This window comes from Corvus kubaryi, unplaced genomic scaffold, assembly GCF_017639235.1.
Source record: "Corvus kubaryi isolate FWS band 111438036 unplaced genomic scaffold, C.kubaryi_AGA036_p1.0 37354, whole genome shotgun sequence".
NCBI classification, from domain to species: Eukaryota; Metazoa; Chordata; class Aves; order Passeriformes; family Corvidae; genus Corvus; species Corvus kubaryi.
Genome location: NW_024581116.1, coordinates 235,965 through 523,199, shown reverse-complemented (window position 1 = coordinate 523,199; position 287,235 = coordinate 235,965). Strand labels below are relative to the sequence as shown.

The window sequence follows — 287,235 nt, the reverse complement described above, 5'->3', positions numbered from 1 at the left end:
GAAGAAGCTTTTAATCCTTTTGAAGAAATGAAGATTAGGGCAAATTCAGACAGAATCCTGGCAAAGACTTAGGTACTGAAAAAATGCTACCAGAAAAGAAGTATTGGGGTCTCACAGACTAAGCAACATTAGTCCACTCATTTTGAAGGGTTAAGTGCAAAGTGCAGGAATGGTAACAAAACACACGTGACTTTAAATTTGAAAACAAACAGTTTGATTGCTAAAAACTGTAATAGGGTGTTCTTGCAGGCCCACGCAAGCTCCCTGTGCTCTCTGTTAGCCAGGAATCCCATGCTGCCGAGGCAGGAGCATGTGGAGAGGCAGGATAAGCTCCTGCTTGGCACAGCCTGAGCAGTTACACAATGTTGGGTCTGCCCAGAGCAAGGTGAAGCCGCCTTTCACCTGCCTGGGGTGTGTGGGTGACTGCTTAGTGTGACTCCAGAACTCCACTTAAAGCTGCTAAAAGCTGGAAATAAGCCATGACTTAGCAGCTCTTGCTGTGGGGGAGTGTTAGAGACCTTCAGCTCCCTGGATCATAATGGGAAATGCTAATTTTAGTGTGGAAGTGCCTTAGTAGTGAGGTGGCAAAACTGCACATAAATCGATTTCTTGTGCAGAAATTACAGATAAGGGAGTGTGTTCATTGGGATGAATGTACAATGAGTGGAAAAACATTAATTTTAAATTAAAAAATATCTCAGTGATGCAACAAAGTATATCTATCATATTTCAGTGAGCTATACAAGGAATACATGTGGAATGATAAGCAAAAATCCCAGTTAAAGAAAGGCTTGTCAAAAATTGAACACGTCATGATCCTGTTTATCTTTGTTTTATATCTTACAATTTTTGCAAACTGACATCCATTTGCATCACTCAGAGAGTCAAGATGCCTAGAGAGGAAATGCTGACAGGATTATATAGGTGCTCCTGTATATGCAGATATGTATGAACTGGAAAAGCTGACTGGTAGGAGTAACCAGGGAAAACTTGACTTTTAAAAAATAACTTGTGGCAGCAGGAGCACGTCGGGGTGCAGACTTCACTTCCACCCTGGGAAAGGACATGCTTGATCAGAAAAGGAGGCAAATATATGAAGGCATTGCTATTTATGGAACTAATCTGCAGAGCTCCATGCTCCCACGAAAAGAGGCAATTACTAGTAGATAGTCATGGAAAAATGCCCACATTTTCTTGAAAATCACCCAGGATCCTGCCTGATGTTAGGCAAGAACCACTTGGAGAGCTGTCTCATCTCAGGCATCTGTGTCCCCAGCTGTTCCTGCATTTGACTGAGGAGTCTCAGCTGTTGGACACCACCAGAAATGGAATATTGGGCTCGCTGAACCATTTGCATGCTGTGGTACGGTTGCTATTTGACAGCAAAGCAATTTAGAGGGAGAAATATTATTGTCTTTGAAGATGGGTGAAAGCTAATTGCTGTGCCTTTGCTTCTCCACATCTTTCCTGGCACTGTATTAATTCCGTATAAACTGCTTGGGGTGGGGAAAATTCAGATTAGGATGTGTGGAAGGGACACAGAGTTGCACTAAGCAGGAATGGCTCCCGTGGCTGAGTGGTCACGCTGGTGCATAAAACTCTGAGAATGAGATTTCTGGGTTAGATGTTAGTTCAGCATTGTCATCCAGGGAACAGATTTGTGTGTGCAATATTTTCATGTGCAGCAGTGTTCCAGGAAGTTGGAGGGGGGCAGGGAGTGTGTGTGTGTTTTCCCGAGGCCGAGAGCTGACATCCAGAAGAAAGGGAAGTCTGCCGCTCTCGACATCCAAGCTGGTGTTTTGTGGGCACAGAACAGCTCACGGGAAGTTCATGTTTGCAAAAAACAGCACCATGAGATTTTTCCTGCACTGCCAGCTTGGCCTCTGTTGCGTCCCTGCCCAATTCTTGCTTCAAGCATGAGCTTGTTCTGTAAAATTATGATTGTTCTGCTGGGTTTTATTGGTCAGGTTACTGAACAGCCTAAAGAAGTTAGAAGAGAAGGGAAAAATATGCCTAATTTAAAATTGACAGAGTAATTTAAATGAGTGAATGAAATAATGGTGAAAACATTGCTTTTTCAGTCTGTTACCAGAGCTTATTTTGTAGGAAGTGGTATTAAATAAAAGTGGTATTATTATGGAGGTGAACTTATGCTGGGGGAGGTTTAGGTTGGATATTAGGAGCAGTTTCTTCACTGGGATGGTTTCACGCATTGGAAGGGGCTGCCTAGAGAGGTGGTGGAGTCCCCATCCCTGGAGGGACTTAGAGCTGTTTGGATGTGGCACTTGGGGACATGGGGCAGTGCTGGGAGAATGATTGGACTTGATGGTCTTAGAGGGCTTTTCCAACTTTTTTAATTCCATGTGTATTAAGGCTAGACTGCATCCAGCTCCCAGTCGTCTGTTCTTCTCAAAATTGTCTTCTGATATAAAAATTATATGACTAAATACTTCTGATGAGTTTCTGCAGTACCTAGAAATCATTTTGTTCAAAGTGTCCTGCGGACAGCAGGACTGGCACACAGGACTCTGCCACTGCCCCGCCTGAGGCTTTGGCTGCACAAGGGGGAAATTAACTTGCCCAAGGAGGTGAAGGTTCACCATCTAAAATCCTTATCTCATGTAAAATTGAGAAGTGGGAGTTCTGCCAAGAGAGAACGGGGTTGCTGAGCTTCCAAGCTGTGCTTTTGAGGAGGTGTTTGCTCCAACTCACGTGCTTTGACTGAAGTAAAGGTGAAAATCCGAGAGAGAGAAACCTGCCGTTAATTTTTGTGATGGATCAAAAAAGTAAACAGAGATTTTGAACTGTGCTTTTGTGTGTCAATGTGCTTAAAACAGACCTGTAACCTATTTTGTATTGCTTAAGAAAATAAATGGTGAGACTTTGTGTTAGTGATTTCTTTTATAGCTGATTCCCTTCCCACCAGCTGGGTCACACCTATTTACTTCTACCTTTTTTTATGGCAAACATAGTCATGTTAGGATTACCTGTTATTTATAAGCTCTGTGCCCATGTGGCAGGTGAAAACTGCTTTAACATGAGGCACATCCTCTTGGCCATGTCACTACTGGAATCATCCTTGGCCCCCTCATATTCCTTGGATGAACATCAAAGAGGCCTTTTTTGATCTTGCTGCTCATTTGACCAAGTTGGTAACAACCTGCTGCATTTGAGGGAAAGAGCAAATAGATAAAGAATAAATTTGTTTCATGTCATGTGATCTGAAGTCCAACCCTCAGCTTGTGCTTTATTGATTCTTAATCTCTGGTGCTTTTTACTCTTTAAAACCCAAAACGTGTGATGTACCTGAATTCTTCACTAACTTGAAGGTTTTTGACTGCAATCTAGCAGCAAGTTCTGGAGTACCCTTGGCATTACTGACCTGCTTGCAGACAGCATTTGGAGGTTGGTGGTGATAATTGCTCAGCATCCAGTCCTTCAGGAAAACCCTTCTGGAGCCAGCAAAGGCTTTTGACTGGGATTTCTCCAAGGAGTTGACTTCTGCTGCAAACAGAAAGTTATCTGCCGTCCCTTCCCACAGCGGTACCAGCAGTAGGGACCAGTTCCCAGAGCTGGGTTGTTTTCTGGGAAAAACCTCAACACAACCACGATACAAAACCAAAACCCCTCTTGGTGCCACGTTGAAGCTATTAGAATGAGTGTGGTTAATATTTGAGTGGAATGTAGCTTTTATTGAGCCATTTATGGCTGTTTTGAGGGAACTGTCTAAACAGTTTTGCTTTTCAAGCCTGCCTGAATCTGAAGCTCTCAATATCAGATCGTTGAGCTTCAAGGAGACTGTGAAGTGTTAATTGTTTTCTTGACTGCTTAAATCTACAAGCTAAACCAGACAAATTAATTTGCTTTAAGAGGACACGCTGTCTCTCTCCCTTCCTCCCTCTCTCTCCATCTATATATATATGTATATCACTGTTTTTATGCCCAGCCAATTTTATTTTGGGGATGTTTAACTCCAAAATCCCAATCTCAGATTAATATGATAATGAGATCAGAAAAAGATATAAGAGAGGATATTTCCCACCCTCCAACATGATTGATTAGTAATAACCGGGATAACCTTGTGCTGTACAACTCTTACAATCAAAATGACTGGAACAGAGAGTGTATAGATGTGTTCCCTAAGATAATTTGAAATAAGATAATCTGAATGTTCAGGGTTGAGCTTCTTAGGCAGGACAGGGTTTGATGCTCTCCTGAGAAGGTGGATAAATAACTCGTATTATCAGTGATTGTATGGTCAGCTGGAATATAGAGGCAGATAATATCACATACAGTCTTTTAATTTCCTTAGGTTTTGGAAAATGGAATATAAAAACTGTCAGGGTTTGTTTCCTAAATTATTTCTGAGTTTATCATGAAAAGCGAAGGAAAGGAGAAACCTCTTCGTGTCTTAGAGCCATTGTCCTGAGGACATCTGAACAAGCTTTGAGAGTGCATCAGTTTGAGGTAATTTGTCTTTTTTTGTTGTGGTGGGGCTAATTTTAGGATGGCACTGTTGCACCTGATGCTACCTTACACTTATGGGGTTTATTTTGATTTTGTCACCAGCTCTGTAAAGTCTGAAATAAAACTACTGAATGCAGAGGACCTTGTTTCTGTGTGTGTTTCTTACAGTAAAATGGGAAAATTGCACTTGCAGTAGCACCTCAAGATTTGCTTCAATATTTTATATTCTTCTACCTATTTGAATGTCAGTAGATGGGGGAAAACGTTACAGGCCTGTTTGTTCTCCTCCTCCTGTGAGGAGAAATCAACAATCAGCATCTTGTAGGTATTTCTGGTTTTTGTTTTCCATGAGCTCGGTCTGCAGGAATGCAGCATCTGCTGCTCTTGCATGGGCAGCACCCTTCCCTCTGCTGGGAATGCTTTTCCTTCCTGGAAAGAAGCTCTGGAAGTATGGCTGTTTATGGCCTCCTCCTAAAAGGAGCACTAAGTTTTGTGTTGTTGCAGTTTTAGAAGAACCAAACTACCTTCCCTTGGTTGTAATTTGCGTTAAAATAATTTGTGTCTTTATCCATTCATTTTGTGTGGAGCAGGGCAAATTCTGGGGATATAAATCTGGCTTCCTGTGCGCTGCTGTGGGATGAGTGTTGCATTCACTGCTCTGGGAGCATGTGAAAATAACATTTTAATTAGTGCTCGAAAGTTCATGGCAGCCTTGATAAGCATAAGGTTTGATAAGCATATACTATCTTACAAAACTAATTATCCAGTTGGAGCTCCTTTGAGGAGAGAAGCAGTCAGGGTAATAGGGATTTTTTTGGCTAAAGGAAGAGAGCGGGACATGAAGGATATCATGAGAGGAAGGATGGACTTCTCTAAGAGCAATGGCTGCATGAGGGGATTTAAGTTTTGCCTCAGCTCTACCATATGCTCCTTATCTGACTGTGGACTGCAGATTCCTCCCTTCCATTTCAAGCCTCTAAAATAAATCTAGCATTTTTCCCATTTTTCTGGTTGCTATCTAGTCCAAGAAGCGTTTTACTGTGTGGGAGGGTGGTTTTTTATTGTTTGAGTTGGGTGGGTTTTGGTTTGTTCTTCTTGTTATTGTTGTAATCTTGGGGTTTTTGTGTTTGGGGATTTTTTGGTCTTTTTTTTCCCCCGCAAGAAGCTTCCTGTGCTGGTGTATAATTAATTAGGTCACAGCACTCAGTGGGGCCAGAACTCTGAGCCCTCATATTGTGGTAGTGACGTAAGGAAACCATATATCTTAATGTGTATTGTCTGAGGTTCTTAGGCTCGTCCACTTACTTGAATCCTCAGCCTTCTGGAAAGCACAGTACCATTTTCTGCCTTTCTCCTCAGGGTTTGTAGGCTCCTGCCAGCATTTTGTTCTGTCCCTCAGCAGTCAAAGCCTTACTGTGCTGATCAGATAAATGAAATGAAGGAGCAGGATATCCACTCAGCTTTATCTGGGTAGTCCTGCAGAGATGAGTGCTTCCAGCTCTCTGGATTTTTTAAAGCATTACTTGCATACATTTATGATCTGAATTTTATCTGTACTTGGGAGAAAATATAATCACTCAAAAAATATTATCTAATATGAATCTGATCAAAATGTAGCTCTGATCAAACTGCCAGAATGCAGGGTTAGATTGGAAATTGGGAAGAAATTCTTCACTGTGAGGGTGGGGAGGCCCTGGCCCAGGGTGCCCAGAGAAGCTGTGGCTGCCCCTGGATCCCTGGAAGTGTCCAAGGCCAGGCTGGATGGGGCTTGGAGCAACCTGGGATAGTGGGAGGTGTCCCTGCCCATGGCAGGGGATGGAATGGGATGAGCTTTAAGGTCCCTTCCCATCCAAACCATTCTGGAAATCTATGGCATTGACTTTATCCATTATTTTATTCTTCTGTCAAACCTTTTTGTGGTTTGAAGGCTCTTCTCCCTACTCCTCTGAGCTCTTGGAATTGTATTTGTCATCAGCCAACTTCTGTGTTGGAATGTATGTATGTCACAGCCCATATATTTCTGATTCCTTCCCAAAAAATGCACCTAAAGATAATATTTTTGCAGAGTTTGCAGCCGTGGCACCGTGGAAAGGGAGAATTACAATGTGCTCAGCAGAAACTTTAGAGGTGTGAAGAAAAAAAAAGGCAGAAAGACAAAGAAAAACCATATGCAGATTTTGTGGCAGAGAAGAGAGAAATAGGGATGGTTCTGAGAGGAAGCAATTATCTGGTTGCTGAAACCACATTTGCAGCAGCTGGAGCTTACACACATCTCTACTGCCTACAAGTTTTCTTACTTAAACACCTGCCCTAAGCAGCAAAGAGGTTGTGAAGCAACTTCATACTGAAACCTCCCACCCATGCTCTGCTCCCGCCTGTGCAATCCTCTCTGCAGAGTTGGCACACGTGGTTTTATCTCTCCCTGTCACCACTGAGGTATCTTCCTGTGCTGCTAAGAGTTTAGTTGAATTGCAGGAGGAGCACTGGCAAGTCTTTCACAGTGTTCCCAGTGCAGGAATTATGTGGGATTAGTAGAACTATGGCAGGTTCACACCGCACAGGAGTGCAAGTGGTGCAGAGTAAGCTCAATTCTGTGTGCTAAGGAATTACTGCAGCATGTGGACATAGGGTGGGAATTGGGCATAGTCCTCCATGACCTGATTTCTGGTGATAATGAAGAATCTCGTGGTTAAATGATGAGGTGTTTTACTTGTGAAGGTGGCACAAGGTGGAACTGGTAGAGCTCTCCAAGAGTGTGTGATGTATATCCTGGTACAGCTTCGTGTGAAATTATGTCAGTCTTTGGAATCACAGAATGGTTTGAGTTGGAAGGAACCTTAAAGACCATCTCATTCCAACCCCTGCCATGGCCAGGGACATCTTCCACTGTTCCAGGTTGCTCCAAGCCCCGTCCAGCCTGGCCTTGGACACCCCCAGGGATCCAGGGGCAGCAACAGCTGCTCTGAGCACCCTGTGCCAGGGCCTCACCACCCTCACAGCCAGGAATTCCCTCCCAATATCCCACTCAAATCTCCCCTTTTCCAGTTTGAAAGCATTCCCCCTTGCCCTGTCCCTCCATCCCTTGTCCCAAGTCCCTCTCCAGCTCTCCTGGAGCCCCTTTAGGCACTGGAAGGAGCTCTCTGGGTCCTTCTCTTCTCCAGGTGAACACCCCCAGCTCTCCCAGCCTGGCTCCAGAGCAGAGGGGCTCCAGCCCTCAGAGCATCTCCATGGCCTCCTCTGGTTTCACTCCAACAGCTCCACATCTTTCCTGTGCTGGGTTCCCAGGGCTGGATACAGTGTCCCAGGTGGGGTCTCACCTGAACAGGGCAGAAGGAGAATCCCCCCCTCCCTTGCTGCCCACGCTGTGGGATGAGCCCAGGGCAGTGTTGGCTTTCTGGGCTGAGATTGTTGAGCACTCTGTAATCAAATATTTCCTCATATCTTTGTTTTCCTTGTCCTCCAGTCCCTGTTCAGGTTTCTCAGGTGACATTTTCCCAGGTCAGGTCATGCCAACAACCCCTTTCCAGAGGCCGTGGCTGAGATTCTGTGTACTCTGTGACAGCTCTTTTGCTGAGCAAGGAGATCACTTGGCTGCCTCCAGGTGATCCTTGGAGATCTGAGAAGCAGAGGAGTCCTGGAATAATTCGGAATTGCTGTTGGAGTGATGGCAGGCTTACACATGGCTGTCTTAAACACAGGGCTGTGGCTATGGAGTCACAGGCTGGAAGGGACCTCTGGAGATATCTACTCCATCCTGCCCTCCTCAGGCAGGGTCTCCTGGAGCTGTTTACCCAGGATTATGCCCAGATGTTTTTTTAATATCTCCAGATACAATTTCTGTAGCTCTCTGTGCATTAATAAAACCGTAAGTTGTTTGTGTGCTGCTGAAGAGTGACCTGATTCCGAGTGGAATTTGGATTACACCTGTCTTGCTGAGATGGGGGAACTAAGCTGACAGAACTCAGTATAAATACCAGCTGTCACTGGATAATCATGTCCATAATTAATGTGTTTGAAAGTGAGAGACAAGTTCATTTTCAAGGCAGTAGTGATGTCAGCAGTTAATTGTAGCTTCATTTGCGAGGGGTTGTTGGCAAGGCACGAGTCTGTACCTTTTGGTAAATTATATTTAGCAGAACATCCATCCAGAAACTATAAAAATTAATCACAATTATTTAATGTTAGTCTTGAATAGTTATCTTCTAAATGAAAACTTAGTTTATATCTCATGTTGAAGTGGTACCCAAAGAAATTCCAATTCAACCAGGGCTGAGTGTTTCTTGTGTTTTAACTGTTGACTGCTTTGGCTTGTGTGGACGCAACCTCTGCAGGATGTCCTTTGTCCTGAAAATTCAAGGATTTAAAAATTATTTTGTCTCTCCTTCAGTCATTTGTCATTTGGGGAGGATCTTGCCTGAGCTTTTGGATTAGTTCTGGGAGGTTCTTCAGCACATCAGTGATGATAACCTTTAGCAAAATTTGCCATGCACGCTCCAGGTTACCATGGCTTTTGAAACAGCATTTTTTCCTTACATTTTGGACATTAACTGCTTGGATCCTTGAACCTTGACAATGGAAGATGTTGGTGAAGTGTTTTTTAAGTTTTCTAGAAGGAAAAAGGTTGGATAGGAGAAGGGATAATTTGAACAGATTCATTCAGACACTGCAGCTGAGGTAGAAAGATGAGTGTTCAGGAGTTCATGAGTTCTGGTTATGCCAGTGCCTTCGACTTGCTGCAAATTTTGGCAGATATAATTCCAAAGACTTCAGTGGCACTAGCAAGTTCTAAAACTGTTGCCACGTTGCATAAAAGTCATTAAGCCTTGTTTATTGTCAGGGTTAATGCTTAGAAAGAGCTTGATTCCTTCAGGAAAAGTATTGAAATCCATCCTTGCAGAAAAGTGAAGTTTATTTTTATCACAAAAGAAAGTAACTTGACAACTTAGTCTCTCCTGGCATCTTGAGGCCAACAAGAAACTAATTAGAGCATAATTGTGGTTTCTCTTGCTGTTGTCCCATCTGTGTACAGTGGTTTATGAGATATTATAAACATGGATGAAATGGCCATAAGTTAAAAATCTTTGCTGTTTTGCAAATGATTGTGCTTGGAATTGTGACTGGAGTTTTGGAGCAAGTTTTTAATCTGCATTTGCAGGGGATCATAATGAAAAATAATGAGTTTATAGTCAGATGTGAAAATCTATTTATGGGAACTCAAAAAGGAGGAAAAATCTTATGCTGAAATGGTTACTAAATTTTAAATTGTGATTTGAAGGATGTCATTTGAAGACCTTTTAAAACCTATTTTTAAATCAGATTCTTTTAGAATACAGTACCAAAGGCAGTATGGAAAATTAATAATAATGGCAGGAGTACAGTATAAGATTTTTGTTCTCCCTTAAAAGGAGATATTCAGTTTATTATTTGAATTCCAAGTCACTGGAGCCTGTTCTTATGTGAGTCTCTTCCCACTGATGCTTTATAGGGAATCTTTTTCATTGCTAAACCAACTGAATATACTCAAATTATGGCTTCTCCTGCAAGGCCCACTTGTAGCCTTTTTCTATTATTTAATGCTAAAGAAAAAAAAGAAAATCTAAAATATCATACCAATGGTGCATCTGAAAGAGGGTTTCCTCTGTGTCTGCGTCCTTGTTTCAGGTTTTTGAGTGGTAGATGGGAAGAGACCCCAAAAATGGCCTTGAAAACTCCCTGCAGAGTGACCTCACCCTGTTGCCCTGATGGTGTCTCCTCCAAGGCAGGGCACAGTGCCTGAGGCAAAGCAAACTTGTCCAACGAGAGAATTATCTGTTGCTGCAGGATTTGTGCAGAAGACCTGTAGTGATCACAGAGGATAAAGAACAACCCCTTGGAAGTGATTTCTGTGCTTTCGAGCTGATGCTTGTTCAGGAGGTGCCTCTTTTTCCCCTTCCCACTCGTCTCTCTTCCCTTTCATCCATCGTGTTTGTGATGTACAAACATGGATAAGCAAACTGTTGGCTTGATCTGAGTGGAATATATTGAATTATAGAATGGTTTAGGTGGGAAGGGACCTTAAAGCTCATCCCATTCCAACCCTGACACCTCCCACTATCCCAGGTTGCTCCAAGCCCAATCCAGCCTGGCCTTGGACACTTCCAGGGATCCAGGGGACAACACACCTTCTCTGGGCATCCTGTGCCAGTGTTTTACCAATTTTAAAGTATTTTGGGGAGCACAGTTCTCATTCCTCTCTGGTAGATCAGTTTGCTGCCCAGGAAGCAGAGTTAGATGGATGGCTGAGTTTTTGGGTTACAGTCAGGTGTTAAATGCTGCAGAGTAGTTGTAACACCAAACTGGGGTGGTTTTGTCCTGTGCTGGCTCTGAATAGCACTTTTCCACCCGTGAGCTACTAATGCAGGGTGTTTCACGTCAAGAAGGCCAACCCCAAACCTGAGCAATTCTGAGGAGGCATCAAAATCCAGCATTTTCTGCCCTCTTGGGTGAACCTCCCTTTTTTGGAGGGAGCACTTTTCCTGGCCTGGTGCTCTTGCCTAGGTGACCACAGCTGCTCTAAATGCTTTATTGATTTTTAAGTAACACACAGCTATGGGTTACTTCACCATAAACTTGGAGTATTTGATGGAATCAGTGAAGTGAGGACGTAGCAGCTTTGTCTGCAGGCTCACACTTCCCCCTGCAGCCATAAAATAGCTGCTAGTGCTGGAGTTTTGTTTTAACCCCCCTGCAAGGTTTACCTTGCCATTTATCAATTGAAACAATGCAGCCACAGAGAACTTCAAAGTCCCTTTGCTTCACAGCAATGATCCAGGCAGAGCAGGTTCCTTCCTGTAAACACTCACTTTCCAGGGCTCAAAGTCTTTATTTTTAAAAGCATCTTTATTAGGAATCACCTATTAATGCTGTGTCCAGGAGTTTTTCAGTGTGTATGATCCTCCTGTGCTGTGGGAAACTAAATTAATCTTTCTGTATTCTTAGAAAGTTGGACAGGGTGGATCGAATTGGGGTTTTTGTTGATTTTTTTGGATGCTTCTACATGCTGTAACATTTTATTCCTGGTAGTTAAAGGTAGACCTTGCACACAGAACCACCAAACGCGTATCATGTTTATCTGATGAATCACTGCTTCAAAATAGCTTATTCCCTTTCATCAGGTTTTTAATTAGCAGTGGTTGAGGATTTGATGCAGATGGAAATATTGTTGATCATCTGAGATTGCTTATTGCAGTGAAAGATTTACTGCTGATAACTCTTGTGGTGTCAGCAACAAAAGTGATGCTGGTTCAACACTGCTCGTTTCAATCCTGCAAGGTAAAGAGGGGCCAATTGAGCTGTTTGAAATGACAGAGATATTTTCTAATAGTCTGAGTGATTAATTATTCCCTTTTCCACCTTCTGCCCCACTTGTTTACTGTCTGTAAACTGATACTGTCTGCTCATCTGCTGGCACTCGAGACTTTTGATACCATGGTGATTTTGGCTGAGGATCTGTGCTGCTTTCATGTGGGGATCCCTCTCTAAGTGGAGTGTTAGTGTAGTTTCCTTGACAGAAACGTGAAGTGCATGTTGATGGAGTTATGCTTTCTATTTAGCTAAAGCCAAAAAATAGAAAGAATTTTGATTTCTGCCATTTGGTACTTGCAAATTAGTTGCTGTATAATTCTTTTGCTGTAGTAATTCTGTGAAAACAAGACCATTTTCTGTTCTGTAGCCTTGTTTGCTCTTTGCCGTGGCATTTTTTATTCTGGGATTTTATTGGAATAATTCAGTAAAATATCCATTCCCATTATATAAGCCAGGTAGTCTTTAAGCTGGGAGTATAGAATGGCTTTTTAGCTGCTTATCCCTTGTTTCTTAATTCTTGATAAGGAGAGTGCATGGAAAGGTTTGGAAGATACCTTAGGATAGGACTGAGGATAAAATGTGACATTTTGTGTGTTAGATAAGTGCTGTTAACATATAGTTGTCACATTACTGAAATTACTTTGTTTTGCTCAAATACACCTTTACAGCACAGGTTTTAGAGGCTGAGGGATCATAAACAGTGAAGTATTTCATCTGCTGGAGTTACCAGAAGATTTCAGTGTTTGATACAAAGTGCTGCCATCACCTTGGAAATCTGCGTTGTGATAAGGGGAAGGTGGCACGAAGACTAAGTGTGTGAACGCCTAGAACTAGAAAAATACAAGTTGGGAATTTATCTGTACCACTCTTAGGAGCAAAGGTTATGAACTGTTGGAACTGGCTGTGACAGGTAACAGTGAGTTCTTGTTTGCAGTAATGAGGATATGTTTCAAAAGGAGCAGTGACGGCCAAATGTCATAATGTGTAGCTGGTGTTTGCAAGGTCAGGTTGGCTGTGTAACACTCCCTTCCAGCTTTGAGATCTCTGAATATTGAGAGGATGTGATGGCCAGACTTAGAGTGGTGCATGGTTGTGGTTTGGAAGGGAGCTTAAATCTCATCCAGTCCCACCCCCTGCCATGCACAGGGATACCTTCCACTAGCCCAGCTTGCTCCAAGCCCTGTCCAACCTGGCCTCGGACACTTCCAGGGGCAGCCACAGCTTCTCTGGGCACCCTGTGCCAGTTCCTCACCACCCTCACAGCCAGGAATTCCTTCCCAATATCCCACCTATCCCTGTCCTCTGGCAGTGGGAAACCATTCCCTGTGTCCTGTCCCTCCATCCCTTGGCCCAGGTCCCTCTCCAGCTCTCCTGGAGCCCCTTTAGGCCCTGGAAGGTTCTGGTTGCCTTGGCAGGAGCAGCTCCATGAACAAACCTCAGTTAATGTGGCAGAAGGGAGGTGTCATCTGGGAAAAGGCAGGGCAGTACTTTGCTTTTGGGCCTTAAGAAATACCTTCTCCTTCCTCTTCTCTTCTTTCTGAAGGCCTTAAATGCTGGACAAAATGACTTGTGCCGTGAAGTTCTCTTCCTTAGGTTGGCATGACCGGCAGCAAAACATAGAGCAGGGAGGGGGATGAGGAACACTGAGCTCAGGCTCTGCTGCCAACACCCAGAGCCTTGGATAAGTTACTGTTCTCCTTTGTCATATCCATGCAGTGGGAACAATGCAAGAGGCATCAGCAGGCTTGTGATTCTTTTATTTTGTTCCAAAATTTAAAAAAAAAAAAAAAAAAAAGGAACGCTTCACATTTATTCCATGTGTTTCTGAATCATCTTGTGTGTGTTGATAGCACAGGTAGCTGAGTTAATGCCAGTGAACTCGTGGGCAAATGCATTCAAAAACCCAAACGCAGCCTGATCCAAGGGTTATAACATTTAAATGTAGATATTTTTGAAATATCATGCTGTGGTAGTTTGATAGGACATGTTTAAGAACAGAAAGGAAATAAACTCACTGGGCTTGAAATGCTGCCTGCTTTGTTGTGTACTGGTAATTGATAGATCTCTGGGCTCATTAGTTAAACTAAGCAGTGTTATTTTTATTTTATCTTATTTCTATCAAGTACAGGGACGTTTATGTGTGTGCTTGGCCATGGTTTTCTTTCTAATGAAGAAGGGTTGTTTCCTATGCAGAGTTGTGTCATTTGAAAGGTTTTCATATTTAATTTTTCTTTTAAGCACTCGTAAGTCATTGGAAAAAATTACATTTAGCCGTTGAACTTAAAAAAGCAGTTTCATTGGAGAAGAATAAATAGGGGAGGATACTGAGAGATCTGATTTTTTTTTTTTTCCTGCTCATTCCTATTGGGTTTGCTCAGTGATTTTTAGGCAGGCCAAGTACTCTGCCTGATTTCTTAAAGGAGCCTTGCACTTGACACAAAAGTGCTTGAGAGTTTAAAAATCACTCTTTTGGTATCTGAATCCACTTCAGCTTAAAAATAAAAATCATACTAGGTATTCCTCATGTTTGTAATGTGCATGGATTACAAAGGAGCTGTGATTGCAGCACTGGCAGCCTTTCAAGCAGCCTCTTACAATACAGCTTTATGCCTGTAACATATTTTCTCTCCCTTTTTGCGAGTCATGTTTTAAGCACATTTCTTTCCCTTTCAACTCTGGAAGGCAAATGTAATGTTTGAAACGCTGTGTTGTGCTTGGAGAGGCTGGATTTTCCTCTTATTCTGTGAAACAATAAATGGAAACTGGCATGTTTGGAATTGCACAACCCAACTCTTCCCCCTGGGACCGTTCGGTCATTAAATTCCTGATGGGAAAATGGAAGTTCCAGGGTAAAAATAGAGGTGTAAGGACGGAGATGTGTGCAAGGAAGGGTTTTGTCAGGTATTTGCTTTTAACACAAAAATGTTTTGAAGCTCTTCCGTGCGGGCCAACTGTTGTAATTCGTTCCAGCTCTGATTCTTGGGAGTTTCAAAACCCTGTGTCCTTTTGCTATCAGTTCTACCCAAAACCAGGTGCACCTGGGTGCTTGTGCAGTCAGGTGAGGCTGCATCCCAGTGCAGCTCCAGCCTTGCGTAAATGCTAATTTATGGATTGTATTGGGGGAGGAGAGAGAAAACTGCACAGAAGCTTCCCCTCTACCGCTTTGGTTCATAATTGTGCTGCTTGTACAAAGTGGAGATTGATTTCCTGGACACTGTGACCAGCACAAAGCAGTGCTTTGCTGTCACCCCTCAGTCCAGCCCTGAACCAGGGCCAGGACAGGTTGTCCCCAAGGATAAACCCCCTCTTCTCCTCCTAAACATGTTGGAGTAGTGGTAACTCACAAGAGAAGCCCCCCCTTTGTGCTGCTGTTCAGCAAAGCTTGGTAAGAAGCTGCTACTGATTAATTAAGCAAAGACATTGGGTGTGATGAGTCTGCAGTGACAGTCCATCGTTCAACATCCCATCTTCACCTTGTGCTTAAAATAGTACCTGAAATTTATGTATGGCTTTATTTTTATGGGAGCTGGTTAGGAAATCCTGGAATATACATACTCCAAGAGCATGGGCAGTTCTAACAAAGGCAGTACCTGTTGCTGCAGTACCTGTCGAGAGGAATTTTCTCGCTGTGTCCTATTTTCTGTGCCATCAAATGACCAAATTGAATATCCAGACTCTTCTCTGTGTTTGTTGTTGTGCTTGGACAGACTCATTCAATCAGCTTCATGAATGAGCATTTAAGGGTTTTATAAGCCAGAATGGACAAATTATGGTAATTATACATCTTGTCTATGTTGTTATCCTGGCTGCAGAGCAGTAAGGAGGTTAAAGGAATACTGTCAAGGTGACAAAGGTACCAGACTGTCTTACCTAAAACCTGTAATTTTTTGCCATATATATCTGAATACTTTGATTTTAGAGTGTTCTTTCTCCCTATATTTAACTTCATGACATTTAGAAGCAGAGAGAAGGGGCAGAACGGTGCAAATGTGTGGTGTGAAATCCGTATCAGCTTCTTGAGTTTGTCTCTTAAATACTGTCCGGTGACTTGATACTATCTGAACTTAATTTTATACAATTAGAACCTGTAATGGTTCTAGAAATTTGTATCACTCTACTGAATATGGCAAACGTGCATTTAATACTACAGAAAACGGAATGCAATAGAGAAATGGGTCACTCTTTAGTGTATTTCTGCTTAGGAGTGCCAGTGTCTTTTATATGGGCTTTGCTAAATAATTGTGTTTATGTGGCTGAGAATTTGATGCTCATAATCAGAGGTGATTAAACAAACAAAAAAAATGCAACCAGCTTAAACCCAACCAATTGAGTAACATCTAAAGTGGATAAATTAGCTGATATCATATGTTAAAATCAAGCCTGTGTTCAAAAAGAACTGATAGCAGTAGACAAGGACAGCAAGGCTGCTCCTGAAGGCTGATTTTTGAGGAATTCACTCAACTGGAAGATGTGCACTGATCTTTACATCAATATCCCTTTGCTTTTTCCCCCTCTCCTCTACTGTGTCAACTCTAGTTCTTACGGTGTCACAGGCTTTTATCTGAGAGTTGATATTCATTTCACATGTGTTAAGTTGGGGTTTTTTTTGTCAAAGTCCTTTCCCCTTGCAGCAAACATGCTGTGGGAAAGGGACTTCTTTTACCCACCACTTTTGGGCCTGTGTTTTGAGGAAAACAACTGTTAACAACCTGTGTTTTTTGCAACACAGGCATCATCCTAGAGCAGCTGACCTTGGATAGTTTCCCAACGTGCCTGCAGAATAAGAAGTTTTTCTTTCGTGTTTCATGTTGGCAGCAGGAGGAGGAGGAGGATAGCCTGGTCTATCCACAGGAGTGGGTTCCAACCTGTGTTTTTAGGACTGGCTGTGGGAGGGGGGGCATGGATGTCCTGCACTGTCACTACAGGCTCTGCAGAAGAAAGTCTGCTGTCTGTAAATGCAGATTTGTTCATTTTGGCCTCACAGACCCTTCAGAAAATTGTGATGGTTTTAGTAAGTGGGGGAAAAAAGGCTGAAAAACATTTGTAGATGATGTTACAGCTAAAAAATTCTGTCTCATCGTGGCTCCAGCCGTGGGCTCTGTGAGACAATTGCCAGCAAGAGCAGGGAATGTGGAAAAGGAAAGTGTGTGGGGCTGTAAAGAGTGATTTTACTCCGGTGTCTCCTCATCTCCCTGATCTCAGCCCTGTGCTCCAGATGAACAGACCAGACTGGGGACTGTCAGAGATAGTTTTGGCTGTTGACTTTCCCCCCTCTCCCTGTTCAGAGAGGAAATATTGGCTACATGTCTGTGTTTTCCCTGGTGCAGCATATTTTCAGTTTGTAAATCTCTGGTAGCTGCTGGTGTACAGCAAACTTCTTCGTGAAGTTACCAGTTTAGGGATTATTATTTTTCCCCTCAGTCATGGCTTTTATGACTAAATGATGGTTTACAGTGGTGGGCAAAGTGTGAGCTCTGTGGAACAACTAATCCACAAATATTCTGTAGTTTATTTTTAATGAGATTTCTGGCCAACTTTATTTCATTAATTTTTCTTCCCCTCTGACAGAGAGTCCTCCTTCCCCTTCCCACCCCTACCCCCACCAAAACAGAGGTTGGCCATTAAAGATAATGTTTTCTTTAGCAACTTGTATGTGTGGGTGGTTTTTGTTTTGTAAGGAAGCAACCGAGTGGATGCATCTCCCCACAGTTTGGGGGAGTTACAGCCAGGAAAACGTCCCCATGGAAATGAAAATGGTTGAGTTTATTTGATGTAAGTGGGCAAGGAATTGTTGTAACAAGGAACTGTTGTTGCAAAACATTTTTTATGGTAATGACACAAACGGGAAGGAGAAGAGCTGACCTTCAAGTTCCATGTTATGTTCCAAGTGGGACTGTTGGGTTTTTGCAGTGACTGCGTAGCTGCTTTGTGCCTCTGAGCGATGCAGGGGATCCAGCAGGACAGTTTTAGAGGAATAATTTGATTAATGGTTCTTGTTTTGTCATTCTATGTGAATAGTTGTGTGTTGAGAATTAGATGTATAGTCTTTACTGGACAATTTCGAGCTGCTCGAAATGGCCTGATGTCTTTTGGATTTAGAAGAATAAAATATGGGTGATTATAAGAGCAGTTGCTTCAGATTTGAGAGTAAGCCAGTCCTGCTCATCTAATAAAATTCCAATATCTGCCTGTTCTCAATATAGATATTCATAGCTGCTTTTTGTAATTCAGGATGAGCAGAAGGTATTGTTGGGTACCGTTCTAATTTCCACATTTCATTTAGCATTAGCAAAAATAATGCTTTTCTTGGTGATGTGTGTGTTTAAAATAATTAAAAGAGCTTCTTAGGATACAAGTAGACACATCTGCTTTTATTCTTGTTTTAGGGCACTGCTGTGCTCATTGCTAAATCATGATAGTGTCACATAAAGTGCTTTTGCATGTGCTGTCCCATATGAAGCACAGTCAAACAGGCAACAAGTTGCATCTAAAAGCAAGATATTTTTCAGCCAGAAGAGACGAGCAGCAGGCAGCCCAGGAGTTCAAAGTTAGCATTCAGCAGGACCCATTCTTGGGCTCTGTGCAGTGCACATGAAAGCCTCACATCCCATCCCTGTTTATGAATACCAGCAACTTGCTGTGTAGCCCACACTTGCAGGCTAAAAATAACTTCTTTGCAATGCAAACTTGGCATCAGGAGCTGACAAGTTTATTTGGTATCACCTTTAGGTGGGTTTTTTTTCAGGGAAATTAATGGCTCCTTTACTGTGTATGTGAACTATCACACTATTTAATCACTGAGACCACAAAATACTAAACTCTTTTCCACATGGCACGTAGGAGAATTCGTCTCCCAAATAGATTCTTGGAAAATGAAAAGAGAAGTTTTAAGTAAAACCAGCTGCCAGCAAGTGTCTGGTGCTGGTGGCTGCTGTGAAACAAAAGAACAGCATGAGGAGGTAAACATTAGTTCAAATTTTGGGTTGGAGTTGATTTTTTTAATCATTTCAGGTTTTTGCACTTCTAGAATTTCAACTTTGTGCAGAGAGTGTTGTGCCCAACGCAAGCAGAACTCACATGGAACACAGGCTGTATTTCCCTCATAAAGAAATGATACAAAATTTGCTATAATTGTGGGGTTTTTAGTGAGGGTAGATTATTTTTAAAGGCTGCAAAAGTTGCACAACTCCCTGACAGGAGGGTGAGGTGGGAGTCCATCTCTCCTCCCAGGTAATGAGTGACAGGATGAGGAGAAATGGCCTCAAGTTGTGCCAGGGGAGGTTTAGATTAGACATTAGGAAAAATTTCTTCATGGAAAGGGTTGTCAGGCACTGGAACAGGCTGCCCAGGACAGTGGTGGAATCACCATGCCTGGAAGTGTTCAAAAGAAGTGTGGATGCGGCACTTGGGGACATGGTTGAGTGGTGACCGTGGCGATACTGCTGGTTGACAGTTGGACTTGATGCTCGTAGAGGTCTTCTCTAACCTTTAGGATTCTGCAGTTCCATATTTAGGTGAAGAATTTAGAAGTACAAGCAAGAAATTCCCTCAGATTCCAGCAAGGAAATGTGATTGCTTTTCTGGGCTATTAGGGGTTTTTCTCTCTTTAATTACATTGCTTTGTGGCAGAATTGACTGGCAACAGTATTTTTGCAGGGCTATAGCACATGGTCAGTGATAAGAATGGAGGTATTTCTACATTTTCCTCAATGCCCAAGTACCCCTTTGTATTAATCATTCCTGGCAGTGGGAACCAGCACACAGGTCCCAGTTTCTGGGTGATGGATTGCTCTGTTCACTAGGACTTCCTATAAAACCAGTTTATTATGGTGTTGTTCACAGAAAAGCCAAACAACTGTGGTCCTCATCCAGGATGGACATTGTAGATGCTTTAGTCCAGAAAAAGCTTTGGAGCATTGAATTCACAGCGTTGGATCTGTCCTGCAGTTGGAGCAGGGTCATTTGAGATTAGATCTAAGAGGTTTTTTTAAAAGAGGTCCTGGCACAGGTTGCCCAGAGAAGCTGTGGCTGCCCCGGGTCACTGGAAGTGTCCAAGGCCAGGTTGGACAGAGCTTGGAGCAGTCTGGGAGAGTGGAAGGTGTCCCTGCAGGGTTGGATCAGATGACTTTTAAAAGGTCCCTTCCAAACCATCCTAAAATTTTTTTCACAGTGGCTACATGAGACTCGTTCACACACAGCCGTGGGGCATCATTTCTTGTTATCCAGCCCTGTGATTCCCTGTTCTGTCTGCTATTTTCCCTGTTTTCAGCCCCTTTATATTGTCTAAGTGAGGGGAAGGTACTAAATAGCCACAAAGCTGCATTTGTGCAGCACAGAACACTTGACCATACAATGAACTTTTAATTGGCCTGAACTGAATGTAACCCAGCACATGTGTAATGTCCCGAAAAGGACTTTTTTTAAAGTATCTACAGCCACAAACAGCTTTTGCTCCAGAAACAGTGTTATGGAAGGGTTTAAGTCTCCTTTTGGGGTGTTATTTTTGTTTGAGGGAGAGGTGTTGAAAGGGATTTCAAAAGAGAAGGCATGCTGGGGAGATAAACAGCTCTGGGAATAAGAGCAGCACCGGAAGCACAGGAAGCGAATCCATGGTGTTGCTTGTGGGAAGCTCTTAGAAGTAATCAGTGATAAGAGTGAGGCAGGAGGAAATCTGGTTGGCAGCTGTGGCACTTTCAGCAGCAACTCTGACCTTGGCTTGTAGGTGCTTTGAGGCTGCTGGGGAACGATTTTCTATCAGAGCTCCCGGTTTTTACCTGAATTCCCTTGGAAAATCTGCGGGCAACCTGCAGGGTGTAACTTCTCATCCCGTGGCTAAAGGCCCTGCCTCCCTCCTTCAGGCACTGCAAAAATACATGATAAAAGTTGGTGATAGAGCAGAGGACTCGTGTTTGCACTTTTTAGAAGCCTAATCTAATCCTGGAGCACCAGAAGCAGTCTCCCAGAGATCTGCCCGAGGATGGGACTTGCATCCTCCTCTCAAACACTTCTCTGCCCTGCCCTGGGACAACATGAGGATTAGCAAGAGCCAGCGAGTCTCTCGCCAGAATCCAAGGCCAGGAGATTGGCTGGCAGGAAAGTACATGGTGGGATTTAGTCTGACACAATTTACTTGGCTGAAAGGGATAAGTGATGGTGCACGGTGCATGTTTCACCTTGCTAAATATCTGCATTCTGCTGCCAGAGCATGAAATGATAACTTAATCCCTGATTGCTCCTTAAAGCCCTGCAGGCCATGGTCTTTGGAAGAATGTTTGTCAGCCAAAAATGATGTGTGACTTCACCGAGCCCAGTTTCAGTGCCTTTTCCAGCTAACTCACTTCTGAATTAATTTAGGGCCAGATGGTTTTGCACTCTCAACGTTGTAGCTCCTGCACTTGGTCCCACCAGCCACCCTCCTCTGCTAATGCCTGTTCCTGATTCCTGTTTTCTTCCCCAGCATGAATAAATCAGCAGCAGTAATGAACAAACCCTTCAGCAACTGCCACGTGTGTTTTTGGGGTGATGGGTGTTGGTGCAAGTGTTTAGTGAAAGAATTTTTTGTACACAAGAATAACTATGGCTGGAAGAAGTAGTTAAGGAATAAATGCATATTCAAAATTATCTTCGTCATTAAATTCTTCAGGATTATCTGACTGCCCAAATGAGAGCTTTCAGTTGGAACACCATGGGCATGAAAGAACTGCAGTGCTTTTTAATAGTTCTGTAGTGTGTTGACTCAAGAATAGTTCACAAAATGTTTCCGACACCTAAAAATGACCACAGCCATTTGCCGAGGTGGGAGGGAGAGGAACAGACAAAGCCGATGGGTAGGTTCATCATGTGGCCAAAAAATGAATTTGGGAAATTTAGGGCACAGAGGAATGCTACAGTGAATCAGCAGCACCTATTTAGGATGAAATAGTTGGGCTTTTTTCACCAAATAATGAAGAAATCTGTATTTCTTCAGTATTTTTTCAGTCTGATGTTTCTCTTTGCTTCTCACTCCAAAGATGTTATTTTTTGTCTTCAGAACAAGTTCTCAATGCAGATCTGCTCACTTTAATGCAATTCTAGGTTTAAGCAAATATTTAATTCTGCCTAGAGCATTCTGACATTTTTTTCAGCAGTCTGGAGCCATTAGCAGGGCAGATACAGGACATGGGAGCCGAGCTGTCATGGTGAGGGCTTGCCTGTAATTTTCATAATATACTGTATTTTCCCTTTGCTTTTCAGCAAACAGGTCAATTATAGCTTATTTCTCATCCTCGTGCTGGGAAGGAAAAAGAGCTGATTGGAATGGTACACTGAGGATAAGGATTGCTTTTCTAGGTCAGGCAGAAGAGAGCTTGCTGCAAAAATGTTACCCTGGAAAGCAGTTCTTTCTTGGTTTCTTTGGGACAAAGTTTGTATTTATTGCCTCATGCCAGGTACTCCTGTAGGGAGATTCCTGGAGGGTAGGGTTAGATGGGATATTGGGAAGAAATTGGAATAATAGAATTGTAGAATTGTTTAGGTTGGAAAAGACATTTAAAATCATTGAGCTCAACCATTAGCCCAGCACTGCCAAGCCCACGATTAAAACACATCCCTAAGCACCACATCACATCTCTGTATCTTTTAAATCTCTCCAGGGGGGTGATAAGAATATTGTTTGCTGCCTGCTTCCTTGTCTCCACACTATCAGTCAGGTTGTCTTAAATGGGTTGGAGGAATATAGGCAGCATTGAAAGAGTTCATCAGAGAGGGTACAGAGTCTGTGCTCTTGGGAAGAGCAAAAGACAGCGTGACTTTCTAATTTTAAGAGACATAAACACTAATTTTACTCTAGCTGAATGTTTGAGGCTTCTAATACTTGTCAGGATTTTGTTGAAGTGCTCTTTTTGAGATGCCAGTGCCTTGGCAAGCTGCTGTTCTCGTGGTTCAGATGAGTTTTGCTATTCTTTCACCTCCCAGGCTCCTTAGATGCTGATGGAAGGTTTGGGTTGAGATGACACAGATCTTGTGCAACAGCCTCTGGATTATCACTCTGATCATGGAACATGGATGTGCTGAAGTGAGGAAATTCACTTCATGAGGTCGTTACTGAACTGTGGAGCCAAGACAAACCACTTTTTTATGCTAATGACCAACCCTTCTTGCCTACAGTGCTTATTTTCTCCCTCCTCCCCATCCACCATTAGACCGACATCATTTGTGGTTTCCAGTGTGTTTGTATTTTAAATACTGCTTGAATCCCTCATTTGGAGCTGGATCCAAAACAGGCCATGAATAGACTTTACCACATGAAAATAACGCTGTGCTTAGCAGGCATCTGGTTCTGGAAGCACTAAAAATGACTCTGAGGTATAAATTTCGTCACTGTGCGTGTACCCTCTTCATCAGCTCGAGATCCAGGGGTGCTGAAATTGCACCGAGATTCAGAAAGTGACAGGCTACTGTACCCAGTGAAATTCCCTATCTTGTAAATGCCCTGTGCATACACAAACTACACCAGTAAGATTGATTTCTTTACAAAATGTGGCCACAACAACATTCCCTTTGGAACTGCTGCCACTTCAAGCATTTCCTACTTGCTTAATGCCTGGTGGATCTGCTGAAGAAGTTGGAGAACCAAATCCAAAGAGAGGAAGGTGGTGCTCTCCACTGTAGGGCAAGGCAGACCTGTGGAACCAAAAAAGAGTTAAGGAAGCAATTTGACTTCTTATTTAAGCCTCGAGGCTGGAAGGTGTCTCCCAAGTTGCATCTGTGATTATCTAACACAAATCGCCTGGAGAGTTGTGAGATAAACGACTGAAAGGTCTTTGGGGAGTCAGAAAATGTCGAGTATCAGGTGTTAAGAGTACAGAGCTGCCTCATGGTGTTGGTAATTCAGTAGGAGAGCAGATGGGGAATTAGCAAGTACTCAGAGACACCTCTTCTACACATTTGTGCTTGGAGGGAGTTAGTGCCAATTTAAAAGAAACAGAAAACATTACCAACATTTTCTAAATGCTCTTGGTGAGGCATTTGTTTCCCTGAGTTGAAGAGTCCTTACAGTAATTTCCTTAGCGTGCAATGATTGATTAATGTGAGGGTGAAGAGCTTGTGGGCTGCTCTGCAGCCTCCATGGCTGTGGATCCCTTTGTACTCCTGCAGACAGCTCTCTTTTTCTCTTCCTTGTTTGAAGCAGAGAGGGGCTGAAGGAGATCTTATGGAAAAATTCTTCAGGGTGGTGAGGCCCTGGCGCAGGATGCCCAGAGAAGCTGTGGCTGCCCCTGGATCCCTGGAAGTGTCCAAGGCCAGGCTGGACGGGGCTTGGAGCAACCTGGGATAGTGGGAGGTGTCCCTGGCCATGGCAGAGGGTGGGGCTGGATGAGATTTAAGGTCCCATCCAGCCCAAATTGTTCTGGGATTTTTCTTTCTTCAAAGGATATTGGAGGCACACATTTGTATTTTGGTGCTTGTGTAAATATCGCAGAGTCCATGTGAAGATCACCTCTATTCCAGAGTGATTCTGGTTGATGTATTAGTGTTTTCAAGGAAGTCAGACAAACTCAAACTGGTTTAAGGTAGAGAGGCTCTAATGAGTTTGTGGATTGGGTGATACAGCTGGGTGATCTACCAAAGGTGGAAAACCCGGTCTCAGTGGACCCAAGGGAGTTCTTGAAATACCCTTTCACTGATTAAATTCCTTTTAGTTCCAATCTTTTGCTTTCTGTAGTGCCCAGGAGATCATCCTGGGATTAATCCTGCATGCCAGTGGCTTGACTAAAGGTTACCGTGGATGTGAACACTGAGTTTTTGATGCTGTAGAACAAGATTACCATATATTGTATCTTTTCCTGTACGTGCTGCTCCACCTGCCATCATTTTCCATTGGGATCTTCCAGAGGAGTTAATAGGCTGCCACATCCTAAGGAGGCTTTTCCTTCCCTCACATGGTTATAAAAAGGTAGGCTACAGCCCACTTCATTAAAAAAGACTGTAATTCACAATAGTAATTGAAAGTCTGGGGACTGGCTGTTCACCAAACATTCTCTAGAGCACAATAGTATCCCGACATCTGAGTATTTACAAACAAAAGGATAAAGTTGTAATCCCCTTGTCATAACACCAGCTTTATGGGATCCATGCACCACTTGAATGTGGTCAGGACTAAGCAGATTATTGTGCCAACAATACAGAAAATTTAGCTCCAAGTACAAAATACCCCAAACCCACAAAGCTGCTGCTCAGCCTGAGTTCTTGGGGTTTGGGGCTTTTTTTTTTTTTTTTTAATTGTTTTGAGTGAGCTGGCAAAAATTAGTTTTGTCAGTAGAAACTAAGTAACCGCCAACTACGCCTGGAATGCCTTGGAGCACTGGAGGAATTTTCCAAGGAACAGTGATTACCTTTGTTCCTTTTATCTACACAAGTTTAGGCTTTGAGCTGTGTATGCTCTTTCACAGGTTTTTTTTTTTGTTTGCTTTTTTTAATGTATTTGGGGATTTTGTTTTAAAGAGGCTGTTTCTGGTTGCAAAAAATCTTTTGCTCAAATAGGGCAGTGTGGTTTTCGCCCAAAGAACTCAGTATTGCTGTGGAAGTAAAAATGAGGCTCTATAAGAATAATATTAATTGCAGGACTTCATCAAAAATTGGAGTTTGGTGGGACTCAGCATTTTGATATCACTTGATCTACATGCAAAAATGGAGTAGAAATACTTAGAAACTGTTAAATCCAACAACCTTAAGCACTTTACAGTCTGAAATATTCTGTTAAAATGGATTTCTAAGTATCATAGGATAAGCTTGAAGTGGTCTGACCTTTCCTCTCATTGTATATACCTGGCAGCAGCAAAATGGGTTGCAAGTTGTATTTGTCTGATATGCAGACAGAGAGGAAACAGCTTCTCATTCTGCTGCTTCTTATCAGCTGTCATAGTGCTGTCTTTCAGTTACGTCTGTGTTAGTAAAATCATTAAATCTATTGTCAACATTTTACTTCACCATTGGCTGGCGTTTTTTTATCGCATAAAAGAAATTCTGCAGCTGAAATTTAGACAATAAAACTCTGACCATTGCAGTGCTGGCTCTTCAGAATACTTCATTCTGAGTCCTTCCTTCATACAGGGGAAAAAAGCCCCACACAAGCTACCAATGAAAGGATCTGCTTCAGAAAGATAACTGGGCTCCCAAACTTCAAACAAATGCAAGATCTTCCTGATACTATTTTTTTTTTTGGTGCCTCCCTTCTATGTGCTGCAAGGCCTTGAGAGTTGCTGGTGCTGGAGCTCTTCAGTTATTCCTGCATCACTTATCAGCTTCTCCACTCTAGGAAGGTCCTGTAGTACAGTGAAGGATAGGGAAGCTTGGAAATCATAAGCCCAGTTACTTCAGAATGAAAGGCTCTGGAATTGTGGGTTGTTAAATCCCCATCTCCTGTTCAGGCAGCTGTCTGATGCTGAGGCAATGAGAGCTCTTCCTTTGGAATTCCACTTACCTACACCCAATATTTGCTCTCTGTGATATAGCCAGGGGTCATAAAATTATAGAAAGTCCTGAGCTGGAAGGGACCCACCAGGATCATCCAGTCCAGCTCCTGGCCCTGCACAGACACCCCAACAATCCCACCCTGTGCATTCTTGAGAGCGTTGTCCAAACACTCCTGGAGCTCTGGCAGCCTTGGGGCCATGACCATTCCCTGGGGAGCTGCTCCAATGCTCAAACACCCTCAAGACTCAAAAGCCTTGTTTGAAGGATGAGTTTTCTTGAGAAACCCTTCAGTCCTTGGAATCCCTTCTGTTTTAACCCACTGCTCTTCAAACAGAGCCTCGTTTGCTTTAGCAAAGCTCTGTGCTGAGGTGCTGGGAACAGGATCTTCGATGTTTCTGAGGTGCTCCTGACTCTGCTGTGTTTGAGTAGAGACACTCATGGCAGGTGAGTGAGAAGGAGCAAGGGAAAACACCTTTCTAGTGGAAGGTATCACTGCCAGGGGCACAGGATTGGAACGGGATGATCTTTAAGGTCCCTTCCAACCCAAACCATTCTGTGATTCCATGAAAACACTGTACAGGAGCCACAAAAGAAATTATAGTTCAGGGTTTCCCATACTAGTGTTATTTTGGGCCATACTTAACCAGGAAAAAAAGGAAGGAAGGAAAGATTTGTGGGGACAACTAACTCTGCCCGGTGTAGCTTCAGTTCTTATTCTATTTCACGGAATAGGTGATACATGATGCAGTTGTGTGTGTCAGAACCTAGGAGAGTTATTGTACAGCTTCTGTCTGCAACAACTTATTAATAAAATCCCAGAATTCCAGAATCACTGGATCCAAAGGGTAAATTACTGTTACACATGTTGCCAACTTTATTTTTAATAATATTTTTTTAACTCAACTGGGAGCATAAAGATGTGGCCTTACAGGGCGATCTCTGGGAGGCACTGACACCTTTCCGCATGTAAACCCCAAGGAGTTTTTCCCCATCAGTTTGTTTTCCTAGTTGCATTTTTAGCTGCTTTCTAGAGTTTATGCTGGGCAGTTTCTGCTGAAGGGCATAAAATAGCACTAACTGCACTGGAATTTGATATGGTTGTTTTTGCAATGGTTATGGAAGATTGAAAGTGGAAAGCAATGAGAATTTCTGGAGGGATTTATTGAGACTTTCCTGATTCATAGCTGGAATTGTTGCCTCTCTTTTTTTCTTTTTTCTAACCCTCAAATTTATATTATATTTTTCCAGTCCAGAAGCTTCTGAAAATGACAAAATGTTATGTTTCAATTCCATAAATCCAGCATAGCCTTGTGCCACTTGGCAGTATCACTCAAATATACAGTTTGGATGCTGTTGCAGTTGCTGTTGGCACGGGAAATTGTTTTCAAAAAAATACGGGGCAGAAAACCCATGCCTGGCGTGTCAGCTCCTGTCCTACAGCTTCTGGAGCTCTTTTCCCCTGCTCCCTGCCTTGCCACCTCCCACCTTTCTCCTCCCTTTGCCCCATCTGGCTGTTTCTGATCTAGACAAGAAGCGAGATGTGCTGTGACTGATTTAGAGCATGTGCTGATTTGCCAGCTGGCTGCTATCTCAGAGCTGTGGGGTCAGTCAGACAGAAGAGATAAGGGCTGAGCTCTCCTCGCCTCTCCCCAGCCACGGTTCACCTCTACTCATTTGCTGGGGTGTTTTCCCCCTCGAGATCTGCACAGTCTCAAATATACTTAAGCTCACTAAACCTTCCTCTTTTGAACAAGGGAAAACTGATCTGGGTGTTACTAAAATGCCACTGATAACTATGGTTGAACAGTTTATTGTGTTTGAATACATCATTTAATTATTCTATTAAAAAACCCAAAGCAGTAGTAGTATTGCACATACTGATGGTCTCAGCTGGGACCTGCTCTGACTTCATCCATATTTTTACACTGTGCCTGAAATCTGTGGAACCACCAGAATGTTTATAGGAAAACAAATGTGTCCTGATCAAGAAGCTTGATCAGGACTCATTTACACTGTGCAACAGGTTGTTTAAACAGAAATTATTACCCAGGCTCCATGTCTTCATTCACTCTCAAAACAGCAGATCTATTCATGGAATCACAGAATGATTGGAATTGGAAAAGACCTTAAAGATCATCTCGTTCCAGCCCCCTACTATGGGCTGCAACAAATGCTGTTAAATGTAGGATGTTGTTTTGGAGTAGCCTTCCTCCTTTTTTAATTTTAGAATTAAATTTGATATGTTAGGTTCCCCCTACTTCTGCTTGACATTGAGCTGAGAAGAGATAAAAGAAGGGAGTTGGCGAATTCCTGTCAGACTGGATACGAGTGAAAACAAGTAGCTGGAAGCATCTCAGTGACATCCTTCAGTGGCTAAAAGATAAAGTTTTCTCTCCATGCCTTGGATGCTTCTGCTGAATCCGAGATAGATGGGAATTTTTGGCTGTGAGCCGAGGAGCTGCCTGCACCTCGGAATGGCAGCATCCTTGGGGATGGAGAGGGACTTTGGACAAGGGATGGAGGGAGAGGACGCAGGGAATGGCTTCCCACTGCCAGAGGGCAGGGATAGATGGGATATTGGGAAGGAATTCTGCCCTGGGAGGGTGGAGAGGCCTTGGCACAGAGTGCCAAGAGAAGCTGTGGCTGTTTCATCCCTGGAAGCTTCTCTGTGCCAGGGCCTCCCCACCCCCACAGGGAACAATTCCTTGCCTATATCTAACCTAAATTTCCCCTCTTCCAGTTTGAACCCACTCACCCTTGTCCTGTCACTCCAGTGCCTGATGAACAGTCCCTCTCCAGCTTCCCTGTCACCCTTCAGACACTGGAAGGTGCTGTGAGATCTCCACACAACCTTCTCTTCTCCAGGCTGAACAGCCCCAAATTCCTCAGCCTGTCTCCTTAGGGGAGGTGCTCCTGTCCTCTTATCAACCTCGTGGCCTCCTCTGGACTTGCTCCACCAGTTCCATGCCCTTCATATGTCGGGGACACCAGAATTGTGTGCAGGATTCCAGGTGGGGTCTTACAAGAGCAGAGTAGAGGGAGAAAATCACCTTGCTGTTCTTTGCATGTGTTCCTGTCATCCATGTTTTGTTGTAGGAGACACTTCCCTGCTGCATGGGTGATGCTGTTCTTGTTGGTATTTAACTTTTCCTCACCTCTGAGATGGAGTGCAGCACTTGGGCGTGAACACCCAGCACTCCCCCTGTGTCCTTGCAGCACACCAGGCTGCTGTGGGTGCTCTATTTCCCCATCTCTTCATTTCCCAAGGGATTTTGAATCAGGCTAGAAATCTTTTCATGGGTTTTTGGGCCCAGCACGCAGCTGCAGAATTTAATGGGCTCGTATGTGCTCAGCACAATGCTGTGTGATGCAAGCTGCACCCTTAATGTTTTCCTTGGGGAAACATTTGTCCCATTTATTCTCTTCATGGTCAAAAGTAAATCAAACAAGCTGCAGCTCTGTGTAGCTGTGCTGTATCCCAAATGCTGCACGCTGGGTTTTGTGGGGCTTCTATTCCCTCGTGTTTGGATTAAGCAAGACCAAGACCTGGGTCTGTGTGTTTGTGCAGCCCTTCAGAAAATGAGATAGTTCAGACTAAAGGTTTTAAGTTAAGCTTGATGATACATAGGCCTGTATAATCCATCCTCTTAAAACTGTATCTGTGATAGAGCTTCTCAGATTATATCCTTACGGCTGCTTTAACCCAAATACTCAACAATACGCCTCATATTGAGGGCTGGGCAGATCAGCTGGGTTGTTGGAATATAATCCTGCCTTGGAATTGGGCTGGGGAATGTGAGCAGGGCAATGTCACGTCTCTGAGTGCTAAACTCAGACTCCGAATCCAGGCTTGGTGTTCCCTTTGTTTTACAAGGAGAATGTTCTTGTAGGAATAGGAATTAACCTGCCCTGTAAGCAGAGCTTCCCTAAAAGCAGTTTCCAGTGAAGTGTGTAGCAAAGTGCTCCATGAGCACTTCAGAGCACGGAAAGCCGTGAAAATGCTCCCGTGTGTCTCTGAGAGGAATCCAGAGGGGCTCTCTAGAGTCTCCTGTGTCTGGATCAAAGCCCCAGTGAAGGAGATTCCCTCAATAAAATCCACCCAGCAGCAACAGCCAAGAGTCCACACCAAGCTCGCTGCCAAGGACCTTGGGAGAGCCTTTATTCCAGCTAAGCCAGATGGCAGGGGAAAAGGGGTCATGTTGTCATTGCTGACTTGGATGACCCCGTGACATGGGGTGACCTTGACTTAAATAATCATCCTGCTCGCCCAAGTCACCGTCGTTCCTGTTCTGTCAAACAGATACACACAGCAGAGCCAGGCATGAGTAAAGAGAGGTGATGGATTTGCATAATAAATAATTGTTTTTGAGAGACAGTGCTCAGAAATTACTATTTTTAAACTCACTTCTCAAGCCCAGTGAGCAGCAGGAGCTCTTGAGGGTAATCCTGTATGGCTCCCATGTCTTTCTCCTGCTCTGTTCAAAAGAAATCAGTGTTGGCTTGTCACAAGACTTTACCCGTTGCTGATGTCAAGAGTTTCCTAATGTCATTTGGAAGGTCCAGGACAAGGGGAGTATCAGTGGTTTGTTGTGTGTTTACTGCTTTTCTCCAGCCTCTGATGTGGGGAGGCTGCATAACCTGCAGTCATTGACTGGGGCCGTGCTGGTATTTTAAAGGTCACTCCAGTAATTCTGTACTTGCTTAAAAACAAACAAACAAAAACCCCCAAACTTTTAAATTCTGCACATAACAGACTGGAGGAATTGCTGTTCTCTGCTCATTCTTTTAGGGAAGCAAATGTTTGCTCTGCTGTCCCAGCAACCGTGAGAGAGCCGAGTTGGGCAAGCCCAGGGGTTGGACTCTGAAATTTCCTCTTGAATGACTCTCCTGAAGTTCCTGTTCAAGTGGTTTTGGAAATTTTTATGTTGCTTGGGTACTTTGTTTTCAAGAGGCAGTGACACCCAGAGAGAGAGAGGTGTCACAAGAAAAACCTGCGAGAGAATGAGGAAGAGATACAGTGTGAGGAAAATGAGTGGTTGAATTTTAAATCAACTCCGAGCAGCATCTCAAATCTTGCTCCTAAAAAGGTTTAGAAAATGACTTGGGATCTGTAAGCAAGGAGAGATCTGAGGAGAGAAATGAACTTTTTAAATACAGCATTGCAATGATTAATGATAGCATAATTAAGCTAAAATCACTGCAACTAACAGGCCTTGTGTTTCTTTTGTCTTTTTTTTTCTTCCCCCAACTTTGTACCAAATCCTTTCCACTCCTGATGCTTTGGGGGACAGCAGGACTCACCCAAAGGTAAGGGCTTTTTTCAGTGTGTGAGAATTATCCTATCGCTTGCTCAGTCTTGGGTTGTCCAAATACTAAAAGCATTTTGAAGAGCTCTGCTGTTGATCAGCTGCTGAGTAAGAAACTCAAAGCATCTCCTTGCTGCAGAAATGCTCTGTACAGCCCGTGCCAAGAAATGAGTCAGAGGAACAAATGAGAACATCCACACTCAGCACTGCAGACTCTGAATGGGAGATACTTGTTCTTTGTGGGCTTTTTAAAAGCATTTTCTGGTTTTTGTGTTAAAGCAAACTCATTTTGTTTTTATGATCCCGTGACTTCGCACTTGTTCCGAACACTCTGCCCTGGCATGTCAGGGTTCAGCTCCAGGGATGTGCTCACACAGGCAGTGGTGTTTTACTAAATGTTCTGAAGGCTTGGGATGCTTTAATAATATGTTTAGCTGTAAAATAAATTCAAAGGAAAAAAAAAAAAGCACCTTAATTTTAAATACACAAGCTGTTGTTTCCTCAGAGGATATAAAATAACTACTTCATCTCTTGATGCTGGGACATCAGTGTAGTATAGGGGGTGGAAAACAATGTATTTTTGGAGATGAGTTATTTAAATTTCAAGGATTTTGCTATGTTAAGCATTTTCATAAATGTTGGTAGTCAGCAACGTCGCAATGCAGGACATCCAAAGAGGGAAGAGCTGCTTCCATTAAGCTTAGAAGGGAAATCCACAGCCAGGGAGCCCCACATTGCACTTCCCTTTTCCTACATCCTACAGAATAAATTTTGCCCATGTGAATGTAGGTCAGACATTACCCTAATTAATATTTTTCCTTGCAGACACATACCCAGGGGAGCTGTTTTTGCAAACATCTGTCCCAAAAAATATACATTGTATTATTTCAGGTCATCTTTCAGGATGAACGGTGCCCCGTGGACCTTTCAATGGATTTATGGCAAAATTGAAACTTTTGTATTAAAAATATTATAGAGCTGCTCTTTTAATGATAAAACTGATTTGTTTTCTATTATTCTTTGCAAATATTAGACTTTGATGGGTGCTTTGGTTTGTCATGGTACATAAGTGAATACACACTTCTCTTGTATGGAAAGAGGTTCCTACCCTAAGGCTTGTTTTTAATTTATGCAGACATGAGGCACGGGGAGATGGGAGGCAGAAAGAGCTAGAGGACATCTGTCAGTTTGCAAGAGAGAAACTCTGGTGAAAAATGAATTGCAAGGATGGGTTTGGAGGGAAATACGGAGAGGTCCTTGACATCCACTGGATTGGCACATGGAGAGAGGAGAGCAGGGTTGGCACAGAAAGGCACAAATAGAAACAAGGAACAAATAAAAACACCCAGGAAAATGAAGTGTTTGTTTAGGCCTCAAACTCCGAGGAAATAAGGAATTCAGTGGGAATGTGGTTGAGTTCAGAGTGTCAGAATGTGAGTAACGTGTTGGATTTGGCAGCAGCTTTTCTGAGGTGTCGTGGTTGTTTCCCTGCAGGTGTTTGCATACGACCACTGCTTTTGGTCTATGGATGAATCTGTCAAAGAAAAATATGCAGGTAATAATATTTATTGTGGCTTTTGTGTCTCGAAGTGGGAATGATCTGATTAAAATGCAGTCCTTGCTACAGGGCACAGGCCGTATGGCACTGAGCGCTGTCCCCTCTATGACTGGCTGCTGTCACAAGGAAAAGGGAAATCTTCAATTATTTCAGTTTCTCTTTAAAGATGACAATAGCAATGGGCACTGCCACCCCTTTGCAGCGTAGGGAGTGGAGAAACCCAGCATAATGATGCTTTACTCCTATTCACAGCCTTATTTAAAATACTGCTCCAACTCCATTGTTTTGAAAGCATCAAATCCATTTATTTCTTTTGAGGAGCATTGTTATGTGTAATTTCATGTTTTTCAGTGCTGCTGGGAGTTTGGCATCATAGTAAAACTTAATAAGGGAATATTAATAAAAGCCTGATTTAATATAAGTGTATGTAAATTCAGATGCTCTAGTGAGAATGTGTAATGTATTTAATTAAAAGGGTTTTTATGTATTATTATAACACATTTTGGTAAATAATTATGGTAAATAATAATTTTGGTGAATAACTATGGTATGGACTTACCACTCCTATAATTTATTCCTTTCATACTTGTTATCCTTTAAAATTTGGGATCAGTTGAACTTGTTAACATTTATTTTATAAAAATCATAAGAAAAATCAAAGACATACACTTCTTAATTTTAATTTCTTTAACAAATAACTAATGAATAGTAACCTATCAAAGCACTGAGAAAAATGTGACACTTTCAGCCATACAAATTACACAGGAATATTAAACATTTTTTTTCTCAAACTAATGGTGGTGCCTATATAAATGGTATTTTGATCTGTTACACAGTGGAAGTGTTGCCCCAGCTGAGCCTGGCACAGCTCTTGGTGATTTTGGTGGGGAATTTAGCATGGATTTGGCTGTAAAGATAGGAACTTCTATGAGAGAAAGGAAGAGCTTAAAGGAACAGTATTTGAGAGGACTTTTCAGTCCATAAAGTTCTGTCATGCCTTGTTCAGATTTTAGTTTTGCTGCTTGTAAAAAGTAATTCTGAAAATAGATTTTAAGTAGTAACTACCCAAATATTTTAAGCCTTTCTTCCTCTGCTTGGAAAATGATCCAAAAAGCTCAAAGTTCAATTACAAAAAAAGTGATACACCTTATTTTTTGCCAGTGTAAAATATCCTGTAGATCTCCGTATCTTCCATATAGTTGTGATTCCTTCTGTGCAAAAATCTCCTCGTGGTATTATTCAGTATCTTACACAGTAAAATTTTCCAGTGCTCTGCTGGTTCCCTTAGATTAAAATCAACTGATTGTCATTAAAATGTCCAGCTTGAGTATATTTTGAGGAGGTGTCATTCCCCAGCAGATTAAATTCTGCAGTTGGTTGTAGATTCTCTGCTGATAAAACTTCTGGGAATGAACCTTGATAAGATGTTGCTTTAAGCACATCCAAGTATATCCATGATAATCCCAGCTCCAGGTTTTTACAGCAGCATAAATATGGAGCACATCTTCTGCTCCTTTCCAGGGAGCAAACACTGGATGTGATTTACAGCAACAGCAGGAAAACCCTCACAGCTTTTACCTAATTGTCAAAGAATCCAAATCAAGGAGCAAAAACCTCTTGCTGAGTTACGATGTTGGCTTGTGTGCTCTATTTTCTAGGTCAAGATGTTGTGTTCAAGTGCCTTGGAGAGAATATTCTTCAGAATGCCTTTGAAGGCTACAACGCTTGTATCTTTGCCTATGGGCAAACGGGTGAGTCCCAGAGTAAGGGAGAAGTGTTCCCTCCAAAGGTGATGCGTTCTGGCTGGAGGCTCTTTGCACGCCTCTTGTGACATTGTTTCAGGAGGAATGCCTTCTAACCTAGATAAGAAATGTTTTCCTCTTCTGTAACATCAGATATGAGGTGGGCAGGATGAGAAGTAAGATTTTGTTGCTGCTGGCTACCCTTACTTCTCACATTTCAGATTATGATCTCTGGCATGACCATGATTGTCCTTGAGCTCGGAGCATCGCTCAGGTTTTCTGCCTCTGCTCAGATTTTCTGCCTCTGCAGTTAAAATAATCTTGAATTGTCATTTTAATGTAATATTTAAAGAGTTATATGAAGAGTTTTCTCATTGTGGGTGTTAGTGGCTTGTCATCTACAGTAAGGCTGTATCTACCTAAAATATCTACCTGAAAGTTCTCCAGCACTCTCAACCAAATTTCTTGTTTTCCTTTTCCTTTTAATTAAAGTAGTCTTTAGCTCAGTGGTATTTGGGTTACTTTAAAGTACAAAACGGAGCAAATATCTTTCACTGAAATGCAAAAAAAAAAATTTTTAACCTCTTCTATTTCCTATCAGTATTCTGCACATCAGGAGCCTTTGTTGCATGTACTCTAATCACAGCTTCCCTCACACAGGGTCTGGAAAATCCTACACAATGATGGGTACTGCAGATCAGCCCGGATTAATCCCCAGACTTTGCAGTGGACTCTTTGAAAGAGCACAGAAAGAAGAAAACGAAGAGCAGAGTTTCAAAGTGGAAGTATCCTACATGGAGATTTACAATGAGAAAGTCAGAGATCTCCTTGACCCCAAAGGGTAGGGAATTTGTGTGTGAATGGCACTGTGGTATTTGTCCTACACTCTTCCTTTCCATAACCAGTTTGCCTTAATGGATCCCATCTAAAGCGTTTGCCTAGGATGGCTTTTGCTGCTTCCTGATCTCAGCATCTCCTCATTATAAATCAAAATAAAGTAGCAAGACTAAAAGCTTGGAGTAAATTTACCTTCCGTGAAGTGACAGCACTGTCTGTGTCAGCTTTTTATGTGTTCTAAAGCTTTTTTTGTTTGCATTCTGGCCCTTGCTCTGTGCTTCACTGGGTATTTGTGAGACCATCCTGTTTGAGATGTGTCAGGGAGAAATGGACTTTGTGTAAATGTTGTCTTAAGTCAGTCATGTGCTTATAAATCCCTTTTTTTTCCCCCCAACCAGAAGCCGTCAGTCATTAAAGGTTAGAGAACACAGTGTTTATGGCCCTTACGTAGATGGCCTATCCAAACTAGCTGTTGCTAGCTACAAGGTAAGGATCAACTTTATGAAAGGCTTGTCTTGACATCCTAAACACCAGGTGCTGTCCCTTCAGCTGGACAGAATTACTAAAATGCTCCTAATCACTAATCTTAGAGCAAGAGAGCTGTAGATTGTTGTATTGTGATCTCTGGGGATAACAGGGCTAAGAGCAGAAGCTGCCTTCATCCTGTGCTACTCAGTAATTCTGGAAGTAATTCAGCTGTTGAATGGAACAGATTTCCTCCCAGCCTTAGGATGAGTGCACACTGTCACGGGAAAGTGTTCTGTGATTAATGACAGGCCCAGGATTAGGCAGAGCCAGGCTCTCAGTGCCCCACTGTGTCACTTTTTGCCTGTCATGCTCTAGTCAGTAATTTCCCTTCCCAGCAGCACACGCTGGAATTACGAACTAATGGGTGTTTACAAAGCAAATACTTGAGAGCATCACATGAAACTTGCTTGCAGGATAGTAAATGTTTATATGTGCATTCACAAAATGCCCTGTTTTATAAGGAGCATTAACTTACTGTGGGGAAAATGGATAAATCTGGGATGGAATTCTGTCAGCTTAACCAAAACATGAAAATAGTGCAATCCCTGTGCTGCAGTTTCTCCAGGTCTTCATCCACCACTCCTTGGTGATTCCTGCCAAGACAGGACACATTTCATGCTTTGCCTTTCCATGTTGCCCAGCAGCTTTGTGTAATCCAGAATTTGGAGTTAGTGGTCTGTGGTGGTCCTTTGTTTGACTGTTTTTTCGAGTTGTTGTGGCATCACCCAGATAGAGAAATAGAAGTTTAGCCCAAGACTCCAAGGTTTTAACTATTTTACAGAATTGCTGTGAAACCCCAAAGCAGGGGAGCTGCACCTTTCTCAAGCATCACAACAGATCAAAGCACTTAATAAGCTCTTAAAATTTGGAGGAATATAATGACCTGTTTAGTGTGGTTCTGTTTTATAAACCTCTGAGTCTTCTATCAGTATTCCAAATTCGGAGACTATGACAACTGAGGCTGAAATGTGACAGGGTTTAAACATGAATTACTGTTTCCTCACTTCTTTCTCTGCTTTTGAGTGTTGCTATGTGCAGCCAGGTGCATTATTTTTGTTGATAGTATCTGGGTTGGGGAGTGGGTGAAGTCATGACACTGTGGAGTTTCTAGGCTTTAAAGGGGAGGGGATCACTTCTATTTTTTCCTCACTTTTTTCTGAATAAAAAAATGGGAAGCTTAGTGAGAAAATGCTGTCTTTGACCAAAACAGGATGATTTTTGGAGGTAATTGAAAAGGATGTTAATGCAGATCTGCTCATGGCTGTGAAAATTGTATTTAGGACATCGAGTCCTTGATGTCTGAAGGCAACAAATCTCGGACAGTGGCTGCCACCAACATGAACGAGGAGAGCAGTCGGTCCCACGCAGTCTTCAAGATCATCCTCACCCACACCCTCTATGATGTGCAATCAGGGGTAAGAAAACCCAGCTGCAAGGTCCAAATGTCAGGCTGGGATGTTTCTCTTGCTTTAATGTTTTTCACAGGAAAAGAAACACTTCTTTGGAAGCAGCAGTTTGTAGTCCAGGCTAAAGATAAAGTAGGTGAAAAATAGAAGAACACCTGTGTGTTCCTCTGGTGATCCCCTTCTAGTGGTTACTGAATGCAAATTTGTATAAATTACCAGCTTTCTGAATTAATGCAAATTTGTATAAATTACCAACTTTCTAAACTGAAAAAACCCCACTAGTATCAAATATTTTGCATTGGATTCCATTAATACTTTTATGTGTCTGTATTAAATATATAAAAAAGCATTTAAATCTGCAAATATTTTAATTTATGTTTCCTTATACATAAATATGCCTTGGAGGAGTGTGTCAAATACATTATGTCAATATTATTTAGTCCCTCACAGAAAATGGTGATAAACTTGAATTGAAATAAGTATCTTTAAACTTCGTTCATTGGTTCTGTGCTTGGGCAATTCTTTAATATTTTCAAAGCCTTGGAGAAATGTTGAGTGTCCACAGAGCAAATCTGAGGCTAAATATTGGATATATTGGAAAGCATAATGAGCCTTTGGGCTTTTTTACCTCCTAATTTCTCAGTTTCCACCGATCTTATCCACACAATTTTCCTCATTCTTTATTTGAATTTTTTTTTCCCTTTGCACTTCAAATCGGTATCATACTGTGCTGAATTTTTTGGTTTTGCCATGGTTTGTCATTCCAGTTTTGCTGTGGCTCTTCTGCATGCTTTTCATACCTGGTTTTTGTATGGTCCTGCTCAGCCTGGATGCAGAGTGGTCGTTGTGACTGCGCATCTTCTCTGCGCCTTCCAGTGACCCCAGTGTCAACTTCTGGAACAGATTTCTCTGTTCTCCCACCTGCTGGTCCTTTCAGTCCTAGAAATGGCACATTTCAGGATCACACCATATTTTGAGAGGTTTAGGGTGACATTTTTGAAAGCTTATTGATTCTAATTATCCTGTTCATTTACGGGAACGCAGCACTTTGCACTGGGATACTGAGGTGCTGAAGGCACAGCTGCTGCAGAAGAACACTGTGAGAGCAAGCTGTTCTCAAAGACAGTTGGCTCTTTGGTTTCAAATTGATGTAGAAAATTCATGGAGTGTTTCTGAATGTTGTTTTGGGTCAAAAGACACACAAAAAAAAGGATTTGTAACAAAATCTGCATTAGAGGTTTAAATGCTTGCATAGCTGGTATCGTGTTCCAGGAGGCAGATAAGGATAAAGGAGACTTTGCAATTTTTATAATATATGTAAATTATAACATGCTTCTCATCAGGTTCATTCTTCATGTCTGAAAACCAGGAGAAACCTTGTATAAAATCTGAGGGTTTTAGGAGACTGTTTTCGAGACGGGATTGTGAGCCCCATGTCTCTGGTTGTGGCTCCTTTGGAGTAACTCTGAATTTTTCAACACTTCATTAGTGTGCCCTGTGTACATCTCCTCTGGAGATTTCTGAGATATTTGAAGATACCAGAGTACCTGACTTCACATCATCCATGGCTTCACTGTTGTTTCTGAAGCAGCAGGAAGTGAGTTAGCACCGGACACTGCTCAAATCCAGCAGTTCTCAAAGGGGTTGGAACAAGAGTCCACACCAAAAATGAAGTTAGATTCCTGTTGTAAAATACATCAAACAATGTAACTCGATGTAAGTGACCTAACAGTGGCTGTTCTCTGGTTCCTTCCCCAGACATCAGGTGAGAAGGTGGGCAAGCTGAGCCTGGTGGACTTGGCAGGTAGTGAAAGGGCAACTAAAACTGGTGCTGCGGGAGACAGGCTGAAAGAAGGAAGCAACATTAACAAGTAAGGCTTTGAGATTGTTTATTTTCCTTTTTTCATCACCATTTCTTGCTAAATACATCCTACTTGTAAAACAGAATGAAGTTCTTGTGGTCAATTTTCTCCTTTCCTTCTCTCTATTTCTCTTTCTGACATGCAATACTCTTAGATACAGGAATGACATCTCCATCTTTTTAAAAAACATTTGTGCTCCTGCAACTGACATGAATTTCATTATGAAGACCTGATTATTAAGAGTGAAAACATACTGAAAAAAAAAAAGGAGTGGAACTTTTGCAAAGAAAGAATGATCAAAATCATACTAGGAATTTTTTTCCTCAGGGCATGTTTCTGGAGAGAAAGTCACTGTCTAAATATGCATTTGACTTATGAATATTTACCCTTGTTAATAAATGCTTGTTTTCTCTGGGCAGATCCCTCACAACTCTGGGGCTGGTTATTTCTGCCCTGGCAGATCAGGCTGCTGGCAAGAACAAGAACAAATTTGTTCCATACCGTGATTCTGTGCTCACTTGGTTACTTAAAGTAAGTAAGGGGTTTTTTTAATCTTCTTTTTTTAAAGTGAAATAAAAGAGAGGAAAGAGGGAGAAGAGTCTCATTGAATGAAATCAAAATTCTGTGCTTTTTGCCTCATTTTTCAGGGTTTGATGGTAACCATAATTGTCTTTGGAAAATGAGCTGGATGTAAGCCATTAGCATCTCTGCAGACTAAATATGTTCCCTGTCTTCTGCTGACCTGCAGTGGCCTAAGGATTAAGGAACTTGAAAAATAAAATTAAAAGCAGTGTATTTTATGGGTCAGTGTAAGAGCAGCTTCACACACAACCTTGGGGCTAATTTCCTTTGGGTTATTTCTGCATGCAGCTGGGTTTTACATCCTGGTATGCTTAGCTCTGAAGATGACGATTAAGACTACTACCTTTTCCTAATTGTCTAATTTAATTGTTAAGATATTCTACTTCTGTTAGCAGAGTATAATTGCAGAGCATTATCCCAGTTACAGTCTGAGGAACAGGTCAGGAGGCTTCAGAGATGGTGCTCATGTGAAATCATTTTCTGAACTGCACAGGACTCTTATTTGGTCTTATTTTGGGGGGAAAAGGAGCGTATCATGATGGCACTTGGATGAAGATCTGTACAGTCTAAATGAAAAAACCAAAATTGTTAAAGATGAGATTTATGTATGTCAAATTTCTTTTTTTCCCCCTTGTGCTCTCTTTAGTTGTTATCCAGGAGCAACTAAGGATATTTATTGGTAGAAAGAAATAATCTGGGAAGAAACAGATTTTTGGCATCACCAGCCTTTCTTTGTCCTCTTACTTTTTTAGGTGCTCTGGCTACATTTTCTTGGTTTTCCCCCCTTTCTTAGCAGTGTTTTTAGGTGCTGTTTGAATTTCACATCCCGGAGATTTAAATGCACATATGGAAAGAAACAGGCAAAGTGACTTGGAGGTTATGCAGGACTGTGGTGATAAAAAAAGTTTTCCTTGCACAGATTTGAAGTTGAATACAGTGCTTAAGTAGAATAAAATCCCTACTTGTGTAACCTCTTTGACACTCAAACCTTCATTTTCCTCAGTGCTGCCTTTCATTGAACCTTTTGGTATGACTTGGGAAATGATTTATCCCTAACAGATATGGACAGCAAATAGCCACGTAAAAATCCAAGTGGCACAACCCAAACAAACCCCTCATAGCCCAGTGTTCTCGCACTGAGACTTTTTCAGTGTTTAAATACATTTTTGCCTCTCTATATTTACACTGAGTTTTTACTCTCATTTGTAAGAAACAAATGATTTTTTTGGCTCTCTGCGGAGATGGCAACAAAGCCACTGCACAGCTTCACTTCGCCCCGGTGGGCTCGGGGTTCCTCGTGTGGCTGCAGCAGGGTGGAAACCTCCCTCATGAATTTCCAGCCTTGTTGGAATTAGTTATGCTGCTCCATTTCTAAACAAATCCAGGGAGCAGACTGCAATTCCTGTTCAGCACCTGTCTGAGGCATTGTGGCCACAGTGCCGCCGGCCGGACGCGGCGAAGGAGTGGGAGCCCACTTTTGTTCTGCCTCCTTTCAGGCAAACCCTCTTTGTGTCCAACATCCAGCCACGTTAAGTGCCAACAAAAGGGTTGGGGGCTTTGGGGGTTTTTTTACAAACAAGCTCTCATTGAAGCTTTGTTTTGAAAGGGGGAAAATTTAAACATTTTTTTTTAATTAGAGATCAAAGGAGGGATTTATTCGTTTAAAGAGGCCTGTTTGGAGAAGCCATGAGATGCTGGGCTGTCTTTCTCGCTGGCTTTCAACTTTTAATTATGATACCAAAGCAGTCTAATGTGTCTTAACTGCAGGAATATCTGTCATACAGGGTCTCTCCACAAATCTGAGAAATCCATTCAGGAGACCTCAAGATCTGACACTTTTTGCTTAATTTTGTTGCAGATCTTTAGACAAAAGTACCAGGTGTCAAATATCATTGCTTGGGCAGTGGCATCAGGTTATGTGGAGGGAGCAAAATGGCTTTGTCAGTTCCGTAACTTCTTGATTTAATCAAATTGTATTGGCACAAACATCTTGTTTTTCCATGTTAATCAGAAGTCTGATGGCTGCTATTAAAAATATTGTTTCTGAGCTCTGCATTTTCAGTTGGTTTTTTGGTGCTAGAGAAAAACAGGAGCTAGTTTATTCTTAGAAGTAACTTACTTATTTCCATTCTGTCTCTCTAACACATGCAAGCCCAGGCTTGCCAGGGTCATTTACAGACTCTCTTCACTAATGAGAGGCTGATTTGCTATTTGTCCACCTTTCTTGCTTATCATTACAGAAACCAGTGAAATCAGCATAAGGGTTTTATACATAAAACTTTATCAGACACTCAGGCATTGGGCTTGAATTGCTACAAGAGGGACTTTGCCCAATTTCTAGTGGGTGTATTGTGGGTTCTGGTGTGTCACTGTTACAGCATTCTCAGCCACCTCTACAGCAGAGCTGCAATTCAAATAATAAATTAATCCTATGTTGGAGCTAATAAGTGCAACGAAGGACATTCCCAAAGTGCAAACTGTTAAGGTTGGATTTGGGAGGGGAGTAGCTGGCCAGCTCCCTGCCAAACTTCATCTTTTTATGCAGAACAGGGACTGCAGTTGCAGGGTGTCATTCCTAATTTTTGCCCAGGAAATCCAAAATGGAATGATTCATGTGCTCCTGTTAATCTTAAAAGTTTTCAGTTAAGAAAACATTTCTGTGGTACAGAGTGGACCCTCCCAAGGCATGGATTAATTTGAAGTAAACATTGGCTAATCCTTGGATGAGAAAAGCCACGGGGAGATCAGTCAGAAAGCTGTTCTTTGCAGCTGATTTCTCTATAAATACACTTACCTGCATGTGCTGACTATGTTGAACACTATAAATATATATATTTACATTGTATATGAGTTCAGTGCCCTTTTGCATGACCAGAGACAGCCAAGTGCTGCCAACAGCCTGACTGCTGTCAAACTGGTTTAGGCATCACGCAGCCAAAAAGAGAGTCTTGGGGAAATACTTAAAGGGACATTTTAATGATTGCTGGGGAAAGCTCCACGTGTGCTTTGGAATTGAAATGGTTTGACAAGCAGCTAATGCAGTCAGATTGTTCTAATGGCAATGCCTGACCTACATTTCATGGGTTATTGAAGATGAAAATTAAGAGCATCGTTCATCTCAGAAAGGGATATTGGGTAAAAAACAAACACACAAAAAAACCTCACCCCAAAATTCCAGACAAACGAAAGAAACCAAGCAGCCAAAGAGAAAAAAAAATCTGCTGCAAAATTCAAACCAGAATGTTTTGTATATCTATATATCTTTATATCTTTATACATCTATATCTGGCCAAAATTGTAAACCATGATCTTATGATCAATAAAAAGATTAAATACATCCTTCCTTCCTTGTTTCCTTGTTTCCTTGTTTCTTTTTTTGTTCCCTTCTTTGTTTCCTTTCTTCTTTATTTCCTTTCTTCTTTGTTTCCTTCCTTGTTTCCTCGTTTCCTTGATTCCTTCCTTGATTCCTTCCTTGTTTCCTTCCTTGTTTCCTTCCTTCCTTGTTTCATGCCCTTCTTCTCTCTCAACCAAATTCCAGGAGGGTAATTTATTATGTAACTCAGTTTAGATTTGTGAGCTGTGTCAGTGAGGGGAAGGGAATGGCCCCATTCTGAACCTTTATAGGAATAAAATCAGCTATATTGTTTATGAAGAGTTCTTTCAGTAATTCAGGTATTTATTGACGACATCTCTCTTCCAATCTTTAAAATGAGATATTCTGAATTCATCACAGTTTTCCCTGAGCTCTCTCAGAAGTGTCTGAGAAGTTCAGTGCTGAAGTGTTTACATTTCTGGTTTGTAAACCTAAGCAGAAAACAGAAAGAAAACTTTGAAGCCCTTACCAGGCCCTGTAAAGCCCAAAACAGGGCCTTTTTTTCATTCCTGTTGAAATTAAAAAAGCCAATAATGTCAAAAGCCAAGAATGACGTTTCCTAAACGAGCTTTCGAAAACGAGCATTGAAAATCACGACTTTTTCTTGACTTGCACTGCATAAACTCTTAAGTTGAACCGCCAGCAAACCAAAATAAAAGTGTTGATTCTAAACACCCCCCAACCTTCCAGGACAGCCTCGGGGGCAACAGCAAGACGGCCATGGTGGCCACGGTGAGCCCGGCAGCCGACAACTACGACGAGACGCTGTCGACGCTGCGCTACGCGGACAGGGCCAAGAACATCGTCAACCACGCCGTGGTCAACGAGGACCCCAACGCCCGCATCATCCGCGAGCTCCGTGAGGAGGTGGAGAAGCTGCGGGAGCAGCTCACCAAGGCCGAGGTACAAACTGGGAGCCTTGCAGATCCCACGAACCCCCCCGGTCTCAGCCGGCTCTCCGAAAGGAATTCCATGAGGGAACGTTGCGGGGTGTTCAGGGGATGATTCCACCTCCCTTTATATAATTTTTTCCCCATCTTTCTGTGCATCCGTCTTGAAACACGGGCGTTCAGTGAGATACTGAATACCTTGTTGGACTTTCTTGGTTCTGCTCTGTGATGCAGAGGACAGGGAGACACGGATAGTTCCAGTGAAGACTGGGTAGTTTCTAGGCAGAGCTTTCCCAATATATTTAAGAATTCAGTGTGGCCATGTCCTGTGAGATGTGACTTCATATAAATAAAGTTTTCCTGCTTCTTTCCAGCTGTTGAATCTCTTACAGGCACTAGGCAATTTCTCTGTACAGCTCCCTGAAGGGAGGTTGTAGCCAGGTGGGGTTGGTCTCTTCTCCCAGGCAACCAGTGATGGGACAAGAGGACACAGCCTTGAGCTGCACCAGGGGAAATTTAGGCTGGACATTGGGAAAAAATTCTTCACAGAAGAGTGAATGAGCATTGGAATGGGCTGCCCAGGGAGGTGGTGGAGTCACCATCCCTGGAGGTGGCACTCAGTGCCATGGTTTAGTTGATAAGGTGGTGTTGGGTCATAGGTTGGACTCGATGATCTCCAAAGTCTTTTCCAGCCTGTTCTGTGATTGCTTCCACAGTGAAATTTCAAGAGAAACATAGTCTAAATGTTAGATGAAGGCCAAGAATTAGTGTAATTCTAACTTCTGTTCCCAAAGGGCCGAAGCAATAGTGATGTAATCTCTCTGGTTTGCAGCTCAGAAAAATTATGATCACAGCATTTGCATTGTGAGGTATGCAGGGAATGCTGGCTGTGATACCACAAATGACTTTTGGATTTTGGACTCTTCTCATTCGAGCTGCCTAATATTCTAAGCATCCACTGTGTGTTTATCAGTTCCTTTAAGGTATCTCAAGTTAAATATCATAATATTAAATATCTAAAAATTCCTCTAAAATACCAACCACAGATGTAACAGTACTCTGAGAGCTGCAAGTAATCCCCGTTTGTTTCATTTTTTAGCAGTACTCCCATAATAATGGCAGCTGTCCAAAGTAATGAAGTAGTGTTTCCTAAGGATGAAATACTAAATATTTCCTTTCCCAAGTATTAAAATCCCACCCTAGTTGTCATCCCAGTGGCATTGACAAAGAGCAGGGAGAAACCAGAGCAATTTGCTGTTAAGAGGCTGCACAGTAAAGGTCAAACCCCACATTCACAGCCTTGTGCTCCTTTCAGTTCATTACATTTGTTGCCCATCTAATTGTTCTTACAGAACTGTGCATAAATAACTTCCTGAAGTGAACAAAAACACTGACTCATTATGACAGGTTACATTTTCAAAGCTCATTTCCAGATATAGAATTTGCCAAGTTGAGGGTTGGGGGTTTTTTTTACCTTTTGGTGTCATTGTCCTTTTTTCTCCCAAACAGCCACAACAGAATTTGACAGTTGACCTTCCCCTCACAGAGTACAGAATTATCCTCTTTTCCCCTTTTCTTTTATAATCCATGCATTTTGATTTTTTTGGGGTCAAAATTAATACCATGTTTTAATTTGTCTGTGCCAAGGCCACCAGCTTGTCCTCCCTGAGCTAGGAATTCACCTGCTTCCAGCAGAGAAGCAGCCTATGAGTCTGGGATCAGGCTGAGCCCATTTTGGTTTATTTGGGCATTGCAGGGAATGAGGAGTTATCCAGGTCACTGTACAGCAGAAATGTGTGAAAATGTGCCCTAACTGTCGAAAGAAATGGGGAAATTAAACCTTGAGAATATCTGGGCTTCATCACTCTGCCCTGCTCTGTAGTGTCCGCCCCTTTGCACTGACCATGTTTTTTCTGGCATTATGAATTTTTGGTTGGGAAATTGCCTTGGCTTCACTTTCCTTCCTTTGTGGAATCCATAGAATCATGGAGTGGTTTTGGGTTGGATGGGACCTTAAATCTCATCCAGTCCCACCCCCTGCCATGGGCAGCCCCGTCCAGTCTGGCCATCCAGGGATCCAGGGGCAGCCCCAGCTTCTCTGGGCACCCTGTGCCAGGGCCTCTCCACCCTCACAGGGAGCAATTCCTTCCCAATATCCCATCCATCCCTGCCCTCTGGCAGTGGGAAGCCATTCCCCCTTGTCCTTCCAGACCCTTTTACCCCGTATTTAGGTATTTAAAGCAGAAAAAGCCCACCCGGGACACATCAGCTGACAGTTCCTAAACTGTTGTGTCTTGAGGCAGAGGAAACTCCTGTCTTAAAACCGGATTTTCCAACCCTGGCGCTTGCCCCTTTTCTTGAAGGAACTGCAGTGTAATGAGGCCACTCTTTGATCTGGGTTCCTGTGAGGAGTTTTGGGTTTGTGGTAAGGGAATGTCTGATGGAGAACGATGCTCCCATTATTTAGTTGGCATTGCATAAATGCCAACCAGCCAAACTCATTTTTCCTCGTTAGCAGTAATGAAATAATGGTATAAGGAAGTCTCCAGACTTTTTGATCAAGGTTAGTAGAGGAGGAAATGCCAGTATGGAGATGGAAGTTGAAAAATGATAGAATAGTTTGAGTTGGAAAGGACCTTTTAAAGCTCTTCTGGACCAACCCCCTGCCATGGGACACCTTCCACTATCCCAGGCTGCTCCAAACCCCATCCAGCCTGGCCTTGGATACCTCCAGTGATGAGGGGATGGTGATGCCCTGTCAGTTTTTGGGGTGTCTGATGGGTGGCTGTGGGGGTATTGTCTTATTCTTAAGTTAGTCCTTGTTTGGAACATGGGCCTTTGAATATTTCACAAGACAGAATTAGAGCTGTGGCAAATTAGCAAGAAAATGGAATTTCAGTGTCCGGAAGCACATCGTAAAGCTTCCTTTGATACTCACTCTGCAAGCTGCATGCGGAAATGCAGAGGTGCAAAACCAGGAGACCTGCATTCTTCCCACAGAAAAAATACTGCCCACATCAGGCCATATAAAAATGAAGAATAAAAACATTTTGGTGGCATGGCAGCTTACTGAGGTGTGAGATGTCATTTGGGGGGTCTGACAGGTGAGGGGACATAGAGCAGCAGGATCTTTAAAAACAAAACTGGTTTTGCTATGAGTCACTTGGGATGTAGAAATAAGATTAGTTTGTGTGTGAGTATCTTTGTGCAAATCTGCCAGTATCATGTAATTGGTTTGTGTTGAAGCACATAAACTCCATGTTAACATCTGTACTTGAAACTAATTAAAAGAACTTTTTGGTGGATTCTGCCTTTACGTGCAGTGTGTGATTTAAAGACCCCTTTACTTACTGCAAAGCATGCCTTGCAAAATGAGTCGTGTTGCCTTTATTCCCCCATCTGTGTGGCTGCAGAGGGAAAAAACACAAAGCACAACAGGCTTTTCTTGTTTCGTTTGCTTTTATTCCTGCAGGCTATGAAATCACCAGAGTTAAAAGAACGATTGGAGGAATCGGAAAAGTTGATTCAGGAGATGACCGTGACCTGGGAAGAAAAATTACGAAAAACTGAGGAGATAGCTCAGGTTTGCTGCTTTCTTTCCTCCTCCCTGCCCCCATTTTTTATGAAAAATAGGTTTGTTTTCTTTGTCTGTCAGTTCATAGAGGTTGTCTGAGTCTCTCCCCACATTTATGGGTAAGTAGGTCAAGCTTGCTGCCCCTTTGAAAAGCTTCACTTAATTCCTGTGATAGATGGGTGCCTCCCAGATTACCACTCTAGTGACAATAATAAATTGTCACTGTATGCAAATGGAGAAGTTATTTAAAAAAAAATAATAATCCACGGATGAGAGGATTATGGGGATTTTTATATTCTTCAGGCAGTAAAATTGTTTGTGATGAGGGAGGGGAGCATTGAGAGCAGTCAGCGCAAGGTTATGGACTGAGTGCCTCAATGCACCAGGCGAAGGGCATTCAGAACGATAAAAAATAGAGCTGTTGAGGATCTCTGTGTGTTTTAATAGCTCCTAAACTGATATTTAGGGCCTCAGACCATAACTGGAGACGATTATGTTGGAAAAATGATGCAGGTCACCACGGTTATTGCATGACACTCCTGGTTCTTCCCACACAAATGCTGATGTATATATTGGCAGAGGGGAGCTTTGGATGGGGAGGACTGTTGGGAGGTGATGAATAGTGTGTAATAAATAAGGGGAGAACAGAGCCTCTGGTACAAAGCCCTCTTGTAGATGCCACAATCCGAATAGACTGTGTTGACTTTGGTTTTAAAGATCCATTGTAAGAAGTGCTGCCTGTGACTACGAGGGCTTCCTGCCTTTCAGTGCAATTCCTCCCTGTGTATAAGGGTGAAAAAATAATAAAATAAAAAATAAGAACAGTAAAAAAATCCTGCTCTTACCCTACACAATAGTTTCTAGGCACTGGGTGTGTGAGGAGGTTGAAAAGCTGGAGTAATGGGCTCAGCTCTCCAGACTAAATGTGCCTTGATGTTTGCACATTGCTGCTTTAGCTCCCTTCCTTTCTGTCTCTAAATTCCCAGCCTGGTAGGATGTTTCAGAGCTGGGAGTTTCATGAGCCTTGAAAAAGGAATATTTTTTTCCAGAGGAGGGATAAAGAGAAGTGTTTGTGCAGTACAGGCTGTTTCAGGACTGCCTGGAAGCCAGTGCAAGCCACTCTTTCACTCCCTTCCTCACCTGGACAGGGGAGAAAAGATGTAACAGAAGGTTTCTGGGTCGAGATGAGGACAGGGAGAGATCAATCACCAATTACTGTCACTGGCCAAACTGATTTGACTTGGGAAAATGTGTTTAATTTGTTATCAATCAGATCAGAGTAGGGTAATGAGAAAGAAAAACTAAATCTTAAAACACCTTCCCCCCCACTTCTCCTTTCTTCCCAGGCTTGACTTCACTCCAAGTTTTCCATCTCCTACCCCCAAGTGAGACAGGGGGATAGGGAAAGGGGGCTGTGGTCTGTTCTCCACTCGTTGTCTTTGCTGCTTTTCCCTCCTCAGGGGAAGGACTCCTCACTCTTGAACTGCTCCAGTGCAGGTCCTTTTCCACAGGGTCAATCCCTCAGGAACAGGCTGATCCACGTGGATCCCCCATGGGGTCACAAGTCCTGCCAGGACCCTGCTGCAGTGTGGGCTCCTCTCTCCACCGGGGCACGGGTCGCTACCAAAACCTGGCCATGCAAACCCAGTGCTGTAGATTTAGGCAGGTCCAAGGCTGAAGGCATTTCTCTCATGCCTCATCAAGTGATTTTATTTCTGGCCCATGTCCACCAACATCTGTCTGTCAAATTGTGTCAGGGTAGGCAGGGAGGATGGAGGGTTAATTGTAAATCCTTGAGGAAAGGATGATTCCTGATAAAGAGTGAGGACCATCAAAGAGGCATCAATAAGAGTTCAAAGCCTTAAACACCAGCCACATGAACAGGCAATTTTTCACTTTTTCAGTGAGTGTTTGACATACTTCTAATGTTTTTTTCAATGTTTAAGTTAATTAACGTTAACTCTTGAGAAAAAATTAACAGGAACTGTCTCGTTTTCTCTCAGTTAATCCTACAAGATTCACATTGTGGGCTGAGTTCTCCTTAGGGCAACATGTTCTTTATCTCTGTAGATAATAAGGATTTTTGTAAACTTCAGAGCCTGGCACTGGTGATCGGAAGAGAGATCTTTGACATCACGCTGCAGTTTCTCCTCTGTTCTTTGTTTTCTCTCTCTCTCACACACACATGACTTTTCCTTACAAGGACATTATGTTGGGTTTGGAAGCGTGTGGGGAGACAGGGAACAGAAAGTCAAGAGCAAGTTGTGCTATTCTTTGCAATTTTGATCTTGATTAGAGCTGGTACAACTCCACTGCTGAGCAGAGAATGATACTGAATATTGTGGCATAGTCAGTTTTTAAATATAAAGCACACTCATAGGTAAAGATAAGCATTCCAGCATTATTCCTACATGATCTAATTGGATATTTTTAGAAGTCTCAGCAGCACAGGGAAAGCACTGTAGGTCTCTTGTATGTTTTTTTACATATTAGTTTCACCATCTCCTGTTTCTGCTTCCCTCAGTAATCCTGTGAGAACCCTCCCATATTTATTTCTAATTTTTTTTTTTTACTGTTGTGGACAGTGGGTCTCACTTCAGTTTCTCTCTGATCCTGGGAACAATCCTCAACTTTTCTATCCTAGTGGGGTTTTTTTTTGGTTTTTTTTTGGTTTTTTTGTAGAAGAATCCCTTTCTGTTCCTAAGTCAGAAATGTTTAATGTTCCTCTTTCACTGCTCTGGTCTCACCCAAACACTTCCCTTTGAGAGATGTACATTTTTGCACAGTAATGCTTTGTTGGGCATTTCTATGAAGTCTTTTGACAAGAACAAAACACCATCCAAAACGCTGCTATTCTTGTTCAGCAGGAAGTGTTCTTTGCATTACTTAAATAGCAGGTTGCCAGTTTTTTGTCATTTTGATTGCTCTGGAACAAAGGATAGACATGGAGCTTGGCTTGGCAGGGATTTAACTTAACTTGTTGCTCTTTAGCTCGAAAGGGAGAATAAAGGGCTCTAGAGATGGCTTTGTGGTAGCGTTTTGCTGTTCCAGTGAGGTCATGGAGAAGCTCTGCAGTGCTGCAGGAGGCTGCTCCCGGCTGCTTGCATTTCCCACTGGGAATATGGGAATGTGTGGGACCAAAGCACTGAGCCCTCCGAGACCAGAGGGGCGAGGACAGGAGGAACCACAGAAATCCCTGATCAAAGCTTGGTAGAACTGAGGTTTTTGTGCCTCACCTATTGCAGAAGGAAGAGTTTCCTGTTCTAGAAGTATCAGTCCATCATTTTTGCCAGATGGGAATGGATTTCCGAAGCGTTGTGTGTCAGTCAGCTAAATTTTGATGGCTGCTCTCTTACAGGAGCGTCAGAAACAGCTGGAAAGCCTTGGCATATCCCTGCAGTCCTCTGGAATAAAAGTTGGGGATAATAAGTGCTTCCTGGTTAATTTGAATGCAGATCCAGCTCTCAATGAACTCCTGGTGTACTATTTAAAGGTAAAATTATATCTTTATATATACAGTTTTTTTGATGTCCGAAGTGGGCCTCTAATTCAGTCAGCAGAGGTGTACTTGGAGAGTTTTATAAAACTGTATATCTAACAATACTTAAATTTATATGAGTACAACTTTTTAATTTCATATGTAATTTACCATAGCAGAGGAAAAGTTTGGGGATTTGATGTTTTTGTTTGTTTTGGTTTTCTTTGGGGTTTTTTTAAAAGCAGTTTAGACATGTTCTTTTTGAGAAGCTGTCTCCTGTTCTGGGATGAGGTTTTTTTGTTGTTTGGGGGTTTTTTATGCCAACTTTCACAAGCTTTTACCCATGAAATTGTTTTATATAAAGGTTGGGCATATCAGTAGTCACCTTCTCCATATGTAGTCCAAATTCTGGCTGCTGTCTTCAGTTGATGAAATGCATTTTTAATCCTCTTCGTGCAACTTGCCAGGAGTGAAAAACAAGTTCTGTTCTGCCTCAGCACTTCTGATGTGCAGTCCCTGTTTCTGATATTAACCATCAAACACATGATGTGACTTTTGGAGTCCATGCTGAAATATTTGGGCAGTTTATTGTGGTTTTTACAAATCGTAGATGGAGGAGAAACGAGGCACAACCATTTTAAGGTCGCATTTTGGAGTGCAAGTTCTAAAAATTTTGCAGTGAACGTCAGCAGTTTGAGCTTCACATGAAATCATTCTCTTCCCTTTGAAGTGGGGTAGTAACTCTCAAAACAGCCACAAAATCAGCAATTAGGCTGAAAGATGGTTTTGGTTTAATCAGTCTTAGGAAGTACGTGATCCTTTTTTATATCAGCCATCGTGGCTCTGCGATATCTCAATAAAAACAAGGGAAAGAAGTTTTGCTACGTTGTATCTGCTTAAAAAAAAAAAACATTAAAAAGGAGAAAAGAGCTGAGGTTTTGGGAGAGGTTGACTCTTTCGCAGACAACTTGCTCATAAAAGTCCGGAGTGTGACTCAGCTGCTAAATCACTGACAGATACTGGGGCAGATCCCACTCCTCCCAGTGGTCACTGGGAGCAAGGACAAGAGCAAGGCAAAGCCTTGGCCCATCAGTGCCAGCAGGGAAAGTCTCCGGTAGTTCTGTGCTGTTTTCCTTTTCTAGGGAAAACTCCTCGGGGTAGATTTTGTCTCCTTCAGTTAGTCTTCATTATTTTTTTAATAACTCAGATTTGTCTTGCTGCTGGGGAATTTTGGTGTAAAAATCCCCGTGCTTTGCAATTATTCTGATAAAATTACTTGGAGCTGTTTCTCCTCAGATTCTGAGATTTAACTCTCTTGTTTCTCAGAGTGTTTGCCCACGTTGTCTCTAAGCTGTGTGTGCACCAGATCCTTCACGTGCTGAAGAACAACCTGAGCTGACCTGTCTAAACTGTTTATCTGTTCCTCAAAAATTGCTTGGAGATGCCTAAAAAAGAGATTTCTATCCCAAAAGGGGGATCCAGCTCAGGCAGTGGTGGAGTCCCCATCCCTGGAAGGATTGAAAAGCCACATGGATGGGGCACTTGGGGATATGGGGAAGTGGTGGCCTTGGCGGTGCTGGGGGATGTTTGGATGGTCTTAAAGTGGTTTTTCCAACATCAGCAATTTTATGTGTGGGGTGATCCTTCATCTGCCAAATCCCCCATGCCTTGAGTACTCCAGGAATTTCCTGAGCTGTTGCTGATCTCGGTGGAGCCTCCATAATCACCATGGATCTGCCACTGTGAACCTTCCTTAACTCCTCCTTGAAATCCTTTATTCCTTTGGCTTCTACAACATCCCAAGGCACTGAATTCCTGCATTAAATTGTAAAACCTCTTCATTTTCAGATTTAACTGTTGCCTGTAAACTTTCCTGAGTGCTCCCTGCCTCTTATTGTAAGACAAAATGTTGATTTGCTTCTCTTTTTCCCTCTCAGGGAAGTATTGAACAGCTGTGAAATTTTGGGACCAGATGACACAACACATCCAGAAGGAGAACGGGTGAATTAGACCCAGTGAACCTCTGCAATCCACTGTTAACATCCAAATTAATTTTTCCCCAGGAGCACACGTTAATAGGCTCAGACAACTCTCAAGATATCCAGCTGTGTGGAATGGGAATTCTTCCTGAGCACTGCATCATAGACATCACCCCAGAAGGCCAGGTTATGCTGACCCCTCAAAAAAATACCAGGTAAAGGAATAAGATGCAGCCCCAGTTGTTAAATAATTGTTATTTTGTCTAGTATTTTATGATTCATGGTGCACAAAGATGCTTGGGAAATAAACTTCTCTATCTAATTCGTAGTAAGAAAAATTCTGCTTCTGTGTGCTGCTTTTACATTTTAATTGTCACCTGCTCCTCTGTCAACTCGTGTTTCATTCCAGTGAGATTTCTCTGAGAGGGTGTTTGTAGCCCAAATTTTCAAAGACAAGATGAGTAAATTGCATGTGCTTTCAGCAAGTAGATGCTCACTGATTTGCAGCTGTGTAGATGTAACTCCTATCAAAATTTGAATTAATTTTCTAGGAAATCTGTTGATATGCAAAGAGCTGCTGAAGCATTTGTTGCTTTATTCAATTAAGTAGCACTACTTGAGAAGCAGCTGGCATATTCAAATTGATAACAAAATGACATGCAGTGTCAGCATCTGCAATAATTTATTGTTAATACACAAAGTTCAAACTTTTCACATTTACCCTGATTTGTGGCTGATGCTGCTTGGAGCAGATTGTGCTGGGTGGCAACCTGAGATTCCCTTCAAATTTGAGTTATCCCATGATCCTATTTTCAGAGTTAACCTGACTCTGAAATAAAAGCAGTTTCTGATACTAATTACTATACTAATTAGTATCTTTAAGCTATTTATGTAGCAAAGGTGTCTATTGCCTTATTCAAATATTTATGTTTTGTGTCTGTATTTCAGAGTAGTGTGAAAGTGGTTTTTTTCTAGTGGCCTTTTTTTTCAGGCTGCTCATTTTTAAGCTTTAATTTTACTTCCCAGGCACAGCTGTAATATCTATCTAAATGTACTGAACTTCATGAGCTTAGGAGGTCAAAAGAAGCTGAATTTGAGGCGTGTATGAAACAGCACTGGGTAGATCAGTGAATTTTCTGGGAATATTTTTCCTGTTTGCAAGCCATAAATCTCTTTACTGGGAGGGGAAAAAATAAAGCTTTATATACATGCATTTAATTTAGAATTTTGGCTTTTCACAGGACATTTGTAAATGGCTCTGCTGTCGTGTGTCCCATCCAGCTCCATCATGGAGACAGAATCCTGTGGGGAAACAACCACTTCTTCAGGTAACAAAAGTTATTAAAGGAGTTGTAAACTGGCACCAACTTTGTTTTGGCTTAAGGTACGAGGAAAGATGAGGATTTTAAAAGCACTGCTGATGTTGGACTGGTTTTTAATGCTAAATGTTATAACAAGGTCACTGTGCTCCCTGCAGTCCCAGCCATATCTGTCCCCTTCCTGTATCAGACAGGATCACTGGTAGATGTTTTCTATGCAAGACTGTACTTTGAAACTCTCTGAAATACCTCAAAGATCAGTGGATTTGAATGATAATCTAAAATTTCATTGCTTTCTTTTATGCTTAAAAGGAGAACCCATATAAAAATGTGAGGTGTCATTTCATTATTGCCCCTAAATTATTTGGATGTGGAAGGACTAAAAAATGTCATGATTATCCAAATTGTGTTATTGGGAGTCTCAGGTACTTAATTATGAGAATGTAGAATGGATTAGTTAGTTTACCTTCTGCTCCTGTTTTTGCCCTGAGGAAACTTACACCCACAGGAGATCAATAAAATTTGAAAGGGAAAAAATCTGATTTGGAGGCTCTATTGAATTTTAACAATATTTTAAAGCAACCCCGTGTTTCAGAGCTGAGCAATTAACAGTTCTCTAAAAATTTTCCTCTTAATTAAAGGCTGAATTTGCCAAAGAAGAAGAAGAAGGCAGATCATGAGGATGAGGAGCGGGACAACTCCATGAAGTGCAGTAACAGTGTGGAGCAGCTGGATGCAGATGGAGACAATTCCAGTGAAGTGTCCAGTGAGATTAACTTCAGCTACGAGTATGCCCAGATGGAAGTCACCATGAAGGCTCTTGGTAGCAATGGTAAGGAGCCACAAAAATTACTGGGATATCCTCATGGATATTTATATATCCTCACGTGCAAAACATGAGGATAACCACGGACTTTTTCCCTTATAACTTCCTTTTGGAGAATTTTTCTTGTGAATGACTCAACACAGCCATTTTTGTGCTTGAGGAGGGAAAAATCACCATGGCAGACTGTTTGGTTTGGCAGTTCTTGCTGGGGAAAAGCCAAAGCTGGAATGCTGGGGGAACTGCAGTCTTAAATCAAAGTGTTTTCACTTGGCTGTTTATTTTTCTTGTGTTATGTCTCACTCAGGCATTAACTGCAGTGATTTCTGTCTCTGAAACCATGTTTTTGAGTTTTTGTGGTCTTATGTAGCTGTCCCAGAATGACATTATTTTGGGAAACAGGCGGACTTTTTTTTTTCCCCAGCTTGGGCTTTCCCTTTTCTTAATTCTCTTAAGTCATCTGCCCTGTAAATGTTTGTTTTGCTCCAGAATTCAGCAGCACTATTTAAATACACATTGCAACAAAAGCAGAGTTTTTTACCTGATAACTGTGCTCACACCACGCATCCAGGACGCTCCTCAGCATGGATTTCACTGTAGTACTTTTCTTTATTTTCCAAATCTGCCTAGACCCAATGCAGTCAATCCTGCAAAGCCTGGAGCAGCAGCACGAGGAGGAGAAGAGATCAGCTCTGGAGAGGCAGAGGCTGATGTACGAGCACGAGCTGGAGCAGCTGCGGCGGCGGCTCTCGCCCGAGAAGCAGCATTTCCGCAGCATGGACAGGTTCTCCTTCCACTCCCCCAGTGCCCAGCAGCGCCTCAGGCAGTGGGCAGAGGAGAGGTGGGTGACCCACTGTGACCATCAGGGGGGTTCTGTCGAATTTCTGCAGTGAATTTGGCAGGATTTTGGTTGCGTTGCAATTGCGGTGAATTTCTGCGAGGACTCGTGGTGGGGAGGACACGGCCAAAATATTTATCTAAGAATCACAGAATGATAGAACAGATTGGATTGGAAGGGACCTCAAAGACCATCCAGTTCCACCCCCTGCCATGGAGAGGACACTTTCCACTATCCCAGGCTGCTCCAAGCCCTTTCCAACCTGGGCTTGAACACCTCCACAATAAGCAGACCTAAAATGGTAGAAAATGGGAGAAATAATGAGTTCCTGATTTGTTATTAAGGAGAAGCTCTATCCTGCACAGCAGCAAATTTGACTAAAATTGAGATGATTGGATGGAATTTTGAGGCTCCCATATGAATTTGTTCTTTCATGGGTCATGCATGACTCAGCTGCTGGAAGGTTGTTTTTCCTCTTGACTCAGATCCATCTGTCTGACCTGGGCAGGTCCTGACAACCAGAAGAGTGTAAATAAAACAAGGGAGTAAGAGGATGATACAAAGAATTTTAATCCAGAGCATTGCAAAAACCATTTAATAACCAGAGAGGTCAGTGTCCACTCTGCCTCTTCCTGGGTGATGACGTGAAGGTTATTTACTTCAGCCCCTAAATGATCTTTCTACTATTGCTGCCAAAAAGAGCAGCTGCAGGAGGAAGATGAAACCCTAAATAAATGAGTGTGGTGAAGACATTGTCATGAAAAATACAAATCTAATATATATGGCTAGAGAAGCAACTTTGGAAGTAAAAAATATTTCAGTCTGACAAGGTGTTAGCTGTGTGCCTGGGATGTTTTGTGGCACCAGATTCCTGGGCTGCACAATTGACCCTCTCTCTCACACTTGCCAGGAAGGCCAGTGAGCAAGTGGGTGATGTCTGAATAAACCTTTCTCTGTAACATGGAGCATCCACATCTGTGGTGGGAAAATTCTGGAAGGAGCCACACAATAGCTGCCTGTTCAGCAGATGAGTGGAGAAGTCTCCAAAGCCAGCAGCATCCTGATTTTCATACTGCCAAATTCATGCTGAGAGTTTTTCTTTCCCATTTGAAATGTAATTTCATTCCCCTGGTTTTTGTGTTAAAAAGGATAAAATTGTTTTGGTGGGAAGGGACCTGAAAGCCCTTCCAGTGCCACCCCCTGCCATGCACAGGGACACCTCCCACTATCCCAGGCTGCTCCAAGCCCCGTCCAGCCTGGCCTTGGACACTTCCAGGGATCCAGGGGCAGCCAAAGCTTCTCTGGGCACCCTGTGCCAGGGCCTCCCCACCCTCACAGCCAACAATTCCTTCCCAATATCCCATCCATCCCTGCCCTCTGGCAGTGGGAAGCCATTCCCTGTGTCCTGTCCCTCCAGCCCTTATCCCAAGTCCCTCTCCAGCTCTCCTGGAGCCCCTTTAGGCACTGGAAGGGGCTCTGAGGTCTCTCTGGATCCTTCTCCTCTCCAGGTGAACACCCCCAGCTCTCCCAGCCTGGCTCCAGAGCAGAGGGGCTCCAGCCCTTGGAGCAGCTCCGTGGCTTCCTCTGGACTCTCTCCATGTCCTCCTTTTGCTGGAAGCCCCAGAGCTGGACCCAAGGAGTGCAGGGCAGTGTCCAAACCTTTGCACAAGTTCTGGGGAAGGTGGTTGAATTCCCTCATGAGATCCAGGGTTTGTGAACCTGAGGATGCTCCTGGGTGTCTCTGGAGGGGCTCGTCTGTCCAATATTTGTCGCAGCCCCCATTATGTCACCTGTCCCTCCCCTCCCTTTCATCCTCACCCACAAGCTCTCAGTTGTCTCCTCATCCATTTGTTTTGCTTTCAGTACATAAACCTCGCTATTTTTCCTGTCTTCCCTTCCCAATCCCCTTCTTGCAGAGAAGAAATGCTGACCCACAGCCTGAGGAAGCTGCGAGAGCAGATTGTTAAAGCCAATTTGTACGTGAGGGAAGCCAATTTTATCGGAGAGGAACTGGACAAGAGGACAGAGTACAAAGTGACCCTCCAGATCCCCGCTTCAAGCCTTAATGCCAACAGCAAGGTACAGTCACCCTGACTGAGTTAAATGGTTGTTCAGTAAGTTTGTCCCTCAGTGTTCAGCTTTCTTTTGCTCTGACCATAATGGTTAAGATAGTTTTCCACTAATGTTCATTAAATATGTCTCTGCTACATCCTTATCTTATTTGATACCATGAAAATCCTGTAATGCGCCATAAAAAGTAAATGTTTTGGTGCAAGGCCTTTCCCCTGGTGTTGAAGTTCACACTTGGCTGCTGTTGCAGAATGACAAAGTCTCTGCAGGTTGGGTAACATCTATTTCAGGTATTTACCATCCCTTTATGGACATTTGACAGCATCATCCCAGTGAGCTGTGAAACTTCTGCCATCCCCATTGTGCAGGGAGGAACTGGAGCAGAGAGGATTTGGAGTATTTGTTCCCAGGCATCTCAGAAATTTTGGAAGGAGGGAGCTGAACCCAGACTTCCATGTCTCAGGCTAGCTGCCTAAGCTGGTGTTATTTCTGTCCTTGAAGCCAGCTCAGTATTTTGGTGATACTCAGACTGTCCTTAGTTCAGTCAATGGATTTTATTCCAGGATTATAATTTTTATCAGTTGTTTTAGAAGTTTTTCTCACAGTCTTTTGGGGAAGACACATCCAGAAACAGGATGATAAAGGGGGTTAAGTGTCTGCACTAGTTGCAAGTTGCAGGCAGTAGTCATGTTAGCTGGAACTCCAGGCCTGCTGTAACTTGAGGATATTCGTGAAATGCTTAAATGTTCCCATTTCTAACACTTATGCAAGGTGAAAATCCACGGAAACCAGTGCCTGGAGCTGTGATTAGCCTTCCCACTTAAGCTGAACACCAATACACTGTGACAGCTGAACTCAGAGCCTGTCACACTTGGATTTGGCTGCTCAAGCCAGAATAAAAAAAAGAACAGACTTTTCCCAAAGATATTCTCAAGTTTGTGTTAGTTTTAAACTCTTATTTTCACTGTTGTGATGTGAATTCCTTCTTGGTATCCCGTTAATTGTTTCACAGAGAGGTGCAATTCTCAGCGAGCCTGCTATCCAGGTGAGGAGGAAAGGGAAAGGCAAACAAATCTGGTCACTGGAAAAACTGGAGAATCGACTGGTGGATATGAGGGACCTTTACCAGGAGTGGAAAGACTGTGAGGAAGACAATCCAGTAAGTAAAAAATACTCCTGTAATTACATTCCTTTTACATTTTCAGGAGGGTTGTTGAGTGGAGGTGGGGAGGGAATATGCAAAGAGCTGAGTTTTCCTGAGGTTTTGCTTTTCCTAGTACTGAATTGATCCTCAGCATTTCATTAACCCTTATCTTGTCCCTCTGACCCCTGCTTGCATGCATAGTTTGGTGAGGGAATGGAGCACACAATAGGAAGCAGCAGGTAACACAGCAGTAGTTAATGTTCAGGAATCTGGCAAAGTTAAGGAGAACTTGCTCAGGACAGGCCTTATCCGAAACAAAATTCATTTCTATTCTTCTTGTGATCTAATCTGCCCTCTTGCCTGAGTCCCTTTTTCTTCCACTGGGCTGGTTGTGCAACACTTCAAAAAGCGTTTCCTGGAAGGTTTGGTTTCCTGACGTGACTCTGGGTTTGCTTGCAGGTGATGAGAGCTTATTTCAGGAGAGCCGATCCCTTCTACGACGAGCAGGAAAACCACAGCCTTATTGGAGTAGCCAATGTTTTCCTTGAGTGCCTGTTCTATGACGTGAAGCTTCAATATGCTGTTCCAATCATCAATCAGAAAGGAGAGGTTTGTCTTTCTTGCATAATCTGTCCTTACTCAACTGTTTAATTACAGCCTGTGGGTCTTACTACCAGGACAGAGTAGATCATTTCCAGTTTCATCTGCACAAGTTCTTTGCTTGACAATGTGGAATTGTGCAAATCCCATAACACTTTACTGGAGTTTTCAGGCAGCTCTGAATCCCAGCACGGTGATTGTGAAAGGAGAAAGCTTCCTGAGCACCTTTCTGAGGGAAATAGCCCAAAATAAGTACTTAGGATGAGCTGTAGCTCCACTGCTTTCACTGCCTGCCACCAAGAATAGATTCTTAAATATGTTCTGTAAGAACAACTTCAAAGGCAGCAGAGCACACCAGGCAACATTCTCCATGCTCTGCATCAAGTGTGCACTTTGCAGACTCTCCAGAGACTGGTTTGAAGGTGAGATTGTTCCCCAGGTCACCCCAGTGGCTGATTCTTTATGGTTTTTGCAACAAAGGCTCTTTGATTGTCGCTCCGGAGTGTTCTTCATGTGGTGCAACAACTGCAGAGTGCAAGAGCAGTGCAAAAAGGAATAAAGTGTTTGTTGGCTGCTTACAGACCGGGAGGGGATGGACCTGTCACTGTTTTCTGGCACACAAATAATTCTGACTCCTGTCCTGCCAGGTTTCAGGTCGTCTCCACGTTGAAGTTGTTCGAGTGAGTGGGGAAATCGATGACAGGCTGGTGGGAGGTGAGGACAGTCCTGACTATTCAAATGAAAATGACATCCAGGAGAGAAAACTTGTCTGCAGGGTGAGTTCCAGATGTATCCCAACCTCTGAACAACCTTTTCTCTTCCCATCCTGAGTCAAATCCTTGGCTTCTGGATGTTGGATGTCTCTTTGTAACCTCATTTTGTTTCTGGAATGGCTGAAATAACACAAGATAATTAGTTGGGGTTCGTTCCTTTCGTTAATTGCATTTATATGCCAAAGGCTCACCCCAGGAAGTTTAGTGGACTCTTGGAAGCCGGGGAAGATCTGTGTATTAGGATCGGCACTGCAATATCTAATCCAAAAAGAGTCACAGAATCTGATAAACTCCCATCATTCTAGGAATCATTATCTCTTAATATTTCTTTTTTTCTCAATATTTCTTTCTCTAAATATTAAACATCTTGTAAAATATGTACAGTGCGTTTATTACTGTTAGTAATAAAAAGAAAATTAGTAGGAAGTATTTACTAACAGTTCCGTTTTGCAGTAAAACTACAAGCTACAGGTAAGAAAAGAGAGAGGCAAAAAGCATTAGAGGGAATGGTCCCCAGCCTTGCTGACTTCTGGACAATATGAACAATTTGGAAGAAATTGTGCTTTTTTCCCCCACTTTTTATCCTCTCCCATAGAGCTCCATTGCTTACAAGCAGGATGGGGCATTTTGGCAAAAAATACTGCCAATCTTGAGGATCGTACTTGTTCCGGTTTGGCCAAATTTAGAAATATATATATACTCTGAGAGAAGGCACAACCACCCCTCCCCCCACCAGGTTCGGGAAAAAAAATAAATTTTCCTCGAAGGAAAGTGAAGAAGATAAAACTATTTATTTAACAAGCACATGGGAAAGGAAAATAATGTTAAATGGTAAAATCTTTCGCTGTAGAGGAAAAACCTGGGAAAGTGTTCGAGTCCTCCCCTTTGGTCTCCTCGGAGCTGGGGCTTGGCCCAGGGCCAGGCCCTCTGTGCCCGGTGGAAAGTCCTCCCGATGTGCTCTGATGTTACAGCAATCAGGCAGTCCAGTAGAAAAGGGAGAAAATCCGAAATTCCAGAGAAGGAAAAGTTCAGCTCTCAGCCTCTCTCCAGAGAACAAGGAACTGGAACAAAACTGGCCAAAAGCTGACTGGAAAAACTGCCAGCCGGGTGCTTCCTCGCTCCCCCCTGCCCCAGCTGGAAAAAAAAACCTGCTATCTTTATGTGACCTTGAACAAGTTTCAAACTGCTTTGAGAAAGTTTTGCTCAGTTTTTTCTTCCCCCTCTCAGGCTCAGTTCAGAGGCATAGAAAGGCCAATAATTAATTTCTGGGCATAGGCAGCGATATGGGATACACATCATAAGGTCACCCCAAGACATTACTGCAGAAGTCTAACTCATTTGGTCTTAATTTGACAAATGGAGAATAGAAGTTTATGAAATAAAAGGTGAATATGATGGCTTTGTTTAGATCAGAATGAGAATTGACAAGGTTTTGTTTCTATTTGGCCTTGATTTGATGAGGGGACAGGCTACTTTTGCATTCTTTGGGTCGATTTTGGGTTATTTCCAGCATCACAGAGTAAGGACAAGTAGTGTCTTAAGCCAGGGATTTTTGGAGAATAAAGGAGCCGCTGGAAGTATGAGATTTTTACTGGATTACTCTTCAGTTGCAATGGGTTTGGTGCATTTCACTGTTAAAAATCAGCAAAATGTTACTCCCAGAAAATATGAGCCTGGTGACATCTAGTGACTGTGGTCAGCTGCTGCACTCCAGATACTGTCTCCAGTGAGTATCAGTGCAGAAATTTTATTTTCTAAATCATTTTTGGTTTGCTGCTCTTATCTTTTTGTTATCCATTGCAGTGGAACATTGTCCAGGAGATGTTTTTAATTCCATGCCTGTTGAATGAGTGCTTTTCATTTGTTTCTCACCTCTTTTCTAGATTAAAATACTTCAAGCTACAGGTCTTCCACAGCACCTGTCCAACTTTGTGTTCTGCAAATACACGTTCTGGGATCAAGTGGAGCCCGTTATTGTTGCACCTGAGGTGGATCCTTCCCAGTCTTCCATCAGCAAGGAGCCACGGTGCATGGTTGTCTTCGACCACTGCAATGTAATTTGTTTTTCTGATTTATTAATTAAACTGTAAGGCAGACAAAATAAAAAGCAGGTTTAGGCTTGTATAGCAGTTTTAATTGCCTTTTTGCTCACATTATGACATTTCATGATGACCTAATACCGTATTTAATTTCATCATGCTGCTACACTAATGTTTTTTTATAAGAACTTAAATGTCTTCAGAGTCCATTTAAGTTTGATCCTTCCACACTGTTCATTTGTACAAAAATCACTGAAAATGAAGGGGGTTAATAAAGGAAAACATCAGTTCTTTAGAGAAACTTACATTAGAAGTTATCCCCAGTAAAAATCACTGTGGATGGGGGATATTTATTTATCTGAGGATATTTGATGTCAGTAACTGAGCTGATCACTCTAAACTCTGATGAAATGGAGAGAAATGTCCCAATTCTTGGACATGGGGCTGCTGTAGACGTTGAAGTTGGGTTGTTAGAAGTCAGAACAGACTATTTAGGACAGACTCTTTTTTGCCACTGGCTTTGGAGCAGCTGAGCAGAGGCATCTTTAATAGGGACATCTAAAGTCAGCCTGGATGAATCCCAGCCAAATCACCCCAGTTCTCATCATGTTCTATCCCTTCACGTTACACTGAGCAATTTATTCCTCTTACCATTTGTGAGATAGATGTAGCACCTTCTGATGAGTTTTGATTTTCTGATTCTGAACATTACAACCTATGCTTTGATTTTTTTTCTGAGCCATTGGCTCAGGGCTTGCAGCAGCCTGTGGCCATTTTTCAGCTCCTTATAGACTTTAATCTTTAGAAAATCACACACCTTTGACCTGCCTCCTGATTTTACAAGCTGAGGCAACACTTCCTTTCTCCTGGATTGTGTCTTGGGAACCAGGGGGACTTTACTGAATTCTTTTATTAAAGTCAAGGCAGTAAAATCTCACAGCCTGAGTCATGCAGTCAGAGTTATCAACTGATTTGTCCCTTCCAGGAGGTTTCTGTGAATATTTCTGAAGACTTCATGGAACATCTTTATGATGGTGCTTTGGCTATTGAAGTTTATGGGCACAAGCAGAGTGGTGACCGCAAAAACCCAGCCCTGTGGGATTTGGGAATAATTCAAGCCAAAACACGCAGCCTTCGTGACAGGTAAATATGGAAAATACATCCTTAGGTTTAGAATTTGGGAAAAACCACTGTCTGAGGTGCCCAGTTTTGAAGCAGGTTTGGGGTAAAGAGTCAAATTTTGAACTGAAGGCCGGTGGATGACCCCCAATTCATTCCTGGCCATGAAATGCCATCCCTGTAATGCTTCCATGGAAAAGTTTTATTGCTTATTACCTCAATTTGGAATAAATATAAAGCAGTATGATAATTCAGACTGAAGAGGGGTGTTGTTTGTTTGCTGGTAGCATTTGTTGTCCCCAAAGTAATCTTATAGCAGCATTTTCTTAAATGTGAGCTGTTTGCCTCTTCAATTAGAAGGCAGCTCTGCATCTTAATTCATTGGCAGTTACTTCTCTTTTTACTTGCAGCTTAAGCTTCTGTTGAGCGTTAAGCTGCGTGTAGGGAAATTCAAAATAAAAGTCAGGGAAATATGGCAAAGGGGAAAAGGATGCTCTGAAATAGTGAGTTATGTTTGATAGCCGAGTAGTGAGCACCTCTGTCCTTCTTAATTTTGAAGTTCTACAAAACTGGCTGTTCCTTATTAAGCTCTGGGAAGAATTGGAGAGAAGGCACTGAGATGATGAAGGTCAGGAGAGAGCTCTGAATCTTGAGAGCTTGTGAGACAGTGTCATATTTCATTCTTCTGTCTCCCATCTCAATCTGATTACCCTGACAACACTGGGCTTCTGTGGCAGGAATTGAGACCAGAGCTTAAATGTGAAATTGGAGTTTGTATTGGAATCAGGAAAAGGCTTGTTTCTGGTGTTTGACTAAAATAGCTGTCAGGAAAATGTAGAAGCACTGCACAGCTGGTACCTGTGTGCTCACAAATGGTGCATTTATTGCAGTGATTGTTGCTGCTTCAATCTGCAGCCTGAGCTCAGTGTTTTGATGTTTTAATTCCGTTTTTCTGGGGGGAAAAAAAACAACCAAACAAAAGAAACAACCCAGTACTTGACTTGTTCTGCAGGTGGAGCGAGGTGACCCGCAAAGTGGAGCTGTGGGTTCAGATCCTGGAGCTGAATGAGAACGGGGAGTACTGCCCAGTCGAGGTGACCCCTGCCAGGGATGTCAGCACAGGAGGCATCTTCCAGCTCAGACAGGTGAGGTGGCACGGGCAGGATTCCAGCTGTGCAAAAAGCACATGGGAAGCTTCTCTTTGGATGACTGAGGTGTCCAAGGAGGTGTCAAGCTTAGGTGCAAAAGTGATGTTGAGGAAAACAGATGTAAAGTGGGAGACAGAGCAAAACTCAGCTTAAAGGTGATCAAAGCCTTCCCTGTAACCTTTCTCTCTGTCCTGTGCCCTGTCCTGTGCCAGCACCTGGCAGAAGGGACATCAGTCTCCACTGAACTTCATTATTTTTTAAAGAGGTCCAGAGTTCCCCGTTATGTGATCCTTCCAGCCAGGCACTCCTTTGTTCTTTGAATTCTACCTGCTTTAAATTGTTAATGCTTAACTGACCAGCTCACGTTTTTAAATGATGAGCTATTGATAAGCTACTGCCCAAAGAACATGAGGAATCAGTAAAAGTTGGATACAGGCTGCTCCTCTGACATCACCAACTCCTTTGAATTTTATTTTAATTTTCTATTTTTAATTTCCTTTTTTCTTCCCCCTTACAGTTTTATTAAAGAGCAGTTGCTTTGCTGCACTGATACCATCAGTAGGTCAGAATTTTCAGCCAAGGAGGGCAGAGTCAGGAAAAGTTCACTGAAATTCCAGTAGCTCTTTGCTCTCCTCTTTTGTAGATGGGGAGGAGATCCTATTTTCTACCTTCAGAAATACTAAAATGAAAACCCTTTCAGTGTATGTTTGAAAACCGTCCAGAAAACAAACTGGGCAGTTGCTGAATGCTAAACTTTTATTTTTCTCTGTAAATATAAATCCTTGCAACAGGAGGGGGAATCTCTTCAGCACTGGGTCATTGGGATTGCACCACTTCGTTCTTCCCAAAGTAAGAATACAATATTCCTTGCCAGTGGCTGCCAGTAGAGGTCTCTCTGGAATTAAACTTCCATCACTTTATATTCCCTCTTTTTTTAACAAGCATTTCGAATTGTTCTTGTGGACAGGGGCAATCTCGACGAATCCAGGTTGAAGTGAAATCTGTGCAGGAATCTGGGACCTTGCCACTGATGGAGGAATCCATATTATCTGTTGGCATTGGCTGTGTTCAAATAAAACACGTCAAGTCACAAAATTATCAGGTAAAATTCTGAATATTTGCTGTCAGCTGTTTCCAAGAGCTGTAAAACATAAAGGGAATCATTTTCCATGGCAAAAGTAACAGTATTAAGATGTTCTGTGTCTCTTCAGGTTTTGGCTGGGTTTTTTTTTCCTATCAAGCAGCACAGCCTTAACACACCACCCAAAGAAGAGAAGAAAATACAAACATTCCTAAAATTCATTAGGAGATTTTCCTGTAGATTTTACTTCAAATATTAGACATGGAAAGCGATTTCAAGTATTCAAAATAAAAATAAACTAAAAGTACTCAAATTAAAAATTCAAACTAAAGTAAACCAGTGGAACATTTATTCAAATAGGGTCCAGTTACAAATGTTAGAATTCCATGAACCAGTTGTGGCCCACAGTAAATGCTGGGCAGTTGTTTGACAACCTCACACACCTCGTGTTCAACTGCCAGTGTATCCATCTCTTTTTGGGGATTATCTTCTTGCAGTGCTCCTGTGAGTTTCTGGTGCACTTTGACTTTTCCCCCAACAGATAAATGAAAATTCAGTCACTCCCTGGAGCTGGCAAAGCCAAAATCTGGTGCAGCAGAACAAGTCTCTGAACTTGTTTGATTTGCTGTCCTGCTTGAGAAGTGGCCAACAGTGGAAAAGCAGGAGATGTCCCAAAATGTCCCTCTTGTCAGAGTATGATTCAATCCATGTCTGCTCCCCCTTTTTCTGCTTAATCAGGATGGCTTTTCCTTTGAGCTCTGAAGTATTTGGGGTTTTTGTTGTCTCCTAACCTGAGCAGTCCTTTCCCACTGGGTGTCAGGGGTACAAAAAGGGGAATTTTTTCCACCTTTCCAGCAGCATCCTGGCAGATTATTCCTGTTGTTCCCCATTATGCTCCTGCTGGCTCTGCCTGCAGCCCCTGATACCCACATTTCCTTCCTATAAAGCCAGGAAACTCCTGAATGGAGCAAGTTTCTCTCCTAGGACAGAATGATTGATTCTTGCAGTTTTTCCTTGACCTACAACCCACAAGTGCCCTTTTTAGCCTGTTTTACAGGGAGAAGTCCCAGGGGAGCATCCTGTCTGCCTCATCCTGTTTCTTCCCCAGTGAATTCCTGATCCACTGACCAGTTCCAGCCTTACCCCACAGAGCTGGCAATCCCCAAAATAGAACATTCTGTCAAGAAAAAAGGCTTAAACTCTACTTGAGAGAGACCAGTGGGTTGTGCCTGACACTGATAACCCCCCTGGGAAAGGGCCATTGAAAACCAGGTTTTGTGGGACCTGTTGCTTACAATAGGCTTTGGACATGAGCACCTGGATTTTTAGTCCCCTTATTATAATTTCTCTTATCTCAGGTAAATCAGATATCTCTGGAATGTGAAAGATTTTCTAAAGACCTTGAACTGAGGAAATGCCTCTTCTCTGCAGCTTTTTAATTTTAGCTTAGCTAAGTTTTTGCTTTCATGATTAAGGTACAGAAGTAGGCTCTGGTGGCTCGTTATTGCTTAACTAGGTAAGTAATAACTCCTTGAGGATTGCAGCCCTCATTCCTTTTCCATTCCCTGTGAGGAGGGGCAGTTGTGCTCATTGCAAGTGGCTCTGTTAGGGATGAAGGTTGAGAACTAAAGGTGATGTCTGCCATCAGAAAATAATGGGAATAAAAGGTTGAAGGTCTCCATTGTCACTCCTGGTGTGGCTGCTGTTCTAATTCCCCAATAATTACAGCAGATTTTTACAGTTCTTCTCCTTTGCAGCAAAGTTACCTCCAATCCTTTGTACACACCTCAGTTTTGGAGGCAGCTCTGGGCCTCTCATGATAAGAGAGACCTGGAGGGGCTGGAACACGTCCAGGGAAGGGAATGGAGCTGGGGAAGGATCTGGAGCCCCAGGAGCGGCTGAGGGAGCTGGGAAAGGGGCTCAGCCTGGAGCAAAGGAGGCTCAGGGGGGACCTTGTGGCTCTGCACAACTCCCTGACAGGAGGGGGCAGCCAGGGGGGTTCCCAGGGAACAGGGACAGGATGAGAGGGAACGGCCTCAAGCTGTGCCAGGGGAGGTTCAGGTTGGATATTGGGAACAATTCCTTCACGGAAAGGGCTGTCCAGCCCTGGCACAGCTGCCCAGGGCAGGGATGGAGTCCCCATCCCTGGAAGTGTTAAAAAAAAATGTTTGAGGTTCAGTGCTGACCATGGTGGTGGCACTGGTTGATGGTTGGACTTGGTGATCTTAAAAGTCTTTTCCAACCTTAACTATTCTGGAATTCTGTAGCAGACTTTGATTTTTCAGCACTTGCTGGAACACTCTGAAGTCTTAGAGGTAAAACCGAGCATTTTTCTTTGCTGTCCAGGATCAAAAGGTTTTAAGCTGTTTCTCCTGTTTCTTTCTTGTATTCCACTTCCTTTCCATTATTAAGACTTCTAATAGTTACATTGCTGTGAATTTTTCCATTATAATTTTTGGATCGTTCTGGTTGGTGTTTAGCTGTTAATCTTTGGGGTGTCAGTGTGTTTTAGTTCTGTGACCATGCCATTGCTACGCTCAGACTTCTTTGTAACACTGTTAATATTGCTTAAATTAGTTACACGTTCTGCATTCAGTGTTTCCTGCTATCAAAAAAAAAAAAATAATGGCATGGTTTTGTGTGTTTTCACCTAGGAAGAAGAGGATGAAATGGACAGTTATCAGGTAAAAATGTTAAATTCTCTCTTACAAATGCAGAAGTTTTCAGATTAAACCATGTTAGAGGAGGAACTGAATGTTCTTAAGGATCATGAGGTGTTTTGGGGGGTTTTCTAAAGGACATGAGCACTTGAGAAAAATTATTTTAAAAGGTTCATTTTCAAATGCCATAACTGGGAACAGTGGGATGGTGTGGGGCAGGGATGGGTTCCTGACATGAGGCTGCTAAGCACTGAGGGGAGTGGTGAGGACTGGGCTTTCCAGCTCCAGTGGTTAGTGAGTTTTAGAGTAGCTTGGGGGCAAAGAACTGCATAAAGTGAAGTTTTTTTCAGTTGGGTAATACAGAAAAACAGCTAAAGAGGTGGCAATCAAAAATACTTCACATAAGATGTGGAAAGTTGAAGGGTTTGGATGTGTCTGCTCTGTCTTCCTTTTCTCTTTGGGTGTAGGATGAGCAGAAGGGTTGAGGAGATGTGCAAGCCACAATAAGGAAACCTTGGCTTTCCTGGGGCAATATTTAATGTGATTTTTTTCCCCCTTTTCAGGACAGGGACTTGGAGAGGCTCCGTCGGAAGTGGCTCTGTGCCTTAACAAAGCGCCAGGAGTACCTTGACCAGCAACTGCAGAAACTCGTGGGCAAGCCTGGTAAGGAAAATGCTGTTAAAAGTAATAACAGTAAAAGGTTGAGAGATGTGCACACACTTCTAATCTTAATATATTGTCAAATTTAGAGAAGAAGTTAATGGAGAGTTGAATCTCTGAACTCAGCAGTAATTTTTTGGGGTGAAATTAAAGTTGGAGAAGACTTCATGAACTTGTTTGTTTGTTTTGGGGTGTTTCTTCGTGTGCTGAACTGTGAGAAGAAGGGGGTTTATTCTGTCGTGGGAGGTGTAGAATCACTGCCACGTGCCAGAAGCACTCAGAACTGCTCTGCTGTCCTGACTGACATCCTGCTTCCAGATAAAACAGAAGACGATGCCGATCGGGAGGCTCAGCTTTTGGAGATGAGGCTGACCCTGACGGAGGAAAGGAATGCTGTGATGGTTCCTTCTGCTGGCAGTGGGATCCCTGGAGCTCCTGCAGAGTGGTAGGAACATCCATTCCCATAGGAGGAATGTAAAAATGATGCACAGCCCATTCCTGGCTTTGGATTGTGGCCATTTTTTGTCTCTCAGTCTGGCCTCTGTACCCTGCATGAGCAAAGTTGTTAAAATTAGGCCTCTTGCTTAAATTATCAGGTTGTGTCTCTGAAATCCAGAAATGCTGTTTAGTAAACGATACTGTTATTGATCAGAGTGTAATTATAACCTTCTGAAAAAAGGAATCAATATTTATTACCACTGGACTCGCCATTTAAAAAAATTAGCTAATATGTTAACTACCTAGTTCATTCACTTAAAAGCTGCCCCCTCATCATAAAACTGCATCTCCAGGAGCATTTTGTTGCGCTCCTGGTGTGAGAACAAACTCTGTTTAGTCAGCAAGTGTTCCATGTGATTTTCTGAGCATTAAAAATAGTAGAGAGCACTAGAGTGAGGCTGCTGTGCTGGATCAGCTGTGAGCAACAACTGCAGATAAGGAGTCAGGGTTGTTTCACCTCAAACCTCATCTTCAGTTGCTTGCAACTTCCTGAATATCTTCTCCAAGCAAACATCTAACAGGATTTATTGATGGAATTGACTGTCATGGAGTTTTAAGCTGAAGTTTGTCAGAGCTTCTAAAACATAAAAAAGATCAAGTTCTTGTTTGAAACACAGCAGCTTTCACATTGATGTGTTTCATTAGGTTTGAAAACAGTGGAGCTGCAGGAAACTTGCTCCAGGAAGAATCTGGTTTGCACACATTTGCACCAGAGGAAATGTTCAGTATGATTCAAGCACTTTATATATTACATAAGATGCCAGCCTGCTATTACTCACTATAAATTCATCAGTTTTGGCTCTTGAAACGTGTGTTTTGTAAGAAAGAGTAATAACTGTGTGGAGAGGCAGCATCAGTATTAGTTTAAAAACCTTGAGACTGACTTTTCTGATTCTCTCTTCCCCATTTTCCCTGCCATCACTAAAGTAGACAGGTTTGCATTTCATTAATGTGTCTGTCAGAGTAAATAAACTTAATTTTGCTGTTAGCATTTAAGAAAGAGAAAACATTTTGGAAAGCAGAGGTCAAAGAAGATAATAATTCTAAGAGAGCTGGTATAAAAGAAATACCAATTTATTTGAGTCTCTTGGAATCTGCAGCAGTAAATTAAAATAAAGAGGTTTGCCAGGGTTATCAATAGTCTGGCTAAAAATTGCAGACTGAATGCAATGTCGTGGGGGTTTGGATCATCAGGGACATGTGCTGGGTAAATCTCTGTTACTTTAAATGCCACTGTTGTCCTTGTCTTGCATTTTAGGACTCCTGTGGCTGGTATGGAAACTCACATTCCTGTTATATTCCTTGACTTGAATGGTAAGTGGTTCTTAAGATGACAGAGTACTTTGAAAACAGACTTTGTCCAGCCAATGAATGTTACAGAATTGAAGCAAGCTCCTAAAATTAATAAAAGCCTGGGATGGCAGGTGGATTAATTGGAGAAGTGCCCATTTTTCCTGGAACATGCTGCTTAATGTTTGAAAATCCACAGTGTTATGTATGGAAGGAACCACAGGTTTTAATAATCCCATGTTTTAGTACATCCCACCACAAGATCCAGTGTGAGCAATGTGTTTGAGCAATGTATTTGTCAGATGCTCCTGCAGAAGATGGGAAATTGGAACCAAGAAAGTGGCAGCCCCAAAGCAGTGTGGGAGCAATCAGCTGAATAAATCCTTGTTAGGATGTTTAGAGGGTTAACTTTTGGATGAGCAGTGTCAGGTGAGAAGGGGAGCTGACACTCAGCCTGTTGTGAGGAGACCTGGGCTGCAATCTCCTCACGTGGGTGGTTTGTCCACCTGGGACAGCACATCCGTGGATCCAATGGCTTCAGAGAGAAGCTGGTTAATAATTCATAACTCCAGCCAGGACAGGTTGAGCTCCTCAAAACCCAGATTAAGGGTTTGTTTCATCATGATCTAAAAGTAGGGTGTTTTCTGTTTAGGCAGCAGCTTATTTTACCACCACCACACACTTAATGCCAAGTGAGCTCAGTGCTGCAAATCCACCTGTGGGCAAGGAGGGCGTGTTTGCCACGGGGGGAGATTCCTGCCCTTTATTAGGCATGTTTGAGTCTGTGCCCCCAAATCCTTGTGCACACTTTCTGTTTAGAAGTGGGAATTTTTTTTTTGAAGTGGAACAATGCAGGAACTTTAATTTTGTAGGTGAAGTCAAAGTAGCCAAGCTGGGGAGTTGGGGATGAAAATGTGAATTCATGACTTGCTGGATGTTTTTTAAAAGGGGTGATTACCCTGTGTTTGCTCATCCCCTCCTGTTTGTAGCTGATGACTTCAGCTCCCAGGATAACCTGGATGACCCAGAGGCAGGAGGCTGGGATGCTACTCTGGTGGCAGAGGAGGAGGAGGAATTCTTTGAGCTGCAGATTGTGAAGCATCATGACAGTGAGGTAAGAGAAGCTGCAGACCAAGGAATTTTAGTCTTTAAATTGTTCTTTTTATATATCCACATGTGAAAATAATGCATCAAATATGTCATAGAAATGGTACAGCACTTGTTTCTTCTGTGAGCAACTTTGTTTTCAAGGAATATTCACTAGGAGTGTAACCATGATTTGGAAAACAGTAAAACTCAAGGATCTTCCTTCATCCAAATCCAGGCATTCTGAAACCTTGGGATTCAGTTTGTGTTTAGCAAAGCAAAACCCCTGAGCAAATTAGAGTACAAAAGCCCCAGCTGAAAAACCAAACAGTCTGAATTGTTAACATTTTTACCTCTGCATCGTTACACTCATTATCCTCCATTTTGCCACATAACTCAAGAGTTCTACAACTTCACAACTGTTGGTTTCTAATTTTTGCTGTTAGGTTTAGAATATCTGACCTACTCCTTGAAATTTTGCTCCTTTCTCTGAAATTTATTTCTTCTTCTATTTTTAGAGGAGCTTTATTCCTGATAGTTCTGTTAAGGTGGGTTTTTTTTTTGGTCCAGATTTGTTTTTAAAGCCTGGAAATTTGGCTACCAGGCCAGTTTATGGCTTGAAGATAAACCATTTCAATCTTCAGTAATACTTATATTTTAACATGCAAAAAGAAAAATTCCAGTTTTTACTGTATTACTAGAAATGCTTCAGCAAAGTTATTTCTGAAATACAAACAGGAGAATTTTTGTGGTGTGATGGAAGATTTCCACTGCAATCTCTGTTGCTCTCTGGTTTATCTTAATAAATTAGGCCAAATGGTCCTGCACTTCTGCATATTTTATAATTTATTTGCAATGATCCTGGGTATTCAAAGCTCTTTTTTCAAGAGGAAATGTTCCAGAGTTTGAGCAAGTTGGCATTTTTAATCCCAACATCTTCATTTGGCAAACTGATCTTGATTTTTAAATGGCCTCTTCTAAAGTGCAGGGATTTTTTCTTCACAGAGAGCGAAACGGAGAAGCTGACTCTCAAAATTTATGTATTATGTATTTTTGCTAATTATGCTTAATTAATTACAGTTAATTATACACCTAATTATGCTTATTAGAGGATACATTTATTTTTATTTTTTTCCCCTTTTGCAGGTGAAAGCAGAAGCCTCGTGGGACTCCACGGTCCACGACTGCATCCAGCTCAGCAAGGGGACGGCGGCAGAGGAGAGGGTTTATCTGATTGTCAGAGCCACTGTCCAGCTCAGCCACCCTGCAGAGATGCAGCTGGTGCTGCGCAAGCGCATCTGTGTCAACGTTTATGGCAGACAGGTACAGCTCCTGCAGCCCTTCCCACTTCCCAGGACTCAGATTTCCTTGTCTCTCCCTCATCTCAGCCTGGATGGAAGCGCCGTATTATCAGCAGAGGCCAGCGAGGCTTTGAGCTTCCAAGTGGTTTTCCTGGTATCCCTTGTATTGTGGGTGATGACACAGCTTGTTTTTTAAGGCTCTGTGGCATCTAAGTGTAAGAAGTTTAGTTATTTCTCTATTAACTCCTAAGTGGTTTATCACTGGGAAAAGTGGGAAGAGTTAATTTCTTGTGAGCTCAGAGTTCGTATTTTGCATAAAGGAACTTGTGTGTTTCCCTAGTCCTGTATTAAGTTCACACATTGCTGCTAACCCTTTCTATTTACAGCTACAGGTATTTAGAAATCAACTAGGAATAGTTAGAGGAGACATCCCTTGTGTTAATTCACCAGAGTTAATCACTCTTGGTCCTTTATGATTTCTGGTTGGTGCTCTTACAATAATGTGTAGGTGGGAGCAGGGTGTTTGGTAAATGGCAGGCAGTGAAGTTGTCATTCCATTTGCAGCATCATGCCCTGAGAACAGTATAAATCCTGAGAACGATGGGGGAGGAAGGAGTTTGTTCAGCATTGTCTCAGAACCCAGCCTCCCCTGGCAGTGATAATGACAAAGCAGAAAGCCTGGATTGTTATTCTGGTTGCACATCTGTAGTTAAAATCTGAAGCAAGAGCAAGGAGAAGAGGTGTGGTTACACTCAGACACCCTGCAGGCAGCTCCCCATGCTGGGAGTAGAACCCCAGTTCTTGGTGCTTCCATCAGGCAGAAGCTTTTTCTCAGCAAGGGAAGAACAGTGAATTTTTTGTCATATGGAATGGGAGACTGTATTGAACAGATAAATTAAACGTGCCAATAATCACAATCATGTGAAGTCTTCATCAATTCTGTTTTCTACAGATTTAGTCAATGCTGGTTTTTACTTTCATTTGACACAGAATCTTTGGCTTTCTTGCTGTTTTTCTAAAAACCCCTGTCAATAACCTTTCCTGGGAGTTTGTCTCAGCAGCATCTTTGAATGACTCATCTCTGCATTAATTCAACAGTCCGGTTCTTAACCCTGCAAGGCGCCAAGTCAGCATAAACAATGACCATGCCCCTTAAATCATTCTTCATAACGATCTCTTTGGTCAAGAATTTAATGTCTGTACTTGTCAATATTCAAGACAAGTCACCTAGGGCTCTGTCAGGAAAAAAAAAACCTCTAAAAGCAGCTGATGCTTGGTGAAACAGTCACCTTGCAAGGAAGGAAGTGAATCCTTCTCTGTATCTACAATAGAGGCAAGCGAATTATTTTCTCCAAGTTAAAATCTTTGGCTCTTACATATTTATTGGTTGGAGTTTGGGCTTCTTTCATTGTGAACTGTGTTTATTTCAGCTGGAATCTGTTAATCCACGTTTTCCCTCTGTTTCCTCCCCACAGGGTTTTGCACAGAGTTTCCTCCGAAGAATGTCCCCCCGAAGTTCCATCCCTGGCTGTGGCATCACTTTTGAGATAGTCTCAAACATTCCAGAGGTGAATAAGAAATCAAGAGTGTCTCAAATTGGCCAAGAGCCTCTAATTTTGTGCTTTTCCCCCTCATTTTAAGCATTCTGGCTCTTGCTGCTTCCAGGATAAGCTGTGGTTTGTAAAAGATGGAGCCCATTCCTTTACACGCTGTGACTTAGCAGCAACCTCTGTCTTATCAGTGTCACTGTGTATTTTGTTGAGTGAGCATCTATTTGCTCAGGTCCTTGAAGAGACAGTTTGAAGGGAGAGGGGGGAAAAAGAGGGAGGAAAAATGGGCAGGTGAAGTGCCTGCTGTGGAGAGCACAAGAATCTGTGGAAAAAAATAACAAAGTGGCTTTTTCTCAGTAATGTCTTTATGCATCTCTTGATTCCTGAGCATTTCCCAGTTAGATGCTAATCCTTTCCTTCCAAAGAGATGCTCTATCTGAGCACTTGTGAAAACATTAACACATGAAGAGCCAAAACTCTGATTGCTGCCTGGCTCTTCCGTGTTCTGCTGCATTCTGCACTCTCTGTTGAAATGCTTCTCAAGCAATGTTCTATTTTTTTTCTTCCTGCAGCTCACTTGAAATTTTGTTTTCCTCTCAGGTTAGATAACGCCCCAAATGTGCTTGAGCACTTTTTAATTATGAAATATCTGAATGCAGCCCTTTTGCTAATTAATGGCAACATCTCGCTGTGAGACTCTCAGAAAGAACCCAAAAAGCCTCAAAACAATAACCACGTACAGCTTGAGATGTCTGTGACAGTGGTAGGAGCACCCGTGCAGGTTGCATGGCACAGGGTGTTTCTTTGGATCAGAATCTTAGATTGGGTATTAGGAAGAAATTTTGAATAGATATTAGGAAGAGATCCTTTGTTCTAAGGGTGGTGAGGCAGTGATTGCCCAGAGAGGTTCTGGACTGTCCATCCCTGGAAGGGTCCGGGGCCAGCTTGGACAGGGCTTGGAGCAACCTGGGATGGTGGAAAGTATTCCTGCCTGTGGCAGGGGGTGGAATGGAATTTAAGGTCCCTTCTAACCCAAACTATTCCATGATTCCATGGTTCTCATTTTCCCCTGAGCTTAAGGACAAGCAGTGCTGAACTGGTGCCACGTGGTGTAACAGTGCGCTTTCTCCGGGAGTGATGTGGGAGATGTTGGGTTTATTTTAACAGGCTGCCATCTCATTTCATCTCCCCAGGATGCTCAGGGGGCTGAGGAGCGGGAGGCACTGGCCAGGATGGCAACAAACGTGGAAGATGCAGCTTCAGCTGACTCTGAAGCCTACATTGAGAAGTACCTGCGGAGCGTCCTGGCCGTGGAGAACATCCTGACCCTGGACCGGCTGCGCCAGGTCTGGCTCCAGGGCTGCAGCAGGGAATGCCCTGAGAACAGTGGGAGCAGTCCAGACACCCTCTTGAGTGCACACAAACTGCCAAACAACCCCAAAAACCACTCCAATGCACACCTCAGCCTCCCAAAACCTATGGCAAAGATCCACGGAAGCAGGGATGTCCTCGCTCAGCTCCAGCATGGGTGGGGCTGAGAGTTCTTTGTTCAGGGCACACTTCTGGGACGCTTGGTTTGGTTTTAAGGCTGTTCATTGCTAATTCTGGTTCAGAAAAAGGAGTTGTGTGGCCTTAACTTTTGCTTTCTGAAGCTTCAGCAATAGTTTCTGGAATTGCCAGTAGAATTTTTGTCATTTTGCCCACATTCTACCTCGAATTCACCAAAGCCATCCTGCCAATAAAAAAAAGACATTGATCGGGTTAATTCTAAGTGCTATAACTTGATCTGTTTACCAGGAAAAATATAGGAGAGAAAAACATTTATTGAAAATTGTTCTCCTGGATATAAATTACGCAAGCACAAAGAGAAAAGTTATGCAAAACAAGCTGAAGCTTGTGCCTGCCCACTATAAATTCATGGGGAAGTGATGCACTTTAAATATTGAAAGCAAGTTCCCTGTCATTTATAATTAGTTTAAAGGATTAAAATAGGAGCTCAGCTAGGAAAGAGAGTCTCAGTCTTTGCATCTCTGTCATCTCCTAGAATCAGGACTAGATGCAAAATCCTACATGTGCCAATCAGCAAAATACCAGATGTTAAAATTATCCATTCATAATTTTAGCCATGTGAACTTTACAGACAGCAGCCTGTGCCACATTTTATTTGTATAGACAAAGCTATCCTGGGATGATCAGAACTTTAATTCTTGCCAAATACACTTACTTTCTTTGTTTTGCTCTCTGTGACTGGCAGGAAGTTGCTGTAAAGGAGCAGCTGATGGGAAAAGGAAAACTCTACCGCAGGAGCCTGAGCTCCCCCAACGTGAATCGGGTGAGTTTTCCCTGCTGGCATCTCCAGCAGCTCCACTCTTTATTCCCAGGTGCTGGAATCATGGAATAGAGCAGTGAATTTCCTTCCTTTTCACCCCCCTGTGCTCATTTTTGAGTGTGGAAATTGCAAAGTGCAGACAAAATCTGCCCCTATTCCAGCTGCTTTCATCATACAGGCAAGTCCCTAAATCCACATTATCTGAAAAAGCAACGTAAAAAGAACTTGCTTTTTTTCTTTTTTTTTTTTTTCCCTGAGCACTGGAGATTTTTCATTTACTTTCCAAGTTGAAGAATTTTTTTTTCTCTTCAGAAGATTTGAAAGCAAGTTGCAAGTATTTGCTGAACTTAAGCTTTGCACCAGTGTCGTGCAAAAGAAAAATGAGACTTCTGCTGCCCAAAATTTGGAAAGAAATCATTTGATAGAACTGGTAATCAAACTAGTGTCAAATTTTGGCTCCTCCCAGGTCAAGAATTAAAATTTCACTTTGTATTTCTTGGATTTTAATTCTCCTTTAACCACAGAACTGTTCCTTTTCAGCCTTATGAGTCAAGAGGCATAGTTAGGAATTTTTTAAAGTTCTTGTTAAGAAATAATTCTGCTTCTTTTAACTCTTCCAGCTTTCTGCAAGCCGCCAGGATTTAGCCCCCCCTTATAACCTGAGCAGTAACAGGGTGAGTATCTGCAGATCTCCTGGTAAAACTTCAGTAGGAAAAAAAAGGAAGTGACTCCACTCTGCCAGTGATTAGGAGCAGAAATGGGAAATATCTGTGAAAAATGGGGCACCCCATGTGCTCCTGGATCCTTGAGACTGCTCCTGGCACAGAAATAGGTTTGGATGTGCTGCTCTGGACTTCTCTGGGGAAGTTCCCAGGTCTTCCTTGTCCCAGCCCCTGTGGGATGCTCAGGAGCATTGTCCAGCTTTACAGCTCTTCCAAAGCTTTCACCTGGGTGGAGGGAAGAATTCTGGGAGAAAGGAAGAGATTTGGGTCCCTATTTTAGTTCAAGTCCACCTCTAGACAGAATAAAAGCCTGTGGAGAAAAAGTCCGTGACCGTCCAGTGGTCCTAAACTTGTGGTGGGTGATAATTCAGCCCATTCCACTCCTTAAAAACACCAGTATAGACCCAAAGCATTACTTTAAGAGGTGAAAAATTAAATGTAAGCTTATTTTCCAAATCCTAGATCAGCTGAAGGATCTCCTCCTGATAGATATTCTGCCCAGCAAGCGTGGAGTCATTTTGAGGGGGAGAATCTGGTGGTGACAAGGCATTTTAATGCATAATGCAGTTGCACAGAATAATAGAATTTTGATGTAGTGCTCCAGCAATGGTTGCTAAATCTGCTACATCTGATCCATGGAGAGAATGCTAAAATACATGCAGGTGATAAAGTGTTTGTAGCAACTTCTGTTTGGAGAGAACTGTGGGATGTTTCAATATTGTAAGGGGTTTTTAAAGCAAGAATTAAAGATCAGGATTCTTAATGATTTCTGTTTTTCTCCTTCCTTCCCCTCAATGATTTCTCTCATTGCACATTTCAGAGCCCAAAGGTCCCAGCAGAGGTAATGCATTAGGTCCACCTAATGAGTGGGATAATAATTTTATCTCACTATAAAGTTGATTTTGCTCACTCACACGCTTTTATTTCCTGCTTTGAAGATGCTGCTGGTGGTGCCTCATTTGCATAGCACAGAGCAAACGAGTTTTTCCATTGAAATCCTGTCATTAATGCAGCGTGAACTGGTACAAAGCAGAGAACTTTCTCCTTGGGTGCATCTGATGGGTTCTTACAGAGCTGGAGCTGTTTAGGGCCATTTCTCACAGATTTTTGGACAGGGTGAAGTCATTTCAGAAGAAACAACCCCCTCTCAGCTGAAAAAATAGACATGAAAGCAAGCAAGTATCTAAATATCTGCCAGGGAATATTAGCCTGGAGATGAGATAAACTTTAAGACTTTCTCCCAAATCTTGCTCAGGCTTTATGGCTTTTATAGTTCAGTGTGGGCAGCTCTTGATTTCTATGAACAAATGACTTTAAAATAATACTGGGCCAATGGAAAACCTGCTTGTCCTTAGTTTTGTGTTGGTGCTCTCAGAGGAATGACCCCCTTTCCCAAGCTTTGGTTAACTGGAGTTACTGGCGGTGGTTTGCATGAGGTTTTGCTGCTCTTGGCCGTGGTTGTAGTTGCTGACAGAGACTCTGTGCTGCAGGAATGTGGAGCTGAGGTGGTGGAGCTGCTCCCCTTGCTTGCAGTGAGCTTCAATCCAAGGCACTTGTTCCTCAGGATGTGGAGGTGCAACCTCCCCAGCCGGGAATTTCTGGTTTGAAATGGATCTCTGGTTCCAAGGCCAGGCTGGACAGGGCTTGGCACAGCCTGGCTTAGCGGAAGTGTCCCTGCCCTGTGGAATTAGGTGATCTTCAAACCCTTCCATCCCAAGCTATTCTGTCATTCAGTGATCCCATTTCCGTAGGAAGATGAGCAAAAGCTTTTGTAATCTGAATGAAATAATAACAGATCCTTAAACGTCCCTTAAACGTCACAAAGCTCACTGGTGAGATCAGTCCTGTTCATTTTTTAGCATGAAGGATTTGAGAGTGGCTTGATAAGGCAGAGTTTTGGCTAAGCTGGATGTCTTTGTCCCTTGATGAGAAATTTGGTGGCAAAGAAATCTTCTCCAGCAGTCATGGGTTGTCATTTCATTGTTATTTTACCAGGAATTGGGTGTTGTTTATTACAATAAGCCAATCCCAAACAAGTTATTTGTTGTATCACAGGAAACAGCAGTCACAGGACAGTAACAGCACCTGAACTGGGTGCACAATATCGATGGAAGCCCTTGGCACATTGCAGAATATTCCTCTCCTTAACTTTCATTCCATTACTTTATTTCTCTTTCTGATTATCTCTCTCTGTTATCCCTTGCATTCCTGCTGCCTTTACCATGGATTTTTTAGCTTTGTGGAAAGGGCTCCTGAGTCTCATCCCTCTGTGTCAAGCACCATCCGTGCTGGTAAAGTTTGGAATGTGGGTGCTGCTCCATTCTCCAGCACTCAGAAGAGCCAGGGCTCATTCCTCTGTTAAAATAATAAAAAAAAAAGGAATATGAAACAAGCAAACAAGAATATAGTATGAGTTGGAATAAGAATTAAAGATGGTGTCAGTGCAACCACAACAGGCAGCTTGAAAGTTTCCAGAATTAGGGCATGGATTCATCCTGCAGACTTTGTTAGTAAAAACATGGATGGGTGGTCACACCCTCCTGAAGAGGTGGAAAAGTCCTTCTCCAGGACTGGAGCAGAGGTGTGGGATTGGTGCATTTTGGGGGAAAAAAACCACCTTGAAAGAATATCCCCGGGTGGTGACAGCACAGAGGGATTCCAGGGAGCAGGATGACTCTTCACACTGAGCTGTGTATTCCTGGGAAACATTTAAGCCAGCACTGGGAATTTTTAATAACTCCTGAGATGAAGCCTCCCCAGCTGGCTGAGAAGGCAAGGAGCTGTTTTCTGAATTTACTTCATAAGAGTTTTATGGACTTTCATGTTGTCAGCAGGACTGCACGTGGGCTCACCTCTGGGTTCTGTCTGCTTGCTTAAATGAGAAAAAGGCAATTTTTACTGCTGTTATCACTGCAGATGTGGTTAGGGGAGAGTGAGATGAGTTTGATTTCTCCTTGCACATCACACTTGTCAGGTGATGCAGGGGTATTGAGTGTCTGAGTGCTGATATCAGATACAGGGGATGAATTTTCATGTTCAAGGGGGCTTTTGTTGGAAATTTAATTTAATTTAATTTAATTCAGTTGGACACTGAATTTAAAAACTGAGTTGACTAAACTGGATGAATCAGAGGCACAATGAATGGCAGGCATCTCTGGGGTGTTTTACAGATCAGACTAAATCACATATTGGTGAAAAATGTCACAAGTTGCTCTTAAAACACCTCTGACAAGAACTATTTTGTCTTGGACAGTTGTCCTTCCAGTCCTTCCTGTCCAGTATTTGTAGCTCAAAATCTAAGTAAGACAAGATGGTGCCATTCAACCTTCAGTTTTTTTCTGGGAACCAGAGTTTATTTCAGCAAATTGATTACTGTGTAGATTGAATTTGAATAATCCTGCTGTTCATGAGAACAAGTGCCTTTTGTCCCAGCTGTGTGTCCCAGCTGTTTGCTTGTATTCCAGTGCTATGTGGTCACCTTTTCCTAAGCCTTTTCTGAACTGCTGAAATAATAAAACACAAGAACTATTCATTTCTCTTACCCAGTGGCTGCATTTTAATGGTCTGTCAACTTCAAGGAAAGATTTGTCAGGTAAAAGCCTCCAGATGACTTAGGCAGTGATGATCCCTACCTGCCCTAAAGGTTTTGTGCATGAAATAAATTCCCTGGGGTTTTTCATGGAGGATGTGTGAAAGAAGAGAAGGCAGAGGAGAAGAAGGAGAAGGTGTTATAAAAATAAACCACTTTATAAACAGCTCTGCGTTAAAACACATCAAGGGACTTGCATTCTTCTGGTGGCTACTTTTGATTTGTTAAATTAAATCACTTGACCTCTGTTTGGTCACTTGGCAGAGACCAAATATATTCATGAAATGATGACTCCTCTGGGCAAATGATTTACAAGCTTCCTCTCTTTCTCTCACCACCCTTCTTGAGAGAGAAAAGATTCACAGCACTTAAATAATAATAAGAATAGACTTTAAATTTGTTGTGTTGCAGTTGGTGAATGCACAAAGCAGCACGGGAGGGTGCTGGATGACGTCCAGGTGGGAAACTTGGGAACTTCATCAAGTTGATGTAGTTAATAGTTTTTTTAATTTTTATTTTATTGAGATTGAGATGGGTCATCTTTCAATCCAGCTTAGTAAAATCATGCATGAATTCCCTGTGCACAATAGTTGACACTTCCAGTTGTCTCCAGTATTTTCTTTTCCATATGTTTCTCCACCTGTTGCCCTGATGAACCTAATTTTGATGGTTTGTTGTCATCTCTTGAGTTGAGGGTCACAAATCTGACCTTCAGTCTAAAATGATGATCTTTGCACTCTCCCCAATGCAAGTGTAATTAAAAAACCCAACATGCCTTAAATAAACAACCGCACAAATCTTTTACTCATTCCTGTTCTCAGGACCTTCTTTTTATTTAGCCTGGCAAAATACTTAAAATTATTTAGAAGATGTAGTTTTCCATAGTACCAAGGCTGAAACAAAACTTCCAAAAGGTCCTAAAAATAAAAAAGGCTTTTCCCTATGGGAAAAGTCACCAAATGTTGCCATTCTTTTTTTACAGGATGAATATTTTGAAAGTGTTCTGCTGGTTCGTTCCTACTGCATTTTTTCAGCATTCCCCAAACGGGGCTAGAAAGTCAAGATATTTGCCTGAAATCATTTTTTTCTTGGAACAGTCAGTGAAGGGCACTTGTGATTCAACAGATCATGACTCAGAAAATGATTTAGTTGCTCTTCACCTGCATTCAGTCCCTGTTCTACTATGCTACAATACTCCTTAAATTTGTAATATTCGTTCTGTTTCTTCTGTCTCTGTGCTCTCCAGAAGCACTTAGGCTTGGCTCAAGATGTGTCACCTTAATCCCTGTGTCTTTAAGTGGATCACTATCCCAAGATCCTAAAGGATCACTAATCAAGCTTTATGTTCTCCAAAAATGAAGCTTTCAGATGCTTCCCACCCTTCCATAGCTCTTTTTCCTCATCCAGTGCCAGCATCTACCAGGCTGATGGCAGATCAGGCCAGGAGGCAACAAAACCAATATTTCAAGATTATTTTGAGTCTTGTGCTGTTTGCTTGGAGTCTTCTGTTCTTTATTAATCTCTGCCCATGGTAAGGCCACCTGGGAGAGAAACCTGCACTAATAGAAACACAAAAGCCAAAAAAGTGAAGGAGTTTGGGGGTGAGGAATAGGAAAGATGGTTTCATGGAAGCATTTTGTGGAGCTTTCCAGCCTCAGACGTGACTCTTGGACTTGTGTAAGACATAAATGAGTCAGGTCAAAGATAATGCTGGAATTGGAGGCTTAAGGCAGGGGCAGAGCAGGAAGCTTTCAAGAAGGGCTTGAACACCAAAGTCCTCAAAAGTAGCAGACTAAACAAACCCCTGCTGCTCCCAGCCTGGGCTCCATCAGCTTGACATTCAGGATGGCTGCCTCAGTGACCTCAGACATCCATCAGGTATCCCAAATTCGACTTCCCAGCTGCAGCACTTGAGTGTACCTGGAGCAGGAGGGCTGAGGACAGGTCCTGCTCTGCCCAAGTGAAGGTTACTTGCTATTCAAAGCAGGAGAGCTTCCCTGGGACTGACTTATAGATCCAAATGGAAATGATTCCTGCCCTGGGCTGCTCACTGTGACCTTCAACCCATTGGAGAAATCTATTCCTCCTATCCTGGCTTATTTATTATTTGTGAAACATTCATGACTTCAAGTTCCAGTTAAGATTAGTTCGGCTGCCTGTCATTTTTATGTTCAAGGTCACTTTAATTCCTTGCGTCCAACAGTGGGAAGCTTCTTGAAAAGGCACATTTTCCCCCTCTTCCTCCAGGAAAAAATACTGGAAACTTGCAGTCTGGGATGCAGCAGGTCCATCGATCCCTTGTAACTCCTTTTTAGTATGTTCCCTGCACATTTTACTGTGGAAGTATTTCTCTTCCTGTTCTGTCTTTTAAAACACAAGGAAAATTCAGGTGTACAATAAAATCCAGATGTTGCACCAGCCACAGCAAAACTCTTCACACACACAAACACACACATACAAAATAGTATCAAACTTCAGTTTGTATCAGTTTGGCTGCACCATCCTGTCCTTGCAACCTCTGGTCATGGAAAGGAGAAGCTTTGCAAGCTCGTCCTGAGAACATTTTGCCACCTGAACAGGACGACGCTTTCCCACAAGACCCTGAGACTCCTTGAAGAGTCTGAGACTGGACTTTTTTGACCCAGAGACTCATAAATGGGTATTGAATTGCCCTCAGGTCTCCTATAAATGAAGTAAATGAGAAGGAACTGCTTTGGCAGGCATTGCATGTGTGCCTCCCTCAGACGTTGTCAGGACAACCCCGTGGAATTTTGGTTTCCCTTCCAGCTCTGCACATCCAGTTTGGTGAAGCAAAACCAAACCCTGTCCTGCATCCACATGAAACTTCCAGCAGAGACACACCCTGGCCAGTCACTTGGAGTAATCAGACAAACCTGTGAATGATTTTACCTATCAAGATGAGAGAATTAGTAAAAAATGGATTTTGCCACGTAGATTCTTGACACTCACATGCTGATGGGAGAGAGTGGCCTGGGGATTCTGATCTCTGTTAGCCAGGAGGCTTTGTCACCGAGCCAGTTTCTAGCTGTGAGTTTGAGAGGAAAGTTCCAAAACCACAGTTTTGAACCTTTTTAAAAGCAAGAGAAATCACCCTCATGTGCAGAATGGTGTGTGGGATCCATGGGAAAACCCAACCAGAGAACCTTGGGATCTTGGGAAAGCAAAGGAGCTGCTCTTTTCTCTGTCACTGTTTCTTTCTCATCTGCCTCAGGCTCTTGTAGGGCTGAAAATAATCTTACTTCATCTTCACTAACCATGGGTCCAAACCCTAACCTATCCTGATCTCTTTGTGGCTCCTGCTGTCCACAGCTTGGATATTCCAGCTTTCTCTTTTCCAGGCTGTTGGAAAACGTGGCAGTGCCACAGCTGCTTCCTCTTGATCTGATCAACTCCTCCTTTCTCTGACTCCAGGCACAAACATCCAACCTTTAGGTCTTGTATTACTTGTCTTGTTCAGAGCTCTGTCCTCACCCCTTTTTCCTGACACTGCTTCCACTACTCCTTAGCAGATCCACAAAATATTCAGGAATTTTGGGCAGACAGCGCCATATTATTTTCACCTGGTTGTAACATACCTTCCAAAACAGAGCAGCACACCTGAGTGAAATATTACAGCTGTGAGGTCTGGAAATAAACTTCTTCTGTGCCTTGGTGCTGAGGGTGCTCATCTTTGCAGGGCTGGGTCTGCCAACTAAAAGCACCCCTGGGGAAGGGTCTTTCCTCAGCTCTGGCACTCTGAGCTTGGCAGAGGGGCTGTGCAGGGTGTGTCAGGATTGCAGTACTCCTGCTGTTGTGCTAACTTGGAAAATTAAAACTTTTTTCTCCTCTAGGGTCGATGGGAGAGTCAGCAAGATGTGTCCCAAGGTGCCACAAACTCCAGTAGAGGCATTAGCCCATCTCGTACCTCCCTGCCGGGCTCTGGGCAGCAAAACCACTCTCCTGATCCAGGTAAGAGCTCTCCTACAGCTCAGAGAATTCCCTAAAAGAGAAATGAAGTCACTGCAGCTCCTGAGTGTCACAAGAAGCTGAGCTGCTCTCAGAGAGTGCTTTCCCTTGGATAATTCTTCAACCATAGAAGCCATCTCAGACTAGAAAGAAGAGGTTTTTACATTTTTTGTAGAGGGTTTTGGGTCAGCTTTGGGTTGGTTTTTTTTCCCTTTCTCCAAAGAATAACTGTTTTCATATTTCAATATTTTTTTTCCAACAGGTATTGGTAGGCTGGCTGCTTCCTACCTGAATCCTGTCAAGTCCTTTGTGCCTCAGATGCCAAAGCTGCTGAAGTCCCTCTTCCCTGTCAGAGACGAGAAGAAAGGCAGGCAGAGCTCTCCCCTTGCACAGCAGGTAAAGCATTAAATCACCCACGAAATTCAATATTGGTGAGTGCTGCTGGACTTGCTGGCAAAGAGCTGTTTTATAAAAGTTGTTGCAGAGCAAACCAAGCTTTTAGGCACAGCAAAGCCTCGTGATCCACTTCCCCTCCATCCTGTCCAGGGATAGTGGAGCTGCTGGAACTTATTGATACACACTCAGCCCACTTGGCTTTTTACAGGTGCCAGCTCCACTCCCAGTGTGATTTATGGGCCTCCCACTCGCAGCAACAATAGTGAAATTTATGAAGGGCACTTAGTGGTGTTTGTGTATTGCCAGGAGGAAAATGTAATTCTATTTTTAATTCCTTATTTCATATCCCATCCCCTCCCACCCCTCGCCTTTTACCATCTTTTCCTGTCTACTTGGGGCCGTTGCTTTTGTTCATTTTTATCTATTCCACGTGTCAGGGAAGCATTTGATTTCCTTTTTTTCTTTTGGGTGTTGTGCTACAGAGCTCCCACCTGCTCCAGATGGGGCTTCTGTGCTCTGAGCAGAAGTGATTGCATGGTCAAACTGACTGAAAAAAACACTTCTGTCTTTTAAAAAGACACCAGATGAAATAGAGAATCCCATAAAAAATAATATAATCTCCTTCATTTGCGAGGCTGTGGTTTATTTATCAAGGAATATTTCCCTATAAAGTAAATTTTGAAGGTTCAACAGACTGCTGTGAAGATGAATCTGGAACCGGATCTCGTGTGAAAGTTTTTGGGAGTCCTTTCTGTCCATGCTGGCTCTGCTCTCATCCTCTTCCCTTGCCTGGAGTTCTGGAAGCTCATCACTTGTTAACTCAGACTTTTCCTCAACTCTTGCCATGCAGACAAACATTTTAAAGAGTATCTTCCTCAAAACACAGCAAAACAAACCCTACAATCCCTGAATAACTCTTTTTTTGTGGTTGGATCCAGGTATTTTGTTCTATTGTTTGCTACAACTAAATTTGCTGTTCCAAGAACATCCCGAGACCACAGGAAGTTGTTTTGGCATAGTAGAAATACAGTAAAATATTAAATAAATAGAGCAAAAATAAATCCACTAACACTTAAATATTTTTAAAAGTAACTTATGACACATCTAGCACAAATAAGAATGAGGCAGATTTAAAATATTTTTGACTGGGGATTCATTTCACATTTTCGTGTTGCCTTTTGCTTGCTGTTGAGGCTGGAATTGTACAAACCCCCTCATCTATGAACTGTAGAGAATTAAAATGAAGGTGGTGGCTTTCTTTCAAGGTATTTGGGTGTGGAAAGATGCAAATAGGTGCTCTTACAATTGCAGTGAGAGCCTTTCACACCTTCTTGAATTCTCTGTGAATCAGTGAGAGCTGAGAGGAGAATCGAGGCCTAATTTCCTGCCTCTAGTCTAACCACCTGTTCCCACTCCTTTCCTGTTCAAGATCAGTCGTGGATGATTTGTCTAGAAATCAAGTTTTAAACTACAGAGACATCTCTTTAATGAGATTTTAGTTTATGTTATGCATTACTATGGAAAGTCAACCAGGTCATGATCTCAGTGATTTTTAATGGGAGGGGAAATGCTATTAATGCTTTGGTTTTTAAAATAAGAAGAGGACTGTGGGATGCTTTAATGCTTGGTTGCACTGGAGAGCAACCCAGGCTTTCCATGACCACTGGATCTGTGTAATTAAATGCAATTTTAGAATCATTCTCTGCTTTCAGGTTTTGCAGTGGAACCAGTCAGTTGTATTGCAAAGGCACTTCCCTGGTTTCAGAGGTTTTACAAATTCCTTGTGCTCTATCTGTAGGGAAACAGGGCTTCTTCACTGCTGTCAGCAATCCCAGGGAATCATGGAATATCCTGAGTTGGAAGGGACCCACAGGGATCATTGCTCCAACCCCTGGCTCTCCACAGACATCCCAACAGTCCCACCCTGTGCATCCCTGAGAGCGCTGTCCCAGCATTCCTGGAGCTCTGGCACCTTTGGGAATGTCACCATCCCCTGGGGAGCTGTTCCAGTGCCCCACCACTCTTGGGGGGGAAAAACCTTTTCCTAATCCCAACCTAAGGAAAGGTGCACAGAAGAGAGAGAGAAAACCTGAAGGAATTGCCCCAGAATCAGCTCCAGCTTCTTCTGTGCAGCACAAAAATAAAAGAGGTGCCTTTGCAGCAAGCCTGGCTTGAAGATCATAAATATCCCATCCCATAATCTCCCGTGCTGCTTCTTTCTAATGGCCTGAGGATGCAAATGTGGGCAGAGGAATTGAGCTGGAGGTGGTGATGGATGGCTGAGGGACACGGGGGGCTCGGGGGGTCACTGCCAGGCCGTCAGCTTTAGCACCTCATCCCTCACTTGCCAGAGCCAGGCAGGCAGCCAGGAATTCCTGTGGAACTGGAGAAACTGCGCCACGGAGGGGACACAAAAATGATCTTTCTGAGCCTCAGAGAATACAGAACAGCACCTCTAGGTCTGTGGGAGAACAAAATTGTAGTGCACAGTGGCAGGGGACATAAATAAACATGCAAGGTGGGAGAAGTGGGTGGTAAACTGCAAAAGTACGAGGGGAAGGCAAAGCCAAAAAGGACTTTCTGGCTTTAATTCCAAAGGAATCCGAGCCTTAACTGGGAAGTGCTGGAGTTTTGTTGCTCTAAACAACAATTTGGGAGAGCGAGGTTCAGGAATAGAAATGACAAAGAGGATGGAAAGATCTAAATCATCCTTTCCTGGCTGGAAGCTGAGATATGGGGAGATCCAGGTTGGATTTTGGGAAAAGGTTCTTCCCCCCAGAGGGTGCTGGGGCACTCTGAAGCAACTCCCCAGGGAATGGGCACGGCCCCAAGGCTGCCAGAGCTCCAGGAGCGTTTGGACAATGCTCTCAGGGATGCACAGGGTGGGATTTTGGGCCCTGGGGTGCAGGGCCAGGAGCTGGGCTGGATGATCCTGGTGGGTCCCTTCCAACTCAGGATATTCCATGATTCCATGATTCCGTGGAAAGCAAGTTTCCAAAGGAGCAGGACTGAACCTTTATCCAAGTCTGGAGTTGAATTTAAGTTCACCGTGACCATTCCAAGTGGGTGCGGTACCAAATCTCTGATCCTGTGCCAGTAAAAAAGGAGATCAGTTCTGATCAGTCATTACAAAAATACACTTTTAAATTATTTTAGCAGCTTTTTATTTCAGTCCTGCCCATTGCTTAGAGTGGCATCAACCTTAAAGCAAGTGAGCCCACACAAAATTATCTTCACAAAGTGATCTTCCCTTGTTTAGAGTGGTTGCTGGAGCTTCCAAAAAACCAAAAAAAAAGCAGAGACATCCCAGTCAAGGTGGTGGCAGTGAACAAAATTGCTGTCTTTGACCTTCTGCTGCAAGTTTAGTAACTAATCTGGAGAATAATGAACCGCAATTAATGAAATCTGCTCTCGTATTCAAGTGTGTTTCTCAGACAGCACATAAAATAATTGAAAGAACTTCCTGCTCTCTAATTAGTTAGATTGAATTAATTTGGCATAATAGGATTCTTTATGTAACTCGCAGAACGGCTTCCGATGAAGCTGTTTATGTACCTAAAAGATTGGGTTCTGATGAAGCTGTTTATATACTTTCAAGTTAGAAAATGCCTCTTTTCTCCTTTATCTGGTGCCTTTAAATTAATTGCCAGTAGTCTGTAAATAAAAAAATTAAAAAAAAAAAAAAGCCAACAATTGAAACCTTTCTCGATGGCTGGAATTGCTTTTTATTCTCCCAGCCTGTTCTGGAAAAAGCTGAGAACCACAGAGTGCAAGATTTGGAGCCTTCTGCCCCTCACTTCACTGCTTGTGGGGAAAAGCTTAGAATCCTTGTGTAAAACATGCATGTGGATGGAGAAGCAGAGTTTCATCTCTCTGTGCTTAATTATATCATGTAGGAATTGAAACTCCTCTTTTTTATCCACATGCTAAGGCTTTCCCAGGGTACACCAAGCAGAATTCCTGTTCTTTTCCCTTGTGACCCCGTGGCTCTCCAGGAGCTGCCTGTGTAATTGCATTTCAGGGCATCACTGGGTGCTGACATTAAAAATGGACATATTAAATATCAGTTTCTGGTTTTTTGGCATTGGTGTGGCAGAAGGAAATTCCTGTGGCCAATTTGGTAAGTGGATTTTGGTCACCTTCCTCTCCAAGAATCTTTTTGGATGCTCAGATGTCTTTTGTTAGCACGTGGCTTAAGAGAGAGATCTTGAGTCACAGATTCATTTTTTTAAAAAATGATAATAAACTCTTTGAATTTCCATGTTTTTCATTTGTGCTTTATGGTGTAGCCACATGGAGAGGGCAGCTGTCACTTCTTTCCCTTCCACCTTCTGATGCAGACATAGAAATTAATCTTAAAAACGAATGAAATGCAGTTAATGAAAGGCTTTCTAAATAGACAAAGCCCCTTTTCTGGCAGTCCATTAAAAAATAACAGTTTCATGGATGGGCCTGGTGCACAGTGTAATTGCTAGAACTGACATTCCTTAATCAAATGTAAATAATGTGGCCTCAGAGAACCTTCTTTAACATCTTGAGGGCTTTCTTTTTTTCAGAGTTTCAAGTAAAAACTCATTTGGATGCTACAATCAGCAGAGCTCCACAGCAGAGCTTGTATGTCTCCTTGTGACTCAGTTGTTGGTGTTTTGATTTCTTTCTGAGCTCAGTTTTCGCTGTCATCCTCAAATACAAATCGTTTTTGATGAGAATGAGTGTGGAAAACTGACTTTGGAAGTTTCAAACCGCTCAAATTTCTTTATAAACTAACTTAAAAATGGGTATGAATTACTCTTTTTATCTGCCAGGACCTAGAAATGAAGTAATTTAGCTGCATAGAAAATGGTGTGGTTCATTTTGTATAAATGGTACTAGAAAGGGGGAATTCTGAAGTCTTATTACAGGCTGAAATCTTCCACAAAGGGAAGGTGGAATTAAGAGGGGGTTGTTTGGGTTAATGTTTAAACGCAGAGTGTATTTAGAGAAGAAAATGAACAAACACCAAAAAACCTCAACAAATTAACTTGCACTGGATTTCAGATCTCCTTGTGGAAGGCAGGAGATTTTATATTTGAGTGATTAATGACTTTGCCCTTGATTTTAAAATAATTTTGAAGAGGAATATTGTTGGGGGCAGGGAGGGAGTACCTTTTAAGAGAAGAGCAGTGGAAATTTGGGATAATGTCCCGTTAGGATTGTATCAACCTTGGCTAAACCATTCCTGGCACTTGATTTACCAAAATATGAATATCGATCTAATATCGATATCCAACTGAGACAGACAAAAACTCTCTTAACAGTTTAGAGTTAGAAAGTGAATGTTTTATTTGGCGCCAGACTCAGTGTGGGATAGCTCCCTAAGACACAGGGCCCTGATCCAAGCAAACACAGCGCTTTTTATTTACAAAAATTATGAATATCCAAAATACAAATGCATATTCATAACATTAACACCTCCCATTCTCCGCTTCGTATGGAAATGAGCTTAAATGTCATTAAGCATGCGTAGTGTGTGCTCTGAATGGAGTCGGTGGTCTTGAATTGGGTCAGTGGTGCCAAGAAAGATGAAGTAACTCATCTTCCTCATTTTGACCTTTTCGCCTCTCTGAACTTTAACAATCCTAATTACTTTAGTGACCTCTAAGTTTCCTCTTGCGTGACTTTTGAACGGGTTCCCACCAAGGGAGGAAATTGGTAATTGTCCTTGTTCCCTACACCAACTTACCAATGTTTCTGTTCCTCGTTCTTAGCACAGCTAAGCAAACATGCAAATGACAGATCATCACTTATTCAGTAATCAATTACTAACATCTTAAAACCCATTTCAGGTCCAGCTCTCTTAACTATTTTAATTAGCTCTAGCTGGGTCCAAATTCCTTCCTATTCTAACTAATTTCAACACAGCTAGCCTATAACTAAAATCTTTATGATTCTATGTTTCACACTCACAGGACAATTCTTGGCTGCCCTGGCCCGATCTGTTCTCTTAAATGCCACTGAACTTTGTGCATATTGGGTGTTAATACTGAGGGATTTTCATCCAAGTGACACGAAATCAAAGGCTTTGCACTGAAGTCATCAGCCACCGCTGCCAGAGGCGTTTTACAAAGTGTTTAATGACACAGAAATACCAAATGAGTTTTGCTGAGCTCTTCGAAGAGGTGGCCACTGTATGTGTGTGGAATCTATGGGATGAAAAGATGTTCTTTCAGGATTAGTGTTGGTGCCTCTGTAACTGGGGACAGACACACAATTGCTTTTCCTCTTCAAGCTCACCAGCGTGGCAGGTTGGGCTCTCTTTTGGTCACCTCGGAGAATGTGCAAAGTGACCCCTCAGTGAGCACAAAATGCGCACGCGTAGAGATCAAAGGTTCGTAGAACCACCATGGAATCACAGAATGGTTTGGGTTGGAATGGACCTCAAAGCTCATCCTGTCCCGCCAGGGACACCTCCCACTATCCCAGGGTGCTCCAAGCCCTGTCCAACCTGGCCTTGGACACTTCCAGGGATCCAGGGGCAGCCACAGCTTCTCTGGGCACCCTGGGCCAGGGCTTCCCCACCCTCACAGACAGGAATCCCTTCCCAATATCCCATCCATCCCTGCCCTCTGGCAGTGGGAAGCCATTCCCTGTGTCCTGTCCCTCCATGCCTTATCCCAAGTCCCTCTCCAGCTCTCCTGGAGCCCCTTTAGGCCCTGGAAGGGGCTCTGAGGTCTCCCTGGATCCTTCTCTTCTCCAGGTGAGCACCCCCAGCTCTCCCAGCCTGGCTCCAGAGCAGAGGGGCTCCAGCCCTTGGGACATCTCTGTGGCCTCCTCTGGACTCTCTCCAGCAGCTCCAAGTCCTTCTGCTGTTGGCCCCAGGGCTGGAGCAGCTCCGCAGGTGGGGTCTCAGAGGGGCAGAATCCGCCCCTCCCCTGCTGCCCACGCTGTGGGATCATCCCAGCACACGGGGGATTTCTGGGATGTGAGTCCACCCACCTGGGGCATGTCCAGCTTCTTTATATCCTCACAGTCACCCTGCACAGAGCAGCAGCTCTTAGGAGAAGACAATCAAAGATGCTTTAAAGTGAACTGCTTTCATCTTCTCCCTCACTCCGTGTTTTGTCAGCTTGGTTGAAGAAATTCTGCCAGAAACCATCACACTGTAAACGGGCCGTGTTTTGCCAGTGGATAAACAGATACGTCGAGTTTAGCAGTCACTATCTACAAACATTTAATAATAGAATTTGGCTCTGGATCCAGAAATATTTTTCATCCAGCAATGTCTTCCCACACAGTCCCAACACATTTTTTTTTTCAGTGCCCCCCTCCACAAGGAATTTGACTGCATTTCATCCCACAGATCTGGTGTGGTGCCCTCGCTGCCCCAGTGAGGCTGTTCCTGCCCATCTGCTTCTTGTCAGCACCAAAGCTGGGCAAGTGCCACCTCTCATAATTGCTTTTTTCTCTGTGTTTTTCTAAACTTTGCTTGGCAAAGTTACTGTAGTTTGGAGATCTGTCATCCTTTCAGGAGGAGAACTTGATGAGGAGTGATTAGAACCTAATGGTTTTCTTTTTTTTGCTGTGTGATACCAACTGGATTTTTAGATTTTTGTGGATTTGCAGGCTGTAAGACTGGAGGTTTTGGAGAGAGAAAAAACCAAAACAAACACTTCCCTCTGTTTATTTATTTTAAAGGGAGAAAAGGAAATCAAAGGAACTGAGAATTAGCTTGAAGCACTTTTTCTTATTCCAATTCTGAGTGCTTATTTTTGGATAATAAGCACTGGACAAATTTTGTAAAATCTAAAATTTGCAGGGTTTCTTCACTGGTTTATTCTGATCCATCTGGTTCCTGGAGCCCCAGGTCCTGTCCCAGTGAGGATCTCAAAATGCTCAAACTCATGCACCCAAAACAGAGCCAGTTTGCCCTGAACCCTATTCCAGTGGTGAATTTTATTTAGCACGTTTAGGAACAAGTAAAAACCCCTCCTCTCCTGATTCCTTTCATTGAATTGGAGCTTTAATGTCTTCAAAAATTTTATTTGGGTCCACTGTGACCTTCTTGGGGTTTTGTGCATCTTTTGTCTTTATTTTCTACTTTGAACCACCTTGGTTTTTTTAATGCCTGGCAATCTCTCTATAAATAATAACTGTTCTTTTCTCCTATGATTATTCCTCTTGAGGGTCAGTTTAGTCATATTCCTGCTTTGCTGGGCTTAGAAGGGAGGCAAGAGAAGATTCCTTCCTCTTCAGCTGGAGGGTTTCAGTGCTTTAAACAGATTGTTGAGTTCTGGGAATCACTTGTCTGGGAGCTGAGCACTGCCTGGGTGTTTGTACAGAAGGAATTCTCAAGTCCCTTGGAGAAAAAAAGAATAAAAGCAGACAGCTCCCAAATTGTGTAATGTGTCTCCCTTAAGGAGCTCTTCCCCTCAAAGTCTGAACCTGCACTTGCAGTAAATTATTTAACACAGCTAAAGAGATGTTCCTGCCTTCTTCTCCCCTTTCCTTCTCTTTGTGCTTCCCTTTCCTGAGGTTCTGCACTGAACTGGGGGTTCCTTTCCCTCCTGTGTGACAGCCCAAGCCAGCAGCGTAGCCCCAGATTTGTATCAGCTGTCACAATGTGCTGCTCTGGTCTCAGGAGAGGGATTATTTCAAATCTGCCACATAAAAACCTGAATATGGAGCAAGGGAGGGCCATTTCTTGTCAGTATCCAACGCCCTGCAGCAGCAGTGGGAATGCCCTCCTGGAAAAGACAATGCACAGACCTGGATTCTGCCTTGCTTTTTGAGTTAAAGCCAATAATGTTCAGATCCAAACTGGTGTAGGGACTGGAGATAGAGAAGGAGTTCTGGAGATCAAATTGTGGGATACTCAAGGTTGGAAAAGGCCTTTAAGATCATCAAGTGCAACAATAACTCAGCACCAGCCCCATGGTCAGGACCAATCCATGTCCTCAGGTGCCACATCCATGTGGGTTTTGAACACGTCCAGGGATGGGGCAGCCACAGCTTCTCTGGGCAACTTATGCCAGGGCCTCACCACCCTCACGGGGAAGGATTTTATCCTCATATCTAACCTAAATCTTTTTTAGGTTAAAACTGTTCTCTGTTCCCTCTGCCAGGGTAAAAAGTCTCTCCTCTTTTTTTGACAAACTCCATTTCAAGTACTGAAAGCCCAGTTTAATTTTCCATCCTTTCATGACAAAGGTTTGCTTAGGATCCTACATTTCAAATACAAACTTTAACATTTACCAGTTTGACAATATTTAATCCTTTCATTGAATGATTCTCTTTATTTCCCTCCCTCCAGGCTGTCCCACGAATTATGGTTCAGTCAGCCAGTCTGGATGCCAGTGCTGCCAGGATAAAACAGGTGAGCACATCCCAGGATGTGAGGACACAGTTTTTCTGTTCACCTGCCAGAGGTGGCTGAAGCATCAGCTGCTTAAAACCTGTTGCACTTGTGCTGTTGCCTCGCTGTGAGACAGTGAAATTCTGTCTGGGCTGCTGGGTGTTATAGGTCCTGGTAAAATCTCCTCTCCTATTCCTGGTTATATTTTTATACTTGAAAGCATTAGCAGATAATTAGCTGAAATTTAGCTGGTTTGCTGCTTTAAAAGGAAAATTTCTAGGCTCTGACAGTGTCTATAAGCAGGACGTGGCTGTTATTCCAAGTGTGGAGCTTAATTCCCCATTTTGCCATAATATCAGGGAAAAACTCTTGCTAAGCTGGAGAGAAAATAGACCCTGTGATCTCCCACTTCTCAGCAGAACTTCAGTCCTTGAGCAGCACATCAGCTTCCTCCCACTGTGCTTTTATTGTCTTGGAAAACTGTGTGTTATCCAAAGGGATAATCCAGAGAAAGAGCTCCTGAGTCCACATGGACACCACCCTTGCCATAGGAAAGTGAACACTGTGGCTTTAATCTGCTGGAATATGTAGTAAAAACCCACTGTAAAAAAAATTATTTTATTTTTTATTACATTTCACTTAGCAATAACAAACCTTTGGTGCTGAAATTCCTGTAATCCAGTCAAATCCCTCTTTCTTCAAATGCTGCTTATATTTCCAGCAGAAAAGGCATTTTGGGAATAAGCTGAAAATCCTGTAGTTTGGGACACTCAGCCACTAGATGGGAGAAATCACAAAATTGTGAATAATAAACAAAAATGTTCACCTGAGACAGGATTTGTTCAAATCTGCCCTTCTCCAACCCCTTTTTTTCCCCCCTTTCCTATTAGCACTCCCCTCCCTCCCGCCTTCCCAAAGAGATTTAGAGACATCCTAATCTTTTAGAGTACATGTGCTGGCAAAAGATATTGATCTATCAGATTTAGTAAACTTTACAGCCAAGAAATACATCACTGAAATGGGCTGTTAATCTCATGAGGTGCAGTTAATTTCATCCTCTGGAAGTGCGAGGTGCTGGCGGCGCTGAGGTGGGAATGGCATTTGGAAACGGGGATAGAAATGACACTTTAGGTGCAGGGGGATGATTTATCCACCCAGAGAGTTAAGCCAAATAACCATGAGAGACTTATGGATCACGGCTGGTTCCCATTCCATATAAATCCTGCTGTTCAAACAGCAAATGACCATTCCTGTAATATAAATAATTTTTCAGTAAATATTGGGGAGCGTATTTCTTGGGGTTGACACTTCCCTTATTAATGCAAGGAGGGAGCTGACAATCCTCCCAGGCTGGCAGGGCTGACTTGGGATCAGCTTCCATCTTCTGGAGATTGCAGCTACACAGGGATTAAGATAAAGCTCAAAGCCTTGGTGCTTCCCAGAGGTCTTGTATGTGTGCTTTTAGCTCAGATATTTTGGATAACAGAGCCCCACGTTCCCTCTCCCCCTGTGTTTCAGATGAACCAAGAGGAAGCAGGGAAGCAGCCACTGGAAACCGTGGCGCAGGCGCCCGAGGTGGACAAGAGTCTGGAGAAGACACCCAAAGTGCCTTTGCAGCAGCCCACGGGGGACACCCAGGCCCAGGACTGCCAGGAGGGACCTCCAAGCCCCCTGAGTGAAGCCTCCAGCGGGTACTTCTCCCACAGTGTCTCCACAGCCACCCTCTCTGAGGCCCTGGCAGCAGGAAGCGACGCTGTGGCTCAGCCAGGAGGTCCAACACCTGCAGGGAGTGACTCCTCAGCTCCTGCAGTGGCTCAAGTCCCTTCTGACATGCAGGGACACTTGGACAGGGCTTCTGAGAGCTCTCTGGGCACAAAGAGGGAGAATCCCCCCACCTTCAGCCTTCCAGGTGCTCCCTCCAGACCGAGGGACGGCCACGAAGTGAATGGAAAGTCTTGCACTTCTTATCCCAGCGAGCAGGGGAACGATGCCGCTGCAGCCACTGATGCAAAACCCTTTCTCTCTACCTCCACTCCGAAGGAGTCGATACCCAAACAATCGGTGGAGTCAGCAGGACAAGCCAGAAAAAAGGAAACGGCTTCTGGGGCTTCGGAACTGGGGTTTCCCAAAGCTCAACCCGAGCAGCCCAGCGCTGCAGCCTCCCCCTTCAAAATCCAGAAAGTGAAGACATCGGAGCTGAGATCCTTTACCAGCATGCTGGGATCAGATCCCACGAGTTCCCTGGGCACAGAAGAGCAGCGGGAAGGAGAAAAGAGCACATCCAGTGCCCGTGGACTGAACCACAATGGGGCAGAGACAGCAGAGGAAAAACTGGAGGTGATTTCTGACTCTGAAGATGCCAACGAAATTCCCGAGTGGCTGAAAGAAGGAGAATATGTCACAGTTGGCACGAACAAGATGGGCACCGTGAGATACATTGGGCCCACAGACTTCCAGGAGGGAACGTGGGTTGGTGTCGAGCTGGATTTGCCTTCAGGTAAAACATCCCCTGGATCAGGTGGGAAGCAGCTGGTGTGTCCCAGCTGGTAGAGCTCATCCTAAAGCTGCTTTTTTAGGGGTTTATTACCCACTGGGGGGTTTATTGCCCATTGCTGGAGGCATTTTGAAAAGGGAAATGTAAAAGATCTTCCCTGCTGTCATCTTTTCCCAAACCTGCTCTCACTTCCAACCGCTTCAAGATCCCAAACCATTCTATGACCCCTGACTGTCCCTTTTCAGTCATTTCTTTGGCTTCTTACACTGGAAGCAGGAATCAGGATTCCTTTTCCATGCAGTTTGCTAAGCAGTAGCTGCAGGAGACAGGCCTTGTGTCCATCGATTCTCTTCTGGCCTTCTGCTGTGAGGATGAGGGTGTTCAAAGCACAACAGGAGCTGTGGGATTTAGCTCAAAGGGACATTTAGGCTGAATGAGCCACAAAGGCTCTTAATAGGTATTAAGAGGTGTAATAGGATTTTATTTGAAAGTAAGCTTTAAAATTGCAAAAAAAAATATTTGTGTGTATGTAGTGTATTTATATATATATATATATATATATATATATATACACACCCCCCTATATGTGTGAAAAGCAGTGGGAAATAATCATCCACCGACCACCAGCTCGTACAGATAATTTGAGGGGTTTTTCACCATCTTATTTGTCATCCCTGCCTGACTTTTACCTGTACAGCTGTGGAATTCCCAGAATTTAGGGTTTCCACGATTTTTTGGAATCCAGGGTGCAGTTCCTGGAGAGGCTGTTGCTGTTCCTTTGGTGTCGGTGTGGGAATAGGGTGTCCCCAGCACAAGAGGAAAGGAAGATGATGGCTGGGATTTGATCCCTGCTGGAGTCCAGGCTTCCCAACCCCTTTCTTCTCCAGGAGCAGGCAGGACTGGGGGAAGGCAGGGCATGCCAGTGGAAAATCCAGGAGAGGCACAGTGGCAGTGAGAGGATTTGGGTTACCCAGGGCACATAAAGTTCCTTATTCCAATCCTTTTAGCCAAGTGCAGCATTCCCAGGCTGGGTGGTGAATCAACACATCCCAGGGAGCCCACGCTGCTCCCTGCTGCACATTTCCCTGGACTGGAGCAGTTCGTCCAGCAGAACTGTTCAGGATCCAGAGCTCCTGTATCTTCCCTGTGCGTGGTGTGTTCATCAGAGCTGAACTGGGCAGTGACTTCCCAGCAGGTTTCAGAAAACTCTCTGGAGTTTTCCATCCTGGAAAGCAAACTGGAGCTGTTGATCCTTTTGCAAGGTGCAGTAGTTCCTCAGTCCTGAATTTGTGCCTCATTTAAAAAAAAACCAAAAACATATTTACAGATTCATTTCAGTTTTGGAAGGTCACCTTCCCTCTGTCAGGCTGCTCCAGTGCTAATTCTGTTTGCATATCCCAGTAAGCAGCAGCTTCCATGGAAAAGTCAGGAGATTTTTGGCCTGCTGAGGACTCAGCTGCTGATGTTGCTGGAATTTTTTTCCCCCATTCCATTTCCACAAGGATTAAGACCCTGCTTTGTTGGAGCCTATCTGGCTGCTCACACATCTGGAGCTTCACTTGGGGAATATGGGCACACTCTGTCATGCTGCAGACAGGGACAGAACTCTCAGGACAGGGAAATCAAAGTCCTGGCCACGTCAGGGTACTTTGGACCCAACATGGTGATGGTGGAAGGGAGAAGGAAACACCCCAAAAGCTAAAGAGGTGACTTTATGTCATTTCAAGAGCTGTTGGATCTTTGCACATTCCCTTTAGAGATGGGAGCAATCCCTGAGCAGTGATCCTGAGAGTTTTAAATTATCTAAAAGGAGAAATAGAAAGATCTCAACAGCACCAGCACAGAGGAATTATCCTTCCTGTTCTCTGGGGGGTTTATGACATGGAAACAGTGACAATCCTCCACTTCAAACATCAGCTCAGAAGGCCAAAAGCTCTTTTAAATGTCCGTTTTTCCTTCCTTCTTGATACCTTGCTGATGGAACAGGTGATTTACCACTTTGGGAGAAATTATGGAGTTCTTCTGAATAATGAGTGGGAAGGAAGGACAAGGTGGAGTGTCCGGTCCCGTTCAGAGTCACTCTCCATGCAGTGGCCTTGCTGGGGTTCAGAAGGGAAGTTTTACCTCCATGGTGCATTTTTAGGGATCAGTCGTTCTCCCTCTCAGCACTTTTTCCTTGCCTCCTTCTCTGGGTGCAGTAGCACCAATTTGCACAGAATAAAACCCATTTTGTAGGAAAAAACCCTTCCCGGTGAGGGTGGTGAGGCCCTGGCACAGGCAGCCCAGAGAAGCTGTGGCTGCCCCTGGATCCCTGGAAATGTCCAAGGCCACGTTGTCGGGGTTGGAACGGGATGGGATTTAATGTCCTTCCCATCCCAAACCATTCCGTAATGCCCTGATTCTCTTGTCCCAGGTAAGAACGACGGCTCCATCGGAGGGAAGCAGTATTTCAGGTGTAACCCAGGCTATGGATTGCTGGTGAAGCCGGGCAGGGTCAGGAAGGCCTCGGGCCCGGCGCGGCGCCGGAGCACCGGCCTGAGGCTGCAGGGAGCGGCCGGGGCGGAGAACAGGAGGAGCGGGAACTTCTCCGGGTCAGCCTCCAACCTGGCCTCCCTCACAGCCTTGGCCAAGTCAGAAGGAGGATCCACGCTACGACTGGAGAAGAGCCAGAAAAACGCAGAGAACAGGAAATCCTGGGCAAACTGAGAGATCCCAGCCCAGCAAACGCCCTGGGATGCGGCCGGGGGAGCCGGCAGCTTCGGGAAGCGAAACCAACCATCCCATCTTCCAGCTGGTGGCAAACACTAATGAAGGGTTTGTTCTCTCTGCTCTGGGTTCTTGACACGACAAGTCTTTGCCTCGTCATGGTGCTGGATCCTTCGTTTCCTGTCCCAAGTCCTGACGTTTCCGGGGGTAACCAACGGCAGCCGGGGCCGGCGCACAGCGGTGGGTGGGTGTAATGAGCTCCTTCTCTTCCTCCTTCCAGAGGAAAATTGGTCAAACCATGGCACAGCTTCCCAACAGCCACGAAATCCTCCCCAGGCACCGGCGCTTCCCTTGGAGCGCAGGGCAATTCCCGAAGAACCTCCACAAGAATAACAGCTCTGTTGCAATTCCATAAGAGCTGTGTCAGTATCACGTAATCCACCATGAAAGGGCAAGGTGGGAATGATTCCAGACAGGCAGAGAAGTGAAAGTAGAACTTTGTTTGGAGATAGAGACCCCTCAAAGTCCTTTGATTTAAAAAAGTTGCAGCCCTTGGGTTATGTGGCTGGGCCGGTGCCTGTTTGGATCACTGCCCTGTTATCTCACTCTCCTGTGGAAATCAGCATGGTCTTCCCAGCTGGTTTGTTGGGAATGGGAGAAAGCCCGTGGCCAACTCTGTCCTGTTTCTGATCCTTTTAATGTTTGCTCTCCCCATGACAGGATCCCCTCTCTCACTTGCCCCAGAGTGGCAGGACCTTCTCCTTGGTTCCTCCCTGTGGGCCGAGGGGATTTTTGCAGAGGTGTCAGCACTGAAGTGCTTCCCTGTTCCCACCCAGCCTTTGGAGACACTTGGAATTTTGCCAAGCAGGGGGTTGCTGCCCTCGTAACAGGATCAATCCAGTCTATTTATTTTTATTTATTCTTTTAAAACGTGAAATGTTCGCGCTTTACAATCATCCCCGCCCGGCGCTGCACAGAGGAGCTCTCCCAGCACCATCCCAAGCGCCGATCCAAAGACGAGGTGCCTCTGTCGTCCCCAAAACCAGCCTCTCTCCTGGAAAGGGGGAGCTTTGGGCTGGCTTTTATAAACTTGATTTTATTCGTGGCTGGTTTTTAGCTGCCTGTGGCCCAGGGGACGTATCCCTGTCCGTGTGTCCGTGCATGGATCGGCCGACCCTCGTTTTCCTATCAAATCCTGAAAAGCCACAGATTTTTCTATCCTGAGCTGTTTATATCTTGTTTAGTCATCATGGGGGGATTGGACAGCCTGGGCTATAGATGTTTTAGCTACGTGGGGACTATTTAGGATGCTAAATTAATGATTAAACTTCAATATCTCTCCCATCGCTGCCCGTGGGTATCCAAGTGCCTTAAACCATCTGGTTCCGAGGTCCAAGGGAAAGCTCTGTTGGCATCAAAGGAGATAGGGATGCTTAGCGAAGGAGATAATTATGCTGATTTACTGTAATTAATATCATTTATGCAGAAGGAATAAAATTAAAATAGAAACTAATCTGTAGCAGAAATAAGTGGGCTGGGTTCTGATGCAGCCCGCGTAGAACTGCCAGGGATTCGTGTATCTTCCAGTTGATGTAAGTAGTTTCAGTGTTCCCTAAATTTTCCTCAAGAAATCTTAATATAAAATGTACAGAGCAGCTTTCTAAAGATATTTTTAGTGTACAGTTTTCCCTCTTTTCCCTTTGCACGAAGCTCCTGTCCATCCGAGCCACGATGGGGGAGGAATTTGGTAGTAACGAATTCGGATGCTGAAATCCCGGGTTTTAAAGTTAAAACTGGTTTTATAGACACAACCCACGCAACGAAACGCTTTGTTCTGGGGGTCTGAGGAGTCTTGCTGATGAAAGAGCACCCACTAATTAATTTGATGCCTCTTACACTGCCTTGTTGGTTCCTTTAATTCCACCCTGACCGTGTTTTTAATTGCACTTTGTTCCCCTGTGCTGCCGGAAGAAGCTGATGTGAAACAGCCCCTCCCCGGAGTTGTGTGGTTTTAGTCTCAGCATTTCAGATACCTGGATTTAGGGATGTCTTTAAAACTCCTCCATGTTTGCTCGATGGCCCCTTTGGGGGAGATGTGAAGGGAGGAACCTCCAAGTCCTTTTGAAGCCTCTTTTCTTGCCCCGCTGTCTGGGAATCCAGGATTTCAACGTGGCCCATGGAAAGGTGCCCAGGCTGCAGGAGAGAGGGGGAGGGACAGAAGGAGCTGGGTTGATGGTTCCCTGTTTCTGCTGCTGATTATAAACCCCTCTGGCCTGTTTGTGCTCCAGCCCTGACCGTGGTTTGGTGTTTGCACACCCGGGACACGCGGCCAGAGGCTGATCCGACTGCTCTGGGCTGGATTCCCTCTCCTTCTGCCCTCAGCTGTGTTGCAGAACCATGGAGAGGGGTGTGAAGGGTGGTTTGAGCAGCCCACAGCTGCTGCCTCCTCTGGGATAACTTGTCCTGGAAGGAGGAAATCTCTCCAATAGGGCTGGGATGATTCCAAGAATCCGGTGGGAATGAGGAGCACGAGGAGCCCGCGGTGCCTTTGTGGAGGGAGGACCTTGCTCAGAGCTCTCTTGGTTTTCACCATCTCCTTTGACTTCGGAAACAAAACCTCTCCTCAGATTCCACCCTGAAGTCACCCTGATGCAGGACAAGCTCCAGAAAGCTAAAGAAATTTTGGCCGTGAGGGTGTTCCTGGAGGATTCCCTGACTCTCTCCTGCTCCCTCCCAGCCTTCCTGGGCACGTGAGGTCTTTTCTAAAGGTGTTCCCCAAATTTTTGGCACAGTGAGTGGCACATTCTGTTACTCAAAGCCATCTTTTACTTCACCCCAGCTAAGCCAACTAACCAGAAAAGAGGTAAAAACCATCATGGAGGTGATCATAGATATTTCTTATTGATAATATTAGAAAAACTCTACTCTCAGCCTAAAGGAGGAGGTGCTCTTAACTGGAACCGCCCAGCACTGAGGCTGGTGTGTGAATAGCTATGCATATTTTTCCAAGTTTTCATGCACTTTATGCAGGGAAGGAGAAGATTTAATGCAGGAAAGTGTAATTGTAGCGAGTGTCTCATCTCTGGTATCTCTCGGGGGTTCAGTCCTGCTGGCTGCATCCCTGAATTGTGGGTGGGTCTCGGGTTCTTGGAAGATGATGGTGGTGGGTTGGAAAGGTTCCAGCCACCCCCATGTCCGCAGGGCTGGGGGTCCCTCCTCCCCACAGGGTGTCCCTGACGCCGAGCCAGCCAAGAGGAGGCTTCTCAGAGGGACTTTCTGGGTATTCTCAAGCCAGGCCTAGCCTTTTTCCTGTGTTAGATTGAGCTCTTGAGGTGTTTTCATCTCCATGCCCAAAATCAAGCCCATTTGCCCCGAGGCTTTGGCTCTTTGCTGTTCTCTGACGTAGTTTGGTTGAGGAAAGCGAACAGAAGCAAATTCTGTGTGGTGACACCGCCCGGGTCCTTAAGCAGAGGGTTTTGTCTGTGGCTGGGGTGGAATGTTCAACACCCCTGTGCTCTCCTACAAAGGAAGAACTCCCTCATTCCTCCCCACGGTGGTTGGAACCCCACCCGCACGGGGCCTGGGTGTTGTCCAGCCCCGTCCGAGCCCTGCGGAGCCGCGTCCGTGGTGATGCTCCTGCTCTCCCTCCGCCGGTTCCTCCAGTTCTTTGCACAAGATTCCATTTTCCCAGTGCCTTATCCCGGGGCCAGCAGCCGGGGCGGCCTCGGGGTGCCTGGATTTTAGGGAATGAGGCGGTGAGGAACGGTGTGGGCTGGTCACACTACACAACACCCCGAGTGGGGTCATGATCAAGTGTCTTGTTCCTCCATCTCCTGTCTCCCATCTTTGGTTTCTGCCCTCTCCACCGTTCCCAAACCCTGATCCTGTTGGGTTCCCTGGGAGCTGGTCCCAGCTCGTGTGTCCCTGCCAGGGTCAGACCCTGCAGTGGCTCTGTGTACTTTAAATGAGCTGAAATCCAAAGAGACTTTGTAATGAGCTGTAAAGTTTTTAATTATTTCTGTACCATACTAAATGACTGTAATATTGTATCATGCGTGCGATGCCGCCTGCAGGACCTGAATAAACGTCTTCTTTAGAGCTGGGATGTCTGGGCTTTGTTGTTCCAGATAGTGGCACCAAAATGTTTAGAATCAGAATAGTTTCAGTTGGAAAAGCTTCCAAAATTGAGTCCAGCAGTTCCCCAGCACTGCCAAGGCCACCACTGACCCATGTCCTCAAGTGCCATAGCCACGTGGCTTTTCAATCCCTCCAGGGATGGGGATTCCAGCACTGCCCTGGGCAGCTGTGCCAGTGCCTTTTTGGGGAAGAATTTTTTCCTAATATCCACAGTGGGATGAGGATCCCAAGGACTTTCGTGTCTTGCTCCAGCTTGGTCTGTAGGGAGGTCGATGCCTCAGGGAACTGCCACAACCAATGCTGTCAGCTAAAAAGGGCTCAGGGTGATGAGACCCCCTCAACATTCCATGATGTCCTTGAAACCCCTGCCTGGGCCACACGATTTCCTTTTCTTTGGCACCGTTTCTCTCCCAAACACAGCTTCATGTTGGAAACAACAGGCAGGGTTTCACTGGGATTATTTTGTGTTTTTTAGTTTATCTTGGCCTTTTTTGAAAGCAACAAATGCTGCGTTGATCTCCCCATCCCCACTGAAACTCAGCGAGCAAAGGATATTTTTATCAGCGCTGTCTTGCAATCAGCACACGAAAACAGCTTTTTTTTCCTTTAAAGCCACTTCCCTTTTATGTTTTACCTTCTGAAAGAAGAAAACCCTCTTTGGCTGAAACACAGGAGCTGTTTGAAGCAGCGTCACTTTGTTCAAACCTCGCTCTTCCCGGAAGATGGCTGTGGCACCTTCCCCGCGCTGCCACGTTCTGTTCTCCAGCCAAAGCTGGCTTGAAAAGGCTCCGATCAAAAAGAGCAGGAAAGTCATTTTTAAAAACCCCCAAAATGAACAAAGAACACCTTTCCCCCCATTTTCCTTCAAATTAATGCCGCTTCCTTTGGCCCTGCTTGGCTTCAAACACTTCGCCATGGGAGGCAGCAGCCCTTGGGCTTCACCTGAGTGGAGAGAGGAGCTGCCCTCCCACGAGCTGGGCACATTTCCAAGGGGGTTTTGCTCACCTTTGGACACCAAGCTGTGACAAATTACTGGTTTTTCCCTGGTTAGTCTGCTTTCCCACCAAAACAGGCACAAAGGGCTGGAAGTGCAGCTTCTCTGCAAAGCAAAGGCCTCCACTGTGGGTTTGTTCCTCTTGTTTTGTTTAAACACCTCCCAGTGGAGCTTTTCCTGGTTTTCAGCTGTGAAGAAGGGAGTGGGCTTCATCCAGCATCCCAGGGTAGCTACAGACACCCCTGGAAGTGTTTGCCCCATCCCTAGAAGTGTCCAAGGCCAGGTTGGATGGAACGTGGAGCAGCCTGGGACAGTGGAAGGTGTCCCGCAGGGGGGGAACCAGATGAGCGTTGAGGTCCCTTCCAACCCAAAACATTCTGGGATTCCATGATCCCCAGCCTCCTCCCTCCAGGAAATTCCCTCTGCAAACACAGCAGCTCTGGCAGCTGATGATGGGGAGGGTTAAGATAAATGTTATCCCCCTCTGATGTCTGAAAGGCACAAGGAGCACTTTGAAAGGTGTTTCCACCCCTAAAGTCCAATATTCATTACCTGCAGCCCTCCTGAGTTGCCTTCCCCCTTGTGTTGGGGTGTCCATCCTGAGCAGACCCCCCACCCACAGCTGCAAATCTTGGTTTTAACCAGGATGGCAGGACCTGGACACCATTTCACTGAATAAATCAGTTCCTGTGACTTTGTGTCTTCTCTGCCACCTGGCTCATCCTTCCACACCACCTGCAGGAATTGCTTCCCATTCTGAGGAAGCTTTTCCCCACCCACCCCATAAATCCTCCTTGAGACCCCAAGCTGCTCAGCCCCACCAGGCCAGGACCAAAGGGCAGCCCCAGCCCTCTCCTGCCTTGGCTCCTCAAAATTACCCCTGTACTCAATAATTCAACATCTTTTGCTTTTATCACCAGGTGATCCCAAAGTCTGCTCCCCCCAGACCTTCAACTCGAGCAAGAGACTTCTATTGTTGGGAGGGCACTCACAGGGCCCTTTCTGAGGCTCCAGGAGCTTCTGGGGTTTCCAGAGGGAAGGGCACCATCTCCAAGGGCACATCATCTCTGTATGACCTTCACCTGTGACAAACACAACCCCAGTTGACGGAGAACTCTACTCTCAACATCTCCTTCTAGTGGAAAGAGCCCCAAAAGGTCTCTGGAATCAGCCCATGGCTCAAATTCCAAGTGACTGCACTGCTCCAAATCCACCATCGTGTCCATCACCTTCATCCCTTCCAGAGACCATCCTTACAAAAAGGGAGTGCACAAAGAATTCCGTTTTCCCCAAACGAATCAACATTTTCGGCATTCACTTTGTTCTCAGGACACACTTCAGGTCACACCCAAGCCCTGCACAAAAAGGACGATGGAAGAAAAGGGTCGGTGTTGAGTTATACATTTTTATTTTCTAATAGGTACAATACTAAAATAAACACAAATTAAAAAAAAGTTTTATTAAAACAAAACTGTACAAAAAAGCAGTTATACTACATTTTAATTACAGAACAGTCTACTGTCCAAAAGGCACTAATCCAGAATAGGAGATACAATGATACAGGACTCATTTGAACTATTTTAATCAATACAATAGAGCACTTGTTTCTCTGTCCATTCACATACAGAAACAAGGACTTTTGCTACAGTCATTACACATTGTTATAAATATGAGCCCTACGTGGAAAGGTGCAGTATCGCTCTCCCTGGGCCGTGGGTTGGCTCTAACAAAGACAGGGATTAAATTAAAAAAAAAAGGGAACAAAAAAGGGGCACAGGGGGAGAGGCTGATGGTTCGTTTTCGCAGCAGCTGCCACCAGGGGAGGGTGTGATGGACATTCACCCTCCCCTGAATTTCAGATGGAGGCTGGACCAGTTTCCTCAAGGGTCTGTGGTGGGACTGAAGGTGAACTTCCATCACCTCCTGCCCAAAGCTTTGCATCAGTTACTCCACTACATCCTGTTCTATGCAGGTTCCTTTGGCCCTTTCTTTCCCTGGAGAGTTCTCTGTGATGGATAAATAACAATTCCCAAGCACACCAAGAGTTCTCATGTTTCCTACACTATTCCTTTTCTCCTTGCAGGGAGCCATCAGCATCTTGCAGATAAAGGCAGTGACTGGGAGAAGAGTTTGGAATGATGTTCTCAACACTCAGTGCCTTCACTGCAAGGGCATCTGGTGTAAGATGGAGCCCTCTCAAGGCTGCTCCAACTTTCTCAAAGCAAAGTGCCCCAAAGCCACCAGGAGTGCTGGGGTGGATGCTCCTGAGAGGGAGTTACAACCCATCACCTCCCAACCCTCCTTCCTGACAGCCAAGCTCCCCAAGTGCACCAGCGCGGGGAACACGAGGTGCTTCCTCCATCCCCCGTGGAGGTGGGACTGAGCTTCACCCCCTGAGACTTCCCCAGCACTTTCTTCTCCACAAGCAACTTCCCACCACGAGGATCTGCTCATCCTCCCTCCCAACCTATCCAATCCATTTTTTTCCCCCAAAATGTCAGGCTGAGGAGCAGCAGCAGACCATGGACATGTGTTTAGGGAACAACTACCACACAGGAGTCAACCAGCACATGAATATTCAACTTCATGAGGAGGAGCAGCGGCACAAGGCGCCCAGGAAATGACACATCTCGTCTTTCAGCTGAACGAGCAGCCCTTAAGATCAAGACCAGGGTGGATCTGAAGGGTATGATGATGATGATGATGATGGGCATCACCTGACCCGTTCCCCGTGGAGGAAGGAGCTCGGTCAGACGCGGGCAGGAGAGGGATACTGCACCTTTGGAACAGTGTCATACACATAAGACAAAGACAGGCATCTGGATGTTAACAAAAATAAGTAACAAAGAAATATGATTAAACAAAATCTCTTCTCACATCATCCTATACTACATCCTCCTTCTGCTTAGCAGAAAATTGTACGTACACAAAAATACAAATACACAATTTTGTAGAACAGTCTGATTTTAATATATTTATATATATTTATATTTATATGAGTGGCAGGTTAGTTCATTATATAGAGCTTTTTGCACTTTTGGCTCATATGCAACAAGGCTTTATAAATTCAGCTTTAGCTTTCATTCAGGTTTTATAGCTTCTTGAACATTTGTTTTCACATTTAAAGCAGCATCCAATTTGCAAGAGGAGTTGGTGGTGGCTACAGCAAGGATCAGGTCAAGAGGTTATTTGGGGGCTGGGGGGGAGGAGAATATACATTCCAGTGTGTGTGTGTGTGTGTGTGTGCGCTAGTGCTCATGGAAAACAGACCAGAGGGTGACCACACCACTCCAGGATCCCATGGTTACCTCTTGAGGTAGGCAGGACACCTACAGCAGATGAGACACAGGGCCCAGCCGGGGCAAACCAGCAGCTGGGTGGGAGATGCCGACGGAGGAACGGACAGGGCAGGGATGGGACACGGCTCGTCTTGGGTGTCACTGATACATCTGGGGACACTGAAGTGACAGGAGGCAGCTGGAGCCATCCCAGCACAGCCCAAAGAGGAGAGGCACGGCTGGCACCCACCCCCAAGCTGAGGTCACGGTGGGACAAAGTCAAGACACACAAAATTTGGATGTGAGGAACCTCCCCAGCCTTCGCTGGGGTTTTGCTCCGCTTTTGTGTGGCTCCAAGGCTGTTCCACCGTCCCCTCACCTGTGGGTTTGCAACACTCAACTACAGCATCCACCTGCTGCCACCAACATCCCCTGCCAGTGACAGTCGCTTTTCAGGGAAAATACCACTTCCAAAAGGCATCTCGGAGCACGGCCAAGGGTCTGTGTGTGCCACGGGCTCCACCAACAGTGGATTTCCATCAGAAATGTCCTGATTTCCATCAGGACCCCAGCAATGGATTCCCACAGGATCACTGCTTCTATCAACACCCATCCACTCCCCAGAGGCTGAGCTTCTGCTCTCTGCAGAGATGTCCTCAAGCTTTGCTTGCCAACAGTCCCTTCGCAGGCTTTCCCACCTCGGATGTCAAAACATTTTGTTGCTAATGAAAACTAAAACATCTACACACAGATTGCTTTAATTTGCTGAAACCTTAAGTACTAAAACACCTCCATAGTGTTCTGTTACCTCCTTTCACTCTGGTCAGAAGAAATCCTACTTTAATGTGATTTTTTGAACTATCACTGATACCTTTTTTCTTCAAACCCACATAAAATTCTCACCTTTACGAAATTATAACCACCTGCCAATAGTTAGGATTATTTTGACAAAATGTTGAGCAGGTGCCACTATGATAAACCTAGAAATAAATAAGAATATAGGAAGAAACTGCCTTTGGGATTCCAGAGAGTTTTTGGCTGCCCCATCCCTGGAAATGTTCCAGGTTGGGTTGGACAGGGCTTGGAGCAACCTGGAATAGTGGGAGGTGCCCCTGCCCACGGCAGGGCGTGGAACTGGATGATTTTTAAGGTTTTTTCCAACCCAAACCATTCTGTGATTCCTAAGGAGGTGATTAAAGAAGCACATCAGCTTTTTCCACCCAGACCTGGTTTTCCAGAGGTGGATGTTTATCACACAGAGCTCTTTGTATCTGCAATCCAAGAGGCAGTTTTGTACTGAAGTCTATCCAAGCTTCCCCCCTCTTTGCCATCCACCCCAAATCAGAGATTGCAAACATTTGGCTGAGAAATGAGATTCCCCCCAAAAGACTGGGAACCAAGGGGGGCAGCACGAGGAAAGAACGGGGAATTTTTTCCAGCCGGATTCTGCCGGGCTCTGGACTCGTTGGAGGGATGTGCGGAGGGATGCAGGGAGGGCTCTTAAGAGGGAAATGAGGTCTAATCCTATTCCTCCAGCTCACTCTGGAGTCCTATTCCTCACTTAGGCACTTTTTAAATTGACACTAAGAAAAAAAAACCCAAAATGAAAGAAGTACTGCACATATCTCACACTTCCCCGGCTCTCGGCAGCCTTGGGAAGATCATAAAGACCAAGAGGAAGACAGCCAAGGCAATTTGTCAGGAAAACAGTGCTCCCCACGGCCACAGCTGACTTTGACTCGTCACCCTTTGACAGAACTGCTGTGGAACCAAACAGAGTTTAAACCTGCTATTCCTGGGTTATCTTTAAGGGCACAGCCTGTCCCTCGGTGCCACAATGACATCGCGTCATCCCACAGGACCTGACTTCCAGAGGGACACGGGGCTCTCCCAGCCTAAACCAGCAGCACTGGTGGGAGAAGTGCAGCCCAGAACCATCCAGAACTCTCGCAGCAAGATCAGGGAGGCTTTGATAAGATTCAGAAAGACATTCCTGGGGCCAAAAGCAAGGAAGAAAGGGGGTGCTTTTGGGTTTGTATTGGGTGGTGGAATGGGAAATCTGTCCCTCCCGAAAGACCAAACACGGCTCTGGCCCCACAGCAACCAAAACCCAGTAACCAGCTTCAGGTCAGCACAAGGCTCAGGATGACACCCAAATTCACATAGAAGCCAAAAAAAAAAAAAAAAAAAAAAAGCACTGGATAACACTGGAAGATGGGAAGCTCAAATTCCAAACTCTGCTTTCACTGTAATTTTTCATTTGGAAAAGTGACTTCAAGATTTTCCAATGATTTTCAAACCTAAACCAATGTATGAATGAAACCAAAAAGCTACTCTGGCTGCAATGAGTGATCCCCAGCCCTGGATAAACGAAGTGTCCCAGGGAAGCAGCAGACTCCTGGGAAAGCTGTGCAAATCCAGGGATCCAGTCCCAAACACCCACAGGAAAAGTGGGCATCCAAACCAGGAATATCCACGGCTCCAATTAAAGTTCCAACACAAAGGCAAAATAAACTGGAGCAAAGAAGGCCAGGCTGGAGAGGGCTTGGAGCAACCTGGGATAGGGGAAGGTGTCCCTGCCCATGGCAGGGGGTGGCACTGGATGAGCTTTGAGGTCCCTTCCAACCCAAACCATTCCATGATTCCATGAAAAAAACGCTTCCACCTGGTCCCTCTCCCATGGTCCAAACACTTCATTTCACACAGGATGGGGCAAGTGAAGAACCTGCTGTAAACTGGCTGAATTTATGAGATGGTTCTTCTTTTAAGTGGCCAAAGTGGATAAAATTGTTCTTATTTATTCCATATATTCATAGATTTCAAGTAAGTAACGGATACAGCACCATCTAAAAGGCCAAAGGAAAGGGGAATGTCTCCCAGTAAACAAACCTTCCCAGTAAAAAAAAGACAATCCAAGTAATGATAAAAAAATTACACTTAAAAACTACCATTTCTATGATTTTCTAATAATCCGAACTGCAAGGAGGGAAGGGAGAAGGGTCTGAGGGCTGGGAAAACCCAGAGCAGAGAGTCTGGAAGCTTCTGCCCTACACTGGATTGCTTTTTATAGGGTGGAAACAATATAAATCCCTTACTTGGAGGCTGCAAGGACAACAGGTTCAGGTCAGAGCACTTCAGGATAGGCAAACCAGATAAAAAAAGGATTATCAGGGTGTGAAGGAGCTTGGATGAAAGATAATTTCTGTGAGAAGCACTGAAATTTGGAAAAATAATGTGACAAATTCAGTACCAAGAATCAACTTCAGAGGGAAGCGAATGGCTCAGAGCAGTTGAGGAGGGACAGCTCAGACTCTCCACAGGAATTCCTTCAAGGAATACAGGCTCCATGGAAAAAATAAGGAGACATCAGTTTAGCCAGAGGGCTTGTCCTGGCTGTGGGATTTTTTGAAGCCATCTGACAATGGTATTGTGAAAATCAGCTGCTGAGGCGCTGCAGCCCAAAGAAATGGTTGTGACTGATCAAGTTCTGTTTATGCTGAATTTTTGGGGTAATTGTGAAAGATTTTTATCTTTATGGAACAGGAACTGGGGTTAGAGACATAAGGCACGATGTGTTCTCTGATGGACAGTTCTTGCTGCAGAGAACCCCTCCAGAACTCAAATCTCTATAAATTATTCAATATTCTGAACAAGTTCTAAAGGTAAAAGACACATTTTATCTCTTTGGAGTCACAGATTTACAATTAAGGCCAGAAGGGACCAGTCTGTCACCTACAAGGGGACCCTGAATGTCGGGTGGCCTCCCACAATCCTGATGCAAACTCCCCATTCCATCTACTTCATTAAAAGAAGAAATTAAAAAATTAAATGAAAACCCCAAACCAAACCCTAACTGAAAGTGTCCCTTTATTCTGCATCACTCTTTACAAATTTTATCACATATATCCAATGGATTTATAAACATTCCCTCATCTCCACAGCGTTTATTTTCTCCAAGGACCTGGAGAAAAAGGACTGAGACTTAAAAAGCTCTAAAGGAAGAAAGAGTTGGGCAAATGAAGAGCTCTGAAGGAAGGGAGAGGGGAACTGAAGTGTTAGAATGGAACTGTTCCTGCCCATGAGCAGCCGTGTGCCAAGGTGGGAATGTTTGGTTAAACTGAAAGGCAACTGCAGGGAGAGCTTCCAGCACATTCCAGGGCCTAAAGGGGCTCCAACAGAGCTGGAGAGGGACTCTGGATAAGGGACAGAGGGACAGGACACAGGGAATGGCTTCCCAGTGCCAGAGGGCAGGGATGGATGGGAGATTGGGAAGGAATTCCTGGCTGTGAGGGCGTGGCTGGGATAGAATTCCCAGAGAAGCTGTGGCTGCCCCTGGATCCCTGGAAGTGTCCATGGACAGGGCTTGGAGAGACCTGGGATAGTGAAGGTGTCCCTGCCCATGGCAGGGGGTGGAATGAGATAGGATTTAATGTCCCTTCCCACCCAAACCATTCTGGGATTCTCTGAACCACCTCTGTGAGAAACTGAACAAAAGCAGGGCTCAGGTTCCAGTAACAGCTCCTAAACCACTTCAGTTCTCTCATCAACAAACATCCCAAGGTGTTTCTCCTTTTCAGGGAGCAGTTCCAGATTTTGTGCAATACCCCTGGGTCTTTCCCACCAACATCTTGAATTCCTTCACCATTCCAAACCCAAACTCATCCCATTCCATCCCACTGGGAACAGAGATGCTCCTGCTGCTGTTTTCATTCCATAATTTTATCAATTTTTTCAAGGTAAGAACAGCTTGGATGTGTCAGGGATAGTCTGTGGCATTTGGGGCTTGAAAAGATCTGCTCATAATGCATAAATGCATTGGAAAACCTGGCCAGTGAGCTGATATTTGGAATTCCTGGCTCTGGTTAGCTCCTGAAGGATATTTTCCATCCTGTCCCTACAGCCCTGTCAAAGACAGAGAGCGGCAACTTCATCAGCAGGCAGACTTCAAAAAAAAATTATATCCAAAGTCAAATGTGTTTTGAGGAATGGAATAAATGCTTAATATTCTTAATGGAATATACTGGGTGAGAAATATTAATTAATAATTTACTTTCATTATCTCTTTGCCCTCCTTGAGCGACCTGATGGATAAACTGTGTAAGTAAAATGTATTTTTAAATCTCAAATGATGTCAAATATATCTCAGAAGGCTGAATCCAACCTCTTAATTAAAGAGGTGGGTTATTTAAGCTACATATGCCATCTTGCCATAACATGGAAGACTTTAATTAGTTAAGGAGAAGGGAGAGGAGGATGGGAAGCTGAATTGAGGCCAGTGACAGCAGCAACTTGAGTATCTAAAAATGTATTTTCTAAAAAAGAAGTTGTTCCCATTGCTACTGTGAGTGTAGTGGTGGGAACTGTGCTGGAAGAACTGAAGTACCCACAGCCACAGGTCTGCTCTGAACTGGGATTCACAAAGATTTCAGTACAAAGAAGCTGAGAAGTAACTGGAAGATTTGAATAAGAGCCTAAGGAAGTCCCTAAATTCTTTAGCGAGTTAGGAACCTGATAAGTTTTACTAAATTTGACTCAGAGTCCCTCTAAGCATCCTTACATGCCAAAAAAATGTGGAAACCTGCGTGATAAGTGGAGAACAGCACTGTGGAAAAAAATCTGGTCAAGAAACTTAAGGGCAAAAACAGAGCACAGGCTCTGCAGTGCTCAGTGGGCAACAGATACTCACAAAAACAGATTTAGAAGGCACAGAACTCCCTAGGGCAGAAGCTTTTGGAGAATCTAGCAACAGATCAGGGGAAAATGATGGTATTTTGGGTCACCACCAGATATCCTGGGTGAATGGCAAGGACAGTGTTCAGCCAAACCTCTTGTGAGGGGATATTTTGAGATTTTTTAAGGAAAAAGGGGAGTTAGCTCCTATCACTACACGGTGTTAACTGACAGAGCAGAGAGCTGGAGGAGAACATGGCAACAAGTGCTGGTAAGGCTTCCAAAGAGACACTGGGAATGGGAATTTGGAGTGGCACCCAAGAGCCAGGGACATTCCCTGCTCCAAGGAACCCTCCAGCTGCAGACAGGCGAAAACTCAGGATGAGTCCAGTGGAGTTCATGGCTCATCCTCTCCAACTCCACAACTCCGAAATGAGCCAGAAGAGCTAAACCAGGCCCTGGGCAATCTGTCCCCAGGCTGTCACACAACCAAATGTCCTCTTTGTCTCCCAAACTCACTGGGAGTGACACGCACGTGGAGCTGGGAACAGAAAATCAGAAGGAGCAGCTTTGCATAGAAAACTGAACTCGGTTCAGTCCCTGCTGTTGTAAGTAACCATTCATTGAGGTCATTATTTAAGTTTACAGAGGAGCTGTGTTCCAAGTGTCACTAATAACACTGGTATTAAAGAGAATTAGGGGGTGGGAGATCTCCTGTTTTCAATCACAGAAAAGACAGAAATCCTTTTAATCACGGCCATGCCAATCCCTGTCATTCTAAAGCCGCTAATTACCCGTCAGGGACACCCAGCCATTCAAAAGAGCTGCCATCACTGTGACTGCCATACTCCCATGCACTTATCCTGCCCATCCCAATTACCCTGGCTGCAGCCTGAAAGGATTGAGCACAAGTGTGCTGGATGTTTTGATCAGCAGAACACACCCGCTGCCATTGAGCAGAGAGGGAATAAATGGCAGAGGGAGGCTTCTGCCAAGGCAGCTGAGGGAGAGATGCTCTGCACATACAGAAACATCAAAGGCCCATCACCAGCCTGCTCCAGCTCAATGGCTTCAGTTCACTCCTGCTTGAGCTGTCAGCTGGAGCACTCCAGACCTTCCTGAAAGAATGGGAAAGAGCTCTATGCTGCAGCCATCAAACCCATTGGTTCTTTTTCTGCATCAGCCTGATTAAAAGGGGCATTTAAAAGGTTTTTGTGAATTTTCCCCTGTGTTTCAAATGGCAAATCCTATTCTAGCTCCATGGCAGTGGGGCTGCACCATCCCTGGAAGTGTCCAAGGCCGGCTTGGACGGGGCTTGGAGCAACCTGGGATAGTGGAAGGTGTCCCTGCCCAAGGCAGGGGGTTGGAACTGGAGGCTCTTTAAAATCCCTTCCCACTCAACCCATTCCACGATTCTCTGATATAAACTACAAAACAATTCCAGGCTATTTTTAAGTGACAAAACCTAAGGCCAAGGATAGTGACAAATCCTTTAGTAAAGGGTTTGAATTTTTCTCCCTCTGCCTCGCTGCTGCCACTGAGATAAACTTCCATTGGTTTGATTTGTTTTACATTTGTTGGACAAAAACCAACATCAAATCGCTGTCACCTTACTGACAGCCCTCAAAACACCCAACCACGCTCTTCTAGTTGTAACACATTTCTCACAAAGGAAAAAAGATAATTTCAGTGTATTTTAAATTTGGATTTTAGCTGCCATCTCTAGAATGCCTCTGGTTTTCATGAATGTGCAACATCTTTAGTCAGACAGTTTAAACCCCATAAATTTGACAGCAGAAAGAGAGGGTGAAATGAAGGTTTTAGGGCTGTACCAAACCCCTTTTGGCCAAAAACTGATCCAATATCCTGAGTAAATATCTCAGCTGCTCAAATGCCCAAGGGGGAATGTTTTAGGTTGAAATCTCCCTGTAACTCTTCTTGTGAACTGCAAGGTATTTTTTTGGTCAGACCATCAACCTTCCCTTCCAAGGAATCACAGTGAAATCTCCACAAAACTCCACTAAATTAGCTGGGATCAGGATCCAACCCCTGACTGATGCTACAAACACACAAAATCTGGGTAACGAACACATATTAAGGTCACTGACATGTAACACAACTTTAAGACCAATCCTGCCAACAAAGATTCCTGCCAAATGCCAAAAGCTGCACCAAACCTAAGATTATTGCCTACAAGCTTAAGACTTTGATCAAAAGAATATCACCCAGTTAAAGAACTTCAAAGAGTGCAAGAGCTACTTGAGTGGGAAAACTCAGATAAAGTAAGAGCAAAGTTTTGACACAACCCCCTAAAGTTTGCTGGTAACTACACAATGAATTTGAAAGAAGCTGATGAGCACTGGGAAGTGGTGGCTGCACCATGACAGAGCTGGAGTGGGAGGAGGGACATTATTAAAAATTATAATTAAAATGAGTAGAGATAAAGCAGGGGACAGGTTGGAAATCATCTCCAACTGAACACCCACAGCTCAGGACTATGAGCAGAGTCTCACACTGAATTTAGTAATTTCCAAAGGAAAGTGTGACTCCAGCTTTGGATTCCAGTTAGGATCACACACAGGGAACCAACATCCTGCATCAAGGCAGCAATTTTGAGTTTGGAAAATACTTAAGACCAATCTTAGTGTGTTTATCGATACGAAAAATAAAACTTATTTCAACTACCACACTGTTTTTCCTAGAAGTGGCCAACAGCAAACACTTAAGGAAAGGAGGATCCAAGTTAGCACAATCACACTTTTTCCCAGTCAAACCCTTTCAGCTTCTAATAATCACCAATTTGTGATTTACTGACCCAAAATTTCTGGCTTATCACAGTAGTCACCAGTGGGCTTGAGTTAACCCCAATTTTTCCTGACATAGGTTCAGCTATGTGGAATTTTTCACTTGCACTCACAGCAGCAAGACAAAGATAAATCTTCACAAATGAAGGCAAAAACTGATCTACCAATCACAAATGTTACAAAACCATGAAAACTTACCAGTCTGATGTTAGGCAATGAAACAAACAGAGCAAGTCAATATCCCTGAAGAACTGTGTAAACAGAGCAAATAATTAATGAAATCTCTAACTTATGGCTTGATTGGAGTCTGGAGCCAGACCCTGCAAATAAAGCTCCTCTCTATTAGTAAACTAGAAAAGATAATTTTTATGAACAGCAAAACAGAAAAAACCCTCAACAAATTAAGAGAACTTCTTTAAACAAGTCAACATGTACAAATCAGAACTAGGGAACACCTCAACCTGAGCAGGTGTGCACAGAATCAGAGAATAATTTAGGTCAGAAGAGACCTCTGGAGGTCTCTAATCCAACCCTGTCCAGTTGAGTTTTGAATATACCCAAGGATGGGAATTTCACCGCCTTTCTGGGCCACTGCTCTACCAGTGAGCATGAAAATTCTGTTTATACCCATCTGGGATTTTCCTTAATGCAGCTTTAGCCCTCTGCCCCTCAGGTTTTTGCCGCACACCTCTGAGAAGAGCCTGGCTCCATCTTCTCTGGAATCACAGAAAATCCTGAGTTGGAAGAGACCCAGAAGGATCATCAAAGTCCAACTCCTGACCCTGCACTGGACCCCCAAGTTAAAACTAATTTATTAAGACAGTTAAACCCCAGAATCTGGGATATCCCCAGAGCCAGCCTGGACAAACCCAGCTCCTGCAATCTCCCACCACGCACCACGTGCTCCAACCCTCCCATCTCCCTGCTCCTGCCCACACCATGATCCCACAAATGATGGACAGAGGGGACTAAACCCTTTCCATGACCTCCTGAAGGCTCTCTATGAGATTCCTTAATTGCTACAAGGGTGCACTGCAGACTCACATCCAGCACAGATTTCACTACAACCACATGTGTGTCTGCAGAGTATTTAGAAGATCAACAGAAAACAAATTTGCTGATTTTGACCAACTCATAAGGCTTTTGCAAACGTTTGGGATCTTGTACTTCAGGAAAAAGGTGGGGGAACTAAAAAAAGCCCAACACCAAAACAATCCAGAAAAGAAGTGGAGGTAGAAATTGTTGTTTTAAGAAGACGGTCAGAGACAACAACTCAAGTAAAAGGACTTTATGAGGGACAAAAGATCAGCCACAACTCACTCTACGAAGGTAAAAGCAATCTGTGACCATCACAGATGAGGAGCTTCTTAAATTAACTTCTTCTCTGTTCACAGAACAAAAAGGTAGCTCGGATCTGCTACCAGAGCCACTTCAAGGGAACCCAGAGAGAACAAACTGCAGTGACTCCAGACTGCCTACAACAAACTGCCACTCCATTGCAGTGCTACAAAAATGAGGCTTCATTTCCAAGGAAACCCACAGACAGAAAGACAAAGATGACTCCCACATGGTGGAAAACCCCCCAGAAGAAAGGCTGAATTCCAGAACACACCCTCCACCAATTCTTTCACTTACTCCAGATCACGCTCGCTTGTCTCGGTACCATCACACCAGCATCTGTCCCATTACAGATAATTCACCTCAAACCAAAAAGGGATTGACCAACTTCAAATGGCTCACTCTGAACTTCCAGATGAAGGGAACAGCCTGCCAGGAGCATCCTGGGGACAGCTGAGGTCCCACTTGTTCCTCTGAGGTCCCATTCATTCCTCGTGCCTCTGCATGGCCAAAGAGAAGCCAGAACAGACACACCCCAAACACAGACCCCACAGAACCAAGGGGTTGATACCCCAGATATTTGATATTTTCCCTGGTAAAATGATGATGTGGGAAGGCAGAAAACTGGTATTTACCAGGAAGCTACATCCCAGGAGGATCTGCCCATCTCCAGTCGCTCACAAGGGGTTTTTTACCTGTTTAACCTTCAGAGAAGACACTGGTGTGGGATGTCAGCAGCTTCCTGACAGTGAGTAACAGAATTAAGACCAGATTATTCTACATTAGATGGTACAGACACACAATTTCAGTGGTGTTACTTTGATCCTGCATCACATGAACCTATAATCAGGATACAGATGTTCTAGTACTACTTTTATTCTTCCCTATTGCTTTAAAAAGGCAAAGCCTCAAACAATGCCTTTTTTTTTTTACAGATACCATAGTAAGCAATATTTCTTTTAAAATTGCAGCTGTCCAACAGTTTGAGTCTGTTCTTTTTAAAATGAAACAGCCAGAACAAATGGTGGTGGCAAGCCCAACGTAAAGAGGTCATCGATTATTAAAATCTCCTTACTATAAATCGTGGATGTTGCTTGTCAGCTCAGTGTATGACTGTGGAATGAATAAGCAGGTAAAATTCCACTAAGGCTCGAGTTTGCTTGATCATTCTGCTGTGCAAAAATAGAAATAAAAGCTCTCCCCATCCTTTCACTCCTTAGTACCAAAACATTCATACAGGCAGTAAGAAAATAACTGCAGTGGTGCAATGGTCACTGATCCAAGTCCTGCCTTTCCTGAGTCTGCCCTGACTCTACTCACGAATTTGCCTACTCAAGAAATGCAATAAAACAGAAAAAAAAAGACAGCTTCATTCTGCTCCAGTGATCTATATCTAAGGAAAGCACATAAATTTTCCAATTAAATCCATAAGTGGAAGCTGAGGCCAAGCCCTACCTATAGATCTTCAAAGGGACGAAGAGGTGGCACCACGGTGCCCTCTGAGAGCACAGGATCTCCTCGGCACTTGGGGGAGCAGCTTGGTCCAGATGGACAGAGGGGAAGCTGATCTGGAGGGCTCAGCCTGGCTCAAAACCTGCTGAGGAGCCACACTGGAGGGGTCATGATGCTCTCTGAGAGTTCAGAGGGAGGAAGGGATGAGAACAAGGTACAGCAACTTCCCTTCGCTCCACCTCGAAAGTGGAGGGGAGCGAAGGGAAACCAAACCTTCAGATCGAGCTGTTTTCCTCTCTTTAAGCTATTCCCACACAAACTGGGAAGATAAAGCAGGATGTGGAGGAATCGCTATGCAAACTTTTATATATGTACCTCTATACAAAAATTTCCATAGGTTTTTAATTTGTTCTCTGTTAATGTAACACAGCCCTGCCCGTCTCTAACACTTCCCGTGCTGTTTCCATCAAAATGTTTCCTCTTACCGGCAGCAACATATCATTTTATCAGGATGCCAGGAGATCATTTCCACACAATGCTAGCAGATGTAATTTTCTTAGATGCACACACAGTTCATCATTTAGATACTAGATGACAAGGTGATCGCAGGGTGACTCTGTAATGCAAGTTTGCTGTTTGGTATTTGGAATACTCAAATGATAAAAAAAAGACTTATCAAATATAAATATCTTTAAGAAAAAAGTAACAAAAGTGCTACATATGATCAAGGAAAACAATTCCATTAGTTCCTGCTACTTAGAGTAGGTTTGCTTTACAAATATTACCACATCCATTATCAGTATGGCTTCCAATTATTAATTAAATTGCTCGTAGCAGTAGAGCTTTCTCACACCTTAACAAAGACAGAGTAAAGAGAACACAAAACATTCACACCCCATTTCTCAGGTAAGAGATCCTCCTGCCTTTAAACAAACAAAAGAAGTTCATATTTAGGAGAATATTTATGCTCTGATGGTTATCTAGCAAAGGTCAGATGTCGAATTCTCCAGTAACCTTTCAGGCTAGTCAGGACGTAGGCATTACTTACACAGACGTGTAAAAATCCACTCACCCATTTTAGGACCTTAAGAACCTTCCTGGGAAACATTGCTTTCGAAAGTGGCAAAGTGGAGAGGGGAGTAGGGTGGGGACAGAAAAGGTGAGAGAGGAGGAATTAAAGGTGAAATTGTTAATGACAGATGGGTAAGAGTCTAGACCTCTTCTGAGCAGGCACTGCCAGCCATGCCAAGAACGAGCAGTGGTTCTGAGAAGTGGACTGCTGTCCATTAGACATTCAGCTCATTTTTCATTTGATCCCAGGCTGGGCTTCAACCATGGTCCCAGAGGCAGAAGGCAGCACTTCTCCACTAAGCCACGCAGCTTGTGAGAGTAGAGGATGTCTGTGTTGAATATGTGAGCATCAACCGAAATGTGGGAATGTGTTTCCAATGGACATTCTCAGCACAGCACCCGAAAGTAAACGGAGTCACTGTATGACCAGTGAGGCACGGCTTATTGCAGCTGGAAATCATTTATTCCCATGCTGGAGTGGGGTTTCTAAGTGTTCTTTTTACTCTCTGTTGATACTCCCGATCTGGTGTCCATCGACCCTGTGCCACTACCTCAGCTTGCATCCTTTCAGTCTCAGGGAAGGGAAAGCATACGGACTATCGGTTTCAACACGATCTCTAAGGTTATCCAAGATTTTAAGTGTAGCCTAAGACTTGTAATTGAGGGCTGTCTAAAATACCTGGAAGCACTTTGAATGCTAAGACAGAGCAGCAAGATTTTTTTGTGTTTTTATCTTTCTAGCCACTGGGGGCCGGGAGAGGGAGGTTGGTTGGTTGATTGATTATTTATTGGGAATTAATACTGAGAGAGTATATGCAAAGGCTGAGGGCACCATGCCATCTTCACAGAACAAGACCCTAACAGCTAACTGACGTACAAGAAACTGCAAAGTTATACTGTAAGAACACATATTAAGGACCGAGGAAAGTCTGCTAAGGTGCTACGTCTAAAACTAAGTTACTTCTTGCTTTGACCCTCCCCTTTCTTGGCATCAGTCGTCGTCGAGAGCCTCTGTCTTGATCTCGTTGGCTCCTTGCCGGGCCAGCGCCAGGATGGTGTGGTTGACTGCTGCCATCTCCACGGCTAAGGAAATGGGGTCTTGGTGGTCACTATGGCTAGTGCTGTCATCCTGGGAACCATGTGGGAAAGGAGCAGAGAGAAGCAGGGTTATTCCACAAGTCCAAAACCACAGCGGAGAAAACAAATGCGCCAAGTGATCGTGGGGGGTTGGAGTGGGCTCACAAAGTGGGTTTAGGAATGACTTCCCTCACTGTGCAGACAAAGGTAAGCAAGGCAGGGAGTGGGGGACTCAGCTCTTTAGGAAAATATTGAATTATAAAGATAGAAGTGATACACAAGGGAAGTCAGGAAAGCAAATTAAGACAGGAATTACTGGGCACGGCACAGGTCCATGCTTATAGTTGGAAAATACAGTTCTGGTCACCCTATTTAGGTCATCCCATGGGCATCCCTGCCCAGGGCAGGGGGTGGAAAGAGATGAACTTTAAGGTCCCTTCCAACCCAAAGCATTCTGTGGTTCTCTGATTCTATTTGATGCCGCAACAGAAGTTGAAAAGGCAGAGAAAACAACATCCCAAGGGAAGAGGTTTCCTCACAAGGAGAAGCTAAACAGAGTCAGGTCCCCCAGTTTGGGAAAGAAAAATGGCTGATGGTTGATATGATAAATGTTTATTACAAATAATTGCAAAATAAGAGGACAATTGTCCATGGTTTTTTATGATCTAACAAGCAAAGGCACTCGCTGGAATGATAACGTGTTCCATGGCAGCAGCAGGAAGCACTGCTTCACTTAGCACAGTTCAATTCAGGATTCACTGATTTTTACATCAGACAAAAGCAAAAATGGCTTTATAAGGCAGGGGGTTGACAAATTCGGGGAAAATCAGTCTGCTAGAAATTATGGAAACTCAGGAAGCCTCTCAAAACTACTGAATTCCAGATGCTGGAAGCTACTAGAATGAAATAATTCTATGTATATTAGAGAAGCACTTTTCCTGTAACTGCTACTATCGACCAGAACCAGGACACAAACTGAGCCTAACCCTTGGTCCAAGCCAGTATCCTGTGAAGACCCTGAATTCACAAAGGTATTGGGAAAAAGATGCTGGAAAACTCTGGGAATGCTAGAAAATCAGTGACTGAAGGGGACTGGAACCACCATAAACCAAATATGGAACTTTGGGAAAAATCATGGTGTTTTCCCCTCTTTAAAACAGGGCACTAATAGTTATCCCCCTGTGATCTTGCAGGATTTTAAAATTATTTTTATTTACAGAAAGGAAATTATAAACATTTATCAGTCTCCCAACAGCCTTTAAGTGAGAAACTTGTGCAATTTAAAATTTAAAATGTGCATAGAGCATTTTAAAATTAAGATGATGGGTGGCAAATGTTGAGGAGGACAAAAAAAAAGCCAGGTTTTGGTAAAATCCTGAGCTTATTTAAAAGGATTCATTCATTTACAACAAGGGTCTGGTAAATACTTTGATGTCAAAACACTTCTAGGGCCTCTCAGAAATCTCTACCATGGTGCAAATACAGAGCCCTAAAATCTGGGGGTTTAGGCACTTTGTCAGTATTTACATTAACTCTGTGTTTTGAAGTTTATTAAAGTTTAAGTGTTGCTGTGGAAAACAGAATTTCTGGGTTTAACAGCTAAGGGATGTTAAATGGTCATCAGGAGAACTTGCCATTTAATCTGCTTTGCTGCTAATGACTAATTATACCTCGTGGAGGAGCCCAGCCAGATTACTAAGAAATGTCATTTCTAAGCCCTCTAAACAAAGATCTTTAAATTTTAATAACCAATTTATTTCTCTTTTCAAACTATGCTGGTTAATGCACAGAAGAAAAACATAGTTTGGGAGTCTACACCACGCTTCGCCTCAGTATTCTGGTCCTATATCTGTCTGACAGGGAATTTTCTGGGCTTGGCAGTGGTTTCTAAATATTTTATGGCAACCACAGAGCAGCTTCTCATCACTGAGAGCCACAAAAGTTGGTCCCACCAAATCTGCTGGTGCTGACCTATAAAAAGGGTCCCAATCCCCATCAGGAGCAGAGCAGCTGGGGATGCCTCTGCCAGGGATCTGCTGTACTGGGCCAGAGCCAAGTGTGCCAGGGACTCATTCCAGGACACTCAGCTGCTATTCTGCTCCACCAGCAGCCTTTGGAGAGGGAGAGCTCCCTTCTTCTCCCAAAAGAGGCAGGGAAAAGTGATGCAGCCCAGCTGCTGGGGTAGCACAGGAACATCTCCTCTCAAAACCAGGTGAGTGAACTGGTCGAGTCACTGGTGCCACATATAGCCCTGGGGGGTTTGGCCAACACTGGGAAAATTGGGAAGGGGATGCAATACCTGTCAGGAAGGTGTGTGAAGGAAGGGTCACCAACTTTAGGGTAGGTGAGGGCTCAGAGTGCGGGAAGGGGTATTCTTTTGCTAGAGAATTTAAAAAAGAAGTTGCTGTCAAGGGTTAAAAATAACCAAGAAAAAGAGAGAACAGGCAAGAATTAAAATGCAAAAACAACAACAACCAAAAAAAGGACAGATAATAGGTAAACAATCCAAATAGTGGCACATAGTTGCAGAACAATATGGAATAGGCCAAATAAAGGTCAGAGTTTAGTTACTCAAGCCCTTTCCCCCCACCCTTCACCCTTTGTCTGTCAGTGTCTGAGGGATGATCCTGAGAAGCTCCTGAAAGGCTCTCCCACAGAACTGACAGAGGGAGCTTAGGACCTTCCAGGAGGGTGCTCAGTGCTCAGAATCTTGCTGGGAAAGGCTGGCACAAGGAATTCTGAAGTGTCCTGGGCAGGGCTCCCTCCTGCTCGTGTCTGGGGCTGGGTCAGCAGCTCACAGCAGGTGTGGCCCTGGCTAGAACGGGGCCTTTCTTGCAGAAAGAACTCAGAGGTGCAAGAGGTGCCCAGCTTTTCAGGGATAATTGCTGGTGCCTGACACACAGGACTGTGAAAGACCTGTCCATCCCCTCCTGAGGGAGGGAAACTCAGACTGCCAGGGAAGGAGAGCGAGGGTGTGGCGGGGCCCTGGCTGAGATGAGGCTCTCTGGCCATGTCTCAGACATTGTGTGTGGTGTGAAGGGTGTAACTTGCTTGTTTGGAGCAGATCCTCCTGTCTTCTTCTACCTTCTCTGCTTCTCTGCCTCCCTCGGAACATCGTCCCTCCTCCTCCCCGTTGCGTACTTGCCAAGTGTCCTGTTGTGAGGCAACAAATCCGCGTGGGTCAGTACCGGACGCTCACCCTTTCCCCATCACAATGACACAAAAGCCAAACAAAACAGGATTTTCAAGAGGCAAAAGGGCCTTTTTCAATGTGTTTGAGTTCTCCCTTTTTGGCCCATGAGGCTCCAGTGCTCACCTGCTCCGAGTAGTCGTTGCCATCCACGTCGTCGCTGTTGGAATGACCTCCCGGACTCTGTACATCTATTCCATGGCTCTCCAGGATTGCTGCTTCTTCGAAAAAAGCAAATGGATCCCTCATTTATCTGATGCATTGGAGTAGTTAAAGTAACTAGGTTTTTTCTCCCTTTTTCAGGAAGTTAGAATAACAAGGAACAGAGTTAGTTGTTAGCCCCTTCCTCTTCACTCTCCATTTTCTGGGAAGGCAGCACAGGTACAATCACTGGTTTGCCTGAAACCCTTCCCTGCCAACTACCAGGCTTGTGAGTAAAAACCCCTGTTTTCCAGCCAGTCCTAATAGAAATCAGTGTAATTTCTAAGGTACTGGAGTGGCAAAGGCATTCCCTGTAAATCTTCCCCTGTAGTTTGGACAGGCAGGACTTGAGAAGGTGGGGAGTGTCTGAAAATAGATGGGAGAAATTTCTGAAAGCACTTCAGGGATTTGAAAACACACAAATCCATCTTCCAGTAGGATCCATATATCTAAAGCTCCCTTTGGTTCTTTTTAATCTCTTTCCAAACCTCCTCCCCAAACACTAAACTCCACCCACCTTGGACTGAGTTTGCTTTATTGCCCCGATCCCTTTGAGAAGCAATTTTCACTTGCAGAAAAATAAATTTAGTTGAACTTCAGTAGTGTGTTAAATGATGTAAAAAGAGGGTTTTTTCTCATTCAGAAATAAGGCAAAATAGTGGAACATTTGAAATAATTAAAAATACTGGAAATGAGCAGGTATGGATGTCTGCTCACCTATGTGCTGCAAAAGTAATTCTGCATAATATCTAAGTAAGCGCAACAAATTTTTAATGAATGGCAGGAGTTTGTTGAACCCTGGCCACCGAGGTGATTTATTCTCCTTAGAATGTCTTATCCATATTAGAGGGTCTCCTTTTTACAAGTTTAGAGTCACTTTGGATTTCCTTCAGCTAAGAACCCACAGAGTTAACACTGAAGTGATTTCTGTTTTATCCTGATCATCAGCAAAAAATACAGCTTTTTTCCAGCCACTTGTCCCTGGGCAAATCCCTGGAAAGCTGTCAGGGCCAGAGGTATAACCAGGATAAACACCACGCTAAGTTTGTGAGCCTGCCAACATCTCTATCTCCCTTATTTACAATTTTCAGGTTTCATTTCAGATTTGAGTTTGGATACTCAAAGGAAGGAAATACAACTCTCCTTCCACCAACAAAATTCTCATTTTGCTTTTTAAAGCTGATCTTCCAGTAAAACTTTGTAACTGCATCACTTTTGCTGCACTGATAACAGAATTCTACACATTACACGTATTTTACCAAAAATCTGGAACAGCAGGAGACTCATTTTCATAATTCCTCCACGATTCTCCTGAGGCTGTCAGCACCTCTGGTGTTTTCACTAATTTATTCTTATGTAGTTGTGACCTCCCCTGAGCAAGTCCCAAGCCTTGCAGGCAGGCTCTGTGATACATTACCGATATTGGCTCTTCTCTTGATCTCCTTCCTCCTGTTGGCAAACCAGTTGTACACTTTGAGGGAGGTAACTCGCTCCAAATCCGATAACTTTTTTCCTACGAAAGCAACAGAGGGAAAAATAACAGCACAGTGTTGTTACCCACTGAGTTCCAGAGAAGCTGTGGCTGCCACATCCTTGGAAGTGTCCAAGGCCAGGTTGGATGGGGCTTGGAGCAACCTGGGATAGTGGAAGGTGTCCCTGTCCTGGGATTGGAACTAGATGAGCTGTGAGGTCCCTGCTCACCCAAACAACTCTGGGATTCTATGGGATAAACCCCTGAAACACAGAGAGCACTGGCAAGTCATTGTAACTGAGAAAGAAGTGAATCTCGTGTGGGTCCTGCGTCCAGGTGCTGTGGCACTAACTACCAAATATCTCCTTTCTTCTGTGATTTAAAAACCTGAAATACAGGAATTTCTTTGCAGCTTCAACCAACTCAATCCAGACCCATGGGAGAATGAAGGGCTGTGCTTTTCCAGTTTGAGCATTCACTTGAGATTCCAAAAACTGAAATTCCAGTCACAGCCCTGCAACAAACCCCATCCTTGGGGCTCCTTCTCTACACTCAGGATCTTTTGAGAGTACAAGGGTGGATGCTGGAAACCAGGTCACTGGATTTTTACACTTAAACCAGCAAAAAAATTCCCAAAAACCAGAAGGCAGCTATAGAAAATGATACCTTTTTCTGGTCATCAGTAAAAAGAGGGAAGACTGGAGGGATTCAGTTTTTCAAGGACATCCTGGAAACCTCTTCAGTTACCCTTGGCCCTATATAAAAAATTCCCCATATCTGCACCCTCAGACCTCTGCAGGCTACACAGGGATGAGCCCCCCCGCTTCTGACTCCTTCTCAAAGTTTATTTATTCAGCATACGAAACACCCATGTAATTGCAGCAATCTGCACACTTAAGTAAGTTAGGAGAGATGAGACAAGCGAAAGAAAGCAAACTCTGGAAACTGATAGCTTGGCTGCTGCCTAATGCTTTGCATCAGCACCACTGGCAATATTTTACTGCTCCCTGACACGGCCTTACAGCACTTTGTTCCAAGTTGCTCCACAAACCAGTGGCACAGCCTGGAATCAAATCCTCAGCTCTCTGGTCTCCTACCTGACAGATTTTCCACGGAAATTTTCAGCAGGTATTAGGGAAAAAGTACTTTGCCATGAGAGTGCTCAACATCGTGCAACAGGGGCCTGGAGGTGGGACAACCTCCGGTTTTGGAGATACTGAGAACTGAACAATCTTATCTAAGCTGGTCTTGCCTCACCAGATGATCTCCAGAGGTCACTTCCATTCTAAACTGGTCTGATCCTGTGTTATCCTGTGACAGTCCCAGCTCTCCAAAGCTCCCTGAAAGGATAATAAGGTGAGGATCCATCTTTTCTCCCTTGGAACACAGGACAGGATGAGAAGAAACAGCCTCAAGTTGCACCAGAGGAAGCTTAGGTTGGATACTGGGAACAATTTCTTCATGGAAAGGGCTGTCCAGCCCTGGCACAGCTGCCCAGGGCATTGCTGGAGTCCCCATCCCTGGAGAGATTTAAAATCCCTGTGGATGTGGCACCTGGGCACATTGGTCAGTGGTGGCCTTGGCAGCACTGGAGGAGTGACTGGACTCGATGATCCCAGAGGCTTTTCCATCCTAAATAATTTTGTGATTCCATGTGCATGACTCACGCCTTAGCTGCCTTCTCATTAATTTTTATTCTGGTTTTACAAAATCTAAATATATCCAAAACACAAGTTCTGAAGTCTATGTAAATGTTTGGTTAGCAAAACTAAGCAAAGGCAGGTGCATCCACTAACACTGAATATTCATGCTCTTCTCCCAAGTATAACTCCTCCAGAAACAGGGAAAATGCAACTTGTTGACTAAAAGACAAGGTCCTCCCTCCATTAACACTCAGGTTCTAATATGAGATCCCTGTCTGGAAGCTGTTGAAAAACACAAGTGCTGAGCTCCTTCCTCCTCCACGAATCTGCTTTATCAGTCAAAGGCTGATGACCTTGGAGGTCTTTTCCAACCCAAATGATTCTGTGATTTGGCAAACATCAGTCTGAGAACCCAAGATGCTGAAATCTTTGTTTTTGGGAAGGACTCCCCAGCAGCTCCTCACCTGGTTTTTGTATAACTGCATTACAGGCGTTGGCAATTTCTTCTCTCTTTGCCTCGTCAGGGTATTGATTCTCATTGAAGTAACTGCAAAAGGGGGAAAAAACAAAGTTTCTAAGAAATCAGAGCATGAAGGCTCCAAAGCAGCTCCACTAAAAGGTGTCAGCTGCTGATTTATGCATCACTCTTCCAGAGGTACCACGGACACAGTGAATTTTATGGATAAAGTAACACCAGCCTGCACTTAGGTCCACATTGAATGAAGGGACCTTCCCAAATTCCTCAGATAAATGAATATTACCTCAGCATTCAGAATATTGTACTAGGACACCCAAAAAAAGTAGGTAATTCCATGGATATCAGAGTGAAGACTGTCAAGTGAAGCATCATGTCTGAGACACCACAGGCCTTTGACTTTGTTTATTATCATTTATTTATTGTTTTTCCCCTGACATAACCCTAGCTGAGGTAGGAGGAGCTGTTTAACACTTATTTTGATCCCTGTTCATAAATATTTGTTAATATATACATATCCACACATACTTTCAATATCTACATTGTGCAAAACCCCACGAATACTGCAGAGACAGATATGGTGTGGAAATGTTAGGAAATTACACAGAATGATTTCTAGAGTCAGATTATTTTTTTAAAACCACAATTTAGAATTTTTCAATCTTCCTCAGAACGACACATTGAGTACAGCACGTTTCTAACAGTATTTTTTTCTGGAATAGTTGTGATTTTATTGTACTTTATATGCAGTAAACATCCTATAAAAGTTAAAACTGTCTCCTCTTTTACTTCATGGAACTGCTTTGCAAATTTTAATGAACTGATTTACATTCCACAGAGCTTATCAGATCTGCATTAAAACCAACAAAAAGTCCTGTTTACTTCAATGGACTCTGATAATCACACCACAAGCAGGGACTACCACTGTTTTTTCTGTAGATTATCCATCATATATAATCCTAGGATTTCTTTTATCAGCTTTGATCAGCAGCAGGTCCAGCTGTTGGACAGCTGCTCTGGATTTGAAAACCACATCTTTCCTTACCCGTAGATCATTTGGTAGTAGGAGATTCAGGCATATTGAGGCAATTATTGTTTTCCATGCTTTATTTCTCATCCAGTGGATTGGCCCCAGTTATGTTCTATGGAAATCTGGATTCTGTTCCATACAGAAACTGTATGGAACAGAACAGAAACAGAAACTTTGTTTCTGTCCAAACTTTGAACACTCAGGTTGAATTTTAGGTGCCACTACTTCATCCCACTGTTCACAAAGTCATTCCCAGTCATGGCTATGCCCACAAACAGGGTCCTATTTCAAAGTTGCTACTCAGTGAGTAAGAGAAATCACACATCAGCTCAGAGAGTTGCACCATTCATGTACTTCAAGGCCACTTGCTGGCTTGGAACCACGGGAACAGCTCAATCTTCTCTAAATGAAGGGCAGCCTCTGCCTTAAACTTTAGTTCAAGTGTTGGAAAAGTTGGGAGTTTGTCAGCCAACACTTCCACTATCAGAGTGAACTAATTGCTGGAATTAAGGGGATGGTGTAATGGAAGGAGTTCCCTGACACAGGACTGGTGTCTCTGCTCAGCCTGATGAGAATTTAGAATGAACATCAGGCCCTCTGGACATGGTATTTTTAAGTATATTCTCCCCTCTTCCATCTCTATCCCCTTTCTATGATTCCAGCCTTTGAAGTGATGCGTGTGTCTATCTCAACTTGCAAATTTCTGTTCAAAGGGGTCATGTTCTGTACTAAGATGCATTTTGGGCAATGGAGAGCTTGGAAAACAGAGCAGAAAACGCTTTTTCCAGTAGTTAGTGATGGAAGCAGAAGCTCAGGATCGCAGTTCAACAGCCCCATGGCAATATCTGAGCTCTCCCACCTACAGAGCGCTGCCCTATGCCCAGAGCCAAGAATCATTTCCTCTTTTAAGCACCCTGAGATAAAGGAACAGCTGAAAACTGCTGCTCTGTTATTTACATGAACACACTGCCTGCCCTGCAGTCCTAACCAGCAATCCAGGCCATCAGCACGTGTACAAAAATGAACATTTATGGAAGAAATTACAAAATACATAAAATTGTCAGTCAGGGTGTCCTTCAACTGCTCATTCTTGTTGATGCAAGAAACTGAGACACCAATTAATGCAACAAAGACAACACAAGAGCTACAAGTGACCCTTCTCTTGTCACCTAACTCAACACTGTCCCTTTAGGAAGCCACAGCCAGGCTTTTGCTGGCACAAACAAACAGCAAAAATATTTTCTACCAACAGCGAAACTTCAGCTCACGCTTACAATTCTCAGGAAATCTCCCTGTGATGGAGCAAACTTCCAGAACTGGCCATGAATGAGACACCGCTTCTAGCAAATGAGGAAGTTTTGTGTATTCCAGTCATTTCTGTGACTCAGAAAGTGCCGAACCAGCAATTCTTATCTCTAAACATTTCACAACTAAGTTACAAACAATTCATTTGCCTGACATATTTTTCATAATTCTGAAACATTTTCTTTAAATTCAAACACAAATTTCTGATCTTTTCATGTAAAATGCCTAAAAATTTCTACAAGAAAAGCGATTTTCACTTGAAAATCTGAAATTTTTCTCATCCTAAATCTCTGCTTTATGAAAAAGCATCAAAAATCTCAAGACCAAGCTGTCTTGGTCACAGTGACACTTTAGTGGGGATCACAAAGCCAAGTGCATACCAGCTGGAAGGGGAACTACTGGAGCAGTTAAAACTCTGTTTCTGCAGGTGACAGTAATTTTAGAACCTGCCTCTCCTTCCCCCTGCTGGATTACTCCTCATCCTCATTAATGATGTGACTTCTCCTTCCCCCACACATTCAACCATCCTATAAACTCGGCCGACCCTCAACCTGTGCTCCGCAAAACTGAATCTTCTCCTCATAACTGAATCCCAGGATGGTTTGGGTTGGAAGGGACCCTAAAAATCATCCCATTCCACCCCCTGCCATAGCCAGGGATACCTTCCACTATCCCAGGTTGCTCCAGCCTGGCCTTGGACACTGCCAGGGATCCAGGGGCAGCCACAGCTTCTCTGGGCACCCTGTGCTAGGGCCTCCCCACCCTCACAGGGAAGAATTTCTCCCCAAAACCCAACCTAAATCTACCTCCCTTCAGCTTAAGGCCATTACTGAGGCCATACTGTTCCTCTCCATGACCACATTGTGCTTTTAGGGTTTGAAGGAGTGCGAGCTGCTTTATCAAGAGCTCATACCCTGAAAGGAAAAGGTCTCACAGATCCAGATAACCCAAAATATCCAACCCTAATTGCTGATTTTCCCCCTCAGCCTCCCGATTCCCTGTACACTCTATGAACACATCACATTTCATTCCCATCCCATCAAGGTCCTTTGGGTGACATACCCTGACACAAAGCACAACATTTAAAACCTCCCACCATGTGGCACTTGGGGACATGGTTTAGTGGTGAACACGATGCTGGCTGATGGTTGAACTCGATGATCCTAAAGGTCTTTTTCACCCCTAATGATTTTAGGATTATGTGAATCTGTGACTTCTGGAAAATAGGTGAGAATGATTGAGTATTCTAGATAGGGAAGCCATGGGGAAAAAAATCCAAGACTTCATCACTGACTATTTTGTTTGCTCATGCAAAAGTTGTGAAAACACTGTGGGTTTTTTGGACTACAGTTCTTCTTGCAGTAAATTAATTATTCTGCCTCTAGTTCTGTTTCTTATCAGCCAGGTACACAGGGAAAGAATGCAGAATGTCTGAAATTCCCTTCACAGCCACAAACCTCAGCCTGTTCACAGTCTGAAAAGTTCCTGAAAGCTACAGATGAAAAATATGAAGCAATATGAACTTAAAAGGAAAGAAAAAAAGCAAAGGAGCAGGCACAAGTAACTCCTGCAAAGGCACACTGCTTTCTAGACAAAGGGCAGCTGTCAGCTGAATACCTTCTATGAAGAAACCAAATGATCTCTTTTGTAGAAAATGACAATGGAGGATTAAAATGAAAAGTGGCCAAATAATTTACATGAGATGAGAATCCATATGATGGTAAAGAATGTAGATATCCTTGAAGCCGTTTTATTTCAATAACACTGAAGGCTAGAAAAATTGCAGATTCAGAGAAACCCTCTTTCTTTCAGGGATAATGTGCTTAGGACAATGATGGAGAGGGAATCCATCTCAGCCCAGGGCTCTGTAAAGGAAGGAGAAGCCTCCCCCCGACTCTTTACCAAGGTGCCCCTCTCTGAATTCCTGCAATAGCTGCCAATCTTTCTTTTTTTTAACTTCTGTTCTCGAGGCTGAGATATCAGATGCATTAAGCAATGCCTCAGTAGAGTTCCTGATAATCCACAGTGGAAGTTTTGTTGCTTCCTATCAGCTTTGCAGCTGCCAGGGAAGTGTCTGAAACGACATCCGCGGAGCGGCGGAAGGACGGGCAGGGTTGGTGCTTTTCCAGAGGGCTGGATAAGCAACAAGATAAAGCCCCCCACAACTGATCAAAAATCCCCCAAGCTGGGGAAATTCTTAGTTTACAGCATGACCTAACGGTTAAAAGTTCCAAATGTGTCAGGGGTTCAAAGTGGAGAGGCTCAAATGTGCTGCAGGGTAACAATTCATGGTGCAGCTGCAGCAGAATCACTCTCAGGTGAGGTCACTCAGGAGTGGGGACACAGGGAACACACTCCTCACTCGAGGAGGGATAATTGACCTTGCAATTGATAAGAGACAAGAATACACAGATGGGTATTTACCGAAGAACAGCAGACGTGCTGCAAGCTCACTCCCTCACTTCTCGTCATGTTTGCATCCCCAGGTTGCCACCTCCATCCCTGTGGGAGCTTCACCTGCGAGTGAAGCATCCTGGCGCTCTTGTTGGGGCTCTAATTCCTCTGCTGGAGACCAAAGAGTCACACAATGGTTTGGGGTGCAAGGACCTTGAGGGCCATCTCATTCCACCCCCTGCCATGGGCAGCGACACCTTCCACTATCCCAGGTTGCTCCAGCCCCTGCCCAGCCTGGCCTTGGACACTTCCAGGAACAGGAAATTCATCTTCCCCGAAACTCCGGCTGCAGTCCAGCTTAACACAATTTAATCACAGACCAAAGGGAATGATCCCATCCTCTCCTTCACTCCCTTTTTGCAGGAATGTTTTGTGCCCGGCTGCCTCCCTGGTCCAGCTCCCCACACGTGCCAAGAGCAGCGGTTGTGCAGCCAAGGGAGGCGGGAGGACATGGCTGAAAAAGCAGCTGGGCTCAGCTCCTTCTACAGCAGCTCCCAAAGATCCTCTCCAAGGGATGCTGAAAGCAAAGCCAGAGCCACGGGCTCGGCCACCAGCCCAGGGATGGATGGAAAAGGAGAACTGCCCAGCTCCCATCCCTGTGGGTGAACAGCGGCCTGTGCTGTCCCCAGCGATGGAGCTCCCGCCAAACCCTCTGGTGTCTCAAAATACACGAGGTGAAAGCTGCTCATTTGGCTCTGATAAGATGCCTGTAATTTCAGCTCCCTATCTGGTGTCCCTCCCAAGAGCTCCTCTGCTTTCCACTGACAAGGTACAGAAAACACTCAAATGTAGTTACCTATTTATCTCTCATTAGTACATTTATCACCCCAGTATCACCCAGCAGCCAGAGGTCACTGTCCCAGTCTTTGTGGCTTTTAGCAGAACTATTATTCAGGTTGTCAAATCAATGGAAATATTTCTGAAGTTAGTCTGTCCTCTGTGCCTGAGATCTTATCTCGGCGTGGCATGAGACAGACTGTCAGAGAAGTGACATTCAGAGCATAATCTCATCAGAAAGTGTAATGACTGGTTTATTTCCCAGTAAATACTGGCCAAGAATATCACGAATGCCATTCTCAGCGAGGTCAGCAGATGACACCACCAGTTTTATCTACTGATATTTCTACAGATTCTCTAGTAACGACATGGGTGTCAACTAAACCCACAATATAAAGTCATTTTTTTTTCTGACAGCAAAATTAAAGCTCAAAGATATCCTCTCCGCAGATAAACTCTGATGGAGCTGAGAGCTCCTTCCCCCAGGACTACAAAACATAACCAGGCAAGGATGGGAAGCGCAGGTCTCTGGATGCCAGGAGATGAACTTCAATTGAGCATCAGCTCAACCAGATCTTCTAAGCAGCAAAACAAATCAAAGAAAAAAATCCCTAACCCGGAAAAACCACTGATAAACAGATAGCAACAGCTCCTGATGTTTTCCCCACACCACCATCATTTAGCCAATGGATTCCACAGGTCCATGGATTGAAGAAACCACTGCAGGACTGCAGCTTGACCTCTCTACAGCACTGACAAGAGGTCTCAGCAATTCTGGAATTAAGCCCAGATCTTCTGTCTGACCTGCTGAAATATCCAGTCCCAACATAAAAAATTGGGGGTTTTAGCCAATGCAGAATCTACCGTAACTTTAAATCGCCTCTGGAAAAAAAATCTGCAAAAATCCTGCAAAAAATTTTTTTAAAAGAAAATCTCTCTCATTCCCAACTCAAGCTTTCAGGCCCAGGGTATTGCCACATTCTGTCCAGGGACAGCACAATTCTTAAGGCTCTAAGAAATGTTTCATTCTTGGATTTCTTTTCATTGCAAGTGCAAATCTGGAGAGATCTCACCAGCACTAGATCACTCAGAGCACCAGACACAGAGAAACTGAAATTATTTCACACCTCAGCATGTGTTTGTGTACATAAATTCCAGAGCCATGTCAGTACACATTAAAAACCCTCACACAACAGAGCTGACTCTCAATTCTGGTTTTACAAATCGCTGTCTAAACTCCGAGAGAATCATTTTACTGATGTTTCTTAGCAGGAATCTCCTCTGCCACGCAGATTAAAATGCCAAAAATACACCTTGCACTGGAGTGGGTAAAGCTGGATGACCTTCAAAGCTAACAGAACAACGAGGTTTTTGTTCTTTAAACATCACTTTCTCAGGATTTTGACAGCGGTCTCCAGGACCACAATCCTATCAAGCTATTAATATTATCCTAAAATTTGTTTAGAAACAGAATTAATTGATAATAGCTCTGAAAGCCTCGTAGTTGCAAAAGATAATCTGTGCCTCCTAATCTTTAGCACCCTACTGTTGAGATAATTAACAATTAAAAAAAGAATAGTTAAGACATCTGAGGTGGCGATTTACTCTTCCTCGTAATTGGATTTGGTGATAAGAGCATTTTTGAAATTACACAACAGGCCTCTTCTGAATGGCAAGATCTGGAGTTTGCAGCAATGTGAAACACACAGGTACTTTCTGCTTAAGGCACCTTGAAGACACTGACAGCTGGAGTCTTGAATGTCCTTAAACTTATCCTTAAACCTACTGGCACCACCAGACTCCTGAAGTCAACAGAGTTCACTAAATTGTTTATAAAATAAAAGTGGACATTTTTGGAAGCCAGCAAGTAACCAACACATCAAGACATGATAAAGTGAGAATTGTCCTGCAATGTTTCCACAAGCGGTTGGTGTGAGCAAACAGCACCTTCAAAGCTCTTCCTAACAAGGCATCTAAGCATGAATAACAGGATCTCTTGTTCTCTTTTATTTACTTGAAATATTTCAATTGAGACCTCCACGCTGCAGGGATATTTATGTGCATTAAATCCGCTGGACTTCGCGAGCGATAAACAAAACCGTTCTGCAAACAACTGCGAAACAAACATCTCATCTTCATTTTCTAATGTGGTACAGGGCAGGAGTTATTTCAGTTCTATTTTGGATTATCTGGTCCTCACAAGCAAAGCCAAGGCAGGGTCAGCCCATGGGTGAAACATCTCCCAGGAGGGACGAGGCCCTGCAGGAATCAGCCCTGGCCCACCCACTGGGAAGGGCTGCGCTGCTGGTGGTGACCCACAATTCCAACCAGCCAAACTCCAATCAACACTGAGGGTATTAAGGACACCACTCACAAGACAACAGAGGATTCCAAGGCTTTATACAGCAACATAAATAATTAGCAAAACTTGGATTTTACATTATTCAATGTGGAACATCTTTCTCTGCTCTCTGGAAGAAAATATTCCACTCAACAGAGCCAGAGCTCGGTTTTCAGCTCATCTGGTTGGGTACTCCTAGAACAGCCTATCCCTGCCTCAAAACTGTGTTTTAGTGGGAAGTGCAGGCCTGGATGTGTGTAAATAATGCCAGTGTGAGCACCAAGGCCCTCAGGTTGTCCTCACTTTAGCCCCAGGAAGGTTTTAGTTCTTCTGGCTGGGAATATTGGAGCCTCTCTTTGTCCCAAGCCTCCAGGAGAGCAAAAATACCAATCATGAGATTTGGAACTGACAGCTCCCAACGTCACCACCAGCATTTTCCCTCAAAATCCCCAAGTTTTTGTTTTTGGTTTCCAGTCTCGGACTAGACTCGGCTCAGCTCAGCAGAGCCCCCACTGCTGCTGCATTTTCAGAAAATAAAAATTGATTCAACTAAATGAAAGGATCCTACAGGACTCCACAGACAAGGCCAATTCCTGCAGGATATCCAGCACCCGAAGTCAAGATGGAATCTGACTTTGGGTTCAATACATGTATTTTTCCTAACACCTGGTACCTCCAAGATCTGGGCCAGAACTGTTATCCCATCACCTGCTGTACAGCCAGGTAGCTGAAAAAGGTATTTAAATTTTTAATATCAATCTATTCTGCACCTTGCAACCTAAATACAACACAACAGATGGACAGAGGCAAAGAAAAATGAAAAATAATGAATGAACCCAGGCCAGCAGTGCCGTGGATTTAACTATTACAGTGCCAAGACCAACTTCAGGAGGTTCTTCATAGACAACACAGCAAAGAAGGAGATTTAAGGGAAGTTTTAAGCTATCAGGAAACTTTGGGATCCTTAAAGAATATTTCTCAAACCTGGCGGCAGCAACATCTTTTCCTGTATTTGCTAAGGATTGTTCAGCGACCATTCACCACCAACAGGGAGAGGAAATAGCTGAGTTTATTATCCAACTTTCTACAGTATTTTTTTTGCCTACAGGATTGTGAACAGTTATCTTGGAAATAATAAACTCCAAAGACTCAAAAGATTATTCCATTTACCAACACCCATCATGTTTCATATTTCAAGAGCGCTTTTTATACCCAAATCATCAACTCCTTTAAAAGTATTCTGAAATACTCTTTTTTCATCTTACTCTTTAATATTATTACAAGAATTTACAGAAGATGAACAACCAAGTTAAAAGATACAGAGCCAAGAAACCAGATCAAATCAATCCACAGCTCCTTATTTCAAGAGTTGTGCTCCCTACCCTGAGCCATGGGTTTTGCCATGTGTTTCCTCTTAAATGTCATTGTCACCCTCGCTCAGATCAGCCGAGTTTCCTGAGGACAATCCTTTTAGGAGGCATGACTTCAACAGTGAGTAGTAAAGCTCCAAAAACAACTGAGGACTTGTTGACCAGAAAAACTAATTATTCTTACCATTTCTGGACTTTGGTAAAGTATTTGATAAAGTGACAAATGGGAAATTATTCATGATTTTGGAAAAGACAAAGATGAGTATGAGATAGGGTAGAAAGGAAACAACTAAGAAGGGGCTGAAAAATTCAACTAATGGCTTGGAAGACAACAATGAGGGATAATCCTCAAGTATCATCTCTGGAGCATCTTAAAAACAAAAACAACTAATGATCCTGGCAGAAAGTCTGCACACAGTGATGAATCTGCTGAGGCCAAAGTCAGAAGCCACGTCACTACAGTGAACTGAAGTGCCATAAAAAGTAATAGAGAATCCTAAGGGCAAGAACTAAAAAGAAATTTAACGGTGCAGCACCCAAGGTCAGCCACCTTGGGAACAACAACTTCGCAGGCACAAAAAGATCATCAGCTGGGAAGATCAGGTTTTGTGAAGTCACTGTGACCAAAAGATACAATGCAACAAAAGCACCAAAAAGGCCAAGCCTGACCCAGCTGAGGATGCTGCTATTCCCAATCCAGAGAGAAAAGCATTATAAAAGGCACATCTTCTATGCTGTTGACAGAGCTCCTCACACACAGCAAAGTATTCAAAACAAATTAAAACTTACATGTGTTCCAAAGGAAAATCCAACAAATAAGAAAGGTCAGCTGTGCTATCCTGGATCACCAAAAAAAAAACCCCAAAAAGAATAAAAAAGGAATCTAGGATGTGGTAGTGAGTTCTGTGGCTAAAGCCCATATGGTTCTCTGACAGAACATTTTTTCAGGCTGTTTAAAGTGCTCCACAGTCTGACCAAGAGCCCATAAATACATGATGCAACAACTTAAGAGTCTGACTTCGGAATTTTCCTCCCTCACTTCTCCTCGTAATGACTCTGTTTATGACTTGTGTAAAGACCTCACATCTGTTACTCGATGGCAGAGAATTTCCTCTGGCTGAGGTAGGGTTGGACTCTGTTCAGAGCGGAGCTGCAGTGAGAGTCAGCAGGAATGCTCTGCACAGCTCTGGAAAGCGGGAAAGGGAGAATCCAACCGCGCTCTGCGCTGGATGGTGCTCCCAGATCCTCCTTGTTGATGGGAGCAGCAAGGCCAGAGGTGACAAGGTGCCAGCTTGGTTCTGAATTCCTCCTGAATGCTTTCCAGATCACTCAGGAAGTTAATTTTGTAATTCCCGTCAGTGGGTTTGTTCCAGGGGTAACATCACACACAGCCTGGGTGAATCCTGCTGTGAGGGGTAACTCTTCCCTCAGCTTGGATCTGTTCTGGACAGCCCAGTCATAAAATGCAGCCTGAACGTGCCAGGGGCCACTTCACATTTTGTGTGACAAGTTTGTCATGGCTTTCCCTGCCTCCTGAATCCATGTTAAAATAGCTGAGAAAATAACAATTTAGCTGATTAATACCAGCTTTTTGTTCCTAATTCCTTCTGTGTCCTTTAAACAGGACAGTCACAGGAAGAACAACACCATGAGGGACTGAGGAAAGTCAAGAAAGCTCTAAAGGAAAGAAATCACAGCACCAGACTTGTATTTTTACACTGTCCTTACAGCAGGCAGCATCTAGAGGTCTCAACATGATTGTAAAGAGCAGGAGGTTCTGTGCATGAACTCAGCACAAGCCCTTGACTCACTCAAGTTGTGCCCTAAAACAACTGGCACTAACAGTTACATTAAATAAAGTTCTGCAAGGTGAATTATTTATACAGGATACAAATAAAGCTGATGTTTTTGAAATTCACAGCAATTAACGCTCCCACGGCTGAACTTCATTTGTTATCTCTGCATTAAGCAAAGCATTGCACATGGAAAAGAACAAATTCCAACTCCTCACGTATGTGAGCGGGTCTAAATCAGTTGTAATTTTCAGGAAAGACTATTCCAAGAAGAGATACTCTCAATCAATACACAAAAGTGATCAGCAGAAAAACAGATGTTGGGCTCGAGGTCAGAGAACAACAGGGCTCGGATTCAGCTGCTTGTGTAAGGGAATATTCACCCTGGAAATATGGAAATCAGTTCTGCTTGGGTCCCCACTCACCTGCCCCAGGTCACTAAAAATTGAATGTAAGAATAGAAAAGGTCCAGAGAAGAGTGACAATTAATATCATTAGAGGCAAGGGAAGCCTTGGTGTCTGAGAAGAGATAAGAGAGCGACTGTTAAGTTCAGAGAGGAGATAAACGAGCAGCACATTGATAGCAGCACATACAGAGAATGATCCTGGATAAATGCAATGTTCTGCCTTATTCTTTCTCATGATACTCATGCCAAAAGGACCTTTGACTTTTTAAACACATTTTAGCATATAAAATGAAACTAGGTATAATTAGTTCTCCGGAAGTACCCTGAAGACCTTAGCAGGATTTAGAAGGAATTACATATTTATGTGAATAATAAGAATGCCCAGAGCTGCAATAGCAGGATTAAAAATACAGGATAGGAGATAAGAGCTGTTTTTTTCCACAGCCACATAGCTCCTGGCCAGGTGTGAACCAGGCACAGGATGGAGAGGACAGGTAGAAAGAATGATAAACACCATCACTATTATCACCTGGGATGAGATCCTGCTTCTCACCTTCACAAGAAAAGGGACAGAACACTGAGGATCTCAGCTGGGGCTGGAGAAATGCAGTAGAATACCTGGACTAGAGAAGAATTTCCATTCCTAAAATGTGGGTTTCCTGCACCAGCCAGAGCTGTTACAAATCAGACTGACAAAGTTGCTTTTTCTAAACGCTGATTTCAGTTATTCTGACCTTGGCAGATACAAGAATTTTATCTGAAATCTGCTGCAAGGAGCTGCCCCTCCCACAGATCATCTTTTTATTATTTTTAAAAAAGAGAAACAGAGAACACAAGGCACCTGAGCTCTCTAGAAAGCAAAATAACTCATGAGGTGCTGGATCCTTGAAGAAACCAGAGTCTGGTGAGGCTTTGGACAGACATCCTTGCATTCTGTTTTACTGCCTGCAATCTGCCAAACAACTGGGATTTTCTTACAGCTGATTAGAATAGGAAGCTTGTGTATTATGCATGTCTGAGAGGGAACAGAGCTTGATCTAATGCAAAATAAGGCAGATCCTGTGTGCCAAGCAGAAAATGGCTGCTCTTGCATTTTATGAAGACACAGAGCAATGACCCTGAGCCAAACCACTCGAACCTTCACACAACCAGATGATCTTGCCTGTGTCTGAATGGTAAAGTGAACTTTGCTGGGTGCCTTTGCAAAGTGCCTTTGCTCAGATCTCGAAGCATTTCAGGAGCACAAACAGCAAAGATCCTAAAAAAACCCGCTCCCTGCGTCTCAAAGGACTTAATGTAGTTGAACCTCCCCCTGGAAGTTGCTGACTAACAAACACCTTATGACAGGATTGAAAGAGCTGGAAAAAAATATAAAGAAATCACCTGATGTTTCCCTCTGCATTAAGATCAAGTATCTCAGAACCATCCTGACAGATTTCAGCTAATTTGCTCCTGAGAAATGTTCTGTAGCTCCTGTAGATAACCTGCTTAGTGCTGTGCCATTCCTGAAGTCAGGAAGTTTTTCCTAATGCCAATGTTCCTTGGTAACCCAAGAATTAGAGGCTTCTGGCACTTTTCCCTTGGCTTGACTCATCTCCCAGGCTGGTAGTGGATATTTTACAGATGAGAACAGCAAAGCCACCAAAAGGTTCAAGGACACCTGAGGGTCACAGGGACAGCAGAGATAATTCCCAGCCCTCCTCACTCCCAGCAAACCCAGGGAAGACGAGCAGCATTCCCGAGCCAACCCGTGGCCATCGTTATATTGATGAGAAGCTGCTGTTCTGTTTCTAACAATGTAGCAGCCTAATGGAAGAGGCCAAAGGACATTACTTCCTGCTCTGTTGTCAGCTTGGGAAGGGAGAAACGCAATGAATCCCAAACTTAAATCTCCTCCAAAGCCTTGCACAGGAAACTTAGATCCCCTATGGGGCCGGTATTAAGGTTCTGCTGGAAGACATAACTAAGAGTAATGGGATGAAATTAACTAAGAAAATTTCCTAACTGAATTTCAGGAGCTAATAGAGCTCTCGTTTTCCCCAGGGAAGCCGTGGAAGCCCCGGCACTCGGGAGAGCTGCAGTAAAAGCGCTTTCACAGTCGGAAGGATTTCTAATAAGGCACGTCAGGCCTCATCTCACTCGGGGCCAGGACCATGCCCAGGGCACCGCCTTGGGATCAGGGTGGGATGAGCCTCTTCCAGGAGGGGAAATGAGGCTGAACCTCCCAGCACCACGATGGGAATGCAGCAGTGACTGGTCTCAGCATGGAGATGACTTTCCTCAGCTTGGGTCCACTTCGAAGGGGGAACAAAACCAAAACTGGTCAAATCAGAGTTTGGCAGTGGTGGCACAGTAATTATGGAATTATGGAATGGCTTGAGTTGGAAGGGACCTTAAAGATCGTCTTGTTACAATTCTGACACCTTCACTATCCCAGGTTGCCTCAAACCCATCCAACCTGGCCTTGGACACTGCCAGGGATCCAGGGGCAGCCACAGCTTCTCTGGGAATTCCAGCCCAGCCCCTCACCATCCTCACAACCAGGAATTCCTTCCCAATATCCCATCTATCCCTGCCCTCTGGCTGTGGGAAGCCATTCCCTGTGTCCTGTCCCTCCATGCCTTGTCCCAAGTCCCTCTCCAATCCTCCTGGAGTCCCTTGAGGCACTGGAAGGGGCTCTAAGGTTTCCCTGGATCCTTCTACAGGTGAATACCCCCAGTTCTCTCAACCTTTCCTCATAGGAGAGGTGCTCCATCCCTCTAATCCTCATGGACCTAATGCATTCCTGTTCCTTGCAAAAATCACAGGATCCCTCTTCCACGATGCCACCACACCTGTCAGTACAACCAGGCCTGTAAAGAAACCAGGAACTCATCCAACTCAAACCAAACAAAATCAGAGCAAAACCAAGCACATCAAAACACTCCACGGAAATTTGTCATCTTTTTGTTAAATTTCCCTTCTTGGTGCTCCCAGCTGTGCATTCCCGTCCTTTGCCCCAGGACAGCCCTGGCACAGCCTCAGTGCACAGCAAGCTGAAGCAATTCAGGAAAATGCAGGGGGAAATAAAAAGGATTTACTTTTCCTGAAGCAGGCTGAACTGGCTGCTATTTCCATCAGACAAGAAACATCTCTGGCACAGCGCAGGGCGGCAGGAGCAGGGAAACTGAGGAGGAGGAATTGAGAAGGGTGGTGAGACAGAATAACACCTAAGGATGAGCTGGTGACAAACTTAATTCAGCTCAGCTACAGCATGAAACTGTACCCCCCTATCTTGGGAAATCTAAACCCATTCCTCTTCTGAATAAAGCCAAGCGAAACACCTGACTCTGTTTTGCCACCTATGAAATGGGGATGATGGGGATCTATATGATCTCAGTCTTATTTAATTTAAATGCACCTTTACGAAAGGAGCTTCAGAAGCACAGACAAGTGTTAAAATCAAAACCCAGAGCGATAAAATCAAACCAAATAACCCTCAACCAGAAAGCAAAGTCCCTGCTCCCTAGACAAACTGAAATACATTCAACTGCTGAATTATTCATTTTTGTTTGGGGCAGAATTTACAGTTATTTTAATTTAATCTTTGGATAAAGCATATACTTAAAAAACAACACTCAACTCCCCCCCCCAGTCTTTAATGGCACTCATGAAAAGTGCCTTAAAACGGGTATAAAGTCACTGATTCTGCTGCCAATCTTAGGGTTTTTTTTGCCTGAAAAAGAAGATAAACCTTTATTTCAACATATGATTAGAGGAGAAGCATACATCACTGGGGGGAAAAAAAATAATAATTAAAAAAATAAGACTGACAAGACAACCCAGCTTCATTTAAAAAAGAGAAAGCCCTAAGGGAATTTTCAATTTCATACTTCTAATGAGAGGGGTTGAAAAGAAGAAGCAAAGCAGAGGAAAGAAAAAAAAAACCCAACAAGATCTGTGGGACAAGACGTAACAAAAAAAGAACACGAAAGTGAACCAGAGAGAGGCTTTCAAGTTTAACCTCGGGTTTGCACAGAAAGGACTCTTGCAGCCTTAGCTCCGCTCCCAAAGGAGAGCAAAGCCACACAACAACATCGACACACTCAAACCTCAGCATATTCCATGAGCAGGAGGCTCCAGAAGAGAACAGGTCAAGGTTGGCATCAGTAGCACTGCAGTTGTCTGAACCACACCTAGTCTGCAGTTAAATATAGAACTTTACTTTCTGGAACTACTGCTCCTCTTAACCTTCAGAGCATAAATATGCAGGGAGATATCTACAAAAAAATAAAAAATAAAGGGATAAAGAGACCTGAATCTGTTGTCCAAAAAATCTAAGACCAGGGATTAATAAACTACCCTGGGAGGATTCCAAAAAAGCAGTAAAGGCTGGAGAATTGAATTACAGAAACCACAAGCAGCATCCTGGAAATCCAGTATAAACCAATTAGGTCCTTTAATATACATACCCTCTACTCAGACCCTTAGGTATATCAGACATTTCAGGATATGGCCCTAACTTTAATCTTCGCTCCATGAGGTTGGCACCAATATAATAATTAATTGAACTGCAATTATTTGTTGATTTAAATCTCTTAAAAAAAGAGAAACTACCCCTTCAACCCTCACCCTTCTCATTCAGTTCATGGACCAAATCCTGACCAGTGCTGTGAATTTTCAATTGGAGAGCCTGCTCCTAAACAGCAAATCCCTCTGATTCTTGCAACCACATTCAGATTCTTCCCTTGAAGTGCTCTCAGCTGGTTTGACGCATGGCCTTTCAGCAACTTCAGTTTTTACCAACTGAATCCGAGACAAAAGCAGCAGGCACAATTCAGTGATGGAGCAGGTCAACACCCTCTTCCTCACCCAAAAAATGTTTGTATTTCAGAGGGAAGGAGGAGTTTTGCAGAGATTCCCCTAAGGTCTGGATTCCACCCTCTTATCTTCAGGTATCAAACTAAACCACCAAAGTCAGTTCTAATTGCAGGAGGCAGCCGGAGAGGAAGGTGCACAGAGCCCTCCTCTGAGTGCATTAGTGGGATGGAATTGTCTCCTGGATCTGTTTCTCCTTCCTGGACAGGTATCAGCCCAAATGAACGAGCACTTTCCTGAGGTTCCCAGAGCAGCAGCTCAAAACCAGGTGCCTATATCCTTGTGTGCACCAACATCAGAGCCAGAAGCTGCAGGACACACACACACAGTGCTCTGAAAGTTGCCTTTCATTAGGGAAAACAGTCCATTAAACGGAGATGCCTCCACTCAGAGTCAAAACTTAATCCTGCAGAGGAAAATGCAAATTACCAAACAAATAGCACCAGCCCACAGGCAATGCCGAACACCATTTTAGCGGCCAAATGCTTATTCCTGACCCTGTGGCACCAGAGGAACCTGATCTGCTTGGGCCAAAGGGTCTGGTTACCTTCATCCTGCTGCTGTTATGAGTCATATCATGGACAAGCCTGGAAAACTCCAGTGACCTGGAAGCGAAATCAGTGATTTTTTTCCAAGGGCTCCCAGAGGAGCATTTTTCTCCCACTCTTTCAAAACTTGTCACATAAAACAGCTCATCCTTACAGCTCAACTAGGCCTATTAAAGCACAACAGTTAAACAACCATATTCCCAGCCTGCTTTATGGTGTAGTTTTATTGTCACACAACACTTTTACTGTTCTTGCCTCGAGTAGAACTCCTCAGCTTTGCTTCCCAGTACCACACACAAGGCTGTGAAACCCAGCACCCACAGTGACCTAGCCAAGAGCTTGGTAAATTCGTATTAAAAGCCAGGATTAAGGCAATGTGGCAGCAGCAGAATAAGCAGAAAACCCCAGCAGCAAAGCCCTTACAGAGCACAAGACACAGAGAACAAAACCAAGAACAACAAAGAAGAATAATTTAATGAAAAATTAGATCGAGTGATTATGTATCTGCATTCACAACTGGATGATTTCCAGTGTCAACAGCAACTTGATTCTTTCAATACCCAAATCTCACACCTTTCTAACAGATGTCCCAGCAGAGACTGGCTTGAGGACAGAGGTGGATGAGGAAAGGGTGGCTTGCTCAGCTCTCTCTCTGCTGTTTCCGCAGCAAAGGAGTCTGAGGCACAGTCAGGGTTCAAACAGCAAATAACAGAAGTTGTTACACTTTGGGCCAGACAGAAACCAAGAAGAAAAACACCCATGCCCAAAGAGCTCTAATTCTACTCCAAATAAGCATTTCACACACAGAGAGCTGATCAGGAGATGGTGCTGCCCTGAGGGCACACAGAGCTGTGGTGGTTCTGTCCTTCTGCACACACAATCAGGGCAGTCAGAGGAGCATTTCAAAGTGCTAAAGATCCTGTCCTGCCCCTTGTTCTGCCTCTGTGGCGAGGGACACCAGAGAAACACAGGCCCCAGCACTAGCAGATCACAGGACTTTGCATTAGTTGGGTCTAACAAAGCAGAGCAGATTTCAAACATTTACATTATTTGCTTTGGGGAAACATCCAGGCAAAGCCAAAAATATCAATGCAGTGACAGGCCAGAATAGGGAAACAAACACTCAAGTTACTGGTTCCAGTCCTGCAAAGACACAGAAGTGTGTCCAGCTTGGGCTCCTGAGGGAGCTCAGGATTTTGGTCTTAGCTCAGGCAAAAGATGCTTTTCTGCTCCTAATCAGCTCCCAAGACCCCCGTGCAAGCAAGAGGAAAGGGAAGCATTAAAGAAATGGTAAAAGCACATCCAACAGATCTGCTGGCCGAGGTCTCACTGGGGTTGCAGACCAGAGAGGAGTGTAGCACACGCAGCCATTCAGTCCTTCCATGGAAAGGAGGTTCCTCACGCTCTCAGAGCGGAGAAAACTCCTCCCAGCCATTTAGCCCTGGACAGAAACAGGCATTCATCCCTAAACTACATCCACCTTCTCCAGCCCTTTTCTCTTGTAGAACATTATCCACAAAAGAGACATTCCTGTAAGCAGAGAGAAAGGCAAAGCCTGCCCAGGCTCAGAGAGGAGAGCTGGGAGCTCTAATGATCACCTGCCACTCTGCATCTGGATTTGAAAGATCCACTTTGCTCTGTGCCGCTCCCAGCTCCTGTAAAAGGGTTCTAAGAGCCTTTTTGGACCAGGAATCTACTGCTTGTTAGGCAAAGTTCTGCATCCCAAACAATTACGGTACTGCCAAAATGGCAGTATCCACTTTAAAACACCACGAGGCATCAGGAGGACAAGGCAGGAAAGTGGGAAAGGAGAAATGCAGAATGTAAAGAGCTTGCACGACCCCCCAAGAGAGCCTGGATCAGGATAAATGGAGAAGTTTCTGCAAAAGCAAAGGGAAGAGCTGAACACTAACACTCTCAGACTGAGCTAAGGACACGATGTCCTGGGGCATACAAAAACAAAGAGATACTGTCCAGAGCAGTGTTACAACTTTTTAAACAACACAAGAGGCAAAACAGCTCCTCCTACTCCATCATAATGAATTAAAACTCTTACAGGCTGGCAGGAGGCTACAACACATCCATGAAAACAACACTGGGGTTCACCAGAGCAGGGAAAAGAACCCTTGTCTTGGCTTTAGAAATCCCATCTCCAAACCCTCTCGAGGAGCCACCACGTACCTTTCCATAACAGCCAGGCACTCCTTTCTCCACGTGAACCGACTGCCTCGCCGTAGTCTGAAGGTCCCAGAGGTAGCTGTGACTGGGGGAGGCGTCTGTCTCCATTCTGGCTCTTCTATTGGGATGGGAGCGGGTCTCATGCTTAGTGTAGCCCCTAAAGATAATAAACACTGTGTTTCCCAGGGGGTTAAAAGTCAGGCCCATCCTCTCACTCCTGCTCGTGAAAAAAAAGACAAGACAGGTGATGAAACCATTCAAACTGGAAAAAAAAGAAAGCGTTATCACGGATACCTTGAAGATAGCTAAATTCCCAGTTCCCAACCTCCAAGGCGGAAGGGGATGACCATGGAAATCTAAGGAGCTGATGGGCACTTAGGAAAATGTCCTGTCTTCATCAAGAGGAAAAGGATCACACAGAAAGGGTGAGCTGTGCCCCAGCTGGGATTTATTTGGGTTGTGCTGCCACCTCAGCTGTCACAAAATAGGAAACAGCAGTTTCTATTTAATTACACAGCAGTCTCAGGAAGCAAAATGGGAATTTATACCAAAGGTATTTCAACGTGTCCAAAGAGCTGAGGAAACACCTGAAGCAGCTTCACCAATAGGAACACCCTGTGGCCTGGGCAAACATGGGCTCACGAGTGCCAGGGTGCCTGAAAAAGCCACTGAAAGCAGATTAACATCACAACCTTCCTCTCCTGCTCCCCTTCTACGGATATATTTCTCCTTTCTGTGAGTCTGAGCTGGAAAGCATCAGGCACGAGACAGGATTTGGCAAGATGCCCTCAGGAAAGGCCCCTTTGAAACTTACCCCTGATCCTTTCCACAACAGCCTCTCAGTTAATAAATCAAGATAAATCAAGACACTCAGGGAGATCGATCTTTCCTACATCCCTTGGTGAGGATGGGAACCTGGGATAGGACACGAGGACAGAAACCAGGGTATGTTCTGAAGGACAGCTTTGTGCTCAGTGACTTCCCCCGGAGGGAAGAGAGAGCTGTTCTAGTGTGCAAAAAAAAAAGAAAAAAAATTAGGAAAAAAGGTTGTATGAAAAGATAAATCACCCACAAGCATCCTGAGCTCCAGTGGAATTCCTGCACTGAGGCAGCTTGGACAGATCCAGGAGAAGCAGCAGCCCTGCTCTGGTGTTGGGAACACTCAAGAGCAGGGCTGTGACAGCAAACCCCTTTGGGTGCTCAGGCCTGATCAGAATGGTTGGGATTTAATCATCAAAACACACAGTGTTAGTGAAACAACACTGCTTCTCCACAACGGAGTGAAAGGGTCAAGGGAACCTAAGAGTTTAACCAATAAACAAATTCCTACAGCTAAAAAGCAAGAAATGAGCTATTCAGGCACTTGGCCGTGTTCCTTTCCAGAAATGCACACGGAGTCTTTTCCTTCCTGCCAGGGGCTTGCATCTGTGTGAGGTAGTGGAGCCCAAAATAATTTAGGAATGTTACCCAGGAGGAGTCAGTAGGAAGTGAAGCCCACAATCTCTGCCTTGCACACACAAGGCACGGTGCCTCTTCCTAATTCCCAGCTAACGAGCCTACACAGATTACTTGGTTCCATTGAAACATGAAATATTTCCTATAGTGCCAATTTACTGGGAGGCCGTTTCAAGGAAAGCTCCTTATCTGGTCTTTCTGCTACTTGCACAGTTTAGGGGGCTGGGTGGCTATCAAGTTGCCAGGCTTTAAATACACTTAAAAACTTAAAAAAAAAAAAAAAAATTATCATTTTAAAAAGAGACAGGGGAGAACAGGAAAAAAAAAAATAGCTTTCCCAGAATTGTGTTAGCAATACGCTTTCCCTACCTGAAGATTTGATTTCACAGGGGGAGTACAGGAGTATCAGTGATGCCTCACATCAAGGTAAGAGATGCAGAGTCCTTCCATTAAATTTGCCCGAGATTTTTCAGACAAAGGTTGAAAAAAATTCTGCACTGAAAGCATAAATTTTCTGCTGCTGCTACAGGTATGTTCACGTACTGAATATAATACACTTTTTTTTTGTTTTAGTAGCCTTCCTAGATCAATTTACCCATTTCTCTTTTCTATGGGGTAACATCAATATCAGCAGCAGATAAGAGAGGAATATGCTGAGAATTACAAGCAAGTACCCCCGCACAGCAAGAGAGGAGCATCTGAATGCATAAAGAGGCCCAAAATAGGCTTGGATGGAAGTGTGGAAAAAAGGGCACAGGGGATGCCCTTCCAGTGCCTAAAGGGGCTCCAGGAGAGCTGGAGAGGGACTTGGAACAAGGGACAGAAGGACACGACACAGGGAATGGCTTCCCAGTGCCAGAGGGCAGGGATGGATGGGATATTGGGAAGGAATTCTTCCCTGTGAGGGTGAGGAGGCCCTGGCACAGGGTCCCCAGAGAAGCTGTGGCTGCCCCTGGATCCCTGGAAGTGTCCAAGGCCAGGTTGGACAGGGCTTGGAGCAACCTGGGATAGTGGGAGGTGTCCCTGCCCGTGGCTGGGGGGGTGGAATGAGATGACTTTGAACCAAATTTACCATTTATGATACACACATTTGATAAGGAACCTATGGAGCTTTTCCTCATCCTCCTCTTTTCAGTGAGCACCTGGGGATCCCATTTATTCTGCTCTTCCAACATTCCATCACAGTCTTCTTGCCACCCAGCTCCACTTCTTTATAACTTAGCAAGTTACATCCTAGACACCAGTTCAGATTCTTTTTATAAACCCCTCAAACAGCTTCTAAGGAGAAGTGAAGTTTCTCTCCTGAGCAGACAGAGTGGAGAAAACACAGTATGAGGTTTTCAGTGTCTGCATCAAACAGCAAGACACCTCTGAGGGGTGTAGAGGTGAGCCGCCTAGGAAGAACTCCTTTCACTCACAGAAATGAAAGGAGACATCTCTCACTCCCTGGCAGTGCTCAGCACCTTTTCCTACAGCACTGGGTTTTCTCTGTGAATTTTTTGTGTGACTGAGGATGCTGTGGGCGGGCTTGGGGGTGAGGAGGCAGAAGTGGTGCTCTCCAGCTGGAATGCAGCTCTCTCTACGTTCAAAATTGCTCCTGGCCAAGGCCTGCACATCCCAGGCACCATCCTGAAGGAAGGGAGTTGCTCTAAGAGCATCCCATGCACTTGCTGCTCCTCATCCCAGAGCTCAGGCAGGCCCTGCCATGGAATGGTCACAGAAAGCCTCAGGCCAGCTCCCAGCTCCAAAAAACCATTTCCTGGCAAGTTTTCATTTGCAGCAAGTACCTATTGTACATTATCCCGATAAGAACAGATGCCTCACTGTATTTTTAGCCAGGCTGACCCCAGATCACACAATAAACACCTCTCGGTCAGAGCGAGCTGGGCTGGATTGAAATCAGCAGCAGCACAAGGTTCCCTACAGAGCCCATGGCTTGAAAAGGAGCAGAGCAGGGACTGTTTGCTCTGCAGCTCTGTGGAACAGCACATCACATCACCATCATCATCACATCACCCACCAACCATCCCTTCCCAGTGCAAACCTCGTGGGACAGCCAGCCCCTGATTTTTGGTTGGCTTTTCTTTCACAGCTAAACAAGAACCGCTATGAAAATAACAAAAGAGATGCTACATCTTGGTAATAACAACTCCCTTTCATTCTCTTTTGTTCAAGGAGGAAGAGCCCATGGTTCTCTCCAAGGTGACCACAGCTGCCTTCCTATTAGAGAAGTGTGGCAGAAATAAATACCCAGCCTAAATGGAAGCAGTCTGTATCCATCTGTAACTTTAACACATCATTTCAAGGTGCCAACTTCAGTTTGCACTACGCAGAGGCAAGAGACAAGCTGAAGTTATTCCATAACAAACTTCCCACATTGCCCAAGACCCAGTGCCAGGGAAACTAATCAGGCTAACAACTACCAATGTAAAAAAAGAAAAAAAAAAATTACTATTTATTTAAAACCTATGGGCTCTGAAAAAAAAAAAATCAGAACATTGCAGGATTTACCTATTGCCAAAATAGCTCTCAGTCGTCCACAAAACACAGGACAGACAAGTGGTGCCTGTGTGAAAAAAGCTCCATCTAAATGAAAAGCATCCCTATTAATTGGATTAAAGACCTTTTAAACACCAGCATTTAGCATTGACTTCTTCCCTCCAACAAAAAAGCTGCCTTTGACCCTAACTGGCAACTCCTTCCAGAAAAATTTACAATCAGTAGTACAGTGGAATTCACAGCATTGCTATTAACTCTGACATCACTCCTACCAAGAAAACGTTGATTAAGACATTTTTTTGAGCAAGATTATTGCATACAGTAGGACAAGTGGGTGTTTTTTTTCCTGTTCCATGAGACTTCAAGTCTCCTTTGCAACGTTCCAGGCTGGTGCTGTCTGAACACCCACCACCAAGGATAGGAGAAACGCAGAAACTGCCCATGCAAACCAGCAATCAAAGCCAGGCGAACAACAAACAGCATATTCAGGAGCTCAAATCCAGCTGGGAAAGAATGGAAGGGATGGAATTGCTGAGTCTCTGCCATGTAGGACCAGCATCTGAACACCAGCAATGCCCTAAAACTGCCCTAAAGTTCCCCAGCACCAAGTCCTTTGGTTGGCAGATGCAGCACTGCTTGTGGATGATTTAAAGCATTACACAGCACATTTAAAAAAAGAAAAATAAAATCTCTTTTCATGTATTTTTAAGTCATCATTTGCCTGTATAAGCACAGTAAAATACAAGCCCTGCTGTGAGGACCTGAAGGCAAGGCAGGGATGTCACCCACAGGGAAGGGTCTCACCTGTATCCAGGAGATGGGAAAGGGAGATAAGAGGTGAATTCTACAAACTGGAGGAGCCAAGGGAAGGTCTGCCACGAGATCTCCAGTCCTTTCCATACAAACTATTCCCCCTTCACAGTTTATAAACCATTATATCTGCTCTCCTAGTTCTTCAAAATGGTTTCAATTTTAAGTTTTCTTTCCACTACTACTTAAATTCAGACAAAAAATGGATTTATTGTGAAGATCCAGTTTTTCAAGATAAGGAATTATAGAAATTGGGGAACTAATAGTTCCCAAAAGCCTCACTTTGCCCACTGATAACTCAAACCTGCAGGTCCTTCTGCACAGAGAGCTGACTCTACCACTCAAAGGATCGAGATTTCCCTCCCAGAAGCTGGAATTGGAAAAATGGGATGTATGAGAACAGAAAGCCAAATGCCACCTCTTAGTAAGCGAGCAATTAGAAAAAAACCCACGGCAGTCATTTCGTCTCTCAAGATTCTTCCAAGGAGGACAATCTTTCCCACCCTAGAGAGAGTACAGAGGTGGCATCGCTTCTCTGGGAACAAGGGACAAAGCTCCACTGATTTCCTCATTTTCTGGCTCTAAGGAGGACAGCAGAACAGCTACTCTGTCTCCTAATCATAGGATACTGTCAGCAGTATCCAAAACTTCAGCTCCAGGTTGGTTTTGTAACAGGGATTTAAATCCAGGATTCTCTGGACAAGGCTGGTACCTCCCTTTACACAATTGTTCATAGCCACGTTAATTATTCTTGGCTACCTGGTTTGACCTGCAATAGAATAGATGGCAATAATTCAAAGCAGTGGATTATCCTACAATGAATAAATAAATAACAGCCCCATTTTCCTCAGGTAGATTTTTCCCAACAGCAACAGGAAAACTGAAGGTTCCTCCCTCTACCTCAGCCTCTAAAAAGAAATCAAACGCTATCTGGTTCTAAAAGGAATTTAAGTGCATCCAAACAGTCCCTTGGCTTAGGCAGAGGAAACTATTTGCCTTTTACACTCCTTGAAAACATTGCTTAAGATCTCTTTTAGGGAAAAAGGTTACACTCAGACAACCACTCTTCAAGGAGTTTTTCTACGTCTAAAGCAAAGCAGAGTTAACGTCGATTCATTTCAATTTCAGCCACAACCTTCACTGTGGAAAGTCTTCCTGCCTTAGACACCTCTCAAGAGCAAAAGGACAAAGGAGATGGGAGCTCATGGATATGGGGAAAAAAGAAGGTAAAGAGGAAGAAGTAAAGATTTTAGAGCTAAGTTGAACAAGGGTTCTGTTACTAGCAGAAAATACTATTTCCTAAACAGCTTCATGTGATACTGGAAATAAAGAATGCAAGGCTGGGAAAAATCCACACAACAGGTTTCATCTGGAGAGGGTTTTGGTGGTTTTCACATCTTCCAAAAACGCTCTACATTCTCCAGTACTTTGGAGGCAACACCTTCCATCAAAGGGAAATGTCTGGGAGTTACTTTGTAGGATAAAACCTGAGCCTTTCCAAGGGCTGACACTGGATGTTGTACCTACAAATTCTGCTGACCCTCAGTACCACAATTCCAGTCAGTGCAAAAATCAAGGCTTCCTGGCACTTTTATTCTTTAAAACAACTTTCAGAAAAAGAAGCATCAACATCTTAGGATGCTTAACAGAAAAAACAGGCTCAGCTCTCCCTCTGAACCCGCCCAGCTTAAATCTGAATTATTCTCAGGCCAACCGTCAGCTGGAGCCTCTTGATTTTCAGCTTCCACACAGAGCAGAAGTTTTGAGGCTCTGTTTCTACTGGAATTTTTCTTAATAGAATTCTGGATATTGAAGCCAAGTTCACATTAGAGAGCCTGAGTTTTAAATTCCTTAAAACAATTACACAGTTAATTTAATAAAGCCATTGTTTAAAGGAAATTAAAGGTAAATATTTTGATCTTTACAATAAAACTGTTAAAAGGGAAAAATAAAAACTATGGTCAAACAAAATCTATGGAGAAGAACAATGCAAGGAAATTAATTCAACTGTGATTTTGAAGATTGCTGGTTAGTTAAAGATAATGAGGAGCTTTACTTCTGTGTTTGTATTCAAGATCTATTTTGAGATTTGGAGAAGCAGGTGGGATTTGAAAGACACATCTCCAGTTTATCACTGGAACTATCAACATCCCATCCAGGAGCTTGAGATCCAACCCAAACCCCTCTGAAGATCCTCTCTGCCAAACTGTGTGGGGTTTTTGCTGCAACTTTGTATCACACAGTCATTATTAATGGTTTCTGTTTGTTCATTCTGAAGAGCCTCAGCTTCTATTTCACATTAACTCACTACAGCTTCACTGGCTGCTTCTGATCCCAGATTTAGTGAGTGGTGGGAGGGCAGGGATCTGTGGCTGAGGAGCTGGACAGACAGCCATGGATGAGGCAGCTCTGGATGAGGCAGCTCTGCATCATTTGCTGCAAAGCAAAAAGCAGATTTGTTCCTACCCTCTTAAAAATTAACCTGGTCAGAGGGAGATCCTCTGGAGTACCCCAGACCTATAAGTGAATTATCAGTGCTAATAAACAACAGTGACAAAAGGCTTCCATTCCATAAATAAACAGCAGGAGATGTTTGGGCTGCATTTGTTTACCAGGATTTGTCTTCTCAAGCTGGTACCATCTGTAAAATGCCCTTTTCTTTTGTTCACTCAGGTCCGACCCCTGCTGCAACAGCCAATGGGAGATCCGGCTCTGACTGATACCTGTGAAAAACCAAAACAGAACAAAAACAAAGAGAAAGAGAAAAGTTCTGCTTTACCAAACATTTTAAAGTGGTTTATCTACTGATAAAAGGTGGTGTCTTACAAAGCCCAGGAAGTTGTGATGCTTCAATCCCAGAAAAAGCATAGTTGAAGCTTCCCTGCCCCATCCCCAGCTGCCTGAATTTCTCCCTGGGGTTATGCTCAGCCTCACTCAATGCACACCCTGGAATCTGCACCATCAACCCCCAGGCAAAGAGGGTAAAAACTGGGAAGCCAAAGCTATCACTGACTTGAATTGTCCACAACTTCCGTGATCCCTAAACTTCTTCATCTGTGAAATGGGAACAAGTCCCTTCCCCACTATTATATAAAAATAATGATTGTTAGGAAATCCTAATCATTCAATGCTTGAATAAGAAGGGAGATAAACACAGAAACCAGTTTATATGATATAGATCAAATGAGCCCAGAAATGGAGCAAACCAACTGTCAGCAGCTGTAACAACAGCCAGAAAACAAACCAGAAGGGGCAGCTGTCTGTCAGCAAAGCAGGAACCAAGCTCGAGGTACTCAGGCATGATTAGGGACAAAAGATTTTTCAAATGTTTTTAAAGCAAGACTTCTAAGAAAACAGTAAAAAGAGCAAAAAAATCCTAGAAGTTAATTCAGTTATTTCCAAAGCGTGACAGGGAATGAAGGATCAATGCAGGAAGGGGAAGAAGTGATCAGCAGAGGAACCGAATAAAACAAGAGGCTTAGAAGTGCACAAAGAGGTGAGCCACAGGTTCATCGGAAAACATAAAAAAGGCAGAGTTGGCTGAGTAACTGAAGAAGTACTTCAGAACTCCCCGTGCTTTCCACAAGGCCCTTCAGCCATCAGAACAGGTTAACAACATCCAAACTCCCCTGAGCAGTGAAGTTTTAGGAGGTGCTCCAAGTACCAATAAACTGCCGACACCACCTGTGCCACCACCTGCCCGGTGATATCACCCAGGCAGGTAGAGGCTGGCTTGCACACAGAACCCAAACTGCCTCCCCCCTCTAGAGATGCATCAAGGTTTTATAAGCTCTCATAATCATATGTAACTCAGGAGAAACAGCCCCCTGTAGTTTTACCACTTCTAATGTGGGGGTTTATTATGCTTTTTGTTGTGCGTTGAAGGTAGTTAAGTTCAGAGCGTCTCAACTTGACCCTCAAGTACCATATTCAGGCGGGTTTACTCCAACCAGATTTTTAAAATCACAGGGTTTATACTCTTAATTGTTCTTCCTCAAATAGAATTCTGGAGGCTATGAAGTTTTAATTGTCCTGGGGGAAAGGGATGGGCGTGTTTTGTTTCGGATATAGGAGCTCACTGCTGTTCAACAGAGCTGTGCCCACCAACAGACCCTGATTTTCCCAAAACCCATTCCCAGAGATTGCCTTGCCCTCAACGGACAGAGTTCAGGAACAGCTGGGGCAGCCAAGAGCTGCCTACCCCCAGGGCCCACAGTGGGATCTAAAACTGAGTTTATACTACTGGGGAAGTGGAATTATTCAACCAACCACAGTCCTGAGACCCTGCCAAGTTTACATCAAGGAGCTGTGGAAGCATACATGTTAGTACCAAAAGAAGGCAGTCTAAGTTGGTAACACTCTCTGGCCCAAAAACAAGGCTCCAGTGTAGTTGAAATCCTGCCACATCTGTATGCCTGATCACCAGTGAAACACCAAGTTTTGAAAATTTGCAGCTCTTGACCTATTATTATGATTTATAAAAGCCAATTCTTGTCCTCTGCTGTGGGACACAAAGGTTTGTGTCTCACTGCTTCTGGCTGCCCTGCTCCCATTAATTAATCACTGGGTAACAGCTCCAGTCATCTTCTTGTTTACTACGGTCCACTTACACTTATTGCACGGAATTAGAGTGTGTTGAGTGTTTGGATAACAACCTCAGATACAAGCACAAAGCACTGATGGATAAAAACTATAGAGAGAGATTAAATGTCTGCCATGAGTGGAAAACACAAATTCTGCTCAAGAGGTTGCCTGACACTGTCACACGTGGCACAGATGTGACCACTCCAGACAATCTGCTCGAGGCAAGGCACAGCAGCAGGAGCCAAAAGACTCAAGCTGGGTCTTGCCATGTCCACTTTCAGGGAATCATAGAAAAATCTGAGTTGGAAAAGACCTTTAAAGGTCATCTAGTCCAACCCTCCCTGCAATGAGCCGGGACATCTTCAACTGGATCATGTTTTTTAGACTTCTGCTCAACCTGACCTTGAATGTTTCCAGGGATGGGGCAGCCACCCCCTCTGACCAACCTCTGCCAGTATTTTACCATCTTCATCATAAAAAGCTTCTTTCCACAAATTATGCACTGTCCCAACGTCCTGAACTGCATCAAAGTTCTCCCAAACAGAGCTGGATCTGCGTTGGGATCCTTTTGTGGCTGCCATTTAACCACAGTAGCTGGGCCTCTGACTCACTGCAAGTCCTCACAGCTCATAAAGCTGCTTCTGCAAGATGTTTTTAAGGCATAAAATTTATCTGCACCTCAGCAAGGTTTAGAGGCCCCAAAACTATATCCCAACAGCTTGATCAACCCCAGGTCACATGCAAAGACTTTCAGAAGAACTCTCCAGGATCTCCAAGATCCCAGTGCAGTGGGATCCAAACTCACCCTTCACTCCTTTTAATATAAAACGCAAACCCCCCCAAGTGGGTTTCACACAGCTGACTCACAGGACAGTGGCCACCAGGACCCTCCTGTCACGTTGTCTCTAATCACACAGCCTTACGGAATTGCACTGGCAGGAAAAAAGAAATCATCCTGCTGCCAGAAGCAGATTAATGAAATAAGTTCTCTGGGGTAGTGAAAATCCAGCTGTGCTGAGGAAATTCACTCTCCAGATGAAGCAGGAACCTCACGGAGGGCTGTGGTGCTCCGGGCTCAGCATCAGCAGGGCCAGGAACACACCTGGTTACGGACACCACCAGTTTTCTCACAGAAAAAAATGAAGAGAAGTGGTATCCACAAGGGATTGTTGCAGTTCAGCTGCTGACTCCTTGTGTCACACAGCACTCCTTCCCACAGCAGGTCACACTTCCCAGAGATAAACAAAACAGAGGCAACAGTCTGTGCTCACTTCCCTGGCTGGCCCTGCTGTCTCCTACCCAACTGATTCGAGGAGAGAGTTTCCCTTCCAAATACATAAAATAAATGGCAAAATACATCATCAAGAGCAGGCCACTGCTATGTGCAGCTCAAATCTGCTCATAACCCTCAACTCTGCTCATACCCCTCAACTCTGCTATTCATCAAGTCTTTGGGAACTGGCTTTCACCTTCACAGATAGATTTGTTCAGCAGCTCTGCTTTGCATGTCTTTAATGTTTCTTTCAGGAGAGGTTTTCAGAAGCACCTGGAATACGTCAGACCTGGAGAAGAAAGTAACTGACTGTGTTTTAATTCTTCACTTTGTAAGCGAAGTCCCAGATTCAGAGAACAAGTGCTTGCAAAGGACATCTATCAATTTAGGAGATTAGCAAAGCTTGTTTACAGAAAACCTGCAAAGATCAAAATCACAGAAAAACAAATCTTCCTCTGTGTTGTGATGAGTATAACAAAAAAAAAAAAAAAAAACAGGAAGGAAAATGTTTCTCAGAATGCAGTTTCATGCCATTTCAGATAATCAGTAACTCAGGAGTTTTCTGAATTCCCTTCACAATGGAACTAGTTAAGTTTCACTGTGTATTGGCGTTTGCTCAGGATCCCTGTGTGTGGGTTCCAAACGTTTGGGGATTCTCTTTGTTTCAGCAGTGCTCCAAGGCTGCCCTCCACTGCACGTGTGTTTAGCACAATCTAAAGCCAAGTCCTGGAGATCTCCTATCAATTAAGGCAGAGACAGCAGGACAGGGCTGGGTTGTACAAGCAGAATAATTGGGAAGGTTACCAGAACTGCACCCTGGAAAGCTCTATGTGCATTTAAAAACAACCAGAAAAATGACTTCTGCATTTTACTGCTCATGGGGTTTGGGTTTTTTAAAATGGTGGTTTGGTTTTTACATTATTGAGAATTGAGAAAACTGAATCCAAACTTCTGCTCTGTAACCTCAGGAGAATAAGGGTTGGGTTTTTCTACTCCTTCACTCCCTATGTGTAAAAAACAGCAAAGGTAATATTTCCAAACCTCGCAGAGGCATCATCCATCAAACCACTTTAGCTCATCTGCAGAGGGCTCATCCCAGTGCTCTCCTCCCTCTCTCCTTTACTGTAGAACAGAAAGACATCAGCTCCTGAAAACACTTCCCCCACCCTCCACCTAACTTTGGAAGCTCAAACAGCTTCTCTGAGAAAAGTTTACATTGCTCTCTTCATCCTTTGCCTTCTGACCACAACCTGGTGCCCAGGTACGATTCTCGTGGCAATTCAAGCCAACTGCAGCACGCGACTCCAAATTAGGTTTGATAAAAATTTGGCAGCTCACCTGCCCCACGTGGGGCTGAACGCCCACCCCTGAGCAGGCTGCAGGGATGTTAAAAGGAGTTCCAAACACCAAGGCAGGAAATTTCGCAGGAACTATTATTAGCTCCTGTTTATACTGTCATTTTTCTTATCAGTAGGAGATTATTTATACAGAGCCCAACCCAAGTGCTTCTTGTTTATCTTATTACAGACACCATTAAAAAAGTTTCTATAAAAAGCAGCTCCTGTTTTTAGGACCAGCACTAGTAAGTGTTATGCTAAATTTTTGCTTCTTATCAATCATTCCCTTATTTTCAAGTCACTATTTAATACCCCTGTTACTATTTTCCAACCTGCCCTGTCCTCTCCATACACCAGGCAGCCCTGTAGGGTATCTTCCAGGTTTAATTTTTCCTGTCAGATTCATTATCTAAATGACTGTTAAAGTTTCTGGTAATTTTACAAGGATTAAGAGAGCCTCAACACTTTTCTACTGCAACAGCTGACTTTAACCTTCAGCTCTGTGCTCCCCTCTCCTGCATCCTCCCTCTCCATCACTTCCCTTGTGCTACAGCAGGAAAAACAAGAGGAAAAGCTGTTTACTGATGCAGAGCTGCTCTGTAGCACTGTGGCTGGTGTAGGAATGTGGATTCTGTGAGTGCTTTGCAGTGTTAGAATTAAGACGGGGAAAAGGAGAAATGTTTCTGAATGGAAGTGTAGTTTGAAGAATTAGCAAAATAAGGTAAAAAGGAGGTTTCAAGGGGTCACAGTTGCAGTAGAGGTTTCTGATCAAGGGCAGAACATGGCAAGTTACAGAATGGGGATAAATAAGGTCATAAGGACTGGGGAAACACAGAATTTTTTAGAATACTAAAGACAATTGGTAGAGGTTGAAAGGAAAAGTTGCCAACAGAGGTAGCCAAGCCAAGCCACCCTCCTGGACAGAGCCAGCCATAAATTTTTCATTTCTTTCTTGCCTCTTCCCAGGGCAGAAGGGATGAAGACTAAAAGCTAATTTTTCTAATTTTCCCTTGTATAAGTAACTTTTTACAGAAAATCTTTTATCAGTAAGACTAAGCCTGTAAATCCTGAGCTGATGCCACTGGGCACCAAACTATACAAATTGGTTTTTTACTGAACCAGAAGTGGTTCCCAGGCATTCCTTGGGAGTCTCTTCCCCAGCTGAAAGGGACATTGGAGATACCTAAGAATACTCAAGTCAGCCAGCACTTATCAGGCCTGAGACAGCTCTGGAAGGGAGAGCCCTGGGACACTCTGCTCCAGATCCCTGTCCTGAGCTATTTCAGTCACTCCTCACCACTCCCTGCTCCTGAGAGGAAGCTGATGTGTCTCCCTGCTATAGCTGAGCACAATCTTTAGTCCAGTGCCTCCAAACATCTCTTTGAGATTTACTATTTCTCTCAGATAAGCCCTAACTATGGACTTAGCAGGGGCACGTGCTACACAAGGGCAGGGGTTTGTTTAAAATGAATCAGCCCCCACCAAACACAGGAAGGATGACAAAGATGCAAAGATCTACTGGTTTCCCATGGATTTGGCTTGCGAACAAGATAATACCACAGTGCCTTCAGCTCAGCCCTCGTTCTGTCCCACTGAGTGCCTCAAGTGACACCCTGCAGTATTTCTCTGGTGCCTCTGTGAGCACACTGTGGATCCCCCTCGTGTTACGCAGGAGGGCTCCGTGGGAAGGGTGTGAAATTCAGTCAACCATGCCTGAAGTGGATGGCTGGCGTCATTTACTCACAGGAGGAAACAATGAGAGCTCCCAAAGGCTAAATGCCAACTTAATGCCAACTGAAATCCAAGAGAACAGGCTCAGGATGGAAGGAGTGAAAGGATCAGGTGTGAAGGGACTGGTCTTGCCTTTGCAGGGTTATCAAACACATGCACCAAGACACCCAGTTAATTATAATTAGATCCATTCCTTTCACTGATACACTTGGATCTGGTGTGGTGATTCTGATTCATTGACCCCACATGTGGCAGTCCCACGAACCAAAAAAAAACCAAACATTGGCTCCTTTTGGAAAGACTCTTTTTGTGCAATTTTCCCCTCTGTGCAGTACTGCTCTTGCAAGGGAAGCCAGCCTGACTTGCTGGGTGCTACACAGAGGTTAATTCAGAGATGGGTTCTTCCAGGGCTATACTCAGGCAAGGAATGAACAAAAGTAGGAGAGTGACCCACCAGCTACCAAAATTTTAGGGTTCAGGTACAATTTAAGTGATTAGACTTGTTCTTTAATTTTTAAAGTATTAGTGCTATCATCTGATAAGGCAAATAACATCCCTTACATTTATACAAATTGTTAATCTCTGTGGTTTTCCAGATGAAACTGAAACCAGGGAAGGACAAGTCATTTTGCCCAGGATCACAGAAGAGCTGGAGACATGGAAGGAATTCCTTGGCTGAAGCACCAGTTTTTGCTTGCCCACCTCAACTGCTGCCATGTCTGCAAACCCAGAGCTCCCAGAGAGGTGGGTTCTTACAACATTCCAAATCCTGGAAATATCATTAAAGAACAACTTCCCTCCTACTCATTTGGCATTCCCAGACATCAGGGAACCTTAAAAACTATCTATTTCAAGATCTTTATCCAAGTCTGGGTTAAAAAATTAACAAACTTTAAATGTGTAACGTGGGATTGAGCTTTCTGGGATTTATCATCAAGTCTTCATCCTACAAGAAGGGCTGGAGTGAATCCAGGGAAGGGAACGGAACTGGGGAAGGGGCTGGAGCACCAGGAATGGCTGAGGGAGCTGGGAAAGGGGCTCAGCCTGGAGAAAAGGAGACTCAGGGGGACCCTGTGGCTCTGCACAACTCCCTGACAGGGAACAAGGGACAGGATGAGTGGAAACAGCCTCAAGCTGCACCAGGGCAGGTTCACTTTGGATATTGGGAACAATTTCTTCATTAAAAGGTTGTCCAGCCCTGGCACAGCTGCCCAGGGCAGTGGTGGAATCCCCATCCCTGGAGGGATTGAAAAGCCGTGTGGATGTGGCCCCTGGGGACATGGGTCAGTGGTGGCCTTGGGGGAATGGTCTTAGAGGGCTTCTCCAGTCAAGAGGATTCTGAGCACACCACGAGCTCTGCTGTTCCAGGCAAGGCCTGTGTGCCTGGAAAGGAGAAATAACAACATCCCACCCCCCCATGGAGGAGCAGCAGGACTTTGTTACCCTCTGTGTAAAGCTCTGGGAAAACACCCAGGGAAGAAGTGGCACCACTGCAGTGAGTTCACCTGTCTGGATGTGACCTGTCAGAGCAGAGGCCACCCAGAACCACTGCTCCTTCCAGGTAAAATCCCAGCTGGTCTGCTCATCCCTCAACCTCCCTTCAGATTTTCATTCATCATGGTTCAAAGGATGGACAAAACTTCCAACTCTCATAGTCCAACTCCTGGCTGCAGTGGTACCAGCTATAGCTGTGTCTCCTGACTATTCATATACTTTTTAATATATAAGTACACATTATCTCTCTCTCTCTCCATACCCAGAGATGCAGATACACATCTATTTGCCACACTCAACAAACAATTTAAGAATTAAGGAAAACTGTTCTCATTTTAAGATAAGAACTTCAGGCTTTATTATAATGCTGTAAAATAAAATCTGCCAGCACAAGCCACAGGAAAAAAAAAAAAAGGAAATAAAAAAAAGAAAAAGTGATTCACTGGGGAAGTTCCATGATGTGCAGGACAATGGGTCTTAAATCAAAGGCATACATTATCATGACTAAGCTGACAGAACTGCACTGCAATGCAGAAAGCCAAGTGATATTCCAACATCTGCACCGTGCTCAGGCAGGCAGTTTAGACACAGAGATTCCCAAAATGAGGAAAGGACTCCCCAAGCTCTTACCTGTTACCTGTGCAACAACTGCTTGGGAAATTCTCCGGTTGGCGAGGAAGGCTTTGATTTCCTCCTTTATCACACTGCTGTCCCTCCTACCAAAATAAAGAAACAACAGGACACACAAAAAGAGGGACGGACCAAAGTGCACCTGGAAGACGGAAAATGCCTTTATTTCCCCTCTTTAGGGGACAAGGAGTGGGGAAGGCTGGCATTAAAACAGCCCAAGTGCCTCAGCGCTGGACACTTCTTTTACCAAGTGTCACGTTTGATCAAAGCACCGTAACAGGAGAATGGATGACTCATGTCCCATATAATTCATATTAGGTGCAGCACTGCCATATGGAATGTACAAAGTTTCATTACACAGGGATGAATAAATCTCTCATACCAGCATAAAAACCTCACTCATAAAAATGAGGCAGAAAAATAAAAAATAAGGATAGCAGGGGCTGCATGGTTAGTTACCCAAATGAATATGCATACACCAACCTCCTCCAGCATTCCAAGGAAAAGATCTGAAATTTTGCAGCCTCTGTCCCCACACCCTTACTTTAGTCCCCTACTTAGTCCAGAACTTGCACTGAATGAATGAACTGAGATCTTTGTATGATTTTTACAAGGTCGGTACAGGGAGTTCAGAAAGGGCTAAAACTGTGCTAAAGAGCAAATAAACTGGAGGTTGCACAGGTACAGTGATATGCAGCAAATTTCAACTGCAATAAACACACACTTTCCCCTCCTCTTCCTCTCTCCCTGCCTGAGAAGGGCAGGCAATTAAAACCAGCCTTTATTAGGCTTCATGGGATATTTCCCTCCCTCTTCTCCCCTCCTGCCCCAGACACACTGAAGGCAGACTCAAGTTTGCCAATGTAAATGCAGAATGAATTCTGTGCTGTGGCTTCATTATATTTCTGTACCCAACACTCATCTTCCATATGCCTGCAAATAAAAGTAATTTCAGTTTAAATAAGCCCTAAAAGCATTACCTGAGACTCACTGCACAGGAACCCAAACCTCAGCCATGGGAACTTGGCACTCTGCTGTACTCACCCCCTTCCTGCACGATTCCATCATCTGCAGCCGACAGCAAATGAGGTTGATCGGCTTTTCTCACTGCTCATCTCTAATCCTCTCCCCCCAAAGCCACATCTTTCCCTGAAATCTCCAAACTACTTCCAACACATTTCCATCCTGGAGCTTATGGACCCCAGTCCTCTCATAGGTACGTCACGAATGTTGCAATGTTGGAGGGGCAAAAAGAATAAATTCCAACATCATGACCATAACTGTTTTGAGACATTTGGCCTTTCCTCTTATTTCTTTCTGCTCTCAAAGCCCACTGACTCCAACTTTCATCCTCAGGAGTATAATCCCCTCCTTTCATCTTTGCCATAATGCTGAAAAGGAAGCTGCTAAAAGTAAAGGAAGGTCAGGCCTGAAAAAAAACCCCACCCAACTGGCTCTCACTGAAAACTTCTGCTGCTTCTTTGTTATTTGCGTTTTCCTGCTCCACTCTGCAAATCCCTGCCACAAACTACAAACAGACAACATGCATCCTCTGCAGATCCCACTGGAAAGCACTGACCAATCCAAGCTGGATTCCCTACTCTCCCTCTATATGGAAGGAATTACAGCAAGTATGAAATAGTGGAGGAGGAGTCATGTGAATCGACACTTGATCAGAATCCTGAATAAAAGCAGGGTGGAAAACGAGTGCTCTAACATCAATCCCAATGTTTGGTACAGCATGGGAAAAACTATTTCAACAGTCAGACTGTGGGACACCCACAGAGGGTCAGGGGCTGCCTCCACAAGGCAGGTGAGAGGTTCTAGGATGGTGACCACTGGGGAACTGGCAGAACAACTGTCTGAAGCAGCTCCTGCTCTCCTGATAATCATCAAATCCTCATGGAACGGTGTGGGTTGGAAGGGACCTTTCAGTTCATTAGTCCAAAACTACTGCAATAAGTAGGGATATCTTCAACTAGATCAGGCTGCTCAGAGACCTTGAATGTTTCCAAGGATGGGGCATCCACCACCTCCCTGGACAACCTGTGCCAGCGTTTTACCACCCTACAATCCCTATTTGAGCAGTCCACCAACACACCGATTACTGCTGAGCCACTTCTCACCTCCAAACTTTTGACAGAGACTTTCACTCACCTCATCAGCTCCTCCACTTTGTCGTCGATGTCCAAGTCCTCCTCGGAAGCCTCGAAGCTGTAGGACCTCTGGGCCAGGCTGTTGGCCAGGGGGTAGCGGGTGGGTGACATCTTCCCGTTGAAGGCAGACAACCTCTCGTTACTCTCCCTCCCGTTCTGATTCGTAGTGCAAGGCTGTGGGGAGGTGTCGTAACTGTTGCTCGGGGATGGGGACATCCCGGAGTGCTGGGTCTGTGTGGAAGCCGTGGCCGTCGAGGAAGACGCCGGGACGTTGTTGGTGCTGTTGGTGTAGGAGCCGCCTCCGTAGCCAGACCTTCTCCCAAATTTGTCGCTATGCTCTTGGTCGAGACGGTCCAAGGTCTCCAGGGCGTGCAGGATCTCATGCCTGGTCATTCCCGTGCGTCTCAGGCGCTGCAGGAGGTCGATCTGCTCTATGGTGAATCTTGGCTCGTCCGTGTAGTGAGACATGGTTTCCAGCAGGCTGGAAACGAGGGGAAACACAAAATACTTCAGTTCAATAGTTCTACGTGGCACATGGAAAGTACTTTATATGCTTGAAAGATAATTTTGGTGCAATTTTAAGACACACACATGACAGATCCGAAATCCACCTTCAAACTGCCTCAGCCGGATACCTGCCATGAGTGCCAATCTCACTGCACAGCAGAAGGGTTTATTTTCCTTGGAGTGCTCCAACAGCCTTTTGGCCCTCTCCTGACATTCCCTACACCTGAACCAACCCTGCAGTTTGTGCCCTTTTGCTTTTGATAAACCGCTGCTACAGAGACTGTGGCTGCTCAGTAATTAAGGCTGCAACTTGATTCCAGACAAAATTTTGCCCAGTGTTAAGTACCCACCAGACAGAAATCTCAGATTTCTGTGCTGGCCACAGATCTGATTTTTTCTGGACAAGTTTTAACCAGCTATGACATGAGATTTATCAATCTCAACTCTTTCAAATCTTAACTACAAAGAGTTCGAGTTGCCCTAACTTTTGTTGCTACCTTGAAAAAAAAGGAGATAAAAACACACCTAGCGGAAATTCTAGTGGCCTGTAGGACCCAAGCTGATTTGACTGAAGTTGGATTTCTGAAGTGAGGAACTTTTGAACCTGGAATGTTGTCACAGATTGCCTGCCCTGACAAGGAAAGTGCAGCACATCCAATTACTCCTGAGCTTTCATTTAAAGAAATAAGTCTTCACCCTTTTCCCCTCCAAGAACTGGCTCCTCAGGTAACTCGATCACTGTGGTGGCTCAACAAAAGCATTTTTAACTCCTAAACTTCCCAAGGTGCCACAACAATGAACATTATTTGCTGCAAAGCCCAGAAGTGGAACTGAAAAAAATCACAGTATGCTCCCCTTAATCGCTCTTCTTTCCTAAGTCTGCTGGCTACAGATCCAAATGTCACACAAACAACAAGATCTCCTCCTTCAGAACTCTCGATCTTGAGAAGAAGGGATGGCAGATGGAGGGCAGGCAGAACTTGGCAAGCAGAATACGGCATTTTCCATCCTTCTCGGGAATCTTCTCGTGAGTCAAGGGTTTATTACCATTCCTGCAGGAGAGCAGGGTGAAGAGATCACTCAAACTCCAGGAGACATGACAGAGCTGATGTACAATCCCTACGAGCCAGAGCAAATCACAGCTGAGGGAAAGTCAAGGAAGAATTCCAAGGACCCTGTGAAAGCCAGGAGAGGGATGATGGCTGTCAGGCTGAGAGACCCTTCAGGGACAGGGCTGCCTATTCCTCCCCACAAGCTTTGAGGATGACTCCTCATGTCCATTTTTGCCCTGGCACAGAGAAGCTCCCAACAGGAGTCATGGGATGACTCGAAGTCCGTAGCTGGGGCTGAAGAACAACACTGAGAACTGGCTTGTTGGAGAGGAGCTGGAGCAGAGCTGTAAAGACAAACCCAGGATGCACAAATCCACAGAAATGGCATTTGCAGCCTGGAAAATACAGAAATGAGAAGAAAGTCCCATCTTTGCCCTCATCAAGCAACTACTGAGCCCCCTTCATTGTTTTGTCGGAGAAGGAAGCAGGAGGACAATGCAAGGGGATGACTCCCATCCAAGAAAATGCCTGTGTGAGAAGACAGACGTTCTACATCCACATCACAGCTTCAGCCCAACGGGAATGTGCTGTCCTCTGGACAACTGATTACTGGAAATGTCCAGGCCATTTTATATTTTCCAAGACAAACACCCAGACTGTTGAACCACAGGAGGGCACGGCAGGCAATGCAGCAGTCAACCTGCAACTGACTGGAATTGTAAAAACCACGATTTGGAAGTGGCATCCCAGCCTGAGACCTTCGGAGCTTGACAGGGAGCATTTGGAAACAGACTCTGTGTTCTAGGTTTGGCCTCTGGGGGAGGCAGGGCTGCTCCATCCTTCTCTCCCAGCTTCGGGAGAAGTGTCACCGGGACTTACTGACTCATCACAGACAGCTCCAAGCAGCACAGTTTTCAAATAGAAAATCTCTTTAAACATCTGACCTTGAAGTGGTTTTCACTGGATATGCCAGCTCACCTTTCCTCAGGGAAACACCTGGTTGGGGCATTTCTTACCTTGTATTTCTAATGTCACCATTTCCTGGATCATTCATCTGTCAATACCAACTTTCATGTGCTCAAGTTCTTCGTTTGAACTGAAGAACTTAATGAGCCAGAGCCTTCAACCAGAATTACCTCCACTCAAAATTCCTACTTTACAGACTCTTCAAGATTTAATACTAAAACATACTTTAAATTATTTAATCTTCCATTTATCACAGACACAAAACCCCAGAACTTTTGTCCTTGTAGCCCCGTGAACTAAAAAACTCCCATCTGACAAAAACAAGACTTTCCAGATGGTTTCAAAAATGTCAAGCAACACAGAACTCATTTCAAAAACTCATGGAATTACAGAACGGTTTGGATTGGAAGGGGCTGTAAAATCATTTAGTTCCACCCCTGCCATGGGCAGGGACATCTTCCATATCCCAGGGTGCTCCAAACCCCATCCAGCCTGGCCTTGGACACTTCCAGGGATTGAGGGGCAGCTACAGCTTCTCTGGGCAACCTGTGCCAGGGCACTCACACCTCCTGCAGCAGTTGGTAGCCATGGCCAGCGATTCCCTTTAAAATTTGGGTGTCATTCCTAATTTGTCTGAAGTACCAGGGCTCAGCTCCTGCATCTGGGTGCCCAGGCCAAATTAATCTCCTTTAGTGAATTACACGTAATGATTTGGTGAATCCTAAGTGTCCTTTGGTGAATTACAGCAATCAAGTGCAGAGTTCTCAGATGCAGGGCCAAGGGTTGACCTCTGGTCACTCGTGGCCATACGAGGGAAGAGCTCCAGCCTCAATCTGTCCCACTTTGATACAGCTGAGCTTGTGCAGGAATTTCAATTCACAGGGATGCAAAGGCTGCTGGGCAAGGCCACCCTCTGCCCCTGGAATAAGATGTCCAGTGATTTCCAACTTGTATTCTAGGGTCCTGCTCATCAGTGGACTTAGAAGCCTTGCAGAAAGTAATGGAAGAGCAGCAAACCTACTGTCAAATTAACTCCATGATACTGTGCTTGACACAACCACTGGAAAAATGTGGGCAATTTGAAAAAAAAACCAAACTAAAATCAATGATCTGCCTGTCTGTCCATGCAAAGTATTCTTACAGGCCTCCAACCCTTTTAAGGCAACTTCTGGGTAATTTTTTCAACACTTAAGAGGTAAGAACACCAAAATTAGAGCATCTCCCTGCTGGTCTCACTAATGTCATACAGAGATGTCCAAACTGCCTTGTTTATACTTATATACTCAGCTTATATTGCACTGACACATCTCATTGGTCTTCTTGACCTGGAACTCCTGTTCCCATCTTCACGTGCTTTTCTGCACAACCATAAGATCTAGAAATAATGCTCCTGAGGGACCTTTATGTATTGAAAACAACTGCAGGAACTCGGAATTTTCCATTAAAACCCCAAAACAAATATTGCAAAACGTGGTATTATTGAACATGCTCCAACATTGCCAACTATCTACAACTTTTTAATGAGTAACTACAGCAAGCATTATTTCCAACTGTTACTCGAGCAGGGCTTCAGTTATTTTCCCTTCTTAAAATATTTTAATAAACTTACCCTGTTTAAAGATCAATTTACAAAGCAGTTAAGTAAATCAGCCATTTTAGAATCACCCTAATTTCATTCACCTCATTAATGAGTGGATATTCTCCACCACTTCATCCCCCCCACACTGCAGTAAGAGCCTCTTATCCTCCTGCACTCCTCTGACTACCTGTAATTCAATTTGCTTCCCCCTCTTTTTCCTTGTGAAATACAATCAACTGCAAAAGTAGCAAGAAGTAAAATAAGACAGAGACAAGCAGAATGATTGCGGGGGCACAGGAGAAAATCAAGATGGAAAATACTTTTCCTGAGAACACGGACCATGGACTGACTCTGCTGTAGGCAAACTTTGCTGCCTGTGTAGCAAAATATCCTCTACATCCCATGCTTTATCTGCTATCAGTTAGCAAAACTCTCACCAGTGCCAATGGGCTGTCAAATTTCCTTGGGGAGACACCCAAAAAAAGAGAAGTAACCAAGGGAGAAGAGCTGTGCATTTTTCTCCCTGAAATTTTGCAAGCAAAACCTCTGCAAAGTTCTAATTAAGCTCAAAACTAGAAGTCACCAATTTTTTAACAACTGAATCTTGCCCTTAAAACAAAGTTTCTTTAGGTCCTGACAGGAAAAAAATAAGTAGCCTGAAGTATCAAACTTATTTACATTCCTTAAACTAAGTTCCCCCAAAAAGATGGTCCTAGTCTACCATCCTAAAGCATTAAACCTTCATGCTCATCTTTCATGTCTCATCCAAAAGCAACCTGAGGTACCTGAATCTCAGACTGAAGGCAGAACTCTAAGGAGGTAAGTAAAAAGGAATTTATTTTCCCTCCCAAACCCACAGATATAAAATATCCAGCAGGTCCCAACCAGCCCAATGCAGCACCACTCCTCCCCTTCTAAAGGGACTTTGTGGAGTGGAGGCTGTTCAGGGGCAGAACTGCTCCCACCAGCATTGCCTTTCCTGCTCATACGACCAAGGCTTATTTAACCTCTTTTTTTTAATGAATTTCACCCTTTGGATGTGGGGTTCCCTCCCCAGTTTGACAGTCCTGATCTCCAGTGGGATTATGTGGCCAGAGTGTTCTCTTCCCTTATTTTCCTGCATTGCATAGAGAAAAGTAAGAAAAAACACATCAAGGGTTTCTCACCTACTCTCACAGCCCAAGCCCACGCTGATACAAGAATCAGTTACCCAGCACTTAACTTTCTAGGTGATGGAACACAGCAGAATAATCCCATAAAAACAGCTACGAGCTAAGTCCATGTCCAATTGAACTCGCAGAAGTTCAAAGCAATTCAATTACCCGTTTGGGAATAAGGCCAGACACCAGCCTTAACACCTCTAACACTTGAGAAAATGGCTCTGGACTCTTTAATGATCACAAGAAATCATTTTTTCCACTCTTCTACTCACTGTAGATGAGTACGAAGCATTCTAGCATCACTGAGGAGATGCTCTTCTACAGAGATCCTTCTCCAATTCCCATTAAAATTCACTGCTTTATCTAATAAGCAAAGCTCAAGACTTAGAAAACCAGTTGTGCTTTTTGATGTAAGACCTATACTTGATATAATCTGCATAATATGGATGTGGGCAAGAGCCAAAGTGTTCGGAACAGGATCCTAAGTCTGGTAATTGGTTTAAGAATGATTCTGATCAAGTCCCATCAACTGAGGCGAACAGGATGGGGAGAGATGCCAACATTTACCCTTTTCTGACATGTGGCACGGGGTAGGATCCCCCTGCACTGCACTATCCTGCTCACAGGGACATCCAGGATTTGTCATCTCATTTATTACAGCACCAGCAATTTTTGCAACATCACAGGCACCTCCTTGGTGTCACTCAATGCCATCTCACCATTTAAATGGAAGAGCAAAATCACGACATAAATTGTGGCTTTCCAGCTGATATCGGTTCTTCCACAGTACACAGCTAAAAAATCACTTTCTACAACTCGTTAACTAAACCAGAGTTTTAACTATCACAGTCTAACAGCTTGAACTCCTTAACCTGCCAGATTTTTCCTGTGTGTCTGTGCAGACAGTACTGGTGAGAACTGCAGCCCGAACAGCTGTGGAGGTGGATGTCCTCCCGATACTAAAAGCGGGCATTAAGGATGGCATTGCTATTTCCAAAGCAGTGTAATTTGCTTATCACCCAGTCTGATACTCAACCACCTAATTCACATGAAGTACTGCTCTGGATGCTTCCTACGAGAACCAGTGACTACAAAGAAACTCCACTTCCAGCTGCCCACTCTCAATTTTTTAACCCTGTTGTAGGTTATGCAAGCTTGTTTCTCTCTCCACACATATTTATGAGATCCAAGGACCAAGCATAGTTTCATTCAGTCCCTCCTTTTCTACACAGCATCTCAGGCTGGTTTGGGTTGGAAGGGACCTTAAAAGTCATCTGCCATGGGCAGGGATGGCACTGAGAGATGAGGTTGATCACGGCCCCATCCAACCCTTTACCCATCCCAAAGGATGCAGCTTCCATCTTGGTTTTTACAAGATGCTCAAAAGAAAGGGCTTTCACTGAGCTACAGCTGTTCCAAAAACAGAGCACTGACATATCACAAAATAAATCCCAGAATCACAGATTATTCTGAGTTGGAAAGGACCCACAAGGATCATCAAGCCCAGAGGCAAAGACTGTGACCCTTCCAGGGCAGCTCTAAGGCACTGCTGGAAGAGAATTGGGGCATTTAGGGCATAACAGTACACAGTCTTCTGAAATTCAAGCTTCGGCCTTTTCTTTTCTCACTGAACAAGTGAATTTCCTTTAATTCAGAGGGTGGTGGAGCCCTGCCATAGGTTTGTCAGAGAATCTGTGGCTGCCCCATCCCTGGAAGTGTCCAAGGCCAGGTTGGACAGGGCTTGGAGCAACCTGGGCTAGTGAGTGGCATCCCTGCCATTAGAATGAGATGATCTTTAAGGTTCTTTGCAACCCAAACCATTGTGTGATTAGATGATTCACAGCAATATAAATATTTCAGAACCACTGAAAACTTTGCACCATATTAAGCAAAGCTGCCTTCAAACCAGGAGCTGATGCTGTGAATTCTGGGGCGTAACAGAGGATTAAGGATCTGACTCATCACTTATGCTCATCAGTTGCAACTCCAGTATTTTCAGAGGAGTTGCACCAGTTTTCAAGAGAGAGAGAGAAAAAACCTCAGGCCTGAAGTGCTCATCATGTCAACGAACACAGAGCCATCCTCATCCATACGTTTGCATAATTATCTCCTGCAGTTGCATCTCTGGGTTCTGATTTTCAAAAGAAGGCCTCCACTACCATTCATCCTGATTCACAAACAAAATGTAATTCTTCTAATGACTGCTCTCATCCCAGGGAAATGAGAGCCTCGTGCTGCAGCAAGGAGGGAAATCAGGCTCCGAGCTGAGCCACGGAGGCTCAGCGTCACCGGCTCTGTTTAGGGATGCAAAACAGCGGCTCTGGAATGCAGAGCTCTGCCACACGCCTTCGATCAAAATGGGGACAATTAATAAGAGCAGCCTGAAACTTCTGAAAATAAATCCGGCGTAATCAAATACTCACCGCTACACAAATTAGAGGAGGCAAGCTGAGAGCAGAATATCAACACATCGTTTCTTCAGGAGGCTTCAAGTTTCTCAGCTGGTTAAAGAGCCCCAAACCCCGACTCACTATTCTACACAAGCTGTTCTTCCACTTATTCTCTGAAATTCTCTGCTGATAAAATGATTTTACTGGATGCTGGCAGTGAGCAAACCCAGCAGTTTTGCCACTCGGGTGAGTAACTTAACTCTGCTTTACATCTCTGAGAAAGAGAGAGAGAACTTGAGATTGATCTTACAAGGCAAAAATATAATATAAATGGCAATTATTGTCATAATCCAAGTCTTACAAAAGGGACTGACCTCTGACTAAGCACAGGGCTGGCAGCCAGATACTTCTGAATTCTACTCAAGGCACACACTGATTCACACTGACACCTTATCTGTCTAACCCTAACCTTCCCTACTTCCAAAATCTGGGTTTCCTGCTATTATTGCAATTCTACAGCAACAAGGCAGGAATTCAAACTCTGAGCCTGGATTCAAGGGCAGAATGAGGGACCAGAAGGACTAACAAACAGAGAGAAAAGCTGTAGTGGCAGCTGAGCGCTGAACCAGGGCCCAAAGCCCAAACCTGTGCCAAGAGCAAGGAGGAGCTCTTGGATTTGAGAGCCAAAGACTAAACTTTGGATATATAAGCTCTGTAACAGCTCCCAAAGCAGGACTCGTGTGCTTTACTTACAGTAAATCTTATGAACACACTGAAATAGTGTAATCCATGTGAAGAAACAGAGTCATTAAAAAAGTCATCCATAAAACTGAGACATAGGCCTGCCATAGACACCAGACTGGCTCATCCCTGGAAGTGTTCCAGGCCAGGCTGGATGGGGCTCGGAGAAACCTGGGATTATAGGAACGTGTCCCTGCCCATGGCAGGGGGTGGAACTGGATGAGCTTTAAGGTCCCTTCCAACCCAAACCCAAAACACTCTGGGATTCTATGATAATTCATAATTTTTAGCTGGCAAGACTACAGGGTATAGTGCTGTCTTCTGCCTCCCCTATTTAATATCAAAATTTGACCAATCCTTTATTAAAATCAAGGCAGAATCTCAGAACTCTTCTCCATTAATTCTGCCACCTGGGGTATCAAAATACTGGAATCACAAGATCCCTGTCAGGCAGGGAAGTAACACTACACTAATTTTTGTGACCAGGAGCTCCCAGAGAAGGGCTGGACTTTGGACAAGTCCAAATGACTTGTTCAAAGTCACACAGGAATTTTGCAAGAAGGCAGAACAAGAGCCTGGCCAAACTCTTGAGCGTTTTCTCACCACACATACAAGGTCCATCTATAGCATCAGACATGACAAGGTGTAGGACAATTCTCAAGCGAAGCCATCACCAGGATTTCCACCACCTCTTCCACACATGAAGAAAAGGAGACATTCTGAAGTATTTCAGGCACCTTCTTCACTCTCCTTCAGGATCTATCACCAGCACTAACAACCAAAACACTTCCTCAAAAGAGAAATTTGTTACTTCAGAAAACTAAAATCCAAACCCTGTTTGTTCAGCAAACTGCTGAACCTCACCTACCCCTGTTTTTGTGCTTAACTACAAAGCAAATTATTTTCCACTAGAAAAACAGTTCGCAAGTGTAGTTTTACTGGCACAGCCTTAGTGAAGACAGAGATTATACTTGGAGAACTCAGGAATAGATAACAGTGTCTTCTTGAAGAAAATAAATCATAATAGCAAAAACCATGGGCTTCTGGTCACTGCTGCTTCCACACTGGAGTTTTATTTTAGTTAAAAGCATTTCAGAAAGAAATGAATATCCTAATTAAGGCTCTTAAAGCAACAACCATCTCTTTGTGTAACCCAGATCCGAACTAGGGAAATTTCCTGCATGACAGACAAGACCCTGTCTACATTCCACACTGCCAAGGCCACCACTAACCCATGTCTCCAGGTGTCACATCCACACAGCTTTTAAATCCCTCCAGGGATGGGAATCCACCACTGCCCTGGGCAGCTGTGCCAAACCCTTCTGAGGAAAAAAACTCTTCCATTCAACAAGATTTTTTCTTTAGGTCACTTTAGCTGTGAAATCATGAATTAACTCCTCATCCTGGTTTATCCTGAAGTAAAACCAAGGGCTCAGGCAGGGCATTGTTTCAGTTAAAGAAGCTAAAAAAGCCAACTGAATAATCCGAGTCACCCACTATTTACATGATACCTCGTCACCGAAGACAAAAAGAGAAAATCAGCTGAGTTTTCTGTTGCCTGAGTTTAATTAACCTGCTTTGTGTCGCATTTCAAGGACACTGGACAAGTACAGCTCAGCCTGTGGTGATTTTCTAAGCCACTGTAACTCCAGTGCCTGCTCTTCAATCTGTGCTGACTTGGTAGAGTTCACACTCCTCTTCTTTTCTTCCTGTTGTTTTCCCTAAATGATGACAAGGCTTCAATCCAGTTCTTTTCCATCTGCATTACTCACCCTGATTTTCTTTTACTCGCTCCCCAGACAGCCCTGTCACTGCTGGCAGTTAAACTCATAAGCACGGGCCTGAGAATTCAGGTAAACTTGAAGTGACGACAGTGAAACTGCCTGGTTCTGTCAGAAACCATATTTTGAGGGATGTAAAACTCATAGCTCACTATTAACACACCATAATTAATCAATAAGGACTGTGAAGCACAAGTAATTGCTCCCATATTTATGGGGAGCCCAACAGAGATAAACCTGTGTCAGCTACACGACTTCGTTTTAGATAAATTCTTAATTCCTGAGGTCAAGATCAAGAGTTCTGTGTTTACACCGTGCCTCAAACTTCTCTCCAGCACTGACTCTCATCCTAGTAAGGGCAAAAATGAGGCAGTGATATGATAACTGCAGCCAGGTCACTCCTACTCTTAGGAGTAACCCAACTACTCTCTTACCATGGCAGTTTCACAACTGTTCAATCTTAATCACTATTTACATTCAAAAATGTACATTCAAATTTTAAAAAAATTTTAAGGCTCCATTTTCTTCTTTCCCTTTCACAATCCATTCACCCTTTTTAAAAGATATCTATGGTTTAATCTGTAAACTTTCTATCTAAATGGGTCATCTTGGCCCATTTCCTCTAATTTAATACTCTCTAATCCCCTCCAAATAGCTTCCCCCCATTTTTTCCCTCAGTCAAAAATTATTCACCTCTACTTCTACTGCATCTTCCATGACCATATTAACTGCACATACACTGGAATAAATCAAGGAAGCTGCCACTGCTGTGCTGGGATGTGGCAGCAGAAAACTGCACAGGGACAGAACATGACCGAAATCGAGCTAAAAACCAAGAAATTCAAGCTATGCAATTCCCAGTTTGGAAATTTCTGGCAAAAGCCTGATACAAAGCTGTGAGATATCCTTGCACTCACTCAAAACACAGAGGAGCTCTGAGGTCACCCAGCAAACTCTGAATTACAGGGATAACAAAGATGCCCAGGGTGACATGGCCTTACCTCCAGACTTCTCTCCTGCTGTGAATTAGATCTTTAAAATTTCAAGTGGTGGTTTTAATACTGAAATCCAACATACTTCCAGCTAAAAGGAAGAAGAGGAGGTGGCTCCAGGGACTGCCAGCAAGTAGGAAACCACTAGTTTTGAACAGAACACAAAGCCACCAGCAATAGAAAATAACTAATTAATGGCTTTTTGAAATCCATTGGAGTTTGGTTTCCAACACTAAATCCCTGGCAGTCATTATTCTTTGCTGTGACTCCCTCTACAGAAGGCTGTGACTGCACTGCCACTTGCACTATGAACGTCCAAGGATAAATCTTCATCCTTGAAATAATCCATCTGGGAAAATGTGATTCATTCACAGCAGCCCAGCTCCTTGCTACCTATGCTGCAGAAAGGGTTCCTCTTTCCAGCTCAGCCTGAGAGAAGGAACAATCTGAAGTCAAGAGGTCAAAGTATCCCAGGAATGTGATTGCCAGGGGATGAATATTTGGTTGTGTCTGTAACAGGGATATTGGGAATAGCGATACAGGACTGGCCAGTGGGAGATGAGTGACAGCACAGCGCAGGTCAAGCCCTTCCTTTCAGCCTGACAAGCTCCAAAATTTGAATTCAATTGCTTATTTATTGAAGAAACAGCATGGAAACCAATTAAATTGAAGATATATGACAAAAGTCATTTAAAGGAACAAACAAATTTCAAATTCCAGGATGAGATTTGGACAACCTTGACTGGCACTGGCATTCAAGGTACTTGAGTTGCTTGGACCAACACATCCAGTACCAGGGTTAGGTGAGGTGCCCCAGGTTTTGTGCCTTTGCCAGAGGACACTGAATCAAAGGTGGCTCATCCCTTTCAGCAAATCTAGAGTGGTGCTAAACTCTCTATCCCTCTCATATGTTCAGTGGTTGTATGGAAATCTCTCCTGTAACATTGATTTTTCTCTGATCAAGGCTGAGTTTCAAAGAACTGCATAATTTTCCTTGTTTTTCAGTGACAGAAATGTAGAAGCACAAACAATACATCAGCCAGACCAAGTGAGGAATTCAATGCTACTATTCCCTGATTGAAATATCCAGTTATTTTACTATTCCTGCTTAAAATTTCTTCCCTGGTTTAAATATTCCACCAGTGGAAGTCTCCAACTCAGCCAACTGCTCATAATCATTGTAACCACTTCTTTTAGACAATTTAACAGAAAAATACCACGAAATTACTCTTAATTGCTATGAGTTTCTTCAGTTTGTACTTACACTACTGGAAAAGTTCTGAGCATACTTTACATGAGGATGGGACGTTACAAAGCCGCTTGAGGGTCTTCAGTGTTATTCACCATTCTGTAAGACACAAGGAAAAGATCCAACAACATTAGAGATGTCTGTGAGAGGCAAAGAGATCACATCATTCTGGATAATCTGTCACTAATCCAGACTCACAGACTTCAATGCACACGGCAGATTCTTACGGACAGAGTTGATGTCTGGTGTTGTAATCAGGCCAGAGACAAAAATTTAAATTACAATTGATTTCTTTTGGCCACAAGTAAATTAATCTATGCAATCATTTAGCCTTATGACAGTTACCTACCCTTTTAACTCACAAAAGCTATTAAAAGGATTATTTGGCCAACATCCGCAAAGAGCTCAGGAGACAGGTACTGTGTTCTGAGGAGGAATGACCTAATAGAATTTTCCTCAGCTATCACTGCTGATGTCTTTCTCCACAAACTAACCTGGACTGAGAGTGCTCCAAAAGTCAAACTATTAACCAAGAGGAAAGGGAAAAGGCAGGATGTTGTATCCAAGCAAAGCTGGGATAGAAAATGAGTGGAACGAGTAGCACAGGGAGTTGCATGGGATAATTTCCTCTGCTCCATCTGTAACATCAGCAATCATAGATTGCTAAACCATGGACAGCAATGAGGGATGGACACATCTTGGCTCTTCTCAGTGGTTGTAAGTGGTCCAGATATTAGAGAAAGGCTCTTCCTCCATCAACACCTGCTGAAGATCTTGGGGAAGAACTGCACCTCTCCCAGATGGAGCCCACGAGGCACAGAGAGACTGAAGAATCCCAAAGCTGGTTAGGCTGGAAAAGCCCTCTAAGATCACAGAATCCCAGAATAGTTTGTTTTGGAAGGAATCTTGAAGCTCATCCAGTTCTAGCCCCTGCCATGGGTAGGGACATCTTCCACTATCTCAGGTTGCTCCAAGCCCTGTCCAGCCTGGCCTTGGACACTTCCAGGGATCCAGGGGCAGCCACAGCTTCTCTGGGCACCCTCTGCCAGGACTCCCCACCCTCACAGCCAACAATTCCATCCTGATATCCCATCTATCCCTGCCCTCTGCCAGTGGGAAGCCATTCCCCCTTGTCCTGTCCCTCCAGCCCTTGTCCCAAGTCCCTCTCCAGCTCTCCTGGAGCCCCTTTAGGCACTGGAAGGGGCTCTGAGGTCTCCTTGGATCCTTCTCTTCTCCAGGTGAACACCCCCAGCTCTCCCAGCCTGGCTCCAGAGCAGAGGGGCTCCAGCCCTCGGAGCAGCTCCATGGCCTCCTCTGGACTCACTCCAGCAGCTCCATGTCCTCCCTGTGCTGAGGCCCCAGAGCTGGACACAGAACTCCACATGAGATCTCACAAAGGAGAATACAGGAGGAAAATCACCTCCATAGAGACTATTGAGTCAAATTGTTACCCCAGCACTGCCAAGGCCACCACTGACCCATGTCCCCAAGTGCCACATCCACACAGCTCTTAAATCCCTCCAGGGATGGTGATAGCATTTTTTTTCCTTTTTTCCTCCACGAAAAAACTCATGAACTTTCAGGACCAGAGGCTGGGCCAAATGAGCTTTCCCAAAAGTGGCAGCACTCAGCTTTTGGCCACCTGCTTTCCTGGGAGGTTTAAGCCTGTCCACAAGAGCCTTCTACCACCCAGCTGTGGCCAGGGAAAGCTCTGGGTGTTTCCAGGGAGGGGAGGTGCTGAGTGCTGGCTGCTGCTCTTCCAAAACACCTCATTTGGCCCACACTGAGGTCCTGAGCTGACTCTTTCTCTCCAGGAAGAGGTCACCAAGATGAGTGATCCCAGCAGACCCTCACAGGTCACATTCTGCGGGCTGGGAGAGAATCAGTGACACCAAACCACTGATGGAAGGAAGAGCCAAACACTCAGGTCCCGCCCTGTCAGCCACCCCAAACCTTTTAGTGCAACTCCCCCAGCAAACCCCTCGTCTGTCAAATCTCTTTAACTGCATTTTAAACATATTCCCCTAGGCAGTCACAAAAAATATGAGATCATGCTGCTGACTTCTTGCCAAATTTTAATACAGAGAGCTGTTTTGTTTTCCAAAGAGGAAGAAATTAGACTTAAATATATACAAACTTTCTGAAGGTCAGAGGGGCTAATGACAGAGAACTGGATTCCTTAGAGAAAGATCTGCTTTCAGGGTGAGGAGTGTGGATGTAGCAAAGAAGAAAACCCAGTAAAGGAAAGAAAAAATCACCTTCCATCATCATGAAATGCAGGATTAAAAGTAGAACACGAAGAGATGAGATAAGAGAAGCAAAGAAAAGGCTGCAGTAACTCAGGTTTTGAGATGACAAAGGCAGGAGGATGATATTAGTGATAGCAATGAAAGAGGAAAAAACTGGTATGGACCTCAGACGTTTTAAGTGAAGAGCCATTAGGACCTAGACCAAATCTGGGACGTGATTAGAGGAGGAAGATGAGCTTTTCCAAGAGACTCCAGATCTGTGAGTGCAGACAGAGGACGACGGGATTTCAGCAGAAATAAACAGCAGCAAATTCATGAGAAAATAGGGATAATTCTCCATTTTTGCTAGGTTAAAGTGTCAGGAGGATTTATTACACTCAGAATGCAACCACGAACTGTCCCAGTCTGAGTAAGGAAGGACAGGGAATGCTCAGGTCTGCCTTGGGAGCAGGACTGGCGAAAGGAAACGCAGTTTCAGAGAAAGGAGAGGAAGCTGGTGCTTCCTCCGGCCGCTGCCAGCCCCGAGCTATTGAAAAGGGGCACAAACAGTCTTTGACTCCACGTTGGTCTAAAGTTCAGTGGCACAGAAATACCTTCCCCACCCCCAGACACATGTGAGAAGTTGCTTCAATGCTTTTGTCACTTAAGGGCACATCAGGCAGGGAACAAGCAAACCCTTCACCTAAAATCTGAGTCAAAAAAATTCAGTCCCAACCAACATAAATTCCATCAGCAACAAATCCTGACTCTGAATCATGACTCAATATCCCTCTTTCCCTCAGTCTCCTTTCAGCATGAACCAAAGCACCAAAGCAGTCTGAGCACAGCAGCCAAGGCAGGTGTCACCACTCTCTGTGGTGATACGGGAGTAAGAACTCACAAACCTTTGCCCTTTTCGCATTATTCATTAAATAAATTATCTGCTAACCCAGGGAAAACACAACCAGCTCCCCTTCCTATTTCTGGTACAGACAACAAAAAAAGAAGCCACTATTAATATGGAAATCATGGCTGCAGTTGTAGAATCAGATGTAATGAACAATCTTGTCCCCAGCTTAAGTTGCTATAAAGGCAGCTTAAATTTACAATGGATGAAGTCTTCATGGCAATCTGTTTTTCAGATATTAAAAATCTCATTTTCTCGGTGCCAAGGACAAGTGGAAGTGTGAAGCACTGGAGTATCAACTCTGCATTTGTCTTATTTGACATGAAATCATTCTCATTTCAGTTCTGATTTTTAATACATTCTTGGGATCCACTTCAGTTTTCTTCATTTCTCACTGCGTGCAATTAAATGTTTTGAAGTAGAGTTCACCCTGATCCACAACACCCTGCAGAAGCAAGGAGAAAGTCACTTGGTAAAGATGAGGCTGATATCACTTATTTGGAAGAGAAACTAATTTTCTCTTTTAATTTCTGAGTGACTCACATAGGATAAAAAAAAAAAAAGCCATCACTTTGTATTTCACTAATACCTTCCTTGGTGAGTTCTTAAAATGGGCTTTACAAATAACAAACTAAAAGCTTTCGTCCTTGGGGAAGACAAACATCACCATTTTGACATAAGTAAAACATGAACAGAGGGGCTGAATTCTTGGCTTAAAGCCGCCCTGGGCAGTACCAGTGGCTGAACACAGCAGAGGCCCCGCCGCTACAATTGTCACACACAGCACTCCTGAAATGCAGAACCACCAAGGTCCAGCCTGGTGAAGAAATTCAGCCCTAATAACGAAGTGCTACCACTGCTGAACTCACAGTAAAGGCAGATTCCCAACTCCATACATAATTACAAATAAATACTCTCCTAGAAATAGCAAAGATTTCAAAATTTACGTCTTTTACTCGATGTACAGCTTAAGGTCTGTAGGAATTGCCAGGTTTTCTGGGCCCTGTGCACGTGTGTGTACACATGTTCATGAACACGTGTCAGGGGAGGTTCAGGTTCGACATCAGGAGGAATTTCTTCATGGAAAGGGTTGTTAAACATTGGAATGGGCTGCCCAGGGGGGTGGTGGAGTCCCCATCCCTGGAGGTGTCCAAGGCACAACTGGATGTGTCACTCGATGCTCTGGTCTGGGTGACAAGGTGGTGATCTGCCAAAGGTGGGACTCATTCCAACTGGATGATTTTGGAGGTCTTTTCCAACCTAAACGATCCTGGATTCAATCAACTTCTCTACACTGAGTCCAGAGTGAAGTAAAGCTGTTACCTGGTTTAACTCCTGTCCCAGGACATTTTGCTTCAAAACCAGCAAGAGACCAAAGATCCATCCACTCCAGTTCATTCTGGTGATTAATCACCCTCTCCATTACGAATTTGTACTTGATTTCTACTTTGAATGTGTCTGGCTTCACATTCCAGACAGCAGCCTTCCTTTGCCAGCTCCAAGTCCTTTATTCCCAGGAGATGTTCGGACAGGCTCTTATTTACCCAGTGCTTCTAAAACTCCAGGTACCACGTTTGGATCAAAACTTAAATTCATCGGGGTGCATGCACAAAAGTAGGACTAGTGTCCAAAGTACTGGAGCTAATCTAGGACTCTCTAGCCCATTTTCCCAAAATAGGCATATTAGGAAAAAAAAAATTTAAAAAAAGCTCTGCCATATGACTTGAGGATGTGTTTTATTTGTGCCCTGGGAAGCAAGGCTAGGAACCTTCTCCAGGCACTGCCACCTCCTGAGCACACCCCACAGCTTGGTGACATGCAGCATCCAGTTCCACACGGAAATCCTTTTATCCAAGCTCCCTGCTCAAGCAGGGACACCAAAACCAATTGTTCAGGACCATGTCCAGAGCATCTTCAAAATTTAAGACTCCAATTCCTCTGAGCAACCTGCACCAGTGAGTGGAAAGCAGCAAGAGATCACACTTTTTATGAACAAAAAAATCCTTGGAAAAATGCTCAGAAGTCACCTCCAGCCAATGCTGTTTTCATTCTTACTGTGACTGTGTTGTTTACCAAACCTTTCGCAGCACAACCCTGGAGCAGGCCATATTTTGGGATTATGGTGAGGGAATGCAGCAGCTCCTTGTCAAGTTAACAAGTTTACAATTTTTTTATGGGCTCTTGTTTTTTCCCTGAACTCTCTGAGGGGAAAACATCAACAGAATGTTTTAGAAAACAAACACCTCAATCTTATGATAAAGCCACAGCTTATCATTTATTACACGTAAATGGAAAAAATCAAATAAATAATTTCTCCTACAACATGCCCTGCAGCACATTTGCACAGGACATTTAGCCAAGAACCACAGTCAAAACTATTTTTCCCTTCTTTTCCCTCCCAAATCCCATGCAAAAGAAACCCCCTTGCCCAAATTTAGTGGAATTTTCTAGAGCATGAGGCAGAGGCCAGGCTCCATTTTGAAGTGGACTGGCAACAGATCCCACTACAGAAAAATTGAGGTCACAAAATCACGAAGTTTCCCAAACTCCAAGGCTTCCAGAAAGGCAGAAATGACCATCTGTATTTCACTGGAAAAGACCCTGAGTTACTCCAAAAGTCCCAGAGATCCATCAAAGGCAATGCAGTCCCAGTAAAAGGATGTAATTTAGTGTCGCTTTGTCCTTAATGGCAGCTGGAAATGAAATGCTGTCCCCAAGCCACCTCTGCAGACACATCTGAGCAGAGCACACGGGTTGTATTTTGGTTATTGCTTACAAATGAGCTTCCAGCGTTAACATCCCAAGCACCTACGCTTCTGGATCTCCTAGACTGCTGTATGTTGTCCCTTCCAATCATGGCTAAAAATTCGCCTCAAATCAAAAACCAGAACTGAATTGGCTTTTCCAGCTAAAATTACACACAAATGTCACCAGCAGAATAACAGCGAGGCACAAACTCCTGACGTGTAGGGACAGCCAATGGCTGCTACAACCCCATTTCCTTAGGGATCAAACAGGATTTCAGCCCATTCAGATCAGCTGGAGCACTGAAATGGGGGAGGAAGAGCGAGTTAGGAGTCACCTGACTCTTACAGAGCTACAACAGACAAGACAGACCCTGGAGTGGAACTGAGATTTTGAAGCCCTACATGACACCAGCAGGGATTGCACCTTGGACTCCAGGTATACTCTAAGAACACACCTTCATCCTGACAAAACTGATGGATGGGAGACTGCCACGTCCTTGAGTCAAGCCTGGGCCAAACATACAACAAATGAGAGGCTCGTTCAAAAACCATCCCAATTAACAGCAATTACCTTGAGAGTTTTCTCTGAGGGATACAGGGACACAGGAGCCCTGGACATGCCAAGTGAAATGAGGTGCTCAATTGCCAAGCACGTCTGCATGCCATGAATCCACCTCCACTGCAGACTGCTTGTCCCACAGAGGATTCAGGAGTCCACCAGGAAGAGGAACTCATGGATTCTGTGGAGGTCATGGCTGGGAAAAGGCAGGGTCAACAAGGGACACTGCAAAACATACAACAGCTCCAAGAAATCAGTGTTCATTCAGCTGGACAGGAAGGGACCTTCCTTCATCCATGACTCTCCAGGGGAACACCTCAGTAGATGCCCCAAATCCTCTTCAGTGGAATTCCAGAAACTGCTTGGCATCGGGTTACTTGACAGAGGGAGATAAATTGCAAGACAAGGGCTTTGAAATGTGTTGATTGAATCAAACTTGATTTCCTTTTTATTCGACTTGATTTTAACTTTTCCTGTGCCAAATCAGGGAACACTTCCAAAAGCTGCATTTTTTGATGGAGTGGTCCATCACGCTTGGAATTTGCATCTGCATGGATGTAAAACCCTCGGCAGGCACAGAGAACTGCAACTACACGATCCTATGACAGTATGAAGATGCTCAGTACAAGATGCACATTCAGATGAATTGAGTTGAAGAACCTGCACCCAGCTGCTGACCCAAAGAAAGAAACCAGAACTGTATCTGCCATCATTTGTACCAGGAACAAGCAAGAGAAACAAGTCATGCCTCACAATCCTTTATTTTTGCACTGCTGTATGGCACAAAAAAAAGTATTAAAGAGGAAAGTGGTATCACTTGACAATAGCGAATTCACTGCATAAAATTTAAGTATTATCTGTTTTAAAACAGGTTTTGGATTTAAGATCATCATTCCTTTTTCCCAAAGAGGAACATGATAAAATGCTGTACAAACAATAAACTTGGTAGGAACTTCACAAAATATAAAATGCTGTTCTGAAAAGTGCTGCAAGCTCTCAGTTACTTGTAATAAAATAAGAATGCAGCCCTTTTTCATCTCCCAAGAAAGTCTACATAAAAATTGTGCCAGAAAAGGAGGCTGAGAGCAGCGTGGTGTCACCAGGGTCTGCTCTCTGCTCACAACTGCTGGAGGTCACAGGGCACCCAGGGCACCCAGGGCACCCATCTGTTGTTCACTTCAGAACACGAAGAGTTATCAGAGCATCCTGAGTCTGCCAGGGATGCTGGAACAGGGCTGGCATGTGGCAGACGTGTCCCCACCACAGCAGCACAGATCAAACACGTCCCCTTGCTCCGCTCCACCCCGTGCCCTTGTCAACCTGTTGTGCTCAAAATATCGATCTGTGGCTCCACCGTCCTTTTCTGCTTCCCCTCTTCTTCCTCCCGGCTGACCTGGACTTTGATCAGCTTCCCCTCTAAAGGAATTATCCATGGCAAGCAAAGAGGCCGATCAAAGTTTCCTTTCTCACAGCTTTGCCAGAAAGCCTGGGGGGCTCTCCCACTCCTGCAGAGGAACACGGAGCAGCAGAGGCAAGGGAGAGGATGAGCTTTTAGTCCAAGGTAAAGCTGTACTCTGGTGACTCTATACCAGAGACTTCATCTTGTTTCTACCCAGTGACTTGTGCAGAACAGACGGAGATGACTTACCCCTGCCCAGGGCAAAGGGTTGGAATTCAGTGAGCTGTGACTGGGCTGAAACTCAGCAGCTCACTCCACGTGTGACATCCAACCTGCTGAACTGCAGGCAGGGAGCTGCTGATACCCTGAGCACCGACTACTCTCAAAGATACATGAGACAAAATACTAATTCCAAAGTCAAGAGTTAGAAAATCATGGAATCACAGGATTGTTTGTTCTGGAAGGGACCTTGAAGCTCATCCAGTTCCATCCCCTGCCATGGGCAGGGACACCTTCCACTAGCCCAGGCTGCTCCAAGCCCCATCCAGCCCAGCCTTGGGCACTTCCAGGGATCCAGGGGCAGCCACAGCTTCTCTGGGAAACCTGTGCCAGGGCCTCTCCACCCTCACAAGGAACAATTCCTTCTCAATATTCCATCCAACCCTGCCCTCTGGCAGTGGGAAGCCATTCTCCCATTTCCTGTCCCTCCATCCCTTGTCCACAGTCCCTCTCCTGTTTTTTTTAAGACCTTATTTTTATACACCCTATTTAACACTTTTATCCCAACAAATAAATAAAATATTCCTAAGCACCTACTAGAAACCAAGTAACATTCAAACAAACATCAACTGGGTGCTCCAGCAGAACATTCCAAGAGCAAGCACAGTCACTTCTCCTACCTTAGCCCAGATCACACACCCAAACGGAGATCACTCGCCAGCTAAATATTATTCTTTCAAAGGCCTTCTCCTGCTTAACATATTAACAGGATTTATAGGAGTGACTGTCTGGAACACTGCTTAACAATGCTAATAGCAGAGTTCCAAGAAATCAGTAGTTTGGCAATTAAAAATCCAGCAATACACACTGAAGTATGTGCTCATGCTTGCTAAACCTGTAATCCGAGTTCTCTTTTTTTTTTCCCTCCCCATAATAAGTGGTTTAAATTTAGTAGGAATGATTCACTTTCTGCAGGTTCACTTGCTTTATTTCTTCTCCCTTTTTTTTTTTTGCACTTAGAATCCATCTTGGATGACATCTAACAGGAAGATTGGAGGAGGGAGGCAGAACCTGGCTTTTTAAAGAAAAGCCAATCTATTACACTGAGCATTTTCTGTAATTTTAAGTTAAATACCTCCATAACTCCAATTTTCTCCTTCAATAACCAGCAGATACAGGGCACACACAGACCCAAGCAAGGTTCTAGTGATGCTTGTGCTCTAAGCTGCGTCGAGGCCAAAGAATAGACTATTCCCTGTGGTCTTAACACATACTCCATCCTCAGATGGTCTGCTCTGGCATTAGCATCCCAGAATTCCAGAACCAGAACCACTGAGGTTGGAAAAGAGATCCAAGACCATCGAGTTCCACCTGTGACAGACCAGAGCACTGAGTGCCATGTCCAGGTGTTCCTTGGACACCTCCAGGGATAAGGACTCCAAACTCCCTCCGCAGCCCCTTCCAATGCCCAACTGCCCTTTTGTTTAAGAAAATGTTCCTAATATCCAATCTAAACCTTCCCTGGTGCAATTTGAAGCCATTTCCTCTTGTCCTGTCTGTTTTTACCTGCGAGAAGAGGCCAATCTCCACCTGGCTGCACTCTCCTGTCAAGGAGCTGTAGATCCAACTGGGACTCTCCTGTGCCACGCTCGATCTAACCAGGCTGAGCAGCACCTTTGCTTTGCATGAGCTAGGCTTGGGGACAAGGAGTCATGGAATCCCAGGATGGTTTGGGTTGGAAGGGAACTTAAAGCTCATCCTGTTCCACCCCCTGCCATGGCAGCGACACCTTCCACTATCCCACATTGCTCCAACCCCTGTCCAACCTGGCCTTGGACACTTCCAGGGATGAGGCAGCCACAGCTTCCCCAGGAGAATTTTGCCAGGGCCTCACCACCCTCACAGGGAAGAATTTCTCCCCACTGTTGAATATAAACCTTCTCTCAGTTTAAAGCCATTCCCCTTGTCCTACACAGAACTCTGGCAGGTGGCTTTTGACGCATGGAAGGGGCCTGGGAAGGAGGGAGGCAGCAGAGCAGGTGACAGCTTTGGGACAGCACTGGAGGACTATTACGGCAAAACTTTGCTAAATATATCAGCAGTGCAAAGTAGGTGGGTCAGAACATCCCTCCAAGAGAAATCCAGATTTGGAAGCATAGCCCAAGTGACAAGGTATAAGTTCAAAGGAGGTATAAGCACAAACATAAGGGCTTTAAGCAAAAGCACTCGGAGGATTTGGCATTTCCCTTCCCCCCTCACACATATATATTCAGCCAAAAGCACAACACAAGCCTGCAATGGAAAATACTCTTTAGGAAACAGGCAAGGAAAATAAATGGATGCACAGAGAGGTGAACTGACCTCCAGCCTCAACTGAAATTATTTAGGAAGCTCAGGACCAAATATAGACTGAGCTATTGGCCTACACCCCCTCACCTGTGAGTGGGCTGAGACTCAGCAACTCATTCTACATTTGACACCAAGCCTGGGTATTTCCTGAGAACACAGGACTGTCAGAGCTCTATAAACCAAAATACTGACTCCAATGTCAAGATCTGTAGAATCACAGAATCCCAGAATAGTGTGGAGTAGAAAGTTGCTTTAAAGTTCACCTCGTTACAACCCTGACACCTTCCACTATCCCAGGTTGCTCCAAGCCCTGTCCAGCCTGGCCTTGGACACTTCGATCCAGGGGCAGCCACAGCTTCTCTGGGCAACCTGTGCCAGGGCCTCCCCACCTTCACAGCCAAGAATTTCTCCCTAATATCCAATCTAAACCTACTCTCTCTCAGAAAGAACCATTCAGGAAGACGAGGACAAGAAGCTGAAGTTTTATTACGGAGACTTCTGAAAAACTGATGAATTTCATTGGGCTGTGACAGAGTTCTGCTGAATCTTCGAACAGGAAATCCAGCTTCAGCTGTGGGTATGTATTGGAAGTGTTGATAAAAGCCAAAATTGCAGAACATTTGGAAATGCATAATTTAGTAGAGGACATTCAGTACAGATTCATAAAAGGAAGGTCATGCCTGACAAATCTGCTGAAATCCTTTTTATTATACGACCAAATCGTTAGGTTAGACAAGAGTGAAACAGTGGACATAAGTTATCAGGATCTCAGGAAAGCATTTGATTTTGTACCACTCAGGCTGATTTACAAAGTCATAAAGTATTGTGCAGGAAGAAGGAATTGAAATGGATTAAAGAACATTTTAGGGATAGGCACAAAGGCAACAGAGTGAGTGGAAGGAATCTGAAACAGAGAGGTGTAAAGGTCAGGCTGCTGCTAAAGGCATAAAAACGGGCTCTGAGAACAGTAAAACTTGAGCTCAGCTACAGTTTGAACGGCAAGAACACCTGAATTTGGTGGCAGAACTGCGGAAGGGTATTACTAGTGGTAGTAAATTTGGAGGAAATCAGGTGTAGAAAGGTGGCACTTGCAAAGGTGCTGCACCAACCTGTGGGATTCACCTGTACTAGAGCTGAGGTGTGAAGGGACCTTCTGGCTGGGAATCCACACTCAATTTAAAGAGGATTCAGTAATTTTATGGTCATTATTAAATCTGCAGCTATGCATGCTGTGGTAATGATTTGGGTAATTAAATCTGAAGCTTCTGGGAATTAAGCTGATGGCCTGAAAGGGTCAAAAAGAAAACTCCTCTGGTGCTTAATCAGAGGAACAGCTTTGCAAGCTGGATGGGTGTATTAATTGTCTGATTCTGACCACGATGTGACACACAAAGCTACATCCAGTGGATCTCCGGGCTGATTCAGCTCAACTCTCCACAGAAATCACCACGATTTCATTCCTGTAGGACACACCAAAAGAAATCAGTGTGGCTTTGTTAGCCCCTCTCAGACAATTTTGCACAGACAAAAAGAACTCCCACTCATCCCGAGTTTTCCACGGGCTGCTGGTAATATCTCCTCCTGAAAACTGCCAATTAGTCTTGTGGCTGGTAGACTGGACACGAGCTCTGTTGCTTGATGATGATGCAAGGAGTTTTTATCCTTTGTCTTTTCTTTCCTAAGTGAGCAGCAAATCTTTACAACAATGTCCTCGTGAGCTGGGGTAAAATTCCCCATAGAAAACTGAGCCTCAGCTACTGCTACTTGGCTCAAGGTCAGCTGGGATAAAGATGAGAACAGAACATGGATCTTCTGATTCCCACTCCTGTGCCCTGAATTCCAGGCCACAGTGCTGCTGCCACCACCTGTGGGGACAGCCTTTCAATCTTGAAGGCTGTCAAAAGCCAGCAGCTTTTCTAAGCACTAAAAATCACTTTAAATAAACTTCAGTTTAAAAAAAAAAAAAAAGTTAGGGGAGAACAGGTGGACTCCTGTGACACCAGAATTCTTCAATGCACAAAGAATCTTTCATCTCGCTGTTCTACATGACACCTTTAAATATTCTTCTACATAAAGGCATGATATGCAAGAGCAAAAGAATAACTGAGAAACAGTAATCCCTAACAGATCAACTGTGCTTTATCTACACAGATTCTGCTTTCATAAAAGCACAGAGGAAAGAGGGGAAAAAAAAAAAAAAAAGAAAGTACATTCTTATTGTTTTCTGAAGCTTAAAATAACCACAAAGTGAGAAAAATCAAAGCTGTTCCATAGAACAACTAGGAAAAAAAAGTCTCACTGAGCATTTGAGAAAGACAGTAAATGGCAGAAGATGGAATTAGAGATGTAGTGAGTGCCATGGTCACCATGCTCAGATCCTAAATTTGGTCTGTGCTTAAACCAGGGTGGTTAAATGGAAGGATCTGCTAGAATGTATGTGCCCATATATAATTATAGCTGTCACTGGCAGCAAAGGCTACAGTACTGGCTGCCATTACATTCTCCATTTTCACTTGCTAACTTCTCTGAAAACTTTCTTTTTTTCCATATATAATGCAAGTGGATGCAGGCAGTATCTGCAGGAAACCTGCTAACTGTGAGCCAGTCAGAAGGTAAAGGGATGGGAAGAATTAGGAACAAATCATCTGTACTGAACACAGGCAGAGTTGCCATCAATTTATTCTCAAAGCTGATTGATTATGGAGTTTTTGCACTTACAGAAACAAGCAGAAAATGCATCATCTACTATAGCTGGTTTTGAATCAAACATTTGTGCTCAGCTTTAACACAAGGTTCAGGCTGGTGCTGGGGGAAGCAACAAGAAAGTGGCCAAAATAATAGCTAAAAACCATTAATTTATTCCCCACGTTCAGATATTTTGTGTATTTCGAAGCACTGAGTGGTTCTGTAACATGAATGGGCTGCTGAGCTGGTTTTGCTCCCAAAATCAACCAGTGCCACATCAGGGTTTGTCCAAACCCTTTTTAACTCAACCTGTGTTATCTGCTGGAATGACAATCCACAGAAAAAAACTCTGTAACCCCCCCAAACTTCTCCCTAACCCAAAAGCTTCCTAGCCACAGTGCAGCTTATTCCCTAAACCCCCTCTACAGCAGCCTTTTCTTGGAGCTGTTTTCCTGAGCGGAGCTCTCCACCTTTTCCTACAGCCAAGGAACTGTAAGGTATCCACTTGTTCCTGTCCAAAGGGGTCAGGTGCCAGCTCAGAGGTTCAAAGGCATCCTCTCAGAGCAAGGCTGACGTGGCCTTCAAAGCTGCAGTCCAGTGTTGTAAGGAGATAACCAGAAACCATCCGAGGAGTTATTCCAGCTCTGCCTTTCATCATTTCCAAACACGTCTTTCTGTCTCCACGCCTCACCTTGTGTTTCAAAGATGTGGGAAGATTCTTTATATTTGGCCATTCAGACTCCTGGAAGGACGTTTGTATTTCTAGGTTAATATATTTTTATGTACACATTTTATTTTAAACCCAAGTAAATGGTAGAGTCCATTAATCTCATCCCATTCAGTCGCACTCACAAACAAGAGAAGCAGCAGTTGGAGACAAACTCAGGACCCTGGTACATTTACACATGTGTCATTCAGGTATTAATTAAAGTTACAATAACTGTCAATTAAAAATAGGTGTAAGATCTTTTTGTGGTGTGGATGCTTCCATCCCTCGATTTCCAGATGAGCCAGCAGCATCCTCCCAAGATATACTTCAAGAGTCGTGGTTGTACCATGAAGGAACTGCATCTTCCCCCTGCAACACTGGCTGCTAACAAGTAAAATTCAAAAATATCTGCGCAGTATCTCCTGTGTATCAGTGACAAAACAATGAGCTGCTGTTAACAAGCTTCCAATTTTAAGGGCAAAGAATAAAAAAACCAAGTATTTTTAATTCACACACGACTTCCACTTTGATTCTGGACTTTTAGGTAAGATTCCAGGCTTTCTCCAAGTGCATGGATATTGATCAAAAGGACAGCCAAGCCATCCAAAGGTCTACACCCCAAAATCCAGGTGGGAATAAGTGTAAAGCCTTTCCTATGCAAGCTTTTAGACCCATCCCAATCATCACCTTGCAGTTTTTCTTTGAGCTGGACAGGTACTGACTTGGAAAGTTACTCTTCCTGTCTGAAAACTAAAAATTTTCACTCCAGTTACTCAAGAGAAGTATCCAAGTTTGGAAATTGGATGTCCACCAGAGGACTGGAGGATATATAAATCAACACATCGGTCCTAAAATGTAAAAGCTACTGTTTAATGCAATATGCCAAAAATAAAATGTGAGTTCCTCTAGACAGTCTGCAACAGGCAATTATCTAAAAAACAATTTTTCACAAAGTTCTGCACATTCTTGCTGACCAACAATTCTGCTGCCAAGCACAGGAGATGGGAGGATGAATTTTTATCTTTTTAGTTAGCTCTAAGAATTTTATCCAAAATACTGACTTACAGAAAGGGATACTTTCAACTTCATTTATTACTTAGTTCTTTATGATTCTTTACACCCGGTTGATAATGCACTGGCACACTTATCTCTTATATAAATCTCTGTCACCATCCACCCAAGGATACAATTTGTTAAGCCAGTTTAACCCCTGCTGAAACATGACTTACCACTGAAAGCACAGCCAAATTCCCATGCCTGGGGTCGGTCACAGATTTTTAACAAATCCTGCAAGACATTCCAAAGTTACAGCAGCAAGATTGCTGCAAGATCCTCTAGAGAACAGAACAGTACAAAAGTCACTGGCTATGAGTTCTCTCTCATCTTGTAGCCAAAACAGATGGATCTTCCTAGACTGACTTTGTATTAAAAAAAAAAAAATCTGATTATCACTGAATCCTGGGATGGTTTGGGTTGGAAGGGACCTTAAAGCTCATGTCATTCCACCCCCCTGCCATGGGCAGGGACACCTTCCACTATCCCAGGTTGCTCCAAGCCCTGTCCAGCCTGGCCTTGGACATTTCCAGGGATGGAGCAACCTGTTCTACCTTTTCCCCTCTTGCTGCCACTGGATTATAAATAACGAGCTCTGCAGGAGAGGGGTGATGGAAACAGTGAAATACCCGGATCACTGGAAAGGGTTAATAATTACACAGTGCTGGCTGGTGTCCTGCAGTTCTCACCAAGGATTTGCACCAACAGAACCATTTCAGGATTTGAAAAAGAAAAGCAGAAGTGGGGTAACTCTGACAGTCTCTATTTTTAGGACCTCCTTTAGAATCCAAATCAGAAAGTGAAACATCTTAGCCATTCTCTCACTGTCCTCACACAGTTCACATTTGCTCTTATTTCAGCTCTTGGAGTCAAATGACTGGAAGTGAAAAAATAAAAGCTGTGAGACATAAAGTAAATAAATGCATCACATACCTTGCTATGCCCTTCACTTTGCCAAACCCTGACTTCATAAGAATTTATCTGGTATATCTGATGGTGTAAATAACAAACAGCAGTTAATATCAAAAGACTACTCGGCCTTAATACTTCAGAATATGAAGGTCTTGGCAAAAAACCAAACGGGATTGGTCCCAAAAAATTCTCTTAACCTGTAAAAAATTCGTTTAGAGCCATTTTTACCAGTGACTGAGACTAATCAGGCAAGAACCAGCAAGTGCCTTTGTTGAAAAGAGCTCACAGCAGAAGAGCTCCACAATAAGGGCCAAGGATCATCAGGAAAATGCTAATGGAGAGGTTTGCGCAGGGGCAGAGCAACGCCGCCTGTTGGCCCTGATGGCCCAAATCCTGCCAGTCAGTCTATAAATCACAGAATCATTTACATTGGAGAAGACCTCCAAGATCATCAAGTACAATATGTGACCCATCATGACCTTGTCACCAGCCCAGAGCACTGAGTGGCACATCCAGTCCTCCCTTGGACACCTCCACAGATGGAGACTCCAAACCTCCCTGGGCAATTCCAATGCCTGACAATCCTTTCCATGGAGAAACTCTTCCTGATGTCCAACCTGAACCTGCCCTGGCACACAGCTTGAGGCCATTTCCTCTCATCCTGTCCCTGTTCCCTGGGAGCAGAGCCTGACCCCTTCCCCCCAGCTGCCCCCTCCTGCCAGGGAGTTGGATAGAGCCAGAAGGTTCCCCCTGAGCCTCCTTTTCTCCAGGCTGAACAATCCCAAAAGCTGAAGCCCTGGGTGTGGTTTCTGCCACTTCTCCAGCTGCCAGATGAAGGCTGACTTTCTGCAAGGACTCTTTTTACTGCCATCACAGACTGGTTCCTGGGCTCGTCTGCCAGTCTGACCCTGCAGGATCCGATGTTCTTAAACGGCCTGGGCACAATTTATGTGCAGCCATTCCGGAGCACGTGGATGCACTGTAAAACATGGAACGGCAGGAAAGGCTCGCTCCACATCCACAAGGAGAAAACTGACACCGTAAGTCAACATCCAGTTGGCTGGAGGAGAAAGGGGGATGACACACACATGCATATAAATGGATGAGATCACAGCCTCATCGCCCGCTCTAAAGCAATCGAGTAAGACTAGCCCTTAATATTCTTAAAACGTTTTTATTTTTGAAATATAAGACATGAAAGTGCCCCATTTTTCACTGGCTGAAGCCAAACTTGAAATAACAAAACAGTCCTAAGTAGTTAACAGGCTACAAAACTGCCCCTGATTTCCAGGCAGTGCTGCAGACTTGCAGAGTAACACTGTGTACCCATTAACTCCAAGTCCACAATTTGGCCAGAATTTGTTTTGCTGCATTACAGCCAAATCACTTTTTGTGTCTGTCTTCCTCCTACGTGGGATTGCCTGAGCAGAACAGGATGCCAATGCTGAAAGCACTGACTGTCTCAGACGTTACCATCTCTGATTAAGAAGGCCCTTTTATTGCAGGATCACTTAGACTTTACAGATAACTGTTGCTGCATTGAGATGAAGTTACTGGCAGGAAAAGCTTATGGCAACTCAGGCAACAGCAACCAGAATATTAAGACTCCCCAAGTGAGCTATTTCAGAAGTCCAGCACAGAAATTATTTTCCTAATATCCATTTTTTGCTGAAAATCAGATTGACTCTTTCTTGTACTCCCCACAGAAGATGAGAAAGCATCAAATTCCACATTGGGTTTGCACAACTCTTGGCAAGTGGGGTGGGTTATTGAAAGGTTCACTTTAAAGGTCCCTGCCCTTTCCTCCCACTGTAGGAATAGTCTCAGAACTCATCTCTCCATCCTTTTACTGCCACATTCTCAGCTTCTGCATGAACTTCACATCTTGTTTCCAGTCCTGTTCCTGCCCCATGCTCCCATCCCGATTTGGTTTGCTTGTCCAGCTGAGCAAGAGGAAGTGTGTGCTCCAGCTGGTCAGGAGCTGGATCTACATGGGTTGATGAACAGGGATCAAAGACTGCAGATCCCACATCCACATCTTTGAGGGACCAGACACGAAACACCACCAAGAATCAAGTGTTTCACAGCAGTGGGCAAGAAATGCTCATTTTTTATCAAGGCTGGCACATATCCTGAAGGACATCCTTTCCACTCCATTTTACATCTACCACTCCCTGTGTTATAAGTATGGGGAAACAGCTCTTACCACTTAATTTCCCTTTACCATTTGACATTTCTATTCCATCTCAACTTGTTTTTATTCCAAATGAATATCCCAATACATAAACCACCTCAGTAAGTTGCATCAGCCACCAACATAGGATTTGTTAGTCAGATATGGGTGGAATTTTTTGATTCAGAATTAAAAATCTAATCTAGGATGTGGGACAGAAGCACCCAAAAGTGTAAGGTCATATGGACCATTAACTTCCTCCTTCCAGTTTTACAGATCTGAGCAGCAACAGTGTTTTGCATTCATGTAAAGGCTTTTTTACCTCATCAGAAAAAAATTGTTTTCTAACTTATTAAGCAGAGCTTAACATCTGCAGAACCTGGTTCTTGCATTGCTTTGTCACTTCCAGCCACTTGAGTGATGGCAGGGACAGCTATTTATCACCCCATCACCAAGGAACACAAACAGCAGCAAATAAATGACCTGACAATACAGAACTCAAGTGAAACTGAGAGTGACAAAACGTGGGGACCTCACTTTTGCCCTGATTTACAGTGCAGCATATTCAGTCGGAGTGCTGGTTCATCAACATGGGCAGAGTGTTTGTTTTAAAGTGGTACAAAAATAAAAAAATACACTTTAAAGAATTAATTATAATTTTTTGGGGGGGGAAGGGAGGCCCTGCAGCATCTTTTACCCAAATACTGACAGCTTTCAGCAGAGGCACTGCACTCTAAGCAGCACCACAGGTGTGATATTGTTGGAAGATGGGAATTATCAGCTTCACCTCAAAACTGCTGCCTTTTTTCCTAAACATAAATATTTACACAGTGCTGAGAATGCAGAGTAATAAGCAAAGAGTTAATTACCAAAGGATTTTAAGGTGCTCTTTAGAGTTGAGACAAAGCTATCATCATCCCATCGATGTTAACAAAGTGTAATAGAAAATCTAAACAGACCAGAATATCTTGTCTGTGCTTATTCAATCTCCACTGTAGCTGCTCTTAGGCTGCAGTAAATCTTGTGGCCCAGAAACAAAAAAATGCAAGTGTGAGAGAGTTTTGGTTTTAATCACAAGAACACAGAGCAGCGTCTGCCTGCCTCGTTAGCTTGCGGAATTTAAACAGTGACCAAACCACTTGAACTCGTCTGCAAGACACACTCCACGCTCAAATTAAAGAAATCTGCTGCTGAAGTCCTTCAGAGAGGAAATAAGAAATTCAATATGTATTCCATAGCTTAATGCATTTTTCACCTTGACTACCAAACCAGGATTGCATTCACCATCAAAAAAACACTAGGAAACTACCTGAATTCATATTAGAATTCATAAGGGAAGATGTTAAGAAAAGGGTCTGAATTTCATTTTTATTGACTTTTTTAAAAGTTACATTAAAATTTTGATCAACTACTCCCAAACATAAACTTAGTACAATGTTACTTAAAATTACATGGAAAATATTTAGCAGCATTAGCTATTGCTGCTGTGTTTTGGGAGGCAAGGAAGGAAGGGAAATAAATCCCAGTGCTGGCTGGTGAAAACTACAGCAGAAGCACCAGGAAGGAGAGTCAAGTGCTAAAGCACTTTTGCCCTCTTTGGCAGATATAAGGAATAATTTGTTCATTTATAAATGTAAACGTTACAGAATTTAAATGAGGATTTGTTGAATTATGTACCTGCTTCAGGACATATTCCTACCCCACTTCTCCTATCAGCTAAGCATTCCTGCTCCTGCCCAAAGAAAGAAATTAAGGAATTAACTTGAGCTGTACCTGTTTGCAAATAAACATGCTTCAAATAGTTACCAGCCAATGAAAATCAACCTGTCTTTAGGAAAATAATGAAAGTACAATCCCAAAACAAGATTAAAATCAATGATTTAAATCAAAGCTTCCCTCTTGCTGATGTAAATCAAAGTGATTTAAATCACCAGTTTTGATCAATTCACTCATTTGCATAGCATTGATCGTTTATCCCTTAAAATGTCATCTAGGGGCCAAAGTTAGCTGGGTATTTCTCTAAATCTCAATCCAGCCAGCATAAATAAAGCTTTTGTGTTCTTATTTAAAAATTTATAAAATTCCCTATCAGCTCTAACATTTCCATTCCCAATGTCTAATGATCTTTGGGCAGCCAAAATGGTTTAAAAGATAAACGGATGCAATTCCGCAGTAATCCCGAGTACAAGCGGAGCCACATCCCACTGACAGGGCTCTGGAGACGTCCTGCCCATCACCAAACACGCAAACATGCTGACGGGACAAACAAGTGTTTACAAGATCCCTCAGCCCATCAATTCCCTTTAATACAGTTGGGTGGCCAGGGGTTATTGATCTATGGTGGTAAATTTTCACAGCAGGCTGTTTTCCTGCATTGATCACGGGAGCAAGGCAGGGATTAACATAGTGCAGGAGCTCCTTCATTCCAGGAAAACTGCCTTTGCTGAAGGCAATGCAAAGGTTGCCCAGACCTGGTCACCTGCCCATCCCTGGAAGTGTCCAAGGCCAGGCTGGACAGGGCTTGGAGCAACGTGGGCTAGTGGAAGGTGTCCCTGCCCATGGCAGGGGGTGAAACTGGATGAGCTTTCAGGTCCCTCTAACCCAAACCACTCCATGTTGCTGGGGGGGAGGAATCCCAAAAACTCCCTATTATTCTATTCATCTCATGAAAACTGGATTTTCCTCCCAGTTCTCCCTGGCTTGCTTTGGTCTTTCCTACAAAAACTATTTTTGATTTGTACAATCCTTCACAGTTACCATCATTTTTGTCTCACTTCCTTCACCCTCAGACTCTTCACCTGAATTTTCCAGTGATTCTGATACTGTCCAAACCCTTTAAAATACCAACTCTTCTCCATGGTTCTACCTTCTCTCCTGCAGCTTCTGCTTCAAGGTACAACAAGGAAAGGAAATGCTGGAGAAACTGGAAGGAGGTGAGAGCACGAAGGATGAAAGGACAATATAGATTGAAGTCAAACAGTTACTGTGAGGGTGGTGAGGGGCTGGAATGGATTTCCCAGAGAAGCTGTGGCTGCCCCATCCCTGGAAGTGTCCAAGGCCAAGTTGGACAGGGCTTGGAGCAGCCTGGAATAGTGGAAGGCACCCCTGCCCATGGCAGGGAGGTTGGAATGGGATGAGTTTCAAGGTCCCTTCCAACCCAAACCTTCTGGATTCTATGAATTTTCAAGCACATGAAGCTACTAAGAATTCAAACAATGCTCTGCTAGCACATTTTATGCAAATAACAGCTCTCAAAAACAAAGAATAACCACTGAGTGCTTTTACCTATTTTATTGGCATACAGAAAAACACGACTGTCTTGAGTACCAAGCAGGTTTTTTTTAAAAGCAAACATTTTAAGGCAACAGCACAAAGGCAATAATTATATCCTGGTCACTTTGATCCAATTACAATACATTTTAAAGTATTACAGTACTTTGAAGATTAAATAGTGCTGCAGCTTCTCCATCTAAAGTGACCATGCTGGAAAGTTCCTGGTTAGAGAACGTCCGGCCTCGAATGCGTGAGCTTTTCCACTTGGGAGAGTCGAAGTGGATTTAGCAGGATTACCAGCACACTTCAGCATTTTCAGGATCAGAGCTTAAACGGTATCTCCGACACACATGTAGGACAAAAAACCAGTGGAGGAAAAAGAAATCTGTTCCTAAGAAAACCAGGAAGCTATCGATCCTAAGTAGCTTTATGCTTTTGACTTCAAACTAAGAGGGAAGGAATGAAAACAAATACTCTGTGTTTTAGTAGAAGAGTTTTATCAAAATCTATGTATTTATAATCTATTCAGTTATCATTAATTGGCAAATAAAACAAAATATGTAACAGGAAATTACAACATTTTTAGATGACGAAACTCAGATCATACTAAAGGCACTTACTTGTTCAGGACTGAACAAAAAACCCAAACTTCATAAATATTAAATGATTATGGTGACCTAAAATACCCTTGCTGGACAAACCACCAAAAAAACCCTACCTCAAATCCCTGTGTGTAGCAAACAGCATTTTTCCCATTTTTAAAAAGCAGATGGAGTTTAGCTCCCTTCAGGAGAGAAAACAGTCCAGACCTAAGGAACAGGAAAAGTTAATATCCCAAAAAGAGAGCAGAAGCTCTCCTAAGCTCTGTACAGACATTTCCTGCCTCAAGATCTTAAAAATTCACTCCCCAATGCACTCAGAAAACTGGAGTTGTCATAAACTGATGCCCAGATTTGTTTCCCAACCTTTTTTTTTCTTGTTAAACTGCTCACAATTTATTTTTAACTACTGCACAGAAGCTGCATCTGTCGAGGATGCTCTTTTTGCAAGCAGAGCTCCTGCTCAAGAGACTGCAGGGAGACTTGCCTGCCTTGCCTTCAGCAGAGTTAAATCGTTTCTGAATAAGAAATTGTTCTTCTACACAGTAATTCCTATTTTAACCTTTACATCTCTGCCACCTACCCAAGTCCCACTGCTTTGTGAGGAAAAGGACATGCCCAGAGAAGCTGCCTCAGCCCTGGAAGTGTCCAAGGCCAGGCTGGACAGGGCTTGGAGCAACCTGGGATAGTGGCAGGTGTCCCTGCCCACGGCAAAGTGTGGGACAAGGTGGACTTTGAAGTCCCTTCCCACCCAAACCACCCCATGATTCCATGATTCCGTACTGCTGCTGTCTCTAACGTCTCACATGAGCTTAAAAGAAAGATTTAGAAGTAGATGGTCTATGTTTTAACTTCCATTTAGTGCCTTTAAAAGTTAAAGGAGTGCAACGAATGATGCCAGGACAAGCATTATCTACAAAGATAAACAAGCTCAAAATAGCTGGCAGAGCCCTGTCAGCCAGGAGCACCGGCTGTGGACACGGATCCTGCAGCAGGAGCAATTTACGAAGTTCCTTCCCAGCAATCTTCCAGAGACTCATCTTAAAGACTTCGGAGCAGGAACAATAAAGAAGTCAAACCAAATCCTATCATTGAAACAGCTGAAGGCCTTCACACAGGCATTACATTAAGAGCTCGCTCCCAGCATGTCACTTCAGTTATTTCTGAGGTCCAGCCACACCATGAATACATGTTCTCACTTACAGGGTCTTTGCCCCCAAGGAAAAATCCCTGGAATAGACTCAAAACTGGGCAATACCCAAAGTGTGAGTGTCCAACAAGGGACATTTCCTCTGTGCAGCTCCAGGACAGTATCACCTGTCTCTGTGAGGGTGGCAAGGCCCTGGCTCGGGTTGCCCAGGGAGGTTACGGACTCCCCATCCCTGGAAGAGTTCCAGGCCAGGTTGGACAGGCCTGGAGCCTCTCTGCTCTGGAGCCAGGCTGGGAGAGCTGGGGGTGTTCACCTGGAGAAGAGAACGATCCAGGGAGAGCTCAGAGCTCCTTCCAGGGCCTAAAGGGGCTCCAAGAGGGCTGGAGAGGAACTTGGGACAAGGGATGGAGGGACACAGGGAATGGCTTCCCACTGCCAGAGGGCAGGGATAGATGGGATATTGGGAAGGAATTCTTCCCTGTGAGGGTGAGGAGGCCCCAGAACAGGGTGCCCAGAGAAGCTGTGGCTGCCCCTGGATCCCTGGAAGTGTCCAAGGCCAGGCTGGATGGGGCTTGGAGCAATCTGGGATAGTGGAAGGTGTCCCTGTCCACGGCAGGGGGTGGAACTGGATGAGCTTTAAGCTCCCTTCCATCCCAAACCACTCTGTGATTCCATAATTCTATGATTTCCTTGTCCTTGGTTCCTCATCCCACTGAAAGGCTGATCTCCGAGGAGCATCCAAATTTGGGATATGAGGTCCTAGAGCAGACACAGTAGTGCTGGGCTGTGTGTACACGAATCCCCAGCCAGCAGCACGATGCCAACCCCACATCCAGCTAAAGGATATCCATGGAGCAGGGCTGGAGCTGCCGCCACACGTGCCCTTGACTTCACAAACACAGCTGCAATACTCACAAGCAAAGGTGCATCTGCATCACTGCAGAGTCATGCAGTTTAAAAATAAAAGCTTGAAAATTACTTTCTAATTTGAAATAATTTAAATTAGAAAAACGATTTAAGATGCATATTTTGCAAAAATTTTCCAAGGGAGAAGAATCTCAAGCCAGTGAAGCAGTGGAAGTCACTTGGTAAAAGCACTGGGAACCAGTGTGTGATGAAGTGCCAACCCACCTTTCAAGCAGAATCCTTGTCTGCAAGTACAAAAGAACAAACAATTTCTTTTTACTTTGCTTATTTATCTCAGTTCAATGACTGCTGCTTTCAAAGTTGAGGAATCAGCTGGGAATTCAGAAAGCAGGAAAAACAGTTTCTCGCTTTTAAATGAGGAATAAAAATAAGGTAAGTTGATGAGCTCTGCCAGCTCTATGGTTTTGAAGGACAAGGTAACCAGAAATTAGGTGAAATTTAGCTTAGCAAGACTCATTGTATTTAATAAATGTATTTTGGAAGAAAAGCTGTATTTTGACAGAAGTGTAACACAGCCTTAACATCAAGTAAAACTGCACTTTCAATTGAATTAGTTTCCATCCAAATGGAGCTTGACATGATTTTAAATAGGAATCAGCTGGGAAATATGCAGGATTAACCATGTTCTAATTCAGCATGTAATAAATGTATAGGAAGCGATGTAATTGCTCAGGTTACATCCTGACACCTGCTACAAAACCCTGAATTTCTCAGCAGAGCCCAAGAAATACAAGTGCAAAATAAAAGTAAGGATCAATTATTCAAACCAAAGTTTCCTGCCTGCTCTTTAAACCACTTTGATTTGCATCGATCCACATGCTGCAGTGTCAACTTTGTACAATCACCCACCCTCTGAAGACACACTCAGGTCCATGCAGCATCCATGGCATGCATTTATTGGAGGAAGAGAACTTCTGGGATGGATTTCATGGATCTTACCTACCTGGGAGACAGACCTGCTTCTGCCCTGAGCAGCTAAAGGAAGGGGAGCAAAGGAAATTCTGGGAGAAAACAACACGACAACCAGAGGAATTTGGGCCTCACTGTTCAAAATGAGAAATTCAAATAAACAAATGCATCATTCCTTTAGGAAGAAACATGCAAATTAAAATCAAACCACCTTTTACTGCCACCTTCTAAAAACATGAACTAGAAGGGGTTGGGCATGAGTTTTGTGTCACATGGAATATAAAGGAAATGTTCAAACAGGTGTAATAAGTTGTTTAGAAATTATTAAACTGCTTTAAGAAGCAGAGTTAGTCACTCCCGCACTAGGAAGCTGCAAAAGCAATGTCAAGAAATTTAGGGGGCAACTTACTCACTGTCAAGAAGTAGAGAAGGTTTTAAGTCTAAATGAGGAATAAGGCAATTGATGAAATTTCATATCAGATCTATTCAAGACACCAAGATAAGACATCAACACTGTCAAAAGCCAAGGCCAGAGATTTCCAAGAGCCACACTAGCAAACTCAAAGAGGATGAAAAACTTCAGTTTTTTGGACAGCTGTTTAAGAGAGTTTTATTTTAAAACAAAGGACCAGTAATGTGCAACCTTTCCATGCATATCTGATTAATATGAAGCAGCCTTGAGGAGAAGGACCTGGGTGTGGTGGTGGATGAGAGGCTGGACATGCCCCATCCATGTGCATTCACATCCCAGAACCCCCCCTATGCCCTGGGCTGATCCCCCAGCATGGGCAGCAGGGGAGGGGGGATTCTGCCCCTCTGCCCATCTCAGGTGAGACCCCACCTGCAGAGCTACTTCCAGTCCTGGGGTCCAACAGCAGAAGGACATGGAGCTGCTGGAGAGAGTCCAGAGGAGGCCACAGAGATGTCCCAAGGGCTGGAGCCCCTCTGCTCTGGAGCCAGGCTGGGAGAGCTGGGGGTGTTCACCTGGAGAAGAGAAGGATCCAGAGAGACCTCAGAGCCCCTTCCAGTGCCTAAAGGGGCTCCAGGAGAGCTGGAGAGGAACTTGGGACAAGGCATGGAGGGACAGGACACAGGGAATGGCTTCAAACTGTCAGGGGGCAGGGTTAGACGGGATATCAGGATGGAATTGTTGGCTGTGAGGGTGGGGAGGCCATGGCACAGGTGAAGCTGTGGCTGCCCCTGGATCCCTGGAAGTGTCCAAGGCCAGGCTGGACAGAGCAGCCTAGGATGGCAGAAGGTGTCCCTGCCCATGGCAGGGGGTAAAGTGGAACACAATGATCTTTAAGGTCCCCTGCCACCCATTCCATGATTCCACAACCTTGCACAGGTGAACACTGCAGCACTGCATTCCAAGAGCCACATTTGCAGGCAATGGGGTTTGAATACATCCCATGGTATCCCAGGACTGGAATGGCCTGGGAGAACTGGGGCACCATGTTTGCTGTGCAAAGCATTTCCAGGGTATTTTCAGGGATGCTCTCCAGTGGCCTTGTCTACACAAATTGGAAGGATTAAACCAGACCTCAGAGCAATTTAAATAAATCTGCACAACCCGAGTGTCACTGAGTGCCTCACAACGCTTCATCTGAAATTGGTTCCCTATCAGCTTAAATTTGTGTCTCCACATGTAGGAGCCCTGCTGAGCACAGGAGGCAACACCCACAAATTGACCTCTAACCACTGCCATGCACAGAAGTAAAAGTGATTTATACCTGGTTATAATTTCACCCAGTGCAAGGTGGGTACATATATAAATAAACATAAATTCTATGTACATACAAATGCATTTGCGTGTATATAAACTATACCCAAATACAGGAAAAGAAGCCACCCACTTGTGCTCCAAATCTCTAAGCTTCTCCCAGCCATTCCATAAACCCCACAACCAAAGCCAGACCCACTTTATGTTTTTATAAAGTCTGCAACTAAACCTTAAAATAAATAAATAATAAAAGGTCATAATTCATCATCCTGACATCAACTCAGCAGATTGGGACTCCAGTATATCAGAGTGATGGATATAGACTTGTTTTAAGGATGGTTTAGTCTGCACTATGCCAGAACATTTATTGTTGCTTTTAAGACTGTTTCCTTTCCACGATGTTTCAAATGAAAGCAACAGTCTTCTTTTCCCTTAACTGCCTGTCTGAGAATCCACTATTCAGCAAAAAGAATTTTCCCCCAAAAAATCATGACTAGGGAAGCAACAGGACAGTGAGTACTAGAAAACACAATTTCTTGTTTTTCCTTATTTTCTCTTGCTTGCCAGGTGATCTAATAACCACTCATTGATGGATATCATGATTTCAGCCTCTCTCAGGCAAAAATCCTTCCTAATAAATGTCCAACCACCACGAAATCTCTCCATCCATTGCTTATTACCGCTGACGTTTCACTTTGCCACAGTGGCAGGATGCTGGAGCACCACTGTCCTGGGCCCCACCGTCCCACAAAGGACCACAAGCAGTCCTCCCAGTTAATCCAGTCCAGCTTCCATTTGCTCCCTGTGATCCATACCTGCCCTCTTGCCATTCTCTCTCTGCTTTTCATGGGGTGAGATATAAAAGCTGTTTTATCTCTCTAAACGTAAACTCTGATCTCATATCAAATGCTGTTCAATAAATGAATACACACTCCCAGTTTTAAGTCATATATATATACATTTATACACATATTTCCATCAGCAGAGAACACTGGAAACCATTAACTCTCATCTCAACCTCTGCTGGGGGTAAAACACTTCAACTTGACAGGCGGTCCAGTGCAGGAAGATGCACACAAAGAGGTCAGACTACAATCTCAGATGTCCTGTCCACCTTGGCTGCTGTGTACAACTCCCTCCCTCTGCCTTGGGCCAAGATCACATTTCTTAACCTTAAAAAAAGTCAAGCTCTTTGCAAACAGCTCCATGGGCCACCCTGTATCCCACTAACACTACAAGACACAGCAGAGTCATAAAACCATTGACATTTTCACCAGAACATTTTCTTAATTACAAATACTGATAAAAACCTGCATTGCTTCTGCTTCTCAGACAATCCCAGCAACACTGACAGTGCTTGAGAGTGTGCCCAGGAGACAGAACATTTATATTTGCTGCAATAATGGCAGGGACCTTCTTACAGTCCACCAAGAGACAGCAAGTCAGTACCACCACTATGGAAACTTGCTGTTTGATCCAGATCTGAACAAGGCCAGGTTTGATCAGTGTTGTAAATGGTGCTTCGTAAGCACAACTGGTAATCAATTTGGAAAAGAGGAGAAAATGTAAAGCAATAATTATCATTTCTACCTGCTTCCCTTGCTCCCCCTACCCCCATCATAGTTTTACAACCCTTCTTTGAGTCTGCTTAGGTAACCAAACAATCCAGGAGGGAAAGGAGTTGAAAAGCCCCAGCAAAGGGACTTTGCTGCCAGGAACTGGCTGCCAGTTCTGCCAATACAGTGTTGGGGGATGACGTGTTCTAGGAACTGCCCCTATCTTTCAGGTTGCTCCTATCACTTCTTTCCTTGCAGCAGAACTGAATCAAATCTTTGTGAGTTAAAAGGGTGCAGGAAGCTGTACACAGACGTGGGGGGATTTACTCTTCAGACAAAAAAAAAAAAGACAAAAACCTCACAAACCACCCACATTTCAGCAACCCTAGGTCTGCCTGCACCCCTCTTGCAAGAGCACAGTTGCATATTCTTCATTGTATTTATAAATAGGGCTGGTTTTATCATGTCACAGGCTGTCATTTACACTGACTTCTCTCTCTCTCAGCTCATGCACAGGAGCTCCCTGGCCTGAGTTTGTAAATACAGATTTGTATTAACAGGAACAGATACACCATCGTGCAATATGAGGCCATAATTCCACCGGGGAGAAAGCGTGAAAGGAACCCCAGGTAATGGAACTGTTTGTACATATTCACACAAATAATCTTAGCCCTTGTCCTGACATTAATATAAGAACACAAGTCTTATGGAGCTTGAAATCTTCCCCTGGAGAAACAACTTTGCAAAAGCAATGGAAGAAAGCACGCTGTGTAGAAAAAGCTGTTTGTAGCTTTGCTTGCTATTTAAACCAGGCTGATTAATCTTTAAGATCCAGCAGCTTTTCAGATTTTTGCCTTCCCTCCCTTATTCTACAGCCTTTTTATCAGTGCTTTAAAGGAACAGCACACCAAAGGCTCAGCTACACCCAGGACTGTGCACACAAACCCCACCAACTGCAAAAGCAGCAGCTCATGTGAGAGCTCAGAGACCACCAGGCAGCTGGGGACATGAGGCAGAAGTGGGATACGAGGAATACAAACCAAAAAAGAACTGGAATGTGTGAATCTGTAAGAGATCGTTTAGTACAGCAACCACAGCCCCTCAGAAACCATGGCAGGACAACAGGATACAGCCTCAAGCTATTCCAGGGGAGGTTCAGGTTGGACACCAGAAGGAATTTACTCATGGAAAGGGTGGTCAGGCATTGAGAGGGGCTGCCCAGAGTGGTTTGGAGTCCCCAACCCTGGAAGGGTTCAAGGAATGACTGGACGTGGCGCTCAGTGCTCTGGGTGAAAAGGTGGGGATGAGTCACAGCTTGGATTCGATCTCTTTGGTCTTTTCCAACTTTAAGATTCTGTAGTTTTAGGTTTTCCAGTTGTATCCTCCAATCGGAACCATCAGGGTTCACATCTAAGCTTTCACTTTGAAAATGAGATCATAGGTCCTGGTAAAATTTGAGACTGACAGCAAATACATTCTCAAAGCTGACATATTAAAAAGCCCCCACCCTACAAATTTGGTAAAAGATGCTACTATTGACAGCCTGCTTTCATATACAGCAAGGTGGGAATGGAGGGCAAGAAGATATTCAAAGAAGAAATATGAATGAACAGAAGGAATTTATAAAGAGCCTGGTACCTGCAGTGCGGCACGAAAGCCAGGCCACCCCCTTTCCAAAAACGTCTTGTAACCTAAAGCCCTGACTGTGAGGCCATGCTCCACCCCGTAAGGTTAAAAATCTCTATAAAAGTTTTCAGGTCTGGCCTTCAAGAATTGAAAGGTAGTCCAAGGAAGTCCTTCAGCACACCAGTGGGAAACCTGGGTTATGTGGAACACCAAAAAAAAGCTGTAACAAAACCTCAGTATGAAGCACAGTACAGAAGATTTCAACTAGGAAACAAGGCAAGTCCAGCACCTCAGGAGAAATCTTCCTTTTCCTAAGTTACTTGGGAGATACAGAATGAAGAGAGAGAAATCAGACCACCATTAGTCTGTGAGTTTTCCACCTTCAGGTCTAACTGCACCATGCAAAGGCTCTCTGCCTTTGCTGGAAAAAAAATCCTGCATAAACTATATAGATGTAATGCATATGTTGCACAAAACCAAGTTTACATAATAAAGAGAATATATATTTGCTTTGATCTCAAGCTGCGCCATAAATTTTTAATAACAGCTGTAAAACAGAAATCTTTGGCTAGAAATCCTCAGCAACAATGAAATTTAAGCTCCTACTCATTACAGGTTAAGAAAACCCATTTCCAATCCATTCCTTGTTACCAACTTCTCACAAGGAGAAATGCAAATGTCATCCACAGTCATTTATTTATTTGTAGATTATTCTCTTCAGCCTGGCCCTCTCCAAAACAGAGGGAAAAGGGACTATTCAATCTGGTTTGTCATCTTTGGTCCTATTAGCAGAGACATTGCTAAATTCAGATATCACAATCCTCTCATTTTATATTTCACTGGAAGGATGCCTCAATCTGTTTTTTTTTTCTCTACAGAGAAACTGTTAAACCAAAAGTACTAAAAAAATAACTTCTCTACGATGCACCACAAATAGATTACAGTTTCTAGTTCAAGTGCAAAGGGACAAAGAAACCAAAATCTTTTTATATGCAGACATTAAAGTAAAAGCAGGAAACAGACTTAACATCTGGCAAAAAAACATTAACCCTTGTGCGTTCAGTGATGCAACTCACAGAACTTCCTTTGCTGTCAGCTCCTTCCCCCCCACTAAAGAATCACCACTATTGTACAGCACTTAAAACAGTGTGTTCACTGCTCCAAAAGGTGCAATTATCAAATACATTATCTAGAAAAAAGATTACAATAAAAGAAATATGAAATTCCTTGTTCAAGTCTTACATATATCACTGCATGCAAGGAAAGTATCACACAGAAGCATTTTTTAGGAGGAAGATTTTTAGAAAACAGTATTTAAAGCCAGTTTTTGGGGGTAGAAAGAGGACAGATGATTACAGTGCTGTATGATAAGATGAGAAACAGCGAGCTAATGGGATAGAAAACTGCATACACTGGAGACAGCTTTACAAGTTAGAGAAATGACAGGCAAATAGCAATCACACCACACCAAAAAGGCACTGACAAGTCAGAAAAAACCTTCATTTTCTAAATGACAGCAGACTTAGTCCCTCTGTATGAAGAGCACACAGAGTTGCAGTTAAACAGTAACTGAGAGTCCCAGAGATGTTTGGAGACTACCCAAAATGGAGAGAAACCATTCCTTCTCTTCCTTCCACAGGGTTTGTGCCCCTCTGTTCAAAGCCAGGTGGGTTTTTCTGGATGCAGATCCATCAGAAATCCAAGCTGTGTCCTGCCCTCCCTCCCTGCCAGGGCTGAGCGCTTGCAGGGTCCTGCTGGCTCAGAACTTTGAACACCCCCCAAATCACTTTCAGCAAAACTATCCTAGCTGGATCAAGCACAAAATTACAGAGGTCCATGTTCTCCCGACTGATTCCATCTGAACCATGTGAGAGAGTTACTAAACAGCCCTGTCAACACACTGGTGAGGATGGGAAAGGGAAGGACTCACCATCCAGCTCACAGAGTTTAAATACTGTATTTGTTCATGCTTAAAGTGGCACAGAACTGAACAGGGGTTGAAAAAAAAAAAAAAGAATTAAATAAGCCAAATTAAAAAAAAAGGTGACTTAAATTAGAAATTAAGGCCATTGGCTCACTAGGAACTGAACTAACAGCACCTCCCTTCACAAGGGCTAACCTGGGATCCGGGTATGGAACACCCAACAGGAGAAAACACCGCAATGGAACACGTCTGGACCTCTCTTTGGGTGGGAAAGGGGGGACACAGAGTATATCCAGAACACCTGCAGCCCACAGTGAGGATGACTGCAAGGATATGCTGCGGAGGGGTCAAATGTTCTAGGCTCTCCTCAGCATCCACCACAGCATTATCCAGCCTTGCTTGTGCCAGAGATAAAGCAAGCTTCTGATCTGACCACAACAGCATATTTCTTACACCTGATTTTAACTGAACTCAGTCTCTATGCTGAGTTTTGCAATTCTTGCATAAACATTACTTTATAACTGCCCAAAAGCAGAGGCACAAACCTGCATAGCTCTGTGGTGGTGCAGATGAGAGCCAGCTCCAGGCAACGCTTTCAGGACATACCCCCTTATTTTTGCACCACTGCTGCCCTGTAGAAAAAGAGCAGCAAAGCAGAAGCCTCACTGAATCTCCAATTACAAAGTCTACCATGTAAAATGCCAATTAAACAATTGCCTTCTAACTCTCCCTTGTGCCAGCCAGTGTTCAATCCAGTAAGAGCTGCATGTCTTTAAGAACCATAGTAAAATACTTTAAAAGCTCCACTTTCCAAAAGTAAGGTGAGAGAGAGAACTGGGGACAGAATGAAAAGCACAAGGATGCATCTCCATGAAAATTATCAGTTTAATTTCCCTTTGCACATACCACAGAACTGGAGAGGTTGGATGGCACCTCCCAAGCTTGTCCAGTCTAACCCCCCCTTGAAGTGCAACTTTCCAGTCCAATTGCTCCAAAAATAACTGTGCAGGAACATGATGATCCACCTGGATTTAGGTTGGTGCTGGGGTAATGACTGGACTACAAAAATACATCTTCCTACGAAGCCCAGCAGTCTCAGAGCCGTGGGGTAGGGATGGCCCAGCAGGGTAGTTTCTGAAACCTCAGAGAACGTTGCTAAATCTTTTGCTTGGTGGTTAAGGCCAAAACCGAAAAGTTAGTTAAAACTGGGTTTGAGCAAAGTTTAGAACTGGGAACTGTGACTGCAAATGGCACAGGAACAGATACAAAAGAAAGACCATCAACAGTAGCAGGGAAAACAAGCAAGAGAAACTCGAGGTGCAGCATCAAAGCACGTAATTTGCAATTTCTCTTTCTGCGAACACCAGTCATGGTCCAAGACTCTCCTCAGCAGCTGTAAGAGCACAGAGCTCGTATCCAGCACATCCAAATTAATGCAGGAGAGTTTAGGAGGTCTGCCCAAGTAATGTCTCCACACAATTATAGCTCAGAAGTCATAACCCCTCCCTTCAATATTAAAGAAAAAAGAAATCACATTTGCAGCCAAAATGTACTGATAATACTGCAATGGCAGCATGGCCCCAAGCCTGCAGCCTTCTCAGAAGTCATTCTCATTAGAAGAAAACTGAAGGATCATCCTCTTCATCCAGCGATTTGCAAGACATTTAACACACGCTGCTCACTAGAAGACCAGCACAGTCTCAGGAGTGGGCAAGGGGAGTTTAAGTGTTTCAATCCCATCCCTGTGCAGGTTTTACCTGGAGGAGATGGACAGCATAAAGCAGAGCTGGGAAGCAGCACCCAGGAGGACACCAGAGGCAAATTTCCGCCATGAGGGGTGGGGGAAAGGCTGCTCACAGTAAATTGTTTTGTCAAATAACTAGAGGGAGGGACAATGTCTCCTCTGGAAGGCTGACAGTAGAAGTCTGTCAGAAGCAAAAACAATGGATAATTAATTATTCTTAAATATGAAAGGACCTAGAACTCAGTGATCTGCTAATTAAAAACAAAATATCCACAATATAGTTCCAGTTCAGTTCTTGTGAGAGCCAACAGAGAGCAATCCAACCACCTCTAACGTCAGTAAGAGCTTGTTTTAAGGACTCATCCCTTAAAGATATCAAAATTTAATGGAAATTGCAGATATTTAGTACTCGTCTATTTCATATTCAAATATCTGAGCTCACACATAATACACCAGAGAATCTTCACCAACTCACTGTGTTTCAGCAGTTCTAGAAATCACTGAAAAGTAACTGGCAAACCAACTAAACTTCCTTAGTGTAAAACTGCTCCTTGAAGGCAGCTCTGGAGGGGCTCAAAGGAGTGAAGTTTTATTTTTGTTTTAGTTGGTCATGCAATGGGTAAGAATCAGAAAGCAGCTCTGATGTGTGAGAAGTAGCACAGAGAAGCTCTGTGACAGGGAGAAGGAAAGATAAATTGTGACTTTCTGTGAAGATGACAACACTTAAAATTAAATGTCCTTGTCTTAATTTCTGCTCCCACGTAGCCACAGTAGGTTGTGTGAGGGACAGAAGAAAACTAAGGTTTCTCCAGCCTATCTTTCCCACAGTGTTTTACAAAATAGGGAGGGAGTAGAGAGGTCTTCCAGATAAATCAGGATCTGCAGGGATCCAGCTGCAGGATCCCCAGCCTTTTGTAAGAATTTTCCTCCTCACAATGTGTACAAGCCATTCATCAAAGGATCCACAAAAAACAAAAAAATCCCAGAATCACTTGGGTTGGAAAAGACCTCTGAGACCATGGAGTCCAGCCTGTGACTGATCCCCACCTTTTCACCAGCCCAGTGCTCTGAGTGCCACCTCCAGGTGTTCCTTGGACACCTCCAGGGATGGGGACTCCAAACCTCCCTGGGCAGCCCCCTCCAATGTCTGACAGCCCTTTCCATGAGGAAGTTCTTCCCGGTATTGGAAATGATGGACAAATAGCAATCTTGAAACACAAAGCAGAATGACAGGTTTTAAATCCACCCTCCCTAAGTGTGGTGCCTCAGTGCGGGCTGAAGGGAGGCAGCTCCCACAATTTTAAGACTTGCAATATCCCAGTTCGGGAAAGGTGTCCACATCCTTTGCTCCAAGCACTGGACAGCAGGAATTCCTTTAAGGACAAGCAGAGGAGATGGCCATGACAACTCCATGGTCACCGTCTCCCTTTCACCTGCCTGCTCACGAGTCAGACACCTCTAAATTAGGAGGGACATTTGTTGAGGGACATTCATTGAGCCTTTCCCTGAGCCACAGACACTGAACATCACTGGATACCCCGTGGTCGGGGCTTAAATATTCCCTTAAAGCTTTCATTTTCCATTAAAATTAAAAAAAAAACAACCTGGAGCTTCATCCTCTAGTCAGGCAAGGGCCTGAAGAGCAGCATACCTGCATTCTGGTTTCTACCCTGGGTTATTACCCAGACTGTTTATAAAACCATTTTAAAATGCCAGCTTTTGTGTATTACAGTTTTATTAATCTTGAATGATACATCATAGGTGCAGGACGCATAAAAGGGTTACAAAAACATGGTTTGCATCTTAAAATGCTTTAGTGAAAACAAATGAATTCTCTTTATTAAATGAATTGAACCTTGCTGTGTCCTCCACGGAAAGATTTCAGTATTAGTGAATCTCCTCCTTCATTGTTCTTTTTTCCACCTTATGTTAGGGGAGGAAAACAAGTATTTCGGCATTTACAGCTCCCAAATGGTTTCTCAGTTTTGAATTAAATAGGCTGTGATATGAACTATCTGAATACACAGAAATAAAGGAAATATTCTCTATGCACATGCAGAAGAGGCTACTTTTGTCAAAAAACAGGTTTACTGCTTCATCAGACTCTGGTTCCATGTGCTCAGCCAAGAGTGACAACCTCCACTCCGCTGGTTTGACTTGATTTGAGATACTGGCAGTAGAAATACAATATTTATATTGTACACCCCAGGTACTGTTGGAGTCCATTACAAGAAACAGAGGCATTACAGCAAAAGGCTTAGGCTTTAGAAAAAGGCATTTATATATTTTAACCTATTTAAACAGAAAACTTTTTTTAACAAGAAACCAGATTTTGAATTCAGGTTATAAACCCAAGTTTAGGTGTAATTACAAAGAGAAGGTAGAGATGCTTCATGGCTGGTTTTATCAGCCAACTTAGCCAATAATCAGCTTTTATTCTTATCAAAGATACAGATGCATCCATTTGCCATTAAACAGATCTGTTTCCCACAAACTGGACACAGCCTCCAGGCTCCAGATAAGCAGGGAATCTGGCCTTCTAGCATCCAGAGTGCAGGAATTTTAACACCTTCCTGGAGCAGCATTTAAACTGATCATTAGTGTCAACAAATACAATCCAAATGGACCGTCCCAAACCTCTTTGGAAGCAGAGACTCTTTTCTGCTTGTTCAGTGTTTAACACCCTGGAGGCCCAGCTCCAGCAACGCCCTCTAACTGCAGCCACTTTAATCTTCATTTTAACTATTTTATGAGCCATTTGTACGCCAAGGTAACCCACCTAAGCAATCAAATACAACCCAAAAAAGATCTGGATCCCAGTTTAACAAGCCTCAGAGGGGAAAGAAGATAATACCTGAAAAAGTTCCATGTTCCAAGCCAAGGTTTTATGGAGGAAGGGGAGGTTGGAAGGGGACCGAGAGAGGGATGATCTTCCCATAGCACTGCAATGCCACAGGAAAGCACCATGTTTAATGTAATCAAGCTCTACATTGCAGCCATATGGAAACAATTTCAGTCAATAAACAACTCCTGCAAGAAGACAGCAGAGGAACAGGAAAATCAGATCCTGATTTAACCAGGAGGCAGGAGAGCTGCTGGCTGAGCTCAGAGGCTGCCATGAAACGAAATATCCATGTTCACCAAAACTCCACAGCTTTGGGTCCCTATCACTTGCCTTTGACTTCCACACCTCAGACAGCAGGAGTACAAATGGCACAGCTGCTTCCACAGTGGTTCCCAGCCTCCAAGATCCTGGGCCTCAGTGCTCTCCCCTTTTTTCCCCCCTTCCCAATCTCTCCTCAAAGCCTATTGCTGTGGCCAGCTTCCCACCTGATAGCCAGAAAGGAAGCAGACATCCCAAACTTTAGATACTCTCCTGACCTCTCTGCCATTATCTGCCTGGAATTTGCAGGTTTCAAAATAGGGACTTTCTCAAGGAGCAAATCCTTAAAAACACCCACCTGGAAAAAAAAACCAACCCAAAGCACCACGCATTTCACTTTTTCCTGTCAGTAGTATTTAAATGAGGCTTAGTTTCAAGATCCCATATTATCCAGGATCCTAAAAACCAATGGCAAAAATACTGCCTCTCCTGCAGAAGACAATATTCCTGTGCACTGCTGATTACAGCTGCAACACCAAGGGAGTAAAAGCTAAATCAGTTTGGGACAGGAAAAGGGAAATTCAAGGGAACAGCCAGCAAGCGAAGGCAGCTGCATTTTTAACAAAAAGCAAGAAGGCACAGTGCTATGAATAAATCAGAATTTACTTGAGTATGACAGAGGAGTGACACCAGTATTTATGAGAATAATGCCCATGAACTGAAGGGTAATTCATGAGTGTCTTCAGGAGTAGCTGCTTGGTTGGAAGTTCATCACTTCCACAATGCCAAAGGATCTGGCAGCACATGTGCCACAACCACCCCAAGAGCGCTGACATTTTACACCTGAGGACATCCAGAAACAAAAAGCCTTGGGATGTTTCTCTTAACAACAAAAGTGCAAGACTCAAGTATAAAAAACAAATACAGTACCATTAATAAAATTTAAACCCCAGTAGCTTTCTGGTAGAAGGGAAAACCACTGAGAGTAGTGGGAACAGTCCCCTGTAGACTGGGGCAACACACCTTTGTCACATGAAGCACCTTCTAATTCACCAGCAATAAAAGATGATTCCCAGCAAATCCATTAGCAGAGAAACATTTAAATCAGCCTAAAACCCACGCACCAAAGAGGCCTTTCACCCCAGGCCAGGTGGGTGTTCCTATTTTGCCAATGCTCAGCAAGGGAATGGAGCAAATCTGCAAATCTGTAAGCTAGTTATCCATCCAGGCAAAGAACAGGAAAAGAAAAATCCGTGTTTTCCCAGTAAAGAATTACGAGAACAAGGACACCGGTAATGCCAGTCAGCACATTTTAATGGCAGAAGTCTTGATAAAGGACTAACTTTGCCCTTTTGAGATTACAAATGGAGTTGAGCAGAGTCAAGCACATGCACAGAGCGTACTCTGGTTCTGGTGGAAACCCACATCGGCTGCTCCGTATTCAAGAGCTGTCAGTCAGCCAGTTCTTAATCTACTTCCTGGGATTGCATCATGCTAATTTTTTTTTGTCACTAAATTTAAGGTCTGATGCAGTTCAACATTTTTATCACTGCAGATAAAAATCTGAGTGACACCAGGGCTGTAGCACAACAGGACATTATTAGGAGGAAAGGACAGCAGGAGAAAAGAGGCTGAAAACCTGCCTTAAGTTAACTCAGGAAAGCCAAACCCATCAGAATACAAAGGCTAATTTATAATCTAAAAAATGCAGACTGTAACTACTAAATGGCAGACTTTACTTGAGTAAAGAATGTCAGTACTGGGGCAGTGAGGCTCATGAACAGGATTTCCCTGTGCAAAAGGGCTCCTGGGAACCTTTTCAATGGCTGTGCAGCAAAAAGGGCTAAAGGCACCTCGGAATTTGGTATGGATCAGACACAGGCTGCAACAAGCACCGTTTTTGGTCTCCACAATGTTAAAAATAAACGGAGAGCATGAAGAATCACCGGATGATCTGAGTGCTGGAGAAAATGCCTCAGAGTGAGACTTAAAAGCTCAACTCTGTTTCCTTATCTATCAAGTAACTTGATTACAGAGTGTAAGTACCTTCATGGCAAGAAAGTCCTGGATACTAAAGGGCTCTAATCTTGTCAGGAAAATCCTAACAAGAACCAGCGGCAGAACTTAGACTAATTCAAATTAGAAATCAGCCACTTACAACTACCAAGAGAAGTGATGAGCCTGAAATTACCAGTGATGGACACTCAGGGCTGGAAAGCTTTCAAATTGTTTTTAGCCAAACATCATTTACTGGTCTCAGTTTCAGAGTAAATGATTAAAATTTAAAGGCCTGTGATACAAAGCATATAAAACATATCAGGGAAGGCAATTTAATTATCTGTTCTCGCCTTAAATTTTATGAATCTCCAATATGTTAACATCACTCAACTTCTGTGGACCAGGAAATTAAAGAGGGAGGAATAAGTTTCAAGTTCAGCAAGTTCCCTCTTTTTCAGACTTATCACTAAACAGCTGGAACTCCCACGAAATACAAACAGGGAACGACCAACTAAGATGTCTGGAAATCACGTGTGATACAATTTAGTGGGGAAAACTCTGATCAGCTACTTACCCCTCCCACCTGGGGCATGAAAAATTAGTATTAGCTTAAATACCTAGTTCACATTCTGGATAACTACACCTCTGACATCCAGGTTTCTACTCCCAAGAGCAGCAGCACTCACTACCAGCCAGCCAAGTCAAAATGCTTGCCCTGCATCATAAAGTAAAACCTATGGCAGAGCCTAGAAAGGAAATTTCATTGCCAGGAAGAACTTTCCAACACTCAAGCACCACTTCCATGTCAGAGCTGCTGCACACCCAGTTGCTCAAACCCCCAAACCCTGCCAGTTAAATCACAAAGAGATTTGTGGTAAAAGCTGACATTGTAATCAGAGAATCTGATCATGGCAGAGAAACCGTCCAAAGTAAAGGTCAGAATAAATATCCAAGCAGGAACAGCGCTTGTATTTGATGAACTAACTAACTGCTTTCTGCTGCCATCAGTACTACAGTGCCATGGTAAGAACAAAAAGCAGATTCAGTGCTTGCCTCAGAGCTCAGAAGAAACGGGCAGCTCAAAATGCAGGAAATGACTATATGCTGCACTTCCCAATTGATAGGGCAAGGGCTTATCAGAAGAACAAAACTGGCTGTTCACAAGGCCCTGAAAGAGTAGCCTACACTATTGTTTCAGTGGTAGTTATCCTGCTGCTGAACTTAAAAATTCTAAGGAAGTGAAAAGAAAAAAAGACTTCTTAAACACTAAGTTCAGAAGGGGGGAGAAGACTGATACCAGGAACTCAGGACAAGCAGGATTCAGCTGGGGGCAGACCCAAACATAATTAATATAATTTTTATGCCTGGCTTGTAAATTCGTTCCTTAACCCAACATTAAGATCTCATCTACCACCACAGCAGTGAATGGGATTCATGTAAATTTAATACAGCTTAAAAATACATCTTGTACATATGGAGAATAAAAAAAAGGCCACCTCTATGCATGAAGCAGGTGTCAAAATTTGTTTCCTCAGGCTGGAAGAAACTCTTTCCTGGAAGCAACACTCCACCCATTGGGCAAACAGAGACTGGAAGCACTACCTGCCAGCATTCCATGGACACACACGAAGTGGGATCTTTGTCAAGCCATATTACAGACGTGACTTAGGTGTACTCATGCACAACCTGATGGAAGGGCTTGGTACTAAGTTTCAGGCTGGTAATTGCACTGAAACCAAGATGAAATGATGAAGTGAACATTCAGAGTGGAATTCTGTAGCAAAAAGTGAACTGACCTTCCATAGCTCCTGGTTGGCTGCACAGGAAAGATAAAGCAGAGCACACTCTGTCAGGAGCACTACAGCAGTTCCCAGTTTTAAGAGCAGACTTTAACTTCAGACTCTGCCTGCAGCTTTGATTTAGAACTGGGAAAGGGAAATCTCCACACAGGGAGAATAACCAGTTATAGATTATTTCTTTTCATTCTTAATAAAGCACATCAAAACAGTACTTGTTCAATGCTGGTGTCTGCATTAACATGGGGCTGAAGCAAAACAAATGACAAACATGCCTGTGCATTCCTGAGATAGATCTGAAGTCCAACACCAAAAAAAAATCCTATTAAATGAAGCAGAAGAAAAGCAGTGCAAGAAAGAAGGGCATCCCTCACAGTCTTGGGAGGGGCATCTCTCACAGTCTTGAGAGAAAGTTTGCTTTTGGTCTGATGGGGGGTAGAATATAATGGATTTAAAAGCAAGAAAATTAACTGAATAAATAAGGATGAGAAGTGCCGAGCCACAGAAGTCAGTGGGAAATCCTCCCACCATCAAAAAAAAAAAAAAAAATCTCTGGACTTAAGTATTCTTAATGTGCACATTAGATGGCCAGCCAATAAATTCCTTATAGGGTTACTGTATACCAATATATCACGGATGGAAAGTGCAACAGATGGGGAAGACACCTGAGTTGAAGTGCCACTGCCTCAGTCCGTGACCTTACATGAGTCACTCGGCCCTTGTGCCTCTGTTTCTCCATTTGTAAAATACCAACACCTCTGTCAAGCAGTTCTGGAGATTTACAAACAGAGGTACAAAGTATTGTTGTGTCATGGAACAGTGAAGGAGGGCAGTGGCTCGGCCAGAACAATCAGGTGGGAGCCATTGGAGCTGCACTGCACCGGCCACCACGCGAGCTATGGCCATAAATCGATCAGCCCTGATTAGGTTGGGCTTTACGACGCCGTAATTGTCACAGCAGCAGCTCCAGGACTGTGACATGAGCCCTGCGCTCAGCAGTGTCACACAGGAAGCCTGCACCAACCCCAAGCTGCTGCTAAACCCAAGTGCAACAGCAAAGAACAGGAGCTTCCCAAACCCAACAGATATTGTAAGGTTATCAAGGATAAAAGCTTCTCCACGTGCTCATATGACCCAGGCTAACGCTGTGTGAGCGCACAGTCCAGAGGGGAAGAATATAACCAAGAGCATGTTTAAAGAAAAAGATATATTCACTTGAAATCTGCAGGCACAACACAGAAATAAATGTGTTTCTCACAGTGACAAGATGAAATTTTCAGTTGGTCAGTGACTACAAAGCTGATTCTCTACTTCTGGCTGTGGATCACATGACAACCTCAAATACGTAAGAACATTTTATCTGCCAACTTGCAATGAAGACCACATAGTTAATAGTTTGCAACCTCCTTTCCCCCAGAAGATCTTCAGAGTTGAGTAATAAAATTCCTCACATGATTTCAATGAGAGGGTTCACTTGTCAGGGGCTGTTTCGAGATAGTATCATATGTCAGGGAGGTGCTGCTCAGATCAAGTTTTCCAACCTTGTGTTTTCAAGGCTTGACTGAAAATGAGAAAAAAAAAACTTCAGGTGATAAAGTTTGAAACTGGAGAAAAGAGAAATAATCTCTAGATCTTATTTTCAAAATGTCAAAGTTAGCCAATTAATGAGGGGAGGAAGAAAAACTGATTAAAGCCCTGACAAACCCTTGAGATCACAGACTGATTTCGAGTTCTGCCGCAGACTCCCTGTAGGAACCCGGGCAAGTTGATCCCTCTACACTTTGGTTTGCCACCCGCGAGACGAAAAATAGCACTTTCTTTTCATATCCTGTCATTCTTGCTCATATTGTTCCCCAAATTAAAAGCATTTGTCAAAACACTTATCTTTAGCATTTACCCTGGGAATTGCATTCACAGCTACCACACAACCCATTTGCATGAGTGAGTGTTCAAATACAAACTCTTAGGACACTTTGCTACCCAACTATCCTAACTTAATACAAGTCAGAAGGGAGCTGTAGTCAATACATGAATATTAGAATGCTAAAATACAGTTTATTACTAATCTTACAAATAAAACCAGCTTTAGGGTTGTGCGTTAGACCCCCCTCCAAAAAAAGAATCAAATTCTCCTCATTATGTCCTAAAAACCCCGTTGTAATCACAGTATTGGTCTCATTGCATTGATAACCCACAAGATCATATTATCAGCATAGGTATAATTAAAGACCAATCCCGCAAGGACATGTATGCAGAATCCAATCCCCATTTTGTTAAAATCAGTATAACGTGAAATCAACTTCGGGGACTTTAGAATCAAAGCTGCATGAAGTTATCGGCAGGAGGAACAAAGGCATCCTTTTTTTTTGCAGTAAGATTCTTAAGCTGACAATATTTTGATTTCAAATTCTAAACTTTGAAGATTAAAAAGATTTGCTACAGATGCCAATACCATAGCCTGTCATTCCATAACATCCTTAAAAGCTCTGCACAGAAATCATTGTGAAGCACAAGTTGCTTTCTTTAGATTAAAATGTGCTGTTACTTCCTGAAAATTCATTTGTTTTTTAACATATACAACCAAGCATCTTCCCAGATCCCCTGGTATAAGGAACAGTACAGCTTCCTCCTTTCTCATGGTTCAGTTTCATTAATTCTCCTAATTCCCCAGCCAAAGACCCAAATTTCACCCCTGCCCCACTGACACACAACACAAAAAGAGCAGTCCCAAAAGTTAACGAGAGAACAATTCCTAACAGTCACACTTAATAAAAATGCATTTTATTAAAAAGTAAATTAGTTTTAAAAATGAATGTCAGAGCTCCACTGTTTTCCCAAATCCAGACAGCAATGAAAAAACATACCAAACACTCCCATGAACCTATGGATTATCACTATAAAGTAAACACTTCATAATAATTTAGTTTTCAAAACACTGCACAGCCATGAACTTTTAATATCCCTTTGTAAGAGACCGGTAAGACCCACACAGACACTGCCTTAAAAATAAGCTTCCTGCAGCTGACAGCAGCTACCAACTCTGTGGAATTATCAGAGAGAATTATGCTAGAGAGATGCACGTTGTCCAGAAAGGTCAACAAACCCAGGGGATTGCTTGAGACCACTCAGTAAAGCAGTTCTAGAGATAACCAGGCCTCATCCACACAGGATTTTCTCCCAGATTTCCTTACCCCTCCTTAAAAATCCTGCCGTTTCACCTAGGGTAGCATTCCTGTAACCCATCTGGCAGCCTGCATACCACAATGTCGTCTAGACCTGCTCTGCTCGGAACAGTGGGATGACACAGGAGTAAAAATGCTGATGCCTGTTCTGGTGCTTGCACTGGTGCTAAGGGAACGAGGGGAGGAAGAACAGGCAGCACGGAGCAAAACACAAGTTCCTTGTTCCCAGCCTCCTGCCCAGGCTCGTCTGATAATTCTGTCAACCAGACAGAAAAAGTTGTGGCTGTCGCAGGGCTAAAGAATAATCTTCACATAAGGGAAGAGAACATTCCCAAAGCCCAGTTTTCACATGCAGAAACAAACCCTGCCCCTTCCCGAGCCCGGTGCTCCCCAGACATGCAGATAACAAATGCATCCCTGCACAAACATTTCCCATCCCTTTCTTCCTTCTCCCCTCTCTCCACCTCAGAGATGTTTTCTTAGCAATTTGGAAAAGAAATGCTAAAAAGGGAGATGCAAAACACAGAAATAAATTAACTTTGTTCTTTGCTGTTGACAGATTTGGTCCTAGCATGATGGGAGGAAAAAAAATTGTTAGGAGTGATAAATCCATATATACCTACTCCGAACTACACCCCACTTCCCAAGGGACACGGTATAATGGTAAATAAATATAGATGCAGTTCCTACTAATGAGGCAGGGTACAGCAAGGCCAAAGAAAATGCAATCATCTCGGGGAAAAAAACTGCACAGGACTCCTCCTCTCCCATCCATGGAGGAAATCAAATGCCAGCTGCACCATCCCAGGAAGGAAGCAGAGCCTGTACCTGATGAGCCCTGCAGAAATGAGCGAGTCATATCACGGGACCCGAGCAGGCACTTCAGGCTTTCGCCAGCCCACAAATCGTCTGCAGAGCACAATTCCTCGCTCCGGTATTTTACGTGGCATCATTCATGCAAATTATAGGGGTATTTTTCCCCAGTGTTTTCCTTTTTCCTTCCCTCCATCCCCACTAGTTTGAAGCAGGGGGACGTAGGTAGCGTCTCCCAGCTCCGCGTTCCCTGGCCATCAGTTTTAACACTTTCCTCCCTACAAAGTTTAAATCTCCCCAGTTTTTGTTCATAAACGTTTTGTACTTAAAAGCCACCGAATCACACTCCCAGTGTTACTTCAACAAATTGAGACAGGACTCGACTCCACATACATGCTTAAACCTTCATTTCCTCTTCCTTCTTCCTTCCCCACCCCCAAAAAGAGCTTTTTTTTTTTTTTTTTTTTTTTTTTTTTTTTTTGTCCCTAACACGAAGGAACTGGGGAAAAAACAGCACGTCCAACCAAGGCTTTTCCAGACCTATCGCAAAGAACAAAATGCTTCCGAAGAAGTGCTCTGCAAACATACCAAGAGACACTCCAACAACTAGGGGGGAGGGGGGGGGGGAAGAAAGAAAAGAACCCATCAGACAAAACTGAGGTCGAACAACTCGGCGGGGTCTGGCTCGGGTGTGTATTCTGCACCTAAATATACTCGCCTCCTGTTTTGTTTTAACCCCGAAGCCGAGGCAAACACTTCAGCAGAATTCCCTGCCGCTTCCCCCGACCGCTCCCGCGGTCTAACACACCGTTCTGCCCCAAACACATCCCGGGCACGGGATACAAAAGCGTTCACCCCCCCCCATCCCCGTTGCCCACCTCTTCCCAAGAAGTACAAAATACACAAGCGTCTGACACCCCACCCAAGCTCTCCTCGCACGTTTTGGGAATGACTTCCCTCCGGGTCCTCCTCCTCCCCCACCCGTTCCCATGTTAAACTCTCCAGCAACCAGACACCCTTCGGGTTTCACGCCTTTGCCCTCCCCAAAAACCTCCCAAAGCACCGGGAGCCGCCACAGATCTCACAGCCCTGGGAGCCAGCGGGCTTTGGAGCACCCCGACCCCCGTTCCCAGACCTCCACCGGCACAAAGCTCCCAAAAAGGAGCCCCCGAAGCCCTCGCACAGCCCCAGCCAGGGCAGAACTCCCCGGCAGAGCGAGAGAGCTCCGTGCCCGGCTCCATCCCCGCAGGTCAGAGCCTCCCTCCTTCCCCTGCCGTCCCCGGGGGTCCCCGGGACAGGGAGCGCCGGGGATCGCACCAGCCCACCCCAAAACTCCGCGGCGAACAACAGCCGAACACCCCCAAACCGCAGCACCCACCCAGGCTGAGGGGGCTCCGCGGCCGCCACTCCGTGCCCCCACACCCGGGAGATGGGAGGAATCGGAATAAACATACAAATGGCAGTAACAGCGAACCCCAAAGGTGCCCTGCCCTCCCGCTGCAGCCTCCCGGGGACACCTTCCTCCTCCTCCTCCCCCGCTTCGGGGGCACCCGCGGAGCCCCCCAAAGCCGCGGCTCCAACTCTGCCGCCCGTGCTGAGGGGCTGCCCCTGCCCACCCCTGCCCGCCCCCGGCAGCCCCCCTCACGCACATCCCGCTCTCCGGCTCGGCGCGACTCCCGGCGGTGCCGGCGGAGGGGGGACCCCTTCCCGCTGCCCTCCCTCCCTCCAGCCCACCCACCCGCCCGCCCCCTCCCCTCGCCACCGCCGCTCCCCCCCCCGTATCCCCCCTCGACACTCACCTCTGGGTGCTGCCGGCGCCTCCGCCTCACCATGGACCGGCGGGACTGGGGGGGTCCCCCCGCCCGCCCCCGCCCCAGATTGAGGGGGGATTAACGGGGGGCGCGGAGGGACGAGAACAATAGGGGGGAGGAAATCCCTCAGCCCCCCCACGCCCCCCGAGGACACGGCCCCCTCCCCGCCCGGTGCTCCTCCTGCCGCTCCCTCCTCCTCGCCCGCTCCCTCTCTTTTTTTTTTTTTGGGTTTTTTTTTTTTTTTTGGCTCAATCACACCAGACCGACTGTCTTTGTCTGTCTGACAAGCGCCATGTTGATATCAACATCCGAGCCCCCACCTGCTGCAGCTGTGAGACCCTGGGACTTGTAGTTCCCCCCTCCCCAGGGTGACGGGGAGACCCGCGGCGCTGGGACTACAACTCCCAGCGTGCCGCGGGCGCGTGGCGCGCCAATGGGGCGGCGGGGCCGAGCTCGGGGCGGACTACAACTCCCGTCATGCCGCGGGCGGCCATGACGTTATCTAGGGCGGAGGGGCGGCGGGACTACAATGCCCATGATGCCCCGGGCGCGCGGCGGGGCGGGCAGGAAGGGGGGCAGGGTTGTCCCGGTAAATAGAACAGGGGGACGCGATGAAGCTGGTGAGTGCCTGGGGCGGGGGGCCATGAGGGCGGGGAGGGGGCTCGGCCTTCCCCCGGCGGCGGGGGGGCTCCCGGGGTCGCCTCCGGGCTGCGCAGTCTCAGCTTCGCCAGGCGTGAGGGGAAACTGAGGCGCCGGGAGGGGGGCCTCAGGGAAAAGGTGGGGGCGTGATCCTGAGGGAGCTGGGGGGGGACTGAGGGATAAGGGGGTGATACTGGGGCGGGGAGGGGCTGAGGGAGTGGCGGGGGTCGGCCTTGAGGTGTGGGGGAAGGCGGGGGTCGGCCCTGAGTGGGGAGATAAGGGAGGGGGGCCGTTGCCCAGGTTTGAAGTGTTGAATGGGATCAAACCTCAGTAGGATTCGGGGGGCGGAGGAGAAAATGTTTCTCAGCCTTCCTAATCTTAAACATGAGTCTGGCGTGGAGCTTGGCCGCTGCACGTGTGGCTTCTGCTGGGCTCCGCTAGGAACGTGAATAAATCCCCGTGGTTTGAAATAAAGACGTTTTCCTTCCGCAGTGTGATAATACAGGCAGATACTAATAAAAAAAATTCAGCCTGGAACAGCTTTGCCAAGGATGCCCCTTGCTTCTGACAGGGATTTTGGTTCTGATATTAGTCTTCTGTCAGGAAGTACGTGACCCATGATACTGGTCTCCTCTCTAGATCTCCCTCTTGAACTGTTTAACTCTTCTGGAGACCTTGGATTCAGGCACCACTTTTTTTCCCAGGAAGAATTTCTGTTTCACATAATGTGCTGCAGTTCTCAGTCTGGAGGTGAAAACCCAAGCAGTGTTCAACATACCTGAGTATAACATTTGATTTATTTAATCTGAAGTGACAGCATTATTCAATCTAAGATTGTCTCTTGGTTTTGAGACTGAGCAGTGTGTTATAACAAATCTTCATAGAATGAAATGTGGATTCTGGGCTGTTTTAGGACTTCTAGGAAATCACTCTCCATGGAAGTGTGTACAATTAATTCCAGAGGCAGGTGTTCAAGGAGCTTGATCCTGCTTAATCTTACCTGTGTGATAAGGATCTGTGTGAGGATGAATATTTCCAGTGTGACAAACACTGCAAAGTCAAGCACTTCTTAGTGTGATTGTTGCGGCTGATAGAATTCAGGGGGGAAAAGCAAACTGGGAAATATTTAAATAAAGACCCCAGCAGGAATGCAGAGCTCTTATAATGTTTAGAGTCTTGCATAGGGACGGAGAGAGGAAAGGGGTAGGGAGGGGAAATACAAACTGACTGGAGTCTGTATCACAGCATTTTTAGATCTGTGTATAAATTTAGGGGCTGAGAATTATAAGATCAGTTTGTTCACCTTATATTTTTCTGGAGATGTGTCTGAATCTTGGGGTTATGGGGAGAGGAGTCAGATGCTTTTCATCCTCTTTTCTCATAGATTTGGGTTGAATTTGGAAGAACAGGGTAGAGGTGAGGGACTAGAGGAATATTCACTGTCCAGGGCAGAGGGGTTGGGAAGAGATGAGCTTTAAGGTCCCTTCCAGCCCAAACCATTCTGGAATTTGGAGTCCAGACCTGATTCAGAATCTGGTGAAAACATCAGACTCCCACAAATTCAAATGGTGTTTTTACTCAGGCAAATCTCGGTGCTAGTATTCCCCCCAGATTTTAAGATGGCATGTGATATTAACACTGGAGGAATGCACTGCAGGATTTGTTGGCTTCACTTGGAATTCCAAGCTCTGCCTTTAACCTGCACAACTCTGAATATTTTGGAGCTGCGAGTCTGAGCCACCATCTCTCTCCTCTGTCACTAGGCCATCCATGAGATGCTCACTGGGAATGGGATGTCTGTGGAGAACCTGCCTCTCCCAGGCCCTGAGCATCTGGAATCAGCCCCTCACCTTGGGCCCTTTGTGCCCCACTGTCAAACTTTCATCCAGTTTGCAAATCCTGCCAGGAAAGCTGTGAGCTGGGCTGGGTATATTTATGTCTTTTGTGTGTTTTGTGTCTTTTTTACGTGACTTTTGGAGTTAGGAGATGAGGCAGCTTTGTGTGTTGGCTGCACCAGCCTTTAGCCATAAGGGCTGAAGTTGGAAGCAAGCAAATCCTGCAGCAAAAATCTTGCGTTTTAGTTCAATCAGGAACATAACTGGAATCTCTGGATCTGTTTTAAGCAGGAATAAGTATAAACTGTGTGGAAATGATCATATGTATAATGTTTAGAGACACACATAGTGCAAACACTCCCATTCCTGGATTCCTAATCTAAAATTCTAGCAGAAGTGCAGGCCCAGCAATGTCACCTGTGCAAACAGCTGTATAGAAATTTAGAACTGCTTTTTTTATTTTTCTGTCACTTTGTTTGAATCTGGTAGAAAGAATCTGTTGACTCCCAGGAATGCATTTACCACAGCATGACAGCCACAGAGAGAGATGATTTTAGCTGCTTTTAAAGAAGGAAAAACAGAAGATTTTCCAGTTAGCTCGTAGATGTCAAGGTCGTGATCCTACTCATGATTATTAAAAAAGGCAAGAAAACGTTTTGCTGATAAAAGTGGTGATATTTCATTGCCTTTTTTAATTACCAATAGTTTAAAAGCTACAAAAATAGAACTTATTTTTCCCTTCGTTTCTTTCTATTTACTTCAATTTATAGCTTCATTTGTCAAAGTTCTGGTCTGGTGAGAACTTAATTTCACATGAGTGTGTTACATTTGTGAATAAACCAACTGAATTCCTCACTCCTTCACCAGCTTGGCTTTACATATTTTTTTAAACTTTACTAAAAGAAAGGCAAAATGTGATGTAACTCCTTAATAATTAAGGCTTTGTGAGTTTAAAACAAAACCCTCTGTGATATTTTAAATTTAATATTTGGGGCTTAGTAGATTTTACTATTTAAATATAGTTTAAAGCAGGTTTTTGAGGAATGTATGTAAATACACTCCTTGAGGTCTGTTAATGCAGACAGGTGCAGTCCTGTGTTCACATATTGTGAGCAGAGGTAGAAAATTAAATGATTCATCTGCTTTTTTTCCTCTTGGTAGAGGGAAGTATAGAACCCAAGCTTAAGGGATAAATGACTTAGAAAAAGACTGAGTCTGTTTTTAGTGCAGTGCACGGCCAAACAAGTGGGATTTTTCATCCTAATTGACTAAAACTTGAATTTAAAAGCTCAAATTTGACCACCTGAGCATGGCTGTGCTGCCAGATGTCCAGACTTGGGAGACTGGAGTTGCAAAATCCCTCCTCAGAGCCGAGGAACCCTCCGTCGGAGGTGGCCAAGCTCTACTCAGACATTTGTCTCTAATCCTGCATTTTAAAGCCGACCTTTCTGTGCTCTTCTTACTCAAAGCTCCCGTGCCTTGTTAAATGTTTGTCACTCCAGACAGGAGGTGACTGCATCTCAATGATGCTCAAGTGCCCCCTACATCACCTGCTCACCGGCTCATTAAGCTTGCAAAGCCTTTGGGATTTGGATACACAAACCCTTCCATTCAGGTGGGGTTGCCAAGTCCCTCCTGCTTCCTGTTTGTGTTTAGCAGGACAAAAAGCAGGTGAGAACTTGCCCCAGAGCTGCTGCACCTGTGCAGGAGTTGTTTGGGCAGGTTTCTTACCAAAATAAAACTTGTCTTCCTGCAGGGCTTCTCTGCCTCCCTGTCCACCCCAAGTTGTTTTCAAATTTTCTAGCCAAGTTTTGCCAGTAGGACTGAGTTTGGAAGAAGCTGATGTCCTGGGTTTTTGGGAGAAAGAGGTGATTGCAAGAAAAAAAGAGATCCCACATGTCCTAAATCAGAGAAAAGAATTTTGCCTTCACTGAACCCTTGGGATCAGAAAAACTGTGAAGAAAATGTGCCCCTTAACACCCTGACCTGGGGAAATCTCAATGAACACACACAGCTGTGGGGCACAGATCACGTTTTATTTTGGTGTGTGAGGAACTGTGTTTAAAAACGAGGGGGAAAGGCAATTTGTGGGGATAGGTGTGCTTTCACTCTGTCACAGAATCACAGAACCATTTGGGTTGCAAAAGACCTCCAAGATCATCAAGTACAATCTGTGACCCATCGTGACCTTGTCACCAGCCCAGAGCACTGAGTGCCACATTCAGGCGTTCCTTGGACACCTCCAGGAATGGGGACTCCAAACCTCCCTGGGCAGCCCCTTCCAAGGCCTGACCACCCTTTCTTTTAAGAAATTGTTCCTAATATCCAACCTGTCCTCCCCTGGTACAGCTTGTGGCCATTTTCTCTCACCCTGTCCCTTGTTCCCTGGGAGCAAACCTTGACCCCCCCCCGGATGCCCCCTCCTGTCAGGGAGTTGTGCAGAGCCACAAGGTCCCCCCTGAGCCTCCTTTGCTCCAGGCTGAGCCCCTTTCCCAGCTCCCTCAGCCTCTCCTGCTGCTCCAGCGCCTTCCCCATCTCCATTCCCTTCCCTGGACGTGCTCCAGCCCCTCCAGGTCTCTCTTGCAGTGAGGGGCCCAGAACTGGACACAGGATTCAAGGTGCAGCTTCACCAGTGCCCAGCACACAGGGAAGGGACATGCTGGTAAAGGTCCTGAGTAACTCTTCCTCATTCTTCTTCCAGTACTGCCTGTCAGGACATCCAACCTTGCCATGCAACGTGCTCAAGTTCAAATCCACCACCATCATGCTGGACTGTGGGCTGGATATGACGTCTACCCTCAATTTCCTCCCGCTGCCTCTGGTCCAGAGGTGAGTTCTGTGGCCTGTCAGCACTTAGTCTGCCTCTTCTTGGGTTGCAGTTGGAGTGCTCTGCCTGAAATGGTGTATTGGAAGGAGGGAGGGGATGGGTACAAATGAACAGCATCATCTGATATCATAAATAGACTTTGTTCACTTAAAAATTCTCTTTATCAAAATAACGTCCTTTGGCTCAGTAGACGGAAGACATTTTATGGATTTATTGATTGGTTTTTCTAGATAATTTATTCTAAGCTTCAGTAAAGTATTGCTGCAACTGCTCAGCACAAGTGAGGTCACATATCTGTCATCTTTCTGGCTTCTTCATGCAAGATGAGATAAATGGGTAACTGAGATGGAGTGCGTGGAGCCCAGCAGGTCCTGTTTAACCACCATCTTCTCAGGCTGTTCTTCAGAGCACAGACTAATGCAAAGAAAAATGGCACTTAGCAGCCCTTGTTAGTTGCCTGTGTGGCATAATTGTTCCCATTTAAAAGTTAAATAAATAAAAGGGCAGTGCAGCTGGGCACGGGATTGGAACAGCAGAGAAATCAAAACAGAGTCTAGAACAGAATCCGGAGATCGAGACTCTCCTTTCTGTGCCCTACTACAAAAGTTGTATTTCCCCAAGTTTTTAGACTAATTTGGATATTCAGTTAGGGTGACATGACTTGTGTAAATGGAATAAATAAATAATAAAAATTAGCAGTTGGAAAGGTGGGAATGAGTCACTGTTAGTGATGCGAAGCAGTCGGAGTTTTCTCAAAAGCCGTTTAGTAACTTTGATGCACAAAGAAACAAGTGAGGAATGTTCTGGGTTCAGGGAAGGCTTGATTGAGAGGGGGAAATACGATTGGAAAAGAGAGTTTCCTAATTGGCCTAGTGAGATTAAAGCAGTTTGTCCAGCACTTCCTATGATTTGTTATTTTTTGGAGAGGAGAGGAAAGGAATAGACAATGTGTGCATTGTTCTGCAAGAACGTGGAGTTCAGGATCTGCTGTAGAGAGGCAACAGATGCCCTCAGAGGGATCAGTGTGAAAGTCAATTTCTGTCCCATTCCATAGTGCAATTGCTGACTGCAACAATTGGTGCAGTAATAGATTTTGAACAGATGCAGCAAATTTTGGAAATCCAGGTACAGACAGAATTGCCTCGCATTTGCTTTCTCCCAACCCTCTCCCCCCCAAAGAAAAGGAAATTGAGAGAGGAACAAGTAGCAAAATGAGGTGATTGAACAAAGGCTTAAGAGGTTCTTCAGAGCGGCAGGAATCAGCCTTCCCCTGGGATCTGGCAGCCTTGTCTGCTGATAGCAGACCCTGGGAATGAACAGCCAAATTGCAGGTCACAACCTGGAATTCCCCAAGCACTTCCAGAATGTCGGCACTAAAGTGGCTCAAACTCAGTGAGAAAGGATGTCAGATTTGACCCCTGATGGCCCAGTGGAATCGGAGCAAACACTTGGATTTAAATCAAATCAATCTTGTCAGTGAGGTGACTGAACACCCCTTAGAGCAAGGATTGGCCTGAGCACATGGACTTGGGCAAGTAATTGATCTCCTCTACAAACTAGGTGTCCTGCAGAGAGTTGTGGAAATAAGTCAGAAATGTGAGGAGGAATGTGGCTGCCACTGGAAAGTCCTTATCTCTATAGTACTCATAGTTGTACCATTAGAGATTAGGAGTCCATTACCATGATGTCCAAACACCTCTGAAATTCAAATGTGTGTTATCAACATAACATGGGGTGACAGAGAACTGACATTGTCATCAGTTGCCAGGTAAGGTGACAGGAAGGACTGACTGCCTGAGGAATCTGAGCACAGCTCTGTCGCATCTGAGGTCCTCCCCAGCTGTGTCCTCTCAGAACCAGATGTGCTAACTGGAGATGGACCTGAGTGAGACCTTAACCTGAGAGGAGCCATGCTTCTCTCTGCTGTCTTTAATCCATAGATCCCAGCAGGATCCGTGAACCCCTTGGATTCTGCAAATCTCACTATGTGGTCTGCAAAGTTGCCCAAAGGTGTGATATTAGAGAGGATCTTTGCCACACAGCTCAGTCCTGTGTCGTACCTGGCATGGGACCCTCCTTGAGCAAACATTTTGAGAGCCTGCGCTTTAATCTATAAGAGAGGAAAGTGCTGCAGTGTTCGTGGCATTAAAGGGACTGGACATTTTTTAGAGTTCTTTGCTCTTCAAAAAAAATGCCACTGCAATGGTATTTAGATACCTCCTTGCCCTGGAAATGGCAGTCCTTGTTCTCACCAGCCCATGGAGCTGCCCAACTCTTTATGCTCCTGTACTGTAAAGCTTTGTCAACTGGAGTTTTCTCCCCTGTACCAAAGTCAAATGCAAAACGGTAAAATGAACATGTGGGAAGCTCTTAACCTTTCCTGTCTAGCCATGACACACTTGCTCACATTATTTATGGGATAGTTCCAGCTATTTTGGATTAATCAATCACTCTATTACAATGTCAAAACTATGTCAGGAGGAGCTGTGTTGCTTCTTCACTTCAAGGTAAAGAGTCCTTTCTGTCCTGTGTTGTTGTTCTGCTTTCAGCCACACACAAGACACACCTGCTCATTTTGCTTCCCGTGACTCTTCACTCCTCAGTGGATGCCAGTTTAGTACAAGTTCAGTGCTCTTTCATCATGAATAAAGCAAAACCTTTACTAGGTTAAATTATGGGGAGTAGAACAAGTAAAGTTTATTCTGCTCTGCCTCGTGCTGCTGAAACCGTAGATGGATCCAGGCATTTGCAAGGCACAAGCCAGACTGACCTGATCTTGTGCTGGCATTGAGACACTGGACTGCAGCCCTCCAGGTGTCCCTTCCAGCCAAGGTTCCTGTCCTCTCCTCCTATATCTGTCAGTTGTTGCATATCAGAGTGGTTTGTTCTTGCTTTTTCCATAGCTCTTGTAGTCTCACTGCACCAATTCTACTCAGCCCTCCTCAGTCTCCAAATTACTGCTCCTAAATTGTGCTTTTGAACATGTCACTGGGGAGCACATTTAGCCACTTCATCTTTTCTATCATCAGACTTCTTCAAACTTGCTCTTTATCCTCAAAAGGGAATTGCACGTCTCTGGCACAGCTTCTCCATGACAGATCCTTCTGCTCTCACCTCTTACCTTCTGTCTTCATTGCTTGAGTCTTGGATTTCCCCTTTTTCCTTCCTTGTGACTTACTTGGATGTCAGAATTTGTTCTTTTATACTGCTGTGAGTCTGAAGACAGCATTCCTGTGAGCCCTTGAATCACTTCCTATTTTCAAGATGTTGAATTTGAAAGCCCTTTAAGGATATAAACTGTAGAGCTTAGTGCACAGCACTTGCAAAATGCATTGCAACCAGGTTCTGTGTGCAGATCTGAGGTTGTTGCAGGGTTTGGTTCCAGGTGGGTTCAATTCTCTTGTTTACTCATTTTTTGTTTTGATTTGTGTAGATAGGCTTCAGTCTGGGCAGGCAGTGGTATTAGAGCTAAGCTGTCGGCTCACACAAAAATCAGATGTCACTGTGAAATATAAATAAGTCTCTCAGTTATGGTGGCAACAAATGGCTGCAGCCATTACTGCTCTAAACTCAGGATTGCGTTTTCCGCCTTTAAATTCCTTTATTAGCATTTGAAACAATGAAAAAAGGGGCTCTGCTGTTGCTTAGAACGTGCAGTTCACCACAAAGCCTCCTTGCCCCTGTGTCCTGTACAGCTGTTGGTGTAGGTCTTCAGGGTGACACCCGGGCACGAAACCATGGTTTATGTGGATATAAAATCCCAACCTGTGTCTATGAATGACTTAGTCCAGAGCATCAGTCTTTCCCTGCCACTGCTAATGGGAATATTTGTCTGTTGTTCTCTGTCCCAGAACAGTTTTATGGTGCTTTTGTGTTGTTTCGAGCACAGAGTTTGTTGCTGCCCTAACTTCTGTTTATTCATCCAGTTTCACCACAGGGAACTCAGCAGCACTGAGCCTTTTTGAAATCCTCACCATAAATGACTAAAAATTCCCTGCATGCCTCATCCTCTTATTTCTTTTTACTTATAAGTGTCATAATCATGATTTGTAAAAGTCATTTTGGTGAACACTTAACCACAGTGAAACTGTCTGTCTGTTTTATTGGGACTGTTACTTCCCTGAGACAGAAATGGTGTTCTCTGCCTGTATGACACCAAGTAGAAGGTCTGTGCTTAGCCACTGATAATAATTCAGTTCATATTGCAATAATTTTTCATCTTTCTTTCCACAGCCCCAGGCTGTCCAAACTTCCCAGCTGGGTTTTGAAAGATGGAAGCACGTTTCTGGACAAGGTACTGTGGTGGTGGTTGGAATTTTCTTGCCATGCAAAAAGCTACCTGCCAGGTTGGGAGCTTGTGCTGCAAGAGCAGTGTTCCACGCTGACTCATCCCAAAGGTTTCTCTGTGTACCTTTACCAGCCAGGATGTCCTTGCAGAGCAGAACATTTTGAAACAAAATGCTAATAGCAACTCTCAGGCTTCAGAGGTAGCCTAGATTATAAAAAAATCCTCTTAAAATGCACAAGTCATCAGTGTGAATATTTTTGTATTTCATGGAGCTCCATAAATAATAGTGCTTTGCCTTCTTAGAGTGCCTTTTATTCCACAGTCTCACTTTTCTGACACTGAGGCTTCAGAGCATGCCTGTAAATGAGGTTGGTATCGTACCCTTTTTCAGGCAGAACTATGAGAAAGGCAATGCTTTGCCTATGGGAGGTCTCTCAGAGAGGAAAAGCATGGCTTTGGCCTCTTAAATCAACATGTGTTCTGCTGCTAGACATAGCAGGGAGGATATTATCTCCAGCCTCCTAATTCTAAGACACAGAACTTCCTCAGTGACATGAGAGACACAGAATTGCTCTTTTTTCCCCCCTCTTTTCATTACATCAGTTTTGGAGGCAGAATTTATCTGAGGCTTCAACCAAATCTTGGCACTGCAGCGTCCAGCTTGATCTGCCACAGGGGAACAATGAACACAAAAATATGTCAGATGTTAGTAAAATAGGCAGATACATTTCAAATGTGGGCAGCAATAGGTACCAGTGGAGAAAATGCTTAATAGACTGTTCTCTGACTATGTGAACATTAAAGGAAACAGTGATAATAGTTGCTTTTGTAGGGGCTTTGAGGTGGACAAAATGGATTGATCTGATTTTTACAGACAAGGGAGCTGAAGATCATAGATTAAAGACCTGATTTTTCTTCTCATTGGAGACGAAAGAAACTGTGCAGGCAGCATTTCTGTTGGTAAAATAGTAACAGCTCTATTCAGAGCACTTGCTAACTGGCAGTCACAGGGCTGCAGAGGCTCAGGGGCAGCAATGGAGTTGCTCAGTTTGAATTCCCTGGAATTTGTGTCTCCTGAACCCCAGCTTTGGTGTCAGAGCTTTGGGCTCCAAAGAATGGACAGACTGTCACCGTAGTTTTACTTGGAATGTATTGAAATTTCTGGGATGCTGTTGCTGCAGTGTGTGCTCAGGAGAAACCTCCAAACTCACCCAGTGGCAGTAGAAATAGTGTTAAAAATTCAAAGGCAGCATCTCTTAACTTCACCTTGACCACCGTAAGTGCTTGGAATGGTAAATTCTTTGACCCATGCTGGAAAAAGGCAAGGGAAGGAGTCAAAGGGGGGTGTTTTATCATGTGGGGTGGACATTCCTGTTACAGCACTCAGTTGTAAAACTTCAGTCCTGGAGAGGCATTGAAATGTGCTGCGATCTACTTTTAATCATTTTGAACTCCCTTGAGATGAGGTTAGGAGACTTCTGCCACTAGATGTAATTGCTCATTCGTTATTAGTTGGCAGGTGCACTGTAATTATTAAGAATTGGATTCAATCTTTAATTCTGTCAGTCTGAAGCTGGCTGAGACCACTCGCTTTGGGACAGAAGAGAAGGTAGGGTGGGTGGTAGGGAGCCTGTGAGTTGTGCTAGCAGTAGAGTTGGGAATATTTTTGTTGCATATATAATCCTGAAGAATGTGACTTTTCATGTGACAAAAGTTTTTGATGTTAGCCTTGAAAAAGAGAAAGAAAATAGGGGATAGAGATTAACAAAAAGTGCCTTGTGGAGATTAGATCCTCAAAAGCTGTTTCATCAAACGCTCCGAGATGGGCTAAAAATTGTATTTTGGTCCTAAAAAGACAGAAAAGGTTGGATGTTGTTTGGAACCAAAACTAAATTCCGAACTTGCCTTCCTGGTGATTACCAGGGCTCTTTCCTTACCTACCAGAGGCTGCTTCTCTGCCCTTCTCAATGAGGATCTGATCTTTTCAAGTACCAAGCATCTGGCATGAAAGCAATTTTAGCAGATCTGCCTGCACCAAATTGTGTCTAGAAGGGGGATAAATGTCGTGTAGTAACGGGCTGGAAATTACCTGTGATAAAGAAAATGTCTGGAAAATCCAAAATGTGCTGGCTTGGAGTCACACCGTGTTGTATTTTTGTGTCTCCTGTGTTGGTGTGGTTTTTTACAGGAGCTAAAGGAGTGCTCTGGCCATGTGTTTGTAGACTCTGTGCCTGAATTCTGCTTACCAGAGGTGAGTTTGTTCAAAGCCTTACTGCAAAATCCAACTCCATTCAATCACATGGAAGAAACTTGCTAAATTATTATTATTATTAGCCTCCTGCTAATTTATTAATACTCAGTAAGTAATACTGCTAAAACTCTGTGGTTAAGGTGCCTCCAGGATCTATGACACTGAAAGGATGGAAACAACCCTTCTCAACAGTGGTTTTGGGAGACATGGAAGGTCTCCTTGAGCAAATCAATGTCTCACGCAAGAATAAGACTTAACTTTCCTTTTTAATGGGCTTTCCAAAGACAACCTGACTGAGCTGGGCTGACTGGCAGGATCCATGTGCTGATCTAGATAAGGGCAGGGAATGAAGGCAAGGAAAGCTGCTTGTCTCCAACCACAGAGGCAGGACGTGCCCAGTGGAGCTCCCTGGGGAGCCAACTGTGGTTAGGCCAGGTTGGATTCTGCTGGGCTGCACTTCTGCCAGCAGCACTTTCAGGTTAAAAACTTTTACTGCCTCTTTGAGGGAAGAACTGTGCCTTCATGTCCACGGGCATGGCTGCAAGTGGCTGCTCAAGCTGGTTTTTACTGTAATGTCTGGATTTAAAATAAGCAAGCAAGACTGTTGAAGATGTTTGGTTTAGCTGGGGTTACCTGACTGATCAGGGGAATGCTGTAGGAGAACTGAAGATGTAAAAAGCTGAGCAGAGAGAGGTGGGCATGAATTATGGAGAGTAGCATGGGAATAATATCCCCTTTCCTCAGTGTGTTCAGAGTGTGATAACATCAGTTCTTTCATTTCACGGTGGGATGTTTTCTCTGGCTTTCAAAGACAGACACAGTTTCTTTTGGGCAGCAATTTTTTTTTTCCGTTTCTGTCTGCCCTTGTAGACAGGAAGCACAAAACACTCCTGGAAGGTTCTTTTCAGCTTGCTGAGATTCTCGCAATATTGTTCCTCTGTCTGGATCCCATGGAACTCACCCCTGGCATCACTCTTGTCATCTTGATTCTTCCAAACAAGTTGTCAGCTCTGGTACTGGTTTTGGCAAGTGATTCCCACAGATTATAACCATTCCAACGCAACTGGAATGGTCATAGTCCAATCATAGCAAAAAAGACCAACCAAAAATCCTAATAATTCTGGGTTCTTGTGAGCCTTTTCGTTACTGTCCTGTGAAACTGAGGGGTGTGGGAAGTATCTGTGTTTGTAGAAAGTGCCATTATGGCCCAGATCTTGAGAAGGACAGGCTTGATGTGCTGGATTCCCCTTGGAATGATAATCTGCTGGGGTTTAGGGTGCTTCAGCCAGGGTTTCTGGTTACTTTGGGCTGGAAAATACCCACATGTGTAGCTCTAAATATGACAGACAGGGAGTCACTGCTTCGTTTTACCCCTGTTATCCCTGCATGAAGCTGCTTCCCAGCAGCCCATCCTACAACCAGAAGATGGCAACCAACTGCACATGTCACCATTGCAGGGACTTTAAAAATGGCCTCTCAGATGTTTCCCAAAGTTCCCAACAGATGCCACATCTCCTCTGTGAGCACTAGAAGAGATCTCCTGTGATACCCAGCTCACACCTTGAGCTCACCTGTCTGCAGGAGATTCAGGAGTCATGGCCAGCTGAAAACAGAGTGGAAATGTTGCTGCTGTTTGGCAGCATGGGATAAAAGGGAGCTTGTGTGAAAGAGGCTTTTACTTTGTCTCCTTCCATGGCACTTCTTTTGAAGAAACTTGTCTGCAGAAGCAGTTAGCCGGTATCGCTTCCAGGAACACCGTTGCCAAAGCAAGCCAAGATTTGGATCTCATCCAGCAGCCACAAGGTGATAAGAGGCTGTCTCGGCAGCAGAGTACACTCACACATGTCAGAGTGCAGGGTGCAGCCCTCTCTTTGCTTGGCAACCTTCTGCTCTCTCACTTCACATTCAAGACACATTTTGAAGCCTCTTCAGCTCAAAGGCACTTTAGTGGGATCGCTGCAAGCCCCAGGGAAGATTTTATTTTGTTTTTGACACCCTTTTCATCCTATTAGTAAATGCTTCTAGGGTGCTGAGATGTGGCATGCTTAAGGTTGGAAAGTGATGGTGTGCATCCTCCTGATGGCTCTCCTGGGCTGGGATTCAGCTCAGGATTGGAGCTCCTCTGCTCTGGAGCCAGGCTGGGAGAGCTGGAGGTGCTCACCTGGAGAAGAGAAGGATCCAGGGATACCTGAAAGACCCTTCCAGTGCCTAAAGGGGCTCCAGGAGAGCTGGAGAGGGACTTGGGACAAGAGATGTGGAAGGACAGGACACAGGGAATGGCTTCCCAGTGCCAGAGGGCAGGGATGGATGGGATCTTGGGAAGGAATTGTTCCCTGTGAGCATGGGGAGGCCCTGGCACACAACCGGAGGTTGCCCAGAGAAGCTGTGGCTGCCCCTGGATCCCTGGCAGTGTCCCAGGCCAGGTTGGATGGGGCTTGGAGCAACCTGGGACAGTGGAAGGTGTCCCTGCCCAGGTGGGGCAGAACAAGTTGGTCTTGAAGGACCTTCCCATCCAAACCATTCCAGAATTTGATCCGGTGCGGTCTGGATGCAGCTGGAAGCCAAGGCATGGACAAACCGAGCCCTGGCAGGAGCAGGCATCAGTGGATCCTTTGATACCTTGCAGGGAGTGTGTTCCTGCCTGGAAGCTCAGGAAAATAAAAGGTGCCCTGTCGTGGATCTGAGGATGGTGTTTCACCTGCTGTTCTTAGCTCGGAGAACATGGCTCTGACATCAGCTGTGATCATGGATTGAAATCATGAGTGCTTAGCGAGGAGTTAAGCTGCTAGAGCACTGTGTCAGCCCTCTGCAAAACAGAGTGACCTACTTTCTTGCCTTTTTTATTCAAATTGCTGGACCAAGCCTTGTAATCAGATAATATGTGCTTGATGAGTGTTGAATTCCATTAGCTGCTCTATAATGACTGAGTTAGAGGTCAGTAATCTTGTAAATTTCTGACTTGACACCATCTGTGTTACGGCATTACCAGTAAATATTTCTAATTAAAATTCTTTTAACAATGTGTGAAGTCTTCTTTCACTCTCAGAACTCTTGTCTAAACTGTCACATCAAAACAAATTGGGCCCACCCATCCATTTTGTTGTATCCTGTGAATGGGCTTCATCTCCTGCTGCAGAAAATGTGAATGATAAAGATGCCAAGCATTTACTTTGGGCAAAGATGAGGATTATTTTAAGCATATGAATAAATACAATCTTCATTCATCTCTCTCTTGGGGTACAGTATGATGTGCTGCATAAAAAAATATTAGACACCCTAAATCACTGCTGCAGAAGTTTTGGTGTCTCTTCCTCCCTCAGGAGTTGCACACATCAATTCTTGGATAAGAGTAAAATAATCATGGATCTCATAACAGCAGCCATTTCATCACCTGAAAGACAGACAAGCCCAGGACATGGTTTCCTTTCCAGGTTGGAGAAGGGAATCATTTTAGGGGACTTTTAAAATAAATCGTGTCATTTAAAGGCAACATTAATCTTTGCCACAGCTGAGACATGCTTTTATAAACCAGTTACATTCCTGCAATATAAAGTAAAAAAGAATAAGAAGTTTTTCTGCCATTGCTTAAACTGCGTGAAAGGGTTACAAGTTGCTTATCTCTCCCCTCTGTTTTCAGACTGAACTGCTTGACCTCTCCACGGTGGATGTAATCTTGATCTCCAACTATCACTGCATGATGGCACTGCCCTACATCACAGAGTACACAGGATTCACTGGAACAGTTTATGCCACCGAGCCCACTGTTCAAATTGGCAGGTAAAAAGCCCCTTCATATTCTCTGCTCCTCTTTCATCACTGCTGAGGAGAAGGTGTAAAGGACAATGTGGGGAGAGGAGCGGTGTCTAATGTTCCGAAGAGGCTTTTAGGCAGGAGCTGAACGCCAGCCAAGTCCTTAGTGCTGCAAATGTGTTAACTCCATGATTCCCAACCTCTGGAACCATCAACATTTCCAGCAGGTGCTTTGTGTTGAGTCCAGGCCGTAGATGCGGGACAGTGGAACTTGAGTGGGTTGAGACACCTCAAGCAGTAATTGCCATATAGGCAACTTCAGACCTTCAAAACCCATGGATCAAAGAGCTCTCCTGCTCCTCTCTGCTCCCTGTAAACAAAAGGAGTCTTTCCAATCAGAAAAAAACCTCAAAACCTGGACTTGTTGCCTAAAGAAGCTGTGGCTGCCCCATCCCTGGAAATGTTAAAGGCCAGGTTGGACAGGACTTAGAGCAACCGGCTCTAGTGGAAGGTGCCTGTACCCATGTCAGGGGTTGGAACTAAATGGTCTTTCAGGTCCCTTCTAACCCAAACCATTCTAGGATTTTATGATTCCCTATAATCACACTTCACCCCACGGAAAGGAATCCAAGCTGACTTCATCTCAAATGACAGCTGAGCTATGTGAGCTCTGCACTCCAGAGAGAAGCACTAAGAAAAATAGCAGAAATAGGAGACTGAGGTAGAAAATCTAACACCTGACAGTGCAGTCAAAACCAGAATTGTCATCAAATGTGCCAGTCTGTTCTTACAAAATTGTCTTGTTGTCTGGACGGGTCAGCACCAAACACTGCAGGTTTGTCCCTTGATGAGGCCTGACTGGACTTGTGCTCTGTTCCTTTCTCATGCAGAGCAGCTGCCACATTCAGTAATTAGGAGCCAGATTAGGCCCTGCTATCTGGACTATTCTGTAAGCACTTTAGGGCAGGAATCTTTGTCCACGGAAGGTTGTGTGCAAACTTCCCCTGCCAGAGTAGTTCCCCCATCGTGTGAAAGCAAACAGAAACTGAAGGCCCTTGTAGGTGAAAGGAATCGTGTAAATATGAATGAGTAGTGGACCTCTGGGCTTTGCTGGTCCAGAGCTGGAGATAACAAGCACAGTCGTGGGAGAGTGCACTGGTGTGGTTCTCACTATCCCAAGTCATTCCAGATGCTGTCCTTCTGCTCCTACCTTCAAGGGAAATCCTGCACACAATCACAAATGCTGTTTAGTTTTGGGCAGGGAAATCTGCAGTGACAATTTCTAATGCTTGACACCTTTTCCTGTCTCAAATATGCGTTGGTAGATGAGGAGAGTTCACTCTGACAACATGCTTGGCTTCCCCTAAGTGATAAACAGGCATCAGTTGAGGAGTTTTTGTTGTGTATTTTGTCTCATTCCATCTCACAAACAGTCAGTAATGAGGAAATTATCTTGCACTTTCCAAATAGCCCATAACCCAGTGGGCCATCTCCTCCTCTGTTGCAAGCGGGCAGATGGAATTGGAAACACTCCGTGGAGCAACAGGGGTAGTGCTGGAAATGGCCTCTGTGGGAAGAACCCCTCCTTCAAACTGCCTGAGAGTGTTACAATTTCTGTGGTATTTTGGAAAGATTTGGGCCAAAGTTCCCTCCTGTGTGAGAGGAGGCAGTGCTAATTTAGGTTTATGCTTTCAGGCTCCTCATGGAAGAACTGGTGAATTCCATTGAACGCGTGCCAAAGGCTCAGTCTGCCTCCATGTGGAAAAACAAGGAGGTACAAAGGTAAGGAACAAGTCCCAGGAAGGGTGACTGTCCTAAAACACCAAAGTTTGGATTCACTGTAAGGATGGCTCAGCTCCCACCATTTGAGATTTGCTGCTATGACTCCTTAGGTCGATTATTTCTTTAATCATTTGCACACTATTGGTTTTCCAACCTCACAAATTCGTTTCTTGGAGAAACATGTGGGAACAGCAAAGCCTCCCCTGATCTCCCCTCACACAGTTCAGCTCCATAATGGAAGATAAACCCAGCAGATTTTGGTATTAATATCATAAAAAGTTGTTGAAATTATTAGGCTATTTAATGATATTGCATTGGAATAGTTTAAGTGTTATTTCCATGTTTGCTGACATACTAAGAAAGCTGAGACACAGCTGTTGGAGGTCACTGACGTTACCTTTCTTCCCATCTTCTTTTACACCTGCACAGCAGAGGTGGGGTTTCTGGCTTTCCAAGGCTTAAAAACAAATTAAAATCTGAATTTAAAAGGTTATTTGGCAGCACTGTGTCCATTATTCCAGATATACATCAAAACAAGATGTTCAGAATTTTTGAAAGCCTATGGAATCTAAAAATTATCCATACACTTTATTAATGGCAGCTGATGCTTTCCTTGGGAATAAAAACAATTTTAGGTGCACAACATGTTCCTTGGAGGAGACAGTTTCGTTTTTAGCACATTTTAAAGATAGAGTTGGTTGATTAAAAAGTTATTTTTAAAAGCTGCTTTGTGCATTTTTAATTGATCTCCCATTTTATACTCCTAATTCTTAAGATGGCTTGATTTAGAAGTTTCCTTAAAGTGAATTATTTCTTACATTAGAAGAGCAGCCTTGATATTTTCCAATATCACAAAGCAAAGAAATTAAAAATCCAAATTGCCATGGTTTTAGCTGTATATTGAGTTTCCCTGCTGAATTTAGGAGCAGTCTTTACGCTGTAACTCTCATGCTTCTGAAGAAGGCAGGTAGAACTCAGATGTAAAGCAAAACTAAATACAATAAAGTTTAGCAGGATTTTCAGAATAGTGGGGGTTTTAAATGTTGGGGTCCACTGGCCTGCCCAGAGCCACTGCTGAAGCTCCCAGTTTGTGAAGAGAGAGGACTGGAGCCATTATTCCTGTCACACCAGGCGTGTTTTGTATGCATGGTTTAAAGGAGGATCATATATCTTGCAGCTCATATAATGTCACTTTCCTGGTGGTCATATTTTAGGGAAAGTGCTGCCTGGCACTTTGCATGCTGCTGATTATTCCAGAGGAGAACACAGAGAGGGAAACTTTGTTCTCATTCAGCTGCTGTAGAAGGCTGGAGCCTTTTTTTCCTTGAAGTGGTTTTTTAAATACATGTTCCTCTCTCCTGTTGCTGGGGATGTCCCCCAGAATTCATAGTTCCATCAAGCAGCTGTTGTAAAGGGGTAGCAGGGAGGTAGGAGGTACTAAACATCTGTTTAATAAAACAAATTTGTGTATTAAAAACTCTGCGGGTATGAACCAATGTTGTCTTTGAGCTGGAACAAGGGGACAAATGTGAACTCCACCTCTGCCCCACCTGTGCTCTGAGTTTCCTTGTTCACCTCCCTGTACATCTGTAAAACAGAGCTCCCATCCAGCACAGAGGGCACACGGGGACTTTAATTAATGTTTGCAAAGTGTTTTGAGATGCCTGGTGACAAGTGTCACGCAGGAGTGAATGGAACTGATTATTCGAGCATGTGAGCAAACATCCACTGATCCACAAATTAGCACCTGGCTAATGGCACATGCAGGATTGGACTGACATCCGTTAGTTAAGAAAATGTGATCTTGATGAATTGGGTTTTTTTTCTTACTTGGCTGTTGCTAGAACAGAATACTTATTACTTCTGAGTCTAACTTTAATTTTTCAGGCTGATCAATCCCCATTACTGCTTTACAGTTCAGCTGGTTCTACTCCAAACAGTTAGTATAAAACACAAAGTATTATCATCTTCATTAGATAAAGCACTGGAGCATTTTAAATGCAAATACTGTATAAAATATAATAAGTTCATTATAGTGGTTTACATTTTTCCATTATCAGATCCAGTCTGAACTAATTGCTTAGCCAGTTTTATTGCCACTGGGTTTTATTTCAAATGAGCAGTCTCAAGGAAGCTCTGTAGATGTCAGCCAGGATATCTTTCACACTGATTGGGATTCAGGGGGTAAAGAGCAAGTTTGCCTTATGAGAGGCACTCTGTTGACTTCTTGTTTGATGGTTTCCTATATGTTTTAAAGTGTTTGAAACAGGCTATTTCCTGAGGCTGAGCAGGGCACGAGAGAGGCCGGGGTCTGATGTAGTTTGGTGCTGACGTCCTCCTCTCCCTTCAAACAGTTCTGGGATTTTAAGTCATACATGAAATGTCACCCTTTGCATTGACCAGGAGGACTGTCTCTGTGCAGATCCCAGGGAAGAATACAAATCCCTCCATTTTTTAAGCATGAATTTTGCACCCTCAACCATGTGGATTTGTGGTACCTCCCTGTCTGTGGCTGTCCCAGCAGCTGCCCTCATACATCTGGTTGTTGTGAGGTGATCCATAACAGGATGTTGCCATGGTGTTGGTAGATTTACTCCAGACCACAAAATATCCTCTGGTAACTCCGTAGAGATTTTAGAAGTGAGATGACAGACTGAATGCTGACAGGGGCACATCTGAGGGACCAGCACCTCATTGTATCTGTGTCACTCAGCCACAGGAAACCACTGGAGACTGGTGCCACTGGTCTCTGCCAGGGATCAGAGTATTTTCACAGTGTAGCCAGTCAAGGCTAAGAGAAACTTACTTCAATCACCAAGGATAATTCCCCACTTTCTCCATTACCTGGAGAAACATTTTCCTCTTCCCAGAAGAGCAGCTCCTGAAAGCATCCAACACTAAATGCTTCTTATGGTAGGTTAAAGGCTTTTACAGGCAATTTGCTTCAGTGCAGTGGTGGACAACTCTCCACATTGTGTGGCCTTTTGTTGCTTACGACTTCCCAACAAAGACCTTGAAGGCTTTGTTTGTTTCCTGAAGCACGGAGTGCTTTCAGCCAGCATGTGCTGGAATTACAGTTATCGCTCTGGTCCTGTGCTGTGGTCTTGGCAAGAGCTGCCCTTAATCCGTTCTTCAGTATCTTAAATTATGGAGGAGTTCACTGACCTAGTAGATATAACAATAAATTAAATTCCTTTAAACAAATTGATCAAAGAAACTTGACCAATTTCCATAAATCTTTGGAAATTGGTTTGAATTAGCCTTTGATTTAGCATTGGTTTAATATACAAAAAAAAATCCTATTCTTCTTACGCATTTGGCAGCTGTGCTGCTTCCTGCCTTAGTTCATGTTGCTAAGGAAGATTTATTTCCCAGAAGTTAGCCATCCCTCTTCCAGCCTGTGACATTATAGTTCACTTCTTCCCTTGACAACGCCGGCCAGCTGACTTGCAGTGTCTGTGAGGAGCAGAATGGATGGATCTTACTTTGGTGTAAAACATCTTAAATACTTCCGTGGAGGGGATTTCAAAGAGCTCTGCAATGTCAGCTTGTGTATCCCTGCCAGGGCACTCGGGAGGGAAGTGGGATTGAAGGCAGGGAAGCTGAGCTGCAGGGAGACGTGCTCTCGGAAAAGACCAGGGGCAAAAATCAGGGCAGAGCCATCCCTGCTTGTGTTCTGATACCTGCATTTTAATCACCAGATTGTTTCAGATTATTAGGATAATATTCAGGTTATTAGGATATGAAAAATGGACACTGATCCAAGATCCCAGTCCTCTCTACCAATGCTGGAGGTGCATTTCATGTTGACATCTCAGATCAGCCAGCATCTTTCATCAGTGGAGAAAATACCTCAAGAGTTGTGATAACACCTTGATCACAGCTACTTCTTTGATGCAAGGGCTGGACAGAACAGCAACAAAGAGAGCTGGAGGAGAGCAGTCCTTGGGGTGAGGCAGAGTGGGAAGCGTATCTCTGCTCCTCAGCAGGCAGAAAGTCTTGCTCCTCACTTTGAAGCACCAGGCACGTTGAAAATAAAAATTTATAAGGGTAAAATCTAAGATCTGGAGAATGCAAATGGTTGCAGAAGCTGGTCCAGCACCAGCTGTTGTTCTGGATCCCCACAGAACATCCCACTGGTGTTTGCAGGTTGCTGCCGGCCCCGCTGAAGGACGCGGTGGAGGTGTCCATGTGGAGGAAGTGTTACACCATGCCAGAGGTGAACGCAGCCCTCAGCAAGATCCAGCTGGTGGGCTATTCCCAGAAAATCGTGAGTACCTGGACAGCTGCCCTCAGGGCAACACCAACAACTGTTCCCCAGCTCTTTTTCCCCTCTAGATCCTGTGTAGGATTTAGTTACCCTAACCTAAGCAAGCAAGACAGGATTATACCCTCAGTCTGCCTCCCAGGAAGGGCTCTTGTTTGGTGAAATCAGGGAATATCCATTTGTTTCTCCTCTTGGGGAGGCCAATTTTAAGGTGGCATGCCCTCAAATTTGGAGCTGATGGCTGGCCCACTGAGAGCTGGGAGGATGCAGGGAGTGAATGTATCCTCTCTGTCTCTAAGCCACATCCCCTTCCCAGCTCCCCTATCTCACTTCTGGGAATCTTTTGAGTGCTTTAGCCTCCACTTTGTTTCGTACTGTAAATTAGGGATTGTAAACAAAACCTAATGGTTCAATGGGAACTTCAGATGCTCCTTTCCCAGGGCTCCCAGCTAACAGTTATTGTCTGTAATGCTGTTGACTATAATCCAGTGTAGTTTCCAGAATGAACTGAACCAACAATTCCATAGTCTGCAGATCCCATATGGATTGTAGGCAGCGAGTGGACCATGATCCCTGCTCTTGTGTGAGCCATGATACCTGGTTTTGTTGCTCAGAGGTCATAAAAAATAAAAATATGGGTTAAAGTAAGTTGTGACTCCTCATTATCCATGGATTTTGAGTGTCATTTTTGACTGTCCTCACAGTGTGGATGCATCTCCTCCAATTCTACATCTGTGCATCTGAGCCAATCATTCTTTTATGGGGGAAAAAACCCATATTTTTTCTCTTCCCAAGCTAACTTTTCAAATAATCAGACTTTAGAGCCTTGGCTTATACACTCTGAGGGATGAAGGCCCCCTGCCTTGTTTTTCAAGGCATCAAAATATGTATTGAAATACTAGAAAAATTACTAGTATTGCATGAATCAGATGCTTGTTCTGTTATTCAGTAACCAGAAGGTGGATCACATTAGGGAGGTCTGTACATGAAGGCTGATTTTCCTTTCTCCAAACAAGTGTACCACATTCCTGGGTACAGATAAAGGAATACACTTCCTAATGACACCTGGAAAGGAGGCAACTGTCTGGTTGCTTACACTGAAACTAAAATGTGGCTTGAGTTTGCAGGGTGTTGTTTCTAAATCACCAGCAGTTAGCATTTAAAAGAAATAAAGTTAGAAAGTGAGTGAGTTTGAGGTTAAATTTGTTTCCCACAGTAAAATTTGCAACTCAAGCAGAGTTTTATGTCAGTAGAGAAATACTTGTCCTTCCTTCTTGCCTGCTGGCCAATACCAATTTACTTTGGCTAAACAAGAATAGAGTCTTCAAAAATGTAAAGCTCCCACAAACTTCTTCAGTAGAGCAGAGTCAGGCAGAGCATCAAGACCCTGGTTGATTCCTTCATTTTGAGGCATTGTTCAGTGTGAACTCAGATGCCATAAAATCCACGCAGAAGAGAGACTTTATGGAGGCTCTGCCTCAGGAAAAGCTTATCTCAGAACGTGTGTCCTGTTAGACATGGGTAGGTAAAACCAGCAGATGTAATTCTCAGCAGAACAGCTTCACAAAGGCTTTGAGCAGCAGAACTGCTTTTAAATTCATCTCACTGATGATAAAATGACCTGTCCTGACTTCTTTTGGGGTTCTCTCAAGTTAATGTCTCTCACTATGTATTTCAGGAGCTGTTTGGTGCTGTGCAGGTCACCCCTCTGAGCTCGGGCTATGCTCTTGGGAGTTCCAATTGGATTATCCAGTCACACTATGAAAAGGTTTCTTATGTTTCAGGATCTTCTCTGCTTACAACACACCCTCAGGTACAGCCCCTGACTTTTCTTAGTCTCTTTAGGGGGAACTGTCTCTGCTCAAAAAAAGGGGTTATTCCAGCTGGGATCAGGTTTAGGATAGAGGCCATACTAAGGTAACTGTGTTATCAGTGCCTGGACTTAATGGTCATTGATAAGACATATCCTGACAAGTGACAGGTATCAATAGTTGCTAAGGAAAGATAACTAAAATTCTTTGTTATTGTTGATTTGATGTTAACTTAAAACTGTGAAATTGTCTTTCAATCTAAAGAGGAAATTTTCAACAGAGTTAAACAAAAGAGCATTAGTGACTTTTTTTAAAAATCCATATTTGACTGAAGAGTCTTCACAGACAGCTCACAGACTGCTTTATATCACTTCTGAAACATCCTTCCTTGGGAGAAATGATAGCTCACTGGCTGCCAACTTTTCCACCCTGCTCTGCTAAGGGCAAAGTCTTTATAGTGCTGTAGATGTAATTTCCAGTAAATTAATTCTCTCTAGATCCATAAATTCTTAGTGCAAAGAATGGCTTGAAGTTCGCAGTGCCGTGTGCTTCAGAAGTTGTCAGAATAGTTAAAAGCATTATTGCAGGAGGTATTTAAAAATAATTTAGAAGATGTGTCAGGTTTTTGATCAGTAAGTGATTTCCCCCAAGGTGGGTGTCTGCTGGAGAGCTTTGCTTCTGAGCATCCCTCACTTAAAAGCTTGTTCTCGGCTGAGAAACTACAGCAGATAAATGATCCTTAATAGTAGGGCCATTCTTAGGTGTACAAAATGTATCAGAGCCTCTAAATCCCTGTTTCTAATCAGCCTCACTCCATCCTGGGCTGTGTTCTCTCCTCCCCTCCTGGAGAAGGAGCAGCAAGATTTGACAATGTGTGAATGGAATATTCCTGTGAGGACAAACTTTGCCCTGTATGGAGTAATTTGGTAACTGGGAATGTTTTCTCCTCATTGACATGAAATGGTGATTCAGTTTATGAGGTCAGACTGGCCAGGCTTCATCATTTCCCAAAGGTGAACGTTTCTCTGGAAGCTTCTGGTAAAATCCCTGTTTTTAAGGAAATTAACTCCCAGTGGCAGGGAATGGGGTGTGAGTGAACTGTTCATGGACTGTGGGCTGCACTCCCTGCAGAGGTGGGAGCAGTCAGACAGGGCAGTTTGAGCTTTAAAAGTGCAGGAAAAGGTTCTGTGAACCTCCCTGAAACCTGAGGGACCTCCATTTGCCAGCAGGAGATGGAACCTGGATTATCCATTCTGCTGATGGTGTTGTTTGTCCCACGTGCTTTCCAGAACCTCATTTTTTACCATCCAGTCCCTTGCACTTTGATCATTTTATCCTAACACATCTTTAGAAGGAATAGCTTAACAGATAGTTAAAATCACATTCAGTTTGTACTTTCCTTGTTATTTACCACATCACAGATGTTACCCCATACCATCATTGTCTTGCGTTTGCTTCCAGATGCTTTTTGAAGACAATGGATGGTTTCTGCCCTGGGGTTGATCCCTGTGAGCACCAGCACAGGCTGCTGCAATCTGGTGTTCCTGTATATGGGGTTTGGGAGCTGCCAAGCAGCTCTTCATCGTCTCTTTGATGTTTGACAGACAATATGTAATGATAACAATATCTTGAGTGGCACATAGTCAGAATTGTGAGCAAGAAATCATTTTTTCCTCAGGGAGTGAAAAGTTGTTTGTCCATCCTGTTTCTCCATAGGATCATGGTGAGCAGTTCATCGTGAAATTCCCATTTTTTATCAGTGTGTGCAAACAGTCACTGGTTTTTGTTTTAAAAAGGATATCCTTTGAACACATCCAAAGTTTCTTTCCCAATGAATTGGGAGTTAGGCCTGGCACCATTAACTGTTCCCTGTTCTTCTGACAGATGGTTCCTATTGAAATTCTGCCTCCCCCTCTCCTGAGGCTGGAATTGACACCATTGCCACTGAAGTGGAGAACAGGAGTTGACAGCACAGGTTCAGACATGTCACTAAAAGCCTTTTAAGACATATTCTTTACATTAACCCACGAAAATCAATGCAGGCCCTCTCAGTGCAATGGCACCTGAAATTATGTGGATCTAATATGCCATAATCATTATGTACATTATCACAGGCAGATTCCATATTATTTTTTATTGCATTATTGGCATTTCATTTTCATGGACACACTACAGAGAGTCAAAGATTGTGATAAATCTCACATGTCAGGTCTGATCCTACAAGGGGGTGCACAGTTTAACTTCTGTCAGAGTTGATACGAAATTCCCCTGCATGTTTAGCAGAGCAGGGTCCTTCTCAACTGCTTCAGAATGGCTCTGGAGAGCTATGAGCAGGGGAATTGACCTTACAGTGGTCTTGGAGGTTCAGCAGAGGAAATCTCTTCATCTGTCTCTTCTGGCAGAAATCTCTCCTGGTTGGTGAGACTGCAGAGAGTTGTTTATTGAGAGTAAATAACCATGAAATACCACACAGCTGCCAGCAGTTGCCCCCTTTTGCTTGATCAGTAGCTGTGGGAAGGGCATCCCAACCCAGAGTGAGGCTCAAAGTTACCTTTTCACCATCTGCAGAGAGAGAAGTGAATTTTACCCTGTCAAGATTGGATCAGGCTAAATTTTCAGTATCAAGAATATGTATTGAGTATCAGACTAAAGTGTAATTTCTGAATATCTACTTTCTGTTTGCTGATGCAGAGAGATGGGTTTGTGTTTTCGTTCTGCTTTAATAAAATACCAGTATAAAACAAATTAGGTTTGCACAGATGGAGGAATGTGAAGTGTAAAGTGTTTGGTGATATCTATCATGTCCTGCCTGGAGAAACTCTCCCATTCCTAATTTTATTTCCCTGTGCTCTGTTCCAGCCTATGGACCAGGCTTCTCTTAAAAACAGCGACGTTCTCATCCTGACGGGGCTGACCCAAATCCCCACTGCCAACCCCGATGGGATGGTGGGAGAGTTCTGCAGCAACCTGGGTAGGTCACAGAGAGAAATCTCCTGCCTGTTTTATCATCTTACTCATGGCTTTGGGTGGGAAATAATTCTGAGATTCCTGGAACTGAATAAGTTGTCCAGCTATAGCTCCTGGCATAAAACTACCTGTTTAGATTTTACGATGTGCTCCTGATGTCATTAATACAGTAAGTGCTTGGAGAGACACAAGTTGTACCTAAAATGTTTCGGAATGGAACAGGTATAATGAGATTTAATCATCTGCTGCCCCTGGTTTGCTAAGTATGTCACTTGGCTGCCAACAGGCTACATGTTGCCTGGGCTTTGGATATTGTTCCCAGCTGAGATATTACTATTTCCTTCCTGTGTATCAGCCAGAATGAAATCTTTACATGCTTTTTTATGACTTTCAGTTTTGAAAACAAGCACATCTGCTTCCCTTCTTACACCTGACTTTTAAATATATCGAAAGCAAACAGCACAATCTCTGTTTAAAAAAAAAAAGTCATGATATATTTATAGACCCCCAGAAATATAAAACCTAATCAGACGCTTTCACAGCTGGAAAAACTGATAATTGCAAAGCTGTGATATCAGTGTGAATGGCAGCATTTTCCAGCCTGTTTGGAATGTCACATCCAGTGCCGTTCTCTCCTTTTCTCCCCTTCCCCCTGCTCAGTTCCTCTGTGCTCTCATCCTTTTTTCATCAAACCACTTTCCATGTCCTGCTCTGTGTTGCCTGTTCTTTTATCAGAGATCTTCCCTTTATTTTAAATTCACAACTTTTTACAAATAAAAATAAAAAGCTTGTGATGGGAGGATCCTGACAAAGGTTACCAAAAGACATGACAAGACTAAATCAGACTAAATTCCTGGTCTGGTGGAATGGGTCCCTGCTCATGGCACGGGGTTGGAACTGGATGATCCCTAAGGTCCCTTCCAACCCAACCCATTCAATGATCCTAAATATCTGTTAGTAGAGCACGTTTTGGCATTTTATAAGAATGATAATCATGGGTTTTACTAAAGATCCTCTCTGCCAGCATCCTGGCTCCAACAGGGACTGGGTACAGATACCTGGAGAAGAGTAGGAGAGCAGGGTGAGATTATAGGGTACTTTCCTCTCATAGTCTTTAAGTATTTTTATTTCAGAAATTTCCTGAATTAGTCATGATTGTGTAGTTAATGATGTTCAGTGGTTTTGTTCAATTCATCCTCCCCTTGAAGCTGTGTTAACACCCGTGACTTCCCTTCCTAAATGTGTGTTTTTACATGTGTGTGTGTGTATTTCATCTGTGTTTTCACTGTTTTTAAACACTGTGAATTTCATTACCCTGTGAGCTGCCACAGATCAGCCCTGGTGACCTTGTTTTGGTCAATCCAGATGTGCTGCCCTTCTCTGTCCCTCCTGGACCTTCACTGAGGTCACTGTCCCCCTGACAGACGGTGGCACAATCCCCTCCTATCATGCTGAGTAAACAAGAGTGAGACTGTTAATTAAAATGCTTTTAAAAATTAAAGTCTTCGAGCTGTAGTTGGGCCAAAGCAGAATCCAGATGTTGACTGTGTATAAATAAATGTGTTACATGTGTCAGTGCAGGTGGCTGTTTGTCTGCACAACTTGTTCTGGGTTACAGAAACATTCTGAACTATTTTCAGGGTTTTGCAGGTCCTCAGGCCAGTTTCTGTCGTGAATGAGACAAACTCAGAGAAATGAGAAAATCATTAAAGACCAAAGGAGGATACATGCTTAAAATAATGCCATTGTAAGGATGTGGAATTTGAGTGGTACTTGCCAAAAACCAGCAATCTGAGGAAATTAAATAATTCTATATTAATGCAGTTCTAGGACTGTCTTTTACATGACACCAGCCATATTTATGTACTCAACATCAGGAAAAGAAAATAGAGAATCAGTTTTCTTTCAAAGAGGTAGAAAAATCCAAAAGCAATGTGTTACTGGGAAAATCAATTGAGTAGGCAGGCTGAGCATAGCAGTTTTCATCTGGTTGTGCCCATTTCCAAAATGTTCAGGGGAGTGCACCAGCAGCTCAGAATAGTCAAGGTAAAAACTGTAAAGCAGACCAAAATTTACCAAAACTGTGTATGAGGAGGTAGCAGCATGTTTGTGAAGGAGTGATGTGAAGCACAGAAATGGAAGTGTGAAAATTGCACCTCAATCTCTGTTTTCATCCCAGCATGTGGAGCTGCAGCCCTGATTCCCAGGATTCCTAAGTCACACCGATTTCCTCCCCACCCTGTGTGTGCAGCACTGAACCCACACGCTGTCCCACCTCCAGCTTCCTCTCAGTTTACCCCACACCCCTTTTTTCCCTGCTCAGCACTGCAGCACCAGCACTCTGCAGCTCAAGTAGAGCAGTTTTATTTCCACATTGCCCTGGGCACCAGCAGCAAAGCTGCCAGTCTGTCTGTGGGGACAGTTGGTGATATTTTGTGTGAGTGTGAGGCTGTGTGTGTTTATAGAGCAGAAAAGAGCACAGTTTGCTTTTTAGGTGCCAACTTGACCTTGTGGCAGCAGCTGTTGGGAAAGCAAGGATCTCTTTGTGAGTTGTAAATTGTACAACTTGTTATGGAGCTACTGAAGGAGACTAAATTTGAAATGCCAAGATTATTATACAACTTTTATCAAGAGAGAGCATCCATCAGTCACCGAGATAAATTGGGCTTTAAACAGCTTTCAGATAGATGTGTCCTCTTACTGACAACTTTGTAATGCTGCAGAGAGCCATATTGGACCTGCTGCTTGTGTGGAAAGCAATATGCTTGGAAAGGTTTTCCCCCTTGTTTTGCAGAAGCTGGGAGGAAACTCTTATCCCTTTGTGGAATCTGGGATCCCTGGTCTGGTGGGCACCTGGCTGGAACCGTTCTCCACTCCCTAGATTGTGATTTTATATCCATTATTGCTCACCAGCTCTGTAGTTTTGCTGGGGACAGAAACTCAAGCTGGCACCTCCTCCAAGACTTTACCCTCCGATATTTCCTCTGTGGCCGCAGGAATCTTGAACTTGTGCTTGTGTTCAGCAGAAAAGGCTTGAGGTTTCCAGAGAACCAGTGGTTGTGAGGAAGGGAGAGCTGGGAATTCAGGCTGTATTGGGTTTGGCATGGCCAAGTTTTGGTAGTGTGGGGCTACAGGGGTGGTTTCTGTGAGGGGTTTCCAGAAGTTTCCCCCATCCCAGCTGGCTCCAGGATGGACCCACTGCTGGCCAAGGCCAAGCCCATCAGAGGCTCTGGGATAACAGCAAAGAAGGATAAAGTTACTGTGCAGGAGTAATGGCAGCCAGGGAAGAGGAGAGTGAGGATATGTGAGGAACTGCCCTCAGACCCCCAGGGCAGTGCAAGAGGAGGGTCAGGAGCTGCTCCAGGCACCAGAGCTGGGATTCCCAGCCCAGGGTGCAGCCCAGGGAGAAGCAGCTGTGCCCCTGCAGCCCATGGGGGAGCAGAGATCCACCTGCAGCCCCTGGAGACCCCACACTGGAGCAGGGGGATGCCTGCAGGAGGCTGTGACCCCATGGGAAATCCACACTGGAGCAGGGTCCTGGCAGGACCTGTGCCCTGTGGAGAGAGGAATAATAAATTAAACTAATTTCCACAAGTCAATGTTGTCCATGATGGTAATTTAGTCATTGATCCCTCCTCGGTTTTAACTCTCCCCACAAGCTTTTTGTTACATTTTCTCCCCTGCCCAGCTGAGTGATAGAGCAGCTTTGGTGGGCACCCAGCCTCCAGTCAAGGGCAAAGCACTGCCAAGGAATGGAACTCACATTTTTTGTGGCCTCAACACATTCTTTATTCTGCATCCCATCCCTGGCCTGTGCACCATTCCTGCTGCAGTGGGTGTAGGTGCTTTCCTTTCCTCTGCAGCATTTTTGGGTGCGTAATGACTCAATGCAAATTCGGGTCCTGGAGCCAAAGCCTCAACTTCCACCTCCAGATGGCTTTGAAAATGTTGTTCTTAACCTCCTCAATGCTCTCTTCACGTCCTGTTTGCAGCTGGGACAGTTTAGATTTGCTCATGTGAGGGGGATAATGCCACACATTGCTGGGATGTTTGGGAACATCTCGAGTTCTAGACAAATGTGAACTATTGCTATTCATATACACAAAAAATTTGATGGTATAGTCTGTATATGGCCTGGAGAAATAAATCCACTACCCTGCAGTTGTATTACAAGTGATCTAGGGCCCCTTGTTTATCCCCAGTTGTTGATAGCACCATGTCATAGGTATTGACTGCTACAAGGAGTAAAACAACCACAAATGCATGTGAAAAATCCTACCAGGCTGGGCCTCTCCCTGAACTCTGTAAAACATTCAGCCAGAAAAATCTTCCTTGAGGAAGATTTTGCCCCATCAGGGGCAAAAAGACCCTTAAAGTGCTACATTCATACCCCAACAAAACTCAGCAAGAAATAGAAGTGAAGGAAGTGATTTGGGGGGGATGCAATAGTTGTAATTTGAGGCTCTTCCACAGCTTGTTGTGGAATGCTTGGTGCGTAATGTTACTGCTGCTGCACTGCTATTAAAAATAGATGGTTTTACCCCACGACCACAGGTGAAATTGCTCACTGAGCTGAACAAATATTTCTCCTTTCCCAGAAGGTGCAGAATTTTTGTAATTCATTCTGCCAAAAGAGCACAATGTTTGCTCTCTGCTTGCTTTTGCTATTGTGCTCAGATCTGTCTCAATTACAGAGTAAACTTACTTTTCCTTTTTCTTCTCCTCATTTTTATCTAGTCCCATGCTGTCTGCAGGTTTTAAATTGTTCTTGTTATATGGAAAGGACAGAAATATTTAGAGTTTTTAAAAAGGACAAACATTCTATCACCCATTTCTAGCTCTGAGGGCTGTTTGAAATAACCACAACCTTCAGCCTTTCGTCTGAAATCCAAGCACAGAACAGCTCACCATGTGCAGTGCTTTTGGTTGAGGCCTGGGAGCTGTTGTCCTTCCCCTCTGGGGGACAGCTGAGGAACGGAGCAAGGTTTATTTTGATGTTGAGGTGGTTTGTGTCACTCTTTATCCTCCTGTGCCAGTGCACGGCCGCCCTCTCCTGTCAGGAGTTTTCCATGTGCTCAGGCTGTCATGTGCCCCCAGCTAAAGGAGTGGAATCGCTTCATTGAGCTTGGAGAAGACAGAAAATAAATGTATTTAATGATCAGCGGTTTTCTTCCCAATTCCTGTGCATAGTTTGTTGTGCTAATTCGTGCAAAAGCTGCTTTATTTAATATTTGGATGAAAGAAATTTATTAAAAGTTTAAATACGAACCCAGTGAATTGATTTGTCTCATTGTCTCTCCCTCAGCCATGACTGTCCGGAATGGGGGAAATGTGCTGGTTCCCTGTTACCCCTCTGGAGTGATCTACGACCTGCTGGAGTGCCTCTATCAGTACATTGACTCTGCAGGACTCTCCAACGTCCCCTTTTATTTCATCTCACCTGTTGCCAACAGCTCCCTGGAGTTCTCCCAGATCTTTGCTGAGTGGTAGGTGTCCCAGGGCAGCCCCAAGTGCAGCCTCAGCTGTGGGAAGAGGCAGGTGCAGGTTATCTCTACCTGACAGATTCTAAAATACACCTGATTGGGATTGTGAGCACGTTCCTCGAGTCACCGGGGTGGGTGGGTGTAAGAACGTGTTCTATAATTAGGGAAGGATGATTTCCTATAGAATGTGCAAACCCAGTCTCTGCTTTTTGGTGCCTACACTAATGAGTAAATTATGTTCCTGACTTCAGTGAGTTTTAGCTGTGCCTGTTTGCAAGTCTTAGCCCCCCAAAATCTACCACGTGTCCCTGGCTAAGCAAAATAGAGTTTTCAAGCTTAATTTTGCTGAGCCGTGGCAAGAAAAGGCCAGGAGTGTCCTGGGCTGCATGAGGCAGAGCAGAGCCAGCAGGTCAGGAGAGGAGATCCTGCTCTGCTCAGCAGTGCTGAGGCCACGTGGGCAGTGTCCTGTCCAGCTCTGGGTTCCCCAGTACCAGAAGGATGTGGGATATCTGGAACAAGGCCAGCACGGGGCCATGAAGATGAGGGGAGGCTGAGGGAGCTGGGACTCTCCAGCCTGGAGAGCAGAAGGCTCAGGGGGATCTTATCATCGTGTAGAAACACCTGATGGGGAGTAATGAGGATGAGGGTTCAGTCTCTTCAGCGAGGCCCACTGGCAGAACAAATTCAAACACCTGAAATTCCATCAGGGTAGGGGATTTAAACTGCCAGAGGGCAGGGTTAGATGGGATATTGGGAAAAAAATACTTCCCTGTGAGGGTGGGGAGGCCCTGGCATAGGTTGCCCAGAGAAGCTGTGGCTGCTCCACCCCTGGAAGTGTCCAAGGCCGGGTTGGACAGGGCTTGGAGCAACCTGGGATGGTGGAAGGTGTCCCTGACCATGGCAGGGGGTTGGAACAGGATGAGCTTTAAGGTCCTTTCCAACCCAAACCATTCCATGATTCTGTGATTCTGCAGCCTCTGTGCAGAGAGGTTGTGGAGACTTTGCTGTGGAGGTATCAAAATCCAGCTGGACACAGTCCTGGATGATCTGCTCTGCTGAGAGTGCTTGAGCAGGGCTTGGACTTGATGATCTCAGGAGGTCCCTCCCAACCCCAACCATTCTGTGATTGTGAGCCCTGGAGAGGAGAGCCCAACCACTTCCCAAATTCTTACAAATGGAGACGTGCTCTAGAATATTAAATACAGTAAGGTAGCTTTTCTCTTCTTCCTCTCTGGATTTTGGAGTTCAGGAAGGAAAAGACAGGTCCTGGAAATCTTGTGTGAATTGATCCCTCAGGAGAATTGTAAAGAGGATTGAAATCTGGTGAATTTACATGGAAATGGAGGCAAAGGTTGATCTGTAAAATAGAGGTTTGGGGTCAGAACTGTGGTTGCTATTCAGGGATTCCAGCCTTGTAATTCTACTCTTTACCCAGCTAAAGGAAATGTTCTGGTCTTAGTATCCCTTACACTTTATCAAAATTAGTTTGACCCAGGCTCATTTCTTTTTAATAAAGTGCAAGTATGAGCCAGGCAGTATTTCCCAGAAAAAGCCACCAGGACAGTGTCACTGCAGATCATTGTCACGTCACCCAGACCTCTGATAAACAGCTTTTTTTAGCTGCTGTAATAGGATGAATCAGGAGCCTGGGTAGAGCTCATCAACAGCTCTCAGTATCTCTGTTTTAAAGATAAGTGATTGATGGAAAATGCCAGGTCACAGTGAGCCCTGGGCCGTGGGGAGAGGTAGTTTACCAGCATTGTAGCTGCAATAATAAAATGCACAGGGGAATTGGATTAGAGTGAGCAAAAGGACCAAGTCACTGCTGAGGATGAGGCAGTGGAATTTTTCTCTTGACAGATGATTTGGCTTTGCAAAAACTGCTGATGTCTGGCCTAGGAAATGCTGTGGATGTTGAGTTCCAGATTTGTCTTGAGCAGCTCAGGAGCTCCATTCCAGTGTGTACAGAATTACCTTCAGCTGCCTTGCACCTTCTCTGTGCCATCCTGCTGTGGTTGAGGTGGTGTGTCCTGTAGGTGTTGGTCCTCTACCAGAAGCCCTGGCAGCAGCAGGACGGATGGGTGATTTTGCACCTGGTGCCTCAGATCCCAAACCGGTTTTCTCCAGGAGTGTAACAGTAGATGGCAGCAGATGCTGCAGGATGTGCTGCACCTCTAACCCGGCTGATTTCCTTTTCTTTTAAAGGTTGTGTCATAACAAACAAACAAAGGTGTATCTTCCAGAACCTCCTTTTCCCCACGCTGAGGTGAGTTAACCATAATCTTGTTTGCTTTCTGGCTCACAGTCCACACAGCGTAGCTGTTGTTTTTCTGATGAACCCTTCTACAGCTATTTAAGTTTTGTTTAATTTGTCATAAAAGTGTTTCTTTCCCTTTGCTTTCTGTGATGAATTTGGGAGCATGGGGGAGGAATGAGTGATGGTGTTCCCTCAACTCCAAAATTACCCTGTTTATTCCATCCTATCACTTGCACAGGCTGGCCCGGTTCACTCCTTCCCCCGCAGAAGGAGATCTGGTGTGGGATGTTTGCTCTTATCAACTGCAACCACGAGCATTCCCTTTGTCCAAGCAGTTTATTTCCAAGTCTGTGAAACTAAGAGCTTGTTATCAGAGCCAGCTTAGTCATGCCAATTCCTTCCTCCCTCAACACAGCAAGCACCATGTCTGCTGCAGGAGGAATGGTATCTTGAAAGAGAGATTTTGTATCAAAATCTAAAGTTTGCAGCACTGAGTGCTGTCAGTGGCAATTTTAAATGAAATTATTTGAGCGTTGTAATGAAGCAAAGAGGAATGAGGATTCTGAATTTGGAGGATTTTCCTGCAATGTGTGGTGAGGGGATTTTGATCCTCCCTGCAACAGAATAATAATTTGAGGGGAAGTTTTAGCCAACCAGAAATTAAATAAAAGTGGTATAACTGATGCCTTCAGAGTTATCTCACATATCAGGACAGGAAGTTCTCCCTTGGGAACAGGTTGTTTTTCCACTGAAGTAAACAAGAGGCAGAAACAGGACTGAGAATTTTAGCTAAATCCTACTCCTGTAAGACATTGACCCAGAAAACTGCTTCCTTTAGTCGCTGTGGTCCAAACTGTTTGATGAGATGTGCAGAGTGGCCATGGCAGGTTTAAGAGCCCAGAAATTCAATGCTTTCACAGACACTGGGTGTTTTTTTCCTCTGAGATATCTCATCCAGGGACTTCTTCTGGAAACTGCCATTACCCATCATATCTATCATCTGTAGGTGCTTCAAAGGCATTGTTGGGAGTAGGATCTGACCAGGAGCCCTCACTCTTTCCAGATGCTTGAATGTGTTTCAAGGAGGATGTGCGGTGAATTATGTATAATCTGTTACCAAGAATAATGTGGACTGCAGGGCAAGCCACCTGTTCACCACTTATTTTATAATCAAGAAATTCATTCCCACTGATAAATCAATTCCAAATTCTCTGAGCACAAGGCTCTGCAGCCTTGCTGCTGACTCTGCTCTCTGTCCATCCCTGCTTTCTGGGGTGTCCTTGTTGATCCACAGTGTCATTGGATTCACTGACAGCCCATATTCTGGTTCACAATATTCACTGGAACTGGCAGATTTAAGTGAAAACCCATCCAAAAATGAGAAGCCAAACATGCAGCTGTCAAAGACTGGATTAATTAACCCATCTTATATGATGGGTCTTTGTGTTTATAGAGTGATAACTCTGTCCTCTAATTCCTAGGACGTTTTATATTCTCTTGGGGCCTGTTGATAGTGAGATTTCGCCAAATTATTGAAGCAGCTTTGCTGCTTCATGTGCTTCATGTGTAGATCAGGGTAATTATGCAGGAAAGACCTCCCAGCAGTGGATCCCAGATCAGCTTCCCTGCACAGAGGGAGGAACGTGCGTGTTGCAGGTGCAGGATGGAACATCCCACGGGACATCCATGCCAGGACCCCAGTGCTCAGCACGTGCCTTGGGTTCCTTCTTAAATCTCCAAAATCTCACACCTGACACCATATTTCATTCACACAGTGTGAAACATCCAGAAAATCTCTTCCCAGCACAATCCTGGGCCTCCACAACCCCCCCATGCAGGCAGGAGCTTTGCTTACTGGCACTTCAGGGGATTTTTAATGAGTATCAGAAACAGACAGTGAATGATGGTTTCTGTTGGAGATGTTGTTAGTGGAGAATTGCTTGGCTTTTTTCAAAGTAATGCTAGGCTTGTGCAATGTAACCTGTGCTGAAATTGCCCATCATGAAAAGATGTGCTTAACTGCTCAGTTGTTGGAGGAAAATAGGGAATTACTCAGACATGCCTCTTACTTCTTAGGAAGCATTAATAACATGGCTGGCATGATACATCAGAGAGGGACAGGCCAGGAAATAAGCTTCTAATTATCCACAGAACAAGCCCAGCCCAGCATGCTGCTGGTCCTGAAATTTGATGTCCCTGTTAGTTGTATAAACAGCAAGATTTAAAAACAAAGAAGGCAAAAAATCCCCCAAATCCTCGATGTTGTCCCTTGCAGCAATGAGTTCCAGCTGTGCCTGATGTGGAGTAGAACAGAATAATTCCTTCCTTTAATCAGCTGTGATTGTATTTGGCATTTCACTTAAATATGCCTTTATTATTGTCACAAGAGGATAAATAAAAGCATCTTCATTGTCTCTACAACTACTATTTTTATTTCTCCCTACTCTCTACACTCAGTTGTTTGAAGCTTTTGCATTGTCTCTGCATGGAAATTTTCCACTTTTATGATTTATGTTGCGTGTTTTGAACTCATTCCTTGTTCTGCTCTGCTGAATAAAACCAGACACATGTTCAGCTCTGCAGAGAACCCAAAACATTTCTCCCTCCTTGTTTAATTCCACTTTAATGGAGCAGTAGATGTTCATCTTATCTGCATCTACACGGTCCTGGTGCAGTTCTTGTGGTGGCAGTTTGCTTCCTAACATCCAGTCTGAGTGAGCAGGGAATACTTTACCCTCTGTTAGGAGCAAGGAATGTGGGCTGAAGTGCTTCAGGTTTGTAGGGATGGATTTGGACATCAGTTCTTGCAGAAGTTAATAAAAATGAAGTGTCCAGGTTCTTGTTGAAGTCTCTCCTGCAGCCTTTTACTGGTGCACAAACTAAAAGAGCTTCTTTTTAAAGGTTTTTCTGAGGGAAGAGTTGCTGTGACTGCAAAGCCAAGAACTGGAGATCCCAAATAGTTGTCAATAAAGGCTAGCAAAGCAGGGGGTGGTTTTCACTTCCAAGGTCCTGTATCCATTATATCCAAGGATCATCTGTCTAAAGAGGCTCAGATTGAAGCTCCCCAGTGCCTTGCTGAAATGCTGTGGAGCATAAACCAGTAATTGTTTAGCTCAGATTTGTTATTCTGGTATCCCAGAACCAATGTGTGGTGTCTTACCAAATTCCATATGGGAATATCCCATCCCAGCACATCCCCAGATGAGGAATTCGGGGTCTCCTTGATAAATTTAACAGGATCCATGGCATGTACACTCTGCACTGTCCCTTCTGTGGAGGTAGAGGCTTTATATTTATAAAAGAATGGCTCAATTGTTGTAGCTGAATTGTTCCTCTCTGTTCGATCTTTACATGGACAATTTCAGGCTCTACAATAAGTGAATCCAGACTCCTCTAAATGTCTGCAACAATAAAATTTGAGAGGTAATTTGTATTGATCAGTATTTGCCAGTGGAGGGAGAATTTGGATTTACTGTGCTCTTATTAAGGATGCTGTTAGCAACATCGAAAAGAAATGGCTGCAGAAACCCTTTTTTCCTGACTCAAAAAAGCACCAGGGTGGGAGTAATATTGATTCTGTGGTCTTAAATACCAGAATTTGTCTTCTTCATCTTTGATTCCCTCCACCATTTACCAGTTCCTGCATAACACATTTAAATAAATACCTGGAATCAGGTGATTGTGTAGTATTATGGTTTGTTTCATAGTATTGTATAGAATTGTACTGTAAATATTATCATATAGGAGTTGGACTGAGCGATCCATGGGGGTCCCTTCCAACTCTGGACGTTCTGTGATAGGATTAGGCCCCTGTTAGTGTTGATCTGATGAAGGGAGGGAGGGAGGTGAAGTAATAAATGCATCTCTCATTCCCTGATAGGAGCCACATCTGTTCCAGATTCTGGATACAGAGCACACACACACACAGAGTAAATATCAGCGTATCTTGGCTCACTTCAACAAAGGCTACACAAAGGCTCTGGAGATTTATCCTGTTTATAGCAGCAGTTGCTGACCCTGTAAATCAAGTGTACAGCTTTAAAGGGAAACAGAACCATTTGGGATTTCAGAAAAACACAGCTCTCACTCTTGATTCAGTACTTTACCAGCCCCTATCTCTTAAGCTTTCAATCAATAGTGGTTCTTTCTGTAAAAAAATGCTCTGAATGTTGCTTGTGCTCTCCAGAAACAAAATTTTCAACCTAAATATTGGCTGGCTCAATACCAAGCATTGGTTTTGGCCCAGGCTGGAGGTCTGACCATGGCACAGTGAAGGCTGTCCTGTTTACACACCTCATCTCATCTGGAAATACAAAAAACCTGCACAAATCATTACCAACTCGGTCCCCTTAATGATTTGGGAAATTTTGCTGGACCTGTTTTGCAAGTTCAGCTCCATATATTTTTGATGGGGTGATTAAAAGAGACTTTACTGTAGACACTAAAATCCAGCAGCTGCTTTCTCACTAGAGTGAGCAGAATGTTTTTAAACTTGTTTTTGTAGCCTCTCACCCCTACTCTGTCCACCTGTGAGAGTCAGGGATTGTGAGCAGAGCTCTGGAGCCTCACCAGACTTATCAGAAAAGATCTGGCAAGATAAAAAGAAAAGATGAAAAAAGAACCATCACCAACGAGCTCCTGAAAACTGGATTAGAGATCCTGTGTCTCTTTACAAAGCAGTAGGAGGGGATTTGAAGCTTCCATAATGCTTTGAAGAAAATACAGCTTTTATGTTGCTGAGCACACATTTGTGGAGGTATGGCAGGGAAATGAGCTGTTCACTGCTTTCCACATCCAGTGCTGCTCTCACATCGTCCAAAAGATCTGAATGCTGCATACAAATATAAATCATTTGAAGGAGAAGATGCTGGAAGAACAGTTCGTGATTTTTCAGGAGTGTCTTAGATAAATGCTGGCTGTAGAGATGTCTTTCCATGACCTATCTGCCTGTCCCTGGAGGAGTTTTCCCCTGGAATGTCACACATCCCATTTAATATTTGAAATATAAATCATCCTCCTTTTCCAGTTTACCCAGTTGAAACTGCTTCTGCAGCTTGAATTTTGAGACTCTTGGCATCCCTCAAAAGGAAAAAAAAAAAACAACATGGAAAAGCTTTTTGAGGCCATTTCCTACAAGTTCATTTAAATGTCAGTATTTTATGGATTCAAATTTGTTTTACCCATTGTCTGCTAAACTGCAGTTTTTATTACTGAAGCTAAGTTTAGATTCTAAACCCTGCACTCCAGATGTGTTAATCAGAAATCTTTACCAGTATAATTGCAGGAATGTTTTTGACATTCAGTGCCTATCAACTGCCAGAGCAGTTATTGGATGGGTTTTTTCCTATTTCCCTCTTGAAGATTTAATAGGAATTTTCTAGTACTTGTAAACTGCAGAAAGTGTAGTCCAGTTTCTACTTCCTCCATGATTTCAAAGATCCACTTGGAAATGATCCGCGTGCATCTACAGCACTGTGTAATAACCTGAATTCTGAGGTGCTTTGTGGTGCACAAGTTGCTGAGAATTCTCAGCTTCTCTTCATTTCCATGCAGGCACCTTAGATCTGCTATGGTAAAAAGTAACACAAGACAAGGGAAAATGGCCTTAAACTGAAGTGAGGAAAGTTTACATGAGATGTTAGGGAGGAAATCTTCCCTGTGAGGGTGGGGAGGCCCTGGCACACGGTGCCCAGAGAAGCTGGGGCTGCCCCTGGGTCCCTGGCAGTGTCCAAGGCCAGGTTGGACATTGGGGCTTGGAGCAGCCTGGGACAGTGGAAGGTGTCCCTGCATGCATGGGGTGGCACTGGATGGGCTTTAAGATTCTTTTCCAACTCAAACCATTCCACGATTCTATGATTTGTTGAACAGCCCAGCCTCCTTTAAAAACTGGCTGACAAAGGAAGCACCATTCCCTCCCTCACACTCTTTATCTCCCTGGTTTTTATCTCAGCTGTTCAGTCTGTGATTCCATGTGTTAAATTCCTTGCTTTTTAAACTGTATTTACAGTTATTTTCAGGCTGAAGATGGAAGCATATACCTGCCAAGCAAAAACTTGCAAAATATTGCATGAAAGTGCTTCACAGCCTGGTTATTAAATTGCTTTTTAAGTTGCACCTTGTTTTGCAGATTAGAAAACAGTGACAGGAGAAATAAAGCATAACTCTTCGAAAAGTGCCTTGATAAATAAACTACTCCATCTTAGCAAAGAAATCTGTTCCACCTGCAGAGCTGATTGCACTGTGTCTGCAAAACATCTTAGTTCATGTTTGTTACTGGTTTCAGAGATAGTTCAGGAAGGGAAAGTCTGTTCTTTTTCAGCAGGTTTGACTTTGTGTGAACCCTTTAGACTGAGGAAGCTCTGCAACATTCTGCTGAAGGCAAAAGTGCCTGGTACTGCTGTGATGCAAGAAAAGCAGGTTAAACATGAGCCCAGAGCTCTTTGCAGACATGGCAAATAGGAAAAAGGAGCTTATTGTGAATTTGGCAGCTGAGCACTCTGCTCACTCCAGGGAACTCGAAGCAGGGAGTGTTTGCAGAGTTTCCTCCCAGTCACCATCCTGCTGGTACCAAAGAAATGAGAGCAAGGACTTGGAGGCACCTGGCCCCATGCTCTGACTTCCTTTTCATAACATTTACAACAGTCATGACTAAATTTGTTGGAAAAATCTAAGGGGTATACAGGAAGGGACCCTGTGATGAGTGAGGAATAAATTGTGGAACATTTGTAATCTCATGTAAATAAACACACCGCACAGAGGCATGAAAAGTTGGTAATGTCTGGATTTTTGTTTTTCTTTCAGCTCATTCAGACAAACAAATTGAAACACTATCCCAGCATCCATGGAGACTTCAGCAATGACTTCAAGCAGCCCTGTGTTGTGTTCACTGGGCATCCCTCTCTCAGATTTGGGGATGTGGTGCATTTCATGGAGCTCTGGGGAAAATCCAGCTTGAACACTGTTATATTCACAGGTAAGTAAAATGCTGATATCATTATCAAATTAACAGCTTGTGCACTCTGGTTAAGTGTGGCCACATCCCTGGGGCTTTACTCATTTGTTCTGGGACAGAAGTTTTTGACTTCAGTAGGAGCTTATCTAAATTAAGGCCCCGGGACTGGCTGCAGGGACAAATGTAATTATTGTGCCATTTAATTCAGTGTGGCCCTGCAGAGCCAACCTTTGCCATACAGAGTCCATTCCTGCCACGACTGAGCAAAATCTTTGTTACGCACAGCAGTGAAATGCCTACAGGAAATTAATTTTTGAATTAAGAGCAGCTGGCTGCAAGTTAAACCCAGGCAAGACCTAATGGATTGCTGGTCAGAAAGGAGAAACACTTCTTCTCCATGTTCCACTGGAACCACAAACCTTTCCTCATCCCTTCTCCTGCCCTTTCATCAGGCAATGTTTCTAAAGAGGTTTCTGTCCTCTCCGCTGTCCCAGAAGTGGGCACCCCACACAGCCCTGGCACAGTGATCTGAGCTGTTCTGCCTTTGGGCTGAGCTTTGTGCAGATGTTTTTGGGCTGACAGGCACATTTGTAGCTGAAGGTACAGCTCTGGCTCATTCCCCAGGGGAGCCGTTTCCTTTCTCAGTGCTCAACAGGACTTTTAAGTTCCTCCACTTCTCTCCATCTGCTTCTAGTGCTGACCCTGATTAAAAATCCTTCAAGGCCTTCCCTCGAGCTGGGGTTCTGTGCAGGTATATTTATACCTGATGTGTCACCCAAACAGAGCCCTGCAGTGGCCATTGTCCTGATATGAGAAGGCAAAGAGTAATCCTTTAGGTCCTTACTGCTGATTTTGTGTATAAGGAGCTCTGGGATAATGGGAGGTGTGTTCTGTATGATTTAGCCAGGTAAAAAAAGTGTGGATTTTCAGAAAAAGTAATTAGAAATGAGGAGGAGAGCCCTGAGGAACAGATCAAACCTACTCCCACAGCAAGGGTGGGATGGAATCCCACTGTTAAGCTTATTTTCCTCCAGTTTTTGGTGAACAGGAAAGCTCCTGGAAAGCACAAAACCTTCTGAAGAAAAGAGGGCTGGGAAAGGGTTATTTCCTTCTTTCTTCTTTTAACTGTAGACTTGAGGCTAGTGACAAGCAAGTCCCTTTGACTCTTTCACAATATTGGCACCAAAAAGTGTGATGGTATCATGGTACTGTTAAGCCAATTTGGGGAGATTTGAAGTGTGTAATTAACCCTATTCAATGGGAGGGGAGATACGAGGGGGTTCCTGCAGGGAACATAAAGCCAGACTGGTTCTGTGCTGGGAAATGGTGCAAGGAACCTCAGCACTTAGGTCACAGCTGCTGCAGTGCCCATCCCTCCTGACCTTTGAGGCGGTTCAGGAGACATGCCCTAATTACAGTAATTGGGTAAAATTGCAATATGGATATCTTGGAAATAGTGAATTCTACTCCAGTCAGGACTTCAATTAAGCCTGGATGTGCAGAGCCTTTGCTGGGGTGTGTATTCCATGAATCCTCAGGGAACAAGTGGCATTAATCATGTTGTGAATGTGCTGCCCAGGGTGTCAGGAACTGGCCTTTAATGGCAAGAACTCTTACTCTGTGTCTTCTGTAAAGAGAGCCAATTGACCTTTCTGTGTGAGATCCTAATCCTTCAGTGAACCGAGGCAATCGAGCACTTCTGTCAGAGGCTGGCCCTGGCAGGTTGTTAAGGCATCTAAATGTCACTCCTAACAACCTGGGGGTGCAGCAAGTAGTGGCCCTGGAGATTCATTCCCAGTTTGTACTTAGTGAAACTCCAGTTGAGAGCTGCTTTAGGGGGGGTGACCTTGGAGTGCACAGTGATTCCAGATGCTTGTGGTGTTTTTTTCCTAAATTCTATCTATCCATGGCTTTTGTCTCTGTCTGTGGGCACATCCCCTGGGCAGGATGGTCCTACTGCCTTATGGCTGTCTATCCTAGGCCTATTTCCTTTTGATTGTCTCAGCTGGAACAAAACCACATGGTTTAGTGCTGGGTTTGGCAGTTGGACTTGATGACCTTCGAGATTTTTTTCCAACCTAAATGATTCTGTGATCCATGTCTATAGAAATTCCTAGCAGATTAAATTCTTCTGTTCTTAGTACCAGTGAAAATCTGAAGCACCTCCATTGCTGCCTTTGATTTCCATTATTAAATTGCTTTTCTGTTTTAAGCTAAAATCTCCTGTGGTTCTGAAAGAACCCCGGCCCATTGGAGCAGTGTGTGAGAGCAGATGATGTTGTAGCTTTTCCTGTGAAAAACTCCTGGTTTCTGGTAATTAGAACCTTTAAACTACAGACCATCCTGCATTGTTAGTGAGCACTGCTTGTTCACTCCACAGGAACCAGTCAGTCTCCACCTTTCCAATCTGCAATGTAAAAAACAACGACAAGAATATAAATTAAAGCAGCCAGGAGCCAGGACCTGGCTGTGAGGGAATTGTGGTGCTGCTCTGCTGGCTGGTGTCACCTGCAGACATTACTGCTGGAGCAGTATTGAGGAGATTATTGATTAAAAATATCGAATACCACTGAGCCACAAAGAAATTCTAGGAGAAGACATGATATAAAGAAGTCTTCTTTAAAAACCAGCTCCCTGGGAGATGTTTAAAACCATCTCATGCACGTCAGTGCCGTACAGTGGAAGGTTTTATAACTCAAGTGTCACACAGCAGTAAATCAGGAGTCTTGGGGGAAAAGCTAAAGACCTGTGATTCTGTCAGGAAAAGTCAATATGTGTCCTTGACAAGCACTTTCTGCCTCCAGACAGGTGACTTTGGGATTTTGGGTGGTTTCAGAACAGCAGTTCCTGTGTGTCACATGAGTTCCCTGTGAGCCCAGCTCAAGTTGTGTTTTTAACATTCTAAATTTTCCAAGTCCCGTGTTAGGATTTCTTCATTAGAATTTCTCCCTTTTCCAAGGCTCTCCTGTCCTTATGAGTAGTTCAGAGAGGCTTTGGACTGGATTTTATATGGGATTCCTAGCCCAAAAATCCGTATGTGTACATTATCTGAACCTGCTGATTCAGAAATGCTGAACAGGTGCTGCCTCAAATCTCTGTGTCCTCCACAACCCCAGATGGATGGAAAATCTCCCTTCTGGTAACTTTTTAAACTTTTTACAATTTCATGGCACATCTCCAGCAGAGAACTTCTGCCTGACTTAAGCTTTCTGTTTTTCCCTAATGACTTTTTCTGATTTAACCCTAATTGATCACTGATCATTCTTCAGCTACCAACTTTCTCAGTATTCCTATTTTTAAACTTCTATTCATTGCTATTAAACTTAACTGACATAAAATGCCATTTTTACATTGATATTTTTAGGCTTTGTTTCACTGCCACCACCACATCTGCTTTTAACTAATACGGCTTTTTGACCAGTGTAATTTTTATTTCATCTTTGTGGATTCATGGCTTCATGTGCACGTCCTTACACAACTCTCATTTTTTGTTAATATTTCTCACTTTAGTGTTCCCAGGCCGCTACTCTGACAATTCCTTTAAACTTGGGAAAATTATCCCTTTGGCAGTTCCAAACATTTGAATCATTGCCTGGTGCCATGTTCTGTTCTCTCAGGGTAAATACCCCCACGTTGTGCTCAGTGGCCAGCAACAGATTCTGAGGTTTTTAGATTTTTAGGTGAGCAATTAACTTGTCTTTCTGTTGGATCTCACTCTGGTGCTGAACTTCCTCTGGTAGGGTTTGAAGGAGATTTTTTTCTTGCTGTCTGCATGAGGAATCCAACCAGTGCTGTGCTCTGCTGCCATGTCAGAACATCCTAGATGGCTCTTTAAATCTAGACTGGAGTCTTTGAATTTCAGTTTCCTTTGAGCTCATCCTTTCACAGCCTCAGCAGGTCCCAGAGAATTCCTCCTGCTGTGTTCCAGCCAGGCTTGAACTGCACTTCACTCTGCCTGGTGTCCTGTGAGGCCCTGTGGTTCAGGATCATCCAGCAGATGAGGCTTTTATGCATCCCCTTCTCTTTTCCCCAATTTGTACTTATCAAACTAATACCAGTTCTTTTTTTTTCCAGCATTCCCTTTATGCCATCCATCCCCACAGTTATCAGGTAGATAGGATTGGCATCATCTTTTCCATACCATTAGTTGGTGACCCCCTGAATCAAGAGGTTACCTGAATCCTACAGTGTCACCTGAGATCTACAACTGGCATTCACCAAAAACAAAGTCTTTTTCTGTAGTGTTCTCAATGTTTTATTACTCTCTGTGGGAGTAAAAGCTCATTCAGTGCCTGACTTTATCCTGGCAAACCTCTAATCCAGTAATAAAAGGATCCTTGGGTTCCCACCAGCCTAAACCTGGCTCTTAGATTCAAAAGAATAAATATATATATTTATATATCAAGATATGACCTTCATGCTGCATTTTTGTCATAGTGAAAACCAACTTGCCATTTGGATTACCTTACAAGACCCAAAATGTCTACATTTTGCCTTCCTTTACAGGAGCTGATTAAAAATAAGAGATGATGTTTTTGTCTTGATTAAATTTGTTCTAAAAAGCATGCAATAATGTGTTCAAATGAAACAGTATTGCTCTGTTGCTTGATTAAGGTAAGACTAATTGTGGGCGTAATTTTCATCAAATTAATTGAAAATAATGGGTGGGGGAAGGAGGAAGGGAAGAGAAATCTGGAACAGAATTAACACTGAACAACAGCTCTGGCTAGGCTGGAACCAGAGAGGAATTGGGCCATCTTTGTTGTTAATGGGCTTTGAGTGTTTGCAACATTTCTCTTTCCAGAACCCGATTTCTCTTACCTGGATGCCCTGGCTCCCTATCAGCCCTTGGCAATGAAATGTGTTTACTGTCCCATTGACACGAGACTCAATTTTATTCAGGTGTCTAAATTACTCAAAGAAGTCCAGGTAATGAATTTTCTGCTGCCTTTTCTTACATTCTTCACACAGCTGAAATAAATAAATGAACGGTGAGCAAATGTTGCATTAAACAAAAACTGAGACAACACCCAGATCCCTTTTTTCCATGAACAGGACACAGCATTGAGCTCTGCTTTAGAAAAGGTCTAAGAAAAAGAGGTTTCTTGTAGTACCTGCTGTCCCCCTCGACTCTTTGGGGCTTTACTGGCCTATCCCATTTGTTTCTACTAAAATTTGCTTTCTGACTCAGCTATTAAAATAATAACCACATTTTTTTCTGGCTGAGTTTTTCCCTGTGTTCCATCTTGCTGAACTCTGAAATACACATTCTTCCAAACCTCCTAACAGTGCCTGGATCCCTTTATCTCATTGTTCTGTGACCTGGCTTGTCACTGCAAACTGATAGCACTGCCATTGCCTGGGTTTGGATAAACATCTCCTTCCACGTCACTGCTGATGTATTGTGCTCTCTCTAGAGCAGCTTGTAGAGGCCACTGGCTTCTCCTTTGGCTTCCTTATATCCTGCAGTGGCCACCAGCCTGTTGATGCTTTGTTAACATATTGCTGGAAAACTCCGGGAGTTGTTTTTGCAGCCTTGTTTATTGACAGCCGAGGTTTCTGCAGCCTCACATGTTGACTCTTGAGATGCTCTCCACCACTGTTGCCATTTGCTTCCAGTTTATCTGGCAAGGATTTGGGAGAAAAAACTATTTAATATTTTTAGTTTTTCTCTCCTTGTTGCAACTGTGATATCAAAGTGATGACTAAAGACACAAATTTTGGGCGGCTCGCCGCTGCACACAACTCCTGCCCCTGGAGCAGTTTATTCCAGTGCTGATGGGAATTCCACGGTGCTGTTTTCCAGCCCCTGCATGTGGTGTGCCCGGAGCAGTACACGCAGCCCCCTCCCACGCAGTCGCACCGCACGGACCTGATGATTGACTGCCAGCCCCCGGCCATGTCCTACCGCCGCGCCGAGGTGCTCACGCTGCCCTACAAGCGCCGCTACGAGAAGATCGAGATCATGCCCGACGTGAGTCCCTGCAGGGCACAGGCACGGGGGGTTCCTGCTCACGCAGCCAAATTCCAGCTCAGCAGCCTCTGTAAAGTCATGGAATCACAGAGTTGTTGTGGTTAGAAAGGTCTTTAAGGTCATCAAGTCCGGCTGTCAACCAGCGCCACCACCGTGGTTGGCACTAAAGGGTGGCCTCAAGTGCCACTTCCAGGGAGGGGGACTCCTCCACCTCCCAATGCTTGAGCACCCTTTCCGTGAAGGAATTTTCCCTAATAGCTAACCTAAACCTCCCCTAGTACAAATTGAGGCTGTTTCCTTTTGTCCTGTTCCTTCTTCCCCCCTGGCTGCCCCCTCCTGTCAGGGAGTTGTGCAGAGATGCCTGAGCCTCCTTTTCTCCAGACTGAGCCCCTTCCCCAGCTCCCTCAGCCTCTCCTGCTGCTCCAGCCCCTTCCCCAGCTCCGTTCCCTTCCCTGGACACTCTCCAGCCCCTCAAGGTCTCTCCTGTCAGGAGGGGCCCAGAACTGTCCCCAAGACTGGAGGTGCAGCCTCAAGAACTAAAGATATTTGTCCTAAAGATGTCTTGTGGCTGGGATTTACAGTTGACTCTCATCACGAAAGCACATTCTGTCAAAGAGGGAGCTAGAAAAGAAGCATTTTTGAGAGATAATTTCACTCTATAAACTAATGAGAATTGAAAACAAAAATGGCTGAGAGAGCTTGGGGTTCTTCAGCCTGAGGAAGAGACCTCAGGCCCTTTCCAGCACCTGAAGGGGCCCCAGGAGAGCTGGAGAGGGACTTGGGACAAGGGATGGAGGGACAGGACACAGGGAAAGGGGAGTTTGGGGTGGGAAATTGGGAAGGAATTCCTGGCTGGGAGGGTAGGGAGGAGCTGGGCTGGAATTCCCAGAGAAGCTGTGGCTGCCCCTGGATCCCTGGCAGTGTCCAAGGCCAGGCTGGAGCACCCTGGGATAGTGGGAGGTGTTGGGGTTGGAATGGGATGAGCTTTAAGGTCCCTTCCCACCCAAAGCATTCCATGATTCCGTGATTGTGAGCAAGCAAAAACTGTGTTCAGGCGAGTTGTCCTTTGCAAGAAAATCCCATCTCACAATACAAAAAGTGATCTCTGCCGTGAGTGAGGCAACCAGTCACGTCCAGTTTAAATATGAAGAAATTGAGACAGAGCAGTTTGAATTAGTGCCCCAGGACCATGGAAAGGATCCAAAGAACCTGGGAGTTAGGAGCCAGGAGTTCTCTTTCTCCTTCCCCAACTGTACCTACTGTTAGAAGTACCCCTCCCATTAAGGATCAGTTTTCACTCATGGTAAAGAAGCAGTGAAAAGGCTCATTTGTATTCCAAGAATTTCCATAAATGGTTAATTCCTACAGGCAACAGGAGCCCAGCAGGTTAATGGATTGCTTGTAGCCATCTAAAATGTGGATTACTTATCCCCACAACATCTATTAATGATTTATTAACCCCATAAATGAAACCCAAATGTACCCATATTACAAAGGGTGACCCATATTCTGACAGACACGAGCTTAAAATATTTTTTTGACAATCCAATCAGCACAAATGTGTCCTTGGAGCAAAGGTGACAGTGGCTTTTTGCAAGCAGGCATTACTGCCCTTTGGAAACTGGAATATTGAGTGACTTCTCATTGGAGTGTAGAAGGAGGAAGCATCCTTTAGTTAAGCCAAACATGAAGTGCAGAACTGGGACCCACGTAACAAATCCCTCATCCAGCCCACAGCACCCACTGCCACCATTTCACACCAATTCTGTGAGGAGCCTGCCCAGCCCACTGCTTGGAGACAAGGAGAGGGCTTTAATTAGAAAATATGCTTGGCTGCAGCTCCATCTTGGCATGTATATTTAATTGTTTGGGAAAATTCTGTCTTTATTGGATCCTATTAAACCTGAGACTGGTAAAACGTGGCTTCCATTCACCAGCATGAAACCAGTCCAGAGTTCAGAGTGCAGGGACCCAGCCTGGGGCTCACCGATTATTCAAATTCCACTGAAGCTTTGGGTTTCCCCCTGAACTCTGAGGGTGGAACTGAGCCTTGTACGAGAGCCTGTCCCTTGTGTCAGCCTCTGAAGGGACTGGATTCCAGCTCTCCCTGCACTTCCCAAAACTGCTGGGAGGGAGGATGCTCTGTAGGGAATGTGGCATTCACCAGCCTGGGAAAAAGCTGATTTCTAACGCCTTCCCTTTAACTTGGAGAGTTCCAGCAGAAACCTCGAATATTGACAGAAATGGCCTTTTTTTCCCACTCCTCTAACAAATAACATCCAATTATATTCACACAGGAGTCCTAATTTCAGAGCTATCCATGCTCAGGGAGGAGAAACATCTCATGATTTTCCATATCCAGGGATTCTTCAGGCTGCTTGTTCAGCCTAAGAAGAGAAGGCTCTGGAATGACCTTTCAGTACTTGAAGGAGGAATACAGGAGAGCTGAAGAGGGACTTTGGACAGGGGATGGAGGGACAGGACACAGGGAATGGCTGAGGGCAGGGATGGATGGGATATTGGGGAAAAATTCTTCCCTGTGAGGGTGGGGAGGCCCTGGCACAGATTGCCCAGAGAAGCTGTGGCTGCCCCTGGATCCCTGGAAGTGTCCAAGGCCAGGCTGGACGGGGCTTGGAGCAGCCTGGGATAGTGGAAGGTGTCCCTGCCCATGGCAGGGGGTAAAACTGGATGAGATTTAAGGTTCCTCCCAATCTGATCCGTTCTGGGATTTCCCTGGTTCCAAAGCTGCATTTCACAACTCACTGCAAAAGCTGCTTGGTCTGTAGCTTCTGAAAAAACTCCTGAGAGCAAGGCTGTGCTTCAGGACTGTTAATGGGATGCCATTCCCCAGCTCCAAGATATGCAAATCATCTTCCAAAGAGGATCTTGCTCCTTTTTAAGGGAACTACATGGTCCTGGTAAAAACTGGATGCAGCTTCCCCTTCTGCTGAGTGGGTTGTGCAAGACGGATTTCAGACATGATGGATGGGGCTCCCTGGTGTGGGAGTATTTGCTGCTTAATGTTCCCTTTTCAGTACTTTAGGGTTCCTGAATATATAGGAATTTCTGTGCTGCAAGGAAAGGGCATTTGTTTCATATGGGCTCCCACAAGCCCTGGGGTTCTGTGAAGGCTCAAGTGGCAATTGAAAAGGGTGTTCTATAGCTCCTAGAAACCTTGCAATGGCTTGTTATTTGTCAAAACCGTGTTAGACCGAAATGGAATGATGAAATCCACCCTGGAAAAACCAGTAATTGCTGGATCTGCTGCAGGGCTGGGATTTGTGTGTGAAGTACAGCTGAAAGTCTCATAAAAGAATGGCTGTTGCAATGAAGTCCTGAGCAGGGCCCTCTCCTGACATCCCCAGCCCCTTTCCCAGCTCAAAGTTCTGCCTGGATTCTTCCAGCTTTTGAGAGCCAAGGAGCTGGCTCAGCGTGGCTCCAGTCAGTGCAGACTGATGCTGTGGTAGAGTGAAATTTCCTTCCCAAAACTTGCAGTGATTCAGATCCTGGCCTGTCAGACTAATGGAAATTTACTTCTACTGCTGGACCTTGTCTATATTTCAAACACTTCACCGAGGAGCAAAGGCAGGGCAGGCAGGCCTGTTGTATCATAATGAGATTTACACTCACAGCAGCTTTTGTTTGGAGAGAGGTTTTAACAGTCCCAAGGCATCAGGCTGGAATGGCTCTCCCAGGGATTGTGCAAAAACCTTTACACTTCCAATAATTTGTTCTTCTCAGCATCTGCTTTTCACTTTCAAAAAATATATATATATAATATAATAATAAAAAAGACAGCTTCTTAGAAATTGGTTAGGCATTGTCTGCTCACAGGAGAAAGGTGGGAAAATGGAAAACACTTTCTGGAGCAAACAGATAAAATTAAACAGCAGTGTCTGGGCAAATAAAGTGCCTCCAGTTTAATTACAGCTGAACAATGGTGCGGATCACTCGGTGCCGGCAGCAGACACTTCACTGAGGGCTCTGTGCTTTTAAAACACTCAAATTGTCAGTTCTTCAGGACACAGCCCAGCCAGGAGAGTGTCAGTGTGCAAGGCACAGCCTGACACAAAGTGAAATCATCAGAAACCACTGCAGAGAAGAATTAGAAAAACAGCCGTTATAATTGAGGAGCTTTCATCTTGACTTCTTTTCCTTGCTTTCACCTCACCTTTCCAACTTCCTTCTGTGTTTCAGGGACTAAGGAGTTTTGAATTCTGTCCTTCTTCCCACCCTCAGCTCATTTTGGTGACCCCGCATTATCCAGTGTCTGACCTCCGTGTTCCTTTGTCCCTGACTCTTCCCCCTTGGCTCAATGTGCCTCAGCCTCACGAAAAGTCAGTGAAATAAAACCTGTTTGCTTCTGCTGCTCAGCCCTGCCCCAGCTCCCAGCTCACTGCAGAATTGCCTGGAGTCTCTCTGCGAGTTGGACCTCGCCTTTTGACATTCCACCAAAACTGCTCTTTCCCAGCTTTTACCAACCTTTCCTTACACAAAGGAAAAGAGTGCAGCCTCTATTTTCTCCTTAAAAATGTCTCCCACCTCACTCTGGTGTCCTTTCTCTCCGGGCCGTTCAGCCTGAGAGAGTTCTCCTCCCTCCTCCCCTCTTCTGTGGGCTTGGAATGTATTATCCTTCATTCTCTTTGCCTTTTTTTTTTGTTGCTGTACCTTTTCTGTGGTTGGTTTTACCCACAGGTTGTCCTATTTAGTTAGATGGAACTCAGATCTGCTTTTCTGCTCCCAGCCTGCCTTTGCCTGCCTACATTAATGTCTAGGTTTGTTTTCCCTTTCATTTTTGATGGCTGGCTGTAAGATAACACTCTTCTAGCCAGGCACTCATCTCCCTCTTCCCAGTCAGCTTCAACAACAACATCCCATCCTGACTTGACATTCTGACCCATAAAATGGTTACTATATTTTGAATATTTTGATTTATGCCATTTTTATATCTTTCAAGTGACTCATCTCTTGCATCTGCAAGCTTTACTGCCTTTACTTTGAAGATATTTCATGTCCTTGCTTCCCCTACCTGTCGTTTTTCATTCAAATCCAAGCCTAATTTCTGCTTCTGCTGGTTCTGTTTTCCACCATCCTTTTGTAAATTCCTCAAACAACTGTTCCCTGCCTGCTCCCAGGCTCCTGGGGAAGAGCTTCATTAAACAGCCATAAATCTACTTCATTACACTCCTTAAATACTCCTTAAACTGCATTTTTGGCTCAGGATTGGCAAAGAGGCAGTGGTTAGAGTTAGTACTGAATGGTTAGAGTTAGTTCTGTTGCTTGGAATCCCGCCCAGGGTTATTCCCTGGTGGTTGGTTGGTGTCTTTCTGATTTGGTTTCCAGGTTTTGGGGATGAGGTTCCTCCTGCTGATCTGGAGCCCTGGTCCAGCAGTTGCACATGGAACATGCACATGGAAAGGAAGAGCTTTAATTCATTGCTCAAAACTGCAGACTGTACCGTGTGCTTCTTTTATTTCTTCACTGGATGTTGGCTCTGTGGAAGCCCAAAGCCAAGATCTGGGCATTTGCAAGTGATAATAGCAAAAGCTTTAGTATTTATGGCACTATTCTTTATCCACTGAAGTTAATGAGACTTTAAAATCTGCTCCAGAGAGAGCTGTGGGAGACCCCCAGCGAGTGACAGCTCTGTTAAGTTGGGGTTAACTCAACAACTGAATTAAAACCCTTGGATTGTGTCAAATGTGAGGCTGAAAGCCTGACAAGACGTGACTCAGATCACCCACTAATGATTCTACAGATGCCCTTCACTCCGGGATGTTCTCTGGTGGAAAAGCCTTTGTTCCTTTAGGTCTCATTAGCAAAGTTCCCCAATTCCCATCCTGCCTGCAGCATGCCTGTGCCTTGTTCCCTGTGCCTGCTGCTCGTGAATCCACAGGCACATTTCAATTCCCTCTTCACCCCATGTGTTCGACCCCACATTCTTTGGTACCTCTAAAGGATCTGACAGTTACAGAATTCCTGCACTTGGCCCCTGGTTTAGCAGGGGGTGTAAAACCACGGCTGGGTCTGTTGGAGACTCCTCATGTGTGTGGTTACAAGGGCCTGGCCATCAGAGCTCCTCGTACTTAAATAATTCATTAATAACTAAGTTACTTTAAAAATTAAGGGATAAGAAGACGTAGGAGGGGATGGAAATTATCCTTCTCTCCTGACACCACCATCCAAATTTAAGTGACATGGCACAAAGACCACATTTTTAGTTCTGTTACAAAACTGACTCTACAGATCCTCCCTGCATGTGAAAAGGCGACTGCACAGCCTTGAAGCAATTTTTGTCCTGTTGAATGTACACTGGGAAGATGCTTTTCTGCACCCAGAAGCTGGGTTTGGGGTGTGTGAGGAGCAGGGGAGTGGAGGGATGGAGGATGAGGCGGGTTCTCCATTCAGGTTTTGCTGAGGAGTAGTTACTGTAAAAACCTCTGCAGGTGTGACCTCCAGGGCTTTCTCTGAAGTCAGGCAGATCTTAAAACCTTCGGGCTTCTCTAGTACTTGGCAGGGGATATTTCTGTCACTTACAAATTCCATCCTGTTTAGGGGCTGGGATCTGGGTGGGAATTGCTTCATGCCCAGCAAGCTCCAAGGCTGTATCCATAATTCCACCTAGAAATGGAAGTGCCTTCAGGGCTTACGTGGCCAGAACCCAGCTGCAGTTACCAACAGTGATCATAATGTGCCTCAAAAAAATGTGAGACTTCAAATTGCGGAGACTTCTGCCCCTGCTGTTCCCAGTAGATGCTGTTCAAACCCCCACTGTCCCTGATGGCCAGAAACATCCTTATTTCCAGCCTACACATAGTCACTGCTGGCCTACACACATTTATTCTTAACATCATGTTTTAGCATAAATACATTTTCCCTTTTGTTGGTATTTTCCCTGTGGTGTTTATGTAGAATAATCAAATTCTCCCTTTGGCTTTTTTTTTTTGCCAGGCTAAACAAGCCATGATATTTAGCTTCCTCTTACAAGACAGCTCCTCCTGCCCTAATCTACCCTTCAGAATCTCATACTTGAACTGAAATTACCCACAATTTACAAGTAGTTCAGCTGAAATCTTGCCAGGCCCAATGTACGAGCAATAGCTCATCTCAGAGAGAATTACCTGATATTTTCTGGGCTTGCATTTAGCTTTCTGTGGCCATGTCACATTTGTGACTCTCCTGGGATGGACTAATAAACCTGAACCCTTCACCTCTGTCCTTTGCAGCAGCTGCCAGCCCTCAGCAGAAATTCTCTGTATTAGCCCCATCCCTGGCCTTCATTTTGTGCTATTGAATTTCATCTTGGTTTTCTCACTCCAGTTCTTGAGGTCTTTGAGTTTTTCTTCTCTCATAGCCTGGTCTTTCTTTCTGTTAAAGGTGCCCTACAAACTTCAGTGGGACTTTCTGAACACTCCTCCTCGTTCTGTCCTGAGGTCATTAATAAAAACTGGGAGTAGACTCAAGGCTGACCCTTCAGGAATTGCAGCAGCAGCCCAGGAGTTGCCTGGGAATCTCTTTCCTTTAACCAGTGCTTTCCCCACCTCAGGACTGCCAGAGAAATCCACAGTTCAGGGTTTCCCGTGTGTTTCTCTGGTTTGATCCCACCTCTAATGCAGAGAGCCCACATTTAATGCAGTTTGAAAATCTGGAAAACACATTTAATGATGTGTTTAATGTTGCAATGACCCAGCTGGGTCCCTTTCTAAGTACACATGCTATCATCTAATGTACACATCAGTGATTTCAGATCCTAAAAGTTCAGGGGATTTTAATTGCTGGTCAGTTTGCTGTGCTCCTGCTTGTTCTCCATATCCAGCTCACCTGACTCAGCCCCAACTTTGCCTCTCTGGGCTGGGTCAGCCTTCCTGCATCTTCTCCAGTGTAAGCCAGAGGTAAAGAGGGAGAAGGGAGGAGCTTGGGGAGGTGTCCCAAAAATCTAAGAAGAAATTACTGCAGCTGGGATGTTAAAATCCTGTTGTACATCCAGCATGTCTGGTCCCTGGGAGAATCCTCCACAGGACCAAGACCACGTGTGCTGAAAGTCTGGTCCTGCCCTGATTTTGTTCACTGATTATTCAGCCTTGTTTTATTTTTACTGTGGAGTTTCAGGTCCTATCCTCAGTGGTTGTTTAGCCCCTCAGTGCCAACAAGAGGATTTTTGGCTGGTGAATGAAGACAAACCTACGAGGAGTTGTCCCCGTTGAAGTCTTTAGTAAAGACTTAAGAGTCTTAAGTTCTTTTTTATCAACAGCTGTAGTTTGGCCAACAACAGTGTTTGTGCTCACAGGGTGTGTGTCAAATCCCCTTTTGGGGTGGAAAATGCAATCCTACAGGAAGGACTTAATGGTAAAAATATCTTTCCTCTGGTTTAGCATGGGCAGACAGCTCTGATCACAGGAGAACATCCCAAGCTAAAAACTGAAACACACAGTGCACACATCCCCCCCAGATTTACCCTAAGTGCTCATCCATGGGCAAGGGACTGATTAATGTGGTGTTAGATCTCAGTGTCCCTGCCCTGGTGGCTTTCCTGGTGCCAGCATGTGACATGGGGCTCGGGATAATGACTGGAAGGAAGACTGATTTATTCCTGCATGGTGGGGGGCTTTTCAATCTCACACACAAAGGCACTACAAGAGCCAGCCACTGCAAGTTGGACAAATTCAGCCTTGAAATGAGACACGGCTTCCTGCCTGCCAGGAGAATTAAAGTTTGAAACCACTCATGAGGGGAAACAGTGGAGTTGCCATAGCTTGGAGTTCAGACAAGACTTGCTGCCTCTGTGAAAAGGGTCTCTTTAATCCAGCGTTTTGGAGGAGTTCTGTGATTTGTGTGTGCAGGAGGTCAGTTGAAAGGAGTGGAGCAGTGTAGCCTGGCCTTGGTGGGTGAATTACTGGATGTGATTAAATGACCTTTTTGGTTTGGGTCACTGAGTTTCTATAATAAAAGGATTGGCTGCCACATGGAGAGGGCTGTGAGCTGGGGAGGAAATAAAAATGAATGTCTGTCCTACTGTCTTTCTGACTGTAAATAATCCAAGTGTTGTTATTTAGCCTGTTTAAAACCTGCAGAAATGTTAATAGCAAAACACTTGAGTGGCAGGAGAAGACTTTGGTTCCAAGCAACTCCCTGTTCCTTAAGGATCTTTCTCTGTACAGGATTTGTCATTTTGCTCTTCATCAGAGCCCATTTTTATCGATCCTCCTCAGGCAGGTGGTGGGAATGGAAAGTGCCTTCGACCACTGGGAAGGCAGCAGAACTCACTGCTGCAAGTGCTGCTATTTTTAGGTCCCAGGAGAAATCTGAAGCAGTGATTGTCATTATATTTTCATTCTCTTTGCCTTCAACAACAAACCGTAAAGTCTGTATTCAAATTGCCTGCTTTAAAGATTATGAACAGAGTCCCAGAGTAACAGCAAGCTGAATTGCTCCAGCAAATTTGGATTTCTAGGATTCACCAAGTCTGAATACAGACAAAATCTAGGGATTTTTAATGCAACCTGTGTTTTTCCAACACAGCAACTGCTTTATTCCAAGGAGCTGCTCTCAAAACGTTCCTGCAGCTTTAACAGTGGCAGGTGAGGTTTTCAGAAGTTACTAAAAGGAGCTGAACTTTGCCACCATCGAAGCTAACAGAAAAACCCTCTCAGTGCTTAGGTGGCAAAGGGATTTGGCATCCTGGCACCTTGAATTCCCTTGGAGGGAAAAAGAGAATAATTTTCTCCATTTGTGAGCACTGTTTTCATCAGGATTCCTTTGGAAAAGTGGCTGGAGGAGTTGCTTCCCAGCTGGCCAACTTCCACTGGTCCCACCAGGTGCCATGCTGCCCACTCCAGGCACTGCCAGCAGTGTTGGATCCAAACTCCAAGCCAAGACTAAATTTTATGTCTTTCAGGGAAGACTTACATAAAAGGCAGTGGAAAGGGTTTTGTGCAGCATTGTTGGAATAATTTCAAACTAATCAACAGTGGGTTGATTGAAAACATTGGGGTTTTAAGGACAAACTCTTTTTATTCCAGATATTCTGCAGTCAGGAACTGGAAGGAAACTCATTTTGATTTTTCATTGTCCATCAGCATAACAAACATCATAATGCTGGATTAGATCATGAGTTTTACTGACTAAAATTATTAATGAAGCAGTTGTCCTTTCACACAAGGGTTCTCTGTGCTTATTACGGTTTTTGAGACCAGCCCTGGTTCCTGCAAACCTCGTGCTGCTCTGCTCACGGTGTGAAATCCATAATTTTGGGAGCTGGAAGGAGGCTGGGCAGGTCCGAGGAGCTCTCAGTCTATCAGTGGCTTTGTGTTTACAGTTCATTAGCCCATGTTTAAAAATACCATGCTGCTGATTTATCTCACAGCTGGGTTCGTGCACGTTTCGAGCTGATCAAGTGCTGAACAAAATCTCCTTTTGCTTCAGCTTGCAGATTCCCTCGTGCCCTTGGAGATCAAGCCTGGTATTTCCTTGGCAACAGTTTCTGCTGTGCTGCATACTAAGGACAACAAGCACGTGCTGCAGGTACAGTCTAATGGGAAAGGGAGAAAAATATCCTTACTCTGGCTTTTCCTGCCATCCAGGACCCCAGGAGCCCCTCCTACAGCTCCTTCCCACCGGAGCAGAGCCCTTGGCAGAGGCTCTGCCCTGGCGTGTGCGAGTGAGGAATGACACCCGGGGCAGGGAGTGGGATGCAAATAAATCTCTCTGCTCTCTTTTCCTTGGCCGTGTGCCTGGCTGAGATAAAAGGGGAAGTGAGATAATTCCTGAAGAGAGGCTACAAATCATCCTGCTCTCTGCCATAGTCAGGAACAGCATCAGTCAACCTCTCAGGACCAAGGGTTAGAGGAGAGAGATGACCTGGGACATCAGACTTGGGAAGGGACTATCTGCCTTCCATTGCCTGGAAGTTGTACATCCCTGTAAATCCCTGTGCACTCCCTTCCTGCCATCCCTTCAGGCTGGCACTGGAATTCCTGGCGTGAGCACTCTGCAGGAGGAGCTGATGTCCAGGGACCTGCTCAGCTGCAGTGGCTGCCCTGGTCCCTTCTCTCTCAGATCCATGAGCCTGCAGGGCCTCACTGAACAGCCCTTCCCACACTGGGCAGCAGAGCTGGCTGGGCCCAGGACACTTGGGCAGAGAGCCCAGTGTGGAAATGTCAGGGGCATGAAGGTTGGTGAGGATTTCTGAGCACAGCAGACAGGCTGCCCTCCTCTTCCCAAGCTGCTTCCCTGGAAACCCTCAGCAGCAGTGGAAGCATCGAAGTGCTGCAGTGGAATTGGTCTGAGGCTGCTGTTGTCCATTTGCTGTCTTCTCCACTCATTACTGCTGCCAAATAAACTTAGACCTGGGCTTAAAATGCCAGAGTCCTCATAAATGGCTGGAGTTAAGCCACATTCTCATTCCCTGAGTAGTTGCTTGCTCTGAATTTGCCCGTTTCCCAACCTGCGGCATCCTTTAGGGTGGGATTTTTTTCCTTCTCATCCATCAGCTCCCTCCAAAACCTCCCCAACCTCCTGCCAGCAAGAAGAGGAAGCGGGTGAGTGATGATGTGCCCGAGTGCAAATCTTTGAAGCCGTTGCTGAGTGGCTCCATCCCCGTGGACCAGTTTGTGCAGACTCTGGAAAAGGTGAGGAGTCTTTGGTGGGAGGTGGGATTCCTGCAGACTCCTGCTCATCTCAGATGTGCTGCTTTGGTAGCAGAGAGAGGGGAGATGATTTTAGTGTAACTTGAAATGGAGAAAAGGCCAGTGAGTTCCCAAAGTGCTCCAGGATGCCCCTGCACTTCAGAATAGAGGGAATTGTCCCCTGTGGAGCCGTGTCCTGATACGGGGGCTTCATGTCACTGATCTACTCCTGTTTCCCATGGAAGCAGAGCTTTTGGGTGAGGGATTTGCCTCACAGAAGTTTTGGATTCAGCAGCTGAGGGAGTCTCAAAAGCTTTTAAATTTCTACAAGATTTGTGAGAAGGTAACAGAGGGAAGAACAGATCCTGGAAATGCCTCCACTGGTGGAGGAGCCTCCTGGGGAAGCTGCAGAAATTTGGTTGCTGCTCTTGTTCTCACCTGCAAGACTTCTTGGAGAAAATTAGCAGGGAAAAGGGCAGGATTGCAGCATTCCAGGGCCTAAAGGGGCTCCAGGAGAGCCAGATATGGACTTGGGACAAGGGATGGAGGGACAGGACACAGGGAATGGCTTTCCACTGCCAGAGAGCAGGGATGGATGGGATATTGGGAAGGAATTCTTCCCTGTGAGAGTGGAGAGGCCCTGGCACAGGGTGCCCAGAGAAGCTGTGGCTGTCCCTGGATCCCTGGAAGTGTCCAAGGCCAGGTTGGACAGGGCTTGGAGCAACCTGGGATAGTGGGAGGTGTCCCTGCCCGTGGCAGGGAGTGGCACTGGGTGAGCTTTGAGGTCCCTTCCCACCCAAACCATGCTGGGATTCCATGAAATTCCCTCCTATCCCTGTGCCCTGGTCTCTCCTCTCTCTCAGTTTTCCTGAGCTGTGCTGACTTCCCTCTCTCCCTCCTTCCCACCCCAATTCCAGCATGGCTTCAGCGACGTGAAGGTGGAGGACACAGCCAAGGGCCACATTGTGCTGCTGCAGGAGGCAGAGACCCTGATCCAGCTGGAGGAGGACTCCACCCACATCATCTGTGATAATGACGAGCCCCTGAGGGTCAAACTGCGGGACCTGGTGCTCAAATTCCTGCAGAAGTTTTAGCTCATGGACATCAGGAGACTCTGCAAGGAGAGAGCCTGGAGCAGCAGAACTTGGAGCTGCCCAAGGAGAGAGAGAGAGAGAGAGAGAGAATTCTGTGATTCAGAGAGACCAGAAATCACCTTCCCTTTGTGGAGGAGCAAGGGAGTATTTTTCATATCTATCTATTTTTTAAATCTTATTTTTAACCTGTTTTGGAATACTTTGGAGGAGATTCCTGCTGTGTAAAATCGGGAGCTGGGAATCTTACAGGAGATAGAAGCTGCAGAGTAAATAACTGGAGTGTTTATTTACAACATCAGGGTGATCTGCTGCTCCTCTGTGTCCCTCAGCAGTGTCTGCCCCAGTCCTTCACCTGACAGAACTCTGTGGGAATATTGAAACAACGACCTTTCCCCTCCCACTGCTTCTTCCCAGTCCCCAGATCCCATTCCCTGCCTGTTGCTCACGTGTCCTTCACTGCCACACGAGGAGGAGAGAGCTGGTGAGGCAAAGATTGTATAAATAAAAATGGAAAAAGGGGGTCTGGTGGACATGGAGAACCGTGGGAAGAGCCTGGCCATTCCCTGCATGAGCAGAGGCACTTTGGAAAAGCTTTATCCTGTAGGAATTTAAGTGTTTATTGATGCTGCAGCCTCACCTGTGACATCCAGATCTGTCCATGGAGCTCCAGGCTCCTCACTCAAGCTGGTTCCTCCTGGGTTCCTCCATCAGCAGTGGAGGAAACACCTCAGGAAGACACTTGGGGAAGTCCATAAAGTAGGAAAGTCGCTAGAGCTCATAAAAAACCTTTTGAGATTGAAGTGCCTCTTGTTCCTACCTTCCAAAAACTTGTCCTTGCAGCCCCCCCCATCCCAAATCCTGGATGGAACTCTGAGTCATTTATCCAAAGCCATCTGTGCTGCAGAGCTGGGGAGGCTTTTCCCTCCCCAAATCACGTATTTGGGGTCTGACCTTAGTCAATAGTAATGCTTTTAAAGGGGACCCATTTCTCAGATTTACTGTTGTTCATTTTTTATTGGATTGTTTTGTATTTATTTGGTGCTAAAAAATAAAGAGCAGAGTGAGACTGCCAAGGTTTATAAAAAGTGAGACTCCCATGGTTTATAAAAGCCTCTCCATGCCCTTTCCACATCCTTGTCCCAACACCTTTGGGAAATAAAGCTGCTCCTCCAGTTCATCCCTTTGGGGACATGGAGGCCGTGGAAGCAGCTCTGTAATAAAATCTCTTTGCAGTGTCCAAATCCCATTTAGTTCCCATGATGGATTTGTGTTGGATTGGCCAAGCTGGATTGTTGGATTGTGCCAGCATCCACACCTTTATTCCGTGGGTGCCACGAGTGTGTGAGGGATGGTGTCATCAACGTGATAAAAACTTGGGGCAGAGGAATTCAGTCCTCATCAGGATTTGCAGGTTTGCTGCTTTAGCATCCCTTAAAAACAGAGTAAAAGAACTGGGATCATTTCACTTTCATAAACTCCAGAGGGATTATTCCCACCCCACAGAGGCTGTGGATAAACTCATCTTTCTGCTGGTTACCTCAGCTCCAGCACTGATCCCACTGCTCCAGCACCTTCCTTTTCACATTCCCAAGGCCTTCCCACCCTCCTGGGGGGAAAAAGTACAAATTAAAAACTTTCATATTCTTCTTCCTGTCATTTTGAGCAGGAAAACTCCTTGCTCCATCGGTCCAGCAGCTGAGAGTGGATTGTTTTGTTATATTCAGGTTGTGCCTGCTGGAGAAACAAACATGCTGGGAGGGGAATTCTTTAATGAGAAATCCTAATTAAACTGGAAAAAGAAGTGCTTGTTCCTTCTGCACAGAGAGAGAAAAACAAACAGCGTTTCTTCGGGCTGGGTCAGTCCTGCAGAGGGAACCATGGCAGCCCAGGGAGCTGGAATACCATGGATGCAATCCAGGCTTTATCCAGAAATTCCCAATTTAATGGGCAAAGAACAGCCAAGGTTCCTGGTTTCATTCTCTTTCTTCCAGAAAGGAAAAGAAATCCCCTTGGCCCCCATGTGGTTCCTCATGCCTCGGCCATCCCCATTCCCTGGATCCCACACCCTGCCCTGGGCTGCTCCGGCTTCTCTCCACTGCTCCCCTCATTAAACACAAGTAGTGGGGTGTGTGGCAAGAGATTAATTCCCAGTGACTTCCCAGCCCTGTGCTTCCACTGGAATAATGGGGAGGAAAGATTAAAAT

General features: G+C 44.2%; 3 protein-coding genes across 17 annotated transcripts in view; 2 read left to right on the top strand and 1 right to left on the bottom strand.

The window, feature by feature from the left end:
* The window catches only part of KIF13B (kinesin family member 13B), a 119,909-nt gene extending 14,902 nt beyond the window's left edge, over positions 1–105,007 (top strand). Inside the window, exons 3-41 of one of the 3 annotated variants that reach the window (XM_042032771.1) lie at positions 31,557–31,569; positions 33,063–33,123; positions 34,785–34,877; positions 35,529–35,709; positions 36,104–36,191; positions 37,514–37,648; positions 39,398–39,510; positions 39,921–40,032; positions 44,147–44,359; positions 47,819–47,929; positions 51,279–51,413; positions 53,462–53,592; positions 54,619–54,705; positions 55,338–55,528; positions 56,150–56,360; positions 58,274–58,436; positions 59,440–59,586; positions 60,031–60,180; positions 60,819–60,947; positions 62,828–62,998; positions 63,969–64,126; positions 65,115–65,247; positions 66,218–66,352; positions 68,986–69,015; positions 69,555–69,654; positions 69,970–70,096; positions 71,408–71,463; positions 72,429–72,553; positions 73,672–73,848; positions 75,302–75,394; positions 76,570–76,722; positions 77,631–77,708; positions 78,326–78,379; positions 79,248–79,268; positions 85,868–85,985; positions 86,245–86,378; positions 95,668–95,730; positions 97,228–98,206; positions 100,617–105,007. In XM_042032771.1, coding sequence (XP_041888705.1) covers positions 31,557–31,569; positions 33,063–33,123; positions 34,785–34,877; positions 35,529–35,709; positions 36,104–36,191; positions 37,514–37,648; positions 39,398–39,510; positions 39,921–40,032; positions 44,147–44,359; positions 47,819–47,929; positions 51,279–51,413; positions 53,462–53,592; positions 54,619–54,705; positions 55,338–55,528; positions 56,150–56,360; positions 58,274–58,436; positions 59,440–59,586; positions 60,031–60,180; positions 60,819–60,947; positions 62,828–62,998; positions 63,969–64,126; positions 65,115–65,247; positions 66,218–66,352; positions 68,986–69,015; positions 69,555–69,654; positions 69,970–70,096; positions 71,408–71,463; positions 72,429–72,553; positions 73,672–73,848; positions 75,302–75,394; positions 76,570–76,722; positions 77,631–77,708; positions 78,326–78,379; positions 79,248–79,268; positions 85,868–85,985; positions 86,245–86,378; positions 95,668–95,730; positions 97,228–98,206; positions 100,617–100,909 — 5,662 coding nt within the window. In that variant the 3' untranslated portion in view covers positions 100,910–105,007. Of the gene's footprint in view, positions 1–31,553; positions 31,570–33,062; positions 33,124–34,784; positions 34,878–35,528; positions 35,710–36,103; positions 36,192–37,513; positions 37,649–39,397; positions 39,511–39,920; positions 40,033–44,146; positions 44,360–47,818; positions 47,930–51,278; positions 51,414–53,461; positions 53,593–54,618; positions 54,706–55,337; positions 55,529–56,149; positions 56,361–58,273; positions 58,437–59,439; positions 59,587–60,030; positions 60,181–60,818; positions 60,948–62,827; positions 62,999–63,968; positions 64,127–65,114; positions 65,248–66,217; positions 66,353–68,985; positions 69,016–69,554; positions 69,655–69,969; positions 70,097–71,407; positions 71,464–72,428; positions 72,554–73,671; positions 73,849–75,301; positions 75,395–76,569; positions 76,723–77,630; positions 77,709–78,325; positions 78,380–79,247; positions 79,269–85,867; positions 85,986–86,244; positions 86,379–95,667; positions 95,731–97,227; positions 98,207–100,616 lie in introns of all 3 variants that reach the window. The other 2 variants (XM_042032770.1, XM_042032772.1) reach the window with 2 other exon arrangements.
* Positions 105,008–122,377: 17,370 nt separating this feature from the next.
* HMBOX1 (homeobox containing 1) lies at positions 122,378–225,362 on the bottom strand. 12 transcript variants are annotated; one of them, XM_042032759.1, is made up of 12 exons: positions 225,219–225,361; positions 220,876–220,985; positions 179,172–179,255; positions 166,741–167,220; positions 164,584–164,669; positions 156,147–156,257; positions 148,774–148,927; positions 129,700–129,782; positions 127,539–127,634; positions 126,047–126,141; positions 125,782–125,883; positions 122,378–122,782 (listed from the first exon to the last, which is right to left on the bottom strand). In XM_042032759.1, exons 3-12 carry the CDS (start codon positions 179,192–179,194, stop codon positions 122,645–122,647), a joined length of 1,368 nt encoding a protein of 455 aa, XP_041888693.1. In that variant the 5' UTR covers positions 179,195–179,255; positions 220,876–220,985; positions 225,219–225,361; the 3' UTR covers positions 122,378–122,644. The 12 variants fall into 12 exon arrangements, with proteins under 12 accessions (XP_041888693.1, XP_041888691.1, XP_041888697.1 ...); XM_042032769.1 differs by lacking the exon at positions 220,876–220,985 and adding an exon at positions 125,030–125,110 and having other exon boundaries at positions 122,700–122,782; positions 125,815–125,883; XM_042032757.1 differs by lacking the exon at positions 220,876–220,985.
* Positions 224,454–286,277, top strand: INTS9 (integrator complex subunit 9). 2 transcript variants are annotated; one of them, XM_042032756.1, is made up of 17 exons: positions 224,454–224,668; positions 230,406–230,533; positions 234,765–234,825; positions 237,008–237,070; positions 240,708–240,847; positions 242,516–242,602; positions 246,752–246,872; positions 248,548–248,682; positions 251,540–251,651; positions 256,953–257,133; positions 259,336–259,396; positions 266,189–266,360; positions 271,144–271,268; positions 272,146–272,313; positions 282,736–282,834; positions 283,803–283,940; positions 284,855–286,277. In XM_042032756.1, exons 2-17 carry the CDS (start codon positions 230,469–230,471, stop codon positions 285,029–285,031), a joined length of 1,905 nt encoding a protein of 634 aa, XP_041888690.1. In that variant the 5' UTR covers positions 224,454–224,668; positions 230,406–230,468; the 3' UTR covers positions 285,032–286,277. The 2 variants fall into 2 exon arrangements, with proteins under 2 accessions (XP_041888690.1, XP_041888689.1); XM_042032755.1 differs by lacking the exon at positions 224,454–224,668 and adding an exon at positions 225,771–225,850.
* Positions 286,278–287,235: the final 958 nt, after the last annotated feature.

Excerpts from the sequence above, each read along its gene's own strand:
- HMBOX1 (XM_042032759.1), bottom strand. The coding sequence starts at position 179,194 with ATGCTCAGAACTTTTCCAGTAGT. Across the intron at positions 156,258-164,583 it reads AGTTGTTGCACAGGTAACAG|GTATCAGTCAGAGCCGGATC; the intron begins GTAAGAGCTTGG and ends GGTTTTTCACAG. Across the intron at positions 129,783-148,773 it reads TGCCTGGCTGTTATGGAAAG|TTACTTCAATGAGAATCAAT; the intron begins GTACGTGGTGGC and ends CCCCTTTTGCAG.
- INTS9 (XM_042032755.1), top strand. Across the intron at positions 246,873-248,547 it reads TGGGCTATTCCCAGAAAATC|GAGCTGTTTGGTGCTGTGCA; the intron begins GTGAGTACCTGG and ends TATGTATTTCAG. Across the intron at positions 257,134-259,335 it reads TCCCAGATCTTTGCTGAGTG|GTTGTGTCATAACAAACAAA; the intron begins GTAGGTGTCCCA and ends TTTCTTTTAAAG.